The sequence below is a fragment of the Pieris napi genome, chromosome 4, assembly GCF_905475465.1.
Source record: "Pieris napi chromosome 4, ilPieNapi1.2, whole genome shotgun sequence".
Taxonomy (NCBI): Eukaryota; Metazoa; Arthropoda; class Insecta; order Lepidoptera; family Pieridae; genus Pieris; species Pieris napi.
Window position 1 is genome coordinate 13069910 of NC_062237.1, and position 288358 is coordinate 13358267.

General features: G+C 33.7%; 18 protein-coding genes and 1 long non-coding RNA gene across 42 annotated transcripts in view; 10 read left to right on the plus strand and 9 right to left on the minus strand.

Moving 5' to 3' along the window:
• Positions 1-22921: 22921 nt before the first annotated feature.
• On the minus strand, positions 22922-58827 carry LOC125048854. 2 transcript variants are annotated; one of them, XM_047647789.1, is made up of 6 exons: positions 58556-58827; positions 51901-52648; positions 51019-51124; positions 43097-43181; positions 25272-25385; positions 22922-24897 (listed from the first exon to the last, which is right to left on the minus strand). In XM_047647789.1, the coding sequence occupies exons 2-6, from the start codon at positions 52586-52588 to the stop codon at positions 23932-23934; spliced, it is 1959 nt and encodes a 652-aa protein (XP_047503745.1). In that variant the 5' UTR covers positions 52589-52648; positions 58556-58827; the 3' UTR covers positions 22922-23931. The 2 variants fall into 2 exon arrangements, with proteins under 2 accessions (XP_047503745.1, XP_047503746.1); XM_047647790.1 differs by having other exon boundaries at positions 51019-51106; positions 58556-58826.
• A 2757-nt stretch (positions 58828-61584) lies between these two features.
• Positions 61585-94716, minus strand: LOC125049109. Its single transcript, XM_047648213.1, has 19 exons — positions 94610-94716; positions 88972-89112; positions 88076-88200; positions 87683-87855; positions 86933-87063; positions 84097-84296; positions 83374-83562; positions 80142-80284; positions 79637-79788; positions 79271-79449; positions 78103-78278; positions 77517-77665; positions 75692-75952; positions 68189-68369; positions 65315-65697; positions 64781-64947; positions 63692-63801; positions 63132-63258; positions 61585-62482 (listed from the first exon to the last, which is right to left on the minus strand). The coding sequence occupies exons 2-19, from the start codon at positions 89108-89110 to the stop codon at positions 62195-62197; spliced, it is 3273 nt and encodes a 1090-aa protein (XP_047504169.1). The 5' UTR covers positions 89111-89112; positions 94610-94716; the 3' UTR covers positions 61585-62194.
• A 3208-nt stretch (positions 94717-97924) lies between these two features.
• LOC125048967 (ATP-dependent RNA helicase DDX42) lies at positions 97925-105937 on the minus strand. Its single transcript, XM_047647950.1, has 16 exons — positions 105829-105937; positions 105495-105747; positions 105235-105322; positions 104974-105140; positions 104501-104741; positions 103558-103714; positions 103324-103463; positions 102671-102770; positions 102421-102549; positions 101463-101637; positions 100689-100785; positions 100034-100184; positions 99292-99485; positions 99097-99206; positions 98734-98857; positions 97925-98093 (listed from the first exon to the last, which is right to left on the minus strand). The coding sequence occupies exons 2-16, from the start codon at positions 105725-105727 to the stop codon at positions 97968-97970; spliced, it is 2232 nt and encodes a 743-aa protein (XP_047503906.1). The 5' UTR covers positions 105728-105747; positions 105829-105937; the 3' UTR covers positions 97925-97967.
• A 60-nt stretch (positions 105938-105997) lies between these two features.
• On the plus strand, positions 105998-107978 carry LOC125048973. Of its 3 annotated transcripts, none has more exons than XR_007116918.1 (3): positions 106090-106430; positions 106802-106944; positions 107702-107978. It is a non-coding gene; the product is annotated as an uncharacterized LOC125048973 (long non-coding RNA). The 3 variants fall into 3 exon arrangements; XR_007116919.1 differs by having other exon boundaries at positions 107718-107735; XR_007116917.1 differs by lacking the exon at positions 107702-107978 and having other exon boundaries at positions 105998-106430; positions 106802-106902.
• Positions 107102-108687, minus strand: LOC125048972 (partner of Y14 and mago). The gene is made up of 3 exons (XM_047647956.1): positions 108487-108687; positions 107978-108247; positions 107102-107484 (listed from the first exon to the last, which is right to left on the minus strand). The coding sequence occupies exons 1-3, from the start codon at positions 108518-108520 to the stop codon at positions 107219-107221; spliced, it is 570 nt and encodes a 189-aa protein (XP_047503912.1). The 5' UTR covers positions 108521-108687; the 3' UTR covers positions 107102-107218.
• Positions 108688-109208: 521 nt separating this feature from the next.
• On the plus strand, positions 109209-112582 carry LOC125048970 (protein lin-37 homolog). 2 transcript variants are annotated; one of them, XM_047647954.1, is made up of 6 exons: positions 109209-109420; positions 109679-109793; positions 109854-110045; positions 110600-110744; positions 112049-112194; positions 112293-112582. In XM_047647954.1, exons 1-6 carry the CDS (start codon positions 109351-109353, stop codon positions 112300-112302), a joined length of 678 nt encoding a protein of 225 aa, XP_047503910.1. In that variant the 5' UTR covers positions 109209-109350; the 3' UTR covers positions 112303-112582. The 2 variants fall into 2 exon arrangements, with proteins under 2 accessions (XP_047503910.1, XP_047503911.1); XM_047647955.1 differs by having other exon boundaries at positions 109682-109793.
• Positions 112583-116191: 3609 nt separating this feature from the next.
• Positions 116192-119798, plus strand: LOC125048969 (complement component 1 Q subcomponent-binding protein, mitochondrial). 2 transcript variants are annotated; one of them, XM_047647952.1, is made up of 6 exons: positions 116192-116566; positions 116735-116770; positions 117640-117790; positions 117937-118133; positions 118622-118710; positions 119312-119798. In XM_047647952.1, the coding sequence occupies exons 1-6, from the start codon at positions 116332-116334 to the stop codon at positions 119459-119461; spliced, it is 858 nt and encodes a 285-aa protein (XP_047503908.1). In that variant the 5' UTR covers positions 116192-116331; the 3' UTR covers positions 119462-119798. The 2 variants fall into 2 exon arrangements, with proteins under 2 accessions (XP_047503908.1, XP_047503909.1); XM_047647953.1 differs by lacking the exon at positions 116735-116770 and having other exon boundaries at positions 116195-116566.
• Positions 119799-120374: 576 nt separating this feature from the next.
• Positions 120375-153256, plus strand: LOC125048968 (amyloid protein-binding protein 2). Its single transcript, XM_047647951.1, has 13 exons — positions 120375-120562; positions 138033-138146; positions 145651-145765; positions 146278-146404; positions 147183-147359; positions 147845-148024; positions 148317-148524; positions 149029-149187; positions 149809-149914; positions 150124-150266; positions 150961-151126; positions 151463-151591; positions 152312-153256. Exons 1-13 carry the CDS (start codon positions 120380-120382, stop codon positions 152410-152412), a joined length of 1908 nt encoding a protein of 635 aa, XP_047503907.1. The 5' UTR covers positions 120375-120379; the 3' UTR covers positions 152413-153256.
• Positions 153257-156503: 3247 nt separating this feature from the next.
• Positions 156504-162981, minus strand: LOC125048798 (annexin B10). 12 transcript variants are annotated; one of them, XR_007116877.1, is made up of 9 exons: positions 162819-162981; positions 162112-162288; positions 161785-161989; positions 161384-161463; positions 160582-160695; positions 159907-160039; positions 159347-159528; positions 158343-158524; positions 156504-156929 (listed from the first exon to the last, which is right to left on the minus strand). XR_007116877.1 is itself a non-coding variant. In XM_047647693.1 (8 exons), the coding sequence occupies exons 1-8, from the start codon at positions 162828-162830 to the stop codon at positions 156873-156875; spliced, it is 963 nt and encodes a 320-aa protein (XP_047503649.1). In that variant the 5' UTR covers positions 162831-162981; the 3' UTR covers positions 156504-156872. The 12 variants fall into 12 exon arrangements, 8 of the variants coding, with proteins under 8 accessions (XP_047503649.1, XP_047503652.1, XP_047503650.1 ...); XR_007116875.1 differs by having other exon boundaries at positions 160582-160707; XR_007116876.1 differs by having other exon boundaries at positions 156504-156932; positions 160582-160707.
• A 1864-nt stretch (positions 162982-164845) lies between these two features.
• On the minus strand, positions 164846-180232 carry LOC125049115 (SPRY domain-containing SOCS box protein 3-like). 3 transcript variants are annotated; one of them, XM_047648220.1, is made up of 7 exons: positions 179847-180232; positions 179148-179344; positions 175851-176079; positions 171823-172047; positions 169738-169811; positions 166704-166798; positions 165760-166458 (listed from the first exon to the last, which is right to left on the minus strand). In XM_047648220.1, exons 1-7 carry the CDS (start codon positions 179983-179985, stop codon positions 166440-166442), a joined length of 978 nt encoding a protein of 325 aa, XP_047504176.1. In that variant the 5' UTR covers positions 179986-180232; the 3' UTR covers positions 165760-166439. The 3 variants fall into 3 exon arrangements, with proteins under 3 accessions (XP_047504177.1, XP_047504176.1, XP_047504179.1); XM_047648221.1 differs by lacking the exons at positions 165760-166458; positions 166704-166798 and adding an exon at positions 164846-165286 and having other exon boundaries at positions 179847-180231; XM_047648223.1 differs by lacking the exon at positions 166704-166798 and having other exon boundaries at positions 179847-180231.
• A 66-nt stretch (positions 180233-180298) lies between these two features.
• LOC125049116 lies at positions 180299-185812 on the plus strand. 2 transcript variants are annotated; one of them, XM_047648225.1, is made up of 6 exons: positions 180299-180896; positions 181099-181230; positions 181987-182125; positions 182514-182775; positions 183061-183222; positions 184785-185812. In XM_047648225.1, the coding sequence occupies exons 2-6, from the start codon at positions 181155-181157 to the stop codon at positions 184956-184958; spliced, it is 813 nt and encodes a 270-aa protein (XP_047504181.1). In that variant the 5' UTR covers positions 180299-180896; positions 181099-181154; the 3' UTR covers positions 184959-185812. The 2 variants fall into 2 exon arrangements, with proteins under 2 accessions (XP_047504181.1, XP_047504180.1); XM_047648224.1 differs by having other exon boundaries at positions 180301-180896; positions 181050-181230.
• Positions 185813-190590: 4778 nt separating this feature from the next.
• Positions 190591-214697, minus strand: LOC125049114 (protein halfway). The gene is made up of 10 exons (XM_047648219.1): positions 214411-214697; positions 199181-199258; positions 198809-198995; positions 196100-196225; positions 195255-195455; positions 194159-194328; positions 193677-193862; positions 192240-192398; positions 191847-191951; positions 190591-191256 (listed from the first exon to the last, which is right to left on the minus strand). The coding sequence occupies exons 1-10, from the start codon at positions 214435-214437 to the stop codon at positions 190978-190980; spliced, it is 1518 nt and encodes a 505-aa protein (XP_047504175.1). The 5' UTR covers positions 214438-214697; the 3' UTR covers positions 190591-190977.
• Positions 205636-209686, plus strand: LOC125049113. The gene is made up of 2 exons (XM_047648218.1): positions 205636-209007; positions 209453-209686. Exons 1-2 carry the CDS (start codon positions 205639-205641, stop codon positions 209459-209461), a joined length of 3378 nt encoding a protein of 1125 aa, XP_047504174.1. The 5' UTR covers positions 205636-205638; the 3' UTR covers positions 209462-209686.
• Positions 214698-220696: 5999 nt separating the features above from the next.
• Positions 220697-258537, minus strand: LOC125048726 (protein real-time). 2 transcript variants are annotated; one of them, XM_047647564.1, is made up of 15 exons: positions 258204-258537; positions 241548-241697; positions 241181-241312; positions 239553-239682; positions 238679-238855; positions 228837-228952; positions 228361-228550; positions 227698-227786; positions 227188-227446; positions 226793-226911; positions 225900-226025; positions 225455-225596; positions 224916-225040; positions 224181-224302; positions 220697-223761 (listed from the first exon to the last, which is right to left on the minus strand). In XM_047647564.1, exons 1-15 carry the CDS (start codon positions 258264-258266, stop codon positions 223677-223679), a joined length of 2025 nt encoding a protein of 674 aa, XP_047503520.1. In that variant the 5' UTR covers positions 258267-258537; the 3' UTR covers positions 220697-223676. The 2 variants fall into 2 exon arrangements, with proteins under 2 accessions (XP_047503520.1, XP_047503519.1); XM_047647563.1 differs by having other exon boundaries at positions 224916-225043.
• Positions 258538-258964: 427 nt separating this feature from the next.
• LOC125048570 (ubiquitin-like modifier-activating enzyme 1) lies at positions 258965-265901 on the plus strand. Its single transcript, XM_047647309.1, has 8 exons — positions 258965-259850; positions 260275-260685; positions 260796-261054; positions 262415-262590; positions 263306-263527; positions 263649-263900; positions 264484-264789; positions 264867-265901. The coding sequence occupies exons 1-8, from the start codon at positions 259116-259118 to the stop codon at positions 265638-265640; spliced, it is 3135 nt and encodes a 1044-aa protein (XP_047503265.1). The 5' UTR covers positions 258965-259115; the 3' UTR covers positions 265641-265901.
• Positions 265902-267468: 1567 nt separating this feature from the next.
• On the minus strand, positions 267469-280672 carry LOC125048655. 3 transcript variants are annotated; one of them, XM_047647442.1, is made up of 7 exons: positions 279107-280213; positions 273982-274178; positions 271778-273649; positions 271209-271397; positions 270431-270567; positions 269847-269935; positions 267469-269027 (listed from the first exon to the last, which is right to left on the minus strand). In XM_047647442.1, exons 2-7 carry the CDS (start codon positions 274072-274074, stop codon positions 268957-268959), a joined length of 2451 nt encoding a protein of 816 aa, XP_047503398.1. In that variant the 5' UTR covers positions 274075-274178; positions 279107-280213; the 3' UTR covers positions 267469-268956. The 3 variants fall into 3 exon arrangements, with proteins under 3 accessions (XP_047503398.1, XP_047503400.1, XP_047503399.1); XM_047647444.1 differs by lacking the exon at positions 271209-271397 and having other exon boundaries at positions 279107-280672; XM_047647443.1 differs by lacking the exon at positions 269847-269935 and having other exon boundaries at positions 279107-280207.
• A 299-nt stretch (positions 280673-280971) lies between these two features.
• LOC125048657 (protein-S-isoprenylcysteine O-methyltransferase) lies at positions 280972-283176 on the plus strand. Its single transcript, XM_047647446.1, has 5 exons — positions 280972-281353; positions 281455-281713; positions 281786-281895; positions 282115-282222; positions 282516-283176. Exons 1-5 carry the CDS (start codon positions 281138-281140, stop codon positions 282702-282704), a joined length of 882 nt encoding a protein of 293 aa, XP_047503402.1. The 5' UTR covers positions 280972-281137; the 3' UTR covers positions 282705-283176.
• Positions 283177-283253: 77 nt separating this feature from the next.
• Positions 283254-286505, plus strand: LOC125048656 (granzyme K-like). Its single transcript, XM_047647445.1, has 5 exons — positions 283254-283661; positions 283805-284228; positions 284520-284745; positions 285542-285676; positions 285980-286505. Exons 1-5 carry the CDS (start codon positions 283619-283621, stop codon positions 286232-286234), a joined length of 1083 nt encoding a protein of 360 aa, XP_047503401.1. The 5' UTR covers positions 283254-283618; the 3' UTR covers positions 286235-286505.
• Positions 286506-287973: 1468 nt separating this feature from the next.
• The window catches only part of LOC125049110, a 14415-nt gene continuing 14030 nt past the window's right edge, over positions 287974-288358 (plus strand). The window contains exon 1 of one of the 2 annotated variants that reach the window (XM_047648216.1): positions 287974-288265. In XM_047648216.1, coding sequence (XP_047504172.1) covers positions 288076-288265 — 190 coding nt within the window. In that variant the 5' untranslated portion in view covers positions 287974-288075. The remainder of the gene's footprint in view (positions 288266-288358) is intronic. The other variant, XM_047648215.1, reaches the window with a different exon arrangement.

Genomic DNA, 288358 nt, shown 5'->3' on the forward strand with positions numbered 1-288358 from the left:
ACTATATACTGGTTTATAATTACTAGGATATTCATGATTTGAGGTAACAATGGTTATTAGTAAACTAACAAAGATTTTACTCACTATTTGACAGATAAAAAACAAGGAAATACTACTCATAAAAAAAAGTAGTCTAATTGAACTATATTAACCAGAGTCATTTATTGGCATCGCAAACTTATATTGTAACATAATTTTTAAAGTCCCATTATAAAACAAATAAACTGTGATTTTTATAAATCAGGGCGTTTGCCCAGGGTAGGAGGCTCACCTGATGTCGTGATACCGCCCATTAACAATCGCAATGCGATAGGGCTCGCAAGTTAGTTGCTGGCCATAGGAAGTATTGTTCGTCTAAGTAAGTTGAATTGGTTTCTAGATACTTCAGAGTGTAGCTGGGTCTAAAATGTGGTGGTGCGCTGGAAAAACTGCTTTAAGGAACGCTCAGTTATAGAACGACGGACGTCTAGGTGATACTTATGGAATTTCGTACGTGTGATGATGAAACTCAGCTGCAGGTATTATTCTGAACCACTCCTCTAAACACTCTCCGTGGTAAATGCGGTGGAAGATTCAAAGACCCCACATCTCAACGCCACGCCAAGGGATCAAGCAGCTCGGAAAGTGACTGGTCGTCGACGATTCGGACCGCTCTTCTATTTGAAAATAAACAACATTAAACAGGACTACATTTAAATTAAAATTTCTTAAACGGATATACCCACGAAATGATTACATTATTAACAGATTCGGTTAAAACTTTAATTTAAATAAAAACTCTAAAAAATACGTATGCAATTTATTGTCCGGCAGTGTAGTGCATTGTACTGAGCATTTGCCAAATATTTTTTTCTAAATATGTAACGTGGTCGTTGCCCCGGCGGCCATTATCGGCCGGACGGTAGACCGCCGCGGCGCCCGCGCATCGTGCATTTGTCATACTTAATTTTAATGACTTTTCTTTCTATAAATTAGTTTTTATGAACTGAATTGCAATCAAGATCAAATAATATTTCTTTAATTATTACAGTTCAGCATCAATACACCAATGGTCACGTTGAATTAAATTTTATCTAAAAAGAAACCTAAACGAAAAACTTAGATATACTTAGATATTAATTTATCAGTAATGCTAACTAATTAATTCTTTCAACACAGTTTTACTTAAAATGCTGATCTCACAGTGACTTATTACTGTCAACTGTCATTGTCATTATGTAACAGAGCTTAAGAACAACTATCAATGTCCAAGTCAAATCAGTATTAAATTAATAATACCTGTGATTGATTAGATTTGCCTATATTAGTAGATCTACAAATTAACGACTGTTGACTAGTCCATAGTGATAGTAATTCTATAGTCATTATTATAAAAAGTTACTTACTGTCGGACCTATGGCGAACTCTCAGCTGTCATTTTCATTAATCAGTCATTATCAAACACCAAAGTAAAATTAAAACCGTTGATACTAGTGGTTATTTGATTTAGCAATGTTTCTGACAGTAGTGCCTTAGCTCCAACATATGTAAACAATACACACATTCTCATACATCATTTTTCAGCACCATTATTTAGTTTTTATATTTAAAAAATGCCAAATTTTGGATGTAATTATGTATTCTTCTATAACATTCATAAACGAAATTTTCACACGAGTAATATAATTATTGATCCGTTATCACCATGGGAACATAAAAATTACATTAAAATATCTTGAAATGCACAATTGCATGATAAGGAAAACAGTTAAATATGTATATGATGTACAAAAAAACGTGTTGAATCTGAAGGATATTTAGAAATATGTTTTATTAAATATAAATAAGTCCTTTTTGTTTAATTTATAAAACTAATATTAGTTTAGAAATAAAATCTGGTGGCTCGGCAGTGCGCCTGCCGAATCGAGCAAACAAGCGGAAAGGTCGTACCATTCTTTTCTCGAAGCACTTCAGGCCATTTTCGAGATCCCTATAACATCATTGTGGATAAAATTAGAAGCCTGAATTTTCAGTTTAACACATTATAGATGGCCCAGTCAATCTATAATGTTAAACTGAAAATGGCAATAAACAATTTGTTTAGTATTTATTTGTTTTATTATTATTTATTTGAGAGAAACATTGTGTTTTCATGCGATATATTTAAAGCATATCAGATTTATAATATTGCTATGGCCAGTATAAGATGTTGTTAAATTAGCTAATTACGTAATAACTTGAAACATGAGGTCCCTTGAGTAGGGACTGAATACCTACTTGGTATTACATGGACTCACAACTTTTTACGGTAGAAGAACTAAGTTGCCAGACTTGTTTTTTTCTTACAAGTTATGTTTTTGAAGGAATTATCTTTAAACTTAAGGAGTCGTCTGTTTCACTAGTTTGTATGTCTAAATATTGTAGAATAGAGAGCGTCTTTGAGTTTAATTTCGATTTTAGATTCAGATAGAACAGCAGCGTGGACAGAATTCAATTAATTTTGCTATGTGGGAGTCATATTTACACTGACCAGAACAAAGTAGACTCGTGGGTACGTTCGCTAGCCTCCTAAGAAATCTGCTGTTTATTTTCCGCTGAACTACCGCCACTATGGTTTAATTGAATGCGCACACTTTACGTTAAATGTAGTTATGCTATGGTATAGTATAATCTCTTCTCTCTGTCTCTTTAGGGTAGAGTAAAAGTTGGTCTTGGTTAGCAATATTTTTAGGTTGTTCTAAGATAATTCGAGCAGTGTTGGCCTGGTGGCGTCCGCGTGCGAATCTCATCCCTGAGTTCGTGGGTTTGATCCTGGGCTGTGCACCAATGGGCTTTCTTTCTATGTGCGCATTCAACATTCGCTCGAACGGTGAATTAATACATCGTGAGGAAACCGTCTTGCCTTAGACCCAAAAAGTCGACGGCGTGTGTCAGGTACAGAAGGCCCTTCGTGATCACCTTCGTGCCTATCAGATTGAGAAATGATCGTGAAACAGGTACAGATATCTGAGGCCCAGGCGTAAAAAGGTTGTAGCGCCACTCATTTATTTCTTATTTTTTAACGTGATAGATATTGTCTAGTTCGTTTACTATGCTTTAGCCCCTACTATGTATTTTATAGCATTAAAGTTGACGCGCATGGCATAAACAATAATTAAAAAATTGATCTCTGATCTAGACATTTACAGTAGTACAAAAAAGCTGCAAAGCAAATAGTTAAAAACTTCGAATACATACTCGTTGTACATCAAATCAAATAATACGACCTTAACCTTAAGAAGAATATCTTCAATAACCCCATGACATAGTGAACTTTGGGTCAACTATTGACCCTCTCACCCTTCCTTGACCCGAGTTCACCCCGTCTCGTCACCCCGAAGAATGCAACCCCTATGTGTATTGATCTTAGAATGTGAACGTGAAAATAGTTTAAGCGTCTGACATACTGATGCACCAAGTTTGATTGAATCCAATTGAGGGTAAGATTTGGACCCTTATTATAAATTAAAATTTATGCATTAAATTTAATTTATGCATTTTTCATTTAATTTATGCATTTTTCATTTGTATATACAATTGTAAATACAAATGAAAAATGCATACCTTACATACCATTCTTAACCTACAAAATAATAATAAAATTAAAACAATTAATTTGATTTTATATGTTATGTGGCTTATTCTTAATCAGGCTGAGAAGAGCTATCATAAGTATAATATATGCCTAATTCCAAAAAAGGGGCAACATGTTGAACATGGCTAGCATTTACTCTTGTTAAAGAAACAAGCAGAATAGAACTTTACTTCAAGTCTACGAAGCCAGACATTTAAATATAAAACTACTCTGTTTCGCTAAAACATAGCTAAAATTGTTGTTCTACATAATGCAACTGTCTGTCCGTCTGTCTTTATGTAAACTCTGTATTGTGATGTAGATTTCAGTTCGCTAACAAAGCCTTGTTTTGTGCAAGTTACAATTACTTCCAACATTTCAAGAGATCATTTTTACTCGGAAAACAACAATTACTTGGGCTTGCATTTTAATGTTTAAGAACTGGATTTGTTGTTTAGTTGGTCACTAGTTTTGTTTATTTTTATCACTAGTTGCTACAGGAAAAAAACGAGTTCGAATACCGTGGAAACAAATATATTTGTAATGCACAAAAAGGTAACTCTTTTAAAATATTTGGATCTAAAGTTTTTTAATTATTCTTTTTAAATATTTCTGATGAATTTACTATCAGCTATTTTAAACATACATTCTCCGAGTCCATTACATTAACAAAAAGTATACAATAATTATTGTATATTAAATAGTATACAATAATTATGTCACTGGACTACGAAATATAATGATTTCTCCAGCTTCCAACTCAGGACCAAAACGAATTGAATGAACAATGAATCGAATCGCTATTAAAAAGTATTATTCTTTTCCAGGCTATAGTTTTAGCCTAGCAACACGGCAAATAATCCAGATTCCAACCCTAGAGCCACTCTAAAACATTCCTCTACATAGTCAACACACATTGAAGTATTACGTAACACACACAACTAAGAACAATAGCAAAACTTGTCCATACAATTCCCATGCCATAGGCTGCCCTTGAAATTCACTATCAGTAGACATATGAGGGAGAGACGAATAGATTCGTAGGGGTTGGAAAGGGATGCGAGAATAACATAAGAAAAGCAAGGTCGCCGGGCAGTGGGTCAGCGCGTCTAGGCGACGTCTACTGCGCACACTATCAAAGATATACTGTCAACAGAAAAAATTAAAAGTGTTAATTTTCTATTTTCGACTACTAGTACTAATTCCGTACCTACTGGTAAAAAAGCAGGAATTTATACACCTTAAAACATGTTTTCACAAGAAGAAAGAGATCATTACATTATTACAACACATAATTGCTTAATTAAATGTTTTATTCAATGCATTTAAATGTAGGTTTATCTCCGAAGAACTTCTTCTAGGGTAAGGACAACAAAGCGTAAAGAACAAGGGTGAAATAGGCTGTTCACCTATCCAAAGAAATATACACAGAAATATGTAGGGTACTGTGAATTCACAATACTTATCAAACCAGATAATGAAGACACAAACGAAATTAATTATAGTTACAAGTCATAGTATACGTATCCATCTATCTTAAATGATATTTATTAAGCTATTGCATAGATATTAACGCGGGCTGTGAGCGCGGCGACCGAATCAAGAAATTTCGTTACGAATATAAAAACCTAACTCACGATGACGTAATATACGCGTTAGAGCGGGACAGAACGCATACTGCGTCTCACAATCGGTCTGGCGTGATCGGTGACGTAGCGCAGGTGCGTTAGAGTAGGACAGAACGCATATTGCGTATTCACATCTCTCAGACGAGATCGGTGACGAGGCGTAAGCGCGGCCGGTGCAGCCAGTACGCGTTAGAGTGAGACAGCGCCCTTGTGCGCCTTCTGGCAGTGCGAGTGTCCATGGGCGACGGGGCGGTATCACTTAAACAGGTGAGCCTCCTACCCATTTGCCCCCAACTATAAATTTTGATTTTTATCGATTTTAAAATTACTTATTCGGATTACGTTTGTTTTTTTAAAATTAATTGTTCAGCCCACTGCATACAAACATATTTTATTACATTAGCTGGATATTTGTGTGCTTTTCAGCAATTGTAATCAGCGAGAGACGGCCACGTGAAATTGGCAGATAACTCTTTGATATTACAATTAGAGTCTATTTAATGTATTTATTGATGCCATCTATTGGCGCGAAGAGTTGGCAATATTCCCGAAGGTTTTTACAAAATTCTTAAGAATTGCCCACAAACCTCATGAATAGAAAATAGATATTTTTATTTGCTAACCGTACTCCTAACTATCACATGTGTAACACACACATGCACAGTGAACTAGCTCTCGGAACGCAGCCTTCTTTCAAATGCTGATTTATGGAAGCGGAAAATATATTGCTTTTCGAATTTTTGGAGAACATTTTTAGACTTATATATCAATTTTATATAAGTGATATTAAGATGTTTTGTTGAGTCTGTTTAATTCTATATATAGGTTAATATTATTCCTGTTTTTTGTAAGTTCTCTTATATATAATCATAATAATAAAGCCACTGAAATTCCAATAGGATTACATTTAAATAGGTGTTAGTTTGTTATTATACTCTTAATCTACGTTAGTTACCTATTGTTGTTTCAGTTTTTTTCAAATTCCGCTTGCAGTATCTAACTAATATTATTGTCCCCATTGGAGTTGAGACTATTGGGCCGAGGGGTTCAAGTGCACAGTTAAAGAGCTGGCGCCTGGTAGATAGTACCGGTGATCCCAGAGGTGGTGTTTTCCTCGCTCAACGAATAATAAATACACTGCCACAGGGACCAAACTATTAAAATTTGTTTTAATTTTCTATTTATTATTATTATTTAAGGTTAAGAATATTGTAAATAATGCATAATTGTGTGTTGGAAATAAATTTTATATTTATTAAGAAGAAAATTTTTTCCTCAAATAAATATACTTGTATGTTGGTTTCTGATTAGAGATTAAAGCATTGGTGGCCTAATGGCATAAGCGTGCGACCCTCTACGTGCCACAGATAGATTAGAGATAATTTCCTTTCTATGACTACAATTAATACTTGCTCCTACAGTTAAATAAACACTTGAAATCTGACGTAAAGACCCATAGGGGGTAGTAGCGCCACTAGATTATTATGTTTTTGTTTCTGATGGATAAACTAGGAACACTGGTTGATGTGGGTTACCCATGTGTTCTTTAAAAACACGGTTTCTTCGTACCTAAGGGATTATACAAAGGGCCAGAACCAGTATGTTGCACAGATTAACAAAGACGTTTCGCTTACTGAATGCTGTTTCTACTATTGATATCTTTATATTCGCAGATAATAGAATATTATACATATACTAACAGTACTAAGCCAATACGATAATGTTGATATTAAAAATAAAATGTAATATTAAATCAGAAGATACATTATATCGCTGTTGAGTACACATAGTGTATGCATTTTAGTGAAATAATAAACAAATTACCAAATTATTAAACTGCTATAAAGTTGTAAGATAAATAAATGAATGTATAAATAATAGACATTGGGATAGCATACATTCAAACGACCGAAAAGACTCACTCCACTGGTTTTCTCGGACAATTCTGTATATTTACTACAAATAAATAATCGCCAGAATTGCAGAATGTCCAATAAATCTAGAAGAGATGCTAAAACAACTTGCAGTTTCTAGCACGATTATTGGACTCTTCATGACTAACACTAAGACAAAAATAATGTTAACAGTTTACAAACATATTATAACGTAAACGGTATATCACTAGAATATGTTGAAAATGTGTACAGTATACTTGGGATGTCTTGTTGTACCACCAATAGACGCAACGGAAAAATACGTAGATAGAAGAATTTCTAATACATGGAACAAAACCTTGGTGAAGTAATGAAAGACAATCACTAGCCTATGAAACTTAAAAGGAAAGCTTACAAATCATATATTGTACCATTGTAAAATATGGTGGCCAAACATGGACTTCAACGAAAATAAATGAGAGTATGCGAAAATAACTTAGAAGCATTGTAAAAAGATAATAGGGTTAAGTTAAATACGGTAAAATTTTAATCCATGTCAAAATCATTTATTCATGTAGGTAACAAAATATACACTTATATGAACGTCAAAAAATCAATATTTATGAAATACTTCTAATTCTACATTTACTGCCAGTTCTCAAATCAAGCGCGTAGAATGGAAGATTAGGTAAGATAACTCTCCGCCACTCTTTTTTATCGGCAAGTTTTTTGTTTTACACTATGTTTGTAAGGATCTGCAACCATTACACCATGTTCTACGTGACATCTTAAGTAATTAATAATAATAAAATAAATTAAAAACAAAGATTTGTCTTCCATCAGCAGGAGGCATGGTGAAATAGGAGCACGCACTTACATTCTCGTGGCAACAACACGCAAATACATATTCGAAATAACTAACATCAGCGCATACACGAATTCAAGTACGACCAGTCACCACAAGTAGCACCCGTTCACGAGTATGACGCATGGCCAGCCATCGGCCCCCTCGCCATATTTTAGGGAGAGAGACAACCCGACGCATAAAAAGTAAAACTAAATTCTATGATGCAAAAACATGTCCAAGATAAGAATGGATAAGAAGGACAACAGAGTGGTTTCCTAGTCATGCAAAGGGAAAAGGAAGACAGATGAGCCGTCGGGGAGACGACATAAGAAGGTTAGCCCAGTTAGAATGGTATAGGATAGCGAAGAACAAATCAACATGACATTTGAAGTAAGCCTGAGTCCAGAAGCAAGCTTTTTAATAACTGCGTATATATTTATAAAGTGCACAACTTTGTCATAGTTTTTTTTATACAAATGTATCAGTAGTCAAACATTTTTTTTGTGTTTATATGTATCTACTTTTTTTTTAATTACACCTCTACATACACCCCATATATAGAGGTGTAATTATGTCTATATCGAAATTTCGTAATTGCATTTGTCATTATGTCTACGTATCGTAATTCCATTTGTCACGTGGATCAGACAGTAAACCCTAAAACCGCCATGTAAGAAAGACCGTGCTGATAATAAAGACAGTGAATACTATTTTCGGTTTGCATTTGTGTACCTCTAAAATAAAATAGTAAATAATATCTAGAATAATAAATATAAATAGTAAATAATATTAAGTACCACCATCCAGTAAAGGATTATTTTATATTTAAGTTTATTATATAATCCGCAAGAAAATTATAAATAGTCCTGCTTTCGAATCACGACAGTGCACTTGATTAATATTTTTATGTGTGTTAACACCGCAGGGAATGCTTTAAAAACACAAATCATATAAAAGACTAATCACCATTGCCTAATAAGAAATAAATAGCCGAAGTCCAAGTTATATGAAACATGTACATAAAAAAATACATGTATCAATTAATACTAATTAGTTACCTATATAGTCTTTATGATGAAGATCCTGTATCTTTTGTTTCAGTGTTATTAGAAGCGACTTTTGTCGATGGAAAATAACTTCCAATGTACATTATTAATGCATATAATATTTAATAATGTATAATTTAAATTTATAAACATAACTAAATTTCAACGCAATTAATTATTTAAATTTTATCAGATAACCGCCGATTGACCGTCGGGTCAATTTAATTTAAAAATTAACTTTAATAATTATAGATTTGTAATTTTTATGTGTATATATACAAATTGCTATATAAAAACATAAACATGTACGTATTTTTAAACGTCAAACCAAAATCCAGTTTTAAGAAGAATTTTGATACACAACACAGGATGAGATTAACCTCTAAAGCCCACAGGTTAACTAACCTTCATCAATAAATGTAACCTTATATGACCATATGGGTCTATCTCAGAGAGTAACGACCTCAAGGTGTTTTAGGACATAGAAGGTACTCGCTGCATAAACAGACATTTAAAAATCACTAGAATTTTAATTTCCGATAAAAACATATCAAAATTATATTCTTAAGAATCATTTATAAATGGTAATATTCGGCATTTTTCGCTTTATTTATAAAAAGCTAGTGTTTGATGATGTCGCTAAGATGATGTGCAAAGAGAAACTGGCCCTATGCGGCTACGTAAAGCTAGAAACAGAGAAGAGTGGAAGCTCTTAGAGGAGGCCTATGTCCAAGGACAAGCTGTATAACAGAAATCAACCGACTTGCCGATTAATTATTATTAGTATTTATTTTAAGTGTAATTTTTTTAGAACTTCACATTTTTATGTACTAGTTTAAGTAATTACAGCAATAAAGGCTTTTATTATTATTATTATAAAGTGTTTAGTAGCAAAAACAAAAAAAAATCGTTTTAGCTCTTCTCGTTTCTGTTTTAAATTCTATTTTAAATGTGATTTTGATAGAAGCGAACTATTTCCGTGGTAAAGAGGTTTAAAGAAAAACTACGGTGTTTAACTTAACGAGCCTAATTCTCAAATTGTTATCATTTTCTTTAATGTTTCATTACACTAGAAATAGACACTAGGTTGACAAAGAATTTTTAATTCTTACAGTTATCTATGTTTGTATTGTTGTATTTCTGTATGAAAATCTCTTATTGTCACATAGTATATTTTAAAATGATTGTCGTATTGTCTCCTTCAAAGTAAAACACGACCAGAAGTAATATGTATTCGCAGAATTATCTAGAAATTAGAATGTATTAAGCTCAGCGGATGCATACTTAAATATACTAACGAACACTAAAATTCTCAAAAATTCCTGTTTTCTCTAACGACGATATATGATAAGATACTTTAACTGATCTTTCATACCTACATTTGCAGAAAAGTTATAAGTTTGTGTTTCTGAAACTAAATAAATCTTTAGCTCAGGTGACCATTCACTGAGGTACTGGGGTAAGATATTGGGGAAGCTAACGTAAGTAACTGGTAGAACGTTCTGGTACGTACTGGTACTAGTACGTAGTAGTAAGTAGTGTTACTGTTTATGTAACAACTCTAGTGGTGAACAAGGACCCGAACGCACAACTTCTAAGTTGACAGTGGCTCGCATAGCCCCGGTATTAAAGAGAAACAATACAGAATCAATAATATAGCCAAAACAATACCACCGCCTTTTGTACTTTATCTTAACCATGAGTCCGATTGAGTTGTTAAAAGATGTCGACAATAAAAGCATAATTATCTTATTAATCTCCAATAAACTCAATCAGCGCTATCGTTGCGATATAAAATATCCGATTCGGAGACATGTTGTAATTTAAAAAAGTAATGATGTCCCATTTCGCGGCACAGCTCAAAAATTAAACCTGCATTGGGCCAGTTAAATTATTTTTTCCCATCTCTGTGTGCCAAAAAGGAGAAAAAACATAGCGACACACGAATCCATCACCACACACACGTAGACAATATGCGCGCAAATGCATTTACACGCACACTCCAAAAAAAATGTTCACACTTAAAAGAAAATTTGGTGTTCCTATAATCAAAAATTATGTCCGTGTGTGCGTCACATTCCCACGCATGCATAATGTTAACACGCTAGTCGACGAACCGTTGCAATTTTTATTATAAACCTTATTTCCTTTTACGTAGATCCAAATTCCCATACGATTCATTAATGATTGGTTTGCATTAGTGCTTATGTGTGAGGCAATGCGATTCGTTCGTTTTGTTCCTTTTTTAAATTTCACCATTTAGTTCAATCTATTTATTGGTTGTGCGCGTGTGTGCGTTGCGGTTACGTGTACGTGCACTTCGTATGAGTGCGAAAGTGCGTAGAAAAATTGGTCGCTATAATTACGTAATATATATTAATATCATTGTCTATGTTCGATCCACCGCCGGTTCGCCATTGAACGGACGATGAGAATACATTTTTTGTTCAACAAGACTGAAAACTCATTTGACGCAATTTACTAAGTAGTTGTATATAATTAAAAATTAAAAAGTGCGTGCGTACAAAGTACACATGTCAGAAGTGAAACTTCTTTGGCAAACTAATTTTTAAGTCTTGTTCATATTTATACAAATCTAAAACTTTAGATTTCCGAGACTTAGAGGGAGGGAAAAGGTTAGGAATTTAATTCTCATTAAAATATTAAAAGTGCCGAAAATTAATACAAATTATAAATTTATTTCTTCGATACTAAAAACACGTGGCATTTTAATTTACAATTCGTCATTTGAGATTTAAATAAATTATATTGCATAAATATAAAATACTAATATTTCATTAATTATCTCTACGAAATTTTAATTTTAATAATAGAATTTCTATAAGGTAATTCGCCCTTCTCACTCTCTCTTAATCGGTCTCAATCGCTCTATCCCTTTCATCGACCAAAACGCTGCACACCTTCGTGACGCTAATATTATTATTATTGCGTTTCATCCGTAAAAATTTTACCCTCATACGCCAAAAAAAGTTTCACTCTTACACACACTCACTCACACACAAAATCCTGTCCGATTCATAGCCTTTAAACCATATCTTAATAAAGAAATCGGCACATCGCTTTTACAATTTAAAGAAAACATTTAAAAACTTAACGGTGTCTAAGTATTTAGACCGTAAACATCTAATGTTAATAAATGGTTTAATTCGACAACAGTTAGCACTTATATTTTATTAACTTAATCATGTCTACATTGAAGTACCTAAAATAACACTGACTATTAAATCAACTAATTAGTTTTAATATTTATTTATTCACACTTTATTACATTTATACAAATAACATAATACATACAAAATATAAGGCTACCTGCCTAATAAGAGAAAAACTAAAAAGATAAATATAGATAAAGTGCAAGAAGTGCATAAACAAATCTCATAAACATAAAATATTATATAGCCTTAATCTAAAATAATACAAAGAAAAATATTAATAAAACAAACTAAAAACTAATCTCACGGATTCATGAATTGCGATGCAATACAAAAGAATAAGAAATGTTTATGCAGAAGAGTTTTAAAATATGTAAGGGAGGTAGCCAGTCGTATGGAGTCGGGCAGCCTATTTCACAATTTAATGGTGGAGGTCCTAAACGAATTGCCTAAGAAAGATGAGCTGTGAGATGGAATTTCCAAAAAGCATCTATTGGAGGAGCGTAACATATAGTTATCAGGACCTGAGATTTTGAATTAATTTTTAAATACACTGTAGAAATATTATTGTAAGGTTTTCAGCAAACGCTTACTTACCTACTTAATTTACTTGCATCTGCTTATGCTTAGTTTAAATGTAAGATTGGGATGTGAACAAGTACTATAAATTGTTATTTATTACTCTATGGCATAAACTAAGTACTATAGAGCTAGTTTATATTTTGAGATATAAGCCATTTTTAGCGAGGAGAGTTGCCAAAATACATTAACTTGTAATCTGTATCTCTTTATCTGTTTCAAGATCATTTGTTTTTTCTAATTGCAACAATTGATACACAGCCGGGGATCGAACCTTCGACCGACGACGATGTGCCAACTCTGTAGATGTGTTGAAAATGCTTTAAATTAATTAATTTAAGATCTTTGTCATTATAAAGATGCTGACTTTCTTGTTCTTCTCATAGGAGTTGTAAGGTAAGGCATAATATAAAGCTACCTACTTCTTATACCCACGAGAATGTAAGTGCGTGCTCCTATTTCACCATGCCTCCTGCTGATAGAGGAAACATCTTTGTTTTTAATTTATTTTATTATTATACCATGTTCATGTGTACTTTGATGTCGTATTGAACATGGTATAATGGTTTGAGCTCCTTACAAACGTTGTGTAAAACAATAAACTTGGCGATTACAAAGAGTGGCGGAGAGTTTATTGCCAGTTCTTCTCTTCCGTTCTACGCCCTTGATTTGAGAAATGGCAGTAAATAAATAATTAAAGTCTGGGCCATACTTATTTCAAAAGACATCCCAAAATATAAATAAATAGGGCATTGCAGAAAGTTGCGCACGATTTGAGAATCGCCTAAGTGTATGTGTATGATGGTTGCATTATGCATATTTGTGTGTGATGTGTGAATGTGTGCGTGCCCGGTGAAATGCAACTTGTTCTAAGGAGTAGACGCAGGGACGAATAACATTTTTGGGTGTCGTAAAATAGATTATTTTTTATAAAGTCATTTAGTATAACTCATATTATGTCGTGATAGGGTATGACATAGGGAGGACCCATAAATCCCGGGTCATTTCAGTTATTGGTAGGAACAGAATATTTAAAATATCGAATCATAATGAGTAAACGCATGTACATGGTACACAAATGGATAAGTTTGGAGCATATGCCCCATTAGGGGATTACGGAACTTCAAGCAAAAAAAAATGTGCAATGTTTTACTTAGTTTGATGTCCGATAAATGTCCGAGGTAGAAGTGTACAAAACGTTTACAAACAAAAATTATAGAGTATAATGAAATTACTTTTGCGAATTTGCATATTGTGTCAAAGAATCAAATACTGTCATACGTATAACGTTATGAAAATCTTTTTTGTCTAAGTAGCAATAATTTAATCTAACAAATGACATCTACAAGCAGGTGCAGGCTGGTGTAAAATGCTTTTTTTCTCACCTTTGAAACCCAAATAATATACTTAACGAAAATTCGGAAAACGCGCCAAAACGTGCTTAATCGCTGGCATAGAGTAATGTTACCCTGTAACAGGTCCGGCGCCATTTTGAAAAAAGTTTTTAGTGCTTTCGAATTTCGGCTACCTAGGCCGATGACCTCAGTCACTTGGTTTCATGGAAACGACCGTGGAACTAAGGGTTAGGGCTTCTAATCCCGTGCACGGAATCAAGGACACGACAGCTGCCAAAACGCGTAGTTCTACCCCTTTCTAAGAATTGTTGTCCCTACTACATAGTTAAGCGGAAGTAATTAATTAAATTTAGAATCTTTAGTTCGTTTATTGGAAAGCTGCAATTTAGTCGATCATAGGGAATAGGAATTTTACGCTTGCTTCTATATCATATTTTAGTAATTAATTGTAAAGATTTTAGTAACAACTTAAAACACGGATAAAATAATTATTACGAGTCGTAGTTTCCTTTAGAAAGTTTGTTTTACTACGCAATACGGCTAATAACAGTTACATTATATTATAATCGAAGTCAAGAATAAGTAAAATTGTTTTACAGTGATAAAAGCTGGGTGGGTTATTTGTTTTTTGAAAAGTTTTCACGGATTCCATTCGTTGCTTATAGTCGTGAAATTGATTGAAATAAATTAGATTATTTTACACAAATTATGAAACTTACCAAGTTCATCTGCCATAGCATTGCCTTCTTATTTAAAACAATGTGAACCTAATAACATACAAATTCAACACATGAAAACAAGGATTAATATTTTTTTTATAATACTTTAGATTAAGGTTCTATAATTATTTCATATAACATTGCACTTTACTCGTCATATTTCTTTTTTTAGTTTTTCCCTTTACTAGGGCTGCCGGGAAGTGATCGCGTGTTAGCGATAAGGTTAGGTTGCATCCCTTATAATTTTTATGTATTGTGTTATTTGTGTTTTAATGCAACGAAGTGTGCGAATAAGGGATGTTTTAGTCTTGTGGCATTGCCTAATAGGTGTCTTTTATGTTTATAATTTTGCTGTCACGGTTATAAAGTAGATAAAAATTAAGGTCATACCCTTTGCCAAGGTAACCAATTTGTTACTTAATCCCTTACTGGACGTAACATAAACATACGTAACATACACACCTACATAATATAAACATAATCGAATTAGCGACCTTTCGCCCGTATTTGTTCGGCCGCGGTCAACCCCTCCACCCCCACATTCCGACCTCTTTATTCCATCTAATACATATGTTTTGTATGGTTTATAAAATACTGATAATTATGGTAAGAAAGATTTGATTGTTTCTTAAATTAATTAAGAAAACAAGTAACTATATTTTCGTGTTTCATTTGCTTTATTTAACGAGATTATAAACATATAGTAGGAGCCATATATTAAAGGTGTGTGACATATAATTTTCCAAAAAGTGATTTCATTCTTAGTAGAAAGGTTCTTTGCGATCATAGCGCTGAAGCAAGTATGTAAAATGTAAGATTTGCTGTTTTCGTAATTTAGAGCTTTTTTTATACTACAGGGGGCAAACGGGCAGGTGGTTCACTTGATGTTAAGTGATACCGCTGCCCATGGACACTCACATTGCCAGAAGGCTCGCAAGTGCTTTCCCGGCCTTTTAAGAATTGGTACGCTCTTATCTCGAAGGACCCTAAGTCGAATTGGTCCGGAAATACTTCAGTGCGCGGCAAAAAGTAACTTTAAAAGCGCTCAGTTGTGGATGTCGCTTTGAATGGACGTCCATATTTAACCTAAGACCATTAGGCGAGTAAATTTAAGCTTTATCGCGGCGTCAATGAAACTTGACGGAGTCACCCTACTCAATATATAATAATTTCAATAGTTAATTGTCAATTTCAGAGTCACACCCAGTCTTAGTCTTGGTCTATAAAGACATTTCACTAACTAAAGTCAGTTAGTTTCTTTGTATGTTCTCATAATCAGATACTAAGATAAGATATTTCTCTTCATTATGCTTTATTAACGAGATATTAACTGGTTGGAGATGACTTTTAAGTAAAAAGAATTCTTTAGATAAATAGTAAGACAATTAAAGACTATGTACTGGACGAGAATGGATCATGGTGTAATTTAAAATGAATGAATCTAATATTAGATGACAACATACATACAACATGGACACCCATTTTAGTGGGTATGTTGCCGGCCTTTGAGGGAGGAGTATACTCTTTCTTTAAACAATTGGAGGTCGTATCTCCCAGGGAAGATATCACCGGGAGTCGATTCCACAGTTTGCAAAACAAAGTGTCTCGTGAAGCAGACCGTGGAACACTTCCAGCCATCAAGGTGATGCTGATGAAATTATAAATTAATACAGCTCGTACGGTGTTGAAACGAGGCAGGAGGGATCAACCCAAACAACTCTTCAGAACACTCTCCATTTGCACTATGGAATACGCATAGAGACGCAATGTCTCTGCGTAGAGAGAGAGAATCAAGGCGATCAGTAATACACTATGGACAATTAGATAAGCTCTTCACTGAATATCAATACACAAGTGTCCAAAAATTGTAAATGTTACTACACTATCTATGGTCAATTGTCATTAATATCTGCCTTGACATTATCTGTGGGTCATAATTTAGATAAATCATTTTAGTTATTCCAATTTCAAACTTCTCTATTAATTCAATTCTTAAAATATGGAATGCATTAAAATAAAGGCTATGAAATATGATCATTGAATAGTAAGTTTCCTCGTATGTAGGGAAAACGGTAAAAAACATTATTGGTGCTTGTAACGATGCCTCAGGGCGACATATCTCTTAACATATCGCTGTGCATGACCTGTGGTACAAGTCATTGGACAATAATATAGTAATCATTATAAAATTAATAAATCAGTGGCGCTACAACCTCTTTAGGTCTGGGCCTCAGATTTCTGAATCTGTTTCATGATCATTTTTCAATCTAATAGGCAAGTAGGTGATCATCCTCCAGTGCCTGACATACGCCGTCGACTTTTTGGGTCTAAGACATGTCGGTTTCCTCACGAAGTTTTCCTTCATCGTTCGAGTGTATGTTAAATGCGCACATATAAAGAAAGTCCATTGGTGCACAGCCGAGGATCGAACCTACTAAGGGACGAGAGTCGCACGCTGAATCACTAGGCCAACTGCTCAGTAATCATTATAATGTTAAATATATATCCAAATTACTAAAAAAGAGGTTTGGTCGATAAAATAACGTAAAGAATAATCAACCTTTCAAAATAAATATAATAAATAAATGTCTTTAACTCAAAAAGTCGCCGGGACACTTGCCTATTAGATTGACAAATAATCATGAAAAAGATTCAGAAATCTGAGGCTCAGATGTAAAAAAAGGTTTTAGCGCCACTGATTTGTTTAAATGTATGTATGTGTGTTCAAGCGTGCTAATATGATTCAGCGAGAACTCGTTAGCTCCAGAGGTGAGAGACAGTAGATTAGCACGCCAAACAGGTGGCGATCTATCTCACAGTTGGAACACCTTAGCCAAGAACTAAACTACGAGATGTTTTATACAATCTTTTCATTAATATGTTATTTTTTATATCATAACTTGGACCAAAAGCACACCGCTATACCCCTATCTAAAATCGCTTTAGAAATAAAACGCGTAGCCCCGCTAGGAATTAGAGGGATTTTAGGGAACTAATAAATCGGGAAATAATTACGGCCTCCATCCCACCCACGCATACCTAAATGTACTATATTATATTAATTCTTTTATATATATTAGCCTTCGTTTAAGACTAGTCATGGTCTCATTAACGTTTATTTAAACATTGATAAGTGTATTTAATGCGTTGTGTTTTAGTATGTTTATAAATGATCGTTAAATTTAATTTAATATCGACTCTAAAGTAGTAATAGAATGCTTATAAAAGATACTTTAAAATGTTTTCTTTAAGCGAGATATCCCAGAAACCGCTACGGGAGATCGGTCCGTCTCTCTCTCGTTATACCTGCGATCGCGCTCGTGAGGTTTTGGTGTGACACAAGTTTCTGAACATGTCACCCGACTAAAATGATTTTAAAGACGTTATCACGTCAAAAAAACACGGGAATTTTCAATAGACTCACAAAAGTACTATATCAGTCATTAATCAATAATTGTACAATTGCCAATCTTATTTTTTTAACTAATAATATTTTATCAAAAGATATTTTAATTTTCTCAAATAATAACATTTCACAATACTGTTTATCTGAATATTTTAACAAACGTATTACGCAATTAGTAAAGTTGTAAAAATTTGAAACAAAAGGGTTTTAATGATTTGTATTTCGCAAACGGTAATGCGTGCCTTCGGACATATTTAAAACGCAAACTTTTCTCCCCTTCTCCCTGGACCCACATTTCGGTAGTTAGCAGGAGAAAAATCCCCCCGAGTGGGGTAAAAAATGCGTAGTTTTAGCTAATCTGCATGAGGGGTTTAAAGTGGGTCGGGTTTTAGGCTTTTTAACAAAAATGAGGGGGTGAGGTGGAATCGGATGTATTATGCGCGGAATCTATTTATGTTCGGGGTGCATATGACTTCGGTAATGAGACGGGTTTTTTTAAGAATTGTTCGAAAAAGTAATATTTATTGCGCAAGTACAAATTTGACTTTAACGGACTAAAACACAAATCAAGTACTTTATTTACCTAACATTTCGAATAATGTGACTAAATCGCATTTTAACCCGTTAAGACCTTTCAATTCAATAATACAGGTTCTATGTTAAGCATCGTTATACCTAGATATATAAAAACAACATAGCTTCAATATAGTTGAGCTTTCGTAGTTGGCAAACGCGTGCTACCAATTGTTCAAGTGATACATCTTTTGCTTAGACAAAGACAAAGACAATTATCAGGAGTTTGGAAACAATATTTTTAATACTTTTACAGGAACCTGCAGTGACCTCTTACAGGAAATCAAATTTGTCGTCCCTCACTCATTCCCTAGGTTTAAAATCAATAATATCTTTCAAATTCCTTTTGCCAAAACCAACCTAGGAGTTCAGGAACCTCTCGTTCGAATTCTTCGCGATTACAACAAATTGAACACAGCGTATCCAGAGCTGGATATATTCGGTAGTGGGCTGATCGGTTTTATTGAAAGCATTGTGGGGTGCCTTTGTAGAACCTAATTTCGCTGTTTTTCTGATGATTTTTCTTTTTTTTCTGCACAGTGCTATAGTTGTTACAAATTTTATTTTATGTTTATGTTAAGAAATTGATTTTATTTTAATGTGTGCTTGCATTGTCGTGTGTGTTTTAGTTGTGTTTTTTTTTTAAATTTCTATTTGATTTTTTTACTGAGAAACTTATGCTTGCATTAATTGTCACACATTTTAGATGTGGGATTTTGTGAAATAGTTGGAGGACTTAGGACTGTGTGTGATGTTGTGGGCTTGATAACTAAATAAAATAAATAAATAAATACAGAAGTTTGCCAGCTAAAGGCATGTAATCAACCATGCTTTTATGTAAGAAGCTTAATAAACGATTTAAATTTTTGACGTAATTATAAAATAGTTAATTTAGTTTCTTAAAAAGTTCTCAAAACTGACAAACGTTAGTACTAGTTATTGTGTGTTCAAAGTCGCTAAAAACTTAAAATGGAAACTTAGACAAGATAGGCATGACATATATGTAATTATAACACTATTCTCAAAGGAAATGGCAATACTTGCGCAGATATCCCACACCAATCAATTGGATGGTCACCGCGCCCCCGTTAATATTGGTTGCTATAGCGACGGGCCGATTACTGCATCTCGATTTTTCGCCGCTTTTTCCGTTGTAATCAAATGAGGTGCGACGTGTGAGGGGTCCGTTCCCCCCGGAACCCCTGGGGGGGACGGGTGACACGCGTGTACTCAATTATCCGCAGTGAATCAATAGCTGAGATGAGGGTAGTTGGAACGTCACGCCTTTTTATGTATAATTTGCTATAAACTTAATTTCGAATATAAAATTTATACGTTTTTCCCGAGAGAACGGCGCGGATCCACTAGAATTGATTACATACTATACAAATGTATCGCATCTGGCTTAGTTAATGTCTCCTTTATATCTTCGGTGAGATTTAAAACTATGCTGTATTTTCTATTGATACATATTTTAATTTGATTAAGTTTTCGTGTCATATTACTCTGATTAATAAACTATTATTTCTTTAAATGTTTTGACCCTGGTAGGAAAAAGTTTTACAGTAATATGCATACCATCACTTTTGAGAATGCATACTTAAAGTGATTGCAATGATTTGATGATGTTTCTTTATTTAATAATTAAGTTATAAGGACATATTTCTTGGAGGCTCTCAACGACTGTTCAACATTTAAGTTTACAAGTTTTTTAGCATCCTTAAAAAAAATTGGATTTGAGCAAAAAATTTTAACTTGAAAATATAATAAACATAATTAATTAATTATAATAAAGATATCAACTGTTACTGTTTCTAAATATAACAATATTGGGAAAACGTATTAACGCTTAACTGTGAAGTATGTAATTTGTAATAATAATAATATCAACGCTAATTATTTGCGTAGTGCGCCGTCTGTAGAAGTGTAATTGAACTTTTCAAAATATTAAAACATTTTGTTTTCCATCACCGCCTAGTAGATGGCGTAGAAACAAAGCGATCAAATTTCTTCAAAGGTTTGTCAAAATGCAAACCTACGCTATTATTAACGTCATCTATTAGTGAATAGATCAACTACATTTAGCATTTTTAAACTGAAGTCAGAAATACTAAAGTTCTCGTGAAACTCCGGTTTCACCCCATAGATGAGTTTATACTTGCTACGATGTGGCTACGAGTTATAGAAAAACTCTACGAACCACAATCTACGCGCTTCTATGCTACGGCGTAGATCGTTAGAATCATAGGATACAGTAACGGCTTTGATGTAGAATAAATTTAAATGCTTTATAGTTTTAATTAAAAATAAGCTCACTTGATCTGATAACCAAACATCAATAGATCCCATTTAAATTTAATGGCTGGCATATATATGGAGGGGATTACCCTATAGAGATTCATAGCTCCAGGGGTTGCTATTAGGAAATACATATATATATGTGTGTCAATAATACAAGGAATTGAAATAAAAATTTGCAAATAACCATTTATTTATAAAATTAAACCCAAAAAATATGCAAATAAAATATATAGAATCAAATATAATCAACTATTAATTATTTATTAAAATTACTTTGTCATCAAGTGCTTAGGATTTAACAAGATTTATTTCGATCAGACCTGAATGTTATATTTTTGATTAACGTACTGACCTGTAATTATTTTTTTAAGTCAAAACCCAATGCCACTTCATAACAAAGCATTATTTACAATTATAATTTACTTATTACGAGATAAAATTCAATTTTGCTTGGCACAAGATTCGATCAAATAGGACGGCACTATAAAAAAAATTATTTGAAAATATTTCTTTCAATAAATTCCTCTACGTATTGTAAATTAATTTGAGATCACGATGAGACAAAAGTTTATAATTGAAAATGCAATAGGCTTGCAAATAAAAGTCTTCATAAATGTATGCATGTACCATAATAAATATAATTTTACAATTTCTATATTCTATTTACAAATAAACCTACACTTTGCTTTGGTGTGCCTCACATATGCATTTCGGGTCTAATCTTTGGCCTTTAGCAAATATTATAAACATTTTACTAAAAAACGCCACTCAAATTAAGACGAGATTTTCAGGTTTTTTTTTTTATAGAACGGGGGCAAACGGGCAGGAGGCTCACCTGATGTTAAGTGATACCACCGCCCATGGACACTCTCAATGCCAGAGGGCTCGCGAGTGCGTTGCCGGCCTTTGAAGAATTGGTACGCTCTTTTCTTGAAGGACCTTAAGTCGAAATGGTTCAAATCTTGGACAATATTTACTGTATAAGACAACATTTACTCGAATGGAAACACAATTTTTAATTTCTTAGACACTCAAACAATAAAATAAACATTTACTTTTGGTACGAAGACTTGAAATCAGTGGCGTAACTATACCATCTGGGGCCCGTGGCAAATCTTCTTTCGTGGCAGTTCTTTTGATGGGGCCCTATCAGTAAAAATCGTCTCTACTCAGTTTAATTTTAATTTGAGATTTTCAGCGTACCTACTAACAATTACATGTTGTATATGTCCCACTAATGGACATAGGACTCCTCTCTTAATAACATAATATCTCTTGGGCAGAGGCTCTCTTGGGTCGGGGGCCCGTGGCATTTTGCCAGCCCTGCCAACCTATTGTTACGCCACTGGTTGAAATTCGTGTTTTATAAACTATATAACCCTGCTAACATATACTTAATTCATACAAATAAACCTGATTAAAATAAAAAAAAGTTGATAGAATTTATAAGAAGTCGTTGTGAGCCAAACTATCTGAATCCACGAATTCAACGTACGTCGTGTTTAACCACTAAGCCATGGCGACAGAGCTCTATTTTTCTATTGGTACAAGAACTTGACATTTAACAAAATCTATAGCTACATTAAATAGTTGCCAACACAAATAAATTTTTAGAATCACAAAAATCTACACTGTATCTCAATACAATTGTTGCCTTAAAGCAAAATATTTGGTGTTCGAGACGAAATAACAGCTTTATAAGCTTTTACTTTATTAAAAGTATAACTAGTACAGTCTGGGTAATCTTAAAACTTAACTAACTTTGAGCCATTGTCATCTATAAAGCTGTGCCTATATATTAGTGAAGTTTATTTAGCGTTTTTTTTCAAAAATCTCTGTGGTGAAACGAATCTGCTACCCAGCGCAAAAATTGACCCTAAATTTTAAAATGAAAAATGCTCAGTAATCAGAAAACATATCTTTGAACTACTCTAAATATATTAAAATCAATAAAATTACAATTTATTGACACATCAATATTTACAAATTTGATCTCAGATATCATGAAAATCCTAAAAGATATGCCTTACTTAGAAATATAATATAACGAAAAAGATGGTGGATGGTATTAGTAACTCGTCAATAATATTATTGAACACAATTTTAAATACAAAAATAAAAAATTAGAACTTTAAAAAAAATTTAAAAAAACTAAATTGAAAAAGAATAGAAAAATGAAAATTTACAAATACTTTTTCAGACACCTTTGATTGGTACTCTAATTTGTTGATTCTGCCGTCCATAAGTAGTATAGTTAAATATATTAAATCAATCTATTCAAACTTATGCAAGAAGGCAATCGTAAAATAAAATAATTTTAAAATTACTTTAAGCTACTTATTTCTAAGAAGGAAAAAATTTACAATTCTAAATGTGGCTTATGTGCATGAAACTTTACTTCTATTATTTCTTTCTTTAACACATACTAAAGCGCATTTTTCTGTATCGAGTTCCAAATAAAAAAGTATCTATTAAAATAATGTTACAATCAATGTGCATAAGAAATTAATAATTTTGCGTCATAAAACACTAGATAGCATTATAAACCAACGATAATTGTTTTGTTTTACATAAAATATTAATTTCTTATGTAAATTTACTGTCCTATCCATGATTAGCATTGGCTACTTTGCCACTTGCGTAAACACGCAAAAGCAGTAAGATTAAACGTACGTTAAAAATTCATTTTTCGTTTAATTACCGAGAGCAAAGCATTCACACAAAAATATTAACGAGAAAACAAAAATCAATAAACTCTCAGTATTATAAATATCACCACATTTAGCCAAGCGAAAGGAATATAATACTAAAACATTACTTCTATATACATATTAAAAATTAACTAGTATCTTCTGGTTTCGATTCGCTCTCTTCTGTGATTGTTATCATCGGAGGGGTATCATAAAACACCTCACCTGGCGACATATCATTATTCAATCTCTCAAACTTTGGTGAACCAGCTTGAATAACATCTTTCACTGATTCATACATTTCAGTTCGAATCACGGGTAAAGATGCACGTTTACCTTGTAAAATATCTTTAGGAATATCTGCCATATTTGTCTCCTTTATACTAACATCAGGGTTTGCAACTGAATCAAATCGCGTGAATATTTTTATTGGGCTCTCAAATTTTTCAGCCACGGCCACTGCTACGCCGTTTTCCATCTTCTTTTCTTTCTTATCGTGAATTTTTTGGAGACTTATCTCTCTCGCTTGAACATCAGATAGTAAGGGGCCATCGGACGAACCTTCGATACAATATACTGGCCCTTGTAGTAAATCATTACTGATTACAGAATCTTGTTTGAAAATTGCGGCTGTAACAACTGGTTTATCGGGATCAGTTGGCGTTTTACCAATTAAAGGTTCTTGTGAGTTATCGTGAATTAAACTTTCGGCTGTATCGTCTTTCGACACATCATAGCCTGCGTATATTGGATATCCGAACGGCCCTTGTTCGTATCCGATCTGACTGCTGTACGAATAGGTAACATTATGAGAGCCCATCGAGGACATACTAAGATCTGAGATGGAAAGTCCTGTACTGGATAACGCCAATTGTCGATCAAATTTTTCACTACTTCTTTCGCTGTCGTCTTCAACGATGCGCTTTTCGTACTCATCTGGTACACGGTGGATGAGAGCTTGATTTGTAGATATCTGAGGGTCCTGAATATGTGAACTTTGAAGGTTTTTATTATTAGGTCTGTAAGAGTTTGATTGTTGAACTTCAACTACGAAGATTCCGTCGTTGTCGGGTGAGTACTTCATTTTTGTTGCCCGTCCATTCTTAGTGATATCCTGGAAATAGAAAAAATATCCTTTTATGTTTGCTCAATATATTTACATATATTCCTGAAGGCCCGAGTGAGCAAAATGTACAGCCTTGGCGTACAACAGTAGTATATAATATAAATTTTTAATATTAACGAACATACTCATAACACAAAGTACCGCTCATGGAATGTCGAGATATTTATTAGTGCGTGGCCGTTCAAATAAATATTGTAAATGCGATTTTGTTGGAACGTTTTAATAGATTAACTACTCTTTTATTCGATATGTATTCTTTAAATTTCGCATGGCTATTTCGACCAGGCTGACTGAGTTTTGTCTTTTTCAACTGTGTTATTCATATATTCCGAGGCATAAATGTTAAATATGTTTATACTAACATTCCTCTCTTCCGTTTCTACAATAAGATGATTATTCTTTAGCGTCATTGTGAAGATTGAGCCGTTTCCTGGCGGAGTTTCCCCTCCTGTATCTCCATCTTCTGGGGACTTCGTCTGAAATTAAGAAACAAGGTCATGTGAAAACAGTCTTTTAATCTAAAAGAAAAGTATTTCATACACACGATAAAACGTGTATGTGTAAGTTCTGCTTTTACATATTTTTAAATTCCTTTGTCTGTTAGAAAAGCGATGAATTAAAGTATAATTTTCAAGGTAATATTATTTTACACAAATATACTCGATGACATTGCACATCCGAAGCTCTAAGGTCGACATGACTAAGATAAGGCCACAAAGAAAACCCGATTGGCGTCTTTTTGGGACCGCTAATGATTTGTATTGATGAATCGTTCACCTTCGCCCACTCAACTTTTGTGTAAAACACAATACCAAGGATTTGAAGACATCATCATAAAGTTTCCTATTTTACCAATATTTTTCGGATGTAAAATTTTAAGAACATATACAAAGTCAGTAACAAATTTTTATCTGAACAAATTATTAAAAGGCCGGTAACGCACTCGAGAGTTTGTTTTAAAAAGTTTTTTGTTTTGAATTGTAAGATTATGTACTCTTATATCGTTCGTGGGGTATTTTTTTCTAGTTGTTATTCAATTATTTTCCAATTTCGTAATAAACCAACTTAGCGGCTATAAATAGAATTATCAAACACGTGTTTACAACATTTATAGACATTATAAAGAGGAACCATTTGTGTTTTTGTATGTATATTTGTAATGTTTTCATAAAGAAACTAATGAACCGATTTTAATAATTCTTTCACCATTAGAAAACTGCATCTTCACTGACTAATATAAGCTATATTACATTTAAAAAAAAATAGGGATCCCTTATAAAAATGCAATAATATAACCCAAGAAGATAAAAAATCTGTCATAGCGTGCGCTGTGGATCTATCATCTGATAGAACAAAAAATGTATTGTATAGTATAGTATTATAGAACGTATCAATATCTTCAAAAAAAAGTTTACCCATGGGCAATTGTATGTATGCCTATCTCGAGTGGGGATACACAAGATCGGTATCTATGCGAGTGAAACCGCGGGTCATTGCTAGCAGTAACATAAAATCATGAAAAAATGGCTAAATTGGTATGCTTTTTAATTAAAATAAATGAAACGTCTTTTATCCCATTACAGGTCTTCCTTTGATATTCTCACCTCAGAGATTTTCTTCAATAGCAACAATTTTAGAAATAAAATAAATCAGTGACCGTTTTAGGTCTGGGCCTGAGATTTCTATCATGATTAGGCAAGTAGGTGATCAGCCTGTGCCTGACACACGCCATCGACTTTTTGTGACTAAGGCAAGCCGGTTTTCCACGATGTTTTCCTTCACTGTTCGAGTGAATATTAAATGCGCACATAAAAAGATTGTCCATTGGTGCACTGCCTGGGATCAAACCTACTAGCTACCTCAGGGATGAGAATCGCTGAACAACGACACTGCTCAGCAAGAATTTTAACTCATTAAATTCTTATCAACTTGTCAAATATGATTAGGCAAAAATCAAACGCATTTAAGAGGCATGGACCGACTTTAAAGAACAAATACATTAAAATAATAAATAGAAATGATTAATAATAAGGACCTAGGTACCATCTAACTCCCGGGGTGAACGACCGGTCGTCGTCCGCAGATTCGGCCAGAGTTTTATTTTTTCCCCTTCGCTTGCATCGTGCACTTTTTAGATGCACCTACTTCGTACAGACTATCTAACGACTGGACAGTGAAATCCATGGATTAAATTAATAATTTAAATATCAGATTCGGCCATTAAAGGTCGGCAACGCACTCGCGAGCTCTCTGGCTTATCACAGTGTGAGTCTCCTGCACGTTTGCCCGCTGTTCTATAAAAAAAATATAAAAATTCAGTTGATTTTTGCTCCGAGCCGATAACAAAATTTAAGAGCTATATTAATAAATGAAGATGCTGCTAAGATGTACTCGTTTATCTTATGACCCAATTAGATGGCCTAGATTCATACTTAGTTCTAGTAATCTAAAATCACATCAGTAAATTTTAAATGTATGTTATTATTTTTATTATGTGAACAATTCTCAATTCGTCTTTTGTGCCACACGCATTGGTTGCGCAGTGCGTTGCACTATACGAGCCAGTTTGACTAGATTTTTGGCAGTCGGCCTGCGCAGGAGTCACCTCTCCCCCTCCTGAACCCACCCCCTCGACGCCAAATTCTTTTATGAGATTTTGATGACTTACAGCTCTTTTTGTAACCACAGCTGCAATGTGAATAGGGTGTTAGTCGATATTTTCGTACTGTATTTTGGGTTGGGATTTTGTTACATCGACATATACCTTCATAACTTTATGATGCTAAATTCACTGTGTAAACTTATATGATAAACATATCTAGTTTTAAGCAATGCAGTATGAAGTTATATACTACTTTAAAAGTGTCAACGCCGTATAAAACGAGACCTGAAAATTTAAGATACCGGCAAATATGTTCAGTAAAGAGGAAGATTCGACGCTGTCTCCAACATTTGTGTATAACAGGTCGTTAAGGGGCAGAAGGCTCACCTGATGGTTCTCAAATATGGACATTAATACTTCAAAATGTCAAATGTCTTATAAGTGTGTTGCCGGCCTTTATTGGAACGCACACTCTTGACGAAAATACTTCGATCGACTTAACCTTCCAAACATTATTATTTTATTTATTTATACAACTACTCTAACAGCTAATAGCCAATGCGATAGTTGTTTAACTTAGTTAAGTTAATTTTGCTATGTAACTCAACTACCTTAGTTACCGTAAAATAGTATAAAATAAAATAAAAATAAAATATGTTTATTATGGAACGTAAGATACATGTATCACTTATTCCACGTCATTAAATTTGAAGGCATCCCTACTCATCGGCAAAGAAGACAGAGGGTGTAGGCCGAGAGAAAAAGCCGGCGTAAAAAACTCTCGGTACTCTTTTAAAACAGCAAATCATCAAACAACACTTATTTATAACAAATATCGCAAATTAATTAGAAGTAGCCTGTCTAGCACTAGTCCCAGGCCCTTTTATCAATTAGATAATCGTTGACTTTATAGTAAGCCTTTTTACACAGCTTTTCTTTAATACATTTCTTAAATTTATTGAAAGGCAGTGATAAAAGAGCTTCTGGGATTTTATTAAAGAAGAGTATCCCTTTCCCCAAAAAAGAATTACTAACTTTAGATAGTCTAGTACGGGGAAATTGCAGCCTGCGTTTGTTCCGTGTATTAACATTGTGCGTATGTTCTATTCTAGTAAACTTATCACTATTTTTGTATACATACATAATATTTTCATAAATATATTGCGAGGGAAAGGTAAGTATATTAATTTCCTTGAATTTATCTCTAAGAGATTCCCTACATTTTAAATTATAGATTGCACGAATAGCCCTCTTCTGCAGGATGAAAATAGTTTCGACATCAGCAGCATGACCCCATAATAATAAGCCATAAGTCATTAAGCTATGAAAGTAACTAAAATAAACAAGTCTAGCTGTATCGACATCAGTTAGAGAGCGAATTTTTTTAACCGCGTAGGCTGCAGAACTAAGTCTCTTCGCCAATCCGTTAATATGAGTGGACCACTGAAGTTTTGAATCCATGGTGATTCCGAGAAATACAGTTGTATCATCCAGATTCAATTCCTCACCGTTTATAATTGGTCTAGTATCCATAATCCTTGAATTTTTTGCACAAAATTTAATGCATTTTGTCTTTTTTGCATTAAGTAGAAGGTTATTCATACTAAACCAATGGACAATCGAAGACAGAGCATTGTTCACATCGTCAAAATTTGTTATTTGTCGTTTGATTTTAAAAATCAAGGACGTGTCATCAGCAAACAAAACTATCTGATGTTTTCTCTCTACCATGAAAGGTAGATCATTTATATAAACAAGAAAGAGGAAAGGGCCAAGAATTGAGCCCTGTGGTACCCCCATATCTACTGCCGACCCAGAGGACCTCTTACCATTCACTTCAACCCTCTGAGTTCTTCCGTGTAAATAGGAAGTCAGAAGATTCAGTGCGGTATTCTTGATGCCATAATGGCGGAGTTTCCCGATTAAGGTCTCGTGTTGGACACAATCAAATGCTTTGGATAAGTCGCAGAAAACACCTAAAGCGTCATGCGACTCCTCCCAAGCCTTAATTATATATCTATATAACTCAACACCGGCATCGGCTGTCGAGCGACCCTTGGTAAAACCGAACTGATTATTATGTAATAATTTGTTTACGTTAAAATGACTTACCAGTTGATTTAATAAAATTTTTTCAAATATTTTACTACAAGTAGGTAGTACGGAAATTGGTCTAAAGTTACTGGGGTCGGACATACTACCTGCTTTAAATAATGGAATGACTTTACTATGTTTCATTAGATCGGGAAACTCGCCACTTTTAATACAATTGTTGAAAATTATAGCTAGATGGGGAGCATTTACATCAATTATGCTACTAATTATTTTTACAGAAATACCCCAAAGATCGGTAGTGTTCTTAATATCTATGGTTCTAAATATCCTCACTATATCGTCGGCACCAATGGGTCGGAAGTTGTATATGTAACATATACAACTTTCAATCTATTAATCTATTTCAAGCTTACCACATCATACATAATATGGTATATGTTACAAACTCTTTTATCTAAAATGTATGACAATTTAGGTAAACATAAATGTTACAAAAAGTTTTTTTTTTGCTGATTTTAGACCTTGGGAATGAGTCCCTTACTCATCGATAGTTTCGGACACAGTACTAAGAACTGGCAACACCTTTGACTGGTGCCCCAAATAGTATTGGTGCAAATAAACCCATCCCTATAAATGTTCCATGCTTAATACCATCAACACGAGGAGAATGGAGAGACAGTTTAGACAGTTGAAAATCAGACTCGCCATTATATTAATCCAATAAGCGTACGTATGATTTATAATACGCCGGCGGGTATTATTCATTTGTGAAAGTTAAAGATTTAACATTTGTAATCACGTCCAACACTAAAATGGATATCGCATTAAAAACAAACGGGTTTTTGTATTGTTTCAATTAATTTTCATATTTTCAAGTGTTTATTTACGTTATAGCTAAGGAACATTGTGTAGTGTTGATATATTTTCTATAGTATTTCATCAAAAAATACGAATATGTTACAATTTCTTGGGTTATATTGTTAAGCCAAATTATATGACCTATTTTATTGCACGTAGTTTTTGTTTAGTTTATTTTGCTTTCTTTGCTTTGTCTGCAGTTTGGAAATTAATTTCCCAAAATTATAATCCAATAATTATGGTACTATTATAAATTGTATCACTTTAAAAAATGTGATTTATTATTATACGTTATAATAGATCTATTTTATATTTATAAGTCCGATCGATGAATACGAAAATATTAAAAAAATACTAATTCAAAAATAACGAGGGCAAAAGTGAAGACATTATTATTGTATACGATTCACAATTTTAAATTTAAAATCGATGTATTGTACAGTACCGATTTGATTAAGATATATTCGAGTAACTGGAAACGGGTTTAGTCTCCCAGCTCTCGGTAGAGTCGGAATATAAATTAGGACGAAGGCTTTTTCAGTAAAGGAATATATGCTTAGGCAATGTATAGCGGTCCAGTCAGGGTTGACTACAATATATATAAAAGTTTTTGGCGAAATACTTGCTAATAACCCTATTTAAAATCCTAGTAATAACCAAGAAAGTATTTCGCGAATTATTTTATTCTATTTTCGACCGAAAGAATTGAACAGTCACTTATTAAAATAAATTTCATTTAATATGCAATTTCCGATAGCCTAAATTATTAAATTAAAATTAAATAGTTATTTAAAAGAAAGAAATGACAAATGGTACAAAGATGATTCAAGCCAAGTCAGTCATAAAAGAGTTATAGCTCGTTAAAGTTTTATAGTTAAAAAATATGTTACTACTTTCATAATGTTTACTGTAGAATCATTGCGATGGTCTCTGCATGAATATATAATATTTTCGTTATATTTGTCAGTTTTATAGGGTGTATAAAATATTGCAATTTTAATGCCATAAGGAATGACCTATTATGCTGTCGGTAGCCAAATACCTCAGCCCTTGGGTTATCGCGCATCAGCACCCGGAAGAATTACTTTCTTTTGCTTTTGTTTCTTACTGCAACACTGATTTCATAAACTATTAAATGAATGAAATGAATTAACCAAATATTTAATTGAAGAATAAAGGTGAAGATATATATGTATATTAAATATGTTTAATTTCAACCTAAATTAAACAAAAAAAATCAATTGCATTTTAGTTAAAATTTAAGTTCCAGTACTACTGTTTTTTTATATCATAAAGGGGGACAAACGTGCCCGCTCGGGGACGCCCAAAAAGGGCAGTAATTGCAGCCCATGGACAACCAGAGAAGGTGCTTTCGCAAAAGAAAATATCTTATAAAGGGGAGCGTGGAAAACTTCCAGCCATCAAGGTAATGCGGATGAAATTTTGAGTTAATACATTACATCCAAATAATTCGGGTTTAAAGCATTTAAATGATTTAATTGAAATGACGATTTTAAAGTTCACTTTCATGCATTTTATTTTGGTTAATAAGATACAATTAAAAATGAAACGTGAAGATATTGGATGAACTGTATAGAAGTAAGAGTTGTGACCGCACCTTTAGGTCACTTACGCAAGCCACGCCAAGTGAATAATGTTCAGAATTGTTTGGTAATGACAAGCAATCAGAGTGAATTATGCCAAATCACTGGAAAGCGCGCGTTAGTGGTGAAAGCTGCTATTTCTTGCCAAACTAATGAGGACACCGAATTTTTCTTAGCAATAGTTTGCATCGTTAAAATGTGCAAGCAAAGTTTGACTTACATATTGTCATATTACTGTTTGTTAAAAAAAATAAAAATAAATCAATGGCTCTACAACGTTTAGGTCTGGGCCTCAGATTTCTGTATCTGTTTCATGATCATTTCTTAATCTAATAGGCAAGTAGGTGATCAGCCTTCTGTGCATGACATACGCCATCGACTTTTTGGGTCTAAGGCATGCCGTCTTCCTCACGATGTTTTCCTTAAATGCGCACATAGAAAGAAAGCCCATTGGTACACAGCCGGGGATCGAACCTACAGCATCAGGGATGAGAGTCGCACGCTGAAGACACTAGGCACTAGCCACTGCTCATTACTGTTTGTTAGTGGCAGATATTTTAATTCATTTGTGTATTTATAACAGTGAAAGTATATATTCGTTTAGATTTAGTTTGTTCAACAAAAACTTTTTACTTTGAGAATCGTGTTTAAATACACGCCGAGGAGATTTTTTTAATTTATTGACGCCCCAATTAAGTAACACTGAAGTAATGTTAAAGTTTGGTTGCTGTTGGCTATATTTTAAGATTGGCATACATGATAATATGAAGCTAAAAGTTTTAAATTACAATATATGTCGAATTACAATCTTCGCAACAACTACACGACTATATTATTATAAGTATCTCGACCTACTGACCGCCGACGATATTTAAAATCTCACTTTTCTACACTTGTACTAAACTCTTTTCTGAATATTCCGCTAACGGAAACCGGAAATGCACGCGACAAAACACGATTATGCCACGATAGTAACTCATGCGTGATAATCTCCACTTTGGGGCTTTGCGTATCTTATCGTAGAAAGTATCTTATATCAGCTAAGTCGCATCGTAAAGTTGCATTTAATCGGTTCTTTATGCATGTTACCCGATTTTTGGTTAGAGGGGGAAGAGAAAGTGCCGCCATTTCGCGGAATAAGGATGACGATAGGTTAAGCACTTGTTGTGATTTTTTGCTGTGAGATTTGAGCCAATAATATAAACAATTTACGTCGTTTTTGCTTTAATTTATTTCGCCCTTGATTAGTATGTGGTGGCTGTAATAATAATTTAACAAAAGAATAATAATTTTGATTTGAAGGCATTTTATCGTATTCAACGAAGAACGGTTGGAATTCTCGACGAACCCTTTCCGAGCGGCTTCAAAGTAAAGAGCGTACCAATTCTTAAAAAGGCCGGCAACGCACTCGCGAGCCCTCTGCCATTGAGAGTGTTTATATGTCTACGTATAATGGCCCCTGTTCTATATAAAAACATACTAGGCTAAACCTACAACTTACCAGCGTACCAAGACCAGGGTATTTTTGACTACGTTTTACTGATGTTGTAAACAAAGATTCTCGAGTATTATTTATACTGAACCATGTTAGCAAATGACGTATTTCAGACATTTTTAGAGAGATCTCCTAAATACACATCCGTCTGCAGTGTTCAAGTCACACGTTGCATTGAAACCAGACCTACCGTTACTTGCTGCGAACAAAGATGCTGCGGTTTAAGGGAATTCTAAAGACAGCTAAAGAAGATTAAAAAGTATTTGAACCCTCAAGCATAAGAATCACTATATTATTTAATTTGTATTGCACAAAGCACAAAGAATTGCCATGAGTTGCCCTTCATATAACTTATAAATATTAGTGTCGACGTATGTGTTAATGTGTATGCGTTTTTATTGGTTGTTTAATAAATTATTTTATTAAAAAATTTATGTATTATTTTCTTACAATAATTTCTAAATAATATTCTTTCAAAGCCAATGCTATGGTAGACATCTTTTTTAAATCTTATAAACAAAAATTATACACTTTTCTAAAAGAACCATGTTAAACAAACTATTATACATTACGTCGCCTACATCTAAGATAAATAGCCTAGATATATGCGTAGCGTTTCGTAGCACTTTCTAGCGTACCGCTACGAAATAGATTGGTAAATAGAACAAAGCGACATCGCAGGCTACAAGATTGCGACGAAGTTGCCTGGATCTGAGCTGCAACCAGATTCGTAAGTACCTACTCATGTTATTTTCAGATAATCATACTTTAGATACATACGTAATTGTTTGAATTTCTCCGTATAAACAAACATGTGTGACGTTTGTGAGCATAAAATAAAAGCGACTACAATGTTAGTACTGTGAAAATGTGGTGTTCGAGGCAAATGCTGCAAAGGATTCCCTGGACAGCTAACAAACGTGTCCATACTAAGATGGTTACAGATAAAAAACCGTTCGACGCTTTGCCACCAACGCATCCTAAGTTCTTTGGGCCGTGTTATACGCCTGAGATCCATAAAGTCTACAAAAACTCATCGTGACTGGCTGAGTGGAGGGCACCAGACTTCGAGACACCGATCAAGTAAAGGCCCTTACACGTCTTACCATACAGACAGAGGCTATCCAAAGACACGGGAAAAGTGGAGAAAGCTGTGTGGCGCCACTAACACGACATTCAGAAAAGAAGAACGTGACTGTAGAAGAAGTAGATGTTAGTACTAGCAACTCAAGGCGTTTGCACTTTATTTCATAAAATAGCATAGAAAAATTGTAAAACAGTGAATTATTTAAATTGCTGAAGATGGACACTGAAAAACAAACCGGCAACATAATACTGCAAATCGGCTTACAGGTCCTTCCATTAAAAACCATTAATTAGTGAAAACTCACGTCTATGGAATTCCCTTTGCAGCCTTATACTATATTAATGTTTGAGCTTTAACTCGTTTGTAATAGGGAGGTTTTTTGAAAAACAGAAAGTTTAAAAGAGCTCAGAACAAAGCACTAATGAGTAACATCGCATATAGAATTTGTTCTCAATAGAAGTGTAATTCGGAACCTTTTCGATGCTAAAAGATTTTCATTACGTTTGACGTTTCGCTTCGTTATACGAAAACGTGAGTACGTATTGTTATAACCTTCTATTGTTTTTAAGATATAGGGGATTTAATGAAGGTATAAGGTTGTACATACAATTTAATTAATTCCTTTGAAGCCTTTAAGGAATGCATGCCGTATAATACTTGGGTTTGATTCCCAGCGAAATTATAATTGATTCGTAAATAATAAATTAACAAAGCCACTCCTAATCAGAACATTATACTTGTTCATCAAAACTTGAAAGTTTATTTTGTAACAGTATAATACTTTTTAACAAATAAACAAATTCTTGGTTGTGGTATATGTAATAGTTGTAATGTATTGAATAAATATAGTTTTCTCATAGCGGATCAATATATATTTTAAAAATAAATATTACTAAACATATATAACAACGTGGCGATATTAATAAACATCTTAAAAGCTTTGTACCTAACGTCTTTTGTTTCAAGTTGATGGAAAAGTTACGCAATTCGTCAGATATTCACGTCTTTAATTAAAATCTGTGTATGTTTATGCCCTTAGGGAAGGGTTATAAGTATAAAATAAGTTTTGATTACCACCCAAGGAATTAAAAAAATCATATTAATTCAGTTTAATTTAAAATTCGCATTTTATCACATTCCTTTCGAGACTTTTGTCAAATGGTATTAGGACAAAATCAAAGAAAAAATATATGATATTTTTACCATTTTGCTTATTCGGGGGATTAGAAACGATAAATCATTCTTTGTATTTCCTATAATCCTATGTCATATCTTTTTTCGATCATTACTCCATCAACAATATTATCTTTATTCTTCGTTATTAAATAACCTTATTAGGAATTCCCTATAAATAAAATATCTAAAAAGAAGGCCACTTTGTCTTTAATTACAAAATTATAAGATTTCATAACTTTTATATTGAGCTCACAAACGATTTTGTATCTATTATACGAAATAGATGAGAACAGTTTTGGCCTATTGACTTCAGCGTGCGACTCTCATCCCTGAGGTCGTAGATTTAATCCCCAGTTGTGCTATTATTAATAAAGAACGATGAAGGAAAACATAAAAAACCGGCTTGCCTTAGACCCAAAAGTCGACAGCGTGTGTCAGGCTGATCTCCTTCCTATTAGATTGACAAAAGATCATGAAATAGATACAGAAATCCCAACCCAGACCTAAAAAGGTTTTAGCGCCACTAATATGTTTTATACGTAATATATTCCAGCATCGGAGAGATACAATTAAAAATACAGCTTTAAAATAGTGTAAATTTAGCGTAGTGTTTTTTCGTAGTGAATTTTCTTTAATGAATATAAAAAAATTATATTCATTAAAGAAAATTGCATACTTCTACAAGAATCTTTTCATTCATTATTCTTTAGATTCAAGTTTCGTGTACAACATATAATTGATATCGTGTCGCAACTTAAGCCCTATCCATAAATAGCAGCACCCTAAATGTATAAGTACCTAAAGCACTTTCCAAACCGGCTTGCACGCACACAGCGCATCGCCTGCGCCCGCGCCGCTAACGAAGGGAAATTTTGGCAATAACTTGGGCTACAGCCCGCTCAACTGAATATTGTGCACTTGATATTTGATTAATCACGATAAAACTATTTTTGGCTGTATCTATTATTAATTATAGCGAGAATGTTTTTAATACAAGCCTATTCCTGTTTTGATAATTGATTTTGAAATACATATAAAACAGAGTTCAACCTGCTTATCCGATATTGATACCCATAAGACCCTAAGAAAAATTGGTGGGCTGCCATCGAGGCGATACGGATTGGAATTCTCTCTTGTTTTGAAAAGATTGATAAATTACCAATAAAATGATAACTGAAATTCTTTAAAGGAATGAATATTTTTAAGGATACTTGTTTATCAAAGGAACGGAATTAATTTCAAACGTAATCCTCATAATTTTTGTAAATATTTTCCTCAGAAGCAAAACACTCAAATATTTTTATTGCTAAATGAAAGAAGGGTTTAACATAAAAGCAATCATCTCGCTACTCTTTGATATTTAATTTTACTAGAAAAAGTTGTGAGAGTGAAAAGTGGTGAGCGGTAATAATAATTAAATCCTTATAACATTATTTAATTTGATGAATTTAATTGTCCGTCGGGACCCATGACGGGGTTCCGATCAAAGATACTGAAAGAAGTTAGGATAACAACTGAGCGTATCTTAAGGCAGTTTTTGCCGCGCACCACCACTATTTGGAACTAACTGAGTATTTCCGAACCAATTTGACTTAGGGTCCTTCAAGAATACCAATTCTTAAAAGGCCGGCTACGCACTTGCGAGCCTTCTGGCAATGTGAGCGCTGGCGGCTGTATCACTTAACATCAGATGAGCCTCCTGTCCGTTTACCTGCTATCACAAAAAATCTATAGATATAGATTATAGATCTACAATTATTGTAAATATTGGAAATAAACGGGCTTAATTTTTATTTTTATTGTTATTTAATGAAAAGACCAATAATTATTTGTTATGTGACAGTCAAAATTAAAAAAGGATATTTTTATTTATGCTGAAAGGTGATTGTTTGTAGAAGCAACCTCAAATTCTGAGGCTCAGAGGTGTCAGTATTCTTTCCTTACGATGTTTTCTTTTACCGTAGCTGTAAGTGTCGATGGCACACAAACAAAGGAACTACGTTTATAGTGAAAAAACCTTTTGTGAATAAAGTTGCACTGACACCATTCAGACGAATATTAATGCACTAATGTATAAAAATGTTGTACGTATGTATTGTATGTGATGTTAGTGTGTGTGAAGCCGGTCATTATTCGTAAGTACTAGAGGATAGGAACCCTGTACATATAGATTTCGGGAGTACAGTCCTGATAATAAGTTTGCGATATGGATTATTTATTATATGTTTTCGTTGCTCTTTTGCAGATAATTATTGGCGAATAAGTTTATACTAAATATATGTTATTGAATGTTGCCATATTATACGTGATACGTAACAGCCTGGAAAATTTATGGAAATCATTGCAGACCAGGTTCTGCGAAGATGAATTGGCCTAAATAAATACATTTTCATTAATAATTAAAAAAAACAGCGTGCAACGGTCACACGTTGCACGCTGTTTAACATCAGTTCAGTGATGCCACGGACACTCACATTGCCAGAAGGCTCGTAATTGTGTTGCCAGAAATGGTACTCCTTTTTTAGGAAGGACGTCGAGGTGATACTGGTGGAATTTTGTATTCTGTCACGACGTCCGATGATGAAATTCTGCTGCAGGTGCGAGAATACGAAATACTCGTCTAAACACTCTCCATCGTAAACGCGAAAGAAGATGTTTTGCCCCCATTTCTCTACGCAACGCCAAAGCATCAAGCTGCTCGGAAAGTGACTGGTCGTCGACGATTCCAATCGCTCTACTGAATACGGTCAAGTTGAAGAAGCTGGTACGGGGGACCTCCCGCTCAGAGGTGAGAACAGTCCTCCATGTGAGGCCAAAGGCGCAAACTTGTGTCTTCTTGGGGTTAAATTGGACTAGATTTAGTCTACCCCAGTTCGAGACTCCACATTGCAAAGTTTCGTTTCAGACACAAGTTTATTCGGTACTCATCGACAACTGCCCGGCCAGTGTAAGTATCCCTAGTGCTGTCATCCGCATAGCAATGAATGTTGCAACTTATCATTGATGTGCAGAAGAAACAGTGTCGGGGAAAGGACACAGCCTTGTGGACACAGCCGGGTGGACACGGACTGTCTCCAACACGCTCTGTCAATAACGACCTTGGTGCTCTTATCAGTGTAAAAGCTAGAAATCCAATCGCATACGGTGAACCAGGGAAAGTTTAGTTTAAATAAATTTTTTGTATATAACTTTGAACGTTCTTAGTTGACTTCTATTGTAGTCATTTTATTAATTAGTAAGGGGCAAAGCCTTAGTTTTTCACTAAGCTTTAGACACATAAATCTGAAGATAAAGGAAATTGTTAATGACGTCGTTACTGTCTTAAGAGTTCGTCTGATTTTTCTTTCAAAAAACTTAGGAATTGTTTTCTGTATTTTGATTTTGATTGTAAAAATTAAATGTTAAATCTTTTGTTCTATTCACCAAAATTTTACCAGAATAATCGAAATTACTTAAATAGATCAGAATTCAATGAATAGAGCCGAGATAAAACACATAAAATTATCTATGAAATAATAATCTAAGGCTCAACCCGACCTAATTACACAAATTAAGTGCCATTTATTGATCTACCCTCGGGCGAACGTTAATTAAAACTTCAACTCAGTCAACTCAATTTAAAATTTAGACTTAAGTTTTGCGTTTTAATTTAATTCAGGTATACCTTACGAAACAGACAATGCCGCAGTGCCCTGTGAGTTTAGTTTTTTTCATTTTATTTTATTTTTGTGCTTTGTCTAATAAAAAAGTATTTTATAATTGGAATATAAATCGACGATACCGTGGGCTGAATAAATTAAATCGATTTATTTTTCACCGTCAATCATGAAATTTTTGTATCAATATCAATCAATAAAAAACTTTTTTAACTCCTAATTGATAATATAGCAATTTTGTTCAAAATTGAATTAAACATCTATTTGTGTAGGTACTTAACTACATAATATATATATATATACATAATTGTCATATAAAACAATAACAATTCTCATATAAAATTGTTAGGGTTTCCGTTTACTGTAATCCTACACTCTATATCTATGAGTTGTTAATATCTGACCACAATTTTTAATAGTTTAATTTAAATTTGTTCTAATAAAAAGGTAATACTTTTCGTAAGGACTTTTTTACTTCTTGAGGAGATCAAAATACCGGCGTCGTAAGTATCGATATATTTCGCCCACCGTACGTAGGTTAACGCTCACACACAAAGAACCGCCAAAATCGGTCGCAGGCGCATAGGTCAAGCGCACTTCTCCGTCCCTCTCGCACACACAGTAAAAGTGAGATAGATATTGTCTAAAGAGCTTACAAAAATGCAGTTTCGGGCAAGTAATGACGGTTTCTTGGTATTAGGTATTGCAATTGCTTTATCAATTTGATCTTTAGTTGCCGACATCATGAAGGACATCAATTTTGATAAAAACTGTTTGCATTTTTCCTTCTTTTTAGATAGTATAGAAACGTTATAAATGAAAAAACTATTGGAAACAACACTGGTATTATCATAAGTATTATGCCCCATTGCAGCAGTGTTGGCTTAGTGGCTTCAGCGTGCCACTCTTATCCTTGAGGTCGTAGGTTCAAACCCCGGCTGTACACCAATGGACTTTCTGTCTATGTGCAAATGGCATTCGCTAGAACGGTAAGGAAAACATCATGATGAAACCGACGGCGTGAGTCAAGCACAAGAGGGTAATCACCTACTCGGGTAATAGATTGACAAATGATCGTGAAACAGATAGAGAAATCTGAGGCCCTGACCTAAAATGGTTGTAGTGCCACTGATTTATTTATTTATTTTTATTATGCCCTAATAATGTAGTCTGCGGCAGGGAGATATTATAAAAAATATTTTTTTTTTATACTATACTTTATATGCTATGCTTTTTATATACTATACTTGGTTTATTTGGTCGAACGATATGTAGTCCTCGGTTCCACATGGCGAAAAAATTGCTATAAGTCACCACAAGCAAGTTACCATTTGGTCCACCGTAAGGCAGAGCTTGCTTACTTAATTATTGAGGCGTATTAATAACTCGGGGCGGTCAATTGTATACCCTATCAGATGACATTTATTTCTCAGTGTATTTGTAATAAAATATATAAAAACTTCGAAACTCAGTCTTAAAAGATTTTCGATGAGAAAAAGTGAGTTATAACTTGAGTATCCATTCCAATCGGTAAGACTCTACAAACGCGATTAGAGACTGAAGCAAGCTTTTAAAATCTCTTGGAAAACGCTGCCTTCAATTTCACGGCATTTAACTTTCTTCTCTCGAATTCGCAATTTCAAGTGCATTTTAGAATTCTGAGTTTGCTTTGGAAATTCACATTTTTATTTTACGATATTGGTATGTACAATATATCGTTGAGTTGCTTCAATATTCAATTTTTATCTTTAAAGAACAATTTTCGTCTGGTTGATAAACATATGCTTTTTATCCATGTGCGTATTTCTTTCGAAAGGTTTCTTCCATTTTATTTATTTGCACTTCGTTGCAGTATTACAGTACAATTAAAATAATTAAATAACTGGGAGGGCAACAGGCAACCACTGTTAGAAGAAAAATTAGATAACATGATCGCAAGAAGTGCAAAACTACAAAAAAGAAAACAAAACTAAAACTCGTGATTCAGTTTTAGTTTCTGTTTATGACTAATACACATATTTATATCACTAGAAGTATATAAAAATTATCGTTATAAGTAATGTCTCTGTATCTTTTATTCACAGCGTAAACATAATTTGACAGAAAAAGACGATGAAGGGCTTTAGCTAAAAGGGTAAGTAAGTACAACTAAATTAATGTATTTTTTATAAATAAGAGAGCGAATATATAATAAGTCTAAGTAAAGAAAGTTTATTGAACGTACATAAATTTTATATCAGGTGCAACTTTTCTTCATTTAAGAGTAGGTATATAATAAAATCCTCGTACCACTTACGTTTACATTGATAGTTAAAGAAGGAATATTTTATATATTATTACATATTACATAACAGGTTTAAGGTATCTTCCTTATCACATTTTTCGTCTAAAAAATATATCTTCGCTATTGTAATATGTAAAAGAACTACAATTTATAATATAATATAATATCCAAATTGAACTGAAAAAACAGTTTTACAATATTTAGCGCCTAGTTAAAAATAATGAGCAATGAGACCTATACATGATTTACAGGCGCAGAAATTCCTAGCAGTTAATAATTTTTGAAAGTAAATAAAGTTTTACGAAAACAACCACGAGTGTTCTCGTTATTATTACTTATTCACGCAGGGGCTGAACATGACACTTAGATTTATTAATGTCAGGGGACGAGGTGCGATACCCAAATATTAATTCAAAGTCGGACGTGTAACACTTACGTTAATGAATACATACAGAAATTGTGTTATTAGATTTCTGTTCACAATATACCATGTGATGTGCTCATGTAGTTTTAAAGGAATAACTATTCACTACTACTATTAAACGTAACAAGTTGTAGTTTGCTGGTAGTTTTTAATTTGATTGTCAAGTTACAAACAACTCGAAATTTGTTCGATTCATCGAAATTTGTTGGAGGTTGGATCATGATGTTTGATCATAATGTTGCGAAGTGTTAATGGTTAAAAATTATATCACGAAGTAGATAAAGGAAGTAATTCTACGTTTGGGTACACAATTTATAAAGTCTTTAACATTGAATAAAATAAATCTATGGCACTAAAACCTTTTTAGGTCTAAGCCTCAGATTTCTGTATCTGTTTCATGATCATTTGTTAATCTAATAGACGAGAGTAGGTGATCAGCCTCCTGTGCCTGACGCACGCCATCGACTGGGTCGTTCCGTTCGAGCGAATGTTAAATGCGCACATAAAAAATGGGTACACACCCGGGTATCGAACCTTCGACCTCAGAGATAAGAGTCGCACGCTGAAGCCACTAGGCCAACACTGCTCCAACGATGGTTTAACGTTGAATATATACAGTAATAATGTATCTACCTTGATCTCAATTGGTGGTTATAAAAAGTAAAGGTCTCTTCTATATACACTACTTATTTAGTAGTCTGTTACGTTTATAGTAAAAAATGTAAAATAGCAAAAGATATACCGTTTTTGTTGTAAGTGCATTTTCATTTAAACAAACAACAATTTTAAAAGGTACTTACCATATGCTATATGCTAAACACAAAAACATACAATGCTTACTCCTTCATCTATCATTACGAAAGGTTCAACATTCATATTTGATTTAAATTGACGCGAATATTCCTCCATTAAATCAACAAATTATAAGAACACAAAATCTATTTACCTGTTCATTGCTGTCTGGTTTGCTACTCGTCACAGAAGCTGAAGACGGCACTGGTTTCTTCGCACACCACCGCCTGCACATGCATCTGAAAATTTAATTTCCAAGAATAAATGTCGTTTCCCAATGGGGGAACCATTACAATTATGCCATAAAATTTATACAGAATCAGTTGGTTGTTTTGGTTGCTTTTTTTTAAGAAAAGGAGGCCAACGGGCAACAGGCTCACCTGATGTTAAGAGACACCACCACTTAGAATTGGTACGCTCTTTTCTTGAAGGGCCCTAAGTCGAATTGGTTCAGAAATACTTAATTCAGATTTGTACTAATAAATCCAAAATAAGTACATATTGTTTTGCCTATAGTCAAACTGTTCACTCTAATCATAGGAGTGAGTGGTTCACACAGGATGTCAAAAGTAAAGTAAATATATGTGTTTATTTTTAAAAAAGTTTTTATTACAATCTGACTTGAATTTATTTCCCTAACCATTAAAAAAAACAATTATTTAAACTCAAACTCAAACTCAAAATATCTTTATTCAAGTAGGTAACCAAGTACACTTTTGAATAGTCAAGTTAAATTAATCGTAAATTTACATTTACTACCAGTTCGCAAGTCAAGGACGTAGAGCGGGTAAGAAGAACTGGCAAGAAACTTTCCGCCACTCTTTTTAATCGCCAAGTATTGTCATACAAATTGTTTGAACTGGAGCAATTCAATCCCAAGGATTAGGATCATTTAAGTAGTCCTCAAATTTATAAAAAGCTTTGTTGATTAATTTTCGTTTAACGAGGACTTTGAATTTATTTAGTGATAATTCTCTAATTGCGCTTGGGAGTTTGTTGTAAAAACGAATACAATTTCCATATAAGGAGTGGTTTATCTTTTGGAGCCTGGTTGGTCGTACACTCAAATTAGTTCTATTTCGCGTATTATACTGGTGAAAGTCACCATTTGTTTTAAAATCGTTTATATTTTTTTGGACATACAACAAGGCTTCAAGAATATATTGACCAGATAGTGTCATAATATTTAATTCCTTAAACTTATTCCGTACCGACTCCCTCGGAGAAACACAACAAATACCCCGAACAGCCCGCTTCTGCAGCACAAATATGGATTGAACCTCTGCAGCAGCACCCCACAATAAAATGCCGTACGACATAACGCTATGAAAGTAGCTATGATACACAATTTTAGCCGTGTCCTCATCAGTAAACTGTCGGATTTTCTTTACTGCATATGCTGCAGAGCTCAGCCTATTCGAAAGAGTCTCTATGTGTGGGCCCCATTGGAGTTTACTATCTATTGTTATGCCTAGAAAAACAGTTTTGTCAACAAAGTTTAGTTCACTGTCCTTAATTTTCAGGTTACCAATATCTCGCTTTACGCTAGTAGTTGTAAATCTAATACATTTTGTTTTATTCTCATTAAGCAATAAGTTATTTACATTAAACCAGTTAACTATACGAGAGATAGAATTGTTTACATCGTCCAATAATACGTTATTCCTATTCACTTTAAATAGAAGTGAAGTGTCATCAGCAAACAATACCATCTCATGAACTTCGTTGACAAAGAATGGGAGGTCATTTATGTAAATCAGAAATAAGAAAGGCCCGAGAATCGATCCTTGGGGGACGCCCATTGATACCTGCGAACCCGGAGAGGTGACTCCATTGACATGAACTCTTTGGATCCTTCCCTTTAAATATGAATTCATCAGGCTGGAAGCTTTGCCATCAACGCCATAGTGTTGAAGCTTTCCAACGAGTATATCAGGATGAACACAGTCAAAGGCCTTTGACAGGTCACAAAAGACGCCGACTCCATCATATGATTCTTCCCAGGCGTTAAATATGTCCGAAATCAACTTCACACCGGCATCGATTGTGGAGCGACCCTTAGTGAAACCATACTGTTTATTATGTAAGAGTTTATTTTTATTAAAATGTAAAGAAAGCTGGTCTAGCATTATCTTTTCAAAAACTTTGCTCAACGCAGGGAGCACGGAAACAGGTCTGAAGTTTGACGGATCAGACTCACTACCTGCCTTGAACAACGGTGTAATCTTACTTAATTTCATTTCGTCCGGAAAGACTCCACAATCGATACAGCTGTTAAAAATTATAGACAATTCAGAGCTTATTACATTAATAACGGAATTTAAAATGACTGTTGACATACCCCATATATCTTTACTTTTTTTTTAATTAATAAGCTTAAAAGTTTTAACGATATCATTACAAGTTATATGTTTAAACTGAAATTTAATATTACATTCAGGTACACATTTTTCTAGCAATGAGATCGCAGCAGCAGGTGAAGAATCTAGGGACTTGGTCGTATTTAGTGGTACATTTGTAAAGAACTCTTCAAAAGAAGAAGCTACCTCTGGGTCAGATTTTATTAACTTCCCTTTAACTTTTAACATATAATCAGTTCGTTTGTCAGACGTTTTACCTGATTCTTCATTTATTATTTTCCAGGTAGCTTTTACTTTATCCATGCTATTTTTTATTTTTGAACTCAAATATTGAGACTTTGCAGTTTTGCAATCTTTTTTGAAATTATTTGAATACAACCTAACATATTCCCTAAATTCCACACTAGTGTTATATTGCATTTCGTCATAGATTTCATATAATTTTAACCTTTTCCTGTGTAACTCCTCATTTGCCCAGTCACAGAAACTTGTTTTCTCAGAGACCAATAAAGTCTTTTGAGTAAATACTTTCTTGAATTCATCAATAAATGATCCAAAAAAAGTATTGTATAAATTATTAGGGGATGAGTTGCCACACAGAAATGGCATTCTATAGACCAATGCTTCTCTAAATCTGTCCAAACGGTCATTTGTAATAGGAGTTATCACAATTTTCTTCTTTTTACATGTTTTTTGTTTCCTTAATTGGAATTCAAACCATTGACCAGTGTGATCAGATTTAAATCTATTGAAAATACAAACATTCAAAGGGGCTATGTCACTATATATGTTATCTATACAAGTTGCGGTGCTAGCTGTTATTCTTGTGGGTGAATGAAATTGATTTATTAAATTGTATGAACGAAAAAGACTAAGTATGCGTACACTTGAATTAGAATGACAAAGTAAATTGACATTAAAGTCCCCACACACAATTAGCCCTTTATTACACTTTACTAATTTACACAATATCTCCTCTAATACATTTTCAACATTATTATAGACAGCTGATGGAGGACAATATAGACATACAACAATGAATTGCTCCAGTTCCACACAGGAGATTTCAATAGTTAGTTCTACAGAGAGGCTGATAATATCCTTTCTTTCTTTGCATTTAAGTTTTTTACTTATTAGGATTAATGAGCCACCATGAATTGCATTTTCTCTGCAAAACACACTACCAACCCTGTGGTTACAAAAATTAAACAAAACTTCATATTTTTTTAGCCAGTGCTCTGTTATGCACAAAAAGTCTATTTTTTGACTATTCAAGAATAGTTCAATTTCTAATTCTTTATTTTTCATCCCCTGTATATTTTGATGAACCACAATAATTTTTTGGGAATGAATTTTATCACATAATATACTTACCTTATTATTGCAAGAGTGGTGCTCTGTTGTCCTATTATCTAATTTAAATAAATATTATTTGGAATTTCTTCCAAGGTCTTATAATCTAATGTTTGCTCAATAGAAGCAAGGGGTCTAGCCAAATTCTTGGCTGTCATCTCTATAAAATATGATAGCGAAACAGCTATCTGTCTTTTTAAGAAAGCAGGTAGGTAATAATATCTACCCTTTGTAATAAAAAACTTTTTTGTATACCTATTGGTATCTATGACACAAAATTTATCATTATACATTGCCAATGTATGCAATGTTTGATTAAGAAACCTACGCTATACGTCTCTTAAGACAGTCATCTTTACATATATTATTAACTGTGTGTTTGACAAATAATAACTTCGGTCCGCTAGATCATACTGTAACAGCATTATACTGGTGTACAAGACTAGGAACCGGTTGCATTTATCCACCTACACAAGTCGCTGTTACACATGTTTTACGAGGCATGCCCAGGATGTACCTAACATTCAGCCTAATCTGATAGATAAATATCTAAAGGCGGCAAACAGAAATCAAATAACGGGTCTCGCAAGGAATTGCGCACCGGCTCGCCCATGAATATTGTAAATAAAAATATTACCGATGTAGCCGGGGCAAATCTCGCGAGACGTGTAACGCGTCATTCGTGAACTGGTTTATTGTAATTAATATATTGTACCTTTTTAGATATTACAGCATCAAGGATTGTTTTTATCTATTTTTTCATTATTTTCACAAGTATTGCAAAATTAAACTTATATGAAATGTTTTTTTTGTTTTGTTTCGCATTTCTCAACCATTCAATCACAATGTGTCACAGCGAAGCGTGGCAGGGAACAGCTAGTTATTAATAAGGTTTGCGCAATTTTTTTTTTTTTTTAAGACAATTCACACCAATTGTCCTAGTCCCATGCTAAGCTGGTGAAGCTTGTGTTATGGGTACTAGGCAACGGATATACATACATATTATAGATAGATAGACATATAAATACTTATTTAAACACCCAAGACCTAAGCACAACACCAAATGCTCATCACATCGATGTTCGTCTCAGCCGGGGATCGAACCCGGGACCCATGGATTCGCAGTCAGGGGACCACTACACCAATGAGTTGTCAAAACAATTTGAACACAACTTGTGCTGCATATAAGTAAATCGTTAATTTATATAATAGTGTCCTGATATTTTTGCATTTTCCAATATCATAGATCAAACGACCCGGCTGTAAATTCATCTGTACACCGGCAATGATTGGATCATTCGCTCAGTGAGACTTGGCCGAGTGCCAGGGGCCATCGAATGAGATTAACTTTACACGCTTAACGACGTTGTCTAAATATTGTGCCAAGGGTTCATAACGAGTGGTTTTACAATCACTTGTTGAGTTTTATTGTTTGTTTTAAGTATTCAAAGTTTTCTAACACAGCCGCTTTATGCAGTTACGTGCAAATAGAATTAAATTTAGTAGCTGCTACGACTCTATGAGTTTTCTTCTGGTGCATGTCTACGTGACTATAACTTAACTATTAACTATTTAAATCATCGAGAATTTTCTCTAGATAAAAAAGGGATGTCGAATTTTTCTGTTTTCAATTAAATTCAGTATTTTATATAACAGTAGTACAAACTGTTCAACATTGTGATGATACAATCTCAAATTTGATGCATTTAATACAGTACTTGAACTAATCGAGGATATATAGCTATTAGCGGCTTACAATACCTTAATAAAATAAAATAAATCAGTGGCCCTTTTTAGGTCTGGGCCTCAGATTTCTGTATCTCTTTCATGATCATTTGTCAATGTAATAGGCAAGTAGGTGATCTGCCTCCTGTGCCTGACACAAGCGACTTACTGGGTCTAAAGCTAGCTAGTTCTAGCGAATGTTAAATGCGTACATAAATAAAGTCCACAGGTGCACACTGCACAGCCGGGGTTTGAATCTACGACATCAGGAATTTGAGTCGCACGCTGAAGCCACTAGGCCAACACTGCTCTTACAATGCGTTTACCAAATTAATATTTCGATAAAAAAATTGTTATAAATAAATACTCAACAATTTTCTTTCCAAAAAAATAAAAATTTTCTTCTAGGTTTTATTTTATACTCTATACAAGTTTTCGTAATAATACAGTGTATATTTGTGGAAAGGACACAATTTGATGTCAAAGTATTAGATTGTAACCTTCGAAATTGAATTATATCAGATTCCTTTGATGTCTGCCTCTGTCCTTAAGGCTACAATGTACAAGAATATATATATACATTATATATATATATATATTCTTGTACATTACAGACACGACAAGAATATATATATACATTATATATATATTCTTGTACATTATATATACTACACTATATATTTCTAACAAAATGCACAATTTACGAATAGTGAGCGGTATTTTGGAAGCAAATTATTACAACTTTACGAATATTTATAGAAATGGATTTAGATTTTGATGTAACAGTAAAAAAAATACTAGTTTTAATGTTATATGATCCAGTGCATTTAATTTATTTATATATTTATTTATTGATATCGTACTTCTTGTAACAACGTTTTAACTTTTAACTAAGTTTAATTTAACGAAATTTTAAAGTGCAAACAAACCGCGAACATAAACAAGCTAAAATAATAGCAAAACTAGTTAAGCGTTGGCCTCCAAACTCCGCTTAAAATATAACAATCTGAACTACCCCGCTCCAATAACGACGTGAGCTGAAAACTCTCGTATTTTTGCATTTATTTCCCGACAATTCAACGTTTTAATGTTGGGAAAATAACGCAGAGTCAAGTTTCATTGTATAATATGCCGCTTGGCTGCTAGGGCTGCCACGAAAAATGGCAACGCAAACTGTTAATAGAAAATTCAATTGATTTCTGTTTCGGCCTTTCTATTTTTCGGGAAATTGATGGCTATGAAACTGGCATCTGAAGATCTATTCTATCTAAATATTGTATAATTCAATGCAATTTATTTCTATATCCCATACATCCCCTTAAATCTCATACATTTCAACATCTTTTATTAATGATATTTATTAATAAACTAGATAGAACAAATTACGGAAACAGCAGATGGTGTTTGCCGTGCACCACCACTATGTGGAACCAGCTGCCTACTGTAGTACTTCCGAACCAATTCGACTTAGGGTCCTTCAAGAAGAGAGCGTGCCAATTCTTAAAACGCCTTCAGCGCACTCGCGAGCCCTCAGGCATTGAAAGTGCCCATGGGCAGCGGTATCACTTAATATCATGTGCGCCTCCTGCCCGTTTGACCCCTGTTCTATAAAAAAATGAGATAGAAAGCTAAATGAGTCAAATTATCTGAAATAAAAGGCCATTATTATTATTAATAGAAACTAACATTAGCCGCACATTAAGTATGTAAAACAAGATTATTAAGGTACTGATCACGTGACTTTCTACATATAAGATATAATTTACTTCCTTTTATGAAAATGTTTTTTTCAATAGACCGCCTACAAAGTGACGGTGAACTACGAGGTTGCAAATACATCCTGCATACAAAGTGTTTTTTAGCGACAACCCTGTCTACTTCAGTGAAGTTATAAAAACATTATTATAAATGTAATGTTTGACATAGATGTACTAAAAGTACCATTATGTAGCGTTTACTTAACAAGAGTATTACGTAATGCAGGGAATATAAAACTTTTTGACCTATATTTTTAAGCGATACATTCATATAGATAGATAGAGGCCGTGCATTTGAATCCCTGTGCATTAACAGAATTTTCTTTCAATCTGTCCAAATGCTGTTTGCCCTGCTTTTATGGTTTTTGAAAGATGGATTTTGTCAAGAGACAAGATGTTAATTATTTGTAATATAATAGTAATTAATGTAACAAATTGAATTAAAAAAAACTAGATTCAGTTAATTATTTTTCATTAACACACCTTTACCTTATAAAATTGTAGAATCAAAATATTTGTTTTTGACGCATTATAATCTGCTTAAAAATAATCATGACTTTAAAGCGTGTTAGTACGAGATTTCCAGTTCAATCGGATTCCGGGATCCGTTTGTTGCCCTATATCTATGCTATGAACGCTCCTAGCCTCCTAAGGATATTAGTCTCAAGGGACATGCTCATAACTCGACATAAATCACGTCGCTAAATCGTAGAACCCCAAACGTCCCTCACATAAAATATTCCCTGGTATATTGTCACAAAACACACTTGTTATAGAGATGAAGTGAATAATCATTTCATTCTTATAAAAATTAGTATCGTAGCAACCGTTTGGCACAGAATGCTATTTTCATATATCTATATTACCTTTTGTTTGCTTACCGTACTAGTAATGTAATGAAGAGTACAGCCAGCAGCGGCAACAATGTTCCAAAGCAAGCCATGAATAAAGTCTGCACATCGGAGTAACCTGAGAACATTGACAGAACTGCGACAGGTCACATGCCAGGGTACCAGACCAGATTAGGACAGGTTTGTGATGTATCATTGTAATAAAACAAATAAAAGTATAGATAATAATTAGTATATATGTGAAAAAGTAAAATTATTATACAAAAATATAAAAATTATTAGTTTAGAAGAAAATTAATGTTTTCTTTTAATAGTTTCTGACTTATAAGTAAGCAAGAGTGGAGATATACTAGTATTATTTAAAGTCTTTTTCACTTAAACTACTCATTTGATCATAAACTCAAACGCATAATCTTGCCAAGTTACAATTCAACAAAGTTAAAATGCATATTTTCTCTAATTATTAAGGATTCCTTGAAAATATCAAAGTTACTCTCCAACCCATCTCAAGAATAATGGGTTCAATTTATTGAAGACCAGACGCTTTAATAACAACCCCGTAATTATCTGTAATTATCTACTCCCAGCCAGGATCTAATGAGAATCTACCACGGATAATTTATCCCACATAATGTGCAATTTCCATTAAATTGAAGTGTCAATGAGATGGTTCGAGCGAAACGAACGGGCATCGAATAAAAATAGGTCCAATAATTACTCCCGACTCAGCTAAATTATACCGGGTCAGACGGAAATAGGAACAGTAAATATTTTCGTAAATACGACTCGGAAAAACGTTATGAAAAGAGTTTTCCTTAAAACGGGTGCATTGCATTTGTTTGAGCTAAATAATTTGAGCACTTTGTTCATTGTGATATTTCATACCAAGTCGCTGTAGCAATAAGTACTTACTCGTGTCTGGTGCAAGGTCGTTGTCCACATCATGTCCTGTGATATTACCAAAGGTATAAGCACTCTTATTTTCACCAATCTTAGGCTTATCTACTTCTACTAACTCTACATAGTCAACCTTTTTGAGCACATCACTAGAGTTCTTATCAACTTTATCTAAATTGTTATCACTGAACACAGCAGTCCTATTACCATCAGTCTCATTGAGCCGGGCGATCAAGAATTCGAATCTGGGACCCTCAACAAATTCCGATTCAGGCCTGAATAAAATGTCCGTTAAAGTTTCTTCTCTATCGGATTCTGAATCGATCATTGACTCCAGTAGAGCACTTGACGTGTTCAATTGTTTCTCGAATGCCTCTGCCTCATTTTTTGTCATTTCTAAAATGCTCACTTGATCCTTTATCACCTTTTCCGAGAGAGCTTCATCCCTATCCTGTTCCGCGTTGACAATTGCTTCCATTTGTTTATTAGAGCTTTTATTTGTCTCTTCTGGTGTCTCATCGGCTGGATCTTCTCCATTGGCAACAATAAGAGTATCAGAGTTAGAGTCGACTGGTATCGTAAAGGTGCTGTTGTTATTAATAAAGTCGGTGACATTAGCAGAGAATGGCCGAGAGTGCACTAAATCAACTGATAATAGAGAGTTCAAAAGATAGAAGAGAAGTTTTAACTTGACGTTAGTCATTTTGTGGTTAATATGATTGCATAGTCTTCATCTTTAAGCCATCGAGAAGGTCAAGGAAACCTGGGAACAAAAAAAGTTTTTGATGATTTGGTGTCTAATTATCACCCATCTTCAGGTTTCATATTATAATTACAAAGTAAGTAGTAAAATCGTTAGAAGTTATGGAAGTTCCTTTTAAACTAATTTTTATAAGATAATTTTTCTAATTTTATTACTATTTTTAACCTTCATAAGATATAGAAAAATCTAGCTATTCAGTTTATTCAAACATAATTACACTTGGCTGTGTCTCTGACATAATTTATACAGCTCTTGCTTTTAGAAAGCTCTGAGTAAACTCAAAGCTGTTTCCGGATCTCAGCTAACTCCTGATTTTCTTTAACTTTTTCTGTTACTTTTATTTTAGTTTGGATCAAGATTTCTTTCATTAACTTAATCCATAAAACAAACTGTACAACTTTTGCTTACTTACTAAGCATTTATATGGCCAGTGTATTTTTTATAATTTAATTGTTAATATGTTAATTTAATATACAGTTTTTGGTGTCCAGAATGTAAGTCTTTTAAGGTTTTATAACTGGTTTGTTGCTTACTCTTAATTAACTGAACAAACAAACAACAAACAATGTTCAGTTGATTCATTAAATAGAAAATAATTGGACTTATAATATACCAAACTGTTTTACGAGAGTTTATACATCTTAGTAACACTAAATGTCTAATATTCAATTTAGATTGAATGTTTAAATTTGAATAATTAATTGATAATAATACTATATACGCGCATGCTTCATTAATAAACCTCTTTGTCAAAGCCTTCGCAAAATCGACGTTGAAAAGCGCAAACAGCGTCAAGACAAATGTGTGTTGCTTACTATTGATCGCTGTAGCGCTGAAACAAATCCCTTTCATTGATTCACGAGCGCTGTCAGCGTTATCCGGTCAGAGAGGAAATAATACTTTGTCATTATTGTCGAGCGATACATCATGATTTGTTTTGGATATTATTTTTAGGATCAAAAAGAATTTCGTATTACATTTTTGACAGCTTGTACGTTGTAATATTAACTTAATTAAATGTATCATATTTTTTTAACAAGTAACGCGTTTGTCTGGTCCTGGTGGAAGGTAAGATACTAAAGTTGTAAGTCCTACCAAAAATTTGCTCATTTGATCTTGATGATGTATGATCATGATGTATTTTTCCGGATAAACAACCGCAGATGATCAAACCAATTTTATACATTTTATTAGGGCAGCACTTTATTAAAATAACATTTATCGAGTAAACTGTAGTGTAAATTTTATAAAAGAAATACACAAATCCGATATTGAAACCTAAACCTATGCGGCTATTACCGGAAGTTAGTATTGAGTGTCAATTGATCGTTTTCCGTTTCTGTCGTAATTGTCATTAAACACTGCCAGTAGTTCAATTTGCGTTTGGTTTGTTTTCACAGCGTTCACTGAAATCGCTTACAATTAAGTTTCTATCTACCGCATACAAAACTTATGTACTTCGTTGTTCCATTTATTATATACTTGGTTTAACTGGCAGAATAAAACATTCATCAACAATAATCATATCATAAAATACCGAATGATAAATCATGACTATTTAGGCATTAAATTCATTTGTTTAACAAGGTAATTTCACATATGACAAAAAAGGTTTTTGAGTATGTAGAATGAACTGGCCTGATATAGTTCTACGCGAAATGTTGATACACGCTCTTGTTGCATCGGATAGTATGTTTATCGTGTACATAAAGCGTTGTCTCAGTTTAGCAAACAAAGAGACTTTTGTATATTTCCAACATATCGAAAACAGAGCATTGAATCCGGGTCAAATAAAAAACCGATTAGATGACGTGTACAAGGAGTCCTCGCCGTCCAACGGCACAGACAATTTGGTGAAAAAGTTTCGAAGAGAGAGAAACCGTCGAAGACATTGGCCATGACGTTCGGTCGGTGGAAGTATTGACTCCTGAATATACCATATTATCAAGAGCAGAAGTACTTGCAGTCAGAGAGGCGATACGACTTCCAACTATTCAAAGTTAGAGTGTACTCATCCCAAAGGCAACGCACTCACTAAAAATGGGTGTCCATGGGCTGCGATAACTGCCCATTTTGGGAATCCCGTAGGCTCTTTTGCCCCTATTATATTTAAAAAAAAATTCAAGCAATACTTTGATTATATGCTGCCGACAAATTTATTGCAGACTAAGGTGCAGTCACGAACTAGCCTCCGTCAGTAACGTCCGGTTTTTCGTATAAGTCAAATCAACAATTTCTTTGAAACTGCACCAGAATGTGACATATCTGTATGGGTTATTAGGAATTAAAGTGTAAGAATATAGGCGGTTGTTAAATTACTATTAAATAGTACACAAGAACAGAGTATCTTCCTTTTAATAGAGACTGTAATTGCACACTTTCTGTATATTTCATTTCTTCATTTTTATATTAACGACAGAATTACTGAAGTATGTTATATTATACGGGTATATGTTATCAATGATAAAGGCATATAACCCTCAGGAGCCTAGATATTACGATCGTTATGGGGCAGTTGACACGATTCTGCCGTAATAGCGAGCATTTGGTTCAAGGTATATTAAACATAAATACAATAACACTATACAATATGTACATTGTGAATTGAGATTCGTTTAAAAACACTGAGGTTATCTGTTTATCTAAAAATAAAAGAAAGATTTTTTATTTTCTAAGGAGAAAAAAGTATTGCAACTTTTAAACTGGTAAAAAAGTTATTATACGTTATAAGAGCACCATTTTATTGAAGAAAATGCATGTTTCACTTGTGCTTAATTAGCGTGCTCGTTGTAAAAGAAACTAATTATAAACTAGAAGAAATAAAACGTATAACACAAGAATTACTTGGAAATAAATGCAGTACACTAACCCACACAAAATATTTTACCCTTAAATTTATCAAACGGTTCCACAGCTGGTAGCTTGGTACTTGCAATTAAAGAACAGAAAAGAACAAATAAATGATATGTCGATTATAACGGGTTAACTTTACACGTGTTTTATTTAGTATAGCAATAGTTTTTTTTTAATTCTAATAATTATCTTAGAAGCAATTGGTCCTAAGCACCTCCATTCATTAAACTCTGCGTTTTTGGTATAAATAGCAAATTTACTTCTGTTTCCAGAGACAAATAGACTCGAATACTATAAAATAAAAAGTGTGCCGATAGTGCAACAGGACCATGTATCAGAAACAAAATTAATTAGACTTCCCGCTGTAAAGTTATTGATGCTCTCCGATACCATTTCGTAGACTGTCCAGCATCCTTTAAAAATCTTAATTATATCTTTCTTAGTGACTGTCAAAATCAACTTTACGGCGATAAATTGCGTTAATATGATAATCAATATCCAAATTCTTTATCAGTTGGCAACTTGATGTGGCAGACTCTTGCTTAGAATAAAAACTAAACTGGTTTAGTCCTTATTAAGAGTTCTCTCGCTGATTGAAAAAGCTACTGAAATGTTAAATTCGGTTAATAACATATTAAATCCACGTTTACATCCGTTAAAGAAATGTATATTTTATAATAAATTTATTTTAATCTTGCACTACTTCATTTTTTTTTAAAGTACAGATATAGGGCAAACGGCAGGAGGCTCATCTGATGTTAAATTATATTTTAGATGTGATGACTTATGTTAAGTGATATCACGCTAGTGATATGGGTACAGACACTAACTTTCCAGAATGCTCGCAAGTGCGTTGCAGGCCTTTTAGGAATTGGTGCGCTCTTATTTTGAAGGGATCCTAAGTAGAATTAGTTCGGAAATACTACAGAGGACAGCTGGTTTCACATACACCACCACGGTCCGCCTGGACCGGATGTCCAGCCGGAATTCAGCTGCAGTTATTAATCCGTCGAAGATTCGAATGTCAACCTGGACTGAATAGCTTAAACCTGACCTAACTTCAATATTTATAAATTTGTTTTTATAAGTCCAAAGAAGTGTTAAATATATTAATCCTTAGGCCGGCAACGCACTCTCGAGTCCTCTGCCATTGAGAGTGTCCATGGGTGGCATATCATATAACATCAGATGAGGCTCATGCCCGTTTGCCCCATGTTCTATATAAAAAAGCCAGCTTATAATCTTAGTCGGGGTCAGAAAATACTGTCGTTAGCATCAAAGCCTAGCCTACGGCCATTGACACATTTCCCCCAGCGACTGTTCAGTCTTTGAACGCGTCAACAAATTATTTTGCGACCCTCACTTATTAAGAATTCAAGCAGGTACATGCCACGGCACATGTTTATTCGCTGGAGACCCTTACCTTTGTTTGAAAAACCAGTTATTTACAGGTAATTAAACTTACACATGTAAGGACTATGTAACTGAAGTATTCATTTATTATTATTTTATTATATAATAGGGGGCAAACGAGCTTACTGGACGCCAATAAAGGGACTGCCCTTTTCTTCTGCACCGTGGACACCCATATTAATTGGGTGCGTTGCCGACCTTTGAAGGAGGAGTTATAGTTTCACGTTTACTTAAAGTCGCCCATTTTTTTTTTTTAACAGAGCAAGAGTTGTGTAAAGCCCTGCACTGAGGCATGGGGTAGAAATGATTCGTCAATGTTTTAAGACAAATAGGCATCAGCTAATTGTACCAATAATTTCGTATTAGGACCTTAACATCACTTCGTCTAATTCGAAGATCTAAAAAACTATTTTAAAAGTAACTAGGTAAATTTTTGAAAATTATACAGCAGTATAAACAACAATTTCCTTGAATACCTCAAACAATGTAAGAGCGCCTATTATCTTATCTGTTGTTATATCCAAATTGAAGAAACCTTTGGAATAGTCATTTACATAAAATAATTATCGGTCCTGTTCATGCGGCGTTGTTATTAAAGGTAAATCACCCAAGAGGAAAATCATTGGGTAGCGAAGACATTTAATTATTAACGCTACTCCTACGGTTCGTAGAGATTTCGTAGCGTTACTGCTACGGGATTCTATTAGGTTGATTGAGTTCTTTGTTGACACAAAGTTATAAATAAATATTTACTAAGTTATACTACCTTACACATAAGTACTTAATATTATGCTTAGACAGGTAGGAATAATATATAAATAGTATAGTGCTTTATCCATTTAGACTTTAAGGTGAATGATGTGGTCTAATAAACATTCTATAAACCTCAAACACCGAAGAACTTTTTTTTTAATTCTCGTGTTATTTTGTATAAAAAACGTGATAAATATTTCACAAAAATTGAGGTTTATACTATTTTATACAAAACAGTGCAAAAAAATGTTAACAATACTAATATAGTGCCACAATATCGCTAGTTTTGGAGGTCTTTTTGCAATTGGTGCACCAGCATTCAAAATTGTCAAATATTCCGATGGAAAGCTGGTTCCACATAATGGTGGAACGTGGCAAAAGTTACAGTCAGCACTTGAACGACGTCCACCGAGGTGATATAAAAACATTAAAAATGTATCAACCAAGCAATATTATTATTATATTATATATTTAATGTTTGCCCTTCTAGAAGATTGCAAACCGCCACAATGATATATGGGTCCAGTGTTATTTAATTTTACATGTAACTCAAAATTTTACAGCTTTGTAGCTATTTATTAAATTACTATTTCTGAGTAAACTAATTTATAAATAAAATAGATGAAGAAATATGTCTGTTTAGTAGCGTTTTTGTATTCTATACTACTACAAATAAAATGGAGTTTCTTTTTTGTTCATGATTACTCCTTTTTTTTAGTTTGGTTTTATAAATATAAAATAATTTTTAATTTATATTAATTACTGATATAAAGTAATATATATTAGTGAATAACGAGTAGTTGCTTTAGAAATGTGAAAATATTTTGAAAACACATAAAAATAATAATATTAATGATAATAATTAATTAAACACTAAAAAAGATTTACCTTGGATATAGTAATCATCGAAAAATCCTCCATAAAGTTCTAACCACTGATTATTCAAATCACTCACGGATCGAAATACCGACATTGTTTGAAAATAATAAATATTTCAAAAATGAATTTACACAAGCCAATAAATAAAACATTTTTAATTAATATTTGAATTTTACGATTAAAGGTAATATTATATTCTCACAAGAACGTGGCAAAACCGGGCTATCCCATGGGCTCCGGAGGCTGACTCTCGGACGTCTGTAACTCGAAGCTTCGTAGAGTGATCCTCCCCTCTTGCGTAACTATTATTCTAAATTAGATAACTGTCGACGGTTGGCTTAATAAAAATGTTTATTCACTTGTCACCTCTGATTTAGTGAATAGAAGGTGCTAGCAGTATACTAAAACACTATTTATAGAACAACATACGAGTTCTTTAATCCAAATGTTTTGAATCTGTGGGGATGCGAATTGCTTTCAAAAAGTACCTACGCAGCTTCGACTGATCTTTTGGGAAAAGCAGTAGTGCGCAGGCGCGTAAGGGAAATTTGAGAAAGAGAGAAACACGTTTTATACGTCCGTGAGGAAAAGGGAAGTGTATAGTCGAATAGTGCAGATAATCTCAATTTGTTGTCTAAGCACGTTCGAATTTTAAAAGACGCGAATAGTGTACCAATTTTGTGGGCAATAGAGGGTAATAAATTTTTTTGGCATTCATTTAAAGAAACAATGATTTGGATTAAAATATTGCAATAGTTTCTTACCCTTTATTATATATTATTACATTAGATAAGTAAAATTGAATAATATTTTCTAAAGCTTTAAAAGATTTTCACGCATAGAAATTTAGTAAAAAGATTTCCTTTACCCTGTGTCAATAGTATAGGCAAGAGCTAGGTATAGTTAACCTAGATAAATTAACCATATTTTTACCTCTAGAATGGAAGAATGGAACAATCAAAGAATCATAATATGTAAAGGTTTTGAATCCCGTATACCACTTAAATAATAATAACATCTCAGACGTGCCAGCCCATTCATGCGCTATCTGGCTATAGCTGGTCCTGAATCGACCGGAGTGTGAATACGTATATCCTTAAAATATAGTACCCATATGGCAATGTAATTTTCGCTTCCACTTATAGAGATTTAATGGTAAGAGAAAAATAAAACCCTCTGATATGTGCTACGTATTTTATTTTTACAACAAAATTAACTTAGAATTAAATTCAAAACATTTCCAATACAAATAATTAAATATAAAAAGACTGTCAAATAATTTATATAATATTTATATTTCTTAAAAATATTTTTAAATGTATCAAAGACAACTGTCACTATACATACACACACACATACATTTTGCAAATTTGTTTTACAAGTTCAAAAAAACACACGATTATAAAATATTAAAGGTTATTATATCCAAGCCGTGCTGTAACTATTTTTATTTAAAAAACAGCTACATAGAAAAATGATCCATCAATACTATCCAACTAAATTGATTCTTAAAGTTACTTACAAAGTTTTGCACTTATACATGATTGAGCGAATACAAGCTTCTAAGTATACTTTTATGTATCAAATAAAAAGATGATATTAAACTTAGCTATCCTCGGTGTTAGCTTAGTGGTTAAATGATTCTCAACTCTGAGGTCACCGAATCGCGGCTGTGCATCGATATTTTATGGGCTCATTCGCACTGACTCATATAGAAGACAATAGTGAGAAATCCTGTATGATTAGACCGAGTTGTCAAACAAAAGCCATCAGTGGAACAACTTCAGAAATCGATGACCAAAAAGTCACTGGTTTATTTTATTTATTGTTCTTAAACATATACTTAGAAAAGAGAGTTTGTCGACAATTTAAGAAGAATTAATACCAGACGAGCTCAGTCTTTAAATTTATTTAAAAATCTTTTGTTTTATCACTTTTATTCTGCCTCGTAATTAACTAGTAATTATATATATTAATTATTGTGACTCAATTAACCCTTGGATTAGCTTTTACATTTTTTTTTATACATATTATTATTATTTTTTCTTTAGATTTTACTTTATTTTAGTTATAGGTTAATGTTACATGTTATTTTGTGTTCTTTTTTGTTAATTATTTATGCACTTCTTGTACTTTACCCTCTATAGGTGTTTCTTATTTATTGTTGCCTGGAAGAAATGTCCATCGAAAGAAAATTGAAAATTGTCAGCGAAAAGGCCGCCGCCAAATAACTATAGTAACCTGCTTTTTTATATGTATATTTTTGTATAAGGTAACGAAGTGTGCATAAATAAATAAGAATTTTAATATTAATAATTCTTCGTCTTTGTTTAGTTTTTACAAATAAGAGAAACAAACGTATTTTTTATTTATTTATACTTATTATATTTTTTTATTTGTTTATACTTATATTACCTTAATCAAAAACATACACATAACAAAAATAAAAGTTATAAGGCAACGGACGTAATGTATGAAGGGAAGTTATCATACGTAGGTAGACGTTGATCCACAGTAATATATCATCAATAACCATTATTTAACCGCTTACCGAGAAATTCCACTGTACGTTACAATGTGACGCCGCGCGCCGGTAACCTTGCTTCGTATTGGCAAATTGCTTAACAATACAGTCGCAAATCTCAACTAATAATGCGCAAGTGTCTGTATACGTGTTTAAACTGCTCAACCTATTTTCATAATTACGATATAAGATGGGAAATTTATTTATTAAAGTATCACATCATAGTACTAAAGTGACGACTTATCGGTCTAGTGGTTAGTACCTCTGACTGCGAATCCACGGGTCCCGGGTTTGATCCCCGGCTGAGACGAACATCGATGTGATGAGCATTTAGTGTTGTGCTTAGGTCTTGGGCGTTTAAATATGTATTTATATGTATATCTATCTATAATATGTATGTATATCCGTTGCCTAGTACCCATAACACAAGCTTAGCATGGGACTAGGTCAATTGGCGTGAAATGTCTTTAAAAAAAATCTACGGTATATGTTACAAACTCTTTTATCTAACATGTATGACAATTTAGGTAAACATAAAAGTTACAAAAATAAACACTTTTAAAATATATAGTTAAATTAAAATACCAGAAATTTGTGTTAAGAAAAAAAATTGCCAGCAAAACAGCGGATTGGGTTCGAGATAGGCACTTAACAGTGCATTCTTTAAAACCGAAATAAAAATATAGACGCAAATTTATTAAGCAATCGTAGTCAGCGAGAAATTGCCGAAAAGCACTTGAAATAAATTCGCGTCTACATAATAAATAAACTGTAAAAATCGCGAATCCAATGAAGTAATAACAAAATGAAACATAGACTTCAAATTATTACATATTTTTTTGTTTATCAAAAATCCATACACTATGGACTAAATATATATAGTATAGTAGTATAATTAAATTTACTTACAAAAAATCTTCTTAGCTTCCCATATAAGAAAATAGGTTACACTAACGTTAGGCGTTCGCAGGAGAATCGATATTGAGGAGAACGATTCTACAATATACACGAAAGAAACAAAGAAAAATCTACGGAAGATATTATCTTGGGCAAAGGTTTCACAAAAATAGTTTAATTACAAGGTTGCGTAAACAGCATTTATGAGTAAGCAATATTGTAAACACCTATTCAATATTGTTTCTACTAATTCTATATGAACCAATAGTCCCGTTCCCATTATATCGTTGGAGAAAATGTTTTTTCATTTCGATCCCCTCTATAGCGTTGTGTACGTCATTTGTTCTGTTTTTACGTAAAATTAAATTATCACTCTTGGTACTGGGGGTCCTACTTAACGATTTCGTTCGTTTCACAAATTTATCTTTTGGTATTTTTATGTCATATATTGGATTAATTATGCCTGTGGATGGTTTGATTTCCATTCCAGGTGAACAGTCGTACTGTTTGATTATCTGTAAAAAGGATAATTTTTAATTTTCATATATCAGGCTGAAGGGCTTAGTAGTTTTATCAACGCAACTATAATCCAGAGTTTGTGCGTTTCCACCCTGGCTGTGTCCAAAGCATATAACACACACAGAACAAACACACACACACACAAGAAAGTATTGGGAAACTGGTTTCCAAGCAACTAACCTGTGATATGGATAATCAGGCTTCCATTCCACAGCAAAGTCTTACTGAGTTAATTTATTTTGACAAATTTATATAGACAAATTTAAAGTTTCATAAAAGGAAAAAAAACTAATCAAAAGTCAACTAGATTCCTACAGAAATAGAGTTGGATGGGTGTGTGTATGTGTGTATGTGTGTGTGAGTGAGTGTGTGTATGTAAGTGAGTATTTGGGAATTGGGTGTGTGTGGGTTGGTATCAGGCACACGCTTGAGACCATGATATGTGGAAATTATTTGAAAACATCTAGCAGATTTTCCGTTTGGTCGTAGTTCATATTAAGAAAAATAATCTTCAGTGGAATAAAGAATAATTATTTCTGATTTACACAAAATTCTTTCATTTTGTTTATAAAGCAAAAATAGTGTTGCTGCATGTGGGAGTTTTTAATATTTCGTTTTTATATTTTCTATATTACTTGTACTTACCTCGTTGGAGGTAGATCGCTTAGGTATAGGGGGAGGTTGTGTTTCATCTCCAGAGAAATAATCAGGTGGTCGTACTTTGTACTGCTGTGTTATTATGGGCAACTGTGCTTCGGGGAGCTTCCAGGTACTAAAATTAAACATATGTTACTACTTCTATACTATACAGGTATTACAAATAAATATAATATATAGGCAAAATATATCGCTAAGCGCTAAACTTGAAGACGGCTGGACCAATTCGAGTAGTTTCTTATATTATTTCATTGAACACACACAGGGCCTCCCTAGTGTGGGGACAATCGATATATGAATTCTGTCACAAACCCTTTTGTCATTAATAAAGTTTTTATTTATTATTATTATTATTTTGGTTAAATATATGACATCATACTTTACCTTTAAACAAAGAAATACCAACCAGTGTCAGATTGTCTAAAAGACATCGCTTTATTGCAATTAGCTACGTACCTTATATTTACATTTTAAATTACGTTTAATACTAAATAATAAAATAATATTAACAAAAATTAATTACTGTTATGCCTAAAGACATTCCTTACCTATTAACACGCTCGCTACTCCTGGCCCGAGCGGCGCGTGACAGTCGATGGAGCGAAAATAACGCTCCTTCGCTCGACTCACCAAGAAACAAACACAATTCTTGCAACATCTGTTCAAAGACAACCCTTTATTTGACTTTTACCCTTAGCCACAGAATTCGGGATTTGCTTTATTCAACACAAGCTATGCTTTAGCTTATAACCGTCCTCGATGAATGGAATAAAATATTAGCAGAAAAAATTGATTTCAATTAGAGAGCCTACTTCCTGAGATGGAAATAGCACGTTTAATTAAATTGAGGGAAGCCCTCCAATGGAAACAATCTTCCTGTTTCGCAACATTTTTCATTGAAAATTTGGCTTTTAAGCATTTTAACAATAATTATTGTTAAAATAAAAAATAAAATTTTTAATAAATACGATTTTCCAAATTTCCAATTTTCCTCAAGCGAGTGTCACACACATTAAAAAGAAAATGTATTGGTGCACAGGGATTTGAATGGTCTCAGAATTAAAAGCATCACGCTTCAGCACTAGACAGCTTATTTCGCTCTATCATAAATGTCGATTAATTAGATACATATAAAAGTCTGAGTCTTGGAACGAGATTAAACGTGACAGTCAAGACCGTGCAGGACTGATCATACGCTTTGACCTTAGGGAATATAAGACATAAAGTAATTAAAGAAATCTTAAAGGAGTTATTATTAAAATTACTTCGCGTACTAGAACGCGTACTTCATTGGTATCCCAGAGACGGCCGAAGGAACAGAGGTCATCCCGTTATGAGATGGAGAGATGAGATACATGACATGGCCGGCAACACCTGGACAAGGGACGCTCAGAACCGACACAGATGGCAAAATATGGAGGAGGCCTTTACCCATAACCGGGTACCCAACTAAATAAACAATTAGTTATTTAATATACTATTAAATACTTACAATAAATTAAGAAAACTAAATACTAACACAGCTAAAGTAATGTTATTTAAGGTTGGCAATAAAAGGCTTTTGAATTTAGAATTTAGAATTGAATTTGAATTAAAATTAAATAAATATGTGTAATAGTGTGTTACGTTTTACTCACCGTAAAACATCCTCTTCGTAAAGCAGAAAGTATAATGTCAGACAGCAAAAGATGTAATGTTCCCGCTTCGCTTGTTGTTATCATGTTAAGTGGAGTGACTTGAGTGAGAACCCATTCATCTTCTACGCTCCAGCCGCTATCTTCTACATCAGACACGCCTGACTCTTCTACAAACCATTACTACTTTTAATATGTACATGTTTTCATATGCGTTCGAATCCATAAATCTTTCTTTTAAATTATACATAATTTGTGTATATGGGCTGTTTTGAATTCACGTGATGTCAGGCCAATTTAAACATATCTTTGACTAACTAAAATTTGTTAAAAACTTTTTTTAACTAGTCTAAAAAAAGTAGATTTATTTATTCACAACAAAAAGATAGACTATTCTAACAAAAATTAAAATTGCACATACCTACTCTTACGTAAATTGAAACAAAAAACGGCCATAGAATAAAAACTGTTAAAACAGTGGTAAAAATTTTAAATGCTACTTTAATTCTGTAAAGAGACCAATTTTGCAATGCTTACCGCAAAGTGCATCCTTTACGCTGTTAATAAAATCAAGAGTCTCTAAAAGACTTGGTCTACTCAATGGCTCCTTATTTTTCATAGAAGACCCAGCAGATCTAGGTCTTCTCCGCATCTCCTTAACGTCTACCTGGTCTGAGTACACCAAGCTCTTCAATGTATGGTATTTTCGTCGCATCGTCTTTGTATCTGATTGGTTAGTGATAGAAATTTCTGGAAACCCATACATAGTGGCTGGACGTCTAATTCTGACCTTCGGTACCTCCAAAGTGCTTGACGCTGATGGAATAATATCTGGTTTGGTAGTTCTCCAAAAGCTACCGTTTTTCGCGCAAGTTAATATTTCGTCGGTACTACCATGGTGGTTCTGTTTATTGTTAAATCTGTAAAAAAAGTTCTATATGTGTCTAAATGAAACCTCAAAAAGCAATTTTAACCTAGTTGGCTTCAGAGCGGTCGTAGGTTCGACCCCGGCGGTGTACCAACAGACTTTTCTGTCTACGTGCGCATTTAATATTTAAAACTCTTCTAATTGGAGTATGAAGAAAAACATCAGAGCTTTAATTATGTGCACGTCAAAGTAAACTAACTTTAACTAATTGGAAATAGTTTTAATAAAATGCCAAGTTACAAAAGTCTTATTGGTATCGTAATGATATATGATTGTGATTGATTAGTAACAATTTGGCAAATTGTTTTGCGGTAGTAATCACTAAAGATATACGTGCGTTACGTACATATGTAAACATAGCTATGTTAAAGTAGATAAAGTAAGCAAATCTAGATTTATGTTCACATTAGTGGTACCGAAAAATCTGTGCAAGGTCAACGATAAAATGTACCGTAAATTGCAGTCTGCCCTGAATTCTAATAAAATACAGCAACCATTGGAAAAGGCTCCATCACGTTCCATTCACACTAAAAGGATTCCCCCGATATTTCTCACTTAGCTTTTGATAACGATTATTTCGTTTGGTTTCAAAGATTTTTATTTATACGTGTTAAGTAGATTTCTTTTTATGTCGTGATTTATCAATATATATTTTATCCTTCCGTGTTTTGTTATTTTATTCATAATAATATTATGTTACCCAATAGTAATATAGAAGTAACAGCTAGTAATTAAAACTTGTATTTAGGAAAATCCGATAAAAAAATATCTAATATGTATTTAATTCTTCTATTTTATTAAAGCTTTTTACGATTGTTACTTATAATTTGTATTATTTCTGAATAATAATTGAATTGTCGGGAAGAGAACTTGGAACCATGAAATGTAAAAAAATAAGTTACTAATGGGTGTTGAAGCTCTTGTAAGCTGTAGACGATTATTTTATGATTTCGGTATTTTGATGGTGCAGTTGTAATATATTATACAAATTGATTCAAAACAGTTAAAGATTGCCTGTGTCTACCGAAGGATCTAACACGGCTGTGGATCACAGGATGTAGCACCACAATGTATTAAAAAAAAATTACGCTTTGGCTATCAAACTATTTAATCACCTTCCTAGAAGTTATTGTTCACTGCCGTATAATGCTTTCAAGGGGGAGGTGATTGAATTTTTAAAGGCAAGTTGCCTTTATAATATTGAAGAGTATTATTTATTACACAGTATGGTCTAAATGGTTATGGTCTAAATTTTATAAATATCTTAACTGTACTTATTTATAACTGCATTATTATAGATAATATTCCATTTGCATGCCTATTTTAATATGGCTGATTGTGCAGTTTTTTTATTATAATTAATCAAACTGTACTATTTTCTTTGAAAATAAACGTTTTTATTACTTTCTGATTCCAGACCTGTTTGTACGGTAGACCGTACGGCCGTTTTCATATTGAAACTGTTATTAACAAGTTAACATTAAGGTGAACATAAATGTAAACAAAATCATGTAATTAAATGTCCTTTAAACAAAGCTTGTCTAAAAATCTTGACCGGATTTTGCAAGCAAATTAAAACTGGCAATGGCCGGATGGAATTTCTCGTTTAACTTATTCCCTGGTCGACTGTGATGTGGAAAATTGTTAGAACAAGAAATTCAAATTAAATGAGAGAAAAGTTAATCTGAATTAGATTTTTTGTGGTGACTTTTTATAACGGAATTCGTTATAACCCGCCTTATTCTACTATTGCGTAACAAAGAAAGTGTTAACAAATAAATAAAAAACTTAGTACCGAGTTGTACTGATATATTAATATATAATCACTATTCGACAAATTATTTAATACCGAATAGCGACGGATTAGCGAAGGTCAAACATAGTTTTAAAATTTGTTAAAGGAGATCCCTGAATAAGGCTATGTTCAGATGGCCAAAATTTTAGACATTGTGGTATTTTCATACAAAAAGTCTCTAGACGCAGGTGATCGCGCGTTGACGCGCGCTTTGACATGTATGTAACGTCCGTAGACTGTTCAGTTGATATTGAAATCGATTTACTAATTGATGAAGTCCGGAAAAGGCCAGCGATTTGGGATATAGCTTCAGAATCCTATAAAAATAAAATTATAAAACGACGTGCTTGGGAAGAATTGGTTTTAATTTTCTGTAATGGTACCGACTCTCAAGAAGACTTTTTTGTAATATAACCACAAAATAATAGCTTCTTCCACGTTCATTTTTTAAGCTTTATCGAAACAGACTGACGAGCTCTCACAATTCGCAACGCGCGTCAGCACTTGTCATCTGAACTCTTTATAAAATATTTGATCGGGGTTAACGCGCGTTACATGTGAAATTAGCCTAAGTCTAAGAAATACTTCAGTGGGCAGCTGTGTGCGATAGAAACTGCCTTAAAACCACTTAATTTCCTATTCTGCCTCGAGTTACAATATTAATTTCATAATATAAAGGAGCACTTACCGTTTCCCAACAAGGACATCATTAAATGCGTTAACAACACATCGTTTTGCTAATTTCAGTTTAGCTTCAGCCTTATCCCGTCTATTCAGCGTCAAAGTTCTGGCTTGGTCTCTTCTAGAAGATAGCTTAAGCGGATATGATACCGCTAGACCATCGCCGGTTGGAAATATTAAACGGAAATCTGAAATAAATATCAATTAATCTAGCGATATCATTGCAAATAACTTGTTTGTTTAAAATTAACACATAACAGTATTTTTCGTTAGATTGTCAAATGGGAGAACTTAACGCGTCGCTTGTCTGTGATTTGACTAGAGTTGCTGTAGACCAATCACAATAAAACGGAACGCGCCATCGTGTAGTCTTTAGATTTATAGTCTCATCTGCTTGGAAACTTAATTAATTAGGAAAGCAACGGGCTCCCTCAACGATAGGATTTCAGGCCACTCTAGTATGCAAAATTATTTGTTTTTATAATGATAATAGATGAATTAGTGAAACTCTGGAGCAAGGATGGTTTTGCTAGGTTAAAATATAAAAGAAACTTTTTTGACTCATTTTAATAAAAACTTTAGATTTCTGAGACTTAGAGGGAGGGATATGGATATGTTAGGAATATAATTGTCATTAAAATATTAAAAGTATCGAAAAATGATACAAATAATAAATTTAATGTTTTAATTTTAAATAAAAAACACTCATGTGAGTCATTTGGGATTTCATGAAACTATTTTGCATAAAATACTAATATTTCATAAATTTTCTCGAATTTTTATAAGGTTATTCACCCTTCTCATTCTATCTCAATCGCTCTCTCCCTTTTCTTCGACAAAAACGCTGCACATCTTCGTGACGTTCCGTAAAAATTTTACCCTCATGCGCCTAAAGAAGTTTCACTTCAAAAATAAAAGTACAGCGATTTTGACAAATGCAAAACGTTTTATAGCCATAGTTATTAAGAACTGGACAGACGTTTGGTTACAATTCCACCTGATGCTAAGTGAGATCTGGCCTCTTCGTGGGCACACATGTCCAGGATATTTAATCGCTGCTTAAATGAAGCCATATTATACTGTCCAGGGAGGATGGAAGGGGGCAAGGCGTTCCACTACTTTACTGTTTACAAGAAACGACGAACCAAATGTTGCTGAGCGGCACTTTTGGATATGATATGGATGGAAACTCCAGCGTGCTTCTAAATGAGCGTTGTTTGAAAGAGTTTATGTACTATAAAGTCTTTACAATTGTCAAATAAAACTATTAGTTATAAGATGAAGCTTCACTAACATTACATTTAGAACTGTCTAATTTACATTGAAACCACTTAAGTATTCTGAAAGCTCATCTTCATTTATGTCAATGTCTATTTAGAGCTTACGTTATAGTTAATGTTTTCATTAAGTCATTATAAGATAAGTGACATAACTACTACACACATGTTCATTCTTAAAGTTTGAATAATAAAAGTGAATTGTGCTGCCCAATGGCAAAAAGCATGGTCGGAACACTTATTAGTTGCCCAAATTATGAGTTAGGAGTTTAAATGGAATAATGACTTTAAGGCCAATGTATATAGACTATGTTAAAAAAATATATGCTTCCATGTTCCTTCTATGCTTGCTACCACTATATCAATATCTCATACTCCAGAATAACGTGGTAGTTAAAAAATTCATAAGATCGGCGTATTGTACTTAAGTTTCTATGGATATACGTAAATAAACACCACTTAGAATGAAAATTCTCCACAGCAAATATATAAAGTATCCCAATACAGCGAGGAAATGCTGCCAGTGTTAAAGGTACACTGCCACAGGGACCAAACTTTTTAGATTTGTCTCAATATTTTTTGTATTAATTTTTAATTATTTTATTACTATGTAGGTTAAGAAAATTGTAAATACTGTATTGTTTGAGTTTTCCACTTTTCTACGGACCTAATGATATTTCTTCAGATAATTCCCTAATTTTGAATTCGAAACATTTCACTTTCCTAAACTTAAAGATAGTCAACTCGATGACCCTTACGTCTAACTTTTGATTTCCCGAGGGACGGCCAAGGATAGACGATTGTCAAACAAATGACAACACAAACCTGAACTTAGAAAGGGCAAATATTTGGTAGCTTTTGTCTGAGAATATCCCACTTCAGAACACTTGATACTTTTAATTCCTTTTACAAATAGTGAAGACAATACAGCTGGCTATATTACCTTACAAATCTAGGACCAATATGAACATACAACAATCAAAGCAAACAGTTTAAGATAAATCTAAGGTATCCGTTATGTATAGCCGTAACACATCACCCGAACGAATTTATTTAATCTAAATTCATTAAATTATTGAGCAATTTAATCAAATTTATATTGCTATTCGGTTTACAAGTAGAGGGAATAATTCACAGTTCATTAATATGTGTTAGAGTCGGTAGTTTTATAATTAAATACCCGAGGAGCATATTTCTCGTAAACGCGTTTCACTATCTCAAAATAAGTATAAGAATTAAAATAAAGATTAATAAAATAATTCATGACAGAAATATGATTGTGACAAAATTGATCTAACGCTAGACACACACAAGGGAGCCTGTGTTGTGGCTAACTAGATTACAATTATTCTGTGGTACAGTGTGCATGTTTAATACATTTTTTTTGAAGAAAAGGTAGTCTTAGTGTTACATCTAATTAAAGAAAAGTGGTGTAAGTATGCGTGAATGTTCACATACCCATGTGAATGGGTGTGTGTGCGTATAATACACTTTGTATTTGAGAGTGTGGCTGAGTGTTCCTATAAAGGCTGATTCACGCTACACCGTGTCTCGACCGGGCCGTGCCCCGGCCGGGGCACGGTCTAACATTAATGATATACTTTTGTATGAAGTAATTCATGCCTGACCGTGGCTCGGCCGTGCGCTTACCGTGCGCCGCCGGAGCACGGCCGGGGCACGGCGTTGTAATGTCGGTGGGTATTGTTTCCCGGCTCCGGCACGGTCCGGCCCCGGCACGTCGTAACATGAACGTAGGCGCCCGGGCACCCAACGTCAAATCTTAGTGAGGTTGAATTTTTTCTATGTACGATAAATATGGCTTTTGAAATCTTGTAATTTTTTTGGTTAGATCTGGTTTTAATTTTTCAAGTAAATGAGTAAAGCATTCTTTAGATATTCTAAAATAACCATAAAACTTGCTCTCGTCGTATATTAATTCTTTGTAAAGTAAAGAAAATTCCCCTTCTGCTTCTCGCTTTCTCCAGGTTGGATGTACACCCCATCTTCTTTTAGTACTTTCGCTTCGTTTTTCTAATACTTCGTCATTGATGGCAATTGCAATAGCTGCCAATTCAAATTGTGAAAATTGCATAATTACTTAAGCGTCAAGTCTATCGACAGATGAAATCACTAGCTGACAAAAACAGATATAGTGGTGCAAGCACGTACGTGCGTACACCCAAACAGCCCGGTGTAACATGAATCAATGTCCAGGACGGCGCACGGTGGCCGTGTCCCGGCCGAGGCCTGGCCCGGTCGCGACACGGTGTACCGTGAATCATCCTTAAGCGTGCGCTGTCGGTGTTAGTTTTTGGAACCTCAAGTCAAAATATGTAGTACGACCATTGCAGAATCCAAATGTAATTTAAGCAAAATTTTTATGCGTTTTTTGAGTTTATATCCGCATAGTTTGACTTTTACAATCTTATAAGTATATAAAGTATATAACACACCCTAAAAACATTGAATGTTGGTTAAAATTTATGAGCATTATCTTAGAAGCAAAGTTTAGAATATAATTAAGTTATTTATATCGAGTTTTAGTTTAAGGAACTTCTCAAAGTATCGGGAAGTTAGCTTTAAGCGCTCTTTGGTTTGATACAATTTATTCTAGATGTGCTTATTTTCAGCAGGCTATGAAATAATATACACTACTAGCTGGCCTGGCGAACATCGTACCGCCTAACAGTCGATTCTTTATTTTTTTTAAATACTTATTCTGCTATTCGGGACACCGGTCTAGCTAGTATGATAAAAAAAAGAAAGTTGATAAGACAACAAATACATTATGTCAAAAAATAAAAATTTACCTTCCCGGAATCCCTGCACTAACACTTGAACTTTATGATTTGGTATTAAAGTTCAAATTGACTTTTAAGTATTATTACGAATATTATGTATGGGAATATAGAAAAGTGTTGTTTTTAGACATTTTCACTCAATTTTTTTTAATTTTTCTCCGTAAGAACCATCCTCGTACTTCAAAGAATATTATAAAAAAAGAATTGGCCAAATCGGTCAAGCCGTTTTCATGTTATGTCGTGACAACGGAAAACGGGTTTCATTTTTATATATATATAGATATAATATTTTATATTACACTTTGCAAACCAAACATTTATCTTGCCTTAATAAAATCAATCTTAACGCCTCATCAGGAATATCCCTTGAATTCGAAAACTTAATCTAATTTATTAATCTTCAAAATAGTTTATTATAAAGGGTTTTTCAACAAGAACTTTGTTTTCTAAAACAAAATAAAACAAAGAATTTAGAGGAAAATGAATAAAATTTTCATTGTATTACAAAGAGAAAAGTTTGGCAATTATGAATGAAAAATGATATCTGGCAAATGTCCACCACGACCACGCTGACAGATGTTGATTCTTTCATCAAAATTTTTAATCACTTTTTGGCAAAATGGAGGGTCTATTTCGTTAATGACATCACGGATTTTGAGTTTTAAGGCTGTAATCGATTCGATTGGCTCCGTATAGACTCTGTCTTTAACATAGCCCCACAAAAAATAATCCAGTGGTGTTAAATCACACGATCTGGCTGGCCACTTAACAGCTGAATTTCGCGAAATTATGCGCTCGGGAAATTTGGTTTGCAATAAATTGATCGTTTCATTGGCTGTGTGACATGTGGCACCGTCCTGTTGAAACCACATTTCAGTGATATCCATGTCATCAATAATAGGCCAAAATTTAGTGGTTAACATCTCGCGATACCGTGATCCATTGACTGTTACCGCATTTCCAGCCTCATCTTCGAAAAAAAACGGCCCAATCACGCCTCCAGACCACATAGTGCACCACACAGTAACACGTTGAGTATGCAAAGCCTTCTCAATAATTGCTTTAGGATTTTCAGAAGCCCAAATGCGACAATTTTGCTTGTTGACGTACCCTGACAAATGAAAATGGGCTTCGTCTGAAAAAATGATTTTTTCAGAAAAACCAGCAGGTTGTTCCTGAATGAACTGAGCGAATCTGCGGCGATTTGAATGGTCGATCAGCTTTAATTCCTGCACCAGTTGAATCTTGTAAGGCTTCAAAGCCAAATCCTTTCGCAAAATTCGCCATGTTGTGCTTTTGGATAACCCCAATTGTTGAGAACGTCGTGAAATTGACAAATTTTGATCTTCTTCAACACTGTGGCTCACGGCGGCGATGTTTTCTGTTGAACGACCCGGTCGAACACGTGTTGGTGTTGGCACATTTTGTACCGAGCCTGTCGACTCAAATTTCGCGACCAAATTCTTAACAGCGGTCTCAGAAGGACGATTATGCTGGCCGAAAATATCACGAATTTTACGAAATGTAACTTTAACAGAACCACCATTTTTATAGTGGATTTGAATTATTTTAATGCGATTTTCGAGCGAAATTGAATTCATTGTAATAATTGCCAAAGCACCTGCTACGAATACCGCCAAAAACTAAATGTCAAAACTATCACGTTCTCGGTGTTGCCACAATTGAAAAACAAACTTCTTGTTGAAATACCCTTTATTATCAGAAACTTATCACTACTCAGAAAATGCTACTTACAGATCATAGATATATTCTTTTAAAACTAAAATCTCTTAAAATATTTGGCAATGTTTATTTGAAAGAACATTAAAAACGTGTTAAAAATGCAAAGAATATCCAATTTCCTAGTTATAATTAGGATATCTTTAGATACAGTTTTTACTATTTTTAGAGAACATAATAATATAGAGAACATAATAAACTATGTAACCAAAATTCCAACGATCCAAATAACTGGAACAAACAACCACATAATAAAAGATTAGAATATTTATTTTCATATAATTGCTCTTCCATTAAACAAATATCAATGTTACCGGCATTAACATTTCACCAACATTTTGGGACCATTTCATTAAACTACGGCTCAGGTACAAAAGTATTGTCAGAGTTCAGAAACGGCTGGTTCCTGTTAAACCCCGATCCTGTTTGCCCTTTTGGGATAATTTTTATGAATTATGTAAAGGTAATTTAAGGCCCTGTATTCATATTCATATTTTGTTATCGACGTCCGCAAAATTAAGTGATTGTACAGTGGGGAAAAGAGTATAATACACGAGAACAGAAATTACGAAGATTTTTTGTTTTAATGTTATTTACACTAGTATACATATATATGTTGGAATATATGTTGTGTGGTACTTAGACTGCATATTTATTCAGGATGGAAAGTATGATGATGATATAGAAAGACAAGTGAATACAAGAAATCTCAAGCGAAGCTCGACTGGCCGTACAAAGGGGCGTGCTCATCCCGAAGTTAACACGGGAGTGAATGTTGGGTGTGGCAGAGAAATAATGGAAGTAGAATAAATGCCGTGAAAATAAGAGCGTAACAAGTATATGTGGTTTAACCGTGTGGTAAATATGTGAACAGTGTGGGTTAAAAGAGGACGTAATGACAAGGATATGATGGGGAATGCTTAGGTGGTTTTGCCATGTAGAACGGAGGAGAAGTGCTTGCAAACTCAAACTCAAACTCAAACTCAAAATATCTTTATTCAAGTGGGTAACTAAGTACACTTTTGAATCGTCAAGTTAAATTAATCGTAAATTTACATTTACTACCAGTTCGCAAGTCAAGGGCGTAGAGCGGGTAAGAAGAACTGGCAAGAAACTTTCCGCCACTCTTTTTAATCGCCAAGTATTGCAAGTATATATATACAAGGCAAACGAGGATGATGATGTCGGGTTTCTAGGCCTTGTCGTACATACCTGAACCAAATCCAGGTGGTACTAGAGAAAGGACAAGTTAAAAGTACCCATAACTGACGAGCATGCATGGTGAATGACATAAATGTGGATGAATGTGTGTCATATCTGCCTACCCAGGCGTAATTATGAAATCTTTAAATATGCTGCGTGAAAACCTTTTAACGTTAATACAATGCTTTTGAAACTTCTTTAGAGAAGTTTACCGAGAAGTTCTTTGAAAATAATTTAACATGGAAATGTATACTAATATTATTTATAAAATATTATAGACCGTACACTTGTCAAATCTCTATCTAAATTAATTCAGGACAGGGGACTTTGTAACTTCCATTAGCTACAGCGATGGCTAAGTTTCTGTATGCAATTCCTATGTAGTTCTATCAATATCCGTAGCTTACGTAGCGACCTTGGATCACGCGGTACAAAGATGGTAGGAACCCAGTTCTTTTGGCGTAATACTAAAAATAATTACAAACTTACCAACAAGTCGGTGTCTATCAACAAAATCCACAATCGCTTTAGCCCAAGCTTGCTTCTTTGCCACTTCGACCAGCCCCTTTCGCGGTTCTATAACTCCTTCATGAACCCCCATACAGTATTCCCTCAATCCGTCAATTTCCAAATCACTATTTTTCGATATAAAGTCTTCCGAAAACCATGAGTTTTCTAATGATGACACGAATAAATCATCTAAAAATGGTTTCAGAACTGGACCAAGGTATTTCTTATCTTCTTTTGCACCTGAAATTCATTTGTATAATTTCAGCTAATAGGCCAAGTAGTTCTCATCTTAATATTATGCTCAACCAATTCGTCTGATACGCTTTCACGCCTAAACCGGTTTTAATGAATTTTGATGGATGGAAGGAGTTTTTATGGATTTTCGTCATCATCAGTATAAATAGGTATCCTGTGATAGTGATTAATGGTGACATAACCATACCAACCGAGCAAAGTCGCTCGCTAAAGCAAGCTTTATCTAAAAAAAGGACTAGTAAAGGATGTACGAGTATTATGTGCATTAAAGGCGTGAGAAATAGCGACCCGCATACAATACATGTACCCTAAAAGCAACACGTCTCCTAAAAATAAATATCATTATTTCTATTAAGAAAAGAACTCTCCCTGAGAGAGACGGGAAGTTTTTGTTTATAGAACCGGGGGCAAACGGGATGGAGGCTCATCTAATGTTAAGTGAGACATGGACACTCTCATTGCCAGAGGGCTCGCGAGTGCGTTGCCGGCGCCTTTTAAGAATTGGTTCGCTCTTTTCGTACAATATTCTGATGTGTGTGGTCAAAAAAAAGTCAAATTTCAATTAGTTATTAAATAATCTAAAATGGCACTTTTGAACGTCAAATAAAATGTAAAGATGATTCTAGTTGCCCTTTCCAAAAGGTAGTTTCGTGTGGAGAAGAATAGGTAAGAAAGTCCACACTAAGGGTCTGTTTCACAATGTATGGATAAAGTACCAAATAGCTATGCAACACATAAATTATTTGGAAGATAAATTGTGCTATTTGACATTCATAGGACTCATAACTTATGATGGACTTTATGTGACGAATAGCGCTATCTGACAGTCGTGAAACGCAAAAATTATTGTGTTTATCCTACTAATAAGTAATAAATAGCTAATTTGGAACTTATGTAGAACTTATCCGTACATTGTGAAACAGACCCTTACACTTTTAAAATAGGTTTTACAATATTTTGTATACATTAGTTAAAAAATTATACTTATGATAAGACAATGTACTCCTAAAATAAAACCACTATACTAAAACAGGCACAAAGTATTACTTGCAACTTAATCAATGCCGCGGGTAGGTCAGTTATTGTATTGTTAGTATACGTTGATTTTGCGTTCTCATAATCACAAAAAAAACTCCTAAAATGTTGCAAATCTAACAGATACATCACTACATAGTATAAAACAAAGTCGCTTTCTTTGTCCCCATATCCCTATGTATGCTTAAATCTTTAAAACTACGCAACGGATTTTTATGCGTTTTTTTTTAATAGATAGAGTGATTGAAGAGGAAGGTTTATATGTATAAAAACGTCCATTAAATACAGTTTTTTTTTAAGTTTCTAATGTGATGTCGTATATATAGTTAAATTTTTTCCGCTTTCTTTGCAAACGCAGGCTACAAGATTTATCAAAATATCCAAATATAACGGGTGCGGGCATGGCCAGTAATGAATAAATCAAAACTACTGGATCGATTTTAATCATGTTTTCATTGAGTGACATAGGCTATATATTTTATACCCGTGCGAAGCTGGAGCGGGTCGCTAGTACCTTTATAAAGCCAATGTAATACTGTGTTCATGAGGCTTGTGTCTTCTGTGAGGTCTTCCTCTCTCACGTCCTTGTCTCGTCTCACTGCGTCTATTAAACACGCTGACGATGCATCGTAGTAGTCTTTCAATTTATTCCACTTTTTGGACCTATCGTAATATAGGTAAATATTAGCAATTTTAGTTAACATGCCTATAGAAATAAATTCATTCAATAATTATGGAGAATAATATTTTATTTATTCAATAAATCTCATATTTAATATAAACTACAATGCAATAAGTTTTAAACGCGTTATATTACATTTATCAAGTTATTTTTGTATTTGAATTAGACATACATACATAACACACAAAATCAGAAAAGATTAAAAATAACAAAATATTATGGAAAAAAAAAGGGATAAGGTACATTTTCAGTGTGTAATGTGTATGTATTAAAATGTATTATTTTAATTATAAAATTAATTCAACCTATTTGGAATAAATCATATATAATTTGTACCAAGTTTAAAATCTAAAAATTCTTGAATAGTAATGTAAAACTCTAAAGAATACTTAATTCAATAAAAAAGCCTCAAACTTACCTATAAGCCGTCAACTCCCTTTCAAACTCTCCAACTGTTCTACTTTTAACATTATTCAAATACACATCACGCGCTTGGTCCAAAATTATCGCCATTATGTGAATCAACTCTTCGACAGATTCTAAATTCATTGCCGTAACTTGAATGAGGTTGGCTCGAAATGTACTATGACTTTCCTATAAGCAATGTATGGGATAAAAGGATTAGCACACAAAAAATACTAGTGTTTTTTCATGAATCGTGAAGACAATTAGACACAAATCTCTTTGACAGATGTAAACGCGATTTAATATTTACTAGCGGACCCGACAGACGTTGTTTTGCCATGTACGAGTATATTATTTCTAGGAAACATTTTTTTAGTTCAATAAAAATAACTATCTACTGTAATAAAAAATAGGGGTTGATCGTAGAGGGGTGAAAATTAGGGGTTGTATGTATTTTTGTATGTTGTATCATAAAAAATAAATACATTTTTTTGGGGTGGACACCCGTTATCACTTAGGGGTTTGAAAGATAGATAGTAGCCGATTCTCAGACTTACTGAATATGCCTAAACAAATTCATAATAATCGGTCGAGCCGTTTCGGAGGAGTATGGGAACGAACATTGTGACACGAGAATTTTATATATTAGATAGAGAGTAGATATATAGATAGTGGTGGTAGTCTGGGAGACTTCAGTCTTTAGTCGATTTATCTTGGTAGATAAAAGCAATTATAAATACGAGACGTTTTAATTTATAGAAGAAGTTTTACATGTTCAGAACAAGCAATAATAAATATATTTTTAGCTTATTAATTAATCTCAAGAATTTTTTTTTTTTAATCAAAGGTCGTCACTGAGTCATAGAAAATTACAATTTTAAAATAAGTTAATTTGGCATAAGAAAATGTCCAATACTTCTATTAGTCTTAATTAAGTGGAAGACACTGTTAGTATGTTCTACTTTTACCACTTACCACTGTTTAGCACTTAACACTAATATGCACTAACAGTAAATCAAATTTATATCATTATTTTACTGATTTAAGTGAATAGAACTATGGTGAAACGCCGAATACATCCAATATCAATTAATCAAACAACTAAGCAACGAAATTTAATGCCCGATATCATAATAGGCAATATAAGTAGCAACTCTGAGTAATGATCAAATATTTCTTACATATGCAATAGAACGCTTGCACCGCACCAATTCTGATGTGACTCTATTCAAATATCGTAATTGTCTCTTCGTATAACTCCCAGCTCCAGTGCATCTTACTTCGTGTGAGAGTCTCTCCCATTTACTAAAGATCGCTGTTTCCAATGTTTCAGAGGGGGATTTAGGAATTTCTTCGTCTCCTAAAAGTATTTCGAAAAGTTTATGTGTCATTTGGTATATTTTTATTATACAAAGCCCTTCTAGTTTCAAAATTGCTTCTTTTTAATTACACTTAATTATTATTAAATTGAAGACCCGAAGAATCAAAAATACCAGGCCGGTATAGTGCGTTAAAACCTTCAGATGTCATCTTTATAATAAACTAACCAGTAATTCTATGCAAATATTGCAGACATCGAGTGAGAGCCGTGATATCAGCAGTCCAGTTGATGTCTCTCGCCGCTCTTCTGACGAGGCAACCTTTCTCTACGGGGTATACGAAACCGGTGACACCACCGCCTGAACACAGCTGAAGTAGGCTGGATATGAAGATATTTTGGTATATTATAAGATATATAAGCACTAAAATCTCTGATACCAACTGTGATATAGCATTCAAGAAACTCCATATGTTCTATTAAGAGCTTAAAATATAATGGAACTTCAACGTAAAACAATAATTAATTCAACCGCATTGAACCTTTGCTTAACACCGGAGGATTTGTACCTAATTTAGCAGAGAGATAGTAAACAGCCAGATGTTAAGAATTATTAATTATAATTTTAATAATTCCTCTTTTCATTTGAGAAGAGGTCGCCAAAACGTTGACCCCATATATACATATAATATCCTATTTATAAATAAACAATATCAACATTTGAATATACTTACTCATCTAAAATTAGTAGAAGATGATAGGAGACGTGGGAAGTGAGACAGGCCCTTGCAGTGGTGCTTTTATAGGTGGAACATCGATAGAGGCGACGCCGGAGAGCGCAGCTGACTGCATAACGACTTAGCAGTTGGAGGGAACCCTGTATATATATTAATATATATTTGTACTATTGCTAATACTTATCATTCACCAACGTGCCATAAACATATCGCTTTCACTAACACTTTTTAAATAATATTATTTATTATATACGACTACAATTGTAGCATAGATGTTATTTTATTTATTTGCTTATCAGTATTACTACAGCTACTTATTATAATATCTAAACACAGAAGCCAAAAACGGAATACACATACAAACATAAGCACAAAACACAGTTAGCAATAATTATTACCTACTTACACAATACATATTGTCTTTTAAAAAAAAATATATATATGCTACGGAGTTTTTCATTTACATATGTAATTTAAACAATATTTACTGCAAAATTGCCCGACCAATTATATCGGGTAGTTAAGGAGCAATGTTATACGGATAAGATTCAAAGACTTGGCGTTTAGTTTATTGACGGCGAAGTAAGACAAATGCAATACGTACGTTCATACGGGACTGACATGTATACGGAAATTGGAAACAGCCAGATGGTTCGAATATTTAACTATACCGTGTTCTCGAACAAAACCTATATGTATTTAAAAGTAAAGTAAAGATATGTTAAGAGTATATTAAATAAGTTATTTGATTTGTGTTTATTAGACGACGGTCCCTTTATAATGTGCGAGAGTTTTTAGATTAGACGTTTGGACAACATTTCAATCTTAACTGTTATTTTTATTATGACATTATGACTATTAGACCAGTGCCGATAATTTTTGAAACCTAAAAAAATTACAGTAGGATGAAACCCATTAGAAAAGCAGGGGAATATGATCAAAATGAAAGGAAAAATAAATTACGGTCGATCTGAGGTCGGGAAGGGGTAGGAGGGGGAGGTTTAAGGGTAAAAAACGGTTTATCTCGATTTCCGGCAAAACTACAAGTCCTACCGAAGAAAGTTAAATGGCAAAGTTGTAGGTAATAAAAATATCTAAAACTTTTGTATTCACACATTTTTCACATAACGTCAAAATTTATGTGAAAAATTCAAAAAACCAAGTTTTTGGTTTTTTATTTTTATCTTTAACAAAAATATTTTTTTTTTAACGAAATTTGGTGAAAACTTACCTTTCTATGTCCCAAATACACTGTAATTTATTTGATTAAAAATATTTATTTGTTCACCTTATTTTGAATTAATATCGAAAAAACACCCTAATTTTCAATCGAAAATTCTGACGTCAAAATTTCAGCTTTTTTCATAAACTTGGTGTGCTTTCAGTTCGTTGAAATCTCTACTTTCCTATGGTAAAAAAATATATATATATTACCATAGTAAATCTTCTCAGAAAACGCAAAAAATCGTATGCAGTAACGCCCAGACCTGTCATCCCCTTCCTTACTTCTCTATGAAATACGAAAATTTTAGCCCATCTAAAGGCTAAATTTTTTTTAAGGTCACTCAGGTATATATAAGTTATCTTAAAATAGTAATAAATAGGCATCTGATTATAATTTAAAGAAGATTCATAGAGAAGTAGGGAAGGGGATGACAGGTCTGGGCGTTACTGCATACGATTTTTTGCGTTTTCTGAGAAGATTTACTATGGTAATATATATATATTTTTTTACCATAGGAAAGTAGAGATTTCAACGAACTGAAAGCACACCAAGTTTATGAAAAAAGCTGAAATTTTGACGTCAGAATTTTCGATTGAAAATTAGGGTGTTTTTTCGATATTAATTCAAAATAAGGTGAACAAATAAATATTTTTAATCAAATAAATTACAGTGTATTTGGGACATAGAAAGGTAAGTTTTCACCAAATTTCGTTAAAAAAAAAATATTTTTGTTAAAGATAAAAATAAAAAACCAAAAACTTGGTTTTTTGAATTTTTCACATAAATTTTGACGTTATGTGAAAAATGTGTGAATACAAAAGTTTTAGATCTTTTTATTACCTACAACTTTGCCATTTAACTTTCTTCGGTAGGACTTGTAGTTTTGCCGGAAATCGAGATAAACCGTTTTTTACCCTTAAACCTCCCCCTCCTACCCCTTCCCGACCTCAGATCGACCGTAATTTATTTTTCCTTTCATTTTGATCATATTCCCCTGCTTTTCTAATGGGTTTCATCCTACTGTAATTTTTTTCACTTTTTATTTATTTTAAAGGCTATCTGCACTGGTCTATATTAATATTTTTGGATGTGTCTTTTAATATGGCTGTGTGGTTTGTATAATTAATCCATATCAATGTACCACTTTCTTTGCCAATAAACCAGTTATTATTTATCCGAGTCACACTTTTCGAGCCCGCTACCTCGGAAAATCGGAAATCTGGTTTGTTTCGCGTTTTTTTTTGTCAGTATTTATATTTCGGTGATTAATTACTTTATTCGTCCAATAACAAGTACTTTTTTGTTGTATTAACACAATATAGTTAACGTAATTACAGTTATCAATCTGCCTTTTTGTTACGGAGGATACAAAGAAAAACTTCACACTAAGATTTTGTACGCCTTACACGAAAGGTTGGCAATTCCCGGAGATTTATCGCTTCAATTCGACTTCGTAACGACCACTATCTCATCCCGCATCAAACAAATGTTTGCTTTGAAAATTTCACGACGTTAATAGTAGCATAAATTTTTTAACAATTTCAATAAATTTGAAAGAATTTATTTGATCCACAGCCATATAACTATTATGCCAAATTTTATAAAGACTACGATTTCTCCTTGTAAAATTTGTATGTTTGTTATGTTAGTTTGTTTCAGATTTTTATGCATTAAATACACATACAAAGTTACTAAAGATAATTCAAACTTCTTGCATAAGTATAAAGACAGAATAGCCCTGAAACTGTATTTTTTTTGCATGTTTACAAAGTCAAAAGTCAAAAATTATTTATTCATCTAGGTAGCAGTGAACTTATGAACGTCAAAAAAGAGAATTAAATCAAAGAATAAAGAAAAAAATCTAAGAACATTAAATGCTTCTAATTTTACATTTACTGCCAGTTCTCAAATCAAGGGCGTAGAACGGAAGAGAAGAACTGGCAATAAACTCTCCATCACTCTTTTTAATCGTCAAGTTTTTTTTTTACACAACATATAACTTACCTCATAGCATCCTTCTCTCATCTTGTCAACCAACACATTCAAGGCTCCAGCCAATTTTCCCACATGAGAATACTCCGCGCAATGCGAGTCCAATGTGGCTTCCAACGCCGGGTGCCACAATTGCCAGGTGGAAGATCGTTCAGCACACACCATTGATGATGGTGGACCTACTGTTACTGCGTAGTAGCCCTGCAAAGTTGTATATTTATATAAATATAAAATCTTACTTTATAATTGCAGCAACATAATAGTAAAAATAATTGCATAATTTACCAGTCACTATAATTACTAATCTTGTATATAAAAAAAAACAGTAGCGCTACAACCTTTTTTAGGTCTTGCACTCAGATTTCTGAATCTGTTTCATGATCATTTTTAAATCTAATAGGTAAGTAGGTGATCAGCCTCCAGTGCCCGATACACGCCGTCGACTTTTTGGGTCTACGACATGTCGGTTTCCTCACGATGTTTTCCTTCGATTTTTTTATAAATCACGGGCGCCAATGAGCCCACGGGACAGCGGCTACTCTGCCGGCCTTTGAGAGAGGAGTAAGATTTAATTTTAATTTAAATAATAAAGAGGTCTAGTAAAGACTTCGACTGGGAACCGATTCCACAGCTATAAGTGCTATGCTGCAGCTACTTAATAGTTCGTTGTAATCTGGTATTGTCAAAGTCAGCTACAGAACCCAGCCATCTGTAATTCTATTTACCAATACTGACCCCTTTAGCAGCGGTATAATGAAGCAAGGCCAACGGATGTGTGATGGGTACAGTACTGGTATACGCGTGAGGGCTGCATCCGCCCACCCTTGCGCCCAGCATCAACTTGGCCTCCGCCTCTCCCGCCCCGACACGTAGCATCACCCAGGTCGGACCCTCCACTATCGCTAGTCGACGCTCTGTTGAGCTCTGGTGTGATGCTGATAGGTAATATTTATTATAAGAATTTGCATATTGATAAGTTCTACCCCTTTAAAAAAAACGAATATTATTTCCTAAGTATTAATACTTTAAATCAGGTATATTTCAACTTAGGGAAAATATCAAGTTTCACGAATCGGTTACCATCGGCTAAGCTCTTCAGAGCTTTAGGTATGAGATGTGTGGTATGGGTATATAATATACACGTATTTCTGGAGAGGTCATGTATAATTTACCTAGATAAGGAATTGATAAAGATTAATTATTAATTATTATATTATTTTTTTTCCTTTTCAGTTCCGTATTTGAAGTCAATTTAATTACATAATTACTTTTACATTACCCATATTAGACAAAATAAATTGTGTTCGTGGTACTCACTAATCGCTTACAATATTTTTATTCATTTTGTTAATTCCAGTATCATAGCATTCTTAAAATATATTTTAGAATATAGATAAAAATACTTCGATTCAATATTTTTTGCTTACAATAGAGTTGTTTATTCCTTCCTTAATCCTCCATACGAGGAACTAGTTGCCAACTTGTCACTCGCATTATCACGGTGCAGCGTATGCAGTTAAATTTTGACGTGAAGTTGGTTTCGGATTCAGGCCAACTTCGATTCGTGACAAAGTGGGCTTATCCAGCGGGAATAACATATTTTTTGGATGTTTGTTGACTTTGCCGTAATTTATTTTGAATGTGTAAAGTTCGCTAGACCGACTCTGCAACGGTTGTAGCTACGTACTCGTAGATCAGCGCAAGAGATTTTATACGAGCGAGTGTGTAAACATAATTTATCTACACAGACACAAACACGTGTCCAAGACAACCGAACGTAATAAGCTAAATCTTTATTAATTTCCAAATTTAGCAACTATTATTATTAGTATACAAATATACCAATGGCACTACAACCTCTTAAATTTCTGTATCTTTTCCGTGATCATTCGTCACCCAGTTGACTTTTTGGTTCTAAAACATGCCGGTTTCCTCACGATGTGATCGCACGTTTAAACCATTGCCAAACGTTAATTATTATTATATTTCTGTTTATTTTCCGTGTGGTTTCCTACTTTGTAAAATAAGTAACATATCTGTAAAGCTATTTGTGGACATTTATCACCTATATATATACGTATCTTGTATTTGTGATTATGTTTCCTTTTCGAACATAAATAAATTGATATTTTCTGCGCTTCGTTCTACTCGTGATTAACTTAAATCGGAAAGTAAAGGTTCCATTGTATATGGTACATAAAAAACCCACCTCAACGGAATTTTTATGAACTGAAGATCTTTATTTCATCTAGCAACCCTCACCTTCAAATGGCTTTATAACTCAGCATAAGTATAAGTTTTAAGTGCTAGACAATGGTAAATGAAAACATAGAACACAAGAACAGAGTGTCTTTTCTTTAATAGGCACTGTAAGTAGTGTTGTCTGTGTTGGACACTTTCTTATGTTAAATATCCTTTTTAGTACATTAGCTTAGACTTAAATTACGTCTTAGTCTTAAGTTAGGCTAGATCGTAATCTACCATGATGTCTCAGTAAAGAGACAATGTGTTTAAAAAAATGCGAAACATTAGACAAAAATTATTCTACCTCCATTATAAAGTGCCTTTCTCCATCAAATTTTCTTACTGTTGTAGCCGCTCTGTGGCACTTGAGGTGATGTATAATCCATTTAAAGTCGGAGCAACTTCGCCGATACACATCACGCCCGAATTTCCAAAGTTAGGAAACTTGGTGAATTTATGTAAATTTCCAATTATTACGCGGCTCGCTTATATTGCGCTTGGATGGACGCCGAATAGCAAATAGCAATTGAAAATTATGATAATACGAGATATTACCAGCCATTTTATTTATGAGATTGGACATATTTAGGTCCGGTTTACAATGAGGTTATAAACTTGATAGCTGTACTCGGTAAATTAAGTCTCATTCATTTTTATAAATTTATTTCACGTGGCAACGTGTTATAGGGACTTGCGAACTGGTAGTAAATGTAAATTTAGAATTAATTTAACATCTTTTCTGTTCATGTTCATAAGGGTATTTGGTTACTTAAATGAATAAAGTAATTTTGAGTTTGAGTTTTTGTTTTTAATTTTAATTTTTATGTATCTCTATTTTTAATATTATAAATAAGATCAGTGGTTAAGTCAGAGGTTGTATGTCCGATCCCCGGCTGTGCACCAATCGACGTTCTTTCTATGTGCGCATTTAATATTCGCTCGAACGGTTGCCTTAGACCCAAATAGTCGACGACGTGTGTCAGGCACAGAAGGTTGATCTAATACTTGCCTATTTGATTGATAATTATGAAACAGATACAGAAATCGGAGGCCCAGACCTAAAAAGGTTGCAGCGCCACTGATTTATTTTATAGTTTTTTTTTTTAACAAAATAAAATTATTACACCTACACTGAATATTATTATGTGCATTAGTGTAATCTAATCTTGTATGATAGGAGAAAAGAATCGTGCAGCCTTTATAAGCCATGAAAAGTTGAATTGGGTTCGTTTCCTAAAAAATCTTCTATGACAATTTTTTTATTAACCCTTTTCTAAAATGTATTTTATGTGTAAATCACTTTACAGATTCATCTTCAGACACTTACTTTCTAGATAGCAGTAGGAATACGGTAAAGCATGTTGATGTGCGCGTGCGCAGAGGACTCTTGAAGCGCCGCCTCCGCGCGACTGCGCGCAACGGGCTATCAATTGCACCCATCTCTCCACAATTTTATCCCTATACAATTTAATTACTTTAAGTGTATAGTATAAATCTTAATACAATAAATTTAGTAAAAATATTGCAATACTATTGCGAGGGGTTATATTAGATTTGTTCAGTTCTAACATATTTTAAACCAAGGTTTTTTTCATAGAACAGGGGGCAAACGGACAGAAGTCGCACCTGTTAAGTGATACCGCCACCCATGGACACTTTCAATACCAGACGGCTCGCAAATGCGTTGCCGGTCTTTTAAGAATTGTAATGCTCTTTTCTTAAGACTAAGTCGAAGGTTCGGAAATATTTATTCGTTTTTAACTGTTTTTAAATTTATGAATCAAAGATGTACTATAAACAAGCAAACAAAGAATTCATTTTGGAACTACACTTATGCGACTTAAACAATTTTAAACAATTCCGTTAAAAAGATATATGCTTGTGAAGTATGTCTATGCTATCATGATAAATAAATAAACATATCATAAAGCATATAACGGGGAATATATATTTACATTGTAGGTTCGATTTCAAGCGGAACCAGCGATGGCCGATCACTAACGTAGCTATAAAAATTATTATTTGGAATATTACATGTTTTTTTATTGGATTAATATAAACTGAAAAATTTCCTTACCTACATAAATAACCCGCTGAGGTCAGAAACTCTCCCCATTTGTCTGCCTCTCGACCAGACAAGCGTACCTTCCCATAGCCCACTGGGCTTTCTTGGAGACGGCAGTCATCATCCGTGTTAAGAGGTGGTAAAGAATCGATGGTGACCAGGTATTCTAGAGATCTAGACCGCATCTGTACAATATGTGAAAATAGTGCGGCTGCAACTCCATCTTAAAAACTAAACATCTTGGCGATTTAAAAGAGTGGCAGGGGGGCAGCCAATTCTTCTCATCCCAGATCTTGATTTGAACAGGTGTTTTATTAGTTTTTATAGACAACAGCTTATATAAAATCTCAACTGGGACTTCCTCATTATTCTCACGTAAAAAAGTAATCTTTAAAGAAATATTACCTTCTTCCCTCGGTGCAAGGCTATCAGATGACTACAACGAAACCGAGGGTCCCTCTGCCCAGCTCCATCCACAAGTTTTTGAACGAGGGCTTCCACCATCATCTCCGTTGACACTGACATTCGGTCTGTGGTATTCGAACATATAAATAACCCACGTATGTTTTTTGAAGTTATACATCTTTAGGCGCGTTATGAAAAATTTATGAGAGTGAAATTTTACGATGCGCGCGCACCTGTGACACAAAATTGGGAGTGTGATTATAGCTTGCGCGAGCGAGATAGGAATAAGACAATCTACAAGTAAAAAGAAATAGAATATGCGTGAAGTTCGTATGCCAAGAATTTTGAATGACCATACTGACATTTGTCATTTACCTTTTAATCAAATAAAGGAGTTTTGATTATTTTTTCAAAGAAATTTATTAATTTTATATTGTGCAATACTGCCAAAGCTACAACATACATCTTAGTGTTTGGTAGAGATGTTCTAAATATATAATAATATATACTTTTAACTAAATAGAATTTATGTTACACTTAATGTAAGAGAATAATAATAAATAATTATTTATTTAATTTTTCAAATGTAAACTGAACTTAATTGACTATAATGACTCCTTTTCCAGTCTTTGATTATTTAATTGTAATTAATTATTTGCATGCAATCAAAAACTATTTTTAATAATGCCAAAGAAGTATAACTTCTTACGCGCGTACATAAGTACACGCACCCTTTTTTTTTACAATCCTTATGTGCCTATTCGAAACAAATATAATTTTGTCGGTAACCAAACCTGGTTTTCTAGTTTTAGGTTACATTAACGTACGTGAAGTATTTTTTAAATTTAATACATATTTTATATAATAGCGCAGTCTCATAAAGAAGGGATATTTACTTTTCTGATCCTCTTCATATAATGTTTCAATGTATGCATTGAGAGATCTGAGATGATGAGCACTGAACCTTAGTCCTGATGCTGACAGGCGTAAGTCCCCGCCTGGAGTCTCACTTATAGCTGAAGCGCTGGTCCCCATATCTGAAATAGTAAGCTATATTTTTCAATCTACACTTGCTTTTATTTATTTGTTATCTTACAGCTAACACATATACAGAAAATACAAAACACTTAGACAATAAACAAAGCCAAAACAGATTACATTGATAAGAAAAGTATATGAAACGGAAAACATATTACTGTAAAAAAAAGTAAACTGAAATGAATTCTTAAACGACAATTAATACATCTATATATATAAAAAGAAAATGGTGTTCGTTTGAGGCTCTTTCACGCTTAAACCACTGATCGTTTTGACATGAAACTACCACCATTCGATGCGAAATTTTTCCTAGATGGTTTATGGCTATTTATTTTTTTAATTCCAACGTTCCTTCATTTTTTTATTTCTGTTTTACTTTTATGAAAATTTTTCCCGCTAATAAAAAAAAGAGGCTTCCTAGAACCGCAAAACGTCAACATCTGTTAAAAACTCGATTTTCGAAATATTTCAATTTTCTTAGCTTGAAGTTAAAAAGAAGAATAATAAAAATATGAAAAAAAAAAAATAATGAAACATAAAATTTTATTTTAATTCGTCCAGCAAAGCGGGCGCGAAACGGCTAGTAATATTATAAAGGAAAAACTAAATTGTTACTGCTAAAGAAAGGCAAAATCTTCCCTCTTCTTCAAATATTTCAAGTGTGAATATCTTGTCGCATAGGTGGTGGGAACCTTAGAAAAATAAACGACAGCAAATTTATCCGCTCATTAATAATAGCTTGCAAAAATAATTTTGGTCGCGTAATTTCTTTAATATACCAGAATTCAAATAACATTAAATGATAATAAATGAAATGGTATCTTATAAGATGTGAGTTATTTATAAAGTGAATTAGTTCTTTTAACGTTTGATGTTGAATAAATAGAACATTCATTGACGTTATGTATTAATATGAACTTATAATTATTTTACATAATTAATTTTTTTTCCGACGTTTTGCATGCTTTACAGCGTGCGTAGTCACCGTGACCATAATACATAACTTCAATCCGGTAAAAAAGTGTTTTCTTTAAATGCGTAAACGTTATGTTAATAACAGGCAATACTATAAAACAGTCATAATTTACTATTATATGGATCTAAAATAATTTCTTGTCGATTTGTGGCCATAAATCATATATTTTGAGTAGAAAACTATAATTCAGTTGCGCTACTGTTATATAAGTATAACTTATACTAATCATTAGTAAAGTAAAATACAATTAAATTTTAATCACTGGCGCTACAACCTTTTGTAGGTCTGGGCCTCAGATTTCTGTATCTGTTTCATGACCATTTGTTAATCTAATAGGCAAGTAGGTGATCAGCCTTCTGTACCTGACATACGCCATCGACTTTTTGGGTCTAAGGCATGCCGTCTTCCTCACGATGTTTTCCTTCACAGTTCGAGCGAATGTTCAATGCGCACATAGAAAGAAAGTCCACTGGTGCACAGCCGGCGATCGAACCTACGACCTCAGGGATGAGAGTCACATGCCACTAGGCCAACACTGCTAACAAAAGCAATATAACAAAACCTGTTTTGCAACGATATCTATGTAAATTATTAAGTCAATGTTATGTTAAAGTTAAGGATTTTTTGCAGTAAGTTACATTGTATAAACAAACAAAAAAACTTTATCTCATTTAATTAAAATTATAGTAATTAAGAGTACCTCTTAGTAATTACTCTCGTAAAAAAATGAGTGACGCGATTCTCAAGAACAAATTTTGGCTTGTACCGTAATAAAATGTTCACTGTCAGAATTTGTGTCTACCTCAAGTGTAAATTATATACACTTGTAGGTAGACAAAAAAAATATTTCCAAGAATCTACGCCTAATCATTGGCCAAAAAGTCTCCAAATCGAACAAAATCGAAGTTGAAGGTATACTATAAAGCAATGACCTAATTAAATGCGTAGTAAAATAATCAAATTTGTAATAGAACGAAATTTAAAAAAACATATTTTTTTAGCCATAAACTTCAAATATTACGTAGCACCATATTAAGACATTGCGGATAGTTATTTTTATATCTATCTATCTAGTTTAATAATAATGTATATATTCTCGTGTTTCTAAAAATAAAATACTAAGAATATTTAATAGTTATAGTTATAGATGATGTAGATTGATATATCATTTAAAAAGCCCGCATAATTGAATAGTATCGTGACAGAACTACATATTATTTCTAGATTAGTGAGTCTAGCTATTTTTTTCATGGATTTTCTATGTAATACAGCCGGTAGTTAGACTGTAATTATATTTGTAAATATTGTAGAATTGTTCACTTCGATTCGCTAGTCATTTCGTGAAATAATTCCATATTATGCACTACCTACAAGTAGGAAAAGTATTTAGCACAAAACAAGTTTCCTATGTTTATAAAATGGAGTGCAAATCCGTTTGAGTATAATCTTGACTGATTTTTAAAAATGTAACCCCATCCTACGGGGATACATAGCGATATACAATATTATAATAATATTAAAGTGAAATATAAAAGTAGAGTCGATTATGTTCCCTTTGGAGTGGGGACTCTTAAGCTGTGGGGTTCGCTAATTAAAGATTTAAGTTGGCGCCTGGTAGATACTACCGGTGACCCCAGAGCTGGTACTTTCCTCGCTCCACGAATAAGTATCGCAATACAGCGAAGAAATGCTGCCAGCATTAAAGGCACACTGCCACTGGGACCAAACTTTTTAAATTTGTCTTAATTTTCTTTTTGTTAATTTTTAATTATTACTATGTAGGTTAAGAAAGTCGTATTATATTTCTTATATAAATATATTGTTTAAAAAATAAATAAAGTCAAACGTTTATTTCCGAATATAACTTCTGAATTAGCTTCAAATATATTAACAATAGCATACATGAATAAACATTCAAGTAATTTAGCGTCATTACCGTGATACGGACAGTATGAATCGGAATCAAAACGGCAATTGTTCTATTTCCGGCGGAAAAGACATTATGCGAACTCGGCCATGCGCAGGTGACCGTGGGGCACTTGTGATGAGTGGTCAAAACAGTATTTGACATTCATTTTATAGTGGAATCGTAAAATCTAATTACGACGTTTTTATGTCTGTTAAGTAATTAAAACACACCATTTTCTTTGATTTCATTATCACGCCGTGAATCGAAAACAGAACCTCTAGAAATATGATCATGTTTTTTCGTGTTGATATACGAAATATTTAAAAAAAAGGATAGAAATTATGTAGCGACGTTACAAATCTCTCGAAAGAAATATTTTGTGTTTCAGTAATATATTTGTATGTTTCTATTCCGAAGTCTTGCAGATTTGTAACATTTTCTTAAACAGCGTATTTTGTATCATATTTCGGGGTGCAAAGAAGACAGAGATAAGCCGGCACTTATAAGTCGCTTTGTCTGGAGATAGGTATGTTAGATAAGAGACCCGACAAAAGTGGTCTCGCTTTTAACATGTCTTGCCTACGTATTGCTGAGTCAAAAAGATACCTATGGCGCTATTACTTTTGGTTTTTGCCTCAAATTTAGTATCTGTTTCGCGATGTTTGTTTTTTCCAATAGTAAGTAGGTGATCTGTGCCTGACACGCGCAGTCGATTTTTGGGTGCTTCTTTTCTCACGGAATTTTCTTTCACCGTACGAACGAGTGTTAAATGAGCAAATAGACACAGCTGGGGTTCGAACCTAAGACCTTAGAGTCGAGAATCGCACGCTTAAGCCATAAGGCCAAGAATGCAGTAAGCTGCTTTAAATGTATGCTTACTAATGTATAAATCTCTCGGACTAATAAAGAGCCATCAGTCCCGCAGATATCGATATATCTTCTATACTGAATAGTTTCCGCAGTGAAGGCTATACAGTATACACGCAACACTTAACGCTCTCATTTCCACATTTATTATACTTTCATTCTTCCTCTGCCATCCAGCATTCACTCCCGTATGCTAACGTCGGGATAATCACTCCCTATTTACGGAAAATCGAGCCTCGAGTTTTCTTGGCTACACATAAACACAACGCTCCATTTACTCTATTCCCAGTATTCACTCGTCTTTATAATACTAGTGTTGATAATAATAAAACTATCTCACCTATCCAATCAAGCAGCACCTCATACGTAACCAACTGACTGATACGCCATATTAAATTATGTTATGCGCGAGTGATAGTCACGTTGTCGGAGGCTCGTAACAATGATTCGCAGTGTCCTTGTAATAAACCGATATTTAAAAGTAAAAATGACATGTAATTTGTGAGCGTATTGTAGTTGGAAGGTCGAGGCAGTCGGCTGTGACGCACCTAATCAGTTAAAACATTTATACTTGCCTATGTTATGTTAAAAAACACTTTGAGTGGGCGTGAGCCTAGTGGTTAGGTCTGCGGTTCTCGAGGTTGAGGCTTTGAAGTGCATATATGAATCGATATATATATACATTTCTCAGTTTTTTGTAACCAAATTCTTCTGAAATGTTTACCGATGAAATTTTTAGAGAATAGGTCGTATACCAAGTATTTATCGTACCCCTAAGTGATAAGGGTAATCAAAAATTTGATTTCATTAAAATACATATAAGCCTTAATTTAGGCAATAGGAGCTTTACGTTGTCTGGTCTAAATGACAGATTTCTATCTTTTCACATTATTCGTATATTTTGTACGAAGAAAGTACCTTTGTAGGTGTGGTATATAAATTTAATACTTGTATGAAGAAGTATGGTATCAACCCTAATCCAATTTCGTAAATGGGTAGCCTGATCTAAATAAAAATAATTGAAAAACGACGACGAATAAAAAACACATATTAATAGACAATTAATAGCTAATAAAAAAGATATATCAGTGCTGACTTTGAAAATAATTTATATATTGTTTAATGAATCTGAGTACTTAAATAAAATATATTACGCTGTTTTAACTACGCAGCAAAAAGTAGACCTTGGTAAGTTATATCCACTTGATTATCAAGATAAATCTAAACTGACACAATAATCTTCAGGAGTAACGAACATTTAGAAGACAATGTATGGTTAAAACGACTTAATTTATTTTAATGTCACTGTCCGCTTGCTTTACATTAAGTTTAAATAATTTGTTGTAAATTAACTAGTTTTTAAATGAATCCTGTTTTTTATCAGAACTAAACGGCGACAAAGTACTTTTTCATGAATTTTAATTAAACTTAAACATGTACGTAAATAGATTAAAGAGTACATACCTAACTTCCGGTAATAAATATTGATACACCATAGTTTATCAACTTGAGCTCGTAGCTACTAGAAGTTATGTTAAGTTTAACTTTGTTTTTTTAAGTTAAACTTTGAGATGACTGTCATTTTTTAATTAGGATTACTGAAATTACTCAACACAAAGTTAATACTATTGCCATAAATAATTACTCAATAAGACATAAAGCCCCAAATACGAATTTATCTTTGTAAATTTATTAATTAAATTAATTTATTAACACACCATAAATAAAATAAAAATAACCATACCAAATTAACTCAAACACTCCATTTGAAAAAACAAAAGCACAGAGCAAAAATGTTTTTCAATTCCCGCCTTTTTGCCACAGACACAACACGTGCACTGAGCATTTGCTTTGAGCGTAGCTCTTGGCGCGCGATGGAGCGGAAGTTGTTTAGGTCCATTAATTTGTACTACAAAACATTTTAAGCGATTTTATACAAGAACTTTAATACTTGTAGTGTTTTAGAATTCGTAAATTTTTGGTGATTTAGTCATATCTAATGTGGGAAGGCATTATAACGATGAAAATAGTACAAAGAACTTTTATGTTGTATTTTAATATAATTTCATAACAACTACGATAACAGTATCTCGATTTTTAGTACATTACAAGATGAGTTTTAAGTACTGAAACTCAACGTTTATTCTTACGACTAGCCACTATACATACTTTAGATCTTCTAATTCCTTATCTAAGTAATATAATTTGTAAGTCATTAGTGGAACCTACTAGAATATAAGGTGTGTGCACTGTACAATCTAGTATGGTATATATTATCCTATCTTACAAAAAAAAAATAAGTACAAACATTCCTATTATTCAATAAATGGGCACCCTATTTCAGAGACAAGTTAACATAGTTGAATTAAAGCACATGGTAGGTAAATAAAAATATAATGATAATCCAATAATAACCCTCTTCTGGACCTAAGATTTATGTTTCTTTTAAAGATAATTTCTCTAGTATAGAAAAGTAAATGTCAGCTTCATTCATCAATCAACTTTAGCCCTGACACACATCGTCAATTTTATGTTTAAATTATGACGATATCCATACGATCAAGCGTTAATAGTAACACAGACAGGGTATTTAGTACACAGCCGGGACTCGAAGTCACGACCTTAGGGTTGAGATAGTTGACGCAGCTGCTAAGCAATAAATTAAGAAGATACAGATCTTCTTGAATATACAAAATACGTCTTGCAAATATTGATTAAAAGCAAATAACAAACACTTTGTAAGTTAAAACTGCTGATTGCCTAAACATAGTCACGAAAGTGCTGATGAGCGGTGGAAGTTGTTTTAATAGAGTTTGTTGAATATTAAGTTTACTAATTGCTACATTTGACTAATTTGTTTAGGTACAGAGTTGTGAGTCACAGATTGAAACGAGAAATGCATTCGGGTTCGTTTCCATTAGTAGGTATCCATATTCATCGGGAGATTAGAAAACAAATGCAAATTGACGAAACTCTATTTAGGTCAAGAAAATACTGTTTCAATTGACATTATTCTTTATTATTCTTCATACTTTCATAGGCGATCAGCCCACCTTGTATTAGTAGTTCATCGTGCTTACTCACCATGAGTTCGGTTACCAGGTTAACTATAATATTGGTTTCGAGTTGGTATGAAAGCATAATCCATCGGGCATACCGTATAAAGGTAGTTACCACAGTAGTGCCAAGTTCTATCAAAATTCAAAGGCTTTGATTATATCCAAGCCGCCAATGCTCTTCCTTACTTTCTACAGTATTGGCCCACCATGAGTCAGATAAGCAAGAAGTTTAGCAGCCGAGCGACATAGCAGCATAAAATTATGCTCAAATCAATAGCCTGGATAGTGCAAATGTTCAACAGACGATGGAAGTATCTTAGACCCCGTTAGAGAAAATAAGGCCGGCTTAAGTTTCTCAAGGTGAAAATGGGCGGGATTTATATAGTGAAGCCTCCTAATATTAATTAAGTCCGTGTTAAATCGTGTTGCGGTAAGTTTATTTCTGGTTTTGCCTATACAGTTGAGCGGTATTTTGGTCCCCTTAGAATACACGGGGCAGCCTGTGGGAGCAAACCCAGAGACTGCTCCAGAAGTGCAGGTACCCTTCTGGGGTATAACTGTTCTATTTGATAATGCTGCCATGATTCGGAGTGGAACGGGATGAGCTTCCGGGAGTGTGGGACTACACACTAAACAGTAAACATTCAATTATCCCACCAGAGCAGATGAGCCCGTGGGTGTCGCCTTTTACGACACCTATACTCTACTTTACGGTAGAGGTGCTATTCTATAAGCCGGCGACATACGGCGAAGATTCTTTATCTGTCATATTACTGGGTTACGGCACTTAATACATCAATCAACCATCAAAATCATTGCCGTATAAACCAAATCTTTTTTCTACGGTAACCGAACTCCCTGTTCGAAATCGGCGTTACCTTTAATACCTTTTTAACCTATAAAACATTGACGCGGTATTCTTAGGTTATATGCCTACAAACATATATAAGTAGAACAGTATATTATCTATTTAATAAAGGCAATAGATGTTTTTTCATTGCCTTGCATTATATGAATTCAAATTAATGACCAGATCTAGAAGACAGACAGGCTTAGAGGTGATAGTTACTTGATGGGTTCCATACTAAAACTTATTTTTACAGTAATAGAAAAAAAAAATGGACTTTTCTTTTTTCCGCTCCACGAATTAATAAACTATTGAGACAGAGTTTGGACCACATAGCTAGTATAATATTTTTTGCAGTATCGTACCTTTCCGAGCCTATTCGATCAATTTCCACAAGTTTTAATGGCTACGTGAAGTGTTAAACAAGCTCTAATCGCGCGGAAGTTTTAATTTATTCGGCAAACTGCGGTACCACACGCCACTAGTTGGATTGTTTTACACAAGTTTTACTGCGATTTTAGACGCCTATTCATAAAAATCTAATTTTGTTAATAAAAACCGATGACATCTTATATAATTAATAGTTTTAATAATAAAATAAATAAAAAACAAAGCTTTGTTCTCTATCAGCAGTAGGCATGGTGAAATAGGGGCACGCACTTACATTCTCTTGGGAACAACACGCAAATACATAGTCGAAATAACTAATATTACCGCATGCACCAGTAGCACCCGTTCACGAGTATGACGCATGGCCAGCCACCGAGCATGAGAGTAACAAACTTCTCGGTCATTGATCATTTCATTGATAAACTTAAGGCAATTTTATGAACAGCCTACCAACCAGAAATAATTATTATTGTATGTAGACCTCCGTACTTTTCCTCAAAAGCGTTAATCACCTTACCATTCAGTGAATGGCTTGGTTATTTAAAAAAAATCAGTTTAATAATGATGATCAGTATAAGCAAGTTCAGTCTGTTCCATTTACCATTTCATAAGGTTTTTGTACCTACCAATATCGAGTTGTTGCCCCAGGCAGTAAACCTAAGACTCCCGAATTATACGCCATGCGCGTTAATCATTAAAAATAAATCTTTCTATTATATACAGAATAAATTCATGATCGAATACAAGTAAATAAAACAAGGAATAAAATATCGATTATTCACATTATTTATTTCATAATATCTACATCATTCCCAGCGGCTCTTCTTCCCACCCTTTCTCACTCTCTTCTCTTCTTGTGCGGCAGGGGCATTCACCCCGGGTTGGAGCACGGGACGCGTTTGCTCCCACGAGTGGTCTGTTGATGCTGTGAACTGTAAACAAGGGTTTTATTATGAACATTGGGAAACACACTTTTTTTATAATTTTAACCCCATAGATTATTTTACAGATCTGCAGCGGTATTGTACTGTCACAAAAATTATCAATATCTGCCAATCTATTTAGCAGTTGTATATAAGCACCGAACCAATACATTATATAGTTATTATTAAGTATTTCATTCTTATATTAAAATCAAACTTTGTTTTAATTATTTACACTCCGTTGCAGTAATACAGTAAAACTTAAATAATTAAATAAAAGGAGGGCAAATACAAGCCGCCTTATTGTTTTCGAGTGATCTCGAGGCAACCTCTGTGAGTAACAAAAAAAAGTGCAAGAAGTGCAAAACTATATAAAATATATATTTATTTATGCTTTATTACCTTATACACAAACATACACATAACAAAAATACAAAAATACAAACAAACATGTTACAAAAGTTATAAGGCAACGGGCGGGCGTATATAATTACTTGGACAAAAAGAATGAATAATTATTGTCACACTCATTTAGTTTTCAAAGTCAAAAAGGAACCTTTACATACAATAGTTACAAATTCTACTATAGGTACTATAACATTTTTTTAATCATGTGCTATTTCTGTATGTATGTGTGTTTTAAACTTACTTTATTATACTGCGATCGGAAGGCCTGTTTGAGCGAAGCGAGGCGATCTGTGGCTGGGCCACCGGCTGGGACGTTCACTACGGGCTCCTCGCTGATATTTGGTAGGCCAGGCCTTTCCTTGTACCTACAAATGTATTATTATTACCCCTCCATGGCAAACATATTGCTACGTTTTAAAATCAAAAAGTAATCATTGACAATTTTAGTTACAATAATAAATTTGTCTGTGATTAGTGTGTAAGGAAGATATTAAAAACTAGACGGCCAATAAATGTGCATTACCAAAACCATCTCATTCTAATAATTAAAAATCTCATCTGTAAAAGTTTAAAAAATGCAGTTGTCTGAAAATGAAATACATACCCCAATCCACAGCCCCCTATGTTCAAATTCTTTCCCTTTCCCTTCTTGAAGCGGGATTTTCTGAACCACGCTGACTGCATCGCTAATTGTGTTAACTCTTCTGGAACTTCCTGCATTTCATAAAAATATGAAGCTTAGTTTAAATTGTTGTGAGAAGTCCCATAACCCATCATTAGGGCACGGCAAAAAACAAACCTGCTGTGCTCCTTCCAAATTCCTCAACAAATGTCCAGCAAACTCTTTATCAGTCTGCTTCGCCAGCAGCGTGTACGCATCTCCGCGTACACCCGCACGTCCAGTTCGTCCCACACGGTGCGTGTGCGTGTCTATGTCCCTCGCTACCGTGTAATTTATCACTGTACGAATGTGTGGGATGTCCAAACCACGAGCTGAACAGATATTTAATTATAAATAACAAATAGAAAAAATTATAATTAAGATAAATATGTAGTTATGTTATAGTTTTGTTAACATTTAGAAAATCCTCTAAAGCAAGGATTTTTTAGCTTTCTATTCAATTATATGATTGTGTGTAATTTAATTTAGTTGTATGATATTATTATATATGTTAAAACATTATTATTATGTTTACTTTCAGCGAACCTGCAAATTCGCATATAGATGTAATACACTAATACAGTATTGTTCGGGCTATGTATGATTTTATTCCTAGTTTTAAGAAATTTCGTTTTTATTTTGCCCAGGCTTTTGGACGGAGACACTAGTAAATGGTCAAACCTCGAGAACAGTAGTATTATCTCTGCGTCAGCAATAAAATTAATCATGGACGTGTCACCCGTTGTATACGCATTGAAATGTCTTTTTTATACTTTGGATTTGAGATTGTTCGTTCGAGAACTTTAGAACCTTCATAATTCGGAAGATACGGCCGTTTAGCTTTTGTGTACAAGAGCAAAATAATATCAAAAGTTCTCACCCGCAACATCGGTGGCGACTAGAATATTTTGTTCTTGGCGTTTAAACGCCGTGATGACCTTATTCCTGTCCGCTTGGTCCATATCTCCGTGCAGCAATAACGCATCATATTGCTGCACGCCAAGATTTGCCGCTGTCTGTTCTGCATCTAACTGTTATAAAACATTCAGAATTTCATTTAGATTTTTTAATATTCTTTTTGTTATACAAGGTCACCATAGTATCGCTTTGGATGACCTTAAATATTGTTTATAAATACAAGAAGGCAACAATTTTACACTATTTTAATATAGGGTTCGTATATTTCTCAATAGATTCAGCAATTGTCTATACAAATCGAGAATATTTCACTTGCGTTCGGTGTTAAGTTAAAAACAAGTATGTATAAGTATCTTGCGGATGTCGCTCTAAGGAATAATAATATATCTCGTGTCTATAAGAGATATCAAAAGCATTCCGTAATTATTATATTTTAAAACTTCATAATTGTACTTAATTACTTAAGGAAGCGTTAACATTTAATAATCAATTCTGAGTACGACTTAAATGAGTCAAACATGTTGTTGAACTTGTCAATAAAATTAGTAATAATCAAAAAGCCCCGTTTTTTGTGTTTATGTATAACTTATACGAATTTATTCTAAATATTTGCTCACCTTTTTCGTGACAAATATCAAAACACTGCCAGCTGATAAAAATTCAACAAGATTTTGAAGTAACCAAGGCCATTTCTCCTCTGGCCTATGGAATATGCTGAAAGAGAAAAATATTCACTAATTATTATTATAAACTTTTAAAAACCATACATGGAAGATATTAAAAAAAAAAATATCACTATAGAAATAGTTAAAGAACCGCCACAAACTAAAAAAATATTAATAATAATTTCTATTAAGTATATATCACAATACATATATTATCTGTATATTGTGTATACAGCCAATTGACAGTCAGGACCTCATACAAATTGTTTAAAGCTTGTTATCTACCAGACCTACAGTAATTCAATGTATTAACCCCTTTTCTTCAATTTTATAAACACCGACTATTTTAAGGCTATTGCATAGATTTTATAGCGGGCTTTGGGCGCGGCGACCGAATCGAGAAATTCCGTAACGAAAATGAAAATTTAACACACGATGACGTAATATAGGTCCGGCCAATCTGCGTTAGAGTGGGACAGAACGCATGCTGCGTCTCACGGCGGTCTGACGTGATCGGTGACATAGCGCAGGTGCGTTAGAGTAAGACAGGCTATAAAGGCGTGTTAATCTGAGTCTGGTAGAGTAGTAGATTAAATTAATATCACCGAGAAAAAAATACTGCATAAATAAATAATTATAATTGCATAAGTTAATAGAAATGCTATGCAATAGCTTTACCGTAGCAGTCCCTTGTTTTTGTATTGTAATTTGACATGAAAGACTCACCGGACATGTTGCGTGACAAGATGGCAGGCCTCTCCCGCGGCGCCGTGTTGCACTCGGACGGGATCGTGTAACGCGTCTCGGGCCAACTTCTCAACTCGCCGTGGAAACGTCGCAGAGAACAGCAACGCCTGCCTCTCCGGCCGCACGTGGTTGCATATCGAACGGACTTGTGGCTCTAAAATATTTATTAACACTTCGTTGCAATAATACAGAAATATAGTACAATTAAAATAATTAAATAATAAGGAGGGCAACTGACGGCCTTCTCGCTTTCGAGCGATCTCTTCCCCAACCACGATGAGAAAAATTAAATTATATAAGGTGAGAAGTACAAATCAATGCAATAATTATTTAGACAAAACAAATGGAACAAAGCAAAAATTAAAACATATGTAAACAGTGAAAAGGACAAAATGAAAAGTACGTGGAGTGCTAATGGTAAAATGATTTCAAGGAAATAGTTCCTACATATAGTTATTTATACTTATTTTAGTATACAGTGAGTATTATCTGAAAGAAACATTCTTTCATAAAGAGATTATTATTAACGTAGCTGATGAATAAAATTATTAATTTATTAGACTCTTTTTTTAATTAATAGTCCGGGTTGTCTAGAAAAAACTATTCTAGCAGTAAGACCGCCCCTATTTATCTACTGGCTACTTTTCATTATTAGTTATGTTATCTTTTAACTTTGAAGTTCCAAAATGCCCTTCTAGGATTTTTTGTCGAATAAAATAATAAAATTTGTTTCTTCAGCTGTTATTTATGTTGAATTTAAAAAAAAATAAATACATCCAAAATATAAGCATGTTAGTTGAAATACGACTTAGCGATAAAACGCGTACTAAAAAGTTACACAACCCATAAATATTTAGTTTGAAAATAGTTTTTTTTTTTTAATTTTAGGTTTAAGCAAAATCTTAACTATGGTTAAAATAAATATTATTATTCTTACCAAATCCCATATCAAACATTCTGTCAGCTTCATCGAGGACCAGATATGTAACTCGACCCAAATCCGTTGCTTTACATTTAACTAAATCTATAACTCTCCCCGGCGTACCCACAATTATTTCAGCACCACCTGCAATACAACCCACAAATCAATACATATAATATATAACAAACAAAACTTCTAAAAAAATTTTTTTATAATTTATAATTACGAAGAAATAAAGTATTAATTAAAAATGCCAAAATCTCACCTTCTAAAGCTTTGGTTTGTTCCCATTTCGATCCACCACCGTAACAACATACACATCGTATGTTGTATACTTTTCCAAATCGTTTCGCCTCCATATATATCTAAAATTTACATTTATTATATAAGTGTGCATCGACAATTTATTTTGTATAGTAAAAAAATAATCTTCTTTTAATATGTAGTTTATTCTCTACACCTAACACGTCCGCACTTATAACTTTTCTTGCCTCAACAATAGAGATATAATATCAGTTTATGCCCTTCACTTCCTAACATGTCAACAAATTTTGTTGTTGTTTTAATAAGTAATAATAAAATTACTGATGAGTTATTTAATATTTTAGCCCTTTGGACCTAGCCTATTTAACCACAAGTATTTGGATAAAGGTTGTTACGGCTGTCAATAGATTAAATATATACCTATTCGACTCAATATTCTGCAGTATAATTGAAGCCAGTAACCTCTGGTTATCTAAGTCTAATTCTTTAATCATAGAGGCAATCAAAGGTTAGCCTAGTATCCGCACTTAGCAGAATCTTTTAACTTAACCAGATATAATATTTAGTCATTAATCGAACCTTGGACATGCTGATTACTACTGTAAAGTAACCATAGCGCGGTTTAATTAATTATAGAAAATTATAAAAGGCAACCTGTTGAGCCAACTCTCGAGTGGGTGCCAAGATAAGCCCAATTGGCCCATCCCCAGGTGCCAACTCTTTCTGATCCATAATATGTACCAATAACGGCCAAAGAAATGCTGCAGTTTTTCCTGAACCAGTACGCGCAATACCTAGAAAAAGAAGTTCAATCTAAAATCTGACCTAAAAACTAATGGAATTTGACAAATTCTTTCCTTCTTTTGACACATAAAAACAATAATTTACCAATAAGATCTCGGCCGGCAAGTGCGGCCGGTACTCCAGCAGCTTGTATGGGAGTGGGCTGAGAATATTCTGAGCGACGAATCGCTTTCATAAGTTGCTCATCGAAACCCAAATGTGCAAAACTGCTCACTGGTCTCGGTGGCTCAGGCCCTGAAATCTGTAAGACAAAAGATTTATTTGCTATTCTGCCAGCAACTTAATGTAATACTAAAACTAAAGGCATGATTATCATATACCTTTTTCTACCAAGTTATGAATAATGCAATCCTTTTCAATTCAGTCAGTGTGCAATGAAATACATCTCAAATGCTAATTTATTGAGTGCGACACTGAGAAGTGAACATAATTTATGAACTTGCTATTTTATAGTGTAAAGATTTTTAAATCATTGGTTTTTTGTTGGTTGGTGGGCTATTTTTTTTTTTACTTATCTGCGATTTTTTTTATATTGCCCATTATTTGTTAGTTACAGATACCGGCAAACATCTTGAACAAATGTCCTTGCCTTTTGAAGCGATTTTTAGTTATCTCTGGGAGGGCGGGCGGCGGGACAGTGACGTGTCGATCTCGTGATTGGTAAATCAGTTGACGTTTGTGTCCCGCGATGATGCGCAAACTTTCTCCCACTCCCTTGTTTAATGCTCAAGAAGTTTGCCGGTATCTATACAGGAGTAAAATGGTAGCAGCAGAATCATGAAAAATTTAAATACTTATTGCCAACAAACAAATATTGAATGCTGGGCATTTCCACTCCCCAATGTCAAAAAACATAAAGATTCCACATACATAGAGCTATATCTCAACTCTGAACATAACCAATACAATATTCAGAAACAAGACTTAGGAGTAAGTCTGACTTATAGAATTTTGTCATACGGGAGTTATAGTTACCGCTCCTGAATCTCCATGTAGTTGAAATTAAGTACTATTTCATATTTCTTACCTTGACACCTAAATTATTTTTCAATTCCTCAACCTGTTCATTGGTCAATTTCTCAATATCTTCATGTGGTGTATAGAAATTCTTTTCAAATGTCTCATACTGAATTTCAGAGTGGTCTATTGGTGGAAGGGGATCTATAAACTTCTTCTTTGGAGGTGGAATAGGGTTACCATCCTCGTCATATTCAATTTCTACATCTGAACCATCATCAGCTGCTGTTAGCGGATTGTCTTCCATATATCTAAGATAATTATAAATATTAGTTAGAAGTACTAGCTTAGTGTACAGCGGGTGCTGCTTTTTCATCTATGAATGCACTTATAGAAGAAACCATCGTCTTGCATCATCATAGTATTTGAAGGTTAGGAGTCCAGAGGACCAAGACCAAGTGCCATAATTGAAGACAAATAGCATTCATATAATAATGACTATGATTTATTAATTGATGAAATGTATTTAATCAAAAACATTACTTGTAGTAGCTTTCTTCATCATCCATATCATCTATGTCTCCTCTAGTTCCTCTTGCGACATCCCCCTTGCCTGTTGCCTCATTCTCTTTACTGGTCATCAAATCCTTAGCTGCTTGTTGTTCTAAGCCAGCCATGTAAGCATCCAATGGATCTACTTCATCATTATTCTTAAATAAAAATAAGCAGTGGTTTATATTTGGATCTTATTAGAGTCAAACCCAAGTCATTTTAAAAATTGTTGATGTTTTTTAAAAAACATACCTCTTTAGCCATATCATTGGTAGGACTTCCTGGAGCTGGGATATAAGCTAGAGCAGGTGTTGGGGGTTCATCATCATCATCAAAATATCTGTATTAATAACATAAGCTCTTAAGATATCACATATGTAAGTTAGGATCCTCATATATTTTGTTAATTCCAAGTCACAACTTATAATAGGAATTTTAATACACTTTAATGATTTATCAAGGATAGCTTATCAATTAGTCCTATTAGAATCAATGGTTGAAATGGCACTTACTCATCCTCTGTTTTTGCGCGTTTTTTTCCCAAAGTACCAAAATTTCCTGTCATAGCATTTTGAGTGATTGCATTCATAGTCGAGTAGCCTTGCTTAGAAAGCCCCGATGATGGGGGTGGAACATTGTTCAAAGACGCTGTGGGGGGCGGAACAGCGTGCAAAGAAACAGTTGATGGATTGCGCTTAGGCATAGTAAATCCGGCGAAGCCTAAACCTTTGCCGCTACCACTCATTTTATGGTTATATTATGTTCCTGTATATAGTCATAAATACTAGGTTTATATCTAATATTGGCTTAAAAATTACAAATACCATTTACAAGCAATCATCTTACAATAAAATAAGTAGCGTTTATAATTAGAAAATTAGATTAATGCTACGAAATAAATGACACTAAATAACCCGTTGAATCAATAAGCAATAGATATTACAATTTACATAGCCAGAAGCTGGCTACATTTCATTTATATTTTATCTTGCAGGCCAAAGAGTATATATATAATTCGGTTTACACTTTACTCTGAACTTAATTCTGAAAGCACAGACTGCAAGTGCAGAGTATATGTAGAATTATTAGTATTCCGTGGTTATGACAGTTGACAGTTCGTGACAACACTTGATCTGTGGTGACCAAACAAGAATTAAATCATTAATTAAAATTTTATTACAAAATACAAATTGCTAACCGTGGTCTGCGAGTTACCAATTTTTACGCTATTTTTTTACTAAATAATAAGTATAATGTATTTTCAATTATTAATTGTAATATTTTCTTTTCTAACAATAAGTAATGTTGAAGCTTCGCAAGGATACGATTTTGGTGACTTTCTAGCTACTATATTGGGATTAGGCATTGCTGTAATCGGAATTCTGGCCTGTTTGGGCAACTATGCTAGACAAAGGGCACGAAACGAGTTTATTTAAAGTTAATGATATGTAAGTATATAAATAACAAGGTAAAAATACTTCGCGATAATAAAACGATCGCAACGCTTTATTGCATTTTGTTTTTCTTTGTTGTGTTGTGTACAATACTATATATTATTAGACACATGTTATAGTCGGCTCAGAGAAATAACAGCAACCTTTTTTATTCAATGGTAGTTATTATACATCTACTTGACTTGCATATATAGTTTGAATTTTTACTTACAACTTTTTGACTGTTATTTTCTTTCTGCATTTTTCAGTTTTGGCCTAAATTTTGACTAAAATAGCTTTCACACTAATAATAAAATAAATATTAGAAGTTTTGATTTTGTCATATAGATAATTGATTTATATATAAAAAAAAAATATTGTTACAGATATTTTCTCGGAAAAATATTAGAGGATTCATCAAAAATGATATTCAGCCCACAAACAAGTAAATTTATGAAGATTGTTGTAATAAACAATGTTTGTTAAATTGCCTTACCATTTTGCACCTATATGTGTATATATTATATATGTAAGTGATAATATAAAAAAATCTGCTTAAATTAAAATGTAATCATTGTTTTGGATATTTTTATAAAGAGATATTTTTGTTAAGAAATGTTTTTATTATTAATTTGTAGATATCCATAACATTACTTAAATTTTAAAAATAATCGATATAAGTTTGTAAATAATTTTATTTATATTACCAGTGCAAAATATTAATTGTCATTTAAAAAAAATTCACATTTCGTCTTTTACAAAATAAAAATTACTGATTTAACATAATATTGACTTTGGTCATCTTAAAAACTACATTTTTCTAATTCTTCTATTGCTTTTATAATTTCATTCTTTTTTGAAATTTTGTCCTTTTGATCTTTGTCTGGATTTAGAGTCCCAATATTTATTTTTTCTTCAAGTGTTTCAATATCTCTAAGCTTTTTCCGTAAATTTTTTAACTTTTTATTTGGATCTGAAGCTGATATTGTGTTAGGTTGATGAACTGCTTCATTAAATGTTGGTTCTATTATTTCAACTTTTGATAATCTATCAGCAACTTCATTGACAGCTAAAGGAAGAAAAAACAAAAATAAGTTTTTTTGTCACACCAAAGGTTAAGTCATTAACATGGCTGCTCAGCGAGTTTAAAAGCTAGCGAGTGTTAATGACAACAAAACTTTCCACATGCTGAAAACTAAAACCTAAACATACTCATAACTAGTTCACTAACAGTGATGATGATCCACAGCTAGAACCAGCTTACAAGCCAGATTTTTTAATTGCAGCTTTTTTTTACAATAGCAACAAGCACAAGACTCAAAGCCCATCAAGACTCACTAGGTGATTTTACAAGCTGCTAGTGAACTCTCAGGTAATAAACTAGGTCCTTGTCATTAAAACTTATCATGTAAATGGTAAAAATGTATTGATCTGAAATTATAATATTTAAATGGAATTTAAGTAGCAGATATCTGCAAAAATTTTAAATTCCAAATAGAAACCCTTTATGTTAGTAAATTAAAATTAATGACAGACTTATGACAGCTATTAAGTTTCATTACCTGACTTTTTCTTCTTCTTCTTTTTTTCAATATTGACAACCATTCCAGGTATTGGTTGAATAATGCCACTGCCTTTTTTAGGTTTTCTTATTTCTTCTGCCAATTCAGGAGGCAAACCAACTGGCAATCCTGTGTTTTGTCTAGCTTTGAATTGTTTTCCTTTACTTTCATATAATGGTATTTCCTCTTGTGGTATATATCCATCTTTTACTCTTCTTGGCTTTCTCCATGTACCATCAGGTCTTTGTGTTGCTGGTATAAATTTTCCACCTGAAAGTATTATTATTATATTTTAAAAGTAAGTATGTATAACTTTTTAAATTCTACTTATTAAAGCTACTATAAGTATTTAGGACAAGGTAAATTAATCAACTCAAGGCATTTTAATGCTTTGTACTTTAAAAACTTTCAACTTATACTAAGATCAGTCAGACGGAAATATAATACACTGTAGTACATTAATGATTATAACGTTTATTTTAAGACAAAGTAAACATTAATGCACTTACCAGCTCCATCATGCTCATATGATGTAGTTGCCATTAGACCGCATACACAGAATAATAAGATTTGACTTTTCTTAAGATGACCTTTCAAGACTCTACTAACTTCACCGATTTAATGTACCTTTGATTTGTAGCTATAATGAGAGATATGTAATCCAAAAATATAAACAGCCATCAAGAGACAAACTAGTTACTACTTACTAGTGGCCTCAGAAACAGAACACTCAACACACTTTTCCACAGGCTACAGGTAGGGCTGAGAGCAAGCATGTTCACAGATAATGTATCCTTCATCTTTAAATTCTTATGGGTCCGCGAGACGATCAACTATAACAAGACACAAGTCTATAATACCAGAGAGAACCGGTGTTGTCGTCTCCCGAGTATGAAACTGTATTGAGAAATAATAATGATAGATCCCTAGAAATTGTAAATAAATTCCAAATAGAAAAACTTTAAACTCTTGACGATAAATTGAGAGGTATAAGTATTTTGATTTTTAGATCAGTTGGCGAAAGCTAGCAGCGGAACGGAACAATCCAGTTCTAGTACTTATATCAAGCGTTATTCATTATCTACATCTGTTTAAGTTCTTAGTTTATTTCAACAGCATTTAAAAAAAGGAAATTTTTATATTTATAGCTGCTGCTTTTAAGTTTTTTAAACGAATTATTTTAAAACATTATTTATCACGATTATTTCTATTCTATTTTTCTTTTGGATGCTTCAACACTTTGATTTACTATTGTAATCGAGTTGGCAAATGGCAACACTTGTCTGAAGATTTAGATTTTCGTGTTCACATTTTAAATTTCGTAGAAAGTCGCACAGTGTTTAACATTTTGTTAAGTAGAAATAGTTATTACAATGCCCAGGCGACGAAGATTTACTCCTTTGAAAAATAAAAGAACCCCAAAGAAAGAGGATGATCCGAAAGGTACAAAAGAAACCCATAATTTGTATTATTTCTAATAGTCGAGGATTGTAGCTAGTCAATAAGATTAAAAAAATTACTATATTATAATGGATTTTTAAATATATTCCTTCCTAACATTAAATATGTTTTTTTTTATTATTTACAAGAAAGCAAAAAATTACACAACTAAAATTAGCTAGTCGTACATACGAGATAGTTAGCGCTTTTTATACAATAGTTTAAAATAATTCTTCGAATTAATAAAAAATCTATTAACAGTAGATCAAGAAGTTACTACTGCCCGTGGTAGACTTAAAGGTGCATTAATGGAGATCTTGGAACCATCAGCTGGTATAGACTCTGATAACTCTTCAGACTATGTCAAAAAGGACAAGTAAGTTTCCAATACAGTTGGTCACTAATAATCTTTTACTTTAATAAAAAATTTTTTTAGGAAGTCAACTAGTAGTGAATCATCATCAGATGAAGAGGACAGGCTATATAGAGCCCCACAACGCCAGTCATATGTCCTCAAGCTATTTGATAGAAGTGTAGATCTCTCTCAGTTCTCTGATGAGACACCCTTGTATCCAATATGCAGGGCATGGATTATCAATCAACCAAAATCTGATTATAGAAAGATAAGGTAAGTTTCATATGAATTGAAATTCAAAATTTAGATCTAATTCACTAAGTATGCCATATTAAGATTCATAATATTAACATTTTTAATTTAACAACTAACTAAACAGGTGACTATAATATTGTATAAAACAATTACAATATATATATATATATATAGCCTACTCATTGAAGAATAAAACATAAAATCATCTTAAAGACGGGGAACAAAAATATAGATTGTGAATGGGAGGGCAAGCACCTTCTTGGGACAAATTAAATTCTTGATTGCCTAGGTAAACCAACATAAACCAATCTTACTACTCAGTATTTTTTCCAGAACTGTCATATCTATTGCTTTCTTTCCATAAAATAAAGAAACCATATACTGTGAAAACTAGTCACAGTTTGATTCAGAACCAATACAAATATATAAGTTTTTTAATACTCTATTATATCAATGAGACTGAGGTAATAAAGATAAGAGATTATTTGTAATGATTACTAGTGATTTGGACATTCCAAGTCTTGTTCAAATGCTGACTTTCCCAATTTCATGAAAACTGGTTTCAATTACAGTATTCTAAATATGGGTGAAAGTATGAAAGAAGAAAATGATTCAGTTCATGAGTTACCAGACCCTGATGGTCCAGTCATCTCCCGTGTTCCAAATCTTATTCCTGAACAGGTGTCTGTGAACAAGGACAATATTTATTTGAATTATGTGAGTAATTATTTTTTTGTTTGTTATGTTCTATAAATAGGAGGCTCATCTTTTGTTAACTGATACTGCCGCCCATGGACACTCACACTTTCTTCAAGAACCCTAAGTCGAATTGGTTCAGAAAAACTTGACACTATTTGGTTCCACATCGTGGTGGTGCGCGGAAAAAACTACCTTAAATAACGCTCAGTTGAGGAACGGTGGACGTTGTGGTGATACAGGTAGAATTTCGTACTCTGTCTGTGTAAATGTGAACGTCAGCTGAAGATCCGAACCACTCCTCTGAACAGACTCTATGGTAAATGCGGTAGTAGATTCAAAGAGACCACACATCTCTACGCAACGCCAAGGTAACAAGCCGCTCGGAAAGTTACTAGTCATCCACGATTCTTTCGAACTTTTCTTCGTTGCCCGGTTAAGTGGAAAGAGCTGGTACTGGGAGCTCCTGTCCAGTGCTGAGAACAGTACTCCATGTGGGGCCGAATTTGCGCTTTATACAGTTGCAACCGATGACCACCAAGCTTCTTGGAGGCTAATTTAGCCTTTACCTCCCAAATGACCGCGAAACTGAGCGTTGTTCGGTTATTCAACTAGTATTCCCATACTGGCTGTGGCTTTAAGGAGAGTGTCTTCGAAGAGAGGAGTAGCGACAGGGTGTTCTTTTTATGGAAAACGCAAAAATTATGTCTTGGGGTTAAATTGGACTAAATTCCAGTTCAGTCCGCAACTCCACGTAGCAGAGATTCGACTTCAGACACCAGTGTATTACGGTACCTACACGGGTAGTGTAAAGAGTATCCCCATCGCTATCATTCGCATAACAATGAATGCTCCTGAGTTGCAAAATGTCATTGATATACAGAAGAGATATGGGTAGGGGACATAGTCTTGTGGTAGGACCGTGTGGGAGAACGTTGTCCATCACGTTTGACCGACCAGATATCACAAAATCTGGGCACTAAGATCACTGACGCCATTCACCTAGCTGTAGATCGTCAGAGATGGAGGCAGCAGTGCGACAACGGGATCGGGAGCATCACGACGCTCAACAGTAAGCAAGCGATGGGAAGAGGAAAGAAGAAGGATTCCCCTTTAATTTATCTTTTTTTATCTGCTAAGCTATTGATTAACATTAATAGTATGTTTAGCTTACGTTGCTTTTTTATACGTCAGTACCTACATTAAGCAGAGATTTTTCTCAGTGGAATAGACTGTCTGTCAAATATTAGTATACAAGGCATTCTCTATCCAGCATTTACTCATTGATTAATGCAAAGTAAAATTAGCAAATTCCTTATTTCCAGGAACATACTCTTCCGACTAAAGATGAATTGCTCTCTACTAACATGAAAAGATGGAGCAAAGTGCGTATCGCATGGCAAGACCAATCTCAATTAGTACATCAGCGATATGCTGCCACACAGGATGTGCTCAATAAGCTGAATGTCAAGTATGTATATTATTCTTGAACTGACTCTGAGTTGTTATTTACCCATTAACGGAAATTATTTTTTTATTATAATTATTAACGAAAATCTTATTTTTCAGTGGACTGTAGTACGCGCTTGTAGCATCAATTGGATGAGATGATTCTGGTTTTTTATAATTTGTTTTGTGGTATGATTATTTAAATCGTGATTGTAAATAGTATATCTGATTGATTTTATGAATTCTACTTTTTAATCAAACTTTTTCTTAATTTTTCTTTTGTGTTGTACTTAAAATAGAGAAAATATAGATTCCTTTGATAACTTTTAATAATCAATTATTGTAAATATGAATAAAAAGCATTGTATAAGATTTTTAAGTATAATTATAAAATGTAACATTTACTTAGATTTCAGTTTTTTCTTCTCTGTCTCCCTTTGTGGACATTCCAACTGCTTGTGGCCCTTTTCGTGGCAGTTGTAACATGACTGAAAGTGAAAATGAAAATAATCAGTTATAATACCACAAGAGCTTCAAAATTATCGGGTATTTCCCGATAGGTTCGTTGCAAACAATTAATATAGTCGTCATGACGACTATATTTGTTTGCAGGGAACCTTGAGGGAAATGCCCGATAATTTTGAAGCTCGTGTGGTATTCGGGGGATTATTTTTCCGACCCAAATGTCGGCCAATAGAATTGCACCATGAGACGAAATGTACAGTTAACAAATAAGAATTTCATAATGAATAAAACAACTACTTAATACTTTTCTTGAAGCAACGACCAGAGAAAATTTTCACAAAAAATTTTCAGTATAATACCATGTAGGTTGTACCACGTGACGTCGAATGGTGCAATTCTATTGGCCGATATTTGGGTCGGAAAAATAATCACCTAAATTCAATAAACTTCTTAAGATAACAAATATTATACTATGTCCCTAAAATCATCTCTCTAGGGATTACACTACCTAACTTGTATAGTGAAAACTACACTGAAATCAGACTAGCAGTTTTAAAGAGAAATGTAGACATATGCATAGTACTTTTGTTTATTTTTTTTATTTATTTAAGAGCTGAGCCTTAAGCTCCAAATAGCCAATTAATAAATTGCAGTGCAAGATTGCTGAAAGTTCTTTGGTGCATTTTCTTGTCTTGGATACCAAAATTTAATTTGGTTCTCTACTTGAATAAAAAAGTGTGTGTGTACAAAGTACACATGTCAGAAGTGAAACTTCAGTGGCAAACTAATCTTGAAGTGTTGTTCATATTTATACAAATCTAAAAGTTTAGATTTCCGATACTTAGAGGGACAGAAAATAGAATATGTTAGGAATTTAATTGTCATTAAAATATTAAGTGTCGAATAATAAATAATGTGACGGTAAATTTTTTTCCAACGCCGATAAAGAAGTTTGGCTTCAAAAAGGAACATGGCGCGTAACCGAAAAACGTGACGCGTAACGAAAAAATGTTACACTCAATTTTTTTCCAACCCTGATAAAGAAGTAACTCCTGTTGTTGGAACTGAACTGAACCTATGCTCTACAAATGTGTCTCACCTGTGACTCCACAAGTATACCACATTTATGTCCAACTTGACTGCATCTACTGCAGGTGTTACAATGTTCATATGTTGCCTTCACACACCGATTGCACAGGTTACAGTGTACATAACTTGTTCCATCCTTACTTGCACACTCTTTACATTTATTACAGTGCACATTAGATTTCCCAACCCAGTATTTGCACTTATTACAATATTTATAGTTACTGTCATTTGATAAATCAATTGTTGCAAATGGTAAGTTTGTATAGAATCGAACAGGTGACCCTTGTTTTCGACCACCTTTGCTATTTTGAAATTTCTTATGATTTTGATATTCAACCTGTGGTAAGAAAAGTTAACTTTAATCAATACATATTTTACTATCTCTTGAAGTATCAAGTATTTCTTTTTCAATAACTTATTAGTTGTAAATATCAGAATAATCAAAATATAAGTTACCTGATAATCATGCATTTTAATATCTGGAATCATATTTCTTATATATGGCTCGGAGAAATATGGAAATGCCCAGATAACTGGCAAAATACCATCCGTTTCACACAATTTATTGTATGTTGCAGATAATTCCTTAATAGTGTGAACGAGGGGTTCTACTCTTCCTCCAAATGGAGGGTCCATTACTATACATAAGCCTGTGTCCCTAAAAAAAATTAATTAAGAATCAAGATTTTTATATAAAGTGATCAATATACAATAGACATATGGGCACATATGTCAAAAATGTTTTGGCATTTAGGATGTGCAAAAAGAAGCTGGTGCAACACATTCTCAAGTACTATTATTATTCAAATCACAAAATTAACAGAAAGCCTAAATAAAATTTACCGGTTCTAATTTTGAAATTATTTTGTTTTTAAGCTGAGATAAAATTTAACAATTATTACAATAACTTACTTTGATGCCTTAAAAAATTTCTTTAACACTTTTTCATCATTATTCCCATCAAATAAGTAGTTATTAAACATGTTATACCACAAGAATTTATTTGGTGGATAGAATTGATGGTGGCGGGTATCAAAATCTAAGAGAATTGAATCAAATTCTGGATGTGTTTGTGCTGCTTCATGAATTGATGGAGTGCCTATACATAAGATGTTCCTAGAAATATTCACACAATACATATAATAATTCAATACAATTAGTCTTTTTGAACAGTAGTATAAATATTGGTTATACGGTTTGTAATCTACATCAACTATTTTGCAAAATATAGTAAAAAAGAACTGGGTTTCCAATTCTTATATTTAGGATTGAGAAACAGTGGTTTACTTTAACCTCTAGGCTACACCTGCATAACAATTTTAAGCCAGTAAACTAACATTGTATAAAGTGAAATTACCTTATTTTATTGTTTTTTAGTATTCCTAGCACAGTACTAACAGCTTTTTTTGTAAAAAGATATTGTGCTTCACGGTAATCATTTTCAAGAGTAGGCAACCATGTAGAAGGGTTTCGCAGCTGTTCTTCAGTGAGCGGAGTTGTAACTCTGTGGTCACCACGATGCTTCTTCGTTTGAGATATGTTGAATAGATCTTTACAGGTGTTGCAATAAGCACGGTCAGAAGCATGCCTCGTTTTAACCTGTAAATTTTGTCAATACAGTTCTTAACATCATTATCAAACATGTCAATTTTAATAAAAATATTGCATTATACATCAAAAGTATGAAAGTTTTTTAATACACTACAAGATAAGCAATTGGCTCAACTTTCTCTTAGCTTTGATTTAAGGGGTGTTCAAAGGGGAATGTATGCGAGTATACCTCATTTATAAAAGGGTCTTTCCGCAGATATGTTTAAATTTTTAACCTCTCTTCTGAAAACTCGAAAATAAAATCAAATGGTATTAAAATCAGTAAATGACCAAATCAATTGGTGCTGTAATGCTCAACTTACAAGAATAATTAAAACAGAATAACCTCTTACCTCGTTAAAGTTCTTCCAAGCGGTGTTTTTATCTACTTTTGGTATGAGGTTATAATACTTTTCATTTCGTTTTCTAACACCTTCCTTTTTCCAATCCTCTTCGTCAATATGTAATGTACAATCTTTTTTATCTCTGCATGATGCACAACCAAAGTACTTTCCTTTTTCAGTAGAAAACAGCAAAGTTGGTCCATGAAGACACATTGGATGTGTTGTTACATCTTCTACGATTACTTCAATTGAAGACTTAGGAGTGGATTCTGGGGCACTGAACTTTCGCTTTTTAGCCATTTTACGTATATATATTCAATAACACCTCTTTTACTGAATGATTTTGATATCACAAAATACAAAAAATTAAACAAGGCACAAGCTTTACAAGCGTACACCGGGCGACGGGCAGTTCCCAGCACATGTGAATTGTGAATATGACATTAATTGCTAATGTCATAGTCACAATGTAAATATGTAAATTGGAATGACAGTTTTCTGCTTTATGTATTAAGGCAATTGTCAATTCCAACAAGGTGATACTGATGTCTGGCAATTTAAAATAAAAAAAAAAGTTTAAAAGGAGGGCAGCAGAAAGCCGGTCTAAATTATTTTCATACCTATTTCCATCTTTCCTTTCACGATAAACTTTAATCTCTAACTTAAGCAAAATGAGTGGGTTAGTAAGAACGGCACACCGAATTTTACATAACTGCGTGAAAAATAGTAGCGTAGCTGGTGCAGTTGTAAGCAGAACCCAAGTTCCTGTGAAACGTGACTTCACTAGAGGAATATGGCACATGAGTTGTTCTAAACGACTGGACAGTACATCAGCTTCCTCAAACCTGCTTCATCACTCTAACACATGTGGCTGTGGATGCGGTCTAAAGGCTCTTCATACGAAAGGTAATTTAACTTTTATAGGTTATGATTGCACCACACTGAGCGAAATTTTCAAAGTGAACAATTAAGATTAAGTATTAAATTATAATCTATAAAATTTCTACCTTTATATTATTATTCCTTTATCTACCAACATATATTTTTCTTCCTAATTACAAATCATTTTAACAGATCAACAAGACCAAAATGCTAAAGCCAAACCCCTGGGTGAGCTGTCCTGTACTTCCTTCAGTCAGATTAGTTCTATAGAAATAAGTTTGTCTAGAATATTTTTAACTATCCTAGATATACACTATATAACCAACTTCAAAAAAAGGAGGTTATCAGTTAGATCTGTATGTATGCAACATTGTTTTAATTGGTTAATATTTGAGTATGATGATCTATTTAGGCATTATCTTGAATGTTAAATTTTGCAGGCAGGCCATTTTTAAGATGATGTAAAAATTGTAGTGATAATTTGTAGATGTATGTAATCATTTTAGTGGTTATAGATAATATTAGTAATATAGAACTTTTTGAGTGAGCAGCAAAAGTCATATTGTTTCTGTTTAATAGCATCAAATACTTTGTATTGCTTTAGACAATAACCCTTAAAAGTTGTTTACAGTTTACTTTTAATAAGTAAATCTTATACTTTTTGGGGAATATAAAATAATACTTGCATCCAGAACAAGATCTTGTTTCTTATTTCTGCATTAAAGTATTATACAAATAAGATAATTTCGTATAACTATTAATTATTAATTTACATCTTCCATTTGCACTAAATATATCTAAATACATTATTTTAATAAAAATATATTTTTTATAATATAAAATCTACTACAGCAGGTACACTAACAACTAGTAACACATAAAAATATCTTATAAATATAATTATGTAGATGTTGAAAACAGATCACAAGATTTCATTTGCTGTAACCCTTTAAAAAAGTTGTCAAAAATATTGTGGTAATTAAAGTAGTTATGATATTAATGTTATTTTAAACCCTTTAGTTATTGTAATATCACCACTATCTTGGAAAGTATCGACTATATTTAATTGATATATACACAAATAAATGTTTATTCAGGTGAGCGTGAGCTTGTGGAGTTCCTTACTGAAGAGATAGTTGCTGAGCGTAAGGCACAGAAGCTCAAGACTCTACCTTCTGAAGTAGAAGGGTTCAGTGTGAAGGGAGATGGAGCAGAAGTGGTGCTTACCAAGGAGCTAAAAGATGAAATGTAATCATATCTTATTCTTTACTTACATGATATTTAAGAATTTAAAAAAACATGTGAAACATTTTATTAGAATGAACAATACTGCCTAAAACACTATTAAACAAGTTGTAAGCGAAAAATTCTAACTGCCCCAATAACTTTTACAGTGTTAAAATCACATTCAATGTGAATCATACAGTGGATTCTGAGGATTTTGGTGATGATGTACAACAAGAGAAGCAGGAGTTTGCAGAAATGAGATCCAAGCCCCAATTTGAAGTTGACCTTGTTAGAGGAGCAACCACGCTAGGGTTTACTTGCTCCTTCTTACAAGATCCACCAACCACAAATGCTGAAGAATACAGTATGTTTATTATTTCTTTACATATATTACAATGATGGTCTAAAGACCAAATAAACAAACACCGTAGAGTCAACTCATAACATCTGCTGGATTGATAGATTTTGTAGTAAACAAAAAAAAATTATAGAAAAGGCTCAAGTTTAAAATCTGATGTCATACATCTACATACATCTATCCTAGCATCCTAGTATCTTCACCACCTATTGAAAAGTTTGTGCTAAGGCTGGTTATTAGAAATGAGTGCTACAATTAAATAAAAGAAATCACTGTATGTAAACTCTGCTTGCTAAACTAAAACTTTTTTCTGTCACTCAAATTGGAAAAATTTAAACAATCTTGCCTTTTAATGATTTTAATATATTTTACCGTATTCTGGTAAAATATATTAGATATTTATACTACGAATTTTTTATAAATATGTATAAAGATTATTTATTTTAATTAGTCAAAAAATTGTATATTAAAGTAAATCCAATTTTTATTTTCAGATGACATTTTTGGCATCGATGAAGTAACTCTATACACAGGAGAGTGGTCAGACAAAGTGTATGCTGTTGCTGGTGATGTGCTGGATGGGGTCTGTAATTCTGTATATTTTAGTTTATTAAAGTTTTAGATCAAGTAGAGAGTAGTAATATTATTTTTTATATGAATTTTATAGCAAAACAAATGCTTCATTTAATTTATTCACCAAAGTTATAAACTTTAGTATGAAGATTAATGTATCACTGCTTCAAGCTCAAATCCCTTGATGGTTTTCCTTGCGTACAGACTTCATTTGAAGCTACCTAACCCAATTTTCGCTTAATTTAGTAACCTTAGTTTGGTGTATTGCTCATGGTTCTACCATTGATATCACGTGTCCTAAGATCAAATCACGTTGACGATTTTTCTAACCCCACATCGCCATACTTGTTTCCGTTTCTTACGGACCTCAGGTGCCAATTGTGGGGGAAATAATATGCATAGATTTGAAGCTTAATTCATAATTAATGTTTGAATTATTCATTGAAGTGCAACATTTTTCTTAAAATTTGTTTGTTTTTTTATTTAGCATTGACAACATATTTATATACTATATTTTTTCTTGCTTGCTTCTCAGTGTTCTACTGCTACATAAATTAAGCTTATTCTTTTTTATCTTTTGTGATAATAATTTGATCATATTTTTGTTACAGTATCTTTATGATCTATTAATGAATCTACTAGAGGAGAAAGGAATCAGCAATGAATTTGTTCAAAAAATATCAGATTTTAGTACTGCATATGAGCACACTGCGTACATCAACCTTTTGGAGGGAATTTCCAAGTTTACCATTGGGAAATAATCTAATTTAGTCATAGACAACATAATGTATGTGGAACTTTAATTTAAAATGTTTTTTTTATGAATACTAGTATTAATAAATAATATTCTTTTATTTCAACTGGCTTCTTCATCAATATTAATATGTATCAACAAATAGAGCTTATGCCTTTTTATGTTAACATATAGTGACAAAAAATATTAAATTTTATTAGTGTTTAAGTTCCACAAAAATTTGTTCAAAAGGATATTAGCATTTAATTTGCTGTATACAGCTTTAAAGGATATTTAGTTTAGTTGTATGACATGATGTTCAATTAGTTATTATGTTAGTTCACAATAAAAAATTCAATAAGGTATTTGATTTTTTCTTTAAAAAATATATTTTAACTTAAAATATATTTTGCTATTCAGCTTGGATATTTTATGAAAGTATTATGTATTTAAAATGGAGTGGGACTATTTAGATGTTGCCTAAGATAGGAGTTTTTGAAGCTCATAACTTAGAAATTGAAATATAAATAAATTTAAATCTTGCTGACTTATTTGAATTTCCTGATAATACTTTAAATAAATTTTAACAAAACAAAAAAAATACCCATAAAGCCACAAACCGGGCAAAATTATTTGTTTATTTGCAAAATTAATTCATCTATTATTAATGAAGCTATTTCAAAACATAATTTTTAAATTGTGGCAATCAGCTGTTACAGGAAATGAGTAAAAATCATTATCTCTCTTTCATTTTTACTTCTGACAGGACCGTGCCAATATATAATAGAAAACATGAAAACTGGTCTTGCTAAATGGACCAATAGCTGTTTAGTGCAAAATTTCATCGACCAATAGAACTTTATCAATAAAGCAAAATATAATGTGAACATAGTTGCAAGTCGCCCCGAAATGTCAAAACTTGAACGTGAAGCTAAGGCGTAACAATATGAGACGCAAACGAGTTCTGCTTTGTCCTGCCAAGATGGCTGACGTGCGCGTGAAAAAAACACCCAACAATTTATATGATTTGTGTTTGACTAGTTTAGTGAACTATTTGCAAAAATCTAAGTGCGAGAAAAATGATTTGCGATCGCTGCCAGATAGCATCCTCATGGATGTTTACTTTAGGGTGAGTAAATTTACCCTTATTGCACACTTAATATTAATACAATGATTTCATTCGAAATTATATTATTTTGCTTAAAAAACTGATTGGCAATTGAAACGACGTATGAAAAACAGTATAAGTATTGCATTCACGGTCATAGTCATACATTGTATTGGTGAATGGTGGATTCGTCAGACTCGTCAGTAGGCACTGATTGATTTGGGTAACTGTTAAATCACTTTCACTGTTTACACTTCTTATAATGTAAGTGATAAAACACAATTGTTACAAATAATAATATTAATAACAAGTCTATAATCTTTTCTAAAAATGGAAGCCACATTCACCTGTTTACAGTAGGTACAATAGACATACATATTTTGGTAATTGTTTATATAAAAAGACCTTGACTGTGTTTTAGTTGTAATTTTATAAAAAGTCTAGAATATTTATTTATTTTGTGATCTATAAGATTGATATTATATATAAAAAAAACTTGTTTCATAAATTGTGTATTGAAAGAGTAGTATGTACAGCTGATTCAATAATAACACCATTAAATAACATTGTAATCAGTGGCTGACAAACTTGTATATCTGGATCTTGAGGTCTGGATTGAACAAAGAGAATCTGTTGTAATTTACTGACAATGTATGTGATATAGTCAGGGTTGGCATGATTGAAATAAGTTGTTTTAAAACATATGCTACAAACAGTTTCAATTGAAATCATGTTTTTATGACACTGGGGATTTTATGTTATTAATTTGAGTTATTCGCCAATTGAAATATAAATATTGAGGTTTTCCCTATTCATAGTATAGAGTTCTCAGTTCATCAGTGATTCTCTGTCATTATAGTCCCTTTGATGCCCGATTTAAATGTTATCCATTGGTTCTTTTTTGTAAATATTTAATTTTGATAAATATGTAAAGATCTATTGCAGAAATGAAACATATAAAATATAGATCCCATTAGTTAGAAATAATTCCCTTAACAAAAATCACACTTGTTTATTTTGAACTATTTAATTTTACAATTTTTTTAAAATCCAACCGGGATATATATAATAAATTTGCTGAACGTTACTATGTATTGGAAAGTGGTCAATGCTTGTACAGTCAAAATCTGTTATAACGTCATCGAAGGGACTATGTATATTTGGTCGTAACAACCGATAGTTGTTACAGCTGATGACGTTTATATTTAGTACCTAATACAATAGTATTCACCAGTCAATATAACCGGTATGTTGTCCTAAATGATTTCGTTGGAAACGGTTTTGACTGTATAACGTTACTATGTTAAAATTTTTTAGTAATTATAATACTATCATTCTACACATAAAAATATTTGGTTTTTATAACAGATAACCTAAATGTTAGGTATAAATACCATATAATATAGATCATATTGTGATTAAATATAGCTAATTCTTGACTTTGAATTCTATCCTAAGATACTAAAAAGTAATAATATGATTTCTAAACTTATGTCTGAATGTTTGTGGAAGTTCTGGCCAAAATGTTACATAACTGGTTTGTCTATTTAGCTGTAACAAATGGATTACTTTGTAGTATTAATGGTAGGATAGATATTTTTTTATGTAGTTTATTACATATTAACATACCTATTGTGTGTTAGTGGTTGCCAAGGTAATTAATAAGTCTTATTTACATAACCTGTGTAGCCTACAATGTTTCATGTTGAGGCAGGTTATATTACCATTTAAAGTATAATTTAAAAAAATCTACATTGTGATAGGATATTAAATATACATATGTTTGTACTTGGTACACTTTGTAACTGCTACAATGAAATCATTCAAGTGGACCATTTTTGAATCTTATCAAATCTATCAATCAATCAATCTATCTGCTAGGTGAAGTAAATGAAGCGATAGAAGCTACTTACTACATTCAGTACTACCACATATCCACTGTAATATTGTTTGTAGCTTTTATATGCTTATATATTTCTAAGCCTAAACTACCAATAATAAAGTTATTGGTATAAGCTATAGGTATGTGTAAGGTCAATATCTCTGATAATCCAATTTTGATTTGGAAATTTAAGAGATAAATATGAAATATTTTGTTTAATAATAACCAAACCTAACCGAAGCATTGTGTAATCAATCTGATCTCTATTCAAATAAATTGAGTAACAATGGAAGTTATCATGACAATAGTTATTTGCTGTCATTTTTGAATGACAAAAGATCAGGGCAATTGATAAAACTGTATATATAACCTATTTCATCCTAGTATCTATATCAAATAATCAACAAAATATAAATTTCTCAAGTACCTAATTGTTTCTTTGTACTACCATGTGCAAGCTAAGACTGTTGGCAAAGATCTTCTCCAAATACTTCATTTTGTATGCTGTATCTAGTGCATGTTTACTATAATAAATAAAGATTATGTAACATAATTTATGGATAAATAATGTTGCTATACTGGCAATTAGTTTAAAAAAAAAAGTAAAACTGTTTTCTTAACAATACTGTTTAAAGTGTAAGTTAGTGGCAATCTTGTTCTGCATAGATTGGTTCTAAATAAAATTATTAGCAAGTTTAAGGCTTAATGATGTTATGTACCACATACCAACATATTATGGCTTTCAGCCCAAGAAAGGCTAGTTAATTATCATTCAGTAGGGACAACGCAATGAAGTTGTAACATGCATACAAACATTTCGGAAACATCTTGTGATTTGTGAAAGTTATTTTGTACTTTTGACATTCAAAGAAAGTGAAAGTGTATTGATTAAATCGTAAAAATACAATAAATACTTGTCTGTATAAGACAACCCGTTTTATGTATTGGGATTAAGTTCTGTAACAAATTTCTAAACGTTACTCTAGCATCCTTCATCATAATAGCGAGTCAAATGGTTAAAAACAAATGTATTATTTTCAAGTCACTTATTGGCCCGGCGATCGTGGAAACCGAGCAGCGTAGTTTAAAAGGCCTCAGTTGGAGATTCCGAAACGGGACTTGACTAAGGATACATATTTTATTTTATACTCTTCGAAGAAGGCAGCCTAAATATTTTTTATACTAAATTATTAATCTATTTAGTTTTTTGGACTGGCAATTTTAAAATAACCCGGAAGGCGATTTATGTTCAGTAACCTCTGTGCGACGTGTTTAAGGGACGTGGGTGGTTAACTAAATTCACATATAAATTTACATTTATATTGGCAACATTACGTTAAACTGATATTGGTTTTTAAAGCTTCGTATATTTTTACGACAATGTTTTTATTTGACTTGAATTAAAATGAGATAGCCGATAGGTTTATAGGTTTATATTGATACGTTTTGTACTGGCTTTTAAGTGTCTATTTATTTAAATTATATTAACGTGTACTACTAATTACAACTTGTGTTATAAAGGGAAGATATCGTCAAAGAATCTGGACTAATATTGTAAATAAGTAAATTTCTGTGCTTGTTTATAAGTTTTCGCTGCCGATGTTTTGAGTTTTTGAAGTTATACTTCTTTAGGCGCGTTATGAAAAATTGATGAGAGTGAAATTTTACGATGCGCGCGCACCGTGACACAAAATTAACAGAATGAAGTTGCCCACGGAAGATGCAACGGCATTGGCCATAATTTAAAAACAACATTCGAATAATAATAGAATTTATGTTACACTGTAAGAGAATAATAATAAATATTTATTTATTTTTTCAAATGTAAACTGAACTTTATTGACTGTAATGACTCCTTTTCCAGTCTTTGATTATTTAATTGTAATTAATTATTTGCATGCATTAAAAAACTATTTTTAATAATGCCAAAAAAGTATAACTTCTTATGCGCGTACATAAGTACACGCAACCTTTTTTTTTTAATATAGCGCATGTTACTGTGTGATAATGTGTAATGGTCGAGTAGTTTCTTAGTTTATTTGTTACACACATAAAATTAGAATCTTTCATCTGTATAATATATATAGTATAGATATGATTGTGACATAGAAAAGCGTTATCCCTAGATTTCTGAACAGAAGTGCACTTTGTAACAAATAACACAAATGTTATAATTACAAAACATGGTAGTTTGCCTTCACCTAAAAATGCAAATCGCTAGCGGTACCGAATGGCGAGACTTGGCGCTAACGGTAAGGGACCAACCAATTTAGTTAGGACTACGGAATTTATATCACATAAACATGGCCCGTTTATCTCGTCATATAAAACATTTTTTATTATTCAATTTATCTTGAATTGAAGATTCACTATATTCGTGATATACCTACCTAGTATAGAATAGATAGAATATTATTTCCTAATTGCTCCTTAACATTTTGCATACGTAGAACTTCTACTGTTCATAAGCCTAGCAGCTGCAGACAAGTGTTTGCCTATTGGATTAAGCGTGCGATTTTATTTTTATTTAACAGTTTATTGATATTACAAGTCAATTTTAAAACTACGAATTACTGTAGTTTAAATATTTACGTCCGATTCTATAGGCCAAAACGAAATGGTGCTTTTGAAAGTATTAATTATTTGTTTTAACCTAAAATCCTTTAGCCTTGAACGTATCACCTTCTTTTCATAATATGAAATGAAAATTCATATTTTTTTACCGTTTCAGTAAGACATTAATTACCGTTTTTGTTGGAATTATTAAATGGTAAGACGTGGTGCGAAAATAACTCGTAGTCTAGTAGAATAAGATTTTGTTGCTGCAAATTATACAAAATATTAGTCACCAACCACCACGACTTGTAACTATGAGCCGTAGAAGTCGTAAATGTAGAAAAGCCTAATACTGGTATGTTAGATATTCAGGGATAATACTTTGTATAAAATATGAAGGTAGTTCAAGAAAGTATTATGTAGGGTATACATAATTACATGCAAGGCCACTGGTCGCATAGGTGGGACTTGTTTTTACTTTTTTAACTGGAGTACACAAAGCGGTGACCCTTAACCCGACTTAAAAAAGCTCACCTACATTCAACCAAAGAAACTAGGTCGTTAATTATTATTTTGTGTTCTAATAATTAAAATTCTGTTAAACGTGTATCAAATATTTTTAAAGACCGGCAACGCACTGACGAGCTGTCAGCGGAGACCACCAACGTAGCTAGAGCAATACGTAAATTCGAATAGTTTAACGTGATAGAAACCTTAGATTATGGGAGCAGTATTTCATAATTTGAACATATATATACATATATATATATATTGAACCCAAAGTGAAGTAAAAACATAGTTAAATATATTATATTTATACCTATGGAAACTTCTAGCTGGTAGACACTGACATCAAAAAAATTAAGTATAGGACGTATATTTTGAGAAAATAATCTCTATAATTCTCTGTAATTTTCAAATTTCAATCCTGATTTTAATGTTTTTGAACCGTTAACCATATCAACAGTCAATCATAGAAAAAAAATATATTTTGTTAGTGACACTTTCTTCTCTTCTTCATGATTTGCGTATGTATTTCTTTTTATAAAAGTGATTTATCTACTCACCGATATTCGGATTGAGCATTCTGATAAACGAACTAGGACTGGATATCCATAGTTGCTCCCTTCACACTTTGAAATCTATTTTCCTTAAATAAATAAACAAATCGAATGTATCACCACATGTAATTAATGTATGTAATAACTAAGTAATTTATTTTACATTAGCGAATCAGAAAACCTTTAACTTTAGACTCAGCAAAAACTTTATAACTGTCGGTAATTTTCAAAAGTTATTCCGTTGAATTATTAAATTTTTGATTCACAATAACTTATTTTTATATATATATAGGGAAATTACCTTTTTGTCTATATTCCCTTAAGGATAGGGGTTTAGCAAAAATATTTAGTAATTCTGGTTGCACCGCACTAAAGTTGTTATTGGTGAGAGGAAAAAGCCTGCAGTTAGGTATTTTTCCGTTGAGATTAGAAAGTACGAACAGTATTCGTAAATATTACAGTCACAGCTTTTTGTGCAATTGCAAAGTGTGTCATGTGTCGTATTTACGAGTTCAATGGTCAGATCGTAACTGTATATTTTAATAAGAGTGTAATGACCGCTAATAGCTTAATAATGTCATAAGATATAACAACTGTATGCGAAAAGAGAGATATATTGTAGATGATTTTAGCTTTACTTGCAGTATGAAAACCGTGGCAAGAGCTTCTTGAAAATGAAGGAAATTTATATAACCACTTAACTTGTTTTTTCAATCATTGTATCCATGGAAAATTTAGTTATTAACTATAGAACCCCATAGCATGTCTAGCCAAGCCATTGAATTCCAGTAAGTTGTTTACAAACATTGCAAACGCAATTCGGAAAGTTTGAAAGCTAATCCATTATAACGTTCTAATACAAACACACTTTCTTCAGATTTCGATAAACTGGTTGGCATCAGTGACGCGGCCCCTTTCGCTTTTCAAGGTGAATTTCACCAGCATTCACGCGTTAAGGTGTAGCTGCGTTCCATAATTTTATTATTCACTAGCTAGCAAACGTTTGTTTTGCCATGTTTTTTTTCTAGAAAACATTTTTTTAGTTCAAAAGCTTGATCGTAGAGGGGTGATAATTAGGGGTTGTTTTTTTTGTATGCTGTATCATAAAAAAAATAACAATAAAATTAAAAAAAAATTGTTTGGGTTTGGAAAATAGTAGCCGATTCTCAGACTAACTGAATATGCATAAAAATATTCCTAAGAATCGGTCGAGCCGTTTCGGAGGAGTCCATACTCCCATGTTCCCATGAACGAACATTGTGACACGAGACTTTTATATATTAGATAAAGTTTGACTTATATAAAAATACAAAACGCGTTTTGGTAAAATTAAAGTCGTCCTTTTCAACCTTGTGCTGATTAACATATTCATAATTGGATGCTATTTTTGGAAATATTGTTATGTATTAATTTCAAATAAGCAAAATTGTGAACGATGAATGTTTCGTCGTTTTTATCATAGTTAAAAGTTTTTATTAAAGTTATTTTTAGTTTTATTGCTTGTACAGTTCTTGCGTGACGTGTAACCTAAAGAATAATAACCGAAATTTTACATTAAATCTACTGTTACTTTATTAACTTTATTATTGTTTAATATTAACTAAAAGAAAGTACACAGTCGCCGCTTTAACATACTATTTTCACTTTCGCTCGCTTACATAAACGCGAACTGTTCGCTATCAATAGAAGCCTGCCATTTCTCATATGAACTTGATATTCATCACCTTGGCTTAACAATAAAACTGGCTCTTGCCAAGAATTTGACGGAAAACCACACAAGGAATAATCTTAAATGTAGCGTGGGCAGAATAATTACATTTACCCCCGAATTAATCGCGTTGTTAATATTAATTAAATACTGTCAACTTTAGGTGTAGTTTTTTTTACGCTCTGATTTTTCGTTCGCATTTTTCTATCTGGCGCAGTACGGGACTTTATTCTATGTTTTCATCATAGATCCGCAAATGGTACAATGCCCCGCATTGATAAGCGTTGCGTCAGTTTCTCGTCCCAATTTATATGCAAGTGCTCGCGTGCACACTTCCGCGTCATATGTTAGAACTTAATTATATATTGTTTTACTAGATAATAGTCGAGGCGATAATGTGTGGTTGATAAACAATTAACATATTTTGAAATATATGTGTGTATTTAAATTTTATAGAAGTTATCTATATATGTAAATGTTGCCATTAGAACTCCTAATAGAAGTGTCTTCCCAATCATGTATTCAATGTATAATGGTTTTTAATACGTGAATAACTGTTGCCTACAATGATAGTGTTTGTTAATAATTATTGCAATCGATTAGGAATAGTTATAACATAAGTGAATAATGCATATAAATAAATGTAAGTGCATTACACCAACCAAATGAAGTAATTTAGACGTTATTTCCTATGACGTAGTGTTCTTTAGGTATACATCAATAATTTCGATAGCTTTGTTTGGCTTATTACTTCAATATCAGCTGCCAACCACATGCAAGTAATTTATATAATTATACCTAACAATAGTAATTAATTTAATAATGCAATAAAATAAACATGCATAGAAATACAAGATATTAACGATATAAAATATTATAGTTACATCACTCGAAAGACTATGGAAAATAACCTAATGAAAAAGTTATTTGATATGTCATAATTATGGTAACACTAATTTAAAGTCTGTCATTGTCACGTCTATAATCTATTACGTCATTTGTTCTAACAAACTGCTTTTATTAAACTATATACAGATTACAGATGCACATGTTCTCAACACATATAAATAATACTTCGATCAGCTCTATCTTGGATTCTTGACACAATTAACGTCAATTATTGTAGACGTCACGCTGTGGTTTGCTTTCACAGTACTAAAAGAATTCTTTACAATACCATTCTTGTAAAAATATGTTGTTTTTGTTTGACTGCACCTCAGCTGGTGGAAGGTAAGATTAGGTCAGGATAATTTTGGTAAATAACACCTGGCTATAGGGTAGCTATGTTCTCATCACATAAACATCGCCATATTTGCTAATAAAATTAAGCTATGATAGTCGTTAACATCTAATCAGAATTTTATCGAAAAACATATATTAATGAGAAATAGAGCAGTGCTGGCCTAGTGGCTTCAGCGTACGACTCTCATCTTTAAGGTCGTAGGTTCCATCCCAGGCTGTGCACCAATGGACTTTCTATGTGCGCATTTAACATTCGCTTGAACGGTGAAGGAAAACATCGTGAGTAAACCGACATGTTCTTAGACCCAAAAAAAGTCGACGGCGTGTGTCAGGCACTGGAGGCTGATCACCTACTTGCCTATTAGATTTAAAAATGATCATGAAACAGATTCAGAAATCTGAGGCCAAGACTTAGTGAGTTTCAACTAATAGATTTGCTGATTAAGTTGAAATTTCCATAAATGTTTAAATGTACATCAATAAGGCGATTAGTGTCGCAAGCGCAAAAAATGTCTACTCAAGTAAGTCAGGGCAGCGGGTTAGCAGGCCCCGAGCTAGATGCTCATGCCTAGACCGAGAAACGGCTAACACACATACGTGGGAATACATTTCTAATAAATCTAGCCGTATTTAGACATTGGGGATTGTGGGCTAAGCATTAGGTTTCTCTCTGAGTGGAAACAATGTAGAATATATTAAACAAACGCTTGGTGTCAATGTTTATTTCATATAAAATACCAAAGGTCTCCACGCTGAAACCTATTTGACAGAACAATCGAGGGTTTTTGGTATAGCGGAACTTGGATCGGAAATGATCGTGCATACTTTTAAGAAAACTATTTCTGTCTTTGTCTTGTCGTAATCTTTTATATTTTCTATTAGCTTCTGCACAAAGTCTTTTTGTTTAAATAGTAACATTATAGTTAAATAAAATCCGTACTTCAGATCCTTACTGAACATTATATCTTTAATTTCAATGGCAATAGAGATTATAATGAATACAGTTTTAAATGTCAGTCTCGAGACGTCCTACATAGCAAAAACATGGCAGTGGCACTATCTAGTACCTTATGCAACTGACGCGTCAGGCCTATACGGTAGCCATTAACACGAATACCGTAGAATGTTCTTCGACGAATTACCTTTCGTTGGCTAAGTTATGACTTCCGAGTTGTTGGCGCATGCCAAGCTTTCAATTTTACATTTCTGCTCTCTGGCGGTTATTGAGTAGGTAGTTTATTACTAACGTGTTCTTTACGTTCCTGGGACTGTAATACGTCCCAGTTTTATATTAATGAGACTGCTACGCGACCAATAAACTTGTAGCAATTACGATAAGTATTAATTGAATTGTTACTAACAAAAACAATTTTCAATTGCCCTTAGAAGAATGTAATGCAAGTCGAAGGATATATCGTAATAACAATTGAATCACGTCATAGCAGGAATATTTCTAGCGCTGCAATCAATCATTGTGTTTAATGTTGTCATTCTAGAATGTTTTTAAGAAGCTCAAACCTTGGCTTATGTTTTGAAAGGGCCGTTTATACCTTAGTACAAGGTACTCAGGTATAAAAGGCAACGTTTCTATGCGGCTATGGAGCTACATAGAAATATATTGTGTAAGTACGTGTTAATGATTTAAATCGTTTAAGGTTTATCGTAATCACGCGAATGCGGCTTAGTAATATGTGTACGAGTATACTTATATATTAACTATAGTTTATTCGATCGGACACAAGGCATCAGCAGAGATTTGTCTGCCTCAAATGGGATTTTATTATATTTTACTTACTATTAAGTCAATCAAGTATAAATATTCATCTACTCACATATAAAATTAACAGGCTCTTTAAATAACTTAGACTTAGTTATGTGACTAGAGATGAAGACTCAAATTTCTTAAATCAAAGCTGAACTGTAAAACGACGCTTGTTAATAGTAAGTTTCATAAGTTATCAAATACTAATATTTGATAACTATTGTGGTGAAATGAGCACTCATCAAACAAATTGTATGAAACTCATAGTCGACGTTTGCCAGGATGTGCAAAAATCTGCAGCGGTATAGCTCCAACGAATGTTATACGTATCTGTTTACTACTTAATGAATAGAGATAAACTGTCACGGTTTCACTGTATATTTGTAAAATATTTATGTATTGAAGTCGAAAAACGTGATGCAGTTCTGTGGATAATTGTGTGAGAGATTTAGTTGTATTGCCAAGCCAAAAAAAAGAGTATCACTTCTTAAAAGTGTGGCAACACTGACTATCTTGAGTGTAACTGAAAGTATAATAAATTACATAATTGAATTTAGTATTGTCAAGAGCTGCTTTGTGTTTCTAGTATTAACTTTTAAGGAGAATATATACAGTATAGTGATTGAATGAGTCATGGTCCATTCGTTACTCTAAAAAAATATCGTAACTGAGAACGTACGTTGACCTATCGGCGAACAAGTCATGGATTTTAATTTTCAATTATTTATGCTTCATTTATAAACGTTTTAGCTACTTCACTATTTATAAAAATATTATGCTGCTTATTCTGGCTTCGCGCGGCTGGACTTTTTTATTAAAATTTTAAAACTATGTTAGGGATAATGTAGTATTCTACTGGTGAATAAAGTTTTGACATCGGTCCAGTAGTTTTTCAGTTTATTCTTTCCATAAAGCCATCTATCTCTAGACGAATGAGTTGAGTTCTATCAGTGAAATTTAAGTTGTTTCGTGTCATTAGTATAAACAAAACTTATAACATCTAAATACTTAATTAATATTACATAAATATAGGATATAAATTTTTTTAAACTGGTGACGCTCCAACCATTGTTCCTGGCCTCGTATTTCTGTATCTATTTCTTGATCATTATTAATAGGTAAGGTCAGTCTTTTGTGCGCGACTCGCGCTGTCGATATTTGGGTAAGGTATCCGATTTTCTCACGATGTTCTTGAACGAGCGAGCGTTTTGCACACAGAAAAACCTTTGATTTGATCGAACGATATCAGGATTTAGAATCACGGTAATCACTAGACAAACAGTGCTCATTATAACATTAGATATCTGTTGCTGTTATTTATAGTTTTTAAATGGCTAAAAATATTAATTAGCATAGAAAATCATCTTATATACATATATGTACACGATTTCACCAACAAATATAGGAAATACCATCACGCGATGTTTATTTATCCAAAGCCGACTTTGTGTAAGCATTATTGAACATGACAACTCACGTGTGCTATTTCAAAAAAGATCAAAACACTTTTAAAATATGGCGATCGTTTTGTCCTTGCAAAGTTCTCCACGCTAAAATAATTCATATTAGTATTAGACATAAAGCTTATTGAGGCATATTTGCTATACCGGTAGTAAATTAATCATTCGATTAGTGTTTGCAAAGTTCTGTCAACGAATAATGAATAGTAAATTCACGTTTATGATAATGTTGAACAAATGTTCGGAGTTGACGACCCTCAAGAATTAGTTTAGTTTATATAATTGGTTTGATGTAGCTGTTTGACTGTATGTTAACTGTTTTTTTAAAGAGTAAATCTATAGTTGCAATATTTGTAAATATGTGAGCACCATGTATTTACATAATAATATATTTATGTCCTGAATTGTTTTTTATAACACCATACGCCTATTTTATTTTAGTATAGTAGTTTTTTTAGGTACATGGTCTTCACATATAATTATCAAATCAATGTATACAAAATATTGTAAAAACTATTTTAAAAGTGTAAGTATGGAGTTTCGTGTCCATTCTTCTCTATATGAAACTACCTTTTGGAAGGGGCGGCAACTAGTAATTTTTTTAAATATTTGTAACTTGTAATTTTGATTTTCAAAAGTGCCGTAATAAAGTTTTTTTCCAGCTATTCTCCTCTACTGTTTTTTTTTTTGTTTTTAGTAGTTAGTGGCGACATTATACAAGATCCCGAATGTCAACAACATTTGTCGTTTAATGTTACTTGTGGCCATTTCGTGTACAACAGAAGCACGTCATACTTGATATACTATCATCTTTTTAAATGATAAAGATGATTGTAAAATAATAATAATACTTTATTCAATACAAAATATGGTTGTTACAAAAATTTCCCGACTCTAGTCTACACTAAAAAGCAAAGCAACTTTCACCGAATGGAAGGATTGCATTTCTATGGGGAGATAATCTAATTTTCGGTGGAAAAGGAAAAGAAGTAGTACTGAGTCACCCCCTAAAGATCTAAGCAAATCTCCAGCAACGACTATAAGAAGACAAAATAGCCATAATTTTTCAACTTTATTGAGAGAGAACCAACATTGAACGACCAAAAACTACTAACCTAAACCGTTATCAATAACAACAATTTAATATAAAAACTACCTTACCCTCCCACCCCAACTTCAACTTCCGGTAGTAGTACTTCATCCCCCACTAGTCACCCCAGTACCTTTCAAATCCCAAAGTAATAAATAGGCTTTTGAGCCTATGTACATGGAGGGCTGTGTACATTGGACTACACAGTACACAGTCCTTCCATGATATATGGTAGGCAAAAATATTTAATTTTTTAAGAATTAATAATTATTATGAAAATCATTTCTTTCTGATAATGAATAATTTTTGCCTAGTAAAGTAATAAAAACTATTTCAATTGGTTTAATATTGATAAAAAGTGTGAATCATATCTTTTTGTGCTAAGTTATATGAATATTAATTCGAATATTTAAAGGAAAATCCTACCCGTGTATCATCATGACTGTACATATTAAAACAGGAAAAAATATTTTTCTCACATTTGTACGTCTTAAACCTATATACTTACATTCATCGTAATTATGACTAGAAACATCTTTGGTACTATGGTAAAGATCTTTACTTTACTTATGCGATAAATAAAAGGTTAATAAAGTATTTGTTATTTGTAAAAAAATTTCTTCATCGGAAATCCTTAACCGAACCTACCAGGAGGCCTTCCATGAGCTTTCTTAAAACGGTCCAGTTGAGATGCTGATGAGATTAGGTTGCAAAATTCATTTTCTTTTTGGTTAATTTTTTCGTACCATAAACTGAAACGTATTGGAATCGCAAGTCGATAAATTGAACCAAAGAAAGATAATTTTATTACAGGTTTCTATGTAAGTTTTGAAATTTAACTGTCAAACTTGCTTCGACATAAGACTATACAGGGTGGCCAAAAAGTCGTGGATCAAACGCAAATAGGGGATAGATGAGGTCATCAGCGGAAAAAAATTGTTCTACGGGAGGTCTCTAAGGTCAACCCCTGCAGAGTTATGATTTATTTTGGTTTTTACATGAAAATTGACTTTTTTTTACTAATTCTTCTTAAAATTCGAAAATATCTACATCCTGTATCTTTTTCATAATATCCACTAGATTGGTACTGATAAGTTCTTGCGTAAGACATACTATTTATAGTTGTTAATTGAGTGTATTGAAGATAATATTAAGTTATACGATATAATTTTTTTTCAAATCAAAACTTTTTGTTTATTTCGGACCCCACTGTGAAAAAAAATTACTCTACCGAAAAGTGACCCTGTATTACAAGTTTTGGCGCATTTAATATGGATTCTGAAAAGGTATTACACGTGGCCATGAATCGCTCTAATATCTTTCTAGGACGAAAAAACAACAACGATTCGGACTTATGATAGATTATTTACCTACCTGTGACCAGTACTGTGTGAATCGGACTAGATTCAAAAAATTGGACAGATGGCTGGAGGGTTACGTAGGAATTTGATTAGACGGTGCAGATTAAGTATTATGGTCAGAATCAGGAATTTTGAGCATATTTTATTGTAAAATATTTTGTTTCCTACAAACAACCATTGAGAATTAATTGTTTTAATACAATTATTATTTCACAATCGTTGTTTGTAATTCTTCTTAGAAAGATATTAGAGCGACTCATGGCCACGTGTAATACCTTTTCAGAATCCCTATTAAATGCGCCAAAACTTGTAGTACAGGGACACTTTTCGGTGGAGTAATTATTTTTCACAGTGGGGTCCAAAGTAAAGAAAAATTTATGATTTGAAAAAAATTTATATCGTATCACTTAATATTATCTTGAATACACTCAATAAACAACTATAAATAGTATGTCTTACGCAAGAACTCCTCAGTACCAATCTAGTGGATATTATGAGAAAGATACAGGATGTAGATATTTTCGAATTTTAAGAAGAATTAGTAAAAAAAAGTCAATTTTCATATAAAAACCAAAATAAATCATAACTTTGCAGGGGTTGACCTTAGAGACCTCCCGTAGAACAATTTTTTGCCGCTGATGACCTCATCTATCCCCTATTTGCGTTTGATCCACGACTTTTTGGCCACCCTGTATATTTATAAAATAATTCATCAATCAAAAGCTATTATGTTATTAGTATATACATATAATTATTTAATAAAAAACTATTATTTTGATATATCTTAAACGTAAAGTTTACGACAAATTTTGATAGGAGCTGTCAATGTTTTGTTTTCAGTTTTAAAATTATAGTTTTACAAATGGTTTAACTTGATATGATGGGTTAATTGGTATTGTTCACAAATCTGTTTTACAAAAATAAATACCTATATCGAAGTGAATTCTTGATAAAAAATCCTTTGCAAGAGTTATAACAAAACAACTTGGAAATCGAAAATCTTAAGTAACTTAATATAAAAATAAATTCCTTTTAATTTTACAAATATAATTTATAACATTAGTTAATGAATTATCATGTAATATAAATAATTATATTTTCTTTATAGCTTAAACTTGACTTGACTATGTTTTGAGAGACATGTGGGCGAACAAGATCCCCAATGAAATATATATAATATATATATATTCAATATTCATACTCGTATGAATATTTGATTATACCCAATTGAAAATTTCCTGAAGACATCTTTTTATATCTTGATGGCGTCATTCTAACTAAATAAAGACTGTTATTCGGATATTTTCAAATGGCTTATTATTTACATATTATAATATTGAAAAATACCTACGTTGATTTAAGTAAAAAAACAGAGGTGAATAATACAATTTATGACGCTAATAAGGAAAAGTTTAATTATAATAAATGCTAGTGATATAGCATTCTTATTTATTATAAAATGAAGAATCAGGCGGCGGCTATTTTTGGAGTTTTGATACAACTTCCTAAAGAAGGTTTAGGTGTGCAATTAATTACGCTATGTTTTAATACATGAAATCAACGCGGGCGGAAGCTGGTTTAAAATAATATGTGATATTTTAGGGAATAATGTATTATTGTTTTTGTTATATTATCATAAACATATAATACATACCTAATTAATTACATAATTGAATATTATTAAACAGTTCGTGAAATTACGTGTAGGTACACTGAAATCTTCAACGATTCAAAGTCGTTGATATATAGCAAAATATAAACTCAACATCTTCAAAGTCGGTAGAAGCGGATTGTCGTCTTGTTTCACATATCTGTCGATTTTTTAATAACTTATTAAAAATCACACTTTCTAAACTCAAAATATCCTAATTATATTTTTTTACTATATTAGACACATCATCTTATTACATCTTATTACTTTTACTTTATGAACTATGTAGTTTTAATTAAAATATTTAATTTTATATGTTCTAAACTTTCTTTAGGACATTTCGATACAAAAAAGTTGAAAGTTGAAAACAAACTTTTTTAAAGTTTTTTACGTTTATTTTCAAACCAGATATATTTATATAAGTAACACAATGTATGTGTACACGTATGAACGTCTAAAATAATTATTGCTTCTAAATTTACCGGCCAGTTCTCAAATCAAGGGCGTAGAACGGACAAGAGTAATAATAACCTCTCCGTCACCCTTATGATTCGCTAAGTTTTTGTTAAAAAAAAATATACGAGAGGTTAAGTATTCAATAGCTACAAAACATCTCCTAGTTCTCCAATCTGTTCTGTAAAAATGATGGGATATGATAGGCCGCTATCTTATTTCGTAGTCGAGTAAAATGGGAAAAATGCTTGCCTATTGGAGAGATCAAGAGCGGGCGCGCTCAGGGCCATAGTCAGGTGTCAACACAATCAATGCCACTGCAATCGATGTGGGCCATCGGATGCATTGTTTATTTGCATACAACTATACATTTCTTACGACGTGTTGCGATTCGTCATATTAAATCTATTATTTTACAATTTGTAAGTTATTCTTAATAATAAATGGTTTTACGTGGTTATAGCTTTAGCAAAGCGATGCTTTTTAGACTTGGTTATAACAAATTTAATTTTTATACAGGATTTATAGTAGATTAAACTTTGGTGAAATTTATTGTTTGACACACATTTATCAGCAGTTTTTCATGAACCATATAACGTTTCAGCGAAGTAATTTTGCTAGGATTACATTGCTATCATAAAAAAATCATTTGCCATTCCAGATGTTTCAGTCTAGTCATAAAATTGAAATAATGGTTCTATATTTTTGTTCTTAGAAGGTTACTTCACCTAGATGTACCTCTATTTAACCCTTGCTAGCCTCGTGGTGCTCCTATTCCGTACCCTAAGTAGGTACTGTCAAATACCGTCAGTTTATACTATTTAACCTATTTGTTAAATATAATTATGTTAATTGTCTTGTTTCAAATATAAGTGTGGCACAATTCTAGTCCGTTCTTTGAACTGTTCTGACTAAGGCAAATAAATTCTTGCAACCTAGCCTAAAAATTGGCTATTGAAGTTTAATTACGTATAATGCGGACTGAGCCGCTTGTCCGTTGAATTATACAGCTTATTACTTTTTCCCGCAAGATTGTGACTTTCTAGAAGAAAGAAATTCGTAAGACAAGGCAGTGTGCCTAGGTGGAAAGAAGAATAATATATATATACGAGTATTCTGACTAATAATACGTGAAACCTTATTCACCTAAGTCTCATACAATACTAAATTCATATATGATCAACCTGCTATACTAATATTCTAGTACGTAATTACAATAAGCAGATGAAATATAGTTGAGTTATATGTTTAATGTATCGTTACAGATGCTGGAAGAGAAAAGACTCTGCATCTTGGGCGCGGAGCTGTCCGAGCTGGAGATATTTGAGAGACTTTTGCGATTCTCGGGCGCTCAATTAAGATTGCTCCAGTGTTTTCAGGTATGTTATTACATATTAGAGCTACATATAATAATAACGAAAAAAATATTGTTTATATATTTTAAAAAACGTTAATCGAAAAACGCTACCAGCGTGTTACATAGGCTATAGTTTACTTGTCCTTAGTTTATATATAGTTGCTGAAGTCATCATATGGGATTGACGGTCGTTTTTAATTATTATAAACAGCTGTCTAAGAAAACTATGTAAAGACAAAACCTAATTTTGATGGAGTTCTTTCAATAGGCCTGATGCTTTAAATTTTAATTAAGGGGGTATGGAAACTCAATATTGAAATCGAAAATTAAAAAGTATGTTTTAAATTAAAAAGTATGTTTTAAAACTAATCATATTCGACTTGCTCAGAACTGTCTTTGTCGCAGTAATGGTAGCATACAGTAAACCCCGCTATAACGCGATACACCCGGACCGCGAATCGCGTTGTATGCGTATTCTCGTAAAACCGTTTTTTTAATAATTCAGAAACTAGGAACACAAATATATTTAGTTTTATTAAATAACAACACAATTGAAACAGGAGCAAACGTACGCTAAACTAATTATAGACTTGTCAAATCATTATAAATTTCACACTACAGAAAAATAACTTGAGAAATCTACGCGTTATAGGGGAGAAATGCCGCGTTATATTAGGGGGGATTACTGTACCCTTGTTACAAACGAAACGTGAAATCGAATAGTTACCGTCCCAATACATAAAAACTTCCTGAAAAGCCACTCCGTGGGCTTTTTTGGCCTATAGTAAAGATAACAAATTGCATAGGAAATGTATGTGTTGGAACTGTCAATACAATAATGAATTTGCCTCATCTTCTAGAATCGAGGGGATAAGAATGAAAAACGAAAGAGAAACGATGGCGCGTTGCTTTTGATCTCATTGGTTAACAGAATCTGTAGCCCAACACGCAATATGTTATTGCGTCTGTCCAAAATCAAACTACATTAACGGCAAAGTTGACCAGTGGCCTGATACTAATTATAATAACATGTGGATTATTTCTTCAAACAATATTTTTATACTAGAATCGAGGCAGTGGAAGTTATTTTCATGTCTTTGAATCGTAACCATTATGTAAGCGTGCGCTTGCGTCACATGTCGGCTCAATGTTAATACGACATTTGTTGTCTTAGGTCGGATAATCACTTTTATTGTTTTCCCACGTATTTCTTAACATAGTAAGCTGGAAATAAATATTTTCCTTATCATAATACTCGTGAAAAACGGCATGTATGATGTTTTTGTAAAATCCATACACATATATAATGCTACAGGGTAAATAAGAAAATACGAAATTGCGTTTTAATGAAAAACGCAAACCAAAAAAAAACATAACCTCTCATTAAATGACTCTGACATTGAGTGGTCAGATCAGCGACGAAGCGCCAAATAAATCAAAACTATACAATTATACATACAGCATAATGCAGAGGTGGTATGCTGTTAACAAAGGTTTAATTATAACAGTATAAAACGATTTAAAAAAAAGTAATACAATAGTGTGTCGGTACTGTCTATTAGAAATATCGCATATTATTAAATGGAACATTCTATGCCTGTTTGCACAAATCACAGAATGATAACAGATAATTAGTTGGCAGCTCTGCACGTGTTATTAGCACTGATTAATGTCTATTAAAGGTTTAGTATGGTGCCTATAATATGATGCACATTCTTCATTATTGATGCAGATTTATATGCCATCAAAAACAAAAACGTAACTTGTATAAACAGTGACTTTCCGTGCGGCTTGATCCCTTGACGTTGCGGAGAGATGTGGGGTTTGCCACCTATGACATAAAAAAAAAACAACAAAACCTATCTTATGTCGTAAAAAGTCGTGAGATCAAGTCGGTTAATTTATTCAGTCCTTACTTAAGGGATCTTCTGTCTTAAGTTAATACGTAATTCGCTAACCTAACAACATAACATAGTGATCATATTAATTCTTAGACTACTGGTTCAAATTTCATTAAATTTGAAATATACCGTGTTTTTACAATGCCTGCTTGGTTACTGAAGTTATAGAAGTCGAAAATGGACTGAACTGTTTCGAGAAAGGATGATGCGTGCGGTGCGGATACGAATGTGTGGTTTCCACCAAGCCTTAAAACCAGAAAATGTTTACTCTTACCTTGATACTAGGCTAGCCTCTATCATAATAAGTGGTGTTGTCATACCTATACAAATATGTTAAAGAAATGTACCTATTGCTCGTGGGCCGTAGATGCATGTATATTTCAATATATATGACAACCAATAATAATAATAGCCTTTATTGCTGTAAAATACTTAACTAGTACATAAAAATGTAAAGTACTAATAATTAATTTCTATTTTACAGCTTGTCCTTAGACATAGGTCTCCTCTAACAGCTTCCACTCTTCTCTGTTTCTAGCTTTACGTAGCCACATAGGGCCAGCTGGTCTACTTATATCATCATTCCATCTTTTTATTTGACTTCCTCGTGTTCTTTTGTAATAGCGAGGAAGCCATTCCGTCGCTTTTTTCGTTCATATTGTCTTCTCTCATATCCATTTTGTAAGATCGATACACGATTTAAATAACTTGGTTCTATAGAAAAAAAAACCAAACATAGCCAATTTTTGACACTTTGAATTTATTTTATGACGAAAATGTATATAAAACATGGTTTTAAAATTTTCACGATATATTTTATCGCTAGCCAAGTAATCCATTTTAGAAAAACAATTGATAAAATTACATAAATTTAATGTTTTACATAACTAATTGTTATTACGGGCCGGCGCGCTTCAGTACTCCACCTCTCCACTGCGCACCGAAGTCGACCCCGAGACACTGACACGACAATTCGTGCTGGAATAGGGCCTTAATAATACATAGAAAGGTAAATCCTTTGGTGCACGGGGAACAAACAACCTTAGGGTTAAGAATCGCATGGGTAATCGCTTGGCTATGTGGTAAATGTATAACAAAATAAGTGATTAAATTCGTATCGGAGACGAAAGGAGCTAATCTTTACAACCGTTAGTCTAACTGTTATCTATGCTCAAGTCTAGAATCTAGATTTGTTAGATAATAACACCACGACCACAGTATAACGGTAAAAATTATTACGGAAACTCGATTTTGCTTTGTATATAACAGTCTGTTAGTAGATAAGACTTCCGTTAGACCTATCAACATGAAATTGGATGCGCGGGAGTATGTTGATAGCGTAATTATATTAAGTTCTTATGCCACATTTATATTCTGCCTGCAAGGGATGTGGGCAGCGCTGCATCTACCACTGAGATCTGTAGGTATATAATTATATATGGTGTTGCATGTGTATTCGTTATATACCTACTAGCGGACCCGACAGACGTGGTCCTGCATGATATTTCAAGCGTATAGGATATTAAACTGTTGAGCTGATTTGTGAATCTAAATCATCCAGGGCGTCACTCAAACGCATACAATTATAATGTATATTATTAATATACATATTAAACGATATTAATTTTTCTTACATCCTCTTTGACGATATTTGCAGTACTTCTTCTTTTCTGATTTCCGGGAACCGGGAAATCGGTTTAGACGTTCACGCGTGATGCCGTGACCAAGGGTACATGTAGATAATGTTAAATAATGGTAAATTAAAAGCACAGAGAACACTCCCCTTAGATCGCAAGATGCTTTTAAAGAGAAGAAGGGATGTTTTCGTCGGTCAGATTGAGCACTGACTTCGCCACAGACGCAGTAAATTAAGTAGGCTCCTTTACATTCGCACGCCGTCCACGTTTCAAAAAGTCTGGCTGCTCAACACATCTTACTCAATGTTGGCAATACTAATCACATCTAACATATAGTTACACACTCACATACCTTACACTCATTCATTCATTCACATACACGTCGCATAATGCGGCAATGGAATAGAAAATTGTTGTAAAAATTTGTAAAATTTACAAAATTATAAAGAAAGAGATTTAAAAAAATATATTTTTCGATAAAACTTGTAACGTTTTAACAGTTTATGTTTGTTATAGAATTTATTATATTAACCAACCAGTTTATCTGGAATTAAATATATGTCTTTATAAATAATGACTTTATTTTCTCAACCTTTAAAGATTCTATATGTTAATTAAATGCTAGAATAAGAAAAATGATAAAACTCTGATTTTATAGTTGCAAAATCAACACAATAAACATTGTAAAAAGTAAATGTTATTGTAGTAGGCTAATGTTCAATCAACTTTGACCTTTCGTCGGCCGACACTTAATTAGATCATTCTGTTTACAACTGTGTATTTTTATTACGAATAAATTGTACATACATTGTACGACTAGTATGAATAATTCTGTCAACTAAGGTATTTGTACGAGTAAGGCACACGTTTTTCTTATGTTTTTTCCGTATTTCATAGTACAGCTGACATAAATTATGTACAACATAAAACAGTTATATGCAATACATAATATTATATACAAAAAGGTTCAACATTTTACGAAAGGAAACAAACAATAAAACTTATTAAATACGTAATACCTATTTCGGATGTGTTGTGCGATGGTGTGAAAGTGAGGGTATGTAAGTGAGTGTATATGTGGGGTGAGCTCGTGATTCAGGTGATTTAGCGCTATGGATATTCTAAATACTCCTTTTGAGCTTCCGCGATAGCTTAAACAAGTCAAGGCTTAGTGGTATTTGTACGTCCGAGCTGTGCATACAAAATTTTACTTATTTGATTAAAAAATTACACCGTATCTTTTGTTATCCTATTTCCAAGGACTATTTGCTTTGGGTTCGTAGTTCACAAATGTTCGATCAATAATTTTTGAATGTGTTATTGGATTTTCTCTATAACGAAACAAAAGCATAAGCTAGTTTCCGCTCAGCTGGAATGCTGAACTGCGTTTACATTACTGACAATGTTGTATCAAGCCAATTGGCTTCAACTGGTAAACAAGTTGTAATTGTGGGATTTTCATTCAACACCAATCTCTAAATAATATTCATTGTAAAGTATTCGTAGGTATGTAAGATGGAAAAAGCCGGAGAAGGTCTCTTCCCGTGAAGGGGTTCCGATCGGCGGTAGGTACTGAACATAGATATGATATATAAGACAACAAGAAAAAGAAGTATAACATGTAAAAGTTGTATTTAATATAAAGTATAAAACAAAACTGTATATTCTTCTTTTTGTAATGATTGGAAATTAAACGGGCTTTTATTATTTTATTATTGACTTACAGACAGACATAACATTTATTACTAACGAAACAAACACAGAAACACACAAAATAATAATAATAAAAAAAAAGAAAAATAACACAAAATTATGGAAAGAAAAAAAAGGAATAGGTACATTTAAGTGTGTAATGTTTGTGTGTTGTGGTAGTAACTGGCCCTGGCTCAGCATTATGCTGTGGAGCAGACGTGTTCCACAGCGCTGGTCATTCTGCCACAACCACAACAGTTTGCGCGTTAAGCGGGCCATAGACAGACCGCATGTTGCAGTCAAGACCGACTGCAACATGCGGTTTGCTTAGGAACTGCTCGAGCGGTCCGTGTATTGCGAATATGAATTTAGTATGGAAACTGCAGATCGCCGTGCGGCGACCTCTCTACAGCAGTCGCTTTAGATACATAAAACAAAAATAATATATTTTTCTATTTTTAGACAGCTTACCTTCGTACATTTAATTTAAAAACAAATACATAATTAATTTGTATCTAATAATAAATATGAATTATATCGAATATCTATACAAGGCTAACGTCAAAGCTGACAGAATTGTATGGGTAGAATAAATAACACCTCTTTCTTCCTCATGTACGTTAAACGAGACTACGGTATTTACCAGAATACTAAATTACATAGTTTGTGGGCGTCACTGGTCTACAATGTATCTGGCAGTTTATAACACACACAGTGTAACTTTAGTAGTTTTTCCTGACAAAAATTGTTACTTTTCACAAGGTGAGTGCTTTTGTTGTTCCAACAAAATAAACAAATTTAAACCGATAGAGATGTACAAGGCTTTTAAGCGGCTTAACACTTGCTCACTAGTAAGTCACATTTACCACCCATCATACAATAAGTAGGTACTTATAATACTCGCTATTCGTGTGCAAGGGGTTTTGCCATTTAAACAAGAGTGTTTTCCATATCATTTGCTTATATAATTTTGTTGTACATCTCTTACCACTGTCGTTTCACATACTAGCATTGTACATTGTAGTATTATCTCATTTGTAACGATACACGCATCATTTCACCTGCAACATTGTCCGCAATTGCGCAATTTATATCATCCTTTTTAAATTTTTGCATTTATATCGTACATTGTAGTTTTTTACCGAAATTAAGTATTATTTCAACCTATGAAAGGTTTCACGTGTGATTGTGTTATCAAAGAGATTATTATATTGAACCGGCTATTTGAATCAAATATTTAGTAGGGTTTAGATACCACAAATACTTTCTAAAAATATATATATGTTTTTTTGTTGAATGCTAGGAACATACGGAACATTTTATTATTATTATTATTATATTTTTTTAATTAGAGAGAGGAGTCCATACTACGAAAACAATAAAACAAATAATGCTACGGTCACACGCGCGCCGTTCAGCCCGGTGGGCTGCCTGGCGGGCTGCGCGGCATGCAGCCCGTCCCGGGCCGGCGGACATTCAAGCTGTTCACACGCACGCCGTCGTGTCAGTCAGTGCCAGAATGGCGAGCAGCGAGGATCTCGGTGTTGTTGCTGCCATATCCTTTGGCTTAACTTATTTTTATTGGAAAAAGAAACAAAATTATTATATTCCGCCATGTTGTAATCTCCGATCGTAGCGACTTTCTTAGCAACGTTGAATGAAGATCCACTTGTCGCGAAAGGGCGGGAGAGACTGACTGCCTGCGCGCATGTAAACAGTCACCGGGCGCCCGCACATTCATCCTTTGAACTTTGCCAAAAAACCGACACTTGCCCGATTCGCGGCATTCACGTTCACATTCGCGTTCACGGGCTCGGGCGTACCGTTTACACGCTCGTGAATGTGAATGTGCACGTTGAATGTAGAGTTGAACGCGCGCGTGTGAACTAAGCATAAGCCATTTAAATAAATTATTAGTCGTCTTTGGTCAAACTGACGCGTAGACAGGAACTTGCCAAGCACACGTAATGTTACTCATATAACCACAACTTTGTTGCTGGTACTTTAAAGGCAACTACGTTTCAAAGTAATTTTTAACTCCTGAGGTAGACTATTAATAGTGTGGGTGTATTTATCTAGAATGTCAGGGCATCGATCGGCATAATTACAATATTAACTCCCCTATGTATAAGAATAGAATACATTTTCCCCATAGCCACAGATTTCCATTTACAGGGTTCAGAATAGGTTTTTATTTAGACATAAGGTTGTATACTTTCTAATATTAATTGTGTGTATTCTTATATATTGTTTGTTGGGGCTCGTGAGGATTTATTTAGATTTTGTTTGTTTTCAGGCGGTGATTGAGCATGGATCCAAGCTATCAGCAGAATTGTCGAGCGCGTACCTAGCGCGTTGTGAACAGAGCTCACGTGCGAGAAATTCACTCATACATTTAGGATTACGATTAGGTAGGTTTATTGTTTTATTGTGTAGTGGTTTACTCAATTGAATGAGCTGGACTGGAGGAGTGACCGGGAGCGCCATTCTCGTGAACTTTTACTAAATATTACTTGCTATTAATACTGTGGTGAAGAAAAACGCGTTGAGAAAACTACCAGGTCCAAGATACAAATATGGCGCGTGGCCAGCTCGGAAGGTTAAATACCTATTTGCATATAAAGACAAAATTCAATTGATTGAATTATTAAACAAATATGCGTAAATTGATCGGTGCCAAAACTAAATTTTTCGACGGTTTAAACTTTAAAATATCGCGTGGTATATTATTTTACTTAGCCTTAAAAAAAAGCACTATCGCCCTTTTGAAAAATTTCTAATTAAAGCGAAGAACGCGTAATTTCCGTTTATTTAACTTCCGTCCACCAGCGAAACAACTTGTGGTATTCAAACAACAACAAACAGATTGTGGTACAATGATGGTCTGAAATAAATGTTTAGTTAAATCTGATTTAATTTTCAGGTGGATTCCTTAATGAAGCCGGCTGGTACGCGGACGCGCAGTGCGTGTTAGTACGGTGTAGGGACATTTGCCTCGCCCAACCACAGACCACACATTATAAACGACTTACACTCGAGTGTTGCCATAGGTAAGTATTTTCGTTGAAAAATTATTTCAAATTGAATGGAGGCTTAAAGTTTCAACAAACTTAGACGACTGCAAACTTTTGGGAATTGTAAAACAGTAATAAATGCTATTAAGGTTTACGAAAGTATAATGAAACACTGCAGTTATCAATGCATGTGATCAGGTTGTTTCTCTAGCTCACCAAATTTTTTTCTCAGTTTATGTAAATTAGTTATATTTAGTCGAGTAGATGGCAAGATTAATATATGATTCAGACCAATCAATAAAGAATACCACTTCTTGCAAGCGTTGGTCAAAGCGAAATGTTATATAGCCTACAGTCTCTATAAAGAAAAAAAAACTTTTGTACACGCGTTAGAAGTTATACTTCTTTGGTGTAACAAGATAAAAATCTGTTCAAAAATTTTATTCTACGTTTGTAGAAAAAAACTACATTAACCATAGAAAAAAGGTATTTAATACATTGATAGTTTTTTTATAACGCATTATCTAGTTAAATAAAGTTCATATCACAAAATAAAATGTTGACTATAGCTAACTTCAGGGTGTCGGTTTTTTGTGACGGTGTGCGCGCATCGTAAAATTTACACTCATAATTTTGCTGTAACGCGCCAAAAGAAGTATAACTACAAGAAAAAAAACCTTGAAAAAAACCTTAAAAAAAAACCAAACAAACAATTTATTTGGCTTTATATTATGTATGTATAAATTATTTAATCAAAGACATAGACACACCGATCGGATTACATCGATAACATTGCATTCTATTTCTATCACAGGTTATTAAATACACAATCAGTATACTGCTGTTTCCCGGCTGCGGCCGAGACTTACAAATTGGCGCTCAAACTCCTCGATCTGCCGGAAGACACCACAGCACAGCTCCCAGAAGGTCCTATTGCCATTTCCGAAACCTGTTGCAAGGCCCTACAGACGGATGGCGTTGATAATGATAGGTGAGTAATATAAAAAAAATTGTTATCAATCAAATGCGGTATCAGTTGTGAATAAAAATTAAATTAGTCTAATTGCATTTTTAAGTAGAATTAAAGCGTCTATAACCATGATATAATATTTTTTTTAATATTTTCATATTTTCAAAAATTATTATAGAACATCTGGATTTTATTGAACTAATATCTGATACTAGTGGCGCCATCTCATGTCAAAGGCAAAATTCGCAAACGTTTCCAAATTAAATTCCTCTTATTATTTTTATGGTAGTTTACATAAGACAATTTTTATAGCTATAAAATCCCTTAAAGAAATTGACATAAGAATATTTTTAAATAAAATATATTTATAACAAATTGTTTAAATGCTTGTTCCAACACTCCTGTATCAGTGGACTCTTCTGTAGTACCTATTATAACACAATATAATATTTATTTAGAAGGCAATATATGGCTATTTGATATTTGAGTCTTTTAAATCTTTCCAGGCTAGAGTACACAGATGAAGAATGTTGTACGGGCGGTGAGCGCGTGTGGGGCATGTCGGCGTTACTCGCGCGCCTTTGCAAGGAGATCAGCGCCCTCTTCTTCGTGCGATGCGACTACAGCGCCGCATATGCGTGGGGCATGAGGGCATTGTCGCTTCTCACACCGGACACGCCTCCCAAGTATTAATTTTACATATACTAATTGTCACTAATGTTATATATATATATTATAATCAGCCTTGAGCCTTCCGGGTGACCGAACTCAAAACAATTATTGGGTTGTCGAAAATAGGGCGTTTATTTCTATATAAATAAAAAAACAATATTTTGGTTAAAAATGTCAATGAATAAGTGTTTGTATAAAGGAAACTCTGAAATTATTGAAGATTCGTTCACTAGTAGCTTAATTCCTGATATATTTGATTATGTATTCCCATATCATAGTTTAATTTAGACGTAAAACCTTTTCCAGGATAACAATAGAAGTCCTCCGTGCGTGTGGAACGGCCTGTGTGGTGAAGAGACGATTCAGCTCAGCGGGTTTGCTCGTGAGACAGGCTGTTGCTCTCGCTAGACTCGTCTTTGGACCACAGCATCCGAGATATGCGGCTGCCTTATTGGATTATGGATTCTATCTGCTCAATATCGACTCTATCACTCATAGTGTGCAGGTTTACGAGGTACTTTAAATGATAGCATTATAAAATGATTGATTTGATATTCATTTAATAGATTTTTTTTACTGATAACTGATTTAATTTTTTATGATAAAGCTTATATGACGATTAAAAAAAATAATAATAATTAATCAATTACCTGAAATAATTATAGAAACAACATTTAGAGTCCTTTAAAACAATTATTTTTATCGAATTCCCAATCAAAATCCGAAAATATTCTAGCAAAAAATGCTTCTTGCAAAAGTCAAGTGACAAGCCAAAACTTGCGTCTTTTTCCACAGACTAACAAACCAACTGCATATTACAATTAAATAAATCGTCAGTATTGACACATGTCACATAATAAACAATCCTAAAGAAATATAATTATATCTCTTACACATATATTTTACAATCTAGTGCCAACAAAGTGTGTAATAATTTATTTTACAATAATATTTTATTAGGTTTAATTAAGTTGGTATATTTTGATAAATTGTTTACACTGAATGTGTTTACTTACAGGAAGCACTATCAACTCTCCGAAGGGTGTTCGGTCGCAGTAGCCTGCACGTAGCCACGGCTCAGGAGGACTTAGCGTACGCCTTGTACGTCCTCGAGTACTCGTCGGGACGGTTTTATAAGGCACGGGACCACGCCGAAAGGGCCATTAGGATTATTGAGGTATGGTTAATACGAAAATCAGCACTAACATTATTTTAAATAGTTATTAAGCTCTTAATTATTGAATCAAGAAATTTCGTAATGAAAATAAAAACCTAATACACGATGACGTAATATACGTGCGGCCAATACGCGTTAGAGCGGGATAGAACGCATACTGCGTATTCACATCTCTCTGACGAGATAGGTGACGTAGCGTAAGCGCTGAGTTTGGTAAAGTGGTGGATTGAATTAATATCAAAGAAAAAAAACTGCATAAATAAACAATAACAATAAATAATTATAATTGCTGAGTTGATAAAATATGCTATTCAATAGCTTTATAGCGGCAGTCCCCGAGTGCCATACGGTTTTTTTTATTATATTTTCTGGGTTGTTAAAAAACTATTTGGCACAAAATATCAATAAAACGAATATAATTCGTATAAGACCGTTCAAGTAAGCAGATTTACTGCAATTTATCTCTCCCCCAAACGTCAACAAAAGTTCTTTTCATAAGCGAATCAATTCTGGTATTGAGCGCTGTCAAAATAGTTTCACAGCTCTTGGTATAAGATCCAAGACCCCCAATAATATTAAGTGTTTTAAAATTTATAGTTAATTAGTAATAACCTCTTACAGAATCTAGTACCACCAGACCACTTGCTGTTGGCCTCAGCGAAGCGTGTCAAAGCTCTCATATTAGAGGAAATAGCGTTGGATACACCGGCAGGCCAGGATATGAGAGGTGATTCAAATACAGATTTATTTATTATGTGTTGGTGAAGTATATCTTCCATGTTTATACTGAATTACAATACATGGTTGAATAAAGAAATTTAATTGGATTAATAGTAACAATGTTTTGGGTTATTGGTGTATGTTACTATATTCGATAGATAGATATATATTTATATGGTTAAAATAAAGTAGTAATAAACATATGTTATATTACAGAACCGAGCCTTCTAGAGGAGTCGGAAGCGTTACACAAAGCAGCGTTAGATTTGTCGATGATGGCGTTTGGTGAGAAAAACGTGCAAACAGCCAAACATTATGGAAACCTCGGACGACTGTATCAGTCTATGCAAAAGTTTCAGGTTGGTGTAATAATTATTTATTCGCTTTAAGGAATCACGTTTATTTAAATGGTATTGCTTCAAAATTAATATAGACTGAGGAAAACGCTTAACAAACGCGTCCACAAAAATGTTAACGTTACGCGGTGCGTTACATGGCGGTGGCAGTAAAAAATTCCAATAATTGCATAGTATACGTAATACTTGAACGCATACTATATTTATTATTGTAATTTTTAAAGTGAAACTTGTTTAGGCGCATGAGGGTAAAGTTTTTACGGATGAAACGCAATAATAATAATATTAGTGTCACGAATCTTCGTGCATAGTTTTTGTCGATGAAAAGGGAGAAAGTGAGTAGGGTGGATTAACTTATAGAAATTAAAATTTGAAATATTCGTATTTTACATTTTATGCAAAATACTTTATTGAAATCTCAAATGACGAATTGTAAATTAAAATGCCACGTGTTTTTATAATCGAAGAAATAAATTACAAAAATTAAATTAAACTCTTAACATATCTTCCTTTTTCTCTCCCTCTGAGTCTCGGAAATCTAAAGTTTTAGATTTGTATAAATATGAAAAAGACTTAAAACTTAGTTTGCCAAAGAAGTTTCACTTCTGACGTGTACTTTTTTCGCACGCACTTTATTTTATAAGCTGCTTTTATAGGCAACCTTAATAAATAAAATTTAAAAAAACATACATTTCAGGATGCAGAGACAATGCACCTCAAAGCGATAGCAATAAAAGAAGAATTACTTGGAGCAGAAGATTATGAAGTGGGCCTGAGTGTGGGACACCTCGCTTCACTCTACAATTACCACATGAACCAACACACGGCCGCTGAGAAATTGTATCTGCGCTCGATTAATATTAGTGAGTACTCATTTGTTAGTAAATGTCGAAAAAACCCACGCACTGAATAGCGATCACCGCTTGGCTTAGGAAACTTGACATGAGTAAATTTGTAAGTGTTGGGTTTTCATACCATCATAGAAAGCCTTAATAGAGGCCTAGATTTAAGGCTTTCTATGATTTTCTAGCAAAAAGAGTTTAAATATTGACAATATGCGAGTCTTAATTATATATAAGGCACGCTGAGTGCGCATTTTCCGTCATAGTTTTTAGATGTTGAGTGGTACAGTGGTACAAACAAAACTAGGTCCCGAAGTTGTCTAAGCTTTAACTAGTACTAAAGACGATCCTCCTCAGGCCTGAAGCTGTTCGGCGAGCGCTACTCGGGGCTGGAGTACGACTACCGCGGCCTCGTGCACGTGTTCACGCAGCTGAAGAGGCACGACCGCGCACATCACTACAACGGGCTGCTGCAGCACTGGCACGGTATTTTGATTATTATTATGCCTATTAAGATAAATTCAGTGGCGCTAGAACTTCTTTAGACCTGGGTCTCGGATTTCTGAATCTGTTTCATGATCATTTTTTAATCTAAATAGGTAAGTAGGTGATCAGCCTCCAGGGACTGACACACGCCGTCGACTTTTTGGGTGTAAGGCATTTCGGATTTCTTCACCGTTCGAGCGAAAGCTAAATGCGTATAGAAAGAAAGTCCATTGGTGCACAGCCGGGAATGAAACCTACGACCTCAGGGATGAGAGTCGCCCGCTGAAGTCACTAGGCCGACACTGCTCCTATTATTCCTATTAGTAAAAGTTTAAAAACAAAACATTTTATACGTCACTCACGTGACACAAACGATCACAGGGTTCGTCGATTCGACGATGACGTAGCATGCTGGTAAATAACAGATCGTTTGCGAGCTGACTTTTATTTCATAAGTATGACGCCGTCTTCTCTAGACAAGCATTTTGGGTTCTTGAAATTATGATAAAGATGACACGTGAAAAGAAAATGCCGTGCAGTATTCGGTCTAATGTCAGTGCGCATATGACAGCGGTTAATTCCAACTACGTACCGTTCTGACATTACACCGGAAAAACCTACCATTTCCGGTTCGCGTGTCAAAGTCAAAATTGACAGTTGTCATCCTTCTTTGACTGACACCGATTTAGCGCAAACAATATTATTTATATATATTTCCAGATCTCCGCGAACAATCTAAAGCCGAACAGCAGCCCGCGATAGGTGATGAGAAAGTGATTCCTCTCGAAGAGCTGCAAGAGAAGTTCTTCAGCACACGCTGAACAACACAATTGCTACAATTTGCACGGCTTTGCTTCCATCTTCCAACTCGAAGGGTTGTCTTCCCGCCTTGAGAACTTTTGAAATTCCCGTTTGAGACGATAACGTCTTAAGCGGGATTGTGTTTATTCGCGTTTAGGAAAACTTCATTTTTGAACTGAAAATGTACGCTATTTATTGGCAATTATTCTTGTTTAAACTAGTAACAAATAATTATAATTAAAAATCATTATAAATATGTCTTTTTATAGGACGAAGTATATTTCTGTTTGAACGCGATATATTAAAGTACTCCACATATTTGAATGTGATTTGCAAATGTCGCAAATGCAAAGCTGGAGCAAGTATAGGTATTGTCGAATGAGAAAGTGAATGTATATTACATATTAATGCTTGGTATCAAAATTAGTAGAATGTAAGTATTGGTGATTTTTACTGCCATTTTCAGAGGCTTCGAGTAGAAGAAACTTCTAGTTTATTAATTAATAAGTTAGTTAATTTCTTTTATAGAAAATATTTCGTTGATTTCTCTTTTACTTTCTATTTGAGTTTTGCTTTTATATTGATATTGTGAACCGGTTCTTTTTCCGGAATTGAACCCGCAGGGTTTGTGTGTTAACTCAATGGTATCACCATTTCTTCCAATCATTATTCACCTTCCAACAATTATCTCCAATTTTTCCTCCAATCCTTGGTGCTTATTTTGCATTCTCTCACTCCGCTGGCTCTTGGCCTCCGGAATGAGCAACTTCCAGCGCTCCCTGCCCTGTGCCTATTGTTATTAACTTAATTCGACATAGTATGGTCTTTTATTGACATAACTTTTAGACATAGAAAAACACTTATTTAACAGATTTTAAGTTATGTTTTATTATAAATTTACAATTATTTTACATAATTTTAAATTTAACCGACGTCGAACGATAGTCGATACCAACTCCGGGGAAATAAATACAGATAACACAACTTTTTCTACAGCTGTGATACTTTTTGACATTTAACACCTTTTGTCTTCAGTCACCGTGACCACGCCCGCTGTAAAGCATGCGAAACGTCGGTTAAATTTAAAATTATGTAAAATAATTGTAAATTTATAATAAAACATAACTTCAAATCCGTTAAAAAAGTGTTTTTCTTAATTTGACATAGTTAAGTTCAGTTTAAAAACATTTCTAATCTTTACAAAGAACATAATATCATCCAAATATTGAGAATGGCGAGTTTCCATACAACATTGTCTCCACCAAATCCTTACTAAGACATAAAATGCAGTCACCTTAATGGTTAAACTGCAAATTACCCCTATAAGTCAAAATGTCTACGAATCTTCTGCGTTTTTGTATATAATTTGTATGATTCGAGTTAGTTCCTCTGAGTTCTTAATTAAAAAATGTATAAATTAGTTGTAAACGCTTTCTAGCAATATGAATGTGCAATGAATGTTATGAGGCTTTTCTTAAGTACTTAAAGTGCTATTCAAAATTGTATAAAGGCAAAAATATTTATTTTTGTATATGGTATTGCAAATGTATACTGTCACAGCGATGTTTATATCAGCAGGATTTTCTGATTTTTTTTTTCAATTTAATTAATATTTTCCTTTAAGTTTCTTATTCTGCTCAAAAGAATTCATGTTACACGAAATTTATCCGCGACATTACTTACAGACGTTTGACAGCTATATTTAGTCTGTGTACGTCAGAATTAGCATCTATTTCTTGGATACATTTAACCGTAATTTTATGATGGACCTCATCCATTTAACACTTATATGTGGGGATAAACACCAGTCCATATTAAAAAAGCCGCACATGCTATGTCACGTGTTTTTTGATTTAAGTCCATTGGCCGAAATCTTGATTTATTTTTAAAGTGTTACTAGAGCGATAGACGTTTGCAGGACATTTGTTGACGCTCCCATAAGAGGGCAACACTGATCATTCCTTTTTTAAATTGATTTGGAGTTATCTGTTGATCTTTAATTCATTTTTCGTTCACAAAAATGTTTATTAGTATATCTACAAAGACTTGACGTTTTATGTAGCAAACAATTGTAATCTGAAATGTTACTGCTTATTTGTACGTAAAATTAAATATTAATAAACATCGTGAGAAAATCGCTATATGGCCAACTGAAAGAAAATTTATTGATTAAAACGTATTGGCGGCTCGGCTTCTATCATTGGAATGTAAAATGTGTAGATATATACATATATTTATATATAGATGTTATATTTGCTGCTCACATAGTAAGATTGACGTGTCCGTGTGAACGTTTGAATGGCTGTTATAATATATAGTGAATAAATAAGATTCACAAATAAAAATTGTCTTTTCATTTCATCCTTATAAGAGAAAACTCAACTCAGTTTCCAGCCCAAAATTTCTATATAATTATAAATGTTTAGGCTGTCTCGTCGCGTTCTACTCGACATTGGATGACCAAGTGAGGGTCACCAACCATTTCGTGAAGGTGATAACTTCAATGCCGGAAAATGATTTCGGGCAATGTTCTATCCGTAAAGTTTTTTCCCTTTTGACATTCATAAGTCGAGCGACCCAGATAGTACTAGACCAGTGCAGATAGCCTTTAAAATAAATAAAAAGTGAAAAAAATTACAGTAGGATGAAACCCATTAGAAAAGGAGGGGAATATGATCAAAATGAAAGGAAAAATAAATTACGGTCGATCTGAGGTCGGGAAGGGGTAGGGGGGGAGTTTTAAGGGTAAAAAACGGTTTATCTGGATTTCCGGCAAAACTAAAAGTCCTATCGAAGAAAGTTAAATGGCAAAGTTGTAGGCAATAAAAAGATCTACAACTTTTGTATTTGCAGATTTTTCACATAACCTCAAAATTTAGGTGAAAAATTCAAAAAACCAACTTTCTGGTTTTTTATTTCTATCTTTTACAAAAAATTTTTTTTTTTAAACGAAATTTGGTGAAAACTTACCTTATTATGTCCCAAATATACTGTAATTTATTTGATTAAAAATATTTATTTTTTCACCTTATTTTGAATTAATATCGAAAAAACACCCTAATTTTCAATCGAAAATTCTGACGTCAAAATTTCAGCTTTTTTCAAAAAGTTGATGTGCTTTCAGTGCGTTGAAATCTCTACTTTCCTACGGTAAAAAAATATATATATATTACCATAGTAAATCTTCTCAGAAAATGCAAAAAATCGTATGCAGTAACGCCCAGACCCGTCATTCCCTTCCCTACTTCTTTTTAGGTTAAAGGTTTAAATTTTGAGGTTATGTGAAAAATGTGTGAATACAAAAGTTGTAGATCTTTTTATGACCTACAACTTTGCCATTTAGTTTTGTTCGATAGGACTTTTAGTTTTGCCGGAAATCCAGATAAACCGTTTTTTACCCTTAAAACTCCCCCCCCTACCCCTTCTCGACCTCAGATCGACCGTAATTTATTTTTCCTTTCATTTTGATCATATTCCCCTGCTTTTCTAATGGGTTTCATCCTACTGTAATTTTTTTTGGTTTCAAAAATTATCGGCACTGGTCTATACACCCCAATTGTGCTTCTGAGTTTGCTCCGGTCCTAACAAGCCTTTTCCGGTATTTTTACTCGCTCGGTACTGTCCCAAACTGATAGAAGATCGCTTCAATACAACCAATGCCAGAAAAAGTCGATCTCTCTGACCCGTCCAATAGCCGTAGCCCTCCTTGTTCTCCAAATTAATGGAAACCATTATCAACAGCCAGCTTCTGGGGTATCTAGAGGGTCATAAGTTAATTAGTTATTGTTAATACGGCTTTCGCCTTCGTAATTGACATATTAAAATATATAATCGATAGATTCTAAATAGTTGGGGTCGCTATGATGGAGCTGTTCTATTCCAGAATCATATTGTTCTGCTTATATATCGGCTCTGCTAGGCAGAATGTCTCTTTTCTGTAGAAGTCCGTCTTTTCAGGACGTCGTGTTTGTCATGTATAAATAAACAACTCTCTCAGAGAAAACCTATTGCGTCGTTTAATGAAGATTTTCTATATCACGTATATATTATATAATATATACGTATTTTTGTATTTAATTAATAAGAAGTAGTATCAAATAAAAAACAGTGGTTTAAAATATTATTTAATAAATAATAAGAAAAGAAGCTATCTAAATACTGAGTACAATCAATTGAAACGGTGGAATGATTTCGTATAAATGTCTTTTAACAATTACATAATATTATATCTCTGGACTTATTCAACATTCAAAGCATTTTTGCATCATTAAGGCCATACAATTAGGAATATGTTTTGTTTCTCTACCCTAAGTAGGAAAAAATAAATTATAATTATAAAAAAAAACTTATATATAACAATCTCTATAAAAAAAATATTCGAGTAAGTTTTTTAAACTTTTAAAGTGAATAGCAGCCAAAAAATACGTTTAGTGCAATACAATTCCCTACACTATGTCGAATTGCGTTTCTTAAATTTATCTTAGGCGGGTCCAAGTAGAGCGATGAGAGCCTTCCTGTAGTCGCCCGAAGTCTCCCCCTGCTGCCGCGTCGCAAAAACAAAACAGTTTTCGATTTTCGTCCAACAGATGGCGTTAATTTCAATCGAGTGCATAAGAGGCGTTGTGTCGATAAACAGGCGTGGACATGCAAAGAAATGCGACTGCGTTAGTAATTTAATGAATTAATTTTATACAACCGGGCAAATGGTCCGCGAGGAAGTTGCCGGCTTTTGAATCGGATCGTTTTATAACTAAAATAAAAGTTTTTAAAGTGAAACTTCTTTAGGCGCATGAGGGTAAAATTTTTACGGAACTTCACGAAGATGTGCAGCGTTTTTATGGAAGAAAAGGGAGAGAGCGATTGAGAGAGAGTGGGAAGGGCGAATTACCTTATAGAAATTCTATTTTTAAAACTAATGTTTCGAAAAGAGAATTTATGAAATATTAGTATTTTATATTTTATGCAAAATAATTTATTGAAATCTCAAATGACTTGACGTGTTTTTATTATCGAGAAAATAAATTTAAAAAATTATATATTATCTGTATAAATTTTCGACACTTTTAATATTTTAAATTTAATGACCATTAAATTCCTAACATATCTTCCTTTTTCCCTCCCTCTAAGTCTCGGTAATCTAAAGTTTTAGATTTGTGTAAATATGAACATGAGTTAAAAATTTGTTTGCAAAAGAAGGTTCACTTCTGACATGTGTACTTTGTACGCACGCACTTTATTTATTTACAAATATAAGTTTACATTTAGTAATAATAAAAATAAAATTACCTCCTTTTCCAATATGATGCAATCCAAGAAGAAAATATTTATTAAAACACACTATAATTAAAATACATCTAAAGCCCGTGAAAAAATGCAAATTTTGAGTCTTATAATGTGCTTTAATAGATAGTGTTTAGATGCAGGAAAGCGAGATCTTTAAAGTAATCAGCCTTATGTGCAATCAATAACTGTATAGTTTTGGGAATGGGTTTTTTATAACACAATTTTGATTATTTGATAAAATTATACAACAATTATTATATGTTGTCTTTATTCCTTAATAAGGAATTCTAATACGGCCAGAAAAAATAATTTTAGCCGAGTGTCTTTCAAAAAATGTGAATAGCGATTGGCGATCAGCCTTTTTGAAAGTTCATAAGTTCACAACTATGAAAGGAAAGCACGAACTCAGTATCAAGAGTTAAATAATGATTATAGGTACATTTCATGCTTTATGTAAATTTATTCACCAAATCTCCATCTTACAAGCAACTATCGAATGCATCATTGATTCTTGTGTGTATTTAAAACTCAAACCACACTTTCAGCATAACTATAGTGCTTTCCTGACACAACCTTTAGGCCGACTTTGAAAATTAGTTATAAAAATGTTGAAATCAATTTGTGAGAAAAACTCCATTCCCCATTGCAAGACATGCAGGAAACTAACCGCAACGTCACTCTGCAGAGTCTTGTCATACAGACTTTCATACTCCCTCTTGACAGCTGCGAGATCGATCTCGGATCGGTTAACAATAATCCTTATCAAGGCCTTATCTTCGGTCCCGCCCCCTTGCATCGAACTGCGCAGTCTCTTAGCGAACCAAGCCGCCGCGTTTTCCACACATTCCACTGAAACAAGACATACCCTGAAGGGAGCCGACTCCTAAATTAAAAAAAACCTTTTAAAATTACATTTTCTTATCAGGGTATGCCTTGTGAATCACCATGCGCTCTTAAAATGTGCACATAGCGAGAAAATCTCAAATGATTTAAGAGATATATATGTTTTAAAAAAGATGACATTTTAAGAGAACGCACACCTTGAGATTCTTCAGAAATCGGAGGATCTTTTGAAACTCAAAACTGATTTAGGAGATTCCAATTTCATGCAAATTTTAATAATCACAGATGAGAATCAAAATCAAAATAAACACTACTTATCCAGAGCTTGATATATACGGTAGTGGGCTGATCAATTTAAAAAAAAGCATTGATAAGTGCGTATCTGATACCTAATCCGCTATTTTCGTTTATTGTTAAGTAAAAAATTACTAGCAAAATCTAAAATTATAATAATTTAAGTGTAGTATTTAAATTAGTTTTACTTTTAAATTTTTTGTAACATTTTTGTTTACCATAATTGTCATATATTTTAGTAAGTATAGCTTATAACATATACTGTAGATATATGATAAAGTAAAATGTACCAATGATAAAACATTTATATATCAAAAATATCAAATTGAACTAAAACCTTTTATGCAAAAAATAGATTTTATGCAAAATAAATATCATTTTATGATCTGACTATTCTCCTGCTACAATTTACAATGACCGCTGCCTGATTATATGTGAAAAGACCCTCCGAAATTCTGAAGAGAACCTTGCCACACCAAAAAACTTACATTGGTTCATGCGATGCTTCAAAGACTACACTCTCACAAGACATACCCTGACTTCGCTGACGAGAGTCTTGTCATACAAGACCTCGTACTCCCGCTTGATAGCGGCGAGGTCCCGCTCGGACCGGGAGACGATGATCCTGATGAGGGTCCTATCGTCGGTGCCGAGACCTTGCATGGCATCCCGAAGCCGCTGAGCGAACCAAGCCGCTTGGTTTTCCACGCATTCCACTGAAATTCAGTGACCATCTAACATACTATAGACAATTCTGACTTGTTTTTTAAACACTAATACATTTAATATCAGACCATTTTTAAATACATACAGTTATGTACTAAGCAATAATACTATAAGAGTCAAAGACCTCGGAACAATATGGTACGAAGTTGGACGCAAGAAGCACGAAATATATTGCGATGGCGAAATATACTTGAGAAGGCTAAGGCCCACAAGGGGCTGTAGAGCATTGATGATGATGATGAGGTAGGTCTTTCAATATCCGCTGATGCCGCTACCTTAAACTTAAGTCACTTCAAATTATGTGGGAAGCCTACTAGTCGTCTATGAACGTTCAAATTGTAAAACCGAGTGTATATTAAAAGACAAACCGATTGCACTGAGTGCTTCAGATAATTCTCCAGCGATCTCGGCCTTGATCGCCTGCTCAATCGTCCGACCCGAGATGTTCTTGTACTCCTCAAAAATAGCGCGCAATTGGCCAAAACTCTCGTGTGCTAGAATCTGCAACAGTGAAATCTCAATCTCAATATAAATTGTTATTTTGAGTAAAAAGTCTAAATTCTTAGCCGCATCAAAATACAAAAGTAAATAATAATTATTTACTACGCCATCTATTGAAGTAAGACAACTCCTTCCATATTAAATATGCGAAGTAATTTTTAATATTTTCGGGCCAGTAAGACACGTGTAGGATTAAGAATCTTTTATTACTTATGCAATTGTAATATTAAAAATATATCATTTTAAACAATAAAATTAAAATAAGAATGAATTAAATATATCGGTTTTATTATTAAATGAGCGTATCATTCGTATCAGATGTACAAATATACACGGATGGCGTAGTCTTGCTCTTACGTGAATTTTTGTAAACGTTGTTGACATTCATAAGCATGCTCTAAGAAGCATCTAAATTGAATAAACGTATTTTGATTTGATTGACTTATGAACGTCAAAAAAAAAAAAAATTTTTACGATAGAAGGCGATGAAGGGTGGGTGTATAAGAAATACATATTTTGTAATGAGATACAACAATCCTTACCTTGTTGAATATCTCCTCATCAGTTCCCCACTTGGCCTCTCCCGCGTCGTAAAGCTGCTGAGCTGCCTCGGCTGCTCTAGCCTGATCGACTCCGGCTTCTTCATCACGAGCTCCCTGTTGTTTAGCCTAATTCAATACGTTGTCTGGTCCTTTGCCTCGGAGTAGCATCATCAAATTTATTATATCTATTATATTCAAGATTATATTTACTTTTAAACATACACTCTCAAATGACATTGACTATAATAATGTATGTTATTTTAATAAACATAACAAACAAAAAAAACAAAAAATATATTGTTATCAATTAATGATTTCATTTAGATATTTTTAAATTCAATAATACTAGTCCGAGGGAACGTAGGTAAAGCAAAAGCTCAGAAAACAGAAAGATAGGAAACTTATTATGTATTTTGAATTGAATAAATACACATAATCCATACATAAAACATGAATTAATGTTTATTCAGATGCAAGCATTGTATTATCAAGGTTAACACAATTAATAGAAAACTGTGGCTTAAGCTTTTTATTATTTGTTTTAATTATGGTTAGTCACAGTTAATTGATGTATGAACTAATAACATCTATAATAACAAGCAAATTACGTAATGTATAAAACACTAAGTATTTTTCCATAATATATTTTAGAAAAGAATTGGATAGATAAACATAAGATGATATTCTATATAATACTGCTTCTTTTCTCATTCTTTTATTAAAATATATTAAGACAATTATATTATCAAATAACTACCAAAAACAATTTAGTTGAGGTTGCAGAATATAAATTTTAACTTACAGTAACAATCAGAGTTAGAAGTCTTCGAAAATCTCCAGATGTTTCTGAACACATATGTTCTGCTAATGGCCGATTGTATACTAGAAATAATATAATATTTATTTATTTTATTCCATATTATTATATTAATAAGGGAGGGACCAAAAATATTTATTGTCTATTAAACAAGGTATTTTATTGCCATTATATTGCCATCCCCAACCCCGTGTGTAGCTTAGGCTTAACTAAGTAATTGATAATCCCATCATACTCAATATAACAAACATGCACCAGTTGTGCTTATTCAAACAAAAGTTAGCCTATGAACCTAAGGTGTAATATTAGTTCAGTGATTAAGAAGTGAAACAAAAATATTTTATATTTGTTTCAGCTGTGTTTATAGTAAATAAATGATTACTTACATCTCTCATATGCTTCAACAATCTCAGCAATCTCTTTCTTAGTTCGAGTACATAGGATTTCTACCAACACTTTTTCATCAGTTCCCATGCCTTCCATGCAATGGTGCAACTCTTTGCAAAGGTATTCAGCTGGTGGCAGCATCAAAGCAACTATAACATCTTCGAAATGACCTCCAAGTTCTGACTTGAGGTCTTCAATGATGTCCTGTATATGTTAAATAAGTTTTGTAAGCATTGTTTAAGTATAGCATATTAAACATCTAAATATTTCGAAACTTCTCTGTTGTAACATCAAGATAACAATAATACAGTGTAATAACGCCTTACCCTTCCATACTCATGAGTAAATGCTTGTGAGATGGCCTGCCGCTGGGCATTTGATCTGGATGTAAGAATTTCTATGATTGCATTCTCATCTGTACCAAATCCTTTCATGGCTCCTCGTAAAGCTGCTGCATCTTCAGCTGCATTGAAGTGAGCAACTCCCACAACAGTTGGTTCATGCTATTCAAAGTTTACAAAAAACTTAATACAATAATTGTGGTAGTTATAATTATGAGTAATAAAAATGAGGAGTGCAATTAATCTCAACAACTAGCATTACACATTCATCATATTATATCTTTTTAAATAAAGTATTTTTAATCACTTTATGACCATAACTGTAAGTGTAATCAAAGTTTTACCAACAAAAGTAAGTAATTACCTACATTTACATTATTTGGTACATATGAGAGCAGTTGGGACACATCAATTGGATACCTTGACCATCACTTAAGATTAAGTATATTAAGAATGCAATGACGACAGCAAGCATAAACGGTCTAATTTTCAATGACGAATGAGGAACTTCCCTTTGGACGCGGTCAAGGCTAAACCGCGCCCTTTAACTTCGAATATGTGACATCATACGCACTTCGGCGATAGAAAAATAAAGCCCTCAGGGCTAATTAGTATTTGATGATTAATAAAGGCGTTGTATAATATTTTACTCATGTAGTTAGTAAATGGAGTTAATACATAATGAGACTTACCACAGTTGCCATGTTTTATTAAACAGTTTTTACAAATAGCAGGAAGTGGCTTTAGACAATTTGAATCTCCTTAATATAACTGTAAATCATGTACCACTACAACCTTTTAACAAAACAACAATATCTTTTTAGATTGGACTTCGTATTTCGTTTAGTGCCAATTGACGCTGACATTAGAGTATTTTGACAGCAGAGGAAACTTCAACTAACTGTCATTTGCAGCATTCGACAGTCGACTTGACGATTGAAAGTCGCATTTTTTATTCGTAAAAGCCAAAAGGCATGTCTGCTATCAAATACAATCTACATAGGCTTAATTTATTTCTGAGCATGTCCACACGCTATCAACTACAACTAGCTCTATTTCTTAAGTCTTGGGTACAATTTCTGATGAAATAACGAATACTTATTATATACTTTCGAGTGGATCATTGCCGGTTGTATTTTCAAGCATCTAGGGACTGTAGATCCTCACACATGTACATACACGATGGTGAATTCGGGTTTAGAAAGAGCCGAATAACAATAGATGCTATCGCTCAGCTCCGGGCTGCATGTGAGGTGTCCTGACAAAGTATTCAGGAAATATAAAAATGGTGTCAGGGAGCGACTTATCAATTGCGCTGTTCCTCAAAGCAGTTGTTCAAAAGATACTCTTGATGGAGATACTCGCGGGAGTGACAACTATCTGTTGCGCCGATGACACACTCGTGGCTGCGGGCAGGATTACAAACAAGGGCGCCTATGCGCAACTACCGCAGCAGCCCGAGTAGTGCCTGAAATAAAAAGGCTGGGTCTCACTAACGCCCTCGCCAGGCGTGGAAAACTACCGAGGCGGAGGAACTAGTTGGCGCGAGCGTTGAACGTTAACACCATCAACGCGTTTAGACCACGAGACGCGACCACGAGCACGCAGACGCTTCAGCGGGGGAACAGGTGTTCATGCGTCCTTCTGTCACAAACTTCCAAGCATTGCAACTGTCCTCTCCCAGCTCTACTAACCAGGGCGAACAGGCCGATGTAAGTATACCCATTACCGTGTCCTGCCTCGGGCGATTGCTGGTGCACCGTGAGGTTTTGGTAGGTATGCACATTAGCGTGTCGCGCCGCGAGACGCATTTCCCCACAAAAACGGCACTGCGTGTCATAAATAGTCACAAATAAAACCTGGCACGCTTATCCGCTGCAGGCGCAAGCAAGCTACAAAGTAACTGCCGCCGACATTGGTAAAGGCCTATTTTACAATATTAAAAAAATAGTTTGAGATTATTTATTAGTAATATAGAAACTACACAAATCTTTATTTTTAATTTTGTTAAGTATTGGTTGTAAACGTTCAAACTACTTATCTTGTTTTGCAATCCCTACGGCCCACCATGCAGTTAACTCGAAAACAAATATCAAGTTTTTTTTTATAATTTAATGATTATTTACAAATAATTTAAGTCTGCTTATAAAAGCCACATTTTATATGGATTTATTTCAATAAAAAATTATATTTCATACTGTAAAATAACTTAATACATTATCTTGTTTCAATTTTAATGAAACATTTTTGTTAAATAAATGATCAGTCAAGTTTCCATTTCTCTCAAAGCACTCTCTACCATGCCACATTATGTGCTTGCATAATACATACTCTTTGGTATAACTGTATATTGGTTGTCTTTGGGGTCGAGTAAACACTTATTAATAAAACTTAACTATAATGTATTATCTTCTTTCATAATCAATAATAATATTAAGATGTAATATGTTTGTGTACAAATTTTGTTTTTAACCAGCTTATCCCTTTATTTCCGTTTGATGTCTTTGTTTATTTTTTCTCGCGTGTAGTTTCCCGACCTTTTACTTGAAACTGACAAAAAGTTAAAACTATTGCCATAATAATTTAAAAAAAAAACTTAATTATCGAATTCAATTCGGGAGAATGTTTTATTTAAAACTGTTTGGTGCTAATTAAGTACGTATCTTAAATTTAATTGTACATTAAAGTCAAATAAAAACCTTTTTTTTAAGATATTCGTATATTTATCTATAAATAATTTATGGTCAAATTTTATAATATAATCCTTGGATATCTAAGGACAAAATCGGTGTCTAAATGATATTAAAATAATTTTCTTTTTTTACTAGTCGCACTTATCGTAAAAAAGATTGCATACACAAATTTTCTTGTTGTCAATAAATAACCTTTGAGGCGAGTCACTACTTATGGGGCGTAAAATGTAAATAGGGCTTCAACTTAGAAAAACAAATTATTTTTATGAATGCATAAAAAAGAAATAAATAAATTAGCTTGATCAATTAATCTTAATAAAACAGTCAACGATGACCCTGATGATTTGTCGATGAAAATATTGGCACCAAATTCGATGTCTTCATTCCCAAACGACGACACGGTAATTCCTCTCCACATTGTCTACGTAAAAACCGTTCACATAAGGACTCGGCAAAATGTCGTCCAACTGAAAGTAACGTAATAATTAATGAGACTAAATGTTTTATTTATAAATTTATTATTCCAATTAAGAACAATTAGTTATAAGTAAATGCCTACATAGAGCATTTAGTTAATTAAATTATAGTCTGGTATTTCTATTTAATCCCGGCAAAATATATTTGACAGAAGTGAAAACAAGTGAAATTTTTAAAAATCCCATCTCCATGTCGTTTTATATAGAAGTGTAAACCTTGTACCCTTAGGGTGAGATTCATTCAGGTAAAATAGAATAACTAAAGTGATCCAACTTGTTCTAAATTATCCTATTGAAGAATACGTTACGCTAAATGACAGTGTAAAGTGTATATTTTAGTTTAATTTCTACTTTCAATAGAACCTTAAACTAATTCTACTACTATTCTGAATCTCCGTAATTGGAGAAAGTAATCATCATATATGCTAACTTTCTGTCAGGGCGTTCACGAAATAAAACGATCCTTATATCACAGACTTTATTCCTTAAAACTAAGTTACGTAATATGTCCGAACACACAAAATTCAGTCGAAATTAGGCGTCACCTGAACTACCTCATAAAACAGTCGTTTTATCCAGTAAGCTGTAACAACAGCGATTATACAATAGGTATATAGTTTTCGTACCAAGTAATTCCAAGCTTATTCTCGATATTGAAAAAGTTACATCGAACTGAGTTTTGTCGTTACGTGAAATCACTAATTCAGTTAATAAGAAATCTGTATTACTAAATAACTTAGCAGCGTCTTTTAAGTCTTTTAACTTGTTACATTTGGGTGTCCCTTGGGGCTTGTGTATTCGGCCATTAGACTTCCTTACACTACGAAAACCTCCCAAGGTTTTGTCTTTTTATTAAAATATATATTTTATTATATTACAGTTACATTGATCTAAATAATTACGTCCAATTTACAGACATATGTCGAACAGAAAGTCATATAAACTTTTTTATGTATTTTAAAAAGTTTAATGTCAAATATGTAAGTAAATAGGTCACATTCACGTATAAAAACTAATACTATGTCTGTATATAAACGGTTTTGCTTGTGTTTGTTTAAAGCAAATCTATTGTTAATAATATATCGTCAATCGCTGGTTCGTAGTGCAATAGCTTTGAGTGGTTCTGTCTGCCAATGATGCCTTTTCATGTCGGATGACAGGGTCTGAGAAACAAATCGATGTTCTTTAAAAAAATCTTTATTGATGTCTTTTGTTACTATTCGGTGAACTGTGGAACTGACAGTGACGAGAGCACTGTGTGTGTTAAAAGATGACGTAGTGACCAGGATACGAAAGGGAATGCTAAGGTGGTTTGCCCATGTAGAATAGATGGGAAGCGGCTTATACGTAGGATATATTAAGCAACCGTGGATGATGAAGTCGGGTTCATAGGCCTTGTCGTACATACCTGAACCAAATCCAGGTACTAGAGAAGGGACAAGTTAAAAGTACCCATAACCGACGAGCATGCATGGTGAATGTCATGAAAATGGATGAAGCGAGCTAAAACAATTAATATTTATTATTTATCTTAGGCCGCCCTACAATTCCCTTCCCGAAGAAAATACAGAATCCGCAAATTTAATGATTTATTATGTATGTAATGCACACGATGTCATTACGAAAATTCTCGATAATCATATTTTCTTAGTTTTTAATTTACGGCTTAGATACGGGCAAACCTGATAGTGAGATGGCTTGGTTATTTACGCGGGTAATGAGAACAGTTCATTCGACGACATACATGCCTAAGCATACGTTATTTTAACTATAGCTGTATATGAAAATTTAAAGGCTCTCTTAAAAGCAATTTAGCAAAATGTCTTCAATGGTCGCTGGTATCATATAAAATGAGAAGTACTTCTATATAAAACGTGGTGCAATAAGATTTTATTTTTAATAAGAAGAGTTTTAAAATATTAGGATTAACTCAGTTCATTAACACTAAATGGGTATTAAGTTCCTTATCGCACTGTTCATTATTCAAATGTGTGTTTGTAAGAAACGGTCTTTTTTGCATTAAAGTGAACGCCCTGATTGACGTGTATAGGTGAAAATTCAGAAACGAGACTGAAATTTTCAATGATTTAATATTGTTTTTGAAGCAGCAAGAATAAGAATTAAATTTATAAATTCAGAAATAAACTAATGGTCCAAGATCCCAGGGCCGCCAGACGTCACGTATTTTCTGACGGATGAAATGTGGACGATTGGGTAGTGTTAGTATGTACTATGATCGTATGCCTACCTGCTAGCTTGGTCAAACGGCCAATTTCCAGGTATCAGGTAATCAAGGTACACAAAAACATTACTTACTTCACGTAAATTCTCATGGCTGATTTTTATATATGTTTTCGAGTGTATAGTTAAAAATAAATTGTCAATACTCCCAGACACTTTCCGTCGGCCATATTGATTAACAGACGCTTTAAGGGTCTCAAAATAATTAGTCAACTTCACGTAAATTCTGACGCTCCATTTTTATATATGTTCATCCGACAACTATTTTAAAAGCTTTCACAAGAAGACAGACCGATCCAAGGGGCCAATCATCCCCTAAACTAAATTTTAATATCTCTATGAGTGGGAGCGCGAGAGCATTATCTACGCGCATGAGACTGAGTGAGACCGACTGCGCTGTTAAAGCCATGAAAATTACTTGAAAAATTATTATTATTCAAAAAGGGCAAGCAAAAGCCGTTTAATATTTTGAAGAAAAATGAAGAGTACCAACAAGCATTTCACCGTTTTGGTACGTTGGATTTTGTTGGTGATGTAGATGAAGAAGAACGTGTATTCAACATAATACAAAAATTTATCTGTGATGTTTACAACGTTCCTGGAATAATTGATGTAGATGCTGCCAGACTACAGTTGTTTATCATTTACATACATGGTATCTGATATAAATGAAGAATTCAATCGAAAGAATTTAAGAAACTTCGATGCCAGTAACTTACCACCTTGTAAAAGTGAGCTTTGGCAACAGTTTCGACGGGCTAGCTTTGGAACAATGCAAGTATGAAGATGATAAATATTTTCAACCCCGAAAACAATGGCTGGACACTACAAGATGGTAAATATGATTTTCATTGGTTCGATGGAGATCAATTACCGGGTTTTGTCAGTGAGTCGCTGGAAGAACAATCAGGTAAATTATTTTCGTTTCTCATATTATTTGTATCTTTTTAGTTTTTTCAGACCTTCATTGTTTAACTTGTTTTTTACAGAAGAAGAAAATAAGGATAATGCTGATGATGACGATCACGATTTAGATATTCAATTTCAAGATTGATATTTGTTGATGATGATAATGAAGATTAAAAGCCACTGTTAAGAAATATTGAAGAATTAATATTTTTCTACTTTGTTTCCAAATTTCCAATAAATAATTAATTAAAAAAATTGCTGCTATTTAAATATAAGTGGTATTTTTAAAAAATATAGTTTAGTTCTAATAAATAAATTGAAAAAAAAAAAAATGTCGGCTAACTTTAGTATTATTTATTATGTGTCAATTTTTTTCTTATTTTTGTTGCTATAATTTACTTGTCAACAAAAGTTCTAAAAATTATAAAATATCTGTTCAAGTAATTTTCATGGCTTTAACAGCGCAGTCGGTCTCACTCAGTCTCATGCGCGTAGATAATGCTCTCGCGCTCCCACTCATAGAGATATTAAAATTTAGTTTAGGGGATGATTGGCCCCTTGGATCGGTCTGTCTTCTTGTGAAAGCTTTTAAAATAGTTGTCGGATGAACATATATAAAAATGGAGCGTCAGAATTTACGTGAAGTTGACTAATTATTTTGAGACCTTTAAAGCGTCTGTTAAGCAATATGGCCGACGGAAAGTGTCTGGGAGTATTGACAATTTATTTTTAACTATACACTCGAAAACATATATAAAAATCAGCCATGAGAATTTACGTGAAGTAAGTAATGTTTTTGTGTACCTTGATTACCTGATACCTGGAAATTGGCCGTTTGACCAAGCTAGCAGGTAGGCATACGATCATAGTACATACTAACACTACCCAATCGTCCACATTTCATCCGTCAGAAAATACGTGACGTCTGGCGGCCCTGGGATCTTGGTCTATAATTACAATTAAGATTAAAATTTAATGAGCAGTGTTGGCGTAGTGGTTTCAGCGTGCGTCTCTCATCCCTGTGGTCGTAGGGTCGATCCCCGGCTGTGCACCAACGGACTTTCTTTCTATGTGCGCATTTAACATTCGCGCGAACGGTGAAGGAAAACCTCGTGAGGAAACCGACATGTCTAAGACCCAAAAAGTCGACGGCGTGTGTCAGGCACAGAAGGCTGATCACCTACTTTCCCATTAGATTGAAAAATGATCATGAAACAGACTCAGAAATCTGAGGCCCAGACCTAAACAGGTTGTAGCGCCACTGATTTATTTTTGTCTTATTTATAACTTACCACATTTGGCTCCCACTTCACTTGTCCCTTCTCAACGGGGCTTGACTGCTCTTCATCGTCACTTACATCAGAACCTGTTAAGAAAACGTATTTATTGCAATAAACAAATAAATGGCCAAAATCACATGAAAATTAGATAAGAGAAAAAAGAGAAAGTGCCAAGAACTTTACCGCCAACTTGACTTAAACCAAGTACAATATATATATAGATATTAGATATGTTCTTTTTTTATTTAATTTTAAGATATACAATTATTATAACAAAACGACTATTAGTTGCTATTCCTAATTATTTCCTATTCCTATTTTATAAAACCAGTATGGTGTGCATTCTATCAATTTTTTCCAATTTAAATTATTTATTTTTACTAGTATAACTGAATAAACGTAAAAGAGATTTATATATAAACATATATGTACTCTACAGACCTTTGTTATCATGTAAATAAAACACTTAGAAACTGATTAATTAAAATAACCTCTAGCAAGTTCAGTGGTCAAAATAACTGTAGTTTATTTGTTATCATTATTAGCTTGTACGAAGAGGGCCGGACTGAGTTCGGACGGGGCCTTAAATAAAATAGTTTTCAACTGCCTCTAGCTGTATAAGGCTAATATATATTATAAAAATATACCATTTACGATTTATACCAAGTTTTATTAAATCGTAAATGGTATATTTTTTGTAAAATTATTACCAGAAACTATGAATTAATGACAACCTCTTTTAATGTCTGGTTTAATATACGATGTGTAAAAAAAAAAACATGGCGATTAAAAAGAGTGGCGGAGAGTTTATTGCCAGTTCTTCTCTTCCGTTCTACGCCCTTGATTTGAGAACTGGCACTAAATGTAAAATTAGAAGCATTAATATGTTTTTCTTTACTGACAAGTCATAAGTGTACAATGTGTTACCCATATTATGATTAAATGATTTTTGAATTTGAATTTGATAAAACTTATATTCATCCCCGATTCAACTGGATACCTGAACAAAATATGTTTCATAAAGTAATGACATCTTTGAATTTTCAAGTTCAAGTTTAAAATATTATATTTTTTTGCAGGTGCGCGCACTTGCGTGGGGCTCCCAAGGTCCAAGAACTTTGGGCCCATTAAAATGTCTGCCGTATACTTTATCAGATATCGAATATTGTGTCTGGTGTCAAAAGAAACAAACTTACTTATCGCTTCGGAAATTCTATTAAATTTTGTATATTTGTTGCGTCTGTAGTAACTGGTGCCCGCGACTTTGTCTGCGAAGATTAGCATTTCGAGTAGCTTATATTAGCGTGGCATAGAAAAAACTAATAATGATACTGACTTTTTAAGATAAATCTTTCCATTATACATTACGCATGTAACTCTAGCGGTTTTGGCAGCGCACGCCAGAATCGCTCGCAGATGGTAGATTTTTTGTATTTTCTTAATATTTTATAATATTAGTAGGGTTTTTTAATGGGTATTATTCTCGTATATTATTATTATGAAATGCGTGCAAACGATACGACCTAATTGCGATTGAAGTGTTTATAAAATCAGAGCTCGTTAGGACGTCGGCGTAAAAGTCTTTATACTTCTACGTCCATGGCATATAATCTCTATGTAGATTGGCAATTAACTAAGATAATATATGCACAAATGTGTGTGCATTTTATATTATCTGATAATTTACATTTCCAACACGTGTTAAAGCAATGAGACTGTTAATAGTATTCTATTGTGTAATATTTTTATATACAGCGATGTCGTATCTTCGGACGTCAAGGCTGAATATAAAATACCTCCGTCGTTCCACAACTGAGCGTTTCTTATGACACTTTTTGCCGCGCACCACCACTATGTAGAACCAGTTGCCCACTGAATTATTTCCGAACCAATTCAAATTAGGGTATACCCTTTCCTACCCCTTCGTTTTAAGAATTGGTAGGTACCCTCTTTTCGACTTAGGGTACAAAAAAAGAGGGTACCAATTCTTGCAAGATCGACAACGCAGTTGCGAGATTTCTGGCAATATGAGTGTCCATGGGCGACGGTATCACTTAGCATAAGGTAAGCCTCCTGTTACACAATAAAAAAACTCACCATCACCCGTAGGCAGCGTCAACCAGAACTGTGATCCGACCATATATCGTAATCCAGGTGGTATCGTTTCCCGTTTTATTGATCCTGCAAGAATCTTAGCCGAGTCTACGAGCAATGAAGCGCGCCATGACGCTGCATATATCAAGCGCATGGACGATTGTGCAGCGGTGGAACAGATTATTGGGTAGAGCGCTTGGTGACGGCGCAGATTGTAAAATGAAATTCCTGAAATAAATAATAATGTGAACATAAAGTAAATAGTTTAATTGTTTGTCTTACGTACTAAACATTTAAGTAACACTTCTTTAACAGATATTATTGTTAAAACATGAATTAAAAAAAAAACATTACACTTGCTCAAATTTAAGTTTAAGTTTTTTAACAAATAGGTATTTTCCTGGTCTATCAACCTTTGTTATTGAAACTGAATTTAGAAGACTTAGATACTTATAAGCAATAATCTTATTAACTAAATCGTTCATAATATAACTTATAACTCGTGAATGGAACGATTTTCATGGCTTTTGATTACTTGTCTCCGTCCCGAATAGCAGAATAACTATAAAAATTGGAAAAACGAATCAATAACCTATTGAACTTAATATGTATTTTTGTATTATTTTGATAAATCTTAAATTCAGTTCAGCTAATCAGCAAAACAACATCCATTGACTGTCAGACGCTACAAAGTTCGCCGGGTCAACTAGTATAAATAAAAATTCCTTAGTTTGTGTCTTTTGTTTACACTATGATCGAGAGAGGTTGTGATTTATACATATAGAGCTTTAAACAGTATTTTTTAGTTAGTTAGTGTAGTTTAGTTTCAAATAATGTCTAAAAGTTGTTTAAGTTAGTTTTTATGATGTTTCTCGATACTATAACTTCAACGCCAACTAGGCTTCAAAGTTTAGTCTAAATCACAGAAACATAATAATAGATCTAGGTGAAGGTTTTAATTTGAGATAAGGTGTAACACAATATAATAATGCATTTAAATTACGTAAATTGTGTCTTGTTTAAACAAAAATAGGAATTTTCAGGTCAATTATATGGTCGGGTTATTTTTTCCCAAAAAATCTAAAAAACATTCAACGAGTAACTTAGAGTGATTACGGAAATATGGTATACGTGACAAAACGCACCTATATATAGAGATTTACCTCAATTAACTATTGCATAATCTATAATAAATTACACATGTTGCATAAATGATGGGGAAAATGATAAAAAATATATTTAAAATCTCATTACACAATGCATTATGAATTATATTATATATTTCTATGTAGCTTACGATAATTTGCAAATATTAAGGAAAAACAATGAGGTCAATAGTCTTATGGTACCTATTGTACATAATGAGTCTACCGATAAGGAATGATAACTTTGAATTTCTCTATAAAACGAATATATAGAGAGAATATATAATTTATACTTTATATATATATAATTTCTCTGTACGTGTGGGTGTGAACTCCTTTTAAACGGCTGGACCGATTTGAATGATTTTGTATGCGTTTGGGTGGCGCCCTGGGTGGTTTAGATTCACAAATCAGCCAATCCAAATGTCATGCAGGACAACGTCTGTTTTATCAATAAAACCTTTTAGTATTCTAACCGATTTATCAATCTTGTGTCTTTCATCAAATCAAATATAGTATTACGACCTTTCTTCAGTATTTTAACACAATACCATGTCCGAGGTACCGGAACACCATGATATATATAGAGAGGCGTAAGTATACTTAAATATATACCTAGATATGAGTAGGCTATTTGATTGCAAAATGATTTGTGTAATTTAAGAATGACAATTAACACGTATAAAACTTGACGTTTCTTGTGTTAACAAGCATTGTACGTCGTAGAGACTAGGGAATGGTGAATCGCCATCTTGTCTAAGGCAGGGTTTTGGCGGTTTTTTTTAAATATGAATATTTTGCACCGTTAGTTAGCTTCAAATTAAAGATATCTATGACGTTATTCTAGATCGTTAAATATAATAGATAATGTCAATAAGGAACTTAACAAAAGTAAACAAAATTAGTAATCACGTTTTCTTATCTTTATTGGTATCACATGTTAAGAGTGGAAGATTTTATGATCTAAATACAAACAGCTAATTTAATTATTGAATATACTTAGGACCTTTATTATTTAAAAAATAATCATGAATTTTTATTTCAATTCGCTTCTAACTTCTTACAGTTCGGTTGATTTATCAATATTCACTAAATGTAATGGAATACGACGCTAAATTAATATGAAAATTAATTGTCTGAGAGAAACTACTTTTTGCAGTAAGATCACCACAAATATCCCTTGTCTTTATTTTATTTTATATTTCTCCTGTTTTGTATTATTTAATTAATAAATTGGAGTTAAGATTTTTTTTATATTTGAACCAGGTAGGTACGCACAAACAATAGTTTTACAGGATCATGTTATCAACCCATTTAAATAAAAAACAGATTCAGCTATTTTATAACTTTTCGTTAAAATTACGTCATTTTAAATTGACTTTCATTGCATTTTGAAAACGACAGTTTCTGATTGCTTCGAACTATTCATATAAATACATAGTTACTCTTATAGGTAGTGTAGCTAGATGTTTACGATTAATAAGTGCGTTTAATCGCCTTAATTATTTAATCTATATACAATAATTATATTCCATGAAATCACAAAGGCATATTAAATTCGTGTTGCATATCGGTGCATATGTATGTGCGGAACTAATACTTGCTCATACAATGATGGTCGCGATGAACCCAACGTCTAATTCCAATTGAGAACTGGCAGTAAATGTAAAATTAGAAGCATTAATATGTATTTCTTTAATGACGCATCACAAAGTGTACATTGTGTTACCTACGTGAATAAATGATTTTTGAATTGAATTTTGAATTTTGAGCACGGTGGTAAGATTTGAACTTTGGTTAATAGAAGGTCGAAGTTTATCTCTTATCGTAACAACTGTTATAAGTGATGATATGAAAGTAAATACATGTTTATATACCTATAGGTATATATTGCGTGCTTTTCAAACAAAAATGCTTAATTCTTGCTCAAAAACAAAACGAATCCAAATCCAACAACATCACAGGCAAAACAAACGATCCCGTTTTTTGTCGTTGGTAAATAAGCTACTGCACTAGCTGACAGATACATATTTATTACAATAATATTTACTTTACAGAACGTACAAATGCTTCAGCACACGACAAGACAGCATCAGAGACTCAAGCTATGAATTCGCGTTAAATAAGATTTATTTAAAAATGTACGGACGTAAATATGTACAAGAATTTTTTATCAGAAAATTATTATATACGGACGATTTTATTACTATTCATGTCTACGTACTTTCGAACATTATTCTACATAGGTACAGTACTTTTTAAACATTGCGATTAAATATTTCTATTTTATATGTATACGTATTTATATCAACATATATTTCACAGTCAAAATAACTTTGAACATAAGTAAACAATAAGGCAACGTTAAGCAGATAAACAACAATATATCGGAAGGAAAAACTAATCGGATGCTTCAAAAAATAAACACTAAGGGTCAAGTTTATTAATAATAAACCACAAATGCGGCAAAACCGCAGACAATACAAACACATATTTAATATATCTATTATCTAGCATATATGTGTGTTTGAAATTTTTCCATTTTAATGTTTGTTTTGAAATTACTTTCAGATTATTAGAATAAAACTTCTAGAAATTATAATTTATGATTGGGATAAAGCTAGACCAATTCAGGTTCTATTTTTATAGTTCTCTGTATCTTAATATATAAAACAAAGTTTATAACAAGAGTTATAAGTGTTCGAACAAACCCATCTTTCCAACTTAAATCTCAAGAGCCATTGCTGCACTGATTTTCATGACTTTTCATTTCTTGTATTTGTCTCACGCTAGTTTTAAATAAAATTGTAGACAGACAAAGAAGCATATGGGTTGATCTAACAATGTTTTCTTAACTCATAACCAATAATGACTAAAATAACTTACCCTGTGCTTTCCTATTCAAATAAAATTCTAATGTTCCTCTCCACATATCAACTCGAACTCCAACAATACTGCCTTTACAGAATCCAACTGAATCCTTAGAGATCATTGCATTATGTCTAATAGCTCCGGTGTATGATAGACCATACGACTCTGAATCTTGTCCCAATAGAGATGTGAATTCAAATTGAACATTTGTTGGGATGACTTTATTTGTACCGACTCCAACCATCTGTAGACAAAACAATTATAAAAATATATTGTTTTTTTCATTGAATTCTCATATCAGAAAAGGATTGTCACCTTTATTACAACATTTTTCTATTATAGTCTATTGTTTTATTTAAAAAGAACAATGACAAATACAGTAGAACCTCGATAACGTAAACCTCGGTAACATAAAAACCTCTGTTACTTCAAAAAATACCATGTTCCCTTCCCATCAGAGCCCAAAACCTCTATAACTTAAAATACGCAACCTCTATAACGTAAATAAATAATCTCTGTATAGGCCCTCAGTAACTAAAAGAAATGTTTCCATAACCTCTATAACATAAAATTGTTTGTGAATGAGTCATTTTATAAGAGTGTCAAAACAAATGGTTTCGGTATTTATTGCTTGCACGTGTTTACTAATGTATTGTTAACGTAAACAATACATTACCTATTGTTTGCTTTATCTAAATTCTTCAAAGCTTTGCGGCGGTTAGCTTTGTGACAACGACTTACTTGCATCATAAGTTAATGTGTTAATGTATTCTCCTCTCTATTTGTCATTGAAAATCAAATCGATTTAGAAACAGTGAATTTTTTAATACAAAAGAAAATCACAGATTTTTTTAAGTAGACTAAACCTTTAGTTGTTGTTTTATTTTTATGTAATGTAAGTAATGTGAATAAATATGATTACATATTTAATTTTCCATCCTTCTGATGCATTCAAGTAAAAATGGGAGGAAGGGTACATAGAAACATGTACATACCTCTATGGTAGGGGAGCCCAAGAGGGGATTTCGGGATTTACTGAAGCGCGACAGATTAATATATAGGGGGATACCTTGTACCCGGTTAAGTACCTCCACAAAATATGAGGCCCATATATAAGGCCGCCCGTGAAGGAGACAGGATCAGATTAGTAAAAAAAAATCGACCATCAGAAATTCCCGAGCGCGTCAGGTTAAGGTAGGGTGAGTTAATTACAACCTAAAAAGTGTATATTCCACTAATCTGACAATTTGAGAGTGACGGAAAAAAAGGGGAGGGCAACAAAGTTGTAAAAAAAAAACGTCATCTCGACATTCTCGAGCGTAGCTAATTTTTTTTTTATTTTGAAGGAAATAATTCAAGAATAATGAAAAATATATAATCTGACGATTTCCGCAAGCCGAAATAACAAAAATTCGTCGATAAAGTTAAATGCGTGCAGCTGCGTGATGCCTACATTTCCTTAAACCGATCGGAATCTACTAAACGGCTTTCTAAATATTTCCCTCAAAATTACATTTCCTGTGAATTTGAACCGATTCGGACTGATAGATTTTGAGAAATTTTGAAAAATCTTAAAAAAATAAGAAATATTTTTTTTTAAAGTGGTTTCTTTATCGATCAACTTCAAAAACTAATCCGCCTTTGAACTTGAAAAACCACGTTGATCGCTACCAAGCTGGTCAAAAGCGGTTGATTAGTTCGAGAGATATCGTGAACGAAAGAAACCCGAAAAAGTGTTTTTTCGGGATTACTCCGAAATTTGTGGTTCGATCAATTAAAATTACTTATGAGGATGATACAACTGCGTCGAATGCCGCCAACCGCGTGAAAATTGCTTGATCCATTCAAAAGTTATTGCGGTTTGAAAATTCCAAAAATAGTGTTCTAAGAAACTTCTATCAGACTTTCGAGCTGGGAGAGCTCAAATGCATAGAAATGTTATTTCTTTGAACTCAGCGAGCTCAAAATATCAGTTTTAAGCGCCCAGGAATGGAATTAGCGGGAAGTTGCAGGGATGGCCCTTTAGGTGAACCGTTTTTCTAAAAAAAAATTGTCAGATCAGGCGAATCCCTTTAGATAATCGTCAGATTATGAGACAGTACGTTTAGAACATAAAGATGAACCACATATATCTTAATCTGACGCGCTTGAGTATTTCAAAATTGCGATTTTTTTTTGCAAATTATGAAAATGGCCGTGGGTTTGCGTCCCATCGAAATCGTCAGATTAGTGAATGAGAGCTTTTTTTTGGTGCACTTAACACTCCCTTAGAAAATCTGACGCGCTCGATAATTTTTATTTTTTTTTCATTTTCAACCCTTAAATACAACCACCCGCATCATGCAAACGATCAGATTAACATACGTACATTATTAAAAATACGTAGGGCATTGATGCTATCAATATCTGACGCGCTCGAGGATGTCGATGCAACAGTTTTTTTTTACATATTTAACAATCTATAGCCGCTTCCCCCACCGATGAAAAGGTATATATCATATAACATTTTTTTCTTCTTATTATCTAAGCTTTGCATCCCAATAGGTCTCTACGACGCTCGAGTAAATCCCCATTTAGCATCGTGGGCTCCCCTACCACTATATTAACATTTACCTGACATAGAACCTTGATAACTTAAAACCTCTATAACATAAAATATTTTGTGTTTCCCTTGGACTTTATCTTATCGAGGTTCTACTGTATTACTCAATTATACTTTAAAAATGTTCTATAAGATTACTAACAATGATTACCAGTTAACTCACAACAAAGAAATAATTGAATTATTTATAAATCTTCAAAGCAAATTTACTTAATATAAAACATATTGCATAAAATAGTGGAATAACCTGATAAACAACTTGTTAACCTCAACAAAATGCAAATAAGAAATGCACCATTAAATTATATGGATAACATAGCTATGACAACCTATGTTTTGTTTTTCAATCTGTATATACAAAATAAGGATAATAATTTAATTAATAACAACATTTATTCCTTACACAAATATTCCAACTTACAATAAATAGTCAAAGACAATGGAGGTTAAAATTCCTTAAAAAATTGGGTTAGATACCCATGTAGGAAATGGCCAGTTTTGACTAGAATAAGACAACTTAAGTTATTTTGTTCAGGACAAAAATATGTGCCTTAATTAATGATAATATATGATTACATTTATTAAATTAAAAAATATCAGTTAAAGATTACCACAATCATGAAGTTAATTCAAATTTATGTGATTAACTTCATAATTGACACTATCTAACAACAAAAACCTTAGTGTCAAAGGCAATACAAACTACTTACAATATCTGTGCCATATGTGTCAGTTAGTATTTTGATTTCCCAGTAATAGTGCTGGTTATGTAACAAAGGTGTATCACCCTTAGCTGCAGCAGTGCCGGAACTGTAGAAGGGATGGAATGTCACCTGCTTCTTATCCTCACTTAACACAACCCAACTACTTCCAGTTTCTATTGTCTGTTCCCATTTCCATTCACACACTAAAACAAGTATTGCAAATAAAAGTAAACATAATGTATTTTTTTGTAAATAGTACATACAGGTACATACACAATTTTAATTAAGTTTGTTGCTCTTTTGTTATTTTGTGTCCAATGACATAACGAATCGTGAACATTCCTTAAATTACAATTTAAGATGAATGATTTGTATAAGAATCTATTATTCTTATAATATACAATATGGTAAATATTCTGTATGGCGCCACCAGCGATTTTGAGGCTGGTTTTTTTTTACAGTCGCGTTATGATCTGTAAACATCATAACTAGTATTGTTATGATGGCGGCTGGCGCATGACTTTTTTGGCTAAAAAAAACAACACTAGTCATGGTGATGAGAACTCATGACGAAGTCATAAAAAAAATCAGCCTCAAAATCGCTGGTGGCGCGATACGGAATATTATCCTAAATTATATTTATTACGTTTAAATAAATAATATAGATGCGATTTTCAAAATAAGTTAAACAATAAAAAGCCATACCATCATTTTCCTCTCCACATAGACAAGCACCTAACTGAGTCCACGATAATGGTGATTTCTTATTCCAGCACTGGCAGTAGGGCTTCGCTTGACGACTGTCTTTATGCCAAGATCGTGAATTAAACTGTGCGACAAGCATCGTGACTCGCACAACCGTAACTAACAACTTGGGAAACGAAATGCAATTACAATAAATATATTATTTAAGCCGCCACCTCGCCTTCACAATATGCGTTGGCCGCTGTATAAAGTCTAATAAAATAACATTAAAACACAAAATAAAAAACCGCTGATGCAATATAGAACAAAAAATTTCACTAACACTAATGTTAATTGTCAAAACTCAAAACCCAACACTCACTCAGACAAGGCACAGCTCACATCTTACTGTTTTCAACGCGAGGCATTTCATTTATATAACTCACATCCGTTATCGTTCAAAAACAATTACTGTTTAGTGCATATTAATTCCTTAGCTTATACTTTCTAATAAAATGATAAGTTGTTGATAATGTAAAAGTATAATTATAAAAATAAGGAAAATGTTTATGGTAAAAATTTAAAACCTGTCGTAATTAAATATTTGAACAGAAAAATTGTTTACCTTAATAAGTATTTGTTTCTGTTTTTGAACAAAGCTGGTGAATTTTCCGGAAGTATCTAGCTGACTTTATTCAAATACCTACACACTGTGTGTTATTTTTCTCCTAATTGTTATATTTATCGTTTTATCTGTCTCCATTGCGATATTTGAATTTAACATAAATCATACTTGTAATCACTAACTTTCCCATAATGCTGTAAAAAATTATGTGTATTATTTTGGTAAATGTTGCTAACATTTCCGGTTTTCCGAACTCAACCTCACCCCCAAAGCTTTAGGCTTTAGCCACAGTGAACAGTCTAACTCTAGTGTCTACACTTAAATTCCAAGAGCAGCCCCCACCCTGCCCCATGCACTAATAATGCCAGTCATAGTACAAAATGCTAGTTTTTATTTTAATATTAATTCCTAATTTCGGGTAATACATTATCGAGGTGTTTTTTACGGTGATTTACTTGTGTTACAATATTTAATTAAATTTTTAAATTAGTGAAAATTTTAAATGTGAATATCTGTGTTCTGTATATTATTTTATAAATTAAACTAATAATTACTCAGATATTAAAGTATTGTTTGTAATGCTATATTTATTTGCTTAGTTAGAAGTTATAGATATACTGATAATAATGAGAATTGTTTGTTAATTAGTGGAGCAAAGCAAAATATAGTTTATTTTGGGTGTAGTCTTGAACAATAGCTTCCAAATGCATTTTTGGATAGATAAACGACAAAGCCAGTGTTATAGTGGTCGTCATAGGGTGCCATCATCTTTGTCTGCAGGTATTATCTTTTATATTTATAGGTTTTGTGTTATAGTTTGAAAATCATATAAAAATCCTAAAAATCTATAAAGCCGTAGATTTTTAGAGTTGCCAAACCAAAGTAGTCACAAAGCTAAAACCTATGACATTTGAATTTAATTTAATATATATACATTATAGAATAATTGATAATTTCATTAAAATGTATACTTAATTAATTTAATGACTGGTGGTGTACCTATTAAAACACTTTCTGTTGCTATTAATAGTAGGTTAGAAGCCAGTAAACATACATTTCCATACCATTTTTCAATATCATTAAACATGTTCACGTACACAATTTCCTAAACAAAAAATAATTAAATGTTCACAGAAACACAACACAGTTGTTGAATAGGTATTGTAAGATTTGTGTGATACTTTTGACTAGTTTTTGGGAAAGATGTATTGGTTTTAGCATATTGGAACTTAAATTTGCATTTAGTAGTGACTATGAATCTTACCTTAAGGATAACTGATTTAAAAACAACTGTGTCTTAAACTTGTCACATTTTGACATTCGGGAGACATAGTTTACACTAAATCTTGTTTCTGAGCTCACCTTAAGTAATGTATGTTGCATATACTCTTATTCAACTAGTCCATTTTATTAAAAACCGTGTGCCTGAACAATCCTGCTATATTTTATTGTTTATTCTTCTTAACCACAATGATTAGCTTTGCACTTTAAAAAAAAATCCTGGTAATTTTTTTAAATACACTCATCTATTTTCAGGCGGATTGGGCCGATCACGCGGGCGTGTTGGCGTGAGTGCGCCGGGAGGGCGCAAGGGCATGGCGGCGCCCGTGCACCGCTTTGTGCCCGTCGACTGCGCTCCCAGGCGACCACGAGTACCACGCGCCACTCAGTATGGGTAGGTGACTGACTGACACATGTGTCATGTACTGATTCTATATAAAAATACGTTTACTATATTTTTATATAGAATCTGTAAAGGGTTAAAAAATGTATTTCACCATAAACTAACAACTAATCAGAGTCACAAAAGAGGCGGCTAAACCTTTGTATAATTATCAAAGTACAGACTATAGAACACCAGCTCTTATATTGGTTTAAATATTGGGTTTTCTGATCCTTCTTAATTCAATAATATTTTATACACTATCTGATTGAATGCAGTACACCTGGCTCAACACATTAATAACTTAAAATAAGTGAAAAACTAGGTCATAGAATAAAACACTACCGTTTGAGACACTATTTTCCAAAATAAACGTTAAGCCGTTTTATATTTTCTTCAGCCCTCCTCCAATACCTCAAGTGCATACATCCAGGCGAACAGAAGAATCAATGTATGTCGAAATTCCCGTGGAGCCCCCTCAGCCCACTATCGCCAGTCTGGCGGCGGCTCGCAGCGTCACCCCGGACACCCTGCTCCGGACCGCGGCCCTAGGACTCCAGCACTCCCCCATGATGGCCCCACATCTGAAGTTTGGCATACTCGTGTCTCTCGCTTTAGCCACTCTCTTTATAGCATGTGTTAAATACTACTTCGATCGACAGGTGAGCAAAGTTTGTTTACGTTGCTTTTAGTTGTAGTCAGGCCCAGCTAATGTTTAAAGAATAAGGACGAATTTGGGAAACCTTCAAAATTATTGAGACTGTTTTTATTATGGTCTTTTATGTCTAAAAACTCGTCTAAATTTGGTTTGGTAACTGTTAATAACGCACATAGAGAAATATCGGATATAGAATTCGGGGCCACCGTGTGAGTTTGGTCAGGAGAGCCGAGGTCTCTGCGGTGGTTTCTGGGCGATCGAAGTGTTGAAGTTGAAGTCTTTACGTTAGATGATTCACGACGCGGGCAACAGCGACGCAGGCGTGATGTGTGCGGCGATAGCGTGCGTGTGCGGGGCGGGTTGCGCGCTGTCCCGCTGTCGGCCCAGGGCTCCCGTGCCCCCGGCCTTTCCGCCAGATCGCGTCTCCACTACGGGCACTAGGGAACGGATGGTGAGACATAATACTCTTCCTAATTTATTCAATTTTGTTGTACGAGTATATTTACTAAGTTGATGCTGTGAAACTGATTAGGTGAGATCTAACATTATCTGGTTCCATTTAATGATTAGTCTTTAGTAACCTTTCGGTATTTATTTTTTGGTAAATAATAGAAGTGATTTCAAAAATTTCTCTCAAAGTACCTGTCAAGTAATAAAAAGCGATGTGATCTATTAATATGTTCCAATATTATACTGGGGACATGTAACAAGTATTATCCAAACATGCAAATCAAACTGATAATCTCAATCAAAATAAGGAAACATAAACGGTGTTAATACGTTAGAATGCGTAAAAAGAAAGTACTTATTAAAGATTTTAATTGCACTCGAGGAAAATTTTTTGGTGTGAAAAATGAAATTAAATCATTCTGAATTCCTTAGGCTTGTTATTTTCGGTTTGACAAATCTGTAAACTTTCATATTCTTATAAACCGATATTAGTCTACTTGCCCTGTTTTAACCTGTGAGACTGTAGTCGGTAAAATGGACCGATTAGATGGCCAGCTAGATCCCCAAACCTACGATTAGATGTCTTCTTTTGTGATAGATTTGCTATACAAAAAGCAATACGACAACGTGAGCGAGTTACAAACAGAATTGAGCCAAACATATCGAGTATTCACCATAATATGATTAGAAATTCAACAAGCTGCGGACTTGTTAAAATATTGGTGATTTGCATAAAACAAGAGAGATCACATTTTGAGCATTTAATTAATTAATTTAAAAAAAAAATACTTAATTGACTTCGGCAGATTCATGTTTTTAATTTGATTAAAATGGTTAATTTCACTTGTTGTTGTTCCTTACTTTGTTGTTGTTAGGTACTTAAAAAGAATTATTATTTGACCATTCTCGTGATTGGCATATATTTATATAATAACGGGTGCTTATTTTCACATTTGAGTCGGTTCGATTCCCAAGTAATTTTTAGAAAATAATTGAATACAGTATTTATTTATTTATAAAAGCTTGCCAACGCTCGGCACATTGATACATTGATAAAAGAAAAATAAAATAGAATTTTTAATGTGTCAAGCACTTACAGGCAAACATAGCATGTAAGAAATAATAAAATTAATTAAGCAAAACAATTTAAATAAACATTAAACGAAAATCGCTCTTAAAATGTGAGGGGAGCAACTATGGATATCCAGACCCAGCTCGTTTAAAAGAAGGCTCAATCTGGACATCGGTGAATTTTGGCCAAAACGCGTTCTCCGGAAACGAGGGACAAATGAATGATGGGAAGTCTGGGATATCTACTGGGTACACGAAATTTAAATTTTATTAAAAGGTTGGGGCAATCTAGCTGATAGTTAATTGTATTTCTTTTCAAAATAAAATGAAGTCTTCTTACAGCAAAATATCTTTAAATTGCTTTCCGTTGATGTGCCATAGTCTTGGGACGCTCTGTATAATAAAATGTTGACGCATATATTTTTATTTCTAAAGGGGTAAGTGTAGACATCTCCGAGAATATGGTCTAAGAACAACGACAATCTCTTTCAGGCACCCTCTGAGCCTTCGGAAGACGTATCCCTAGCGACCCTGCTGCAGAACTCGGAAGGAAGCGCCGGGGGCTCCTGCTCCCCCGAGGCGCCGCCGCCTTACCACATCGCCGTTCTTCTGCCGGGAAGGGACCAGCCTTCCCCGCCGCCGCCCGCCTACAGCGCTCTCAGCTAGCTACATTCTCCCGTCAGCCAAGAGTTCATCATATAGATCCAGGCTGCGGGACCGTCTTACGAAGAGACATCATCAGTTTCGGGAACCATTTAAATTGAGCTAGAGTTGCCAGGTGATCAGCGTGAAGCGGCGAAATACGGGAGTGTTCAGGTTTTGTGATTAAGTATTTATTTTATCTATAGAATTTATGTAATTTTTTCTATAACTCGGTATCTTAAAGCGAGAGATTTTCGCAATGAGTTTATTTTTTGTTGTATTTGCCTAAACCAAGGAAATAATAAATACCACTCAGACACTCGTGCCCATATTTTGGTTATATTCTGGTAAACGAGCTGGCAACTCTATTTTAAACCCTGTAATATGAATTGATACGACCTCACATTAATTATTATCATTATTTTTACCTTAACTGATGTGAAATATCGGTAGGGTATGATTAATTTCCTTCAAGTCCAATACGATACTTTAAAAATGCTTTTAAATATCCGTAATACTACTAGTGAAAGCCATACTAGTCGTTAATTAATTTTAAAATGTCAATAAGTTTATCATAGATGCAATCGGAACTTCAAAGTCACCCCTCTGGTTTCTTTTAATCGGCTATTAATTCCATTCATATAATAAGCTAATTAATAAACAAGAAGCGATACATAGTTGAAAGATGACTCTGAGTATAGATATTAGTCTTATTCATCTGTAAACTCAATTTATATCAAAAATAATTGAAATCGTTCAATTTGTAAAAGTCAGACCCGTTCATAATTGTTTTTAAAAACGAAAAGTTACCACCATGAATAGTGGCCTAGTGGCTTCAGCGTGCGACTCTCATCCCTGAGGTGGTAGGTTCGTGCTCCGGCTGTGCACCAATGGACTTTCTATTTGCGCATTTAACATTCTTTTTCATTCTTCACTTACTTGCCTATTAGATTGACAAATGATCATGAAACTGATACTGAAATCTGAGGCCAAGACCTAAATAGGTGGTAGCGTCACTGATTTCTTTTAGGTTAACACCATAAGCCAAAGAAAATGGGACTAATCTCAAATAAAACCATAATTTTAGCTTTGGTTATAATTTTAATATTACAGCCACAAAACGCACATACATTTTTGAATAACGTACAAAAGTACCGGTGACTCACTCACCTTACTTTTAAATAACTGAAGTTCTATATAGTACCGAGTACCACATGGGGAATGGGCGACCAGTCTCACCAGGCTATGAGTCAGAAAGAGTGGTAAGCGTTTAGCCACGGAGGGATTTATTCCATTTCGTTTCATTTAGTCTTGTGGAAGGAATGAACGCGTCAAATTTCAAATTGAACGGACGTATACGAATACTCGACAAAACTATCGAAACTGGCGTAATTAATGCATTGTATATAAGCGATTAAAAATAAGGCCATTATTGTGTAAGTTAGTAGGAGTTGGGACCTTAGTACATATTAGAGATGAGCCGAGTACAAGAAAACACGGTTATACGTAATAGGTTGGGGAAAAAGTTCCTTCGCATTTTTTAAGAAAATTCAAAACATTTTTTAATATACTTTATTTACATTTAACTAAAGTATGTAGGTACCATTTTGTTCGATAACTTTTTGCCATTATTTAGGTAGGGACATGATCCCATTGCTATAGAAATTTTGGGGTTTCTGATCAAAATACCGCGATAATTGGTTTTGGCAGTCCTCTCGTGATGATAACCTGACACTACCTAAAGAATTCTGAAGAGACTGAAACAGGTGGAAATCTGAAGGTGCAAGGTCAGGTCTATACGTCGGATGCATTATCACCTCCCAGCCGAGCTCTCTGAGTTTTTGCTGAGTGGCCAAAGATGTGTGAGATCTAGCGTTATCATGATGAAAAACCACACCCCTTCTGGTGATTAATTCCGGCCACTTTCTCTCAACTTCTTGCTTTAATCTCATCAGTTGTTAGCAGTAGAGTTCAGAATCGATGGTCCTGCCTGGTGGTAACAGCTCATAATGAATAATGCCCTTCCAATCCCACCACACACACAGCATCACCTTGTTGCGAGTTATCCCGGGTTTCGCCACAGTCTGTGAAGCCTGACCGGCCTTTGACCACGACCTTTTTCGCACGTTCTTGTCGTACGTGATCCACTTTTCATCATCAGTTATCAGCTTCTTCAAAAATGGTTCGGTTTCATTAAGTCGTAATAAAGAATCAAAAATGAGTACCCAGTTCATTAGGTTTCTTACAGTGAGCTCGTGAGGTACCCAATTATTTAGCTTATTTGTGTACCCAGTTTTTTCAAATGCGCCAAAACTGTTTTGTGGTCAATTCCCCGTTCTTCAGCTACGTCGTAACTACTGATATGCCGATCTAGCTCCACTTTTTCAAAAATTGCATCCATTTTATCTGTCTTAGGGCGACCAGAGCGACTTGGATCTTTGACATCAAAATTTCCGGATTGAAAACGCTTAAACCAAATTTGTGCTACTCTCACAGACACTGCACTAGGTCCATAAACATCGCAAAAAAATTTCGCGGCTTGTGTTGCATTTTGACCTTTTTTGTAGTAAAATTTTAAAATGTATCGAATTTCTTCATTCGATTCACTCATCTTGACGGTACGAAAAATAAATAAAAAACAGTCATTATCCTAATTTGATTTTGGAATTATCTTCTTTAAAATCTCAACTTTCCTTGATAACAAAACCAGCCAGATACATATAGTATAGCCAAAGAGATTTTATTACAAGTTCATACATACTATAATGCGAAAAGACTTTTTCCCCAACCTAATATATCGAGGTGCAACTAGCGAACTTCTAACGCTCTTTCCATTATAAATAAAATTACATTGATATTTTTTATTATCTTAAAAAAACTTAAGCCCAAAATAATTAATAATTTGACAGAGTATTATCGCAAAATAACAATTTAAACGAATCATTTCGAGTAGTAAATGAAGTACTCTGCTCATCTCTAGTGAATTTTATGTAATATATGTTAAAACAATCGGCGCGGGCTAATTTATTATTTTTTATTAAGATTATTTTTAATAACTTGAAGCTTAAATCTGACTGATGTTAGTTTTATTTGTAATTTTATATTTAGTTGATATAATTTAGAGATTTTATCTCAGGCCAATCGTAGTTTATATAAGGGTAATAGGTAAGATTTTCATCGTAAAATACACTGTTTTGATCTCCTTTAAACGAATGTTTTATCTACGCATCTGTCGGTTAGGCCTAAAACCTTGAAGAACTGAATATGAACAACTATTTTGAAAAGCTTAAACGCGGATTTGAGGGTAGTTATAAATTTGTTTTAAAGCCTAATATTATATGTAGGTAGACTTAAATGTGTGTTAGTATATTTAAGGCTCTTTGTAATTGATAGACTGTATTTATTTAATGATTACGCTAACATGTAAATCTAAACTTGTATGTTGTGATTTGTTGGTTTTGAACATTTAATTTTCCTTTTGTACCTGATTTTGTATTATGTTTTTAAGGTTGTTTTTTACCTCTTTTTTGAGATTCTATTTATTAACATCCGTTACGTGTATATTAATATATATTCTATATAGTCATTAGTCGGTAATTAAAAAATATATATTTTGCACGAAAAAGTGCGATCCCCAGTCGATGTCTTTATTCTAAGAAAATACACTCTCAGTTGACAACTATCACGTCAGTGAATATTTTATTTTTCTGACCATTCCAATGCAAAAGAATTTGTAACCATGCTAATAAAGGCGATACTATGTTTAGTCCACGTTTTATAATGAGGTATTAATTTATTTAACAATGATTTGTTTTGTTCATTCCATAAGTGAAAGCAAGACCGTGTTCAATTTGTATATTTTATAAACATTTCTCCTATTAAATGTATACTTTATTATTTGTCTAGTCATAGTAATAGCGCAAACTGATGTGATGTACTTAGTAATGTTATTTTTATATGTATGAGTCGTCTTTGTAACGGACGCTTTTAATTAAAATTTAGTCAATGTCTCTTGTTTTTTATTACTATTCTGTTTATATTGACTACATGCAGTGCACGATTAGCCTAGAGGTTAGGCGTGCAACCCTTTACTTTTAAGCCTTTTTCAGTTCGCAAATAGTGAGGGAAAACCTTGTTAGGTAATCGCCACCATTGACCCAAAAATCTGACTTATAAAGAAGTTCTTAATAAAACGGACAAGACTTTAAGTATTTGATTTTTAACAATGAAAGCTTCATCTAGCCTTGATCTCAGTAAGAGTAAAGTGTAAAAAATTTAAACAGACTCAGAAATGAATCTGTCCCACGCACCATTACATCCCATTAAATACTTCTAACTGAACTATGGGATTGGTATACTAAACTACCTTACCTTTTTGGTGGAAAAGCCAGCACGGCTTTCCCATCAAAAAGGTAAAATAAGAATGTTTACATAACTTCATAATAGATAAAAAACTAGAAACTTATTATTTTGATGCTCCTTTTAGTTTGAGTAAGGATATGGTATACTGTCACTCTAAGCTAAAGGAAGGATCCTCGACTAGTCTAACCACTGATGGTCTACTATATTCTTAGCGGCCGAAATAACTTAGCATTTTTCAGGGTCATCGCAGCGATTTGTAAACGCAATGTACAAGCTAAACACAGTAAAGTAAACGTAAAACAAGATTTATTTAAAACAAAAGTACAAAATATACAGTCTTCACGTCTAATATATACATAAAAGCTAATAAAAATAAAATATTATGCTAAAATTCTACATCTAATATGTACAAAATGTAACAAAAAGCCAAATGGCACAGAAAAATTAAAATATCTATTGTTTTTGGATTGGCTGTAAATTCGTTTTGACAGTTAAAATGTTGCCAGTTTTTAATTCTACTGCTTTGACATAGTGTTTTAAAAATACTTTTTAAAAAGCTATTTATGGGTGGAAAATGTACAAATATAATCTAGCCTCATAAATCACAATTAATTTACCAAATCGACTCCCTCAGACAATTGCAGTGAAAACTTTTGACGTTATTTAATGTTCCACATAAATAGAGTATAGACTATGCCAATGTATTGATCTATTATCTATGTTTATTGGTTTCCTAAAAACTGATTACAATCAAATATCATGTACTATAAAATATTATGATCGCGATAACTCCTATTATTCATATAATGTGCCTCCCACAAAATAAGAAATTTAAAACGAAGAACATTATTATAGTCCAGGATCCATCGCCCATTTTTGCACTTGATTACTATCAAGCTAATTATCCGTGAGTAGCTTTATTTTGATGAGACGCCCAATAATTTCCTGTACGAAACTCGATTGTGGTAGCTAACAGAAGTAGCAAGGATAAAATATGTTGATTTGATGATTCTCAAATATTTATTACTAACTGAATTTTTTTAAAAAGCTACTCACGGAAAATTAGCTTGATAGTAATCAAGTGCAAAAATGGGCGATGGATCCTGGACTATATAATCTTTAGTTCAAAAATAATACAAAAAACTTATTATGTCTTAATAAATATTTTTCTTTGAGATTCTCCGAATATGGCAAGGTTTTCCAAAAGCGCGTTTAAAGATATTCAAAATACTTTAATAAATTCGAAAAATTTAAAAGGTTACTACATTCGTTGTATTATTTTTGCCGGTTTTTAAACTATTTTAAATTTATTTCTAAGGCACTTCGATTAATGTTTCTTCTAAATTAGCTCGTGAAGTTAGTTTTCACAGACTCAAGAAACGATCACACTCGTTCAGTGAACGTGGTGGTTAAGGAAAAAAATATTTACAAAAATATAAGCACGCAGTTGCGATACGTTGTGCAAAGCAAGCGAAAAAAGTTTTCTGTTCGTGTTTGTAATCATGATAATTCTACAAATTTGTATTCTTTTGTAACTATTTGTGTGTTGTATATAAAATTATTAATACACATTTAAGCACGAAACTACAATAAGCATTTGACGAATCGAGCTAAACCGACCGAAAGTCAAGCACATGCCCACGACACAAATCCCAGACTAGTTATGACGTCACCGAAAGTCTTATTCGCAAAGCCAATCGCAAGGCAACCTTGGCATTTTGTTGGCTGGCCACGGCAAGTATCCCGCGGTCTTAAACACCCAGTAGTCGTAAGAGACCTTGCTAATCAGAAGCGCTAACACCAGCGCCTCTAGCCCTATGATGTAGTAGATGTAGTCCGTCCAGTCACGCGGGGTGTGGCAGACCTGGAACTCTTTCAATTCCACGACAGGGCCCATGTTGTTGTCGCACCAGAGGTCTTTGTAGTCCAGTAACGCCGTGTTATGTTCGAGAAGCCAGGGCTTAAACATAAACGTGATAAATTAATACAAAATTAGTTGAGGTTCATAGTGTTTTTGTGATTTCTGTTTCTGATTATGATTACAAATATCTACCAGAATTAACTCTCATGATACACTAGTCCAAAAAAAGGCATGAGTTTGACATACTCGTGAACGGGTGCTACTTGTGGTGACTGTACTTGAATTCGTGTATGCGGTGATGTTAGTTATTTCGACTATGTATTTGCGTGTTGTTCCCACGAGAATGTAAGTGCGTGCTCCTATTTCACCATGCCTCCTGCTATTAATTACCTAAGATGTCATGTGGAACATGGTGTAATGGTTGCAGCTCCTTACAAACGTTGTGTAAAACAAAAAACTTGGCTATTAAAAGAGTGTCGGCGAGTTTATTGTCAGTTCTTCTCGTCCATTCTACGCCCTTGATTTGAGAACTGGCAGTAAATGTAAAATTAGAATGAAATAGGTATTTCTTTATTGACGTTCATAAGTGTTACCTAAATGAATAAATGATTTTGACTTTTTGTCTATAATCCCTCGATATAAAACGCAATCCTGAAGGCAGCTAGCATCAGAACACTATTGTAATATACCTTGACAACTTTCTCGGTGTTGCAGTCGCAGTGAATGTGGTTTTCAGCGATGAGCATGGTGGCGCCGGCTGTCTCCAGACGGTTCGACAGCACGTAAGGGTGGATCTAAAATATTATTAAGTCAATATAACAATTCGAGAACATATTTTAAAAACGTTACATGATATTGTATTTGTAAACCACTAAAATTATTTTTGGATAAAATTACAAATATGTTTCGTACTTGTTGAATTATTTTTGGTTAGGAAAGGTTTTTTAATTAATAAATGGCTCCGGCAAAATACACCAAACTACTTCCCTTACAAATTAACAATGAAACGAAATCGAGAAAAATCAGCCTCAATTATGTTCACGACTATATATTACAATATACCTAATACTTATTATACTCACAGATCTCAGTTTATTATGAGTGATGGAGAAGAGCCTGAAGTTGTCAATGAATTTGGATCCCTCGAGCTCCACAATGCTGCCAATGTCGTTGTGGTCTGCTATCAACCATCGCAAGTGATCGTACGACGCGTCGTCCGCTATTGCTTGGAGGGACGTAATCTGAAATTAATTCAAGTTACAATATATTTCCGTACCTTCATCTAGAACACTGACTTTGCCTGCACGGCATTTATCTTAGACTAAGCGTAACAATAATGGGTGTAGTAATCCACCCAGAAATCTAGTAGGTATATACAATTATATATACTAGATTAAATTATTATTTATATTAGAATTATAGCACCATTAGATTTGTGGTATCCTAAAATACCACAATAATAATACTACTAAGATAGTTTTCAGCTGCGAAGCTGCTTCCTGTGTGATAATGCGTGTGAGTAAAAGATTATCTTAAGTTAAGTTTACGTCTCCTTAGTAAGAATATGCAGAATGTGTTTATTCATTTCACAACAATTCATTTTAATTTCAATTTGGGAACCCATTTAAGTAAAGAAATACCTGTGTCAGGGTTCCCAGCTCCTCCACGACAAACTTAGCAGTAAATTCCATAGTCAATAGTCAAATCATTTATTCCAATTAGACGACCTAAAATGGCACTTTTGAACGTTAAATAAAAATATAAAGATGATTCTAGTTGCCCCTTCCAAAAGGTTCGTGTGGAGAAGAATGGGCCAGAAACTCTACACTTACTCTTTTAAAATAGGATATTTTGTTTACATTAGTTAAATAGTTACATGTGAAGACAATGTACTCCTAGAATAAAACTACTATATTAAAAAAGGCACGAAGTAAAATAAAATATATATATATTTTTAATTATTTTTGTTTTTCAACTGTTTCCAACACGCCTGAGTGCAAATATAGTGTAATAATACAATTGCTGAAAAGATTGGAACTTGAAGTTAATTTATAGCGACTGGCTTACTTATAAAGGCTTCTATTTAAATGTTAGGTTTATCTATGGTTTAGTTATCAAAATATTTTTGACGTGATAACGTCTTTAAAATCGTTTTAGTCGGGTGACATGTTCAGAAACTTGTGTCACACCAAAACCTCACGAGCGCGATCGCAGGTATAACGAGAGAGAGACGGACCGATCTCCCGTCTCATCTCGAGCGCTGCCAGTCATTCCGTGAATGTATGAATAAAAATGTATATCATAGTCGAATAAGTAAACTTGTCATTTTACACCCGAAATTTATCATCAAAAGTGTGAATAAAACGATAGATGTAATTTAAAATTTGAAAAAATTGTTATCTTCATTAATTCCTTACTTCCCAAAAACTTATATCACCAATAAGACGTTATCGCGTAAACATCTCGATCGTAAACCTACTTTACAAACAACCAATATTTTTTTTCAATCGTTCACTCACGTTGTTATAAGACACATTCAGGTTCACAGTGTTATTGGGTAGACCGGTGGGCAGCTGCGTGAGACCGCGCTGGGAGCAGTCCACAGCCACTACGTAAGTGGCCTCACGGTGCAGCACCAGCTCAAGCATGGTCGTGCACGTGCAGTTAATGTTCGCTGGCTTTATGTCTTGGCAGCTCTTGTTTAACTGGAATTACAAACTTCGAATAAAATATCTAGAGAAATTTTTTACGACCATCAGGCCTTAATTGTATTTTCAGCTATTTAAAAAACAGATAATTACAACACAGCACAATTTTTTTATTAAAGAATGTAAATTATAATGTATAACACTATATGTAAATATGATCAGTACTTTCTTGGGTCTTTATTTTAAACAGTTACACGAAAATCTATGAAATGTCAAATCCGCCTACTTCTTTACAAAGACAAAAATAATATCGAAACGGGTCTCCGTACACACATTTAATAGAATGAACATACATCTTTCTGAACTTGTAAGTGGTCAATCTGAACGATCTGCACGTTCTGGAACCAGTTGAATCGCAGGTCGAGGGCACAGTAGGTATTTTCGTGGTTAAGGAACTGCAGAAGAGAGCCGTTGTTAGCCTCCATTGCCTTCTGGAAGTGCTTGCAGGGCAGGTAATTGTTGCCTGAGGAAAAGTCGTAAAGGTAAATCGGCGAAGTGTAAAATGTAATACAAGATACTAAACTATATTTATATATTATTAGCGATTCGCTTCTCCGGCTTCGCGGGGGCAACCGTATTCCGTAAACCTTGAAAAATAATATATCGTTATAAATTCAGTGTAGTAGTTTTCGAGATTACCGCGACCAGACAGACAGATAGACGCGGCAGAGAACTTGTTTTTACATAATATAAAAGTTAGCCATATGTTGTCGCTGACTTATTATAGGTAGGCCAATGCCAAGAGATGTCAATTATATATATATCTCATTGTTAAGGCAGCGTTCATGAGAAAAGTTTTCTTTGGAAATCCGACTATAACGATATATGTATATATATGTCGAAGCCAACTAGCTTAATTAGCCGTTCAATTAACTGAAAGATGTTCAGCCAGTTGATCAAACAGCTAGGCAAATGACTTGGATCGATGACGTTTCATTACTTGCCTAGCCTGTTGACTGTTAATTTAAATTTAATTCCACTTTCTACTACTCTCAAACTCGAAATGAAACTCTTCAAACTGTCAATATTGCGTCGGCAAACCACAACTTTGATGAAAAGTAACAAGTACAACGGAAGAGTATGACATTAATAATGTGAATTTGACTCAAGCAATTTAATTTCAAAAGAAATATTTTTTATGTCATAAGTTTCATCTTTTTCATTTCTGTCAAATAATGACTCTATCGTACGAATTGCCTAATAAGCATTAAGCCAGCCAGCTTATTAAATGTTGTAACAAACTATAAGGCTGAATATCTTTGAGGCCGCTAAATACGATAAGTTAATGATTTCTGTTCTAGAACCATTGGTTCATAACTTAGATGTTAAGCAAACATAATTATATATGTATATTAAGTGGCGGCTGTAGGTATATATATGTGTACATACCCGAGAGGTCGACATGTATCTTCCTATTACTCTGTACGAGGCTCAGCGGGAACTCTGTCAGATTGTTAGCAGAAGCATCGAGTATGGACAATGTGAAGAGATAGGCGAAAGGTCGCTGGCCTGGTGGTTGCGGGGTGATGCTGCTCAGGTTATTGTTGGAGATGTTCAGGCATGCAATCGAGGAGTACTTAGGGAATTGACCTGATAACAAACCAACAATTATAGCAACGTTTGTCGAATTAAGTAGTTAAAATATTTAGCTAACAGCTAGGATTATGCTACAATACTAAATGTGCGTTTATGTATTTTTCCAAATAAGAATTAAGTAAAAAGCAAAAATAAATAACATTTTATTCAGACTTTAAATAAAAATAAATCTAAATGATCAAAAACAAAACAGATAAACAAAAAAGGGAATATTTTTGTTTCACTATTTCAAAAACAAAATACTTACTACCATTATTTTTCTTTTCTTCTTGAGAAAGATCCTTAACTTTAGCATGAACAAAATAATTTTACACAAATTATTATTTTATGAAGAGAGATATTCAAATTTATAGGACAAAAGCCTTCTTTAAAGATTGCTTCAGCTCGTCTTCATAGCTGAATTCTCATTCTGCTATAAAGCTGTTTTCAAAGAGCTTTCGAAACTCCTAAGATCCTAACTTCGTTTCTGGATAAAACACATTTTGTGTCAGGTTGGAAGGCGCAAACTTCTGATCACCTACTTGCCATTAAATAAAAATTTTAAGTGAAAAGATAGCTTGATTTCGTTTACTACATATACATTATACATATTTGTTTATAATATTTATGAAAAATTTTAAATGACAAAAATGTGTTACCAACAATCTTGCCGATATTTCCATCTGTGAGTGCCATCGAAGTGAGTCTTCTAAATGTGGATTGTGACACATCCAGCTCCTTTATCGTCGCGTTCAGCACGTGCAGATTTGTCGTGTTCTGGGTCACTAAAACAATAAACACTTTTACAAAACATAATACAATGGATCATCTATCGTATAATAAAAGTAGATAATTAAATAGTAACTAATTAATAATTTATTTATGTGTAAATTATTGCTTCTTGGACTGTAACATTAAACATATACAGAAAAGTGTTTGATACTGTCCCATTATGCTCTACAACGATAAAATGCGGTCAGCTGCGAGAACCAATCATTTAATTTAAATTCACACTTCAATAAAAAGCTGCCAGGTAATTTGCCAACGTCTGTATAACTCGTAAGTTTCCAATAAGGGCGTCCCTAACTTGCATTTCCATATTTCTCTCATATGTTATTTCAAAATACAATCATAGCAAGAACAAGTATTGTCAAAACTAATAATTAAAAAACGAACCCAAGAAGAATAATCAAATAGTCAAAATAAACTAATTAAATCACGTTAATCAAGGTGATTACAGTTTCTTGATCGTTTTACTATTCTGCCCTTGGAGCTAATAACAGAACTATTTAAATTCAAATAAAATGTAAATTTATTGGTTATAATAATTAAGCCGTTATTTATAGCTCGACCCACGCGATGACACGAATACAAGTTAATCTTTGTGAGATCGTAGTAGGTATCTCTTGGTCCTTGGTATGTACCAAGTCATGTTGCCAATGATGATAAAATCGTACTCAGAATGGTCCTTTTTTCGATATGAACTTAAACGATAAATTTAACCGTTGAAGTTTTTGGACGTTTATAGTTTAACGTAAACAAAACAAAAATCAGTTTAAGCTAAGCTATCGTGTTGTCATAGTGATGTTACGTAAAGAACTTATTGTATTAGTTTCATATAACGTCATATTTTATTTGACCATATGATTCAATCATAGCAGACTCTATGAAGACGTATGCGATGGCCACGATTAGAATTTTTGGCGGCTTGACCGTATATCTATTAAACAACATACTTTAGTCATAAGTAAAACAAAGTATAAGTAACGCAATACAGCGAGAAAATGCTGCCAGAATTAAAGGCACACTGCCACAGGAACCAAACTGTTTTAATTTGTTTAATTTTCTGTTTAACTATTTTCAATTATTATTATTACTATGTCGGTTAAGAATATTGTAAAAACACTCAATATTTCTTTAGTCATTAGGTTTATAAGACATTGATTGTGACAGGACTTCATAACTAAATGTAATATACATAACTGTAAAAGTGTGATAAACGCTTTCAAATCCATTCAAATTGTAATAAATTTTAAGTGCCGACATTTAACATGCCGTATATCTGACAAGTTCCGTTGCATATTCTGTATAAAATCTTTTAAAATATATTTATTTTAATTTTTCGCGCATCGTTTATTATGCAATATGTTTGTTACCAAGTTTATTCGATGTCATATTCAACAATTTAATTATTATATCAGTTTTTATTGAACAGAGCAGTGTTGGCCTAGTGACTTTAGCGTGCAACTCTCGTCCCTGTGGTTGTAGGTTCGATTCTCACCTATGCAACAATGGACTTTCTTTCTATGTGCGCCTTTAACATTCGCTCGAACGGTGAAGGAAAACATCGTGAAAAAACCGGCTTGCCTAAAGGCCGATTTACATTATCTTAGTGTTTAGGAGAGTGCTTTAGGATAGTACTTTAGTTGAAACATGTAAACGTATAGGCCGATTTACATTATCTTAGTGTTTAGGAGAGTGCTTTAGTACAACTTGAAAGGCAAGTTCTTTAGCGTAGCTTTAACTAAAGCAAGTAGCGTTTACATGTTTCAACTAAAGTACTATCCTAAAGCACTCTCCTAAACACTAAGATAATGTAAATCGGCCTTAAGACTGATCATCTACTTGCCTACTAGATTGACGAAGATCATGAGAGGTAGTAGCACTCTCCTAAACACTAAGATAATGTAAATCGGCCTTAAGACTGATCATCTACTTGCCTACTAGATTGACGAAGATCATGAGAGGTAGTAGCGCCACTGATTTACTTTACTTTTAACTTTCTAATCTTTTAAAATAGAATGATTCAACTAGTATATGTTATGTGGCACTAACTAGTTAGATATAGTATATTGTGTGGTCACACGAGTAAATGATACGATCGCTCGTACATTAGTAATGCGTGAAATCGATTAAGTTTGCATTGCATTATGCAGAGTGCATACTTCACATGTTACTTGCTAGCATTGTGTTTCGAAATTGTTTTTGTTGTACGTATTGTTTCCTTTTGCAGATATATCGTTCTCTAAGGTAAAATTGTTAGTATATTTAATTATATTTGTTATATCTGCTACGAAGCTGGTGAACTGTTAACTTTTTATTTTTAAAGGCTTATCGTAATTTATTTTCCCCCTTCAAAAAATAGTTTTACTTGCGGAAAAACAATTGATTTAGTCCGAATCTTGGACCTTGGCTAGGTAGACTGTTATAACGCCAATGTTGAATAACCACAATAAAAGTTGTAGGTGTGTGTTTATACTATATGCGTACCGTATAAAAATCTAGTCCTCACTAATAAAACCAAAAGTAAATCTATCTATACAGTATTCAATTGATTTAATGTATTTGTTATATTCGTGTGGTCATACTTGTGATAGCAAGAGCCTCTCTGAGTCGAAAGCTGTCTACGTCACAACAGAAGACGGACACAGGGTCCACTCGTTTGCACCGCTGGTCCGTGGGGCAATGCTCCCGGGACATGTGGAAGCATTTGCCCATTTTCAGCTCGATGCGTGGTGCCTCCGTTTCTGGCTTTTCCGTTGATGTCGGGTGGGGCTGGTGATACAAAGCTTTGGGTTAAAATTATACAACATATCTTAAGTATACTTTCACAATTTGTATATAGAAATAAATTAAAAATACTTGTGGTATTGACGGAGTCAAGTGGTGGAAGTGTTATTTATTCTAATAAGGCTGCCATTAATAATATTACATCATAAAATCATAGTAAAATATGATACCTCCATACTTTCTTCCATCCTTGTCTCTGTGAGAGGAGGGAACGCCATCAGATACGCCATTGCCACCCACACCACCAACTACAAAATAAGAAAACATTATTCCTCAAAGCAGAGCAGAGATAAAAATATATAAAATTCGTTATTCGTATTCTTCTCTTCCGTTCTACCCCCTTGATTTGTAAAACTGGCCGTAAATGTAATATTAGAAGCGTTGCATATATATTTATTATTTGACGTTCATTTGTGTACATTTTACTAATTATATGAATAAATGATTATTGAAATTTGAATTCAAGATTAATTTAGGACCACAGAAATCGGCTGCGCGTGAGTCCAGCACCCTGCCTGCTGTCCTCATCAAGGGCTAAATAGACCGCCCCCGTACCACCTTGTATTAGCAGGGCGCGAACATACAAACCACCCGAAAGGGGCCTACACCCCGAGGGTGTAACAAAAGCAAGACTTTTTTCTTTTTTTAACTAACAATGACCTTGTACAAGACGCATGTCCGACAGTTCCATTTTACCTGCGCAATTTGAGGAGTTAAAAAAGGAAATGAACAAATTGAATAATTGGCGTCCACCGCTCAGACGAGACCGTGACAATAGTGGATGGTCTCGCAGTTTCGGCTATTTTTATCAAGGAAAGAAAAGGAGAATCTTATGTAGTCCTTATAGACTACTTTTGAAAATTAACGATTTCTTTTTTTTGTCTTAGTATGAGTCAAGGGCGTGCCATACCACATAGGTTTGTATATGTAGTCTCGATTCACGTCAATTTAGTTAAAAGATAGACATCGTTAGACGCTACATAATTATATACATAATGCAATAGCTTCTACTGGCGTATAATCTACTATATAAAAATAAGTCGGGTTTTCCTTCCTGACGCTATAACTCCAGAACGCACAAACCGATTTCTACGGTTTTACATTCGTTGGAAAGGTCTCGGGCTCCGTGAGGTTTATAGCAAAGAAAATTCAGGAAAAATTTTAACAGAAAAGCGGGATCACCAAACGAAATGTTACATAAAACGAAGCCATCTGGTGGCGAAACGGAGATCGCCGAGTTTGCTAGTATCAAATATATTAGGTCTCGACCTCAAATGTCTGTTTCATCGATTTTTTTCATACCTTCCGTGTTTGAGACTCTTTACTATAGTTGACTTCACTGTAAGAGCATTTGTTATAGCGCTCAAAAAGTAATAGGCCTTGATGCAAATTCGTGATTAGAACAGGTTGAATAAAGTGTTAACCACTAGGCTAACTCGCTTTTTCCTATTTAATAACTAATCAATTGTAAAATTATATAAGTACATATATATGTAGATATAACCAAACAGTAAAAGACGTCGATAAAAAAGCAATAAAGCTATTTGCAAAATGTTTGTTATCGCGTTATCGTTCAAAATGATATGACATCAACATCGATCAGTCGCCCTCAATAATAAATTCACTTGTTTTGTCATAACGTTCGATGTTTAACGAATATATTTTATATGTATGTAATATGTATTCAGGTTTTAATTTTACTACCTTGTAATTATCTTGTATGTGCGGCAGTACCCGACAAAATTATCGCATAAATAATTACACGTATTTTGTTAAACGTCGCCTTATTAGTTGGATATAAACAAAATTTATAATATATTTTAGTTATTATATTTAAAGGTTAGTTATTGTTTTTCTGTTATTTATTTATTTGTAATACATATATTAATACAATTATAGCGAAAAATGTTCACATATTACATTAATCTGCCTAAACGTTAATATGTTTTTCTAGTGATACAACTGTAACTGCTTAAGCAATTAAAACTATAATAAATGACAAGTAGCGTAGCTACTTACAGAACACATTTTTATAATGTATAAGCTAAACCGAAATAAATTTCACAACATTAATGAGGATTACATAACTAGCATATTATATGAATATGTCACCAATTTTCAGAGCAATGTTGTTTGTGGAATTCCATTGAAAAGCGCCGTAACTCAAGGTGGTATTCGAAGCAACAAGCCCCAAGGTTTAAAAACATTTTAGTTGCCTTTCTTAAAGTACAGCAAAACAATAGGATGATTACGAATTGAATCCAGGCACAAAGCATATCAATATTTTATACAATATTCAGTTTATTTAAATCATATTTTAATTGTAAGAACACTTTATTAGTCGAGATGATATCGTGATTTTTCATCCAAATTTATAACTTTTGTAATATTTAATTAGAAAATATGGCGTTATGATAACTAGTTTGGTTATATGTAATCGCGATCGTGTGAAACTACAGTAAGTCACGCTCCCGGACGTTAATCACGTAATTATCGGCTAATGGCGCATAAGCATTTACAACCTACTTAACTGTAAGAAATAAACAATACTTGGAAAAGGAAATATTTCACATTCCACTGTTCAACTGCCGGGCGTTTTGCAAGTGAGCGAAATGTGGACCAGTGGGTTCATCAAATATAATATATTTAAATACATATCGATATTGAAAAATACAGATTACAACATTAATATTAACCATTCACCATTTGGACACAGGACCTGGTAGGTGTCTAATGATTCATGAAATCGTGTACGAAAATTTATTGTCTTAAAATAGTATATGAATTACACAATGCTCAAAGTACATACTTCACAAAGTTAAGTAAATAGAACGTCTATTTATAGCACGGCCTTCGTTCGTGCCCTGATAACGGAGAGCAAACTGCTCAAACAGACACTTTTTACATCATATTACCGTGATTGCATTTGCGAGTAAATCTATAATAAAAATACCTCAAGAGACAAGCACTAGCACGCCATTTTAAAACCAACACCGTTTTCTAAAGATGGACTGGAATTAATATACTTAGAATTTTTGTATTTTACATATACATTTAAGTATTAAGTTTGCAGATGCGGTATAATCTGTGCATTCAACATACGTAATAGTCACCATTCCACAGCTAGTTTATATTACTGTTTGTACAAAGAAAAGTACTTACTAGTAAATAACTAATGTTGACAGCGCATAAAACTAAAGAAATGATTTTCTTTTGTTTTATGAAGCCATCCATGCATACAAATTCCACACACATTCAATACATAAATCGTTTATTTGAGAAATAAATAGAAATTAAATTAACCAAATTAATAATCAAACATTTTTACGTAACAGGTTTGCTAACAATACTTTTGACAAACAATATTAAGTGGCGCAACAATTAGTTTATGGATGTTAATTATTAATACTATTTAAATATTGTATCAGTGACATTCCACGATAACATAATAAAAATACGTACTTCAATTTTACACTATATTGTATTTTTGTTGATGGACACGGTCTTTTACTCGAAGGTCCTGGACTCAATTCTCAGTGAAAAATGGAAGACAAAAAAGGCTAATGTTTTACTTGCCTATGAACAAAATTTAATAAATAGTAATGTGAAACTAACTCAATATGACACGGGATTTTTATTCTACACATTTCTAAAAGGATAATACTACATCTACGGTATAAATTACAAACTCTTTTACCATAAATATTAAAATATATACAAGCCAAATAAAAATACAATAACTTTTTGTTCAGCAGAAAATAAAAATAACCAACAAAACAGCGGATTAGATATGAGATAGGAACTAAACAATGCTTTCTCTGAACCGATCAGCCCACTACCGAATATATCCAGTTCCGGATAAGTACTATTTAATCCGTTATAACCGCGAAGAATTTGGTGCCTCAACTCCTAGGTTGGCTTTTGCAGACGGAACTTGGAAAATATTGCTGATTTTAGACGTTGGGAATGAGTAAGGGATGACAATTTTAATATCCTGAAAGACTGTTTTGATTACATATTTAGCAATTTATACAAGAACGTAACACCGGCTAAAGATCTCCGATCTTACAAGGATTACATATGAAATTTCTTTAGTTTTTATCTAAATTAATACAGTAAGAATAAAATATTTTTTTATTTCTGGTGTTATGAAGCGCGGGTGAGGAGAAGGAATACCAACGACCAAATAAGTTCGTGAAGAAGCAAGGTTCTGTAGAGGTTAAAATATGTACCAGCGCTTTTTAAACTGCATAACACGTACGTACCTACAGCCCAACAAGTACATGATGCTAATAAGACGCACCTCCACTTTCGTATTATTTACTGTCCCTTGCGAATTGTGCTATAAAAGTGGGCTAGCCATTTTACGAGTGAAGGCAAATACTCATATATCGAGCAAATGGTCATAGCCAAACAGCATGGGGCCAATTTAGCTGTGCGCCCACATAGGACCACCTACTTGTTCATAATAGGAGACGATTACAAAAATATATGTTTCAAATCTAATTTATTTAATCCGTTACTATGTATTGAGCTTAGAAAATTCGTTATATTTTGGAATTGCAAGAATAACTAGGTACTATTTTTGGTTTTCTTCAAAATGCAGTAAAAAGTCGTAAGTGCTTATCATTTAAATTTATTGGACTTTTAAAGTGACTGTGACCACGCACGCTGTAAAGCACGCGAAACGTCGGATAAATTTAAAATTATGTTAAATAGTTGTAAATTTATAATAATAATAACTTTAATCCGGTTAACAAGTTTTTTCTTTAAATGTGTAAAGGTTATGTCAATCAAAGACAATATTATTGGACTTTATCAATCTGCCCTTTACAAAGCAAATGTGAGTTACTTTTAGGGTATTCAACGTAGAAATTTACCTTTAAAAAATGTCGTGTCAATTTTAAGCCCCGAATCGATCTTTTTAATAACTAACGATTGACTAAACCATATTATTAGTGTAGTTTCTTTATGTTGCAATACACACATTATATATTAAAATACATATATATATACGTTATTCATTCTAGGCGTATAATATATATATATATATGTTCAACCATATTATGTTTGTAATTTTAATATGTAGTAATAAAGTAGATTCAACGCGAAGCAGACGTTTCATTGCACTAAAATTATACTTAATAGTTCACCAGTCAAAAAGCAACCTTATCGCCCGAACATATGGTCGCAATCTCGCCGGATCTTGTGTCTACTGAGCTGCATCGAAGGAACAATAGACTACGCATTCCATTGCGATAAGGAACTCGTTTAGCAACTATTTTGTGCAATTTTTAGACTTATAACTTTTGAATAATATTGAAATAGAACGTGCAAGTGACTTTAAAGTGATCAAATAATGGCAAATGTGGAACAATTATTAAGTGTACTTGAGAATAATAATGAACTATTAAAAAAGACTCAAATAAATATTAAAAAATGTGCAAAGGCTAGACTTACGAAAGGTTATCTACAAACACGGATGGAGTGTATAGAAAGTTACTGGAAAACTTATAAAAGTGCACATTTAGATTTAATAAAAATTACGCCGCGTGAACAAAAGTCAATTTTACCATATTTTGTCAATGAGGATTATTATTTGATCGAGGATTTATATTTATGTATGGTGTCTGACATCAAGGATATGTTAGAAGGTCTTGAAATTCAAAGAGGACAACAATCCTGTAATCAGGGGAACGGCTCCACTGCAGTCGAACACAACGTACAATCACAGGTTCGACTCCCGCGCATTGAATTACCTACGTTTTCGGGTAATTACGAAGAATGGCCTTCTTACAAAGATATTTTTGTTGCACTGGTACATGATAACACGTCACTGTCTAATGTTCAACGACTACATTATTTGAAATGCAGCATAACAGGTGAAGCAGCATCCTTATTAAAACACATCCAAATCACAGAGTCGAATTACTTATCTGCTTGGGAGACTTTAAAACATAGATATGGGAATAAACGTATGTTAATTAATTCATTATTTAAACGATTATTTTCACAAAAGAAAATTATATCACAATCGGCTTTACAATTAAAAGGAATATTAGATACAACAAATGAAGTTTTAAACAGCTTACAAAATCTTAAGGTATCTACAGAGTCATGGGACCCTATAATTGTATTTTTAGTAGTTCAAAGGTTGGATCCAGATACTCACAAAGAATGGGAACAATTTTCGTATGATATGAGTCAAGAAGAATTATCTACCTGGTTTGAATTACAGAAGTTTTTAGAAGGAAAATTTAGAACGTTAGAATTGTTAAATCCACCTTTTAAACCAACTCTCAAGCCGTTAAGAGAACGTGTTTTCCACATGTCTATAGAGAAGACATGTATTATGTGTAAGGAAAATCATAGCTTATGTCGTTGTAAAACATTCTCAAAAATGTCACCTGCAGAAAGAAGTCACTATGCACAACACAACAAACTCTGCTTCAACTGCTTGGCTCCAGGGCATTCGGCATTTAGATGTAATTTACCTCTTTCATGTCGAATATGCAAGGCTCGTCATCATTCTCTTCTTCATCAGTCAACTAAAGCAAATGCGTCGGCATCTTTAGAACTCACGCAACCGATGACATTACCTCAGGAAGAGGAGAAGACACTTGCTACAATGACAGCTTTACATAATGTTACAGAACATATCAATCTATTGGCAACCGCAATTGTGGTTATAAAGGGAAACTATGGGCACACAACTGTACTTAGGGCGCTAATAGATTCGGGGTCGCAGTCATGCTTTATCACTCAAAAGGCAACTCAAGCACTAAAATTGCAACGCAAACCTGTAAATTTGGTCGTCACGGGTATGGATAATATGAAGGTAAACATCAAACAAGAAGTCAATTTTGATTTGTTATCACGTTGGGAACCTAACTTTGAGCTACCAATACACGCCTACGTGATGTCACAGCCATTAAAGTTTAACATACCTTCATCAGAATATTTGCAACAGGAACTGCGTCACTTTGAGAAATTGAATCTAGCAGATCCAAATTTTATGGATTCCGGAGCATTGGATTTGCTATTAGGGGTGCAAGAGTATACAGCAATTCTTAAACAAGGATTAATCAAGGGTCCATCAGGCACAATATGCGCACAGAAAACCAGCCTGGGATGGATTGTGATGGGTGGAATAAACATCAACATGAAACCAAAGCATAAAGCCATAATGGCAATGAATATCACAACTGATGCAAGTTTTAATGATTTAATTAAAACTATTTGGGAGATAGATACAGACACAAAACGTAATTTAACTAAAGAAGAATTGAGATGTGAAGAATTTTATAAAGAAACTCATGCTAGGAATAACGAAGGAAGATATATAGTTAGATTACCCTTTAAAACTGAAGCACCATTGTCATCTGAAGGAAATACAAAAGAAACAGCAATTAAGAGATTAATGCAGCTTGAAAGAAGATTTAGTAGAAATCCAGAACTAAAAGACGAATATCTGAAAGTAATAAACGAATATAAAACATTAAATCATATTGAAGAAGTACCTGAAAAAGAATTACATAAAAAATCAGTTTACTTACCTCACCACGCTGTTGTCCGTCAGGACAAAGAAACTACGAAGACACGAGTTGTTTTCGATGCTTCCTGTAAAGGCTCCAACAATATTTCACTTAACGAGGAGCTTCTGTCAGGTCCAGTTTTGCAAGAAGATTTAAGAAATTTAATCATGAGATGGCGTATTCATGCAATTTGTTTCGTCTCAGATATTCAAATGATGTATAGAATGATAAAAATTCATAGAGATGATGTTGATTACCAGCGTATAGTATGGAGAGAAAATCCATCCGATGAGATACGTGACTATCGCCTTCTTACTGTAACGTTCGGGACAGCCTCAGCACCGTATCTTGCAGTAAAAACTTTGAAGCAACTAGCGATTGATGAAGGGGATAATTTTCCTGAAGCAGCTAGAATATTAAATGAAGATTTCTATGTTGATGATTGCATGTCTGGAAGTGATGACGTTCAAAAAGCAATTCAGATTAGCAAGGATTTAAAAGAATTGTTACGTAGAGGTGGATTCGAGTTGAAGAAATGGTCCTCTAATAATACTGAATTTATGCAAAGTTTAAAACCAGATGAAAGAACTACTAAAGCTCATTTCGATTTAAAACTAGATGGAATAATTAAAGCACTAGGAGTTCAATGGAATTTAGGGAATGATCGATTTGAATACAACTTAAACTTACCTGAAATTGTTGAAGAAAACATTATCACGAAGCGGAATATCCTCTCAGATATACAAAAGTTGTTCGACCCTTTAGGTTGGATCGCACCTAGTATTGTTCAAGCTAAAATATTAATTCAAAAACTATGGCTTGAAAAGGTTGATTGGGATGAGGATCTTAACATTTTTCTGAAAGAAGAATGGTTGAAGATTCGCCGAGATCTTATGAATGTGAATAACATTTCTATCGATCGATGGTTAAGTACTTCATGCTCCAACATGGATACAATTCAAATTCATGGTTATTGTGATGCTTCTATTTTAGCTTACGCCGCCGTGGTGTATTGCCTAGTCAAGAAAACGGACGGTTCATATAGAACATCATTAATTGCAGCCAGAACTAGAGTGGCTCCCCTCAAGACAATTTCGTTGCCAAAATTAGAACTTTCTGGAGCTTTGCTTTTATCCCGATTATTGAACCAAGTAGCACAGGCCATGAGAATACCGATGGAAAGAGTTTTCGCATGGACAGATTCATCTATAGTCATAGCTTGGTTGTCTGGCGAACCCACGAAATGGAAGCCATTTGTGGCCAATCGTGTAGTAGAAATTTTAGCAAATCATAAAAAAGAACAATGGCATCACGTCCAGTCACAAGAAAATCCAGCAGATATTGCATCTAGAGGTATGTTCATCTCCGATTTGAAACACTGCAACCTTTGGTGGAAAGGACCTACTTGGTTACAAAAAGGAGAAATCATCTTAACAGACGAGAACATATTTACAACAGATCTAGAAAAGAAAAAGGAAAAAATTAAAACTCTCATATTGACAAACATTAAAGAAGTAAAAAGATTTTCTGAAAAATTTGAAAGATTTACTACCTTAAATGAACTATTAAGAACCATAGCTTATTGTAAAAAGTTTATCAAGTTTAAAAAGGATAATAAAAATATAACAATCACAACAGAAGATATAGAAGAAGCGTTACTAACATGTATCAAAATAGTGCAAAATGAAGAATTCGAAACTGAAATAGATTCGTTAAAGAAAAAGAACAATATTAAAAAGAACAGTAAATTGAAGACGCTTAATCCATTTTTAGATAATAATGGAGTGCTCAGGGTGGGCGGAAGATTAGCAAAATCAAGTTTAGAAACAAATACTAAACATCCTATAATCATTGGAAACAACAACACTCTTGTCTCACTTATTATCGCCGACGCTCATAAAAGAACATTACATGGAGGTATTCAGCTAATGCTTTGTTATTTACGCTCTAAATATTGGGTATTGCGTGCAAAAGACATGACAAAGAAGCATATCCATCGATGTCTAATTTGCGCTAAGGAAAGTGCAAAGGTAAAAACTCAATTAATGGGTGATTTACCTTCCGTTCGTACTACACCTTCTCGACCATTTATCAATGCAGGTGTAGATTTCGCTGGTCCATTTCAAATTGTGATGAACAAAGGAAGAGGTATCAAAACAAACAAAGCCTACGCTGCGATTTTTGTCTGTATGTCTACTAAAGCAATGCACTTAGAACTAGTCGGTGACATGACGTCAAATTCATTCATAGCTGCATACAGACGATTTACATCAAGAAGAGGCAAATGCGCACATCTTTGGAGTGATCAGGGAAAAAACTTCGTAGGAGCAAACAAAGAGTTATATAAAGCATGGGAAGAAGCAAAATTGCAATTTGACCAAGAAATCATAGACAGCTTAGCAAATGATGGCACTCAGTGGCACTTCATTCCTGCATACTCACCAAACTTCGGAGGACTCTGGGAGGCTGGAGTTAAGTCAATGAAGTATCATTTAAAACGAATTCTTAATAACAACCTTACCTTCGAAGAGTTGTCCACTGTATTATGTGAAATCGAAGCCTGTCTTAACTCACGGCCACTCTGCCATATAAGCCAAGCAGATGATACTCTTGATCCACTAACACCTGGACACTTTCTAATTGGTGAAGCCCCAATAGTTGTACCGCATCCAAAGTTGAACGATATCAAAATTTCGCAGTTAGCCCGTTGGCAATATACACAAAAGCTATTAAACGATTTTTGGTGTCGTTGGCAAAGTGAATACTTGACCAATCTACAGCAACGGCCAAAATGGTTAAAAAGAATAGAAGAATTTAAAATTGGTGATATCGTACTGATAAAACAACAAAATTTGCCACCTGGAAAATGGATCCTTGGACGAATTACTGAAAAACATCCAGGATCAGATGGTGTAACTAGAGTTTATAGTGTTAAAAATGGAAATAATATTGTAAAACGATCTGTATCTAAACTTTGCTATCTCCCAATTAATGAAGCTTAAGTGCCAAATTGTTAAAGTATATTAAGGGTTTGCATGTAATTTTTTGAAAGGACATTAAAGGTCCTTTGGTGGGCGGATATGTTCAACCATATTATGTTTGTAATTTTAATATGTAGTAATAAAGTAGATTCAACGCGAAGCAGACGTTTCATTGCACTAAAATTATACTTAATAGTTCACCAGTCAAAAAGCAACCTTATCGCCCGAACAATATATATCCTTGAAGCACACACAAAGTGTACTTGTTGGCTAAACGAGTTCTTGTGATTTTTTTTAAATTTAATCATACAAGCAGAGGGATTACAAACGAATTAATCAATTCACATACAAAAATACCTAAGGCCGATACAGGAAATAACCTGTCGTATTCGTCATCCACTCGATTATTGAGGCCAAAGGGTCAATAATAAAAAAATATTGGTTTAAGGTTTGTATTTGCAATTTAATAATTCACGAAAATAAAATTATTTCTGTTGAATAAAATCCAGGTGTGCGAAGTACGGAACGTGAAAACTAATCTGCCAAATACTACACAGAAAAGTAGTGAGTACAGTTGGCACGTATTTTATCGTCAAGCATCTGTATTGATTTAAGAACATAATTTAGCATTTATTACATTTGATATCTGTCGGTTGAGTTATTTTTACGTCGGGCAACGGCCTAAATATCTATTCTGCCGCTCACATTAGCAAGTCAGAGGTACACAACCGGTTTTCGCATAGACTTTTTCTTCTATTTTTACTTTTACGCTTAGCGGGACCTATAAATTGAGTCATGTAATGGACCACTTTGTCGTGCAATAAATTTAGAACTTAAAAATGTGGTTTTTGTAAGTGCCTTTATTGATATTCATTTATATTCCATTACATAAATTCTTATATCTTAACGACCGACAACAGATTATTATTTATTGTACGAGATTTATATTAAAGTACAGCACTTAGGAAACCTTGTATTGTTTTATTAATGATAATTAATAACAAATCGCGGAAGTGCTACGTTTCAACGAACCTGAAGTCGTTGTGCTGTTGCTTTCAGATCATAAAAAAGGTTATCTATACCTGATGCGATATAAAATATGTAAACAATCTGTGACACAGATTACACAACACAAACCTCGTAAACACAAACTAGCGTATGCTTAACTTACGCAAAGGAATTGTATAGACTTTTTAAATATAAATCATTAAGCTACTAGGGCTAATTGAGGCTATTTTCTTCTTGAGTATTTTCGCAACAAAAATTAATTATGTTAAATTTAACACAAAATAGAAACTCACCAGGACTTGAGTGGCCGACATTATTCGTCAGGGATTGGAATTTGTCGCAAGACAAAGGACTAATATTAAAATGAAGATCGTGCCATCACATACATATTAATTTTAAACCCATTGCCAAAACGCTTTTGAAACAAATTGATATGTTAAGACTGCAGTGGGTTCACACAATGTTAAATTTTTTGCTATAGATTATTTACTGTAGATAAATAACACTAATATAACCAATATTTTCACTGTATTAATGAAGATATAATAGAATAGAAATGAAGTAAATTTTTCTGTCGTTTTTATGATTTATGAATTGATGTTTTTGTTCATTTCGTGTTTCTTATATTGGCGTGTCATTTTAAATCTTGTATTTTCTTTATGTACCAATGTTGTACAAGTGTGTTGAGCGTTGGAAAGTTTTTGTAAATAAAATAAAAGTGCTGTGTGTGCTTGCGAGATAATGAATTCAACAAGCAGAAGCAGATAGTTGTACAAATATTTCGTGCAAACACTAAGTACTAACGGCAAAGGTTAAGCAATGAATAAAAAGCGTGAGCTAGGTATAGATAATATTCATTATTCATTCATTCATTCCCGTTGGCAAAAGCCTCCAAACTTAACATAACATTAACGTTCTGCAGTGATTTACTGTATAATGTTCTGCAATATTCTCTAGGATGTCTTATAAGTGTTGAAGAGTATACAATAATACTGAAATCGTATTATTATGTGCTGTTATGCTGATTGTACGTACTTTGTGGAGTGCTACGAGTAAATTCTGTAACCCTATTTACATAAAAGACGAAGTAAACATTGCATTCATTGGGTACACATTTATTTAGTATTTTATAACAAAACCCCTAGCTTAGTTTGTACCTGGGTTTACGTCATGGAATTTAGAACGCCTTCAACCGATATCAGACCAGATATATTTCACCTGTCTAACTAATTTTTTCTAGAATTTTAAGGATACTGCCTGTGATTACCGCGACACATAGATTTCCCATAAATATACTATATATGTATATTTATACCTGCTTGACCAAAACGAAAACCTTTTTTTATTTTAGTTTAATTATTATGTGTTAATATAATGAGCGTGTATGAACTTAGCTTGGAATGAAATCACACACTTTGTCATTCGAGCCATTGTTCACTGATGCTATTTATAACATAGCCAATCTATTTTGAGCACGTTCCGGCAATGTTAATATGCGATTTCCGTATATATATAATTATATTTTATGTAAACTGAAGCTGTTCTTAATAAGGATAATGAAAACATATGTTTTAGTATTGAATTAACGATGTGATATTGTTTTTTTTTTGCAATGAAAGTGGTACATTCAGATTGATTAATTAAAAATACCGCACAATCAGCCATATAAAAATAGGCATGCAAATGTCATGTTAATTATCATAATGTCATAATAATAAGAACAGTTCAGTTATTTGTAAGGTTGTTAAAATTTATACATAAAAGGGACCTTGCCATCTTAACACCATACCCTTGAGTTAAGTATTTAAAATTAATTGATTTTATATATTGAACATATTAGTAACCGCGACTTCGTTGGAATTAACATACTCTTTTTGGAATTACACCTTGTAATAAAAAAACACGATAAAGGAAAAAAATTGCTTCGTCATTTTAGTAGGAGATCACATTATTATTGTCGCTTATAATTTCGTTACTGTCTTTTGTTTAGTGGACTGTAGTGTTGATCACAATCAAATTAACTCGTTTACAGTGACCGGGCGCGTGCACTCTGCCCCTCTTCATTGCACATACAATATACATACATGTTGTATTACAGCTTTGATTTTCTACAGATGTATAAAGACTATAAAACAATTGTACATATACAACATATTACACATCGACAGAGTGTCAAAGTGTTGTATGTACATCTTTTCTTATACTACGAGTATAAATAGTTTTTAAGTTATATTAGTTTGTAGTTATATTAATTCCTTTTTCAGAGTAATAGTAGTACGTTAGGTACTGTTATATGGGTTCTTAAAATAATCTTTTTAAAAACAAAATGATTTTATTTAGTAATAGAATACAGAGATGTAACCCTAATGGATACCGTTTTAAGACTAACCCTGCTCAGTCCCGCTTGCTATGCTTATATGCTTTCCTTTTGATTACCTAGCATATTAGATAATCAAGAGGTTAGCCATTACTCCTACATATCAAGGGTATAACAGTACGTTACTGAATAAAAAACTGACTGTTTACCATCAGCCAAACCAAGCTAACTGCCTTCAAGAAGGCTTTAAAAGACGTACGTGCGTACTGTAAGTATTACTTCTATTACCTAAAGTCTTTCAAAACCTTTTTATAGCAATGCAGCACTCGTGATAGGCAAACATCGCAAGAATAAACGAACTGGAATTAAAGACATCCTCTGAACAGGAACATTGAGATCTCGTAATGTTAGTACTTCCGTCCTGACTATGTGAATACGTTTTAAGGTCGCATAATAAAGTTTACTTATTATTTGGTCTTAAGACACCACACATACAAATTGAACTTGATAATAATTAACGAGTCGCTTTTTAAGGCTCTATAGCTATAGAGCCTGGGATTTTTTTAGGCGCTGTTCAATCACTGTACAATCAATCACATTTTTTAAAGGTCATTCAACTGCGTGATGGACATTCTTCATCCGTCAACTTTTTTGCAACATCGATATGGACTTTTAATTATTTTCCTTATATGAACTATCGTATTAATCGATCAATTTAATTTCTCTTATAAAATAAAGGATATTGCCTCTCATGACGAAAGGAGAACAGAACTGCCCTTCAGTTCTGTTCGATAAATACAACACATTTTTTATTATTTATGTATAACAATACAATATAATGTTTTGAACAATATATTTCATGTTTAAGTTAACTTTTATCATTCTATCATAAGATTTTGATTTGATTAAAGACAAGAAAATTAGAGAATGTTCCTTAGTAGGTGTAAAAGGGTATTTTATATTTATTGTAATGTTATTTAACAAAAACTACATAGTAACTTGTTTGTGACTATCAGACATCGGCATTCGAGACCGCAGTATCGTATGATAAAAGTAATAAATAACTAGTGTCAAGATGAAAACACAAATACACGGATTCTGGGTCTTCGCCAGTTCTTTCTATAGACTTTGTAGTCTTACGACTTTCTATCGGTTTGTGACACTTTCATATTGATGAAATATTTAGACAATACTTGTGTTTATGACGTAAACTTATTTCTGAGAATGCAGCCGCGAATAAGGAAAACAATTACATATTATATCAAAATTAATAGTCATTCAAAAGGTAAACATAATTTAGTAGGTGAAATCATAATTTACGTAAATGACAATGATGTTTTATATTAAATTAGGTAATTGACTAATTGTAATTAATTATTATTATTTATGCAAAAATAATACGTGGGAGTGTTTGTTGGTTGGGAAAATATACATATGCAACTGTAGATTTTCAAAAAAAGATTTTGCATTCTGATTTCGAGTTCTGAACACTTTTTCCTTATTCTTTTGTAAATAATTTTTATAATGTATTTCTTCGTATTGTAAAAAAATTAACTTACGTTATAACAACATCGAAAGTTCCCCATGTTAGCAGCTTCTATTGCACAAAAAGCACACAGCAAAACATTGAAAACTATTTAACTTTCAAAGTTTATCGGAATACCAGCTAATGCATCGCACCACAGCCGGCACTTCACTAACGCAACACACGAACTCATCTTCACTTTATCTTTTAATTATCATAACAAATAAGTAATAAAACTCTTTCAACTAAATCGTAATTAACATAACCGCATCGAATAACACCACGATTGTGCATAGCAGAAAACTGAATACTGAATAGTTCACTAGTACACTACAGTATACTCATAGCTGACGGGTGGGACAGAGACCAAATCACAGTTAGCAGAGCTGACATGAAGAAAATGAATGGACTAGAGGAGGATAGATATAGCTTAGTCGCGTCCACCTTGCCGTCCAGTATTCCCGTTTGTAGGTATTTAGTGTAGAACGGATAACGCTTGGTCAGATGCCGACCAGTTATCTATTTTGACTTTTTTGACCCAAGATAGTATAATTATATGTATTATCATACATGTATCATATTTATTTTTACATTCCTTCTGAACGTCTGGGAGCTTTGTTTACGCAATATGAGGTTTAAATATTTCAAGTTATGTTCAGTTTAATTCTGACAAACTATTTAAGTAAAGCGTAATATGCCTTTACAATATTATATAAAATTTGATATAGTTTTACTTAAGATTCACGACAGGTATGTTACTAATCGGTTTAAATTTTTTTTCTGATCTAGCTAAAACATATATACTGTTTCTGTCTGTATCTTATTTAATACCTTTAAATAGTAAATATTCAATCCGACAGATTAATATGCAAATAATTGCGTAGTCACTATTATTATTATATAAATCGAGCCCGTAAATATGTCCAATTATAGCTTTTTAGGTTTAAATACTCAAAGAAATTACGTATGTGGTTGTCATTGCATTTAAAAATGAACAGGCGCTTTCTTATACAGATAACCAATTTATGTAGAGTAGGGACTCGAAGCTATAAGGGTATAGCTTACCTATTTTAACAAAACTTCTTTTTTTGTATCATTTTATACGAATATGAATGAAAATTTCTGTTTCGGTGTTAACACATAACAGGTTACCTAAGACGGTCCCCTTAGACCTAATCTCGAACCTTGCAAATCAAATAGTAATCATACATCGGAATAAAAACCTGTACTAATTATAAAGGCTCATAGCGATTTCACGCTCAGTCTGCTTATCCGACTGCACAGTTTATCAACATTGATAAAGAAACGCAGGTTCTATGTGGGTCGTAACTTAGAACCACACTTGTATTAATACTGTACATGTTGCCGTTCATATTCATATTGGTTATTTTAAAAAATAGCTACCAAGTAATAGTTTCAACTTATTAGTTTTTATACATTTACAACACAAAAATTCTAACATTCTTTCCGCAGTACTGGTTCCTCTTACGACAAAAAAATTATCAAATATAGTATGCATTGTAAGGCGTATGGTCTATGTAGGAAAGGCTAGGAAAAGTTCCTTTCTTGTAACCCTGTGAGTGTTGTAGGGAAAGAGCAATTTGTATAGAGTGGACATTGGGAATATTATAATTTATAATCAGCGGCTTCAGCGGGCGACTGTTATCCTTGAGAGTTGAGGTATTAGGTTCGATCCCAAGCTGTATCAATGCGTGCGCATTTAACAATCGCTTGAACGGTGAAGGAAAACATCGTTACAGGAATAAAAAAAAATATAAATACGGCAAGATTGACAAATGATCATGAAACAGATATAGAAATCTGAAGCCCAACCTAAAAAGGTTGTAGCGCTACTGTTTTTATGGCTTTATAGCATTACCAATAAAAAAATTCTTGATAAAACACAAGATTACATAACCTATGTCCAAGAGATAAGCTAAATTAATTCGTTAAGCACTAGTGGGTAAAGCCTATAAATGTAAGGTTCTACTTAATTGTTATTTTAAAAAATTACATTAAAATTATGTATATGATATAAAATCACTTATTTTTCAAATATATTGATTTTGAAGATTTGCTGTAGCATTATAAAAGTAATAGTAGAAAAGTCCTTTACAATTGTTTCTGAAAACACTTGTGCAAACACTATTGGTTTTTCAAGCTAGTTCGAATTGGGTGCGCGGACGCAGCCAACGCGCGATATTTTTTTTGTGCTTACAAGTCTTTAATTGGAATAATGAATATGTTTATTTGTTATCTTTAAAATTGCGAGTAAGCAGGAAAATCTAGAACAAGAAATAGACGAAAAACTTATTACAACCAATAAATAATAGAAGAAATTTTTAGACTTATGATATCTGCCAGTAAAAAAGGAATAATAAATTCGTATCACTTCTCATATTAGCACATTCTTAATAATTCGTATAAAAAGAGAAATTACCTAAAATAAAATTAATATCTTCACAAATTCGGTAGAACATCAAGGCGGTGGTTCAGGTGAGTCTATATTTTAAGTGTTTTTTTTTTATTTTCCTCGTATAGTTAAAGCAGAATCAAGGACGAAAAGAAAGAAGAAAAGCACTCTGGTCTAAGAAGAACGAGGCAGAAAGAATGATGTTGTGAGGCCGTCGACCCGAGCGGCTGGACAAACTGTGAAATTAACTAGTTTGTTCGCCCCGGCTCGTGTCGTTTTGTCTCATGAATCGACGCCATACTATTTTTTAGACACGTGCACATTATGCTGTACCAAAAATATATATTTGCACGTTAGATTGTAAGAAAGAAGAGTGTCAAACTGCTGCATTCGATACTGCAAGTGATAACAATTGTGCAGAGTTTTTTTTATGGCACCTATGGCTAAATCCTTTGGGATTCTTTTTGTGAACTTTGAGGGTAAAGAAAATACGTTCATTACCATACAGGCATACAAGCTTATCCTAGACAAGAGTCTAGAGAGATTTTCAGAGATTTGAGGCTTTTTTAAAGGCATGCAGGGGTTTTTACAGGTTCCAATTAGGTCCTATTTACACTTACTAAAGATAATGGAGCAGCAATCATGCTAATTCTGTACTTACAGTTTTTTTTTGTACTGTACCCTTTCTATGGTGACAGATATAAAATTATTAGTTATTAGAACTCTTGTCTGTTCGTATCGGGTATAAATTTGCATAAAACGCAATAGTAATAGCTTATTATTACAATAAAAAAAGTCTATATTTATATTTCCCATAATTCGAAAAAATAATTTGATAATCATATAAACCGATGTGAATCTTTTGTATATGTTCAGGAGTTTTTCCACGCAAAAACGTTCTAGGTATCAGATCTTCCTCAGTGTGTGTCCCCTATATACTTACGAAATTCTTCAACCACGTTGAAAGTTAATTAATCATTAGAGTGTTTCTCGAATGAGTCGTAAAGCTACCGTGGCATTGATTGTGTTATCGTATGAAGCCTCGACTGCTTCTAGCGTTGTAAACTAGGACACGTTACAGGCCTAACAACCTGAATTGTTTGAATTAAACGCAACGCTGAAAAACTAATGTATACCTAGTCCAGCCATAAGTTCTGTTACAAATGAAAATGCTTTTTTTAAAATGAAGTAATGTAGTATTATATATGTATGTAAAAAGTGTGTGCGTACAAAGTACACATGTCAGAAGTGAAACTTCATTGGCAAACTAATTTATACTAACTAATTTAAGTCTTGTTCACATTTATACATAGGAGAGGGGAAAAGGAAATTAATACAAATAATAAATTTAATTTTTATATTTATTTCTTTGATAATAAAAACACGTGGCATTTTCATTTACAATTCGTCATTTGAGATTTCAATAAATTATTTTGTATAAGATACTAATATTTCATAAATTCTCTTTACGAAATTTTAATTTCAAAAATAGAATTTCTATAAGGTAATTTCCCCTTCTCACTCTCTCCCTTTTCTTCGACAAAAACGATGCACATCTTCGTAACGTTCAGTAAAAATTTTACCTTCATGCGCCTAAAGAAGTTTTACTTGAAAAAAAAATTCTTTTCGAAATGGCCACTTTTAGGCCAAAAGTGGCCTACTATACAGGCCTTAAATCGGGGTTGGCCACGAATCTATGGATTTATGCACTGTTTCCAAGGGAAATTTCGCTACTGATTGCTCCAAACATTATTTAAGAGACTCAATGTCGCCGTGTCGTGTAGAGCAAGCCATGTCCTCTAAAACTGATGAGGGCCAGTCTTCAGCTCTTATAAAATCCGGAACGTTGGTTTCAAGCCAGGCTTGAGTAGTTCGTGTCTTGGTGCAGAATCCTGCTGTATGTTTTTAAAAAGTGTATTGCTGAGTGGTTTCAATATGATCGAAGACTATATCATGATACATTTTGGCTGAAATTTTTACTCCTTTTTCACAAAAATTTAGTTTTGTGACTCCTTGATAAGACACGCCCCACCAAACCATCACAGACGCAGGATGATGACCACCTTGTATCTATCCGACCACTTGAGCAGCTTCTTTAGAATTGTGAGCGTAGGTACACTTTATCATTTTGCTTAATGTAAGTACCTAGTGTTTTTCAATCATGAAAAATTTTTCATCGGTAAAGAGGATATTTCTGTGCTTTTACCTGCGTATCGCGACAGACAGATCGATCCACTCTCCTTAATTGTAAAGATTTATTTAGATTTTAGGGCATGTTCTCTATATCGAAGATAAGCACCGAGCTTTAGGTCTTGTTTTATAGTACGCGACAGAGTCCTACAGGAATCTTCTCGCGATAAGATATTTTGCTTCCTAATGGGGTATCGACCCCATTAGATTAAAAATTGTAGCTTTTAGCTTTTGTAGTTCTAACAGCACGCGGCCGCCCCGATCTTTTCTGGTCTTCGACAACGAAGTGATGTTGTATCTGTTGATAGTACGATATTATATCGTCAAAAATATCCTATATCGTCGATATACGAACATACGGCTGATAGCAAGCTTTTGAAGTGTCTGGATTCTGGAATATGACCGAGGGCTCCACTTTGTGCAAGGGGATCACTGCAATCCTATTTTCTTTAACACCCAATTCCATATTGTAATTTGATAATGAACACGAAAAATATGTGATATGGCGCAAAATAGAAAGATGTTTTTAAATAATATACGTGTTCCAAATTCAAAATAATTAAAAATTGAAAAAAATAAATGTTTTTATGTAACCAGTAACAGTTATAGATAGCCAGACTAGTTATACATAATCGATACCATTAAACCATTGACAATAAACTAAGACATTATAATTAAAGTTTGCACATCAGAATGCCTAAGAACTTTTTCAATCAAGCCCAAATACAATGGATTACAAACAAAATTTAATAAAAATCAAACATAGTATTTTAAAACTATATAAACTAGTTATTAATTTTGTGCTATAATCAAATATACATAACATAAACCTAAATAACGTTTATATAAAGTTAGAAAAACGTATATAGGAAATTGGTATTAATCTAAAATACTCAATAGAATCGCGCTACCAAATTACAAGAATATTTGTAATTTGCATACGTCGTAAGACGCATATAGCAACAAAATGTCGATAGCAATAAAGTATTTATAATAAATGGGGATATAAAATTGAAAATTACAATAGATTTACAACCACGGATTGTGTTTGCGAAGTAAAGAACCGTAGCCAACCGTCTGCAGATAAGGCTTTACAGCCCACCTATAAGTTTTGATTGGCAAATGTTTATTGCGAAACTGTTTCTCAAATCTTTATAGTTCTGATAAGCTAACAATTTTACGCCTTGGACATTTGAATTTATACGAATATTGCAATGGAAACTTAATTGTTTTTGTGCCTTTTTATGTTACCAATTACATAAGTCCAAACTGATTATAGGCAGCTAAGGGTAAGATTCAGTAGTCTTACGCACGTCGAAACCTTTTTGACATTCGAAGTGTCTGTCTTATGTACTCTTCAGGGTTTGAGGGAAAACAAAACATGCTAATAATTATATAAACCTTGACTTCATCTGTCAAACCGATACTGATTTCTATATAACGATAAGGATTTATCGACTTGAAGTGTCGATTTCTTATTAATGTTGAATAGTCATCTCTCTCTCTCTAGTTGGCGGATATTTTTAAAAATATATTCATTAGACTGAAGGCAAACGTGCAGGCGTGTTTCGTATAATTAAGTGCTTACTGCTGCACATGGACACCTGCAAAACCAGAAAGCTTGCAAGTGCGTTGCCGGCCGTTAGGGTAGTGGTAATAATTATGGATTTATTGGCACAATAGTGTTTGAGGGAATACGATGAATTAAGAAAAACGATGAAAATTTTAATTTTAATAATCAATAAATTCTACTATGATATAATATTTCCTAATATAACAATTTCATAGAGTAGCTCTGGGTACGCAGAATTGCACACAATATAAAAAAAAACAATTAAGCTGAATAAAACATATAAAACGGTATTTAAAGTAACTTAAAAAACCTTAATCATTAAATCATTATCATAGATTACAAAAAAAACTTATCAATTCCTGTGTATCCTATTTTTAAGTGTTAGTTTAATCACTGTTTTAACTAAAGTATATGTCGAAATTACGATCGTAATGTTAGCGGGCGGGCTCTCGAGTACTGAGATCCGCGTACCAATTTTTTTGAGAATATTTGTCTGAGAAATTTATATTATTTTATATGATCTCCCACAGCACCAGCCTTATGGTTGGCACAACTTGGTAAAGCGTTAAAAATAATTTTGCTAATGTTAGCAAAATATATACGATTAATTTGTAGAAACAACAATTCCATGCGCTATCCTCTCTTCATTAATGGGCAGCTAGACTTTCAAATGTATAGTCCGTAAGGTTTCTATTTAGATTATTATCCTATTAGATTAGACTTCAAGGGATCAGTACTTTAGTTAAATCAGTGTTAGAAGCCTAATTTATTTTTTAGTTAATTTTAACAAATGTAACTATTTACTTCTAAAGTTAAACAGGAAAATTACGGCTCACATTCCAAAACGTACCCCAACTCGTCAGCATACACCTTGAGAAGTTTTAAAGTTCTTGAAATACTTTTTGTTTTACTTTCTGGTATACGAACCCCTACAACCATTTAACTAAATATTACGATTTACTTTTATTATAATACATTTTTAGATAAGGTCACAATAGTACTGTTCACAAAACTAGCATTCATTTATTTTGTTAAAAACATATAATATGTAACATCAATCATGTTTATGAATAAGACCAAATATTCACATAATGCGACCATTTTCATTTTTTGATATGGAAAACTATTCACTAAATTATCCTACAATTAGTTATTACTTAGGCCTACGAAGATTGGCTCATTTATTTCATTTATTTTGTCATAGAGTACAATTTGGGTAGCATAGTTAAACACATACCCAGACCTAATCTTGCCTCGAATCAAAATAGAGGAAACATTTTGACAGTTTGTACTCTAAAAATACTAAGAAATTTTGTATGAAAACCATATACTCAAAATAGAACATATGAATACAACGTACGAATATATACCATACCATGGTCGTGGAAAAATATCGGAAACTTTGTTTTAAATATTAATAATTTTGGATATTTTCTTCCTAAATTGGTTTTGAAGAAATCTTTGGTGTCAAATCGAAGAATGAACAAATATTGATGTAATTTTATACACACGCCTGTTCGGGGTATACCTGACGGCGAACTTCTACGTGCCTTAATCTCTCTTCAATGTCTTAAATGGGCTAATTCTGTACAGTCTATTGATTATTTATATCGCTCTAAATATCTATAGTCATTTTTGAACATTTTTTTGTGGACGAATATCCCAATTAGAATCTAATGTCTATTTGATACGATAATTTTATTTGGATTTATTATTCTATAATCTAATTAATATACATCTCTGATTTATTTTGAAAAAATATTGACATACAATCCATATCGGCCGCACTACAACCTCAATTTGAGTTACAACTCTTACGTTTCGGCGCACAGTAAAAGTAGAAAAAGGTTTAGGTTCGTTTTCCGGCGAAACAATTATTGTTTCGAAACACGAACAGGAACTCCATAAACTATCCCGGACCAGTGAACCCCAGCAGATTCCAGGCTACATTTAATCAAAGACCACAAAAAAAAATTACCTAGATTTTTTTTTCTACGTTTACTTTGCCCGTTATCACACGTAACATACAATTGACCGAACCTTTAATAGGAAATCCTTATGGCTATTTTTACATACATATAGAAAAAAGGAACCGCTTCTTCTTTAAATTATAAAACTAATCTTTAAGATTCTTTATTTGTTTTGCTAATCATTACTTTTAAGACGCTATAGACAATGTTTCGTCTGATTGTCCGCATCTAATCAAAGTACTCTTACGTCCCTTTCTGTCAACTTGTGTTTACAGTGTGATGAAAAGAGACGGATGATTACTTGTGTTGAAAAGTGCGGAAATAATTTTTAGTCTACGAAAATATATTAAATTTTGTTTAGAAGGGCGAAATACTTTTACATACATACAAATACATTTACGAGGATAGGTGTTTAAAAGTAGTGAAAACTTCACGTCTTACAAATGAATACGATAAAATTACAAAAAATGACCTAAAACAACAAAATATTCGATAAAAAAAATACTTTACAAGTTGACACATGCGTACGATAATTAAGTTTCTTATTGGCTACATATTCTAAACGCTTAATTGATCGAAAATATACTCTATTTCAAGGTATTACGGTTCACGTTGCGATGAGACGGCTGAGCTGGGTCATAAATATTACTTTATCTAAACGATAACGGTTTTCAATTCCACATTTTTAAGTTACACGTTGGGCGTGAAAAATCACTGCAATTGCAAAAAAACATCAGCAGTCGAGTCATTCATTATTTAATTAAGAAAATATTAATCGATTTAAACATTCTTAAAAGAATATTTACTTTTAAAAGTCTAAAAGTTTGGGTAATGATTTTATTAAATCTAATATTAACTAGAATTGTATTAATTTCCTTTTTAAACATAATTTCCTTTGTTGAGAATAATTCTGACACAAAGACACAACTTCTGTTTCTCACTTGCTCCATCGGCTTTTGTATATAAATTTTTGTAATTCATAAAACACATTATTCCCACATTACATTGTCAGAATTAATGTCTCGCAAATGACAAAATTAGCTACAATTTTAAAAAATCTCAAAAGATAGGATTCTACTCTTCGCATAGGACGAAATGGTGATCCGCTCTCCGCTCCGCTGTCCGCTCTAGCGCGGCGGCGCGGGCAGCTCGCATCACCGCGACGGGCAGGAGCTACCCGACTTGTTGCTCAAGCAGGAGAATCCGCTCGTGGCCGATTGGAGGCTCGACATTGAACCTCTGGAATATATCTTTATGTCAACGTGTTATCTAATTGCAGGTGCCCGAGGTGTCGGCTGGCTAGTGGTGTATTCTGCTCGGAACTATTCGGCAGACTAATAATTACATTTTTGTTTATTAATAAAGGAGTAGCTACACGAATGTGAATGGTCCCGGCAATGGACTATGTTCTTATACTAAATTTTTTTAGTATAAGAACATAGATCAAGATCAAGATAAAGAGAGGACATAGGTAATAACACGGAGCCTCAAATATGGGACAGACGTAAAACTAAACTATCTTAAGAAATATGCTAATGAAGGTTCCATAACTTGGTAATTTGATATTAAAAAAAAAGAGAATAAATCATTATTATTAATTACAATTTTTCCGGTTAATAATAACCAAAATTTGATTAGTAGAAAGTAAGGGTACTCACTTGTAGTGATGGCTGGCAAGGATCTCGTGGAAGTACATGAGCTGGGCTGCACGAGAGGAGTCGAGCAGCTCACAGCGCCACTGCAGCAGATAACTGCCGCTTTCGGACATCACGTGGGAGCCCTGATGCCGGCAAATGTTAATGAGGTAAGTGCTTAGAGCCCAAATAGGATTAATATAGATTACCTTTAATAAGCTAATGACAGTACGAAAAATAAATTATATTAATTATTAAAAATATTGTTTTTTATGTCAGTCACGTGACCCAAACGGTAGCGTTCCAGTAAATAATATGTCTCCGTCTGTCTAATTCTATTACTTTCTAGTAATTTAGTTTCAACAGAAATACTGTTTTTCATCTAAATATAATATATATGTGTAAGAATGATAATTAACACGTAAAAATCTTGACGTTTGTTTACAGGCATGTCATACGACGGGCGACGCCATCTTGCCTAGGAAAGCGTCTTGCGTTCTTGAGATTATGAATTTTTACAGCCGTAAGGCTGGCTATTAACAAAAAATATAAAATAACAACTTGTAGGTTCTGTAGGCCAAATAGCACATTGTTCCCATGAAAGTGTAGATTAATTGGATATAAAAGAAATAATGTCAAAAATATTAGAAACAATACAGTTCAACTGCAAATTGCTACAGCAGAATCACTTTCAGAATTTTTCACTCTTAATTTCAAGAATATCTCTTTTCAAAATAGTGCTTAAATTTTTGATTGTACCTGTATGCTTTCCCCGTCGTGGCAAATAAGGGCAGGTTCCACGCGATGGTAATGTTCTCCCTCTCGCCACCCTCGCGCCTCCAACAAAGATTTACCCTCCTCTATGGCCGCCCCTCCCACGCAAACTGCTGTAATATTTATATTTTAATACACCCCAACAAAACGGAAATGCAGATTTAAAGTCTCTATCGTATCTGTGTTCCCCATGTTTCCCAGATGACACTAATGGTTTTTAATTTAAGTGAAACTTTTTTAGGCGCATGAGGGTAATATTAGCGTCATGATGATGTGCAGCGTTTTTGTCGAAGAAAAGATTAAGACCGATTGAGAGAGAGTGAGAAGGGCGAATGACCTTATAGAAATTCTATTGTTAAAATTAAAATTTCGTAAAGAGCATTTATGAAATATTAGTATTTTATATTTATGCAAAATAATTTATTGAATCATCAAACATCTCAAATGACGAATTGTAAAAAATTAAATTTATATTTAAATTCCAACATAAATATTAAATCAAATGTAGCAAAAATCATATTTACCAGCAGCGTGATCGGTCTGGTCAGGCTGCTCCAGCTCGCAGTCAGTCCGAAATACGGTGAAAGATATATCGTGACGGAGCACGTCAAAGTCCCACGTCAGTACACTCTGAGGGTCACGATTCACCACTATCATTTCGTGAACCTGCCAAAGAAATGTTCACTATTATTTTCCGTCTTACAAAATATATTTTGGGACCTGACTCTTTTCTAATATGGTACTTTACACATTACACGTACATTCTTCTATTATGAGCGGTACCCGATAAAAACAATTCTACTATCAACAAAATAGAAGCGGGTCTAGCTAGAATCACTTTAAAGTAATCATTTCACCATTTCCTAAAGAAAAGCGAAAAATAGGAAGGGCCACAATATAATTTATTCTTGACGGGTATTTATTTAAGATAATTTTTTTATTCGTTTTAATTTTGTTCTACAATTTTACCTGTCCTTTGGCCAGGCTGACTGATCTATATATACTATCTTCGGAGAGAGGATCCCCATCTCTTTCAGTGAAGGCGCCGCTCGCGTACAAACTCTTCGGTACCAGCCCGCCCTCGTGGACAAAACTCTAGAACACCAAAATATTTTTGACAACTAAAATATTTGTCGGATGTATTTAAAGCATCTTTTTAGTAATACAAGTTATATTTCGATTACATAAATCATATACGTAAATAGCGATATTGCTTTATGCCTTGAAAGATTGCATAGTATCTACGTTAATATTTTGTGTTATTGTGCGATAATTTTGGCTTTAGTGTCAACAGTTAGAAGCAGCTAAGTGCCTTTTACTTTTTTGTGCTGAAACTTATACTGAGCACTACAATTATTAAAATGACATTAACGATAGTCATATAACATTACGCCGCACATTGGGATAACAACATTAATTAAACATCTATTTATTTTATTAAAATATATGTATGTTATGATAATAAAGAAAAATGTTTCAGTACGTGATATCAATTACTTGGATAAAAATGCTGGAAAATCGTCGAGAAAAGGTAATATAGGAAGTGGAATAGGTCTTTATTACAAAACATATTAAACCAATTTCCATCGCACTCTATGGTTAGATCCCAATGTAACGAAAACGAATACTGACAATTGACAATACATGACGTCACGTTTACGTATAGTGTTGTAGTTCTCACGTGTCGTACGTATTTGTAAAAACGATGAGGCACGAACAACGATGTCTCTACTATGTCCGACTGTTATAAAAAAGGCATTATTTATATCATTAGTAAGTACCACATAAAAATAATATGTAAATAAATATTTTTGTGTCTCCATGTTGAGAAAGAAGGAATAGTTGTGGTTCAAGTAATTTACCTTGCAGGGCCCGCCGAGGAAGTCTGGGATGTATTCTTTGGGTATATAGTCGAGTAACCCTCCAGCTTGTAAATAATCCTTGCCACCGTAGAACAAGAACTTACTGCGGGTGTTTTCATCTAAAAAATAAAAATTTAAAATTTAATTTTTGAGACTTTGTTTATCATTTGCAATGGACGCATCCAAAAAAGGATATGCAATTATTAAACAATCTAAGTCAACTCAATGGCCTTTAAAAACATCTGAATTATAGGTAATATAATATTTGTAACTAGATTAAAATCTAGATTTACCAGTTGTAAAACCACTTTCGCTACACGCATTTTGACATAATTGAGCGCCCAAGGCTAAATAGTGCATAAACCTATGTTTTAGTTTTTATTTAAAATACTTACCGATAAACGTGCTCACAATAGTCCACAATATCGGGAAGACTCTAGGAGCTCTGACGATGAGAACTCTGCCCATGGTCTCGGGGTAGTTGGCTTCCACTATCTGGATAATTCGTAGCAGAGCCCTGACGCCTGGTCTCCATAGATGCCTCATGTTCAAACCGTCAAGGTCTACCAAGAGGCACCAGGAATGGACAGCGTGCTCTGATGATCGAGTTGCTTCTTCTAGTAATTTCAAGCCTTCTTCACATACGTGAAGAGTCTGAAAAGTCGAAGACATTCCATAGACTAAACTCAAAAGACTAGAATTAATGTAACTTTAACAGAATTAAATGTGCTTAATACTAATAGTATTATCCTAAAACGTCGAATTTAAAATATTTTTAGATATTCACGAACAAAATACCAATTTTATGAAACGATAATATGCATCCAAAATGATATAAATTTTAATAATAGATTAGATGATGATCTAGTGACAAGTTTATCTAAAGAATAAAAAGGTCAACATACCAACTTAAGAAGGCCATCCTCTCCAATTGACTTGAGCAGTCCCTTAACATCCATCTGCCCCAGACGAAGCACGTATAGGGGTCGGCCGTCTGTATCATTTCATTCATAGCATTCACATTTTTATCAATAATATATTATTAATGTTATTATGAGACTTTTAAGGTCACCGGATAGAGTGATAAGCGTGAACAGGGAATTATTAGATACAGCATGTTTGCCGCATGTGTAAGGGTGTGATGAGATAACTAAGTAAGAACTAACTTCTTAGATTTTTAATGTGTGAAATAGTAGGAATTAAAGTTAATCTACCGATTTTTTCTGTCTCAAAATACTTGTTTTTTTTATGCATAGAAAAGATCACCTGTCAAGTATATTTTAAAGCCAACAACATTTGATGGTGCTGTGGGCTACACAGAAATCCAGCCTCTCATTTATCCACTTTTTTGTAGAACAGGATACCAACGGGCTGGATGGCTGACCTGATGTTAAGTAATACCGCCATTCATGGACTCTCACAATGCCAGGGGGCTAACGAGTGCGTAGCCGGCCTTTTAAGAATTGGTACGCTCTTTTCTTGGATGACCCTAAGTCGAATTGGTTCGGAAATACTTCTTATTGTTTGAATTTTTTAGCCTGTATGGCTATTACTTGTATGAAACAAACCTTTATCGTGGTGATGCCAGCCCCCAGGGAAATACTGTTTGACGACATCAGGAGTCTCGTACTCCGACAGGATCTTGTCCACTTGGTGTTTCTTCCGCCATAGGAGAGACTGGGAGAGCATCTCTCTCGCCTTTTCGACGTTGAAATCTCTCGCGCGGAGGAAACGAAGAAGTGTCGTATCGCTTGGAACCTGAAATCAAACCAGCACAGTATTAAAAGTCAGAATTTTATTTGGATCTCTTCCCTTAGTTTCTTTTTTAAATTTGAATTGATTTTAATAAATAAATAAATTTATGAAAATCTGTTTTATTTAAATACAAATTTAATTGACAGTAGACTAATTTTGGGTTGAGCCCGTGTCCGATTATCTTGACACCCCTTTTTTATTTCTTGATAATCGACTAGGCGCATTACACAAACAGGCACACGACAATAACGCTAATAACGTAATTGACAAATCTTTAAGAACATATTACCTTGCCTTTCTGCAGATCAGCTATCCACTTTCTTAGCTGCAGAAGCCTGGATTCCTGGATCGGAGTTAGCTCTCCCAGATATCGCTTTATATACTCACTGTCCAGCGAGTATTGGTCTGTAATCATACATTATTACGTGTAAGTATTCATGAATGGCCAATCTAAGAAAGTTATTTATTTATCAAAATAAGCTACCATTACAGATTACTCCAATGCAGTAACTACTAAAAAAAACTCAACATTAAACTGTTACAGATTAAAATATTAACAAAAAAGACTAACTATTTTTAAAGTAGGTATAGGATCTGACATGAAACAGACCTTTCGTCAGTTCACTCAACGGACAATTAAGTCTATGCAGTCCATTAATTATTTTCATACATTGTGTCATGTGTAGTTAGTTTTCGCTGAGGGTACGAATAGTAACCCGACCTAGGTACTGGAACCCTGTACCATTAAAATAATCTACAAAAGTAAGGTACTAACGTATAATACAATAACTAACTAATATTGCTATTTAGGATTCTTACATATTGAAAATCGAAGGACATCGAGAAGTACCCTAGGGAAGGCAAGGTAGTAGAGGAAGATCACAAAAAAAGATGGCAAGATGACATCAGACCAGTGGCAGGAGTGATGTGGAACAGAGTGGCCCAAGAAAGATATGAATGGAAAAGGTTGGAGGAGGCCTTTGCCGACTGGCAAACAGTTCTGCAGAAATCAAGCAAGATCCAAATATTAGAATAGTTTTTTTTTCAACCTTCTATTATCTAGTTTAATATAATGATCTATGTATATGTGTACAGTACCTAAGTCGATCTGTATAAAAGGCTACATTATTATTATTACATATTGAAAATACCCACCAAATCGAAACACGTTTAAACAGAATTTTAAAATAATCAAATTTTTCTTTAGGGGAAAAAGTTTCTCTTGATTATTTTTTTTAAATACACTTCTTTATTATAGTTTATTTTTCACAAACGGATAATTGCATTACTGTCATCAATTATATGGCGACGTGTAAATGGATAAACGAGTTAAAACTATGTAGACCAGTGCAGATAGCCTTCAAAATAAATAAAAAGTGAAAAAAATTACAGTAGGATGAAACCCATTAGAAAGGCAGGGGAATATGATCAAAATGAAAGGAAAAATAAATTACGGTCGATCTGAGGTCGGGAGTTTTAAGGGTAAAAAACGGTTTATCTCGATTTCCGGCAAAACTACAAGTCCTATCGAAGAAAGTTAAATGGCAAAGTTGTAGGTAATAAAAAGATCTAAAACTTTTGTATTTACACATTTTTCACATAACCTCAAAATTGGTGTGAAAAATTCAAAAAACCAAGTTTTTGGTTTTTTATTTTTATCTTTTACAAAAATTTATTTTTTTAAACGAAATTTGGTGAAAACTTACCTTATTATGTCCCAAATATACTGTAATTTATTTGATTAAAAATATTTATTTGTTCGCCTTATTTTGAATTAATATCGAAAAAACACCCTAATTTTCAATCGAAAATTCTGACGTCAAAATTTCAGCTTTTTTCAAAGGGTTGGTGTGCTTTCAGTTCGTTGAAATCTCTACTTTCCTATGGTAAAAAAATATATATATATTACCATAGTAAATCTTCTCAGAAAACGCAAAAAATCGTATGCAGTAACGCCCAGACCTGTCATCCTCTTCCTTACTTCTCTATGAAATACGAAAATTTTAGCCCATCTAAAGGCTAAATTTTTTTTAAAGTCACTCAGGTATATATAAGTTATCTTAAAATAGTAATAAATAGGCATCTGATTATAATTTAAAGAAGATTCATAGAGAAGTAGGGAAGGGTATGACGGGTCTGGGCGTTACTGCATACGATGTTTTGCATTTTCTGAGAAGATTTTCTATGGTAATATATATATATTTTTTTACCATAGGAAAGTAGAGATTTCAACGAACTGAAAGCACACCAACTTTTTGAAAAAAGCTGAAATTTTGACGTCAGAATTTTCGATTGAAAATTAGGGTGTTTTTTCGATATTAATTCAAAATAAGGTGAAAAAATAAATATTTTTAATCAAATAAATTACAGTATATTTGGGACATAATAAGGTAAGTTTTCACCAAATTTCGTTTAAAAAAATAAATTTTTGTAAAAGATAAAAATAAAAAACCAAAAACTTGGTTTTTTGAATTTTTCACACCAATTTTGAGGTTATGTGAAAAATGTGTAAATACAAAAGTTTTAGATCTTTTTATTACCTACAACTTTGCCATTTAACTTTCTTCGATAGGACTTTTAGTTTTGCCGGAAATCGAGGTAAACCGTTTTTTACCCTTAAAACTCCCCCCCCCCTCCCCTTCCCGACCTCAGATCGACCGTAATTTATTTTTCCTTTCATTTTGATCATATTCCCCTGCTTTTCTAATGGGTTTCATCCTACTGTAATTTTTTTTGCTTTCAAAAATTATCGGCACTGGTCTAATGTCAAAATCACGCATTAAAACACGTCTAAATGGCGTTTATCCACAATTATTAATATTTAGAAATGTCGCTGTAGTATGTACTACGAGAAATATACATTTTATCTTGCTACTGAAAATAGGAAACATTTTTTCAAGAGAACTACAATAAATTAATTTGCTTACAACTAGTATAATTATGAATTTCAAACTTTAAAACCGAGCAATGGAGTCTATATATTGATTGTAATATATAACTACTATGTAAAAAACCTTTTAATTATGTAAGACAAAGTGTGGCAGAATATGCGAAGTTTAGATTGTATCACCATAATATTTTTGCACCATATTCTTGCAAATAAATTATTATTATTATAAGGTTGGTTATATATCTACGCACAACGGACCAACCACGAGTCTAATTGCGGAAAAAGGAGTCCTTCTACCCTAAGGTTGGTTATAACCTGCACAGCGTACAGCCGGTGTATCGTCAGTGCCGCACACACGTCCCCATATGTACATAAATATGTATAATTGTAGTCTATGAATTGGTCGTGTAGTGGTTCGGTGTACGAACACTGTATAGTGTTCCTTCACCGATCAAGCGAATGTGAATTGCGCACATAGATAGAAAATCAGGGATGAGAGTCGCAAGCTGAAGCCACTAGGCCAAAATTGCTCTCCTGTATTAAGCAATACTTTTAGCTACTATTCTGTTGCGTTATTATTATTATTATAAATTCACCTGTTAGTAATTACAACTTCTGTATTTCTATGTACGATTTGCTTTTGTAGTCTACGCAATATACGAGTAAATAGAGAAAAATACATAAGTAGAAAACAAGATAATAGCTTTACAATTACTTTTTCAATTTAATCCATTACAATCTGCATTCCGCCCACAACTCGTTGAACTTGGAACTAATTTCAAGTTCGCTGTATTTGCAAAAGGGTTGCCAGATGCATCCTCCAGGGTTGTTGCTTAATATTTTATAAAATTACGATAAAATAAAGTTTTTTTGTTAATATCAAATGTTTGTTTATAAAATGTATCTATATCACTTGTGTTATCTAATACAAGTTGGTTCGAAAATCCAATATCAGGTGGTTGGTTAATGCAATATCAAAAGAAACTAGACTTTAATAAACCTAAAGTTTCTATAATATTTCATAGAATAAAATAATTTCACGACGTAAACATACAGTAGTGATTTATTTAAAAACAAAAATTACTTTAAGCTAGAGATGGGCAGACGATATAAAGAGAATAGGAGACACAACTTGGACAAGAGCTAACATTAGAAAATAATGGAAGCAGCTGGAAGAGGCCTATGTGTCACAGGACACGCTGATCATCAAAACCGGCACATCAGATGTATTAGATTAAGTTAGGTTATGTAACTAAACAAATGTGTCTATGTATTATACTGGGTGTCAACAATAAAGGCTTAATAATAATTATTATTAAGTTGTTATATGTAAGGTTGTTGTAACTTATAGATAACAGATTGTTGACAACCCTAAATCTCATTTGGTGCTGTGTCAAGGCCAATGCGACACTTTAGCCACGGAAATCCTTTAAGTACGGCACTAAAATTGTCTGAAAATTTTCCAATAAGATCTCTTAAGAAAAGTTATGTGTGTAAAAGAGAAGAATCGTCAGGTCTCAGACCGAATAGAATTTAAAGATTTATCCTTCTGTGCCTAAAACAGGCATACTTTTGTATATTTTCCTCATTCGAGAATGTGTATAAAGAAAAAAATAATTAATGGATAGACATTGTTGGAAAGAAAACCAGGACCTGCTTTATCACCTGTTCAAAATGTTACTACTATTACTGGTAACTTTTTTCATAGTTTTTTGCAAACATTCAGCACATAATATACTGACAACAAAACCTGTGGGCGTACACCACCTACGCACATCTTTCCCTCTATTGTAAGATATTTAGCAGTGATTTTCGTTTAATATACATGATATAAAGGCCATGACAAAGGAACAATTGTGCTAGTACGAACGCTCCATATTTTATCAATATTACCACTTAACTAAAATGTAAAAACAAAAATACAAAAAAGAAAATAAACCATATATTACACTTATCTATTCTTGTCTGCTCTGTCGCGGAAATAGGAATGAAAGAGGGGACGACATAATATACGCTATAATCATTGCAAACAACAACACTAGAACTAGACTGTCCCATCTAGACATGACATCTATGACGTTAGGTGACGCACAGCCACAGGGCGGCAACTGGCACACGTCTTGCGCGTTTTCCTCGCTCAAGTTAGGAGTAGAGAACGCTATCCTGCTAATTTTCTCTTCGCAGGCGTTCAGGCAACTTTCTTTTGTTTTGTCAGTAATGCTAGAGGTAGACGTCGTTTTATCCAAACATGTGTGTTTACTTTTACGTTTCAATAGCAATTTAAGGCCATGACTCGATTTCTTCTCGGCGGAGTTCATATCTTTTGGTACAGATTTGCTACGGGCCCTTAAAAGTCTATGTGATGATCTTGCTAGTCCCAAGTTACTCCGCAACCCGGAAGGACCTGGGAAGGAAAGGGAGGATTGAGGGATGGAGGCCATTTGGAATGGTTAAAGGTTAAAAAAATCGTTAATCATAAGGAGCCTTTAGATACCGATTAATAACGCGCCGATGAGAAGAACGGGCAAAAACCTGGTTTCATTGTCAGACATTACCGACCGTTAATGATTTAATGTAAATACAGAAACTAATGGATAAATTTCTCACTAACAACTTGTAATGGTGATATCTGACACGAATCCAATTAGCGTCAACAACAGCAAAGTGTCGTTATGACAGGCGCAAACAAATTACGCGGTTGGAGAGGAGAAAAGTTGTTTGTCCTTTAAATTAAAAAAAACGCTTAAAATCCAAAGCATGATCAATAATTCTTAAGCGAGCAACATTCATATAAATAAATTTAAACGGCAGAACCCGTAGTTTTGTGATTTACAATCATAGAAGTCGTGATTAACGTCGTTAATCTTAGCGCTCTTTTAACTATGCGGGTGTCATGTTTAGCGCTAAGTCACGACTCTAAATATTACCAATAATTATTACTTTACTAAGTTGGAAGATGAGACAGCTTTCCCTTTTCTTAGGTTACTGAACCTATGAAAAGGGAAATGCTGAAACTCGGTGTTTAATAGTCCAAAAATAATCATTAATAAGTAATATAAACCTCTAATAAAACCAAAATAATTAATTAATATTAATAATAAATTTATTTATTTATTATTCATTATAATTCAACCCACTGAAAGCTCAAATGCAAGCAGCGGTGTATCAACTGAGTTTAGATGAAAGTTCTCTACTATTTATTCAAGCTTTTACGTAAGCTTAGTTTGTTCTTTGATGATTTATACGAGTTTAGGATAACGTAGAATTATTTCAAGCGCAAAGGACAGTCTATTTACCATAATGTCATTTCGCGTGACCCACTCTGCCAACGGTTACATGCATAATTCATGTCAAGAGATATATGCAGACTGTATCACGCAAATATTAACCTAATCCAGGCATTAATTAGGCTTAGTGTAGCTTTTGCTAGCTTAGTTAAGGATTTTTACCAAAGATATCTTAATATATATAAATTACGCGTCACGTTGTTTGTTTACTATAGACTCCTAAACTACTTAACCAATTTCAATCAAATTAGTGCAGTTTGATCTAACTTAAAAGATCAGAACACATATATATAATTCTACTGTACGTGTGTATGTCACTGAACTCATCTTAAACAGCTGGAACGATTTTAATGATATTTTTTGTATGCGTTTGGGTGGAGCCCTGGATGGTTTAGATTTACAAATCAACCCTTCAGATGGAGCTGTAGTAGGTACTATCATACTTTGTTTAATATCCTAATCGTTTGAAATATCATGCAGGACAACGTCTGTGGAGACCGCTACTAAAATATAAATCACACAGAGTGTCAAACGAAATAATTAAAACTGAATTGTAGGCCCAATTATAATTATCAAACATGAAAATATTTTCAATACGATTAGTCAGTCATATACGCTGTTCGGAAATGATTGTGCTTGTGATATCCGTGTTCTGGTCTACCATGGCCTCCATAGTGTTCTTGGTGACGTGGTACCTCATCCCCCAATGGCGAAATCTGCACAACTACATCAGTGGACATCAAATCGTGACGGGAACATTGCATTTATACTCTATCTTAATAAACAGACTGTTTTTTGATGGGCACAACTCCATATCCATTGCCCTTAACCAATATTTGTTCATGATAACTCTAACATGGTCTCTGTGTGCATCGCTGTTCGCCTATTTGAAGCTAGTTCTTGTATTTATACAAACTATACCATTTGAAAAGGCAAAAGCGACTACTTTCGCTTATGGCGCCATGATTACCATCAAAACATTGACAAATGTCATCATACCGATGGTGATACCTTTAGATACCGTTCTGCTTAGGATGCTACCGGTAATGATAAGTATCTATATGATTTTAAGTGTGAATTTTATGTTGTTCGCCTGTATTGCTAGACATGTCGTCAAGTCCTGCAACCTCGCAAGCAGGGCTCGAGGGAAGAGGATAGCATCTTTAGTGTGCGTGGCTATCTTATGCGATTTCATCACTTTGATCTACTTGTCTTCTATTGTGATAAACATCAATCTACTATATGTCCTAAAATCAATATTCTACTTACGATTAATACCACAAGCGATCGTAGTACTGTTCAACCAGAATTCTAGACGACTTTGGAAATTATACTTTCAAATGAGAAGGTATAGGAATATAGATCTTGGCATAGAATTGATATCGCAACGAACATAACATTGATTTAAATATATTTCAAATAAAATCGTATTTAATTTAGAAATGTGTTTCATTAATTTATTTAATTAACACACTAATTATTTTTATCACACGAGAATGTTTAATTAATTTATACTTTTCGCTTAGTCAGTGGTACTAGTATGATTGTACTTATGGGTAATAGTTGCCGTTTTGGTTGTCTTTTGCTTCCGTCTGTATCCCGATGACGTGATGTATCTTACCAAAATGGCGGAATTTGGACAACTACATCAGTGCTCATCAGATAATTACCGGAACCTTGCATTTGTATTATATATTGATGGAGGAGGAGTGAAAATATCATTTCCATTAATATTAATCTGTATTTGTTAATGGCAACTTTGTTGTTGTGTTGGTCTTCATTTCTGTTCGCATATTTAGAATTAGTTCTCGTGCATATACAGAAGATTAGTTTTAGCGTATGGCACCACAATTTCATAGCAATATTGACCGATATACTTTTACCGTTCGAACCATTCTTCTGTGCACAAATATAATCACAAAATGTTATTTGTGAGTATTGCCAGGACGATTGTTGTATTATTTAATCGAATTACTAGACAACTATAGAAAAAATTACGTATAAGAAGAAATAAACCCGTTAATCGGGGGCTGGAATTAGGGCTAACCCGCATGTAACTAGACAAAACAAAAGTTATTTGTAAAGGCAATTATATGAGATAACCTCTATATAAGACATGCTTTGTAAATGGTATCAACACTAATCATTCAGTTAATTTCGCAATATACTACTTGTCTAAATGGGTGTCTAATTTCTAGTTAACCATGTTATTAGGGCACTGCGTTGATAGCTTATAGTTTAGCTTATTATAGATTAGCTATATATATTGTGCAGTGTTATATTATATCGTAGTTGTAAGACGACATACTGAATATAGAAATAAATATATTTTTTGTTTGAATTACAGCCCTAAATACTTCATTGTTTTGAATTGAGTACACATTGTGTAAATGTGGAGCTTACACGCGAGTTGTATGGATATAAATATTTAATTTACGTTTCGGGCTAAGTTTTTAACGGGCTTATAAGGAACACTGTGGGGATACAGATATTGTATGTATGTTTGTTTGTTTATCAACTGTACTCGGATACTACTGGCCTTATTTGAATGTTGTATTCGATATTTAAATAAAGTCCCAACATCTCTGAGGGAAATGGAAAAATCTTGGACATAAGCTACTGAATCGGTATTAATGAAACTTTACTTTCTTTATGATACAATTTTACCTCACCATTAACAGATTTGTCAGTCTTAAGAGCACGAGACTTACACTCGTATATGAAGCACTCCAAATAATAATTTAAAAAAAAAGTGTTTATTTCCGTTAAGTTTTGTTTACGAAGTCAAATAATGAATAAAATTACCTGTTCTGATTATAAATGTTCTGCCCAGGTGGTACTAAAGGTGATTATGGTAAGCAGGTGATGATAATCATGGCTTTAAAAAGTGTACGAGAGGCGTCGCCCCGTCTGGCTCAACGATAACGCAAGATTTTCGTGTTTGAAAATAGTCATTGCAGAAGATTTAATTTATAAAATAGTCTATTAACATATCTTCGACAAATCTATACAATATATATTTTGGTTAATCGTACGTATATGTGGTCATAGAAAAATTTTGCACCCTTCAAATGTGTTGTACAGTACAGATGTTGCATGTACAGAAATACAATACATAATTAAATAAAAAAGAAGGCAACTGGCCTTATCGCTTTCGAGCGATCTCTTCCAGGCAAACGCTGTAAGATAAGAAATAAGATAAGGTAAGCGCAAGAAGTGCAAAAATACATAGGTATAGTTATTTTGACAAAACTAAGGGAACAAATAAAGCATTTAAAACATATGTAAACAGTGATTAGGACAATATCAAAATAAAAAATATTGTACCATAACATTAATATATAATAGCAAATTAATGATTTAAATGGCCTCAGGTTAAACTGAAGATCCATCAGCCTTTTAGAAACCAAGGCTCATGGCCATTCAAAAAAAATCTTCTAACCATAATTATTATTTGAAAGTTTATATTTGTGTAACGATACTATTGTGTCATGTTCTTAAAATATGTAAAGCACTTGGGGTCAAAGTTATAATCCATCATCAAGTGGGTAAATATTAAATAATTCATGTGTACCTTTGTTTTACGGTCATAAAATGCAAATAAAAGCGACCTATCATAATGTTAATACCGCTCGGCATTCAGGGACATTTTCAACGTAATTAGCTTCTTAAATAATGAATAAGCCTATTACTTTGAGTTTTCTAGTAAAACAATTATGTTTAATAAGAATAATAGGTAGTTGGTGACGACTGACGCTATGAGCCCTTAATAGCTATCCTTCAGTGAATTATTGCATATATGATGATGAGAATTTATTTATGGATAAATACACCAGTTTTTCGATATGGCCGACATCAAATTTCTTTCGGAACATGACATATTATGTACACTACGAAAATCTGTATTTTCATAAAAATGCAAATAAAAAAAATGTCCGTAACACGTAAACATACCTGGTAAAGAATGTTTCTTGGTTTCAGCAGCGGGTCGTGGGGATAATGGCTCCGTGTCACGGGACACCACGCGACGGAGCTCCCGGTTGAGTGAGGGGTCAGATGATGTCCAGGGTTTGAGCTCCTTCACGCCATCGTTATAGACTTCTTTCATGAACTCTTCAATTAGCTCCTTGCCTAAGGATCGTTAATTATACTTCACACACTACGATTTAACGAATTACAATATAAATCAGCTTGATGTCCTTTTAATTGTAGGCTCTCAAAATTACTAGGGGCTGTAGTTAACCGGCATAATCAAAAACTACTGTAGTATCCATTTCGATTTACAATATAAATTTCATTCTCGCGGGTGGAATTCGCTTGGTAGGTCTTTGCCCTATACGTATAAATATTACTTCTATCTATATGATATATAAAAATGTTATGTTGGTTTGTGTTCGCTTCAAAAACTCAAAAAATTTTGCACCGATCGAGCTGAAATTTTAGCATGATATATAATCCGCATTAAGGATTGTTTTTATCTAAATTATTTTTTGTTTTTTTATTTTTCATGTTTTTCCACAATTATTGCAAAATTAAAATTATATGAAACATAATAATTATTTGGTTTGTTTCTCATTTCTCAACCATTCAATCACAATGTAACAGCTAGTATATAATAAAATAAAAATAATTCAGTGACGCTACAACCTTTTTTAGGCTTCAGATTTGTGTATCTGTTTCATAATCATTTGTCAATCTAATAGTAATAGGCACATAGACACAAGACTCCATTGGTGCACAGCCGGGGATCGAACCTACGCGCTCAGGGATGAGAGTCGCACATTGAAGCCACTAGGCCAACACTGCTCTTACTGACTTCTATGTATACCTTTTGCAATGTTGGAGGCGTACTGTTTCATAGCTATCTTCTCCACAGTGCTCTCTAGACCGAAGAAATTCTTCACATCGAGGAGCGCGCTCTGCTCGAAACATGTCCAGTTCGTGTTCTCGGGATGAACCTTTATATATAACAATATAATTATGTTTTAGTATCATTTACAACAAAATAGAATGGTATTTTTATCTTTTTAATTAATAAGTTAAAATGAATTATACAAGTAACTTAAGCGAAGGTAGCCTGTGTTCTTATTGTCATTGAATATTCTTCGTGTACGGTTTAGTCAAGGGCGCTGCAACCTCGTGTGACAGTATACACTTTGATAAAGGTCATTTATTATACATATTCTACTGTTGGCATCAAAAAAATTAACTTTTACTTCCCCGACTGTAATTTTATTTCAAAATTATTCTTGTTTATCTTATAAGACTTCTTATTCTTACCTACTGTTATACTTTTTCTTGCTCATGTAATACACAATTAATATATAAGCTGGCCTTATGTACTGTGAACGTGTTTTAGGTCTGAGCCTCAGATTTCTGTATCTGTTTCATGAACATTTGTAAATCAAACAGACAAGTGGGTGGTCATCCTCCTGTGCCTGACACAATTCGTCGATTATTTGTATCTAAAGTAAGCAAGTTTTCCTTCACCATTCGAGCGAATGTTAAATGCGCACATAGACAGATAGTCCATTGGTGTACAGCCGGGGATCGAACCTACGACCTCAGGGATGAGAGTTACACGCTGAATCCACTAAGCCAACACTACTTATATAGGTAACATAGTCAGAATATATACACAAAAATAAAGTGTGTAAATGATAAATTGAGACTCAAGTTACCGAATGAACTACATAATTGAACATTGGATCAATGAATGACACTATCATAATGAATCCATCAAAATGCCTGTAAACACGTAATAACGACCAGTGTAATCGTTTCTTCTCAATTGTTCTTGACATACATTTATGACGGAAGTACATTGCATTATCAATTGCTTAAATATATCACACTACATAAATTAATAATTATTTGATTTTATAATATTAATTAACATACACAACACTGAGCGGTTTCGGTTGAGATTATTTGCATAAAAAACATTTCCTTATTAAAATCAACTCGGGATTTTACTAACAAAAGCCTATCTTAGGATTACATAAAGGATCACACATTTTATTGTTACATAATAAAAAATTTAGTGGTGCTACAACCTTTTTAGGTCTGGGCCTCAAATTTCTGTATCTGTTTCATGATCATTTGTCAATATAATAGGCAAGTAGGTGATCAGCCTACTGTGGTTGACACACGCCGTCGACTTCTTGGGTTTAAGGCAAGCCGATGTCCTCAGAATGTTTTTCTTCACTGTTCGAGCGAATGTTAAATGAGCACATAGAAAGAAAGTCCATTGGTGCACAGCCGGGGATCGAACCTAAGACCTCAGGGATGAGAGTCGCACACTGAAGCCACTAAACCAACACTGCTATATCCTATACCTTACTATATAAGTTACTTTTACATAAGACAAAAATGAATCAAAAATAGGATATTGATTTTAAAATATTATTTATGTACGAATATAGCTTTATAATTTAATTAGCTAAAAAAGCTTACATAGTAACGACATTTCTCGACAACAGACACCCTCGATGCGAAAGTCTCATTTGTGGCTTCAATATCCAGAATACGACTCTTGAGGTCCAGATGATTCTTCTGGATGAAGTATACGTGGTCCACACCTATCATCTGCAAAAAGCCGGAACGTCAAACTTTCGAGACATAAAAGATTATAATCTATGCTAATATTATGTAGAGGTAACAAGTTCTCTGTGTAAGTATTGAGCTGATTTAAAAAAATCATCAGTAGGAGGTCATATTATCCTTGAATAACAATAATGACGTATTTAATTATAATTTCAGCGACAAGAATTAATAAGAATAATTTTATCGTGTTGTTACATCTATCCAGTCACTTCTTTACCTTTTTCAGAATATAAGGTGCTTCTACGTTAAGCTGACAGCGTCTGGTAGTGTGACGCTGCGCATCATCAGCCGTCCAGCTATCATCTGTGATGACGCACTCCAAGACCACTGGTATCTGAGGGCAGTTCGGAAACCGTCTTTCGTATGCCTGAAAACAAACGTTATTTGTAATTCAAGATGTGAATTAAAAACTAATTTCTACTTACAATTTTCTTAACCTACAAAGTAATAATAAAAATTATTAAAAAGAAACCAAATCAAATTTAAAAAGTTTGATCTCTGTAGCAGTGTACCTTTAACGCTGGCAGCATTTCCTCGCTGTAATGCGAAACTTATTCGTTGAGCGAGGAAAGCACCAGCTCTGGGGACACCGGTACTATCTACTAGTCGCCAACTTAAATCTTTAGTTAGCGCCTATGCACTTGAACCCCACGGCCCAAGAGTCTCTGCTCCAAAGGGAATAAAATCGAAGTTGGAGGAAAGACTCTTATATTTGTGCCGTTTATTATTTTCTGGCTGCTCTGCGGCCGCTCCAGCTTTTTTGCTTAATTTAGTTTAATTTTTTTTTTTTATAATGAAATCTTAAGAACAAATCGTTTACTTCCAAGTCATATTGTAAAATACATAATTAAGAATTTAAAGAATTAAACCCTTTTTCTCTAATATCTGCGTTCAAGTAATTCCATTTAAAATATTCAAATTCTGGGATTAACCATCAATTTCACTACACAAGTATTTGCGTCGTCAATAAAGTAGAAAACATCGATCGGCTATATCCGCTTTAATTGCCTCGATATGCCCTTGCTATATGCAGCAAATGATCTTCATTAAAAATCGAAACTTTATTGAATCTCAAACATTATTTTTCGCCTTAAATATTGCACTCGTAAGATTACAATTCAAACTCAAAGAGATCAACTTAAAACCTTAGCAACCATTTCTGAAACATTTAAAACAAGACGTATATTGGTTAAGATGTCCTCTATTCCCTGGCGTATATATACGTATGTTCATAGATAATCAAGGGGAATTTGAACACGCAACTTTACATAGTATCCTTTAATTCTAATAAAATGTTTCCTTAAATAGCATTCACCACTAAATGTCTACCGTGTATAGCATTCAGCCTTCGTTTGATAGTTTTCCGGTGACGCGTCTCAACTAAAAGACGACATTGAATGGCTGATTCGTTCTTTTGTCGTCCACCCCTTCATTCCCAGCACTATTCAATAGAACACGCGTCTACTACTTTATTTGAATGATTTATGCTTCACAAAGGACGCGCTTGAGATCTAATATGAGATTTAACAGTAATTTTTAGTATTTATTTAGAGAATAAAGTGAGCAGTGTTGGCCTAGTGGCTTCAGCGTGCGACTCTCATACCTGAGGTCGTAGGTTCGATCCCCGGCTGTGCACCAATGGACTTTCTTTCTATGTGCGCATTTAAAATTTGCTTGAACGGTGAAAGAAAACCGACATGTCTTAGACCCAAAAAGTCGACGGCGTGTGTCAGGCACTGGAGGCTGATCACCTACTTGCCTATTAGATTTAAAAATGATCATGAAACAGATTCAGAAATCTGAGGCCTAGACCTAAAGGGGTTGTAGCGCCACTGATTTATTTTTATTTTTTTAATAGAGAAGGAAGTATCTTTAATTCCAATAGGACGTATCTTACGAGGGATTTTTATTTCCAAAATCTTTTGGATAACGTAATTTGTGTTTGTGATAAGAAACATTATATAATCCGACTCAAAGAACTCAAGCTAACTCGAGAATAAATGCAAGATAATTTCGATTAATTACTTAATCTACATTATTCCACAACTCCAAATTGGCCTTCACCATTTCCAGTTGAGGATTAGTGAAATGTCCTCGTGAAAATTAATTAAATAAGTTATACCTTGAAACATCTCAGACGTCCTTTTGAGAGAAACCAGTAGATTTCTCTTTCACGACGAAATATTAAATTGTAATGCTTTCAGAAATAAATTGAGGAAATTACGTAGTTAGGGCCCGCGGTAAGTTAAATCACTTTTTCTTTATCGTCATTACATAAAAAGCCTATTTACCTTCGTGCAATCAAAAATAAGATCACAATACTCTACAGTATATAATACATATTTGTTTGTAGTGATATATAAACATGCAACTGTGACCTAATACCTGTGTAAACCTTAAAAAAGTAGTTCCGTGCAGTAGTTGTTTGAGTTTATTTTGTCCAGAGATTACCCACACAACCTCTCAAACATTATCTCTTTATAATATTAGGATAGATAACGTAAAACTTATATTAAATTACAAATCAATCAGCATTCCAATGTAAAAGTGATACAAACGAACACATTTAATACGTGAAAGACATGTACATACATATGTGAAGTGTCCTAAATAAATAATAATACGACGTGGGAGCAAACAGTAACAAATTGAATCAGTGTGATGTCGAGCGGCATCGAGGTGTTGATCGAGCGGAATAATTCAATATTCAATACCTGATATTGAACTAACACTCATCTACACGTCTGTAGAATCGAAGGCTGGATATAGGTTATGTAACAACCTTTTACTTGCCATTGTTCGCAAGAATGTACCTTTTTATAAACGATTCTATATCTTTTAAAAACCTTGACACCAATTCATCTTCAAATATTCAACAATTGAAAAAAAGAATTCAAGAATAATGGCAGATTTTATCTTAATTTTATGCGTTATTAATTTCAAATCTTTATATATACAATTCTACTGTAGGTACGTATATATGCCACTGAACTCCTCTTAAACGGCTGGACTGATTTGAATGAATTTTTTGTACGCGTTTGGGTGGCGCCCTGGATGGTTTAAATTCTCAAATCAGCCCTGCAGATGGCACTGCAGACGGTATCTAGGTTATATCTATACGGCAAATAAACAGCTGGTATACATTATCTTCTGTGCATGTGTTCGTAATGAAACTCCTAAACGTCAGATTTTGATGAATTTTTTTGTATGTATGACGTATGTACAGGACAACATCTGTCGGATCCTCTTATATAGATATATATAATATTGAACACTAATGTATTTCACCTATAACGAAAATTCTTTTGATATATTTTGATTTTAACAAAATGAAAATTCTACGAAACCGGCATTTTTGACCTCAAAATCAACGTCTGTCAGACACCAAAGGAATTTGCCTATAAATGTAAAATGATGTAAACAGATATAATATGAGGCAAATACCCATAAAATTAATTTGGATTGGTTTTGAAATCTATTCACAACTTTTAATAGTTGAGAAAATAGCGTTTGATGAAACATAACTAACCATATTAAAGGAATTTCGCAAGACCCTGTCGGCGGCCTCCACTGTCGGAAATGAAACTGATGTTACGACACACGACGAGGAATCAATAAACTTTATATTATATATGTATACTTATATGATAACGTATAGCTCGTAAGAATATTTGGACGAAGATACTAATATATTTATAATAGTAGATATTTTGTAGAGAATCAAGACTATAGGTAAATATTTTAGACTGTTTCCAGAATCATTACTTTTATATCGCACTTCAGTATCTATAATTGGATTTAGATATATGCTAATGTTTAAAGATGATGTGTGTTTATCAAAGCTTCGTGTGAAATATTTATCTGATATGTTGTCGCGTATAAATAATATATTAAATTGGAGAATAAAAGTTTCATAACTGTAATTGAATTTATGCTTCGTATTAATTCCAAATTATTATAATGTATAAGTACCTCTCAAGTCAAGAAACACTACATAAAACTTTTGCGAGAGACCTGTTAATATAATATTGTTTATATCATAAACATGTTAAACAAGCGAACAAGAATAACCAGATTCCGTGAGTATGCAGAGAGCTCCGAGTACTCGACCTTGGCAATGCTGTACTCCAAATTAAACCGACTAGATAAACAAATCGTATGGAATAGACAAATTCCCGTATATTCTATTCCTGCTATCTTCTACGGTAAGATAAATAAATTAAAATATGTGCAACCAGTAACTTCACTGTATTATCTACGTAAAAAGTCTAATAAACCAATAATGTGCCATACCTAAACTTTTTTTAGGAATTAAAATGAATCTCCTAAATAACTCGTATTTACGTAGTTATAAACAATGGACTATTCATCAATTAATTTAAAAAAAAACATTATTATATTAAACATAATAAGACAATACAACGTTGATTTATTTAAGAAGAATTTTATTCCGTCGTTTCGCGTACGTGCTCATGGAGAGGGATTACTTATCAAAAGGTTCTTTGCTATCATAAAATCACAGTACACTCAATTACGAGGACTTCAGCACAGTGCTAATATTCATTGGCATTGAAACGCCCTCAATACGTCAGAACCGAAATTATCAGCAGGAAAACGTGTTGGTACAGATTGTTTATTAATTATTGTTCATTATTGCTGCAAGGAAAATGTACCAAAGTAATTACGACAGTCGGTTAGGCAAGCGTGTGTTTAATCCGACATGTCATACTTAGTGCTAAGTATCGACTCTGCCACTTAGTAATAATAGATACTTTATATATTGTACATAAGAAAAAATACAAACAAACTGCTTGAAAACTGGATTATACAGATAAAAAATACAATCTTTGCAAAACACTCGTCCGGCCTTATCGCATAATCTCTGCCAGGGTAGGAATTTAATTAAATGATAAATGAAAAACCAGTTTTATTAGTAATAGTTAGGGTGAAACAATAACAATAAAAAAATAGTAAAACAAGTTTTGGATTCGGAGCAATGAAATAGGTATGTATTATCTTCCTCGTTTCTCATACTGCAAGTACAGCACAGCCTTAAACATTTTAACTACTGACCAGTCACAATAGCGTATTTAGATCACTCTCTGCTAGTGAAAGTTGTCGGTGATTCAGAATGATCGTCGTCTGATTTCGCTACGTGATTTTTATATTAAAAACAAATACGCGCTCTTTTCTCTCCTTTAACACGTAAACATCGAATCATCATTATAAATATGCAGTAGTCTGTGACTAGGGATGCATCCGATACCGATGCCGATACCGATATATCGGCGATACTTTGGGTTTGCCGATATATCGGCATCGGCGATATTTTCATTGCCGATTCACCGATACTTTTCAAATTTCACGCTTTAAAAAAATTATGTAAACGCGCATTTTGTATGATCTAGTTTGTTACAAACGAGCCACAGCCTATTGTTGCCCGAGAAATCTCCGCGTTTTATTCAGTTTGTTGTCTCTATCATTCGCTTGGGGACAAAGCATTATTATTTATGTATATATGTATTTCATTTTGCTAAACACTATTTATTTACTAAAACTTTGTTGCATTACAATATAAAAATTGAACATAATTAAATGAAAAGGAGGGCAAAAATACATATTAAAAACTAAAAAAAGTCTACATGAAAAATAAAAAGTGTACATGAATCACGATAACAATTTACGATCAGTCTCAAATCAGCTAGTAGTTAGTACGAAAAACTCTTGTTGGATTGATTAGTAGACCAAAATTTTTACTCGAGTCAACTATCTTTGCCAGCGCATAGTTATCAGATATTATGGCTTGCGGGAGATCATTGAGACTTTATTGAACGTAGATTTGAAGATCATTTAGTTGGCTTTTAACTGCTATCGCGAGTAGTATTTTTTCGATACCAAATTTAATGAAATACAGAATTACAACAATATTATCATTGTTAATTTTAATTATTAACAGTTATTTATTTAATTTTATTATAACTCTTAATTCTTAATTTCAGTAACACAACCTTTAAAATTATTCAAAGTTTGTGACTATTTTTTGAATATATATTTTTTAAATAAAAATTATAAACTTTAACTTAACTTGATATATTTTACCTTAATTTAATTTTAATTCAGTAAGCGTTGGTATCGGTATCGACGATATTCCTATAAGTGTATCGGCATCGGTATCGTATCGGCAAAAAAGCGTATCGATGCATCCCTATCTGTGACCAATCAAAGATGAGTGAATTTGTGCCCTGCCTGTATATTTAGAAAAAAAATTGAGATTTATTGAAAATAAAACTGATTTTTTGAAGTGAAACTTCTTTAGGCGCATGAGGGTACAATTTTGACGGAACGTCACGAAGATGTGCAGCGTTTTTGTCGAAGAAAAGGGAGAGCGCGATTGAGACCGATTGAGAGATAGTGAGAAGGTTGAATTACCTTGTAGAAATTCTATTTTTATAATTATGAAATATTAGTATTTTATATTTTAAGCAAAATAATTTATTGAAATCTCAAATGACGAATTTTAACTTAAAATACCACGTGTTTTTATTATCGAAGAAATAAATTTAAAAAATTAAATTTATAATTTGTATTAATTTTCGACACTTTTAATATTGTTATTAACAATTAATTTCATTAAATTCCTAAGATATGTATTATCTCACTTTTTCCCTCCCTCTAAGTCTCGGAAATCTAAAGTTTTAGATTTGTATAAATATTCAAAAAATTCAAAATTCTTTACTCAATAACAAGTTACATTTTTAGCAGATATGATATTATGGAGCCCCTGAACTAAATCTAGGGAGACCTGTACATCAGTTTGCCAAAGAAGTTTCACTTCTAAATATAGAATACGGTTTCCACTAATTTTGGATTTATTATCAACCTCAATGGCAAAAATTCAATTGGATTAACAAACATAATCAAGACTTATGTTCGTGAGGTTTCCTAATTTTTCAGGGGCTTCTATACAGTAAGGTCAATGACCTTCAAAGTGGATTAGGCTGGTAACGTCACTAATTCCCACGCGTCTATAAATAACGTGAGCCTGGAACCACTGTATACAGGAACAAATTCTGACGTCAAACAAATTTTAATAGGTATTTAAAATACTCTTTTGTATTTGGAATATTTGTCTTAGTAAAAATTATATTTTCTGAAAGTTTGGAAGTTTATTGATGATCATTTGAAAACATTTGTTAATAAACTTTATTACTAGGCTTTGGCTACTAGCCTAGGTTCAATATTATTTAAGAGCTTAAGTTTTCGATTATACTTTCATATATACAGAAAGTCTAATTAAAAAATTCATACGTTTTAATTAACTCTACTTCCTTTTCAATCCCCATGCAAAAGGTGAAGTGCCATCTCAGACTAAGAAGGATTACGAGCGTGTTCATATCCTGAAAATCCTTTAAAGTTCTTGATGCGGATTAAATGCCTGCTAAGTTGTAAATTACCTTCTAGTAGGTACCTTCGTTACGGAATTTATTAAACTTAATAATATTTAGTACCAAATATCCCATAACAAAAAATATAATAATACATAAACAGAACATTTTAAAAAATGTGTATATTCGGTAGGTTTGAGAATAGGGCGTAAACTAATTTTAATACCCCTACGTGATAAGGGTGGCTATAAATTTTTAATTAAATGTTTTAAGGATTTGACATTTAAAAATACATATAATTCCTAATTGTTTTTACCATTCTACCAGAAATCCCTACTTTTAATAATGATATTAGTACTGTCATGTCATGTGCTGGCCTAATGTCTTCAGTGTGCGACTCTCATCCCTGAGGTCGAAGTTCGGTCCCCGGCTTTGCACCTATGGACTTTTTGCCTATGTGCGCATTTAACATTCTCTCGAACAGTGAAGGACAACATCGTGAGGAAACCGGCTTGCCTTAGACTCTAAAAGTCGACGGCGTCAGGCACAGAAGGCTGATTACCTACTTGCCTATTAGGTTAACAAATGATTATGAAACAGATACAGAAATCTGAGGTCCAGACCTAAAGAGGTTGTAGCGCCATTGATTTATTTTATTTATTATTAGTACTCTCATAACCTTTATACGGCAAAACAACGTTTGCGAGATCAGCTGGTACCAATCTAAATCCAACAACATTATTACAGCTCACGAGTATTACAAGATTTAATCGGTCGATTAGGGTTCACATGAAAAGTTAATTGAATGGTTTCGCGTGATCCCTTTCAATTATGATAAGCTTTGACTATTTGAACTTTGACATTCACAATTACCTACACCACTACATGCGTACCATGTTAAGTTCGTTAGATTTTTTTTGAACAGATCTCTATATTAAATCGAATATTTTGAGCCTTTTGAAATTGTGAGATATTGTAGTCGAAAGGCAAAACGATGGCTCGTTTCGTTTACATTCAACTGTATAGTCAACAGGATCTTTAGTCACTCAAATATAAAAATAAAAATGTGTATATTAATTTTAAGTATAATATATGCATTACAATGTGTAAGATTTGTTGTTGGTTTTCGAGGGTTTAGCTCTTCCATAACAAACTTAATTATAAATTCCTTAAAATATATTTATATATATAATTTAATTACATCTTTTATTTTTGATTTTTTTAACTGTTATCAACACGCCTGAGTGCATGAGTGAGTGTGTGGGTGCATATGTGTAGTGAGTGAGTGAGTGAATGAATAAAGTGTGTAACTACATACTAGGTCTCAAATGCATCTCTAACACTGCGTAAGGTATGCTCATCCTTTAGTCCTATTTTCAGATTGTAGACGGTGAGCGGGTATATATTTTCTATATTCTATATTGGAAAGGATCAAGGGGAAGAAGGAAGGACGCCCCAAAGGTGGATAGAAGAAATGGAAACGCTAGCAGGAAGCGAATGGAGAAAGCAAGCCATAGACAGAGTCAGTTGGATTGAGCTGGAGGAGGCCTTTACCCGTGAAGGGGTTCCGATCGACGGTAGGTACTGAAGGTAGTAGGATATAGGATATATAGGATAAAAAGATATATTTTGTTCATAGCATTGTCTTTGATTTACATAACCTTTACACATTTAAAGAGAAAACTTTTTAACCGGATTGAAGTTATGTATTATTATAAATTCACAAAAGACTTTTGTCTTCAGTCACCGTGACCACGCACGCTGTAAAGCACGCAAAACGTCGGATAAATTTAAAATTATGTTAAATAGTTGTAAATTTATAATAATACATAACTTCAATCCGGTTAAAAAGTTTTTTCTTTAAATATATTTGGTTTATAAAATGTAAGCTGTATATTATTTTTTTGTTCTTTTTATGATTGGAAATTAAACAGGCTTTTTATTATTATTATTATAATGGTTGCAGCTTCTTACAAACATTGTGTCAAACAAAAAACTTGGCGATTAAAAAGAGTGGCGGAGAGTTTATTGCCAGTTCTTCTCCTCCGTTCTACGCCCTTGATTTGAGACCAGGCAGTAGATATGTCAAATTAGAAGCATTTAATGTACATTTCTTTTTTGACGTTCATAAGTGTACATTGTACCTATATGAATAAATTATTTTGAATTGAATTATTTCTGTATTGGGGTATACAAGCGATGCGTAAAGGTTTTTTTCGAATTCCCTTTTTAATAATAAGAGCATATTGGAAGAGGCATCAATTTGGAGACATTAATATCTACGAATCATACAATCTAATAAAAAAGTTCTCGCTCGCTCGGCCTCGGTTTCTCGTATGATCGAAAATGTAATTGAATTCTTATTTACAAAACGGAATGTATGTCGAGTTACAATTTGACGAGCACCAGGTGAATTGAACCGCAGGGGAACTATTTCGGTGCCTGCAGCAAATTGAATAATCGCTTTGTTATTGAATGACCCGGGGCACGGTCATTACGCAGAATCGAAACAATATTGAACTTCGACATTCGGCCCCATTTATGACAAGGGCAAAAGGCTCTTTCACGAAAATACTTCATCCATTTAGTTAAGAATATATGAGTGTTGGTATACAATCGGTCACGCACTTGAATTATTTTTACGTCTATTTATTCCCACGACACGTGATTATATCTGTTAATACAAAATAAATAAGTCGCAAACCAATGTTCAAGCCACTTCATTACTTTCATTCAAACAATAAAAATAACAATAAAAGAGACAGTAGACAGTAGTGTTGGAAATATTTTTTTAATTATAAATATTATCTCTTTAAATTTTAGTATTTTAATACATAGAATGCAACTGAAATGAGATCAGTACGTAATTTCATTACTGAAAATTTGCACGTCATCGGCGAATACTGGAATGTTTCGGCCGAATTATTTCGTTAATGCTCTGTAAAATTGTATGACTATTTGATATAACGTTTATTTTTTAAACATCGTTCTACAACAGCACGATTTTTAAGGCAGTTTTTGCCGCGCACCACCACTATGTGGATCCAGCTGCCCACTGAAGTATTTCCGAACCAATTCGACTTAGGGTCCTTGAAGAAAAGAGCGATGCTTAATAGGCCGGCAACGCACTCGCTCACTGAGAGTGTCCACGGGCGGCGCTATCACATGACATCAGGTAAGCCTGTTATATAAAAGGATGGAGGAAAAAGCAGATAAATTTAAAATCGTGATATAAATTTATTGAGATATATACCGGAAGTAATACATATCAGTGTCATACTAAACGTAGAAGTAGAAGTATTGAAGTTATACTTCTTTTAGCGCGTTAGGGTAAAATTATGAGAGTATTTTTTTTCTATTGTAAGTGTAGTTTTTTCTACAAACGTAGAATAAGGAGAAAGATACAATTTTGATCTTGTTACGCCAAAGAAGTATAACTTCGAACGCGTGTACATAAGTACAGACACGTTTTTTTTCTTCATATAACTGTGTGTTCCATATTTGTAATTGTGTAGTAACAAATAAATATATATTTTTAAACGGCAACATTAATATAAATGTATTATTTATAAACTTTAATAATTTCCTTCCCAACCTTTTAGAGAATTTACATCCTTGTAAATAGAATATTTTCAGATAAATAAATAATTCATTATTAACACTGCACTATCGTGTATTTAGTCAATTAAATTTTCAACAGCGTAAGAGCATAAAAATTATCGAGCAATGTTAGCACATTGTTTCAACGGCTTATTATACGATACGATAGAAATTTGTTGTTAATACGAGAAATTAAACATAAATAAAGCACGTTGGAAGATTTTAAGATCAATCAAAAATACTTCTACAAAATAATTGCTAGATGCCAAAAAATTAACTTTTTTGTTAGAAGTTCAACTAACTTTTGTCTAATCTGGCACAGGTTTAAAGTGTATTTTCCGGTTTATGATAATATTCAAATCCTATCTGGACATGCATGGTCGCTTATCTAAAACACTTTTGAAGTGAAACTTCTTTAAACGCATGAGGGTAAAATTTTTACGGAACGTCACGAAGATGTGCAGCGTTTTTTTCGATGAAAAAGGAAAGTGTTTATGAGAGAGTGAGAAGGGTGAATTACCTTATAGATATTCTATTTTTAAAATTAAAATTTCGTAAATCGAAATTATTAAATATTAGTACATATTTTATATTTTATGCTATGCCACGTGTTTTTATTGTCGAAGAAATAAATTAAAAAAAATAAATTTATAATTTGTATTAATTTTCGACACTTAATATTTTAATGACAATTAAATTCCTAAGATATTATCTTCCTCTTTCCCTCCTCTTAAGTCTCGGAAATCTAAAGTTTTAGATTTGTATAAATATGAACAAGAGTTAAAAATTAGTTTGCCAAAGAAGTTTCACTTCTGACTTGTGTACTTTGTACGCGTTAAATGTGCGAAGCTGTAAGACACTGTACCATGGTTCTCTTAGACATTAATAATAACAAAGAAACGAAAATATTAAATGAAAATAATATTTCTTCGGTCGTATCGGATAGTGTCAGACACTCTAACGGTTACGGCATCGCTATGGACTGTTGCAATTTCCTTTAGAAATAACAGTTCGTTAATTAAACCTAATCCGAGGTTCTACTTAACGCTGTACCTTAGTTTGCTTTAACACACAATATCCGCAGATATATTAACTCGATTTAAAAACAGAAAAATTCCCAATAATATTTTAAACCCAAGAAATAGATTCGAGATCATACAAAGACAATTCCTCTATCAGATTGTATACATATTCATTTTATAATACTGAGAATTTTTGTGTAAGGATAGTGCTGAACTCTGGTAAAATTGTGGAAAAGGAAATGCAAAACGAAATTAAATTAAACAAAGCCACAAAACTGTGTCTGAATTAATTGTATCTCGATGTTACATTAGGAAGATTTGCACAAAATTACACCAGTTTTCGTTCAAAACATTTACTTATCACAAAATAGGTAAAGTAAATATCTAAGTGGTTAAAACGTCAATCAATACGGTATGATCAATAACAGAAACATCAAAGGTGAAAATTTAAGTTGTTCATCATTTTTTAGGTGATTTGGTATTTTTTCTTTAAAAAAATATGTATGTTAACGACACGTCGTACATATATGGGCCGTCAGTTCGACTCTATTTTTACATAATACGTGTGTCTATCATTATACAATTAAAATCGGATTTCTTCGTTGATTAAATACTGACTTTATTATACACTAAGAACCTTTGGAGCAATGGTACTTGAACCAAGCAAATTGCAAATCGCTTTTGTTATTTTTAAACTCGATAAAAAGTCAACGCAAAAGTATTGAAATACGAAACAATTATTCGCCGAAATATAAATTTATTTAACCAATTACTTATCTCATACGAAAAAACAAATGAAAGCGGATTATAAAACCTATTTTGAAATTATTAAATAATTTTATATTCAGATAAAATCATTAAACATTTTCCACAATTAAATTACAACACATCACGTTAGCGGTAAGTGTTAGCCAATTCTCAAAGACGTGATAACAATATTAGCAACAAGGAACTGATACGAAGGTCAAATGTCGAATACTGAACGAGGTTTCGCTTTCATTCTTATTATCATTGTTCCAAATATTTATTTAAAACAGAGATTACGGTCTAATATGTGTGAGAGTCTATAATGTGAGAGATTTACGTATAGGCTCGAGATTGAGATGCTACTACATTTCTTGTCGCCCATTACCAGTTAGAATTTAGTTCCGCTACCGGCTAGGTTTTATATTATATTTTATTTTTAATATAATTAACTTCATTATCCACAAAATTATGAACAAATATTTCTTATTCTAACTTATTAACACACAGCATTTTTCCTATCTCTGATAATATTTTATTAAATTATTTGCTTCGCTACAAATCTCGTTTGTCCGTGGCTTAATCTATGATCACGACCTCAATAAAATCGGTTTAAAACAAGGAAGTCTATCATAACCTTTATATCAATGTTCTGCATTACAGGGCATCCATACTGAGTCACTGAGGACATTAAATAATCTCTATAATATTAATGGCGCTACAACATCACGTCACATCAAACGTCGACTTCCGTCTAGGGCATGGCGGTTTCCTCACGATGTTTTCCTTTATCAAACGAGCGAGTAGTTACATGCGCACATAGACAGCAAGTCCATTGGTGCACAGCCGGGGTCGAACCTACGACCCCAGGCATGAGTCGCACGTAGAAACCATTGGCAACACTGCTCAATCCTATATGTAGTATTACTTTTAGTTTTAGCAAGAAAATTTTATAAAGATAGCGAAATTAAAATCGGTAATATTTACGAAAGCATTCAGAAGACGAGATACCAAGACGCAATTAAAAAGTTTTAAAGAATTTATTTGCAGTTAGCGTAATTGGTATCTCGGACAATTATATCTCCATGGTCATTTGTATATAAAGTAGTGCTATTATGATAACGAAATGCAAAGAAATCACGACCTTGTGATTTAAACAAATAATAGTAAAGTGCCGACACTTAAGGAATAAGTATACAAACTTCAACTCTAAGAGTAAGTACATTCGAAAAGGACATGATATCTCCTTGTAATCAAACGTCCTCAATGACATCGTATTTATCTGACTGAATCTTAAAAGACAAAAACCTATTGGCAGGTGAATCACCTTGCTTGCGATTATACATCGCAAGCGCCGCTTGCTGATATACACATCAATAATATATTATAGCAAAATTCTACACGTGCCATCCGCGAGGACGCTACCACATTAAATATTAACGTGGCCAGCAATCCTTATAATGCAGCCAAATTAACACATCTATGCTATATCTAATATATAAAATTCTCGTGTCACAATGTTCGTTCCCATACTCGCCCGAAACGGCTCGACCGATTCTTATGAAATTTTTATGCATCCACCAAAAAAAAAGTTTGTTGGATAAAATTTTATATTTTTATGATACAACATATAAAAATAAATACAACCCCTAATTGTCAACCCTCTACGATCAACGCCTATTTTTTATTATTGTAGATAGTTATTTTTATTGAACTAAAAAAATGTTTATTAGAAATAATATACATGGCAAAACAAAGTTTGCGGGGTCAGCTAGTATTATATAAAATAATATTTATTTCGAACTGTGTTAAAATACAAATGTGTTAGATTACAATATCAAGACGAGAAAATTAACAGAATTGTTGTGATTTTCTTTTTACCTTATCAATTCTATATTATTACTAATATTCTTTAAAAAGTAGATTTTTCTGATTGTAATTAGAACAACATCTAAGATACAACTAAAACCGCTAAAATTACGAAATGGCATCCCTCACTGACAACGTTGGTTCAGAGAGCGACTAAGAGAAGTATTTATTTATTTATTTGTAGCCTTATATCAGAATTACAAAATATATATATTTTGTATTTCTGGTCTGCTATATGCTCTGAAACCCCCTGAAATTCAAGGATATTGTTTTTCATTTCTTTTAAATGTATCATGAAACTGACGCCATATTGTCCTGGGGTCTCTCCCTTAGAACATAGAACAAACTCGCCATAGTCTTCTATTTTGTCGCCCATGCGCCTAACTTCACTGATTCCTATTATACTCCACTTTATGCTTTCCAGTGCCATTGTCAATTCTAACAGACTATCGTCTCTTCTCAGTGTGCGTACATTAAAGGTTGCTATATAAATCTGGTTCTTTTGTTGCATAAAGAGCTGCAAAAGAAACTAAAAAAGAAGTTTCGCAGGTCAGGCGTGGTGGGCTCTGAATGTGTGCTCTTAAATTTTTTTGATTAAATTTCCAAGATTGTAATTGCACGGCTCTTGAAGCACAATATATTTTTATTATTAAGGTTTCCCATAAAAATAGATTTCTTTTCAAACTTAGATATGCTTCGAAATTTTACTAGCGAAAGATAATAAAACATTATTTGCTGAAATTAATCTCGCTACTCCGTGAAAAATGTAGTTTAATTTCAAAATTAGGTTGCTAATTAATTACAGTCGTATTGTTTTTACAAGCAGCGGCCAATGAACCAAAGATCGCTGAAAATTGCCGAAAATGCTTGACCCACTTAGCGAGTCATTAGACATTGTTAATTTTAGTACCATTCTTCATTATCTCTTTGTTCGATAACCGAAAGATTATTTTTATATGAACGAACAGCCTTATGTAGCCTCTGCAACTACGAAAATATAAAGACAATATCTATAATTGAAAAATTTACTACTTTTATTCATCAGCTCAAATGCAATAAATAATATAAATTAAAATAATTTCTAACATAATTAAATAAAATTGAATCAAAGCCAATAGCTAAATTCCAGTCTCGAAAGTAATATCCTTCAAATCTGACTATTGCGATTCTCACGGCCATAAATACGATTTCTCTCCAACATAATCAATTTAGTCGGCAGAAAATTAAACATTCTTTAGACCAATTTTAGGCAAAGATTAGGTAAAACAAAACAGGATTGCTGAGTTTGAAATATATGTTGTATATTATACTAATATAGCATATTTATAAATAAAGCTTCATGTACTAAAATCTAAATTAATCACATTTGTATTCTAACAATGCTACAGACCATATTTAAAAACAAGGGGTCATAACTTTTGTCACATCACTCAGTCCTCATTTGTCCTTAAGTATTTTTAAGTATAGTATATAGTATATAGAGTATATATAGAGTCGTTAACTAAAACTTCCAATAACAATAGCAAAATCTTTATATGCAACATCAGCACTGTAAATATTGCAAGAGCAAATAGCTTTGTTGTAAGATGATGTCAAAGTTCTTTAAAAACCCCTAGCAATGCATTATCTATAGTGGAGATTTATATAAAAAGAATAATCTAAAGGGCATACGGTCAAATGATATATATGCCCAGATTTTATATATAGAACTTTTATTTTTAATATAAATAAAGCATATCTTCTATAAAACAATGATTAATGACAATTTATATCCTATTGCCTCAATAAAAATGACAATAAACCGCCATTTACAAAGTAGTTATAAATAATTCAATTGACCTTTTACTTCCTCTACTAAACATATTCCATATATTATGCTTCAATGCTGACTTTTTCAGTATTTAAATCAACAATAACTTTACATATGGTTATAATAGGAAAACCATATACATAGGTAGTATGCATACAGATAAAAAAATAATTACTGAAACAGATATGAATTATACTTAATCATTTATTTAACATAATATTTTTCAATGTTTGTCTAAGCATATTATAATTTTTTAAATTACTTTTAAAACCAGCTTGAATAAATCTTTGTTATTATACATAATTTGTAAACCTGGTAACGAGTTAAGAGAAATAATAATTCTTGAGACTTCAAACTCACATTACAGCAGTACCTTGTTGGTTTATCACATTAAAGTAAGGGAAATTATTACTCAAAATTGCAATAAGAAAACTAAATCTTACCGCCATAACCATTTCGAAGGGATATTTGTGCACCCTCACGGAAGAAACGTACTCCTGCACCATGATTGCAATCACAGAAAATTCACTCAGTCAAAATAAGGACAAGGATCCTTTACACAACTTACTTCTTAGTTCATTCTGTTTATCAAAAAAAGTTTCGATAATAACCTCGATTTAATTGGACTTCCTTTCACTCACGACAAAACATTATGAAAATAAACGAACGCCAAACAAAAAATAACACGAATACACGTCAAGCCAAAAGCCAACAAAACAACAGCCAACAACAGGCGAACTATGGATCCGCGTACTCCAAAAGTAAAAATGTATTTAGATTTTAGATGGAAACTGTCGTAGACGGACTGTCATGGTTGACATTTAACTATTACACTGACGTAGGTCGATTATTCAAAAAGTAAACTTTTTCAAATCGACATTTTCTTTGGTAGTCTTTTTGTTTAGTATTGCATTAAAATAAGAAATACTTACCAAATAAAAATTATTTTCTTTAAATATTTTAAAAAAGATACTATCTATGGCAACTGTCAAATAATAAAAAACTAAACGGCGAAAAGTTCTGACTTCTGAGTATTAATTTATTTGGTTCGCCGTTGAGTCATCCAAGTATGTAAATTAATATTATAATATTAAATAATTTTTATATAGTACATTCGCATTTAATAATATATTTAATTTTGTTCATACAGTAAAAAATAATAACGCAAAAATACCTACATCCGGCAAATTTGACGTTTCTAATTCTTGTTGCTATCTTCAGAGCAGTGGCCAGTGAGTAAGCGAAGAGCGGCTTAGTGCGAGACGACCATTATCATTTCAAGATTTTAATATTTTCTGGTTTGAGCTAAAAAACAAAAACCAAAATTCCGTCAAAATTGTGCGCGTTCGTGCCCGATGTCTAGTGCTGAAGTCGCCGATAATTCCGTTGACCCCCCGGCGAAAAAGCGGAAGCTAAATAAAGCAGAAGCGAGTTGCAAATCATCAGCAATGGCGAACAATGGAACGCGTGTCGAAGATGAGATCGACGAGAGTTTGTATTCAAGGCAGCTGTACGTTCTCGGGCATGATGCAATGCGCCGCATGGCCTCTTCTGATGTCCTTATCTCGGGATTAGGGGGCTTAGGGGTTGAGGTTGCAAAAAATGTGATCCTTGGTGGAGTCAAATCTGTTACCCTTCATGATGAACGTACATGCAAAGTATCAGATTTGTCCTCACAGTTCTATCTTTCCGAGGCCTCAATTGGACAGAATAGGGCAGTGGCATCATGTGAACAGTTAGCTGAACTAAACCATTATGTGCCAACAACAGCATATACAGAGCCGCTTACTGAAGAATTCTTGCAAAAGTTTCGAGTTGTGGTGCTGACAGGTGCAACTCGAGCGGAGCAGGATCGTGTAGCTGCCATAACTCACGCGAACAATATTGCGTTAATTATCGCTGATACTAGGGGATTATTCTCACAAGTTTTCTGTGATTTTGGACCAGAATTTACCGTTTATGATGTTACGGGAGAAAATCCAGTGTCGGCCATGGTAGCTGACATAACCCATGAATATGAAGCTGTAGTCACCTGTCTGGATGACACCCGCCATGGTCTTGAGGATGGAGATTATGTCACCTTCAGTGAAGTATGTCTTAAATATAAATTAAAACTAATACTGCATTTTATTCTTATAATACTTACTTTATCTTCAAGTGATGGTATAAATGTTGTATTATTTTAAATTCTCTTATAAGTGATCCACATATTTCACAATTCTCAATTACTCATACTAATCCCTGTATATTTCATATAATCATATTATGGTTTATTTAATTAGTACTGCATAATGAGATATTATCCTTCATAATTTCAAAAGAAAACTTTCTAAAATCTTTGAAATGAGAAAAAGTTACTTAGGAAAAGGCTATTTTTTCCAGTCCATAAGACGAGAAAAGCATTCTATTGCTATTGGCACAAAATTCAAGATATAATCATAATTTATTATTAATATTAAAGACATGAAAAACTGTTTTGGTAACAGTACAAATAATACTATCATTTTTCTTCAGGTTCAAGGAATGACAGAGTTAAATGGCTGTGAACCACGTAAAATTAAAGTCATGGGCCCATACACATTTAGCATTGGAGACACAACCACTTTTTCAAAATATGCTAGAGGTGGCATTGTAACTCAAGTTAAGATGCCCAAAAAACTTCATTTTAAACCACTTAGTGAATCTTTGAAGGAACCAGAATATCTAATTACTGATTTTGCTAAGATGGACTACCCTCAGCAGCTGCATGTGGCATTTGCTGCTTTACATAAGTTTGAACAAGCTGAAGGGTATACTCCGAAACCCTGGTGTGATGCCGATGCCTCCAAGTTTATTGATTATGTCAAAAATACTCTAAAGGATGGTAAAATGTTTAAAGACGGTGAAATGGAGATTAATACAGACTTAATGGAAATATTTGCAAAGGTGTGTAGTATATATATATATAGTAACTTTCAACAATAAAGTAATGAATCACAATGAAGAATCCTACCTAAATCTGATAGGTTTAATTGGTAATTAATGTTATTTTGTAGGTTTCTTCCGGTGATCTTAACCCAATGAATGCTTCTATTGGAGGTGTTGTGGCCCAAGAAGTAATGAAAGCATGTTCTGGAAAATTCCACCCCATTGTCCAGTGGTTGTACCTAGATGCTATTGAATGCCTTCCTAAAGATAAGTCTGCACTAACTGAGGAAAACTGTAAACCAACTGGGTCACGGTATGATGGTCAAGTTGCTGTATTTGGTAAAGACTTCCAAAGGAGGATTGGTGAACTAAAGTATTTTATTGTTGGTAAGTTAAATATCTATTTATCTGATCATTATATGTAGTATATAAGAGCATAGGCTCATTATTATGTATTACACTAGAGACTATATAATAGTTAATAAACATTTTTATCCTTAATGTAGATATTTAATGCTAGCTAGATAAATATAATTATTTTAATTATACAATAATTGTTGAATGAAATTATTTATTTCCAAGCTGCTTGTCAAATATATAGTGAATATTATATTATAATTGGATTGTATGTTTAACATATTAGATGTGTGAGTGTGGTTCAAGGTGAATTATAGCAAGTAAAAGGATAATGAACTTCTATAAAATTGAATAACTATCTTTGTGTAACTTTATTTTGCTAATGATTCAATCCAGGTATTCATATAGAATTAGTTGATAATTGATTTTTTTACTTAAGATTTCCTTTAGAACTATTTATAACATTAACCTCCTATAGCCAACTTTTTTATGCAACTACTTTAAATTTTAATAAACTGTTTGTTGTTACGTCTTGAATAATTTCTATCTGTATGACGTTGATATTTGACGTTGTAAGATGATTACAAGCACTTATCTTAAGTACAAAACAAACCACTATTAAGGCTTCCCCGATTGTCTCTTCGCAAGCTACTTTGAGTATTTTTGTTAAATGTTATTTGTTATAAAACAACTTTGTTTCTTTTGTTTATGCTTTTAGACCAGTGCTGATAATTTTTGAAACCAAAAAAATTTACAGTAGGATGAAACCCATAGAAAAAATTCGTATTAAAGTATTCGTAAAAAGTATTCGTATTAATTCCCAAATTTCGTAGAAAAAAAATTTTTTTTGAAAAAGATATAAATAAAAAACCAGAAACTTGGTTTTTTGAATTTTTCACCTAAATTTTGAGGTTATGTGAAAAAATTGCAAAAACAAAAGTTGTAGATCTTTTTATGACCTACAACTTTGCCATTTAACTTTTTTCCATAAGACTTGTAGTTTTGCCGGAAATCGAGATAACCCGTTTTTTACCCTTAAAACTAACCCCCCCACCCCTTCCCGACCTCAGATCGACCGTAATTTATTTTTCCTTTCATTTTGATCATATTCCCCTGCGTTTCTAATGGGTTTCATCCTACTGTAATTTTTTTCACTTTTTATTTATTTTGAAGGCTATCTGCACTGGTCTATTTATAAAGTAAGTATTAATGTAGCAACATTACTTTTATTTGGCATTTTCCATACTGTCTTTGCTAATCAGGTAATATCCTCATTGTCAGGTAATTGGCTAATGAGGAAAGTGCGGTCCCATTTTATTTACTGCTTTAAAAATCAAAAATAGATGTTTAAAAATATTTTTCATTTATTTATAATAATAACAATTTACAGGCGCGGGCGCTATAGGATGTGAATTGTTGAAGAACTTTGCAATGATTGGTGTCGGAGCTGCTGGTGGTCAAGTTACTCTTACCGACATGGATCTCATTGAGAAATCAAACTTAAACCGACAGTTCCTTTTCAGGCCTCATGACGTACAGAAACCTAAGTCCAGTACTGCAGCTAAAGTAAATATAACCTTTACTTGCCCTTTTTAATGCTGCAAAACCGTTTTAACCCCGAAAATTTGCAATTTGCAGTGACCTACACACAGATAGCATTAACGGCTGATAAAGCTAATAATAAACTTTATTTTAAGCAAATAATAATAATATTTTTAAGAATGCCAAAGTTAAATGAATTAAATTATTTAAAGTTGTTTGTTGTGCTCTCACAAATAACAAAGGCTATTTTGAGTTGTACAGAAATTTAATACTTAGAAATGAATTTGTTCCATGTTTATCACAAAGTGTCGCGGGCTGTTTGTATTCAACATTACAACATAAAACATTAAAACAAGCAATAATTAAATCTTTGTAGTTAAGTAATTCATGAGCACAGCGTGTATAAAGGTACAAGCCGTCGGAAATATCTGCGAACCTCGCTGGAATGCGCTTCTTTAAATAATTCTGCGTTTCTGCTTTAAATAATGTAAATAATAAGTATTTGTAAATTTCAAGTAGGTACGAGTATCAATAAAAATAAGTACACAAATAAAATATTTTTTATTTTTACATCTTCAATTTTTTTGCTATCTCTCCAGTTTGTATGACGTCATTAAGCCAGGTTCGCAGATATATCGATGTGACTGTATATGTTTTTTTCTGAAATGAGTATTAGATTATATTGATTGATAAAAACTGTGTCTTTTGTATTATCTTAAAAAATACTGAATTTTTTCAGGCTGTGAAGAAGATGAACCCATCAATGAATGTGTTAGCTCAAGAAAACAGAGTGTGCCCAGAGACTGAATCGGTGTACGATGATGCATTCTTCGAGGCCTTGGATGGAGTTGCCAATGCTTTAGATAATTTGGATGCTAGAATTTACATGGACAGACGATGTGTCTACTACAGGAAACCTTTGTTAGAGAGTGGAACTCTTGGTACTAAGGGAAATACACAGGTATGTTTATACAGACAATTTCTAGACAAGTACACTTAAATCTTCTGGCTTTTATTCAGACCACCACCATGCCATTTTTTTTTTGAAACCAGTTTATATTAAAAAAAATTAAATATTTCAGGTCGTAGTGCCCTTCTTAACGGAATCGTACAGCTCGTCTCAAGATCCCCCAGAGAAGAGTATTCCTATCTGTACTCTCAAGAATTTCCCGAATGCGATCGAACACACACTCCAGTGGGCTCGGGATGAGTTTGAAGGTCTGTTCCGCCAAGCGGCCGAACATGCCGCTCAGTACCTCCAGGATCCTCATTTCCTGGAGCGGAGTATGAAGCTTCCTGGTACACAGCCTCTCGATGCCTTGGAGAGTGTGCGAGTAAGTTATAGTAGACTGTATGAAATAATGATTTTTTTTCTTAACTAAGACATAAGTGTGTGCGACGCGGATGGATTATAATAAAAATACTATTGTAAGGGGCCGTTCAAATATTACGTAAGCACTATAGGGGGGAGACCCCCTCTTTGATTTTCTTTTTTGGTGATTTGGTCAACAGTAATTATTTACATTATTATTTTTGAGAGCTTTGCTCACTCTTGCTGACGAGGAAGAGGGGATATAAATTGCAGTAAATTTGCTTACGTAATAATCGAACGCTAATAGCATACACGCTATGCATTTAACAAAATTTATAAAATATCTATAAATATATTTCTGACACACATTTTAAATAAGAACTATACAGTCAAATCTGTTATAACAACATCGAAGGGACTACTCATATTTGGTCGTAAAAACCGATAGTTATAACAGGCGGTGACGATGTTATTAAGAATCTAATACAATAGAATTCAGCCCGGACTTTTGGTTGATTTGATTACTGTATTTAAAAAAAAAGTTAGTACATAGTTGGGTTTTGTCTTATGATTATTATAATTTTTTTTGTTAAATTTCTTTCCAGAATGCAATAAACGACCGACCCCTTAACTTCGACGACTGCATCACGTGGGCTCGTCTACACTGGGAAGCTCAGTATTCCAACCAAATCAAACAGCTCCTCTACAACTTTCCTCCAGACCAGGTCACCACCAGTGGAGCCCCATTCTGGTCCGGCCCCAAGAGATGTCCCGCTCCCCTGGCCTTCGACTCCAATGACAACCTCCACTTGGACTACGTAATCGCCGCTGCTAACTTGAGAGCCCAGGTTTATGGGTTGCCTCCTTGTGTAGACAGAGAGCATATTGCGAAGGTGGCTAATAGCATACAGGTAACACTATTTTATCATAGTCGATGAAATGAACGCGTTGAAACGATTCAGATTTTAAAACAATTGATAATTTCCAGGTACCAGATTTTAAGCCGCGCTCGGGCATCAAGATCGCAGTCACCGACGCTCAGCTGCAGCAGAACAACGACGAGATGGACCAAGACCGAGTGAAGAACATCGTGGCGGATCTCCCCCCTCCCTCGAAACTCGGAAACCTCAAGATAACTCCCCTGGACTTCGAAAAAGATGACGACTCCAACTTCCACATGGACTTCATCGTGGCCGCGTCGAACCTTCGAGCGGCCAACTACAGCATACCGCCGGCCGACAGACATCGCTCCAAGCTGATCGCCGGGAAGATCATCCCGGCCATCGCCACCACCACCTCGGTGGTCGCCGGCCTCGTCTGCCTCGAACTGTACAAGTTGGCCCAAGGGTTCGACTCGCTCGACGTCTTCAAGAACGGATTCGTCAATCTCGCGCTGCCCTTCTTCGGATTCTCGGAGCCGATCTCGGCCCCGACCAACAAATACTACGAGAAGGAGTGGACCCTCTGGGACCGCTTCGAAATCAAGGGCGAAGTGACGCTGCAAGAGTTCATCGACTACTTCAAGAACACGCACAAGCTGGAGATCACGATGCTGTCGCAAGGAGTGTGCATGCTGTACTCCTTCTTCATGCCGAAGGCCAAGCGCCAGGAGAGGCTGAACCTTCCCATGTCGGAGGTCGTGACGAAGGTCTCCAAGAAGAAGCTGGAGCCCCACGTGAAGGCCTTAGTGTTCGAACTGTGTTGTAACGACGAGCAGGGCGAGGACATCGAAGTGCCCTACGTGAAGTACACTCTGCCCTAATGCAGCTGCAGACACGTTTCGTCGCATTTACGAATTTTTCACATAAAGAGGGTATTTTTAAAGGCAGTTTAGTAAATAGGTATTACGAGTGCCTCAGTGTTTGTACAGACGTCGATAAATTTCAGTGCTTCTCACGCTTCCGTTTATATTTATAGCGATTTATTTGCTCACACTTTGAGTGCTATTTCATTTATTTTTTGGAATATTATGTGAGATCAAATGGGTCTGTATATGAAGAAATTAAAAATAAAATTTGAGCTACAGTTTGTTTTATTTGCATCAGTCCTTCGCCCTTATTACGTATTTTTAACATTTAGTTCACTCATCAGCATTAGTTAAGTAAGATTGTTTGTTTCTATTGACTTGATAGTAATTTAGGTAACAAGTGTTATCATAAATATCTCTCGCATAGTAATCATTAGACATGAAAAATTTTCGTTTCTCTTAACATAAAATCAATACGGCTATTATAAATGAGCTAAACGGCATGAACAAGTTGTTGTTTTCTACATTAGTTTTATATTAGTTTCTAAATAGAACAAAAATCTTAGAAAAAAAAATCCCTAGTCAGCAAACAAATTACTAAATGCTTAAATGATAAAATGCTTATAGGTTGCATCTTTCTAGATATGACAAAGGCTTTTGACTTTGTCATGAAAGACTTAAAAAAATTAGAATGCTACGGGTTAAAAGTTACCTTGAAAATAGAATGCAATATGTAGAAATAACAAAGATTTGTAAACTAGAACAAAAAACCTATAGATCCAATTTTAAGAAAAATGAGTACGGAACAACTCAAGGCAGTATTTTGGCTCCACTACTTTTTCTAACATACATAAATGACCTCCCAGATGCTAAACACCAGAGCTGTATACTATTTGCAGATGACACTACACTTATAATAAAAAGTTTAAACGAACAAGGTTTAAAAAACAACTTAAAATTTGAAATGAAGAACTGTAAGAAGTAGAGATGGGGAGAAATTGGCTGTGCCAAAAATCAATCTGGAACTGTTTAGGAAAAACACCTTTTGTATGGCAATTAAGGTTTACAATAAATTACCAAAAGAATTAAAAGATCTTCCGACTAGAGTCTTTAAAAAGCGACTTGTTGTATTACTTTTGAAATAAATGCTATTCTATTACTATTCAATAAATGATTATTTGCGTGAGACATTGTAGTTGATATAAATTTAATAAAGTATGATATGATATGTACGATACAAAAATAATATAAGAATTGACTTTGACTAATACTGTAAAATGCCTTAAGACAAATTTGGGCGCCATTGTGTGTGGCAGAATATGCGAACTTACGATTGTACCTTACACATTTTTGTACCATATTCTTGCAATAAATAAATTATTATTTATTTATTATTATTATAAAGTCCATAAGGCAGTCATACTTATTCGTGTTAATAGAGTAGCTCACCGAGTGTATTTCCTGATCCTTTTCTTCGTGATTTACTAGGCATTTCTTTCTTCCCACTGAGATACCTTTAGGTATTCAGAAAGAGCGCATTTCTCCCTTAAAGGCCAGCAACGCATCCACTAACAAAAAGGGTGTACAGGGGCTACGGTGATCGTCTTTTATAGCCGCCTTGGATCGCCCCAATGGGACGTATGTATGCCTGAATAGGTCATATACATTGACTGGTGTGGAAGGCACTTTATTATTTAACCGGAAATCGTTTCATAGATGTTTATGTAACAGTAACCAACTTTATTAACAAATAATAATAAATGGTTGTATGTTCTGTCCTTACCACTCTTATTACCTCTTAAAAAACATTAATTAATATGACATGAAAGGAAAACAATACTTATACTTTTCAAATATTTATTGTAAAATGGGTTACATGAAAAATATAGTGCCCTTTTCGAAAATTTAGCATTTGTGCCAAAACTTTTAAAACATTTTTGAAATTTGACTAGTTACATGCGCTTATAAAACTATTGTTAAAACCTACAGCATTAAACGGTCACGCGAAATATGGACAGTTAACTTTATTCGAGAATGTTAGATTTGTACTTTAAATTTGTTTTGTCTGTTTTCATGGAGCCAGAATTTTTTGACAAAAACGTTTTGCGTCGATACAAGTCCAAATTTCGAGCGACTAAATAAATAACTACAAAGCTACATTTGCAAATTATCCCTAATCGCAATTAAAGCAAATAAGCTCAGAGAGCGCCGTCACAACCCAATATAGGCACGCTAAAGAAGTCATTTGTGTGATTCCTACAGAGCCACGAGCTAAAGTCTGCATTTTCAATGCCAGTTGCTTTGGAATACGGTCTTCAAGAGTACCGTCGCGTCCGCACACTGTTTAACGATTAAAATCGGCAGAAAAGTGTGGAAAGCTCACTATCGCGTTAATTTACGAAATAGGCTTCTACGGGGTGTTTATCCACACTTGTCTTATAAAGGTATAAAAATCAGAACTTTAGTGATTGTACTTTTTCAGTTTTACATTGTACTTTATGACTATGAACAATACAGTAGCAATTCTTTTGGCAAAAAATCGAGTTCACCTTTTACGTTCTAAGAAAATAAGACAGGTAGTTTATTAAGGTCATATCATTCTTAAACTATAATTATATAAGGAAGTACTGTTGATGGAATTGAATTAGTAAAGTTCTCGCGATACTTAGTTATTATAAATACAATCATACACAATGTTAAATAATAAACATGATTATTACAAAATATGATTCGTAACAATAATTTAGGTTGGCTCACAATTTGAAGTTTATTTGTGACGTTTGAGTTACCTAGTACGTAAGACAATGCGGGTACTTAATAATTTCTTTGCTAGATAACATTTTGACCTTATTCATATTAAAAGGTGGCAAACACAAAACGTCTCTCAATCATGTGTAAACATTTACAAATTGAATGTAAATAATTAAGAATATACAAGTGTAGCTTTAAATGTAAAAGAACGCACGGAAATTAATAACCATGTTTCAATCCGGCAAAATTTCTTTATGCTAAATAGAGTTATTCAATATTCTAGCTTATGATCTTAGGACATATTGTTGTATCTGTGGACAATTGTTTTACAGCAAACGTGACCTGTTAAAATATCTGCGATAGAGGGTCACACTTGCCGTGAAATAATTCTTGGGTTTCTCTGTTGTGTTTGCCATAGACTTAGCACTAAATGGTACTTTCAAGTTAATTATATTATAATCTGTGAATGTAATTAAGGCGTTTACATCATTATCTTTTTACGGCGCATTAGAATATATTAGCGATTACTTTAGGTGTAATCACGCAGCCAACATCGCGTGATAAAGGCGGGCATACAAGGTCAGCGCCATGGACGACGTCTCGGGCTCGGCATATAGCGGCGTACGCTGCTCTTGTCGCCGCTAAAAGTCTCTGTAAATTCATTTATTTAAACAATAAATCTACAATTCGGTAATTAATTTAAAGGCTGAGTGTATCGGGCAGGCATATAGCTTAAAAGAGATCTTTTTCAAGCAACCAGTAATAAAAGAAAGCTAAAACTAATATAGTTATAGTTATATATATAGTTTAAAGTTATATAATAATATATATAACTTTAAACCGTATATGTACTAATCTTAATCATAAAACATTACAAATATAAATCTATATAACGTGCACTATAAAAATCACAGGGTTAGGTCGAAGGAGTTAGACAAAGGTTTCGATAAGATGATAGAGGGAGCTAGTCGATTGGAATTATGAAGCGTATTTCGCGTAGCGGAGATTCTAAAATACTTTTCCAAAAAATCTGAGTATGAAAGGGAATTTGCAGAATACATATATCTATTCTAGGAAAGTAATTCGTAGCTTAAAAAACATATTGAAAGTCATAGAGAATGGGTCTTATACCTAAAAAATCGACGCTATGTGTAAGACCAAAGGCTGATCGACTGCTATGAGAAATAAATAATGAATGCATTATTTTGGATAAATTTTATGATTGCTTAGAGATATTTAGCATATCTAAATCTAAAAAAGCTAAACCAACAAAAACCGCAGAAAGTCTTGATGAAAAGCTAAATTAAAAAATAGCACAACCATATTTTCTTATGAGCTAACATAGAATAAAAAACAACAAAGAGCAGAAAATAACATAATCGTAAATGAAGAAATAATAGAAGAACGTCACCAAAGAACTACGATATAGCAAAAGACAACGGCGTGCACAAAGAACTTTAACTTGTTTACCATAATTGGATTGAGTCATAAGCGACGCGTTCGTCGATCGCTTGCTGCGCGCGGGAAACGCACCGCAGTGACTTTGTGACATAAGATCCCTGTGTGTATTAACTTATTTATTGTTATTCTAAGTAATTCTGTCAGGTGCGCTGTAATTTTTTTGGTAAATCTCATTTATAGAACATGCGCAAATTTTTACCCACCACGCAATCGGCCAAGTTACGTGCCATAACTAATAAACTCCAACGCATAGATATAGCATTAATTAGTTAGCAGCTGTGTTTATCATAGACAAACAGACTGCTCCAGACTAGTTACAAACTCCATATATGACAGATGAAGGCTAACGCTATCCATTATAATATTATAATTTAAATCCTTATTCGTAACATTGTATTTAAATTTATGAAAAGTAAGAGAGTATTTTTATATATTTATGGCTTCATTAAAACTAAGTAACCTGTTTGTGTATTAACGATTAAAGATTTGATTGAGCAATCGTATAAACATTTGCTGTAACGTATTTGTTACTTGTTTGGCAATCCTAGACTCGTTTTCAGATCCCTAAATTAATAAAATTGGCTCATGCTTACGTAGGTCGATGTTGCCTTATAGGTGGGCGGTTGGCAAGTGAGCGTCTTCGGCCACGATCTGCATTAATCATGGCGCAGCGCTCAGCAGCAGTGCTCGTTATAAATGTATCGTGGAGAGAGTAGCACGCTGCTGTTATCTGAAAAGCCACATTTTGTTTCTAATCATAAAATTAAAACAACAATAGACGTGGTTTCCGCTGCAATTTTTATAATAAGCAATTGTAAAGTTGTAATATACTTACAGTGTGCGCAGATCATTCTAAGATAATAATTACATTTTCAGTAAAAAAAAAAATATTTTAGCTACCTATTCTAAATTTTATGTACTGAATTCTATCTCAGCTAAGATGGGTAACTATTATCAAATGAAAAGACAAAAACACTAAAATTTTTGAAATTTTTACGAATTGAGAATATTTTACAATATTTTTAGGTAAATAATACAAATCTAGTGCGACTACAACAATATATGAATCTTGGCTACTACTATAAAATTAATCAAGGAAACTAATGCAATCTGCATTAGTTTCCTTGATTAATTTTATTTAATAGATAAGTAGGTAGCTTTCTGTACCGACCTACGACATGCCGGTGTTGTCACGATGTTTTCCTTCACCGAAAGAAGAAGTGTAAATTCGACACATTTCTTTGTATTGATGCACAGCCATTAATTCGAACACACGACGCTTAAGCCACTAGGCCAACACTGCTCATATAATATTCCAAGTAAACCTTGTAAACCATTTAGACAAATTAAACTTAAAACGTGTGTAGTTACCTGCTGAATCAGGCGCCTATGTAAATCAACATCAGCCCCTCTGATACCCTCGCGATCCTGATGCAACTGCAGCGCGCATAACAACGCGTCTTTGATAGTCTGAACGGTGCCCTGCACGCGTTCCGTGCGCATCAGTCTGCGCACGAGGAAACCTTTGGCATACGCCACGATCTTTGTTGCCGCTGCGCGCTGATCACAAATTGGTCGAAAATTATTTGGGAGCGTGATATCGGAATAAAGATCGAAAAGGAGGCCGGGAACGAGAAGGTTAGAAGATGATACAAATAGGGTAGAGAAGGAAGTGTTCAAAAGTAATAATGGCAGCAACGGAAGCGAAATATTACAAACGTGATGTATCTTTAAAATAGAGAGAGATATTTAAAATTGTTAAGAAGGCTGATTTTTCTTATCATTATGCTGTAACTTGAGTATTTAAAAATTTAATTTAGAAAGCAGCTAATATTTAAATATTTAAAAATTATTACATTCTCTATGTCTAGCTGTAGCTATAAATTAACTACCAAATGATTGCGATCCACCATATTGAAGATTATTGATAAGGTATTTACCTCTTGTGGGGTCGTCTGCCGGCAAACACTTGGCGCTCTTCTGGAACACATACTTTTAATGGAATTATGTATAGTTTCCTCCATGCTCTTAATAGCTCTGTCGGTGGACTTGCAAGGCTCCGCAAGAGGCATCGCTGTAGGGCTAGCGTTCTTGCGGTTAGTTTTAGTATTTTTCGGTGGAGTGTAAGGGCATTCGTCACTATTGTCAGACGGAAAAGTCACATTTAAATCTGCCATCGTATCGTTCGTCCGGTCGGTTAAAATAAGTTCATATTCACGATCAGAAGACGTGTCGTACGTTAGCTTTCTCGAAGTTCCATTTCTACGTACAGGGGACTGGCTTCTTTTTACGCTCTGTGTCGGTTTCGGTGGGCTTTTTTCAGCGACCTGACTGACCTTTCCTTTCTTTATACTTGATGTAATGTCTCTTGACTTTTTAAGAACATTATCACAACGATTTAAGTAGGTATTAGTATCTGTAATAGTGGATTGGACGGGACTTTCACAAGAGTCTGAACTTTTATAATTGATTAATTGGTTCAAGCTAACAGGGCCCCTGTCTGTTTTCTCAACCCATGCTTCCTTAACATCGTTTGGGGGTTTTGGGCAAATAGTCTGGAGTTGATTATATAACATGTTGTTCTGCTCTTCAAAAACTTGTTGCAAAAGCATTTGCTCCTTTTTTTGTTTTTCCACTAAAGTAGCCATTTGGGCAAGCTGCTGCTTTTGTATTTTTTCATAAAGTTCTCTGACTCTAGTGGCGGGGTCTTCCGACTCCGATACAACTGGTTTTGGTGATTGTTTCTTTTCTATTTCTTTAGGATTCACTTTCATAACTGGAGTTTTACTAATCTTACCAATTGTTGTGGTGTTTCGTACTGGACTTTGACTTTTTTTTGGTTTTGTTATGGGTTCCGATTTGTTTGGAGTATAGGTATTAGTAATTCGTTTTGTACTTTCCCGGGCAAGGGACCGTGCTCTTAAGTGTGTTGATGCAGAGGGTGGCGTCTTTCTAGCTGGTTTAGTAATAGCTTTCTGGTTTTTACTAGCTTGGTCAATGTTCTTTTGCTTTAATTCAAGTGCCATAGATGACCACTTTACTTTTGCAGATTCCAAGTCCCAACTTCTTCGCTTTTTATTAGGAGAATATAGGTTAGATGTGGACTCACTCATAGATATAGAATTTATTTCAACTCCAGTGTTCAAAGACTGGACTTCTAAATGTGCAAGCAGCATAGGACTGGGTGTTAAAATTGTGTAAGATCTTTGGCGAGATAGCGGAATGCTTTCATAACCTTTGCTATCTGTATGAATATTGTTCAAAGAGCCTGTAAAACTTTTTGCAGTAAGAGAAGGAGGATCATCTTCATAAAGATGATTGGAAAGGGGTTCAGTTAATTCTTCTTTCTTTACACTGACACTAAAGACAATTTTATCCTCGACTACTTTAGAAGAATCAATCTTAGATTCATTATTTGCCATTTCGTTAGAACATTCACAGTCTCTGACTGGAACTTCAATAGAATTTGTGTCTTGGAAACCATTTTTTTCATTAATGCTTAAACTTAGGTCTATTGTAAACTTTGATGGGGTCTTAGATAAACTCTCTAATTCTGTTACTGGAGATTCTACCTGTAGGGTACTTTTTTCCAGATCTTTTGTGATAATTGAATTAGAATTGAAATCTTTTTTATCATTGGGTGAATTATCATTTTGTTCTGACTCAGGAAGTTCAGGGGCATCGGTCTTGTCTTCAGTAGACTCTGTGTCATCACTTTCAAGTAAAAATGTTTTTAGTGCTTGAATTCTTTTCTCAACTTCTATTGCCAATAATTTATAATACTGCATTTCTTTGCGACATTCCTTGGAGAGCTGTAATGTAAATTAAACATATGTAAGTTTAAACATATTTAAGAGATTCAAGAAGTAGTAAGACAAACATATTATGTGCCTTACTAACAAAACCTTCAATACCTGATTCCAATTAAGCACTGGGATAAGCAAAAATTACAAAGGTTGTTCATAATTATTTTTTGAATTAAACATATAAAGCTCAAACCATTAAGTCTTCAGATTTATAGATAAATTTGAATACTTATGATGATTTTATACAGCTTAAACTTCTATTCAAGTACCAATATTACATGTAGTACACGAAAATCGACTTTTACATGTAGTTTTTAATATAAAAAAACATTACTTACAACCGGTGGTAGAAGGGGTACACCATTTAATTTAATACACGACACATATTGGCCAGATTGTCGGACACATTTGACATCCCACGGATCGTTCATTATGGCGATTACATCAGCGCATCCTTTAACAAACACTTAAGCATCCCAGATAAGTGGACGAAGCTTGAATACGTATTATGACCAGTTTTTGTGTCGATTCGTATTTTAGGGATTGTGCTTCGGGGTTGACTGGTTCAGAATTACTTGGTCGATGTAAAAATAAAACTCCCTAATTACTTGTAGAGAAGAGGTGAAGATGGAATAGTGAAATGAATGAATGATATTTATTTACAAAACTGTGTACAATTATACTTAAAAATTATCCTACACTTACAACTAATATTGACATGTGGTGCCAAGATGCGGAGCGTTGATTGGTTGCGCAGGTACCAGAGTAGGCGATAAAAATGCGGCGCGGCAAAAAGTTGGCCTTTTTCCGCACGCAGCCGCCGAAGCGTACGAACGTGTTCATCTCAGAACACTTCGGTATCGTAGCCTTACGATAACGCTAAAAACTGTCCTTTTCAGGACAAATTACGTTTCTCGACTAAACGTCTAACATCTGTCCTTTTCAGGACAAATTATTCTTGTTTCACGACGAAAACGTTTGAAAACTGCCCTTGTCAGGGCATATTACCGTGTCTTACGACACGATGAAACTGTTCTTTTCAGAACACACGACCGTATCTATTCTGATATGTTCTTCTCAGAACACATCACTGTTTCAATACGACACGTTAATCAATCACCTACAGGATTCCCCCTCTAGCGAAGCGTACCGGCAGGCGTATAACGCGGCCTCGGCGAGTTGTCCTTGTAGGTATTGAGTTGTTCCCAATGTCTTGTTGTTTCAGGTCGTTGTCATTTTGATGTTTCAGGTTGTTATCGTTTTGATGTTCCAGGTTGTTGTCGTTTTGATGTTTCAGGTTGTTTTCGTTTTGATGTTTCATGTTATTTGATGGTTTATCTAGTTCGCTCGCACTTGATGTGATTTGCTTGTTGCAGGTACTCGGTATTGTATCAGTGGGCACATCTGGCTCGGCGATTGTGTAGGCGGGTTTGAGTCTGTCAATAGAGATATTCATTTCACGGTTAGGTAACTGCAGCGTGAATATCTTGCTGTCTCGTTTCAGCACGCGATAGGGTCCGTCGTAGGGTGCTTGTAATGGCTTCTTTACGGCGTCTATGCGTACGAATACGTATTCACATGTCTGCAGGTCGCGGTGTACGAATATGGGTTTTGTGTTGCCGTGTGGTTGGTTAGGCATTGGTTGCAAGTTACGTATTGCGTCGCGCAGCTGATCGATGTAGGCAGAGTCCATAATGACGTTATCTCGGGTCGTTGATAAGAAATCACCGGGTAAGCGTATGTTGCATCCGTAGGTAAGTTGGGCGGCGCTTACGCCGGTGTCACTTCGCATAGCGGCGCGTAATCCGAGTAGGACGGTTGGTAACTCGTTAATCCAGCTTCTTGCGGTCTGTAGTCTTGCTTTCATTGCGGCCTTAAGGACACGGTGCCATCGTTCGATGATACCGTTACATTGTGCGTGGTATGATGTTGTACGCGTTTTTTCAATTCCGAGTAAGCGAGAAAGAGATGCAAATACTCTGCTTTCGAATTGGCGTCCTTGGTCCGTTGTTATTGTAGCAGGGCAACCGAAACGGGATATCCAACCTTCGTATAATGCTTTGGCGACTTCTTCGGCTGTTATTTCGCATAGTGGGTATGCTTCGGGCCATCTCGTCGCTCTGTCGATCATTGTCACGAGGTATCGATGACCGGTGGCCGCGGTAGGTAGCGGACCAACGATATCGATGTGCACGTGTTCGAATCGTTCGGTTGGTGAAAATATTGATAATGGACTTGTTGTATGGCGTTGTATTTTAGCGCGCTGACACTGTAGGCATACTTTTGCCCACTTACCGACATCTGCGTTCATTGAGGGCCAGAAATACCGTTGCGTAATTAATTTCCTCGTGGTCTTTATTCCAGGGTGGCTAACGTTATGTACTGCGTCGAATGCGGTACGTCGGTATTCTACAGGTAGGTACGGACGTATGTATGAGGTCGAAGTTTCGCAGAGTAATTTGATGTTTGACGCGGGCAGGTTTACTTCCTTGAAAGATAAGTTGCTCTGTAAACCGAGTGCTTGAATTGTATCGCTATCGCGCTCTTGAGCTATTGCAAGTTGATTATAGTCGATCGGCGATGGACATGTGATTGCGTCGATGCGTGATAATGCGTCTGCGGCTGAATTTTGAGACCCACTGATGTGTCGTATATCAGTGGTAAATTCGCTGATATAAAGTAGCTGTCGGGTGCGTCTCGGTGATTCGCTGTTTGTATTTGATTTTGTGTAAGCGAAAGTTAGCGGCTTGTGGTCCGTGAATATTATGATTTCTCGTCCCTCGAACATTTTTCGGAAATATTTGACAGCCATGTAGATGGCGAGTAGCTCTCGATCGTAGGTACTATATCGAGTCTGTGCGTCGCTGAATTTCTTCGAAAAATAGCCGAGTGGTTTCCATGTGTTGTTTACAAATTGGTTGAGTGCGGCACCAGCTGTTTTGTCGCTCGCGTCGCTGAATATCGCAAGCGTCGCATGGTGAGACGGATGAGCGAGTAAAGCGGCGTTTTTTATGCTCTCTTTACATGCTTCATAAGCTTGCGTCGATTCAGCGGTCCAGTCGATCTTAGTTTTGTCACGCTTCTTGATGTTGTGCAGGTAGGTATTTAGCGGCGCTTGTATGGTGGCGGCGTCTTTGATATTTTCGCGGTAGAAGTTTATCATACCGAGAAAACGTCGCAGTTCCTCTACGGTTTGTGGCTTTGGGAAATCTGTGATAGCCTGTACCTTCTCTTGGGGTGGCTGTATTCCTTCCGCTGTGACTTGATGACCGAGGAATTCGACAGTTGGCTGGCCGAAAACACATTTTGATGGGTTGATAGTAATGCCGTATTCTTCTAGTCGCTGTAATACGGTGCGTAGATGTTTTCGGTGCTCTTCCTCGTCTCTTGACGCTATCAGTAGATCATCAACGAAAGGGAATACGAAGTCGAGTTCGCGCAGTACTTCGTGAATAAAGCGTTGGAATGTCTGGCCGGCGTTCTTTAGACCAGGACACATGCGCGGGAACTCGAAAAGGCCGAATGGTGTTATTATGGCGGTTTTCTCCACATCTTGCTCGCTGACTGGTAGTTGTTGGTAGGCGCGGTTGAGGTCAAGTGTGGAGAAAATTTTCTTCCCTGCGAGTTGGTAAGTGAAATCACGTATGCGTGGTATGGGATACCGATCGGGCTTGGTTATGGCGTTGAGCCTTCGGTAATCGCCACACACGCGTAACTCTCCACTCTTCTTAGGCACGACGTGAAGAGGTGATGCCCAAGGGCTTTTGCTTGGTCTGCATAACCCTTGATTTATCATGTTCTGAAATTCTTTCCTGACCATTTCGTAGCGATGCGGCGCAATGGGGCGTGGCCTGCAGTGAAGAGGCGGTCCGTTTGTTTCAATGAAGTGTTCGACGGAATGTTTAGGACTTAGCTTCATTGAAGTGAGTCTAGTTGTGCCTGGGAAATCGGCTAGTATGCTGTGGTAATTTTGCCCAATGTCTATACTGCGAACTGTAGGTATGCCCGCAGTACTGAGTTGAGCGTTAGTTACCAGCTGTGTTTTCCCGTCGATCAATCGTCGGTTTTTTACGTCGACAATGAGGTGGTGGTACTGTAAGAAATCTGCTCCCAGGATTGGCTTGGACACATCTGCTACGACGAATTTCCATGTGTATGGTCTTCGAAGGTTAAGATCGAGTGTGAGTGACTTCTCTCCGTATGTAGGAATTACAGTGTTGTTGGCGGCGTAGAGTTGAAACGGCAGTGGTTTTTCGCGTGAGCCTTTTTTCTTTGGTAGCACGGAGATATTGGCTCCTGTGTCGACCAAAAAGGTAAGTTTCGTTACCCTGTCGGTAACGAAAAGGCGGTGTGATGATTCGGTAACGCCAGTTCCCGCCGCGGCCAGCGTTACTTTTAGTTTTCCGACTGGTTAATAGGCTTGACATTGCATGGTGGTGCGCATTTCTTCGCGTCCATACCGTAGCGTTGATGGTAGTAGCAGTACGGCATCGGAGATTTTTTTCGGCTTCGGTCTTCCATCTGCGACTCTCGTCGGTTTTCGTTGTGATGTGGAGATGCGTTCCGCGAGCGTGATAGGTAACGGTGGCGAGGGCGACGGTTTCGGTAGTTGTCGCAAGGTTGTGCTCGTAGCTCAGCAACTTCCGAAGACAATCTTCTTATTTCACCGATGAGTGTGTCGATGGTAGATTGTTGCGGATGAGGTGGTGGCACGCGGAGCGACAGTGAAATGCCGGAGACTTCTTGGCTCGACGGTGTTAATGAAGTTTGACGCTCTGCATCGGAATTTTCTGTTGTCGACATCTTCAATGTTCTTGGTGATCTTCTCGGGGTTGTTCTTTTCGGGCTTGTTCTTCTCGGGGTCACCACTTTAGGGATTGTGCTTCGGGGTTGACTGGTTCAGAATTACTTGGTCGATGTAAAAATAAAACTCCCTAATTACTTGTAGAGAAGAGGTGAAGATGGAATAGTGAAATGAATGAATGATATTTATTTACAAAACTGTGTACAATTATACTTAAAAATTATCCTACACTTACAACTAATATTGACATGTGGTGCCAAGATGCGGAGCGTTGATTGGTTGCGCAGGTACCAGAGTAGGCGATAAAAATGCGGCGCGGCAAAAAGTTGGCCTTTTTCCGCACGCAGCCGCCGAAGCGTACGAACGTGTTCATCTCAGAACACTTCGGTATCGTAGCCTTACGATAACGCTAAAAACTGTCCTTTTCAGGACAAATTACGTTTCTCGACTAAACGTCTAACATCTGTCCTTTTCAGGACAAATTATTCTTGTTTCACGACGAAAACGTTTGAAAACTGCCCTTGTCAGGGCATATTACCGTGTCTTACGACACGATGAAACTGTTCTTTTCAGAACACACGACCGTATCTATTCTGATATGTTCTTCTCAGAACACATCACTGTTTCAATACGACACGTTAATCAATCACCTACAGTATGGTACGTAATTTCGATGATGTAGTCATAGATGATTACGTCAGTTAATTAAACTTAACAGCACTAACTTGACCCATTGCAAACTATTGAATATCTTTTACATTTTAATGCGAGTTTAGTGGTGAATTGGTTGTACTAAGTTTTTTTAATCAGTCCTTTGAAAAAACTAAAAATTGATTTTTTTATTTTCAGTAAAGAGATAAATCTGTTTTGAAACACATTATTTATACATTTTAAAATATTTAATGTGAAAAACAAATAATTTTTAAATTAATTACACGAAAATTCAAATTCTCACTTTTAGTTTTTCGTTAACAAAAAGTACTAAAATCAAAACATTGGGGTTGCCATGGTCACATCACGTACTTTGTGTGCACCTCTGTAAAATCTACTATAATATATATCTATGGTGAACAGTTTCTGCGATCTTCATTAAAAAAAATAGTAGAGCTACAACCTCAAAGTCTTGGCATCAGGTTTCTGAATCTGTTTCGTATTTAGTCACTTACGTTTCTTAAGGTATTTTCGTAAGGTATGGCAACAAACCTACACTAGTGGCCTAGTGCACAGCCGTGATTCCCTTCTCAGAGTTGGCAGGCGCCCACAAAAGCCACTATTTTTTTCAGGGGAAATGCCTTACCCATGCTCTCCCGCGGTGCGACTGCTTTGAGGTAGAGGCTTATATAGGACTCGCTACTTTGCATACTCACTAAACCATACGCTACCTCAACCAATTCGAACCGCTGCTCTTAATTGAATAGGGCTTGGTACTGGACTACTGATCTCCCCTCAGATCAGTGGTCCATGTGGGGCTGAATTTACGCTATATACAGGTGGAAGCTAGCCCAGAGTGAAGTATGATCTATGATGAGGCTAATTTAACCTATCCTTTCAAATTACCGCGAAACTTAACGTCGTTGGATATGTCAACTCCCAGTACCACTATGCTCGCTAAGACTTTAAGGAGAGGAGGAGTTACTTATTATTCAGCGGAAAACGCGCAAACTTGGGCTTGTGGACTACATTTGGTCGACCCCAGTCCACTCCATGTAGCAAAGTTTCGACTTCAGACACAAGTATATTCCGGTACTTATCAACAACTGCCCGAAAAATACCGTCATGGCCAGTATAAGGAGTATCCCCAGTGCTGTCGTCCACATAGCAATAAACGTTGCTAAGTTGCAATTGCCTCTAGATGGGTATCTACGAGTAAGGTATGCAATAAAGTCACCAGCTGAGCGACCACAACGAAACGAAAAATAAACTCCCTGGTGTACACGCAAACTCCTCCCCGCGGCACAAAGGAATGTTTCAAGTTGTACCACAGGCAGGAGAGGTAGGAAGTATCAGCCGGAGTGGATATCTGAGTCTCGGTAAGGAACAATAACGTGTTAGAATTGAGCCCCCCGTAACAAACTGAACCTTCATACTTTAACCGTTTTACTCACTTACCGCACGAAACCCGAGTACAATAAGATGAACCTATTGACTTACTTCACGCCGATCTTCTGTAATACAGTTGTACTTGTACAGTGGCCTTAGTCATGCCTGCCCATTTCGCTGAAGCCTGAAAGCAACAGCATATGGGAATGGGTCGTCACGTCCCGACGCCGGAAAGAGTTTCAGACTAAGGCCTAAAGAATTTAAGACAAGCATTTTAGAAATCTGTGAGGCACGGTGCCGTTCCTCTGTCTGATGTTACGTTATTTTTCAATTTATGCGAACACTCAGTATCTAAACATATTTTTATTATCAACTTTATCAAAGATTAATAGTTGCGAAGTCAATTGTTGACTGTTGACACTTCACAATTATTATTCTTTGGCTCGATGTAGATATAACTTGCAGTAAATAGCCTGTCACCTGTGGTAAATTATTAATAAGTGATGTTATGATTAGAGTAATATAAATACCGCTTTAATTTAACCCTTTTTAATGTTTTATATTGACTATAAATAATTTATCTGAGATGACCTTTTCTACTATACAGTAGTGCTATTCCAAATATTAAAGAATAAAGATCCGGCATCACTATGAGTGGTTTGATAAATCGACAGAAGTACTCCGCAGCTTTTGTGGCTTCTAGTTATTTTTGTATTTCTGCTAGTATATTGACGGTGACTCTATTTTCTGGAAACATATTGGGTCACACATCAGAATTGTGGGCGTTAAAGTACTGGGGACCAGCATTGTATTTATGCCTACTTAATTTTACCCTTCGGTATTCATTAAAAGGCTTCCCATATGAAGTAAGTGGATTTTATTATATTAATCTTTGATAGGATAAAGCTTTTCAAAGTAATTTATATCTAGAAAATTATAGTAATTATTGTTTCTTTATGATTTTCAGGTTGCCTTAAGATCAGCATTTCTAGGATCAGTGTTCGCATTAGGATTATATTTGACTTCATTAACTGCAGCATGGAGGGCATTTGGCCTGTATATAATAGCACTTTCAATATTTCATTTCTCTGAATTCTTTGCTGTTGCACTTACAAATCCAAGAACATTAACTATTGATTCATTTATTTTAAATCATAGTTATCAGTATTGGCTTGCTGCAATCGCTAGTTGGATTGAGATGTCAGTTGAGTGTTATTTCTTTCCTGGTAAGCTTTATATAATTATATTGAATTTCTGTTGTTTGTATAAAATTTTCTATTTATAAATTTTGCTTGTAGGCCTCAAATCAGCACAATGGTTGACAATGCTAGGTGTTGCTATGTGTATTAGTGGAGAAGTGTGGAGGAAAATGGCTATGTTTACAGCTAAAACCAACTTTAATCATCATGTAAGTTGAGTGACTTTTTTAGTGTAAATGATTAAAAAAATATTCAAAAGGATGTAATAAATGTGATTAATATTATTTTTCCTATTACTATTCATACTATTATTCATGGGCTAAAATGATTTTTTGGAATTCACAAAAGATAGCAAGTAAGCCAAAACTAAATATTTAAAATATGTGCAATGCTTTATTTTTGAATTGTATATGTATTATGGGTTTCAGGTACAAACAGTAAAGAAAGCAGATCATCAACTTGTTACAGGTGGAGTGTATGCATTTTGCCGACATCCTAGCTACATGGGTTGGTTTTATTGGTCAATCGGTACACAGGTTAGTGTCTATGCTATATCATTATTTCCATTTCTGAAGGCTTGATTTCTCTTTGTCTTTGTTTTGATTAATCTAGGAGTAGGGATAAATAAATAAATAAAATTTCTGTGTCAAAGTTAAGCAACTCCCATTAGATAAATTTAATTTTTTTTGCATTCCTTTCTGTTTTACTTTATTAGGTCTTTTAATAATATTAGTTGTAAAATTATAATGATCTGAATCCTGCAGATCATTTAGCACATTATCTGTGAGCATGTTTTATTACTACAGCTAACTAATCAAATTGTTTTCAGATGATTCTTATAAACCCAATATGCTTGGTGATCTATGCCATAGTGTCATGGTCTTTCTTTCAAGAGCGTATTTATGCAGAGGAAATGTTCCTTGTGTCTTTCTTTGGAAACCATTACCTTGAATATCAGAAGCAGGTTGGCACTGGGATCCCATTTGTCAGAGGATATGTTCCTGATGACAGCTGGTGATGGTTGAACTCAAGTCACAAAATGACCAGGAGATACTCATGGTGATAAACTGAGAAAAATAACAAAAGAGGAGTAGAATTGTAAATACATCATTACAACATAAAATGGTTTTTATGTGTAATGTGATAGTTAATAATTGTAATAAATATAAACAATTGATTATCAGTTGTAAAGTATAAGAGGTCATAACTCAATCATATTTAAACGTCAAGCACAACTCATTGTGTTCCTATTTAGTAACTCACTGTAAATATGTACTTACATATATTACAAACATTATTTGCATTTTTGAATATTTCAAAAAAAAAATTATTGTTTAATTTCATGCCATTGATATTTAAATTCTAGTGAATATTTTCTGTTGTAGTATTGTATATTAGAAGATGTGTTGTAATATCTATTTATTGTAAAAGATTGTAACATAAAATGTATTTATTGGTTGTGAATGGTACAAGATAAATGTTGATCTGAGTGACTACTTTAATTTCACTAACAGTAACCTTAATATTATAAAATTGTATTATGTGTTGGTGGCTTTTGAGGGAGGAGTACACTCTTTTTTTAAATACTTAAAGGGAAGATCTCCACTGGGAGACAATTTCGCAGCTCGCTACTTTACAAAAGAAAATGCCTAGTGAAACGGACTGTGACACTTCGTAGTACACATTGTAGACAACGCATAGAGACGCAGATGACCAGCCTAGCGATGTGAGCAGTATTCCATGTGATATCGTACTTGAGCTTTGTAGAGCTCCACACGTTTTACCTCAGTGAAATCTGCTTAATAAAACAGTAGCTTAGCTAGCGTAGTTACAAAAGTCAGTGAATCTCTGAGCCTACCTCATAAGTTTTGAAAACAAACTACAATGTTTTCAAATCAATGTTTAACTCGGTAGTTACACAGTTGAATTAGAATGGCAACCACTATTTTTATTTTCTTATTGGATTATGTACCGGGTATGGTAAATTGTTGACCATTATACAAATCTTTGTAAAAACTAATCGTTATTATTATTCAGCGGTTTTTAAATAATTTATAATAGCGGGTTTTAAAGCTAAAGCCACACGGCATAGTAGTAACGGTATATGTATGTTTTTAGGTTTCGAAACTGCTTTTAAATCGAGTCTCCAGAACTTAAATGAGAATATTACCATCGATATTTGTGATTCACGTTTATTGAATGAAATACTTAAAATTCAAGAATTTAATAGCGTATACAGAGATTTACACCATGAAAATATATCACGAAATTACATTGATAAATTAAGTCCATATCAAGCTTTATTTGATATGAAGAATTCCGCCGAAGGCTACAATTACCGGATCGGTATTTCAGCTTTGAATATTTTTCATGATAAAATAGCACGAGAATATTTTCCCGCACAAGCGCCATTTTTGGTTGCCATATTTGAAACCCTCTCAAATATTACCGCGCAAACATGTAGTGGAGTGCTTTTAACCAAAAATTGGGTCCTTACTGCATCTACTTGTATTAATGTGCTGCCGTATCTGTATAGAAATGGGTAAGTAATTAATTTTATTGGGAAGGTAAGTTTCTTATATAGTCCTAAAGTGTCGTGTATTTTCTACATAATATGTTTAATGTTTTACATTGTTGAAGGTAAATACTATTAGAGTAGTTAACTATGTTATAACGCTTTGTGTATCTATTCGCTTTGGGCGACGTAGAAAGCTAATCGCCTTTAAAAAGATAAATTAAACAGATGCAAAAATGTATTTACACTCATTCCAATAATAGGTCTTTCAACTTAAAAAATATTAAAAAAAATATATTTGAATGTTAATGCTTTCAGGTCGGCCACAGGTAGAAGTTACCATACGGTTATCGCGAATTCGACCAACCCTCTATCTGACGGTTCTGTACACAACGTGACAGACGTGGTCCTTTATCCAAAAAAGCGCGTGCCCTTAGCATTGATGAGAATTAACCCGAGCATTGAAGTTAAACCACTGCAATTGTATAACAGTAACTTTATGGATAACTTACAAACTATGGTCTACGGATGGTCTATTTACAAGGTGTTTAAACTTTTTAATACCGATATTTCTCAGAGCGTCAAATAGGAATTAAATGTAGTCAATTGTGTAAAATAAAATAAAATAAAATATGTTTATTATGGAACATAAGATACAAGTATCACTTATTCCACGTCATTAAATTTGAATTTGTAGGCATCCCTACTCATCGGCAAGTACATCGGTAGTAAGACTACACAATTGACTACATGACTACTATGAACTAACAGTTACTTTTTAGATATTTACTAGCTGACCCGGCAAAAGTTGTTTTGCCATGCATATTACTACTACTATCTATAAAACAATACAAGAATAAAAAATAGGGGTTGATCGTAGAGGGGTAAAAAATAAAGGTTGTATGTATTTTGTATGCCGTATCATAAAAAAATTTGTCTAAAAAATAAGATTTGTCTTATCACTTAGGGGGTTTAAAATATAGATAGTAGCCGATTTTCAGACTTACTGAATATGCATAAAATCCATAAGAATCATTCGAGCCGTTTAATTATATTACCACGATAATTTTATATAAAAGTATAGAGATTAAAACTTCTAGTCGAGCAACGTGATAACAGACATACAATATACTTGTCATAATTGTACAGGAGTATGATTTAATACTTGATTAATAAAAATATTACAAGAATTAGGTAAACGGAAACTAAAAGACGGCGGGCGTTCAACAGGGTCGGCTTAAATTATCTCTAACCGATTTATAATTGTATATCATAACTTTGAAAAGCTATGGTAGGTCTACTAAGGTACTATTTAGCCACCACCATAGTATATTTTTTAGAATGAAAATGGGAGTGATGTCATGAAAACTAGTATTGTGGAATCAACAGCCCGTAAATGCGATGCAAACCATGCTATTAAAGGAACACATTCGTTGTTATGTCTGATCGCCAGAAAGCCTACAAATGAATACAAGGTATTTGTAATACATTCTAATGTTTAGAAATATAACAGTTTACGAAATTATATCAAAAACCGAGTTTAATAATTTGCTACAACTTTCATGAAGGCGTAAAGCGCCTACGGTAATATTTACGTTTTAATTTGCAATACTTATTGTATTGGATAACACGTTTTAAAGAAGGGTTACTTTTACCGGATTACAACATGATACCACCACAACTATTTATTTTAATGCTAATTTGTAAGGCACTGCAATAAAAGTTAAAAATCCCATGACTTTTTTTAAAGGTAAAGTAGACTTTCTGATAATTTCCAGATGAATTCCGGAGGTCCAGTGCTGGTATTACGTCACAAGAAAGTGTATCTCTTGGGTATTGCACTAGTCGATCGCATCTCTTTCGTGGTACCTTTAAACCACTATTATGGTTGGATCAATTATATTTTAAAACAATATTGCATTTTTTATTTTATTCGTTTATGCCAGAAATCTTTTATCATTACGTATGTATTTCTTACCATAGAATTTCCAATAAAATTCCTATTGTATAGTAACTTAATAATAACTATTTAGCAAACCGTGAGGTGCGCATATAAATAATTTAATATCCGGTTAGTTTTTATCTCTTAGATTAGTATTAAGATGGAGGTTTGTTAAATCCAATACATTTTTGACATGCCAATGTCATACTTAGCGATTCGTTTTATCTAGATTTGCCCTTAGTTACCTTAAGCTATCGTTCCTTAATTCCTCTTTATAAACATGTGCCTTGGTTAACCATTAAGTACTGTAATAATAATAATAATAGCCTTTATTCAGATACACTTATTTGTTTATTAAGAACTGTAAGCCTTAGTTAATATAAATTATTATTATTTTTCTTTTTTTTACTCAAGGTGCAACTGATAAGTGCTCAGTGCGTGGGAGATTATGTGGGTCTCGCTATGGTGCAAACCCACTAAAACCCCAAGGCACCACCAACAATCGACCTTAGTTAGGTTATTAACAGCAGAGGCTTATTCGCTTCCCGACATGCTATGCGACGGTTGCGTCCGCTTCTCCACACCTATTGTTAGGTTGTGAAGATACTTGACACAGGAGTATCCTTCTCAGACTGGGTCATTCGCTTTTTTAGTAATAGCTAGGGGAGATCGGGTCCAGTACTTCCAGAGATTCGAATGCACAACGTCTAAATATGAATAGTAGGTACAAATTCTAGCATAAAACTTTCTCATGTCGATTATAAAATAGGCGTAATTTGACGTCATTAAATAGCCATACGATGTTACACAACTGATATTAATGGAAGGATGACTAGTGATTAACGACTTTCACTTGCTCTCAACTTTGCCTCGTTAAGGATTTTGTAACAACTTTTGAAATCCGTAAGGTTAAAAACGCGTGTAATTTACTTTATGATATAACAATTAAAGCATATTTATAGTTTTGTGGTATCGTGTTCACGGAATGCAGATAAAAAATAAATAATACTGGCATAATAAAATAACTTTATATTTTATAACTGAAATCAATAATTTTCTCCACGACTCAGCGGTTAACGATATGGTTTATCCAATTATCATCAAAATAGTACTCAAAACTAAAGTTTCGACTTGATGACGATTGAAAGATGACTTACATGAATAAAAATATAAGTCTTGTTTTTTTTTTCGTCGTAAAATGGTTCTATGCAACCACAGGGATATTAAAGTGTTGGTATTTTTTTCTATATGATGTCCGATAAACGCAGTTGTTGGGACTGCAAAGATTTTAAAATTCGAATGCCCTTAGGTATATCATTTATATTACTAAAATTTATTGATATAATACTAAATCAAAAATTAAGCATCGTAAAAATAACATTCTTTGAATCTAAACCTAAAACCTTTAAAAATATCATATAATAACTAAAATATATTATGTATTAAAAGGAGTCCCTTTAGGCAAGGTTCCGAAGATACTGGCAGCGTTACCCCTTTGAATAGCCAGACTAATTCTTTGTCCGAGGTGCCAGCTACCAGCTCTTCGGTTTCGTGTGACGGTGACAGGTTATTTAGCTATTTCCTTAAAAAAATATATGTATATTCCTTACATATGGTATGTTCCATATTGTATAGATAATTTATAGACATTTTTTAAAAAAGATTTTATGGTCCAGACAGTCTTTATGATCATGCTCGTAGACAACAGACTTTAAATCTGTCGAGATTAATGGCGCGAGCCGTTGTGGAAAATTCTTGCGTCACAGGAACATCGCAATATGACACAAACAGTATGCAGACTGATATCAACGTTTCGCATCATTGCATCGCGTATCAAGTGAAATTTCCACGTGACGTCAGACGAAGAAAGTCGCGGTCGGCGGTCAGTCGGCATCAGGGCTCCGGAGCAGACGCACGCGTCATGGTCTAAGCATGTCGTTCCGTAGGCTTCTCACCGCGATGCGATCGGCCAGAGACGCTTTGAACCGCGGCGCGCCTATGGATGGGCTTCTGAAGTCGTTGCTATCAGTGATTGTGATATGTTGTATTGCTGTTTCATCACCGCAAACTGCTTCAGCGAAGCCCTTCACTTTCAGCTTACCAGCGAGCTGGTCATTAGCAGGTGGGTTTGGACGGGTGCCGGGTCTGGCTACTGAATTTTACATAAATATTAAAAGCATCTTAGAAAAACTTGAATAAGATCTAAAAGTTAGTG

Bases quoted from the DNA above. Each gene is read 5' to 3' on its own strand.
- LOC125048570 (XM_047647309.1), top strand. From the start codon at position 259,116: ATGTCTAGTGCTGAAGTCGCCGATAATTCCGTTGACCCCCCGGCGAAA. The intron at 259,851-260,274 runs GTATGTCTTAAA...ATTTTTCTTCAG, and splicing joins ATTATGTCACCTTCAGTGAA to GTTCAAGGAATGACAGAGTT. The intron at 260,686-260,795 runs GTGTGTAGTATA...GTTATTTTGTAG, and splicing joins TAATGGAAATATTTGCAAAG to GTTTCTTCCGGTGATCTTAA.
- LOC125048655 (XM_047647442.1), bottom strand. From the start codon at position 274,074: ATGAACGATCCGTGGGATGTCAAATGTGTCCGACAATCTGGCCAATAT. The intron at 273,650-273,981 runs GTAAGTAATGTT...TTTACATTACAG, and splicing joins TACCCCTTCTACCACCGGTT to CTCTCCAAGGAATGTCGCAA. The intron at 269,936-270,430 runs GTAAGCATGAGC...TAATACACACAG, and splicing joins ATAAGGCAACATCGACCTAC to GGATCTTATGTCACAAAGTC.
- LOC125048726 (XM_047647563.1), bottom strand. From the start codon at position 258,266: ATGGTGCAGGAGTACGTTTCTTCCGTGAGGGTGCACAAATATCCCTTC. The intron at 241,698-258,203 runs GTAAGATTTAGT...GTTTGTTTTCAG, and splicing joins CCTTCGAAATGGTTATGGCG to GCATACGAAAGACGGTTTCC. The intron at 238,856-239,552 runs GTATACATAGAA...AACGATCCTTAG, and splicing joins CGCCTCCAACATTGCAAAAG to GCAAGGAGCTAATTGAAGAG.
- LOC125048798 (XM_047647688.1), bottom strand. The intron at 161,990-162,111 runs GTAAGGCGTTAT...TAACATATACAG, and splicing joins TTACTCATGAGTATGGAAGG to GACATCATTGAAGACCTCAA. The intron at 156,933-158,342 runs GTTAGTTTCCTG...GCGACGCGGCAG, and splicing joins CTCTGCAGAGTGACGTTGCG to CAGGGGGAGACTTCGGGCGA.
- LOC125049113 (XM_047648218.1), top strand. From the start codon at position 205,639: ATGACAGCTTTACATAATGTTACAGAACATATCAATCTATTGGCAACC.
- LOC125049109 (XM_047648213.1), bottom strand. From the start codon at position 89,110: ATGGGGACCAGCGCTTCAGCTATAAGTGAGACTCCAGGCGGGGACTTA. The intron at 84,297-86,932 runs GTAAGTGTCTGA...ATTACCTATCAG, and splicing joins TTCCTACTGCTATCTAGAAA to CATCACACCAGAGCTCAACA. The intron at 63,802-64,780 runs GTGAGTAAAACG...GTCTTTGAACAG, and splicing joins TACGAAGAGGATGTTTTACG to ATGTTGCAAGAATTGTGTTT.
- LOC125048854 (XM_047647789.1), bottom strand. From the start codon at position 52,588: ATGACTAACGTCAAGTTAAAACTTCTCTTCTATCTTTTGAACTCTCTA. The intron at 43,182-51,018 runs GTAAGCAAACAA...TTAAATTTTCAG, and splicing joins TTCATTACATTACTAGTACG to ATGCATGTGCAGGCGGTGGT. The intron at 24,898-25,271 runs GTTAGTATAAAC...TTCTATTTCCAG, and splicing joins TAGAAACGGAAGAGAGGAAT to GATATCACTAAGAATGGACG.
- LOC125048967 (XM_047647950.1), bottom strand. From the start codon at position 105,727: ATGAGTGGTAGCGGCAAAGGTTTAGGCTTCGCCGGATTTACTATGCCT. The intron at 99,486-100,033 runs GTGAGAACTTTT...ATATCTGTTCAG, and splicing joins AGTCGCCACCGATGTTGCGG to CTCGTGGTTTGGACATCCCA. The intron at 98,858-99,096 runs GTATGTATTTCA...ATACATTTGTAG, and splicing joins ATAGGGGGCTGTGGATTGGG to GTACAAGGAAAGGCCTGGCC.
- LOC125048972 (XM_047647956.1), bottom strand. From the start codon at position 108,520: ATGGCAACTACATCATATGAGCATGATGGAGCTG. The intron at 108,248-108,486 runs GTAAGTGCATTA...TAATACTTTCAG, and splicing joins ATATGAGCATGATGGAGCTG to GTGGAAAATTTATACCAGCA. The intron at 107,485-107,977 runs GTAATGAAACTT...TTCTTCCTTTAG, and splicing joins GAAGAAGAAGAAAAAGTCAG to CTGTCAATGAAGTTGCTGAT.
- LOC125048969 (XM_047647952.1), top strand. From the start codon at position 116,332: ATGAGTGGGTTAGTAAGAACGGCACACCGAATTTTACATAACTGCGTG. The intron at 116,771-117,639 runs GTGAGCTGTCCT...ATGTTTATTCAG, and splicing joins TGCTAAAGCCAAACCCCTGG to GTGAGCGTGAGCTTGTGGAG. The intron at 118,134-118,621 runs GTATGTTTATTA...TTTTATTTTCAG, and splicing joins CACAAATGCTGAAGAATACA to ATGACATTTTTGGCATCGAT.
- LOC125049116 (XM_047648225.1), top strand. From the start codon at position 181,155: ATGCATTTTTGGATAGATAAACGACAAAGCCAGTGTTATAGTGGTCGT. The intron at 182,126-182,513 runs GTAGGTGACTGA...TATTTTCTTCAG, and splicing joins CCACGCGCCACTCAGTATGG to CCCTCCTCCAATACCTCAAG. The intron at 182,776-183,060 runs GTGAGCAAAGTT...TCTTTACGTTAG, and splicing joins AATACTACTTCGATCGACAG to ATGATTCACGACGCGGGCAA.
- LOC125049114 (XM_047648219.1), bottom strand. From the start codon at position 214,437: ATGGGGAACTTTCGATGTTGTTATAAC. The intron at 196,226-198,808 runs GTATGACCACAC...TTATTGTTTTAG, and splicing joins AGAGGCTCTTGCTATCACAA to TGACCCAGAACACGACAAAT. The intron at 191,952-192,239 runs GTGAGTATAATA...ATAATATTTTAG, and splicing joins CTCATAATAAACTGAGATCT to ATCCACCCTTACGTGCTGTC.
- LOC125049115 (XM_047648220.1), bottom strand. From the start codon at position 179,985: ATGCTTGTCGCACAGTTTAATTCACGATCTTGGCATAAAGACAGTCGT. The intron at 172,048-175,850 runs GTAAGTTATTTT...TATTTATTTCAG, and splicing joins TTTGAATAGGAAAGCACAGG to GAATTTCATTTTACAATCTG. The intron at 169,812-171,822 runs GTGAGTTTTTTT...TTTTCTTAACAG, and splicing joins GACGCTGCCTACGGGTGATG to GTTCTGATGTAAGTGACGAT.
- LOC125048968 (XM_047647951.1), top strand. From the start codon at position 120,380: ATGAGACGCAAACGAGTTCTGCTTTGTCCTGCCAAGATGGCTGACGTG. The intron at 146,405-147,182 runs GTAAGTATTTTC...TTTCTATCACAG, and splicing joins ACACTCGAGTGTTGCCATAG to GTTATTAAATACACAATCAG. The intron at 151,592-152,311 runs GTATTTTGATTA...ATATATTTCCAG, and splicing joins GCTGCTGCAGCACTGGCACG to ATCTCCGCGAACAATCTAAA.
- LOC125048970 (XM_047647954.1), top strand. From the start codon at position 109,351: ATGCCCAGGCGACGAAGATTTACTCCTTTGAAAAATAAAAGAACCCCA. The intron at 110,046-110,599 runs GTAAGTTTCATA...TTTCAATTACAG, and splicing joins TCTGATTATAGAAAGATAAG to TATTCTAAATATGGGTGAAA. The intron at 110,745-112,048 runs GTGAGTAATTAT...CCTTATTTCCAG, and splicing joins ACAATATTTATTTGAATTAT to GAACATACTCTTCCGACTAA.
- LOC125048656 (XM_047647445.1), top strand. From the start codon at position 283,619: ATGGCAACCACTATTTTTATTTTCTTATTGGATTATGTACCGG. The intron at 283,662-283,804 runs GTATGGTAAATT...GTATGTTTTTAG, and splicing joins CTTATTGGATTATGTACCGG to GTTTCGAAACTGCTTTTAAA. The intron at 285,677-285,979 runs GTATTTGTAATA...GATAATTTCCAG, and splicing joins AGCCTACAAATGAATACAAG to ATGAATTCCGGAGGTCCAGT.
- LOC125048657 (XM_047647446.1), top strand. From the start codon at position 281,138: ATGAGTGGTTTGATAAATCGACAGAAGTACTCCGCAGCTTTTGTGGCT. The intron at 281,354-281,454 runs GTAAGTGGATTT...TATGATTTTCAG, and splicing joins TAAAAGGCTTCCCATATGAA to GTTGCCTTAAGATCAGCATT. The intron at 281,714-281,785 runs GTAAGCTTTATA...TTTTGCTTGTAG, and splicing joins TGAGTGTTATTTCTTTCCTG to GCCTCAAATCAGCACAATGG.